This window comes from Thamnophis elegans, chromosome 3, assembly GCF_009769535.1.
Source record: "Thamnophis elegans isolate rThaEle1 chromosome 3, rThaEle1.pri, whole genome shotgun sequence".
Classification (NCBI taxonomy): Eukaryota; Metazoa; Chordata; class Lepidosauria; order Squamata; family Colubridae; genus Thamnophis; species Thamnophis elegans.
Window position 1 is genome coordinate 36,945,135 of NC_045543.1, and position 288,358 is coordinate 37,233,492.

The 288,358-nt window shown below is 40.8% G+C and overlaps 5 protein-coding genes across 12 annotated transcripts; 3 read left to right on the forward strand and 2 right to left on the reverse strand.

Moving 5' to 3' along the window:
* Positions 1-56,690: 56,690 nt before the first annotated feature.
* LOC116505719 (homeobox protein NANOG-like) lies at positions 56,691-60,911 on the forward strand. Its single transcript, XM_032213083.1, has 4 exons — positions 56,691-56,900; positions 58,697-58,954; positions 60,020-60,109; positions 60,477-60,911. The coding sequence occupies exons 1-4, from the start codon at positions 56,691-56,693 to the stop codon at positions 60,909-60,911; spliced, it is 993 nt and encodes a 330-aa protein (XP_032068974.1).
* Positions 60,912-73,900: 12,989 nt separating this feature from the next.
* TIMM29 (translocase of inner mitochondrial membrane 29) lies at positions 73,901-76,673 on the reverse strand. Its single transcript, XM_032213745.1, has 2 exons — positions 76,237-76,673; positions 73,901-76,118 (listed from the first exon to the last, which is right to left on the reverse strand). Exons 1-2 carry the CDS (start codon positions 76,313-76,315, stop codon positions 75,490-75,492), a joined length of 708 nt encoding a protein of 235 aa, XP_032069636.1. The 5' UTR covers positions 76,316-76,673; the 3' UTR covers positions 73,901-75,489.
* A 132-nt stretch (positions 76,674-76,805) lies between these two features.
* YIPF2 (Yip1 domain family member 2) lies at positions 76,806-104,116 on the forward strand. Its single transcript, XM_032213744.1, is given in 11 exon segments — positions 76,806-76,970; positions 77,210-77,256; positions 78,753-78,898; positions 87,823-87,903; positions 91,868-91,955; positions 93,394-93,510; positions 94,455-94,621; positions 94,772-94,954; positions 95,787-95,851; positions 95,853-95,934; positions 103,154-104,116. Coding segments are annotated over 9 exon segments (942 nt in total). The 5' UTR covers positions 76,806-76,970; positions 77,210-77,225; the 3' UTR covers positions 95,917-95,934; positions 103,154-104,116.
* On the reverse strand, positions 96,412-174,354 carry CARM1 (coactivator associated arginine methyltransferase 1). 6 transcript variants are annotated; one of them, XM_032213742.1, is made up of 17 exons: positions 174,143-174,229; positions 167,759-167,814; positions 131,811-131,933; positions 129,840-129,946; positions 127,702-127,806; positions 126,778-126,888; positions 125,754-125,931; positions 120,380-120,470; positions 119,928-120,009; positions 118,561-118,646; positions 117,171-117,260; positions 116,581-116,718; positions 115,429-115,518; positions 102,599-102,711; positions 101,684-101,761; positions 99,054-99,122; positions 96,412-98,384 (listed from the first exon to the last, which is right to left on the reverse strand). In XM_032213742.1, exons 4-17 carry the CDS (start codon positions 129,897-129,899, stop codon positions 98,248-98,250), a joined length of 1,428 nt encoding a protein of 475 aa, XP_032069633.1. In that variant the 5' UTR covers positions 129,900-129,946; positions 131,811-131,933; positions 167,759-167,814; positions 174,143-174,229; the 3' UTR covers positions 96,412-98,247. The 6 variants fall into 6 exon arrangements, with proteins under 6 accessions (XP_032069633.1, XP_032069632.1, XP_032069630.1 ...); XM_032213741.1 differs by having other exon boundaries at positions 131,811-131,936; XM_032213739.1 differs by lacking the exon at positions 167,759-167,814 and having other exon boundaries at positions 174,143-174,354.
* A 15,869-nt stretch (positions 174,355-190,223) lies between these two features.
* On the forward strand, positions 190,224-244,828 carry POSTN (periostin). Of its 3 annotated transcripts, XM_032214649.1 has the most exons (24): positions 190,224-190,374; positions 199,560-199,658; positions 202,688-202,752; positions 204,094-204,251; positions 205,816-205,980; positions 206,645-206,791; positions 209,833-209,974; positions 214,589-214,801; positions 215,024-215,158; positions 216,519-216,667; positions 218,858-218,994; positions 222,868-222,998; positions 225,508-225,638; positions 225,888-225,990; positions 230,416-230,483; positions 232,017-232,062; positions 235,923-235,979; positions 236,870-236,965; positions 237,616-237,705; positions 238,328-238,408; positions 238,831-238,911; positions 243,601-243,687; positions 244,233-244,274; positions 244,724-244,828. In XM_032214649.1, exons 1-24 carry the CDS (start codon positions 190,250-190,252, stop codon positions 244,792-244,794), a joined length of 2,619 nt encoding a protein of 872 aa, XP_032070540.1. In that variant the 5' UTR covers positions 190,224-190,249; the 3' UTR covers positions 244,795-244,828. The 3 variants fall into 3 exon arrangements, with proteins under 3 accessions (XP_032070540.1, XP_032070542.1, XP_032070543.1); XM_032214651.1 differs by lacking the exon at positions 238,831-238,911; XM_032214652.1 differs by lacking the exon at positions 236,870-236,965.
* The last annotated feature ends 43,530 nt before the right edge of the window (positions 244,829-288,358 follow it).

The window sequence follows — 288,358 nt, forward strand, 5'->3', positions numbered from 1 at the left end:
GGTGCTTCTCTTCCGTTAATTCATATTAATTCAAATATCTTAACTCGCATATTTACCATATCAACATCATTATACCTCCAGTTTTAATTATTATGGTTATTTAAACATCCTTCATCCTTAGCTATGCTAAAGAATTAATCCATAACACATGCTGGCAATTCATTTACTTATTTGTAAAATCCTCTATTATCATCAAATCCTCATATCCTATTTTAGCTAAACATCCATAATATTCAATTATATCATATATCATAACATTTTCCCAGTATTGATTAACATTTGATTGTATGAATTTTATTTAGTTTTTTAATAGTGCTAATTATTATAGTTAATACTCTTTATGTATAATCTAAAGGTGTTTTCTCATATCCAATTGTTAGTTATCATATCAACTCCACATCATATACATTACTATCAATATCAATTATTATTCAGCTATATCTGTTACAAGAAAAAGCAATTAGGTTTAACTAGTTTTCAATTGTATTCATCAATCTATCAGCCAGTTCCAAATTATATATATTGCTATCCATATCAGTCATTATTCAGCTATATCTATTACAAATTGAAGTAATCCGATTTAGCTAGTTTTAGGTTGTATTCTCCCATCTGTCAGCCTGTGTCCCTCCAACAACGAGATTTCCTCAGTCCAATAGCCATTCGTTGGATAAATCTACCAAATGTTTCCATAAGCAAATCCAAACAAAAATATTTCGGCACCTTTGGATTCTGAATGTCGGTGATGAAATAATAATGTTGTCCTAGGCTTATAAAATTTCCCAAATTAACTTTAATTCTCAAGGGTGGATTTTCCATTCCTCCTGCACTCTGTCTCTTTAAATGAGTCGTCTTTATAGCTCCCCCACTCCTCTCTTCCTCTGAGATAGACCAGACACCATTTCTCACATTTTCCATTTGTGTTTCAGGAACATTTAATCATTCAACGATCTCAGTTTTAACTTACGATCCACTTAGGGAGATTCAGAGGGGGGAGGATGTCGCGGAGTTTCTTGAAGCATTTAAGAAATAAAGTAACCACCAGTCATAAATCCATTAGAAAAAGCCAATTCGCCGCTAAATCTTCCTGTTCTTTGGTTTCAGTTAGCTTAATTTTTTAACACGAACAGTCTCTCTTGGATAATAAAATCAGCTTACCAGATGACATCACTTCTTCCATTCTTAGGGGCAATCTGCAGTTTCAGTTAGCACGCAGCTAATCCAAAAAGGAATTGGCACGAGGAGTTAATACCCCCCCCCAGAGATTTGCGGATATCTCTGGGGTCCTGGGTCTCTCCCCACCTTCACTGTCGTCTACGGGACAGCTAGAGTTCAAAGAACCCGTCCAAAAATCCTTCGGTATAGAGGAATTTCAGGAGTAGCCTGAAACTCCATCTTTTCACTGCTAAGCCCCGCCTTCTTCCCCGGCTAAATAAATTTTTAACAGTCCTTATGACAGGGGTGAAATTTAGCAGGTTCTGACAGGTTCTGGCGAACCGGTAGCGAAAATTTTGAGTAGTTTGGAGAACTGGAAAATACCATCTCTGGCTGGCCCCAGAGTGATGTGGGAATGGAGATTTTGCAGTATCCTTCCCCTGCCATGCCCACCAAGCCATGCCCACAGAACCAGTAGTAAAAGCATTTGAATTTCACCACTGCCTTATGAGTAGATTATCATTTAAGTAACTTAAATCATTATCTAAGAAACTTTAGATATGGTGAAATATTGAATGCAGAGGGTGAACTTAAACCTATGCAGGAAAACTGGAAAAGAAAGGTATAAATATGAACTGGTTTTCATATGTGCAAATACAATCTAGATATGACAAGGACTGCAAAGAGGAAGATTTTTATGATAAAATGACTGAGTTAGAAATTTTTTTGATGGGTACTGTTGTGGCCCAACAGCGGCCGGCTGAGCTGTTGGTGGAATCTGACAATGATGAACCCTATAGGACTGCCCTGGAGGTTGAGGAAAACTCTGGGGGGTGTTCGGAGTCAGAGCAGGGACTAGAGAGGCCTGTTGGCCACCAGATGGTGTCTGAGTCAGGAAGCAGTGAGGAAGAACAGAGAGGCTGTCCCTGACGTGCGTATGTGTAGGGCTGATAGGAGGAGGAGCAGCTTTGCAAAAAGGGTCACAGAAGGAAATAGGAACAAGTGGCTACTGATTGGCCCCTCCCAGAGAGCTTATAGGTGGGGCGATAGGAGGGGAATTTTGCAGGAAACAACAATGTACTGATCCAGCCCTAGAGAAAGATTGGGAGAATTTCGTGAGTTCAAGCCTTGTTTTATAGATATAGTTTTCTTGGCTCCCAGCCAAGAGGTTGCTTATCTCCCTCCTTAGTTGTGGCAGACAGCCAAGTCTGCCTCCGTATATATTGTAGAGGCTTGGGACAGAACGACAGCATATAAAGAAAAATTGTATAAGATGTTTTACAGGTGGCATCTACCCCCGACGAGAATAGCAAGTTTGTTCAAGAATAAATCAGAAAAGTGTTGGAAATGTCATCAGACACCAGGTTCATATTACCATATGTGGTGGACTTGTGCAGAAGCTAAAAGATATTGGACTAAGATCCACACGTTGTTGGAGAAAATGACACAAAAATGTATAGACTTTAAACCAGAGACTTTTTTATTGGGAATTATGCCAGAAATATATAATAGAGACTTGAACTATTTGACTGTAAATGTTTTAACAGCAGCTAGAATTGTATTTGCAAAAAATTGGGAAAATGAGAAAATACCAACGCAGGAGGAAATTATTCAAAAAATTATGGAATGTGCGGAAATGAGTAAATTGACATTTGAAATTAGGGAACAAGAAGATGAACAATTTTATAAGGTTTGGGATTTGTTTTATCAATGGTTAGGTAAAAAATCATGGTAATGGAAAAAGCGGGAGAACTTTTTATATTTTAAGAATAATAGAATGATATATGCAATACTATAAGGGTTTAGCACTGTTAAACAGATTAGAACAATGTAATGGAATGATGTTGTATGTATGATTTCAATATATAGAATATTTTGTTTAAAATGTAGGAATAATAATTGGAGTTGAACTATTGATGCAAAATGATGTTGTATGTATGAATTCAATATTTAGAATATCTTGTTTAAAATTAAGGAATAATGATCACAGTTGAAAAATTGACATATAACAATAATGTACTTGTGTTTAGCTAATGAAAAATTTGTGATTCCATATATAATTGTAAGTGGTGACCATGGAAAGGATGCACAAAATCTTGTAACCAAATGACATGCTATATGAAATGGAAGAAGGTTGTATGTATTTTATGTTTTTGTTTGTTTGAAAAGAAAAAAAAGAAAAAAGAAACCAGTCTACACGGTATGTATTTGTTAGCTGTCTGTTTCTGAAGACACAAAAACATCTCCAATCCCATCTGAGTTTGTGCGCTCCTTTGGGAATTGAAGGTTTAATCTTGGTCTTAAAACTGCATATTAAGGGGAGTTGTCAGAAATTAAGAAAAAATATGTATGCTCTTGTATATGGTCATACGAAACTTTCCAAGTTAATTTAAACATATAAACAAAAGTATGTTTGGTTGGTTGGTTGGTTTTCTGAACATTTATATATAAAGTCTGTACATGCTCCTGTTGATGTTGAGCTTCAAAGGGCACAAACAAGACTACTAGTGATTTAATTGTTGACTTATATGCAGAGTTTGGCTAATTAATAGTAGTAGAGGAATGATGTTCTTTTGTTTTGCTATTCTTATGTTAACAAACATTCAGTGTTGGGAAATATTTTTAAAATAACCACATTGCAGCAATGAAAATGCAATGGTTGGCTGGACTGATGATTATTGCTAATTGAAGAATGAGTGTTGATGAGAGAGTTCTTGTCAGGTCCCATATATTTCTATTAGGGTGCTGACATTGTGATGGGAGGGGGAAGGATTGGGGGGGGGAAATCTCTATATGAAGTTTTTGTCTCTGTTTCCTGCTTTGCTGGGCTGTGAGTTTCCATTTCTGCATTGCTGTACTGTGGGAGGGGTTTTGTTTGAACTGCTTTAAATTGCTGTTTTTTAAGTGGGAAAATTTAGTTCCTGCCAAGACCTCTTGTTATCACAAGCCTTTCAATAAAAGCTTCTTTTGGAACAACTTCAGTTTCAAGAGTCCTGCTTTCTTGGGAAGATTAGAGAGGCAAGACCTTATAGTTCTGTTTTCTTTGTGAACAGTTTAGTACCTGAGAGTAAGTTTTCACATATGTCAAATTATTTTTCTATTTTTTAAAATATCCTTTTGCCTATCTTTCTGCAAGTTGGTTGAGCAGTAGTAGTCAGCATACACCTATTTGTTCGCCCTTGAGGTTAAAAAAAAAAAGGAACAAGGAAGTAATTCATTGTTTTTTGCAACTAAAATGCTTTCTTTTAAATTCTGTTTCCAGAACACTTAAGATTATTTAAAGGACTACAGGTAGTCTTTGACATACAGTTCATTTAATGACCATTCAAAATTACAATGGCCCTTTAAAAAGTGACCTATCACCACTTTTCACACTTATGACCATTGCAGCAAATCTGTGTAATCAAAATTCAGTTGCTTGGCAACTGATTCATATTTATGATGCTTGCAGTGCCTTGGGATCATGTATCAGCTTCTGCAACCTTCTGACAGGCAAAGTCAATGGGGAAACCAGATTCACTTAACAACCATGTTACTAAACTGCAGTGATTCACTTAACCACTGGGACAAGAAAGGTCATAAAATGAAGCAAAATTCACTTATTGTTTCACTTAGCAACATAATTTTTGGCTCAATTGTGGTCATAGGTCAAGGACTTATGTCACTACAATTACAGGTAGTCCTCACATGTCAACAATAACTGGAACTGAGAATTCCATCACAAAGTGATGCAGTCCTACGGCACAGCAGCACAACTATACTAATTTAGAGTGGCAGTTCCAACAAGCCCAGTTGTTAAGTGAATCCAGTGTGGTTGCAGGATCCCAGTCACATGGTCTCCATTTGCAACCTGCTGACCTTTGTTTATAAGAAACTGACAATGTGGATTACAAATGGCAATCATATGACTATGCGACACTGCCACAAAATTGTGAACTAGTTGTCAAGCAACTGAACTGTAATCATATGACTGCAGGGATGCTGGGATGCCCACAACTATAAGGACTCATTGTACAGTAAGTACCATTCACTCAGTCGAATTATAACTTCAAATGGTCACTGAATGGACATCAAATAAGGACTACCTGTACAAGAATATTTCTTTTCCTCAGCAAAGGTTGGAATTCACTTACTCAACAGGTACTAAATCCCAAATCCAGTTTTCTGGAAAGCGTGTCCTGGGTTTGGTTTTTGTATCCTGCCTTGGTTTTGTGGCAGCGATATCTTGAGATATATTTTCAAGATGTTCAGTAGCTGAAGTACCTAGAAGATGAACACAAAGTTAGAAATAAGATAAGTAAAAATGGTTCTGCAACAATTAATGACAGGCTTCCAAGAGACATGGTGGAACCAATTATAACCTTCCTGAAAGTTAAGCCAGCTGGGTGACCTTGGGCCAATTACTCTATCTAAACCCAACCCACTTAAAAAGGATTGTTGTGGGGAAAATAGGAGGGAGTATTATGTATGTTCACTACCTTGACTTGTTTATAAAGTGATACTGTAAAGGTAATACAAAAATCTAATCTAATAATGCATAACATCTAGCAATCTGGTTTAGGTGACAGATGGTGATGTGAACAGCAAGTTTCATTTGGCTGAGGATTACATTATTGTGAGGAATAAAAACAGTTAAGATCCATAGAAACCTGCAAAATGAAGCAAGAAAAAGACCCTTTCAAAAATTTCCAGCAACAGGACATCTAATCAGCCATGATTCTTACCTCTTGCCCTGCCACTTTTGAAAGCAATTCTCTCTGGAGGTAGAAGGTCACAGGAAACAGGCTTTTTCGCTTTTGTGTTTGTTAAAATTTTCAATCTCAATTGCTGTGAGAAAGAGCAGGAAAGTGAGGAGTGAGCAGAAATAATCATACTCATAATATTTAGGAAGGAAACTTGGGTAGTAGGAACAACACTGTCCCTTATGACTGCACCTCAGTCATTTTGCTGGTTTCTATTCCCACCTTGCCTTGCCTTGCCTGCCTGCCAGAATTTGCAAGGATGCACCTCTGTTTCAATCCAACATGAATCAAACTGGATATGTTCCAGGGGTGGGTTTCAAAAATTGTTCGAACCTACTCTGTGGGCATGGCCTCCTTTGTGGGTGTGGCTTGCCATCCATGTGACCAGATGGGAGTGGCCTGCCACCCATGTGACCTGGTGGGAGTGGCCAAGATGATGTTATTACTAGATATTACTAATTACTAGATATTATTAATATTACTAGATCATTATTAATGCGTAGATAACTGCGGGACATTACACACACACACCCCCACACACACAAACTATGACAGTGCCAGGAAAACACCAAAAAATAAGAATCCCCCCCTCAAAAAAGACCGCCAATAACACCAGTTTTTTTCCCTAAGCCTAAGGACAGGAAAGACAAAGTCACTGGAATAAAAACCATCAAGGCAATGTGGAAAATTATAAAGGACAGGTGCTCACAGAATTATCAACCACCTCAGAATTACCTAAACAACAAGGGTGAAACACACTAAATCTAGCAAAGCTGCCTTGCAACTACCCATAGAAAAGCAGCCACTTTGAGACACACTGGTCTGAACACTTAAAAGCAATATATTGCACCACAAATAAAACATTTGCAAAAAGGAATAACATTTCTTGTAATAAACATTCTATAAACAATAAATAAATAAAAATTCCCTAAAATAATTAAAAACCACCACGTTCAGAGAACACCAAAGGACCCCACAGTTCTCTCCCTCCTTATCTTTTTCTTTTTTGTCCTAACTTTCTCCTCCTTCCCCCCCAACCCCACTTCCTTCTAGCACTGACGATGTTACCTAGTTTGGTAATGAAATACCTGTAAGAAAACCACCAAGCTCAGAAAGCAGCAAGGATCCCATTATCCCCCACCTCCTCTTTCTCCCTCTCTTTCTCCTGTTTGTCCTTTCTCTTTCTTACCCCCCAACCCCACTCCCTTCAAGCACTGATGGTGTTACCAAACTAGGAGTGCTGGAGAGGAGCTCTCACAGGGCGAAGAGCTTCCCACTACAGGCGCAATCTATCTGCAGCCGTAAATGACTGCAAGCAGCAGCTTCAGGCACCTGCTCGCATCTGACAGTTGTGTTTGGGAGCGGAGGTGGCGGCAGAGGAAGCGGGCACAGCACGGGATGTCCCAGAGCCCAGGCACTTTTGGAATCTTTGCAGGGCCAGGAACGACTGGAAAACAAGCCCACCACCGCTTCCGAGTGGATTGGATTGGATTTGGATTTATTTGAATTTGAATTTGAATTTGAAAGTTTATTTATAGGCTGCCCTTTTCCCTGGGGGGGACTCAGGGCGGCTTACAACTCATGGGGAAGGGGATACAAACAATGACACATAAGAACAATACATAATTAAAAAGAACACAACATTCATACCATTCGGGTGGGGGTGGGTTAAATCTTTAGCCCCAGGCCTGACGGGATAGCCAGATTTTAAGGGCTGTGCGGAAGGTCTGGAGGGTGGTGAGGGTACGAATCTCCATGGGGAGATCGTTCCAAAGGGTCGGAGCTACTACCGAGAAGGCTCTCCTCCGCGTAGTTGCCAGTCGACACTGTCGACATATTACATTTATATGCCGCCCTTTTCCCCGAAGTGGACTCAGGGCGGCTCACAATTCAGTCAGGGAAGGGGGTACAGACAGGGGATAAAAAGACGAACATAACAATACACAATTTAAAAACACACAACAACCATACCATTCGAGGAGTGCCACATCTTCGCTCCATAAGCGGCAGATGTGCCTGTTGCGAGGCCGTCCCATGCTCCAGCCTGGCCAGGGAAGACAGGAGCCCTTCATGCCTGCCAAGCCTCCACATGATATGCTACCTCGGTCACGCCAGGGCAACCTTCCGCCCACCCGCCAGCCCGCCCACTGAGTGGTGGCTGGGTGGGCGCCGGTTAGCCCTACTGCCCTGGCCATGTGGTGCCCACTGCTTACCTTGAAGGTAACATCGTGGAACTTGCCACTGCTGCTGAGTGAGGACTGGCTGGGCAGAGCCCCCCATTAACCACCCTCTCCTGGGCCATGCCTGCACCCCTACCCGGCCCACCTGCTGAGTAGAAGGAGGCGGCGGGGATGCATTGCTAGGCAGCTGGCAGGGCGGAGGTGGGTGCAGCGCTGCCGCACTTGCCCTTGGGGCTTTTCTTATGGACATGTTGGCTGGCGCTTCTTCAGGGCGCCCCAGGTGCCGGCTCCTCTGAGTGCAGCCCATTCCTCCTCCCAAGAAGACTGTTTTCTTTTTAAAAATGCCTCTGCAGATGATCTTGAAAACCTGCGAGGTTGCTTTGGGAGGGGGAAGACAGGCAGCATTCCCCCCATCCCATCCCTTGTTGCCTGCAGCCTTGGAGCCTGCAGCAACTTGCACAGTAAAGGCAATTAAGAATTTCTCTTGCTCGTGAGATTTTCTTTACTGTGCAAAGGCTTGCTTTAAGGCTGCAGGCTCCGAGGCTGCAGGCACCCATGGAGGGGGGCAGGGGGAAATGCTGCCCATCTGTCCCCTTCCAAAGCAACCTTGCAGGTTTTCAAGATCACCCGGAAAGGCGTTTTTTAAAAAGAAAATCCTGAAAAGCCACAAGATCTGGAGAGATGGGCAGCCGGTCTTTTTTTTGGGGGGGGGGAATCCCCAGAACCAGGAGCACAACCCGCACGGCTTGTTCAAAGAGCAAAAGAAAGGGACAGGAGAGGAGTTCGGCTGTTTGAAAAGCCCGGCTTGGAACTCCTCTCCTGTTCCTTCTTTTGCTGTCTGTACATGCAGTGCGGGTTGCGCTCCCTTTTCTTTCATAGCCAGCTCGTTTCCAATTGGGGGAGGGGGGAAGAAATCATTTTTTTCCGTCCCTCTCCATGGATCCCCACCCCAATTGGAAACAAGCTGGCTATGAAAGACAAGGGAGCACAACCCGCACAGCTTGTTCAAACAGCAAAAGAAGGGACAGGAGAGAAGTTTGGCTGTTTGAAAAGCTCTGCTCGGAACTCCTCTCCTGTTCCTTCTTTTGCTGTTTCTACATGCCGAGCGGGTCGTGCTGCCTTGTCAGCAAGGGTGCTTTGCAGTGACAGGGGCCAGGAGCTGTACCGGCGTTCCCGGAAGTTAATTACTTCCGGGTTCACCGACCATCCGGTCTGCGCGAACCGGGGCGATCCGAGAGGAACCCACCCCTGATATGTTCACATAGATCTGAGAAAGCAGCCTAAATCTATAGAAGTTTTCACTAAAAGTAAAGCTGGCTGAAGCTTTATGGTCTTGATCCCTAAATGTTGTTTTCCAGCATTGTCCAACTCTGCAAAGAAATTAAAATGGTATTTGAGCTTTCCTTGAAAACATCAAAATGTAATGACCCTGGTTAGCCCTGTCTGTCAGCCTGTCCATCAGCCTGTCAGCCTGAGATTCGTACCCTCACCACCCTCCAGACCTTCCGCACAGCCCTCAAGATCTGGCTATCCCGTCAGGCCTGGGGTTAAAGATTGTAATTCGTCCCCACCCGAATGATGAATGTTGTTTCTATTTTTAATTATGTACTGTTTTTATATGTCACTGTCTGTATTCCCTTCCCCACAAGTTGTAAGCCGCCCTGAGTCCCCTCAGGGAAAAGGGCGGCCTATAAATAAACTTACAAATCACAAATCTGCTTACCTACCTAAGTTGTATATACACTAGTTTACCTGATTTTAGTACTACTCACTTTCCTCATAAAGTATAACCATTCCTGAATATTCCTTTTAATACTGTTTGTCACACAGAAATTGCAGGCTTTTACTGATTTCTATGGATAGGTGATGGGAGATTTGGATTTCACACCAGAGGTGAGTGGATTGTTTTCCAGCTGTCAGTCTAGACTCCGCATAGGTGCACAACTGAGACCCTCTCCATCTGCCAATTGGATAGGAAGGGAAGGCTTAATTGGGATCATCTATCACCATAGTGAAATGGTGACAGAAATAGTGAAATGTGGAGCAGGCATGCCAATCCCACTCCCTTAAAATTTAAAATGGCTCTTCGGGTGAGTGTCCAAGGAAGCAAAACCAAAGCCTCTGTGTAATCCCCCTATAAGAGCTGTCAGACCCAAGAGGAGAAAGGCCAGGTACCAAAAATGTTTAGAGTTCCACACTACACAACTCAACATTGTGTCATGGTTCTGAGGTTCCACAGAGACTAGACAACATCTAAAGTCCCAACAGGCAAGGAGCACTTGTATTAATCTGAAATGCTTTGAAAAGGATGCTGTTGAGTCACAGAAGAGTGTGGCAGCCTAATTATTTTCACAACATTAAGGGTATTGCAAATGAGATAGCGAAGTATGCAGATCATTATGTCTAGGATATATCAGTCAAAAACAGATAAGTTGTTGAAATATTACAGTTAGTCCTTGACGTACAACCACAATTGAGGCCAGAATTTGTGTTACTAAGAAAGATAGTTGTTAAGTGAATTTTGCCCCATTTTACAACCTTTCTTGTCATAGCTGTTATGTGAATCAGTGCAGTTGTTAAGTTAGTAACCCAGTTTTAGGTGAATCTGAATTCCTCATTCACTCTGCATGTCAGAAGGTTGCAAAAGGTGATCACATGACCTCCGGGCACTGCAATTATTATAAATATGAGTCAGTTCCCAAACGTCTGAATTTTGATCGACAATGGGGATGCAGCAATAGTTCTAAGTGTGAAAAAGTCACTTTTTTCAGTGCTATTGTCATTTGGAACAGTCACAAAATGAAAGTTGTAAGTCATACACCTGTTTGTGTAATTAATACAGCTCACCTCAGAAGAACTTGAATGGGAGATCCCTTTGAAATTCTAGATTAGGGGTGTCAAACTCAAAGCCCGTGGGCTGGATCTGGCCTGCAAAGCGGTCAAATCCGGCCCGCAAAGCGGTCAAATCCAGCCTCCAAAGCAGTCAAATCCAGCCTCCAAAGCAGTCAAATCCAGCCCGCAGGGATGTCCTGGAAAATGGAAGGGACTGGCACTCGCTGTATTGGCCCATCTTATACCAGTGGGTGCTCATGTGCACACTTCAGTCTTCCAGCAACAGCTGAAGCTTGTCTGCTCTGGCTGGCCAGCCGGCCTTCGTCTCTGTGCCCAGCCACTTGCCTTTGCGCCCAGTCCCTTGCCTTTGCACCCGGTCTTGCCTCGCTTCTTCATCTGGTGTTCACCTCTTCATTCTCTCCCTCTTTGCTTCTGTGCTTGGATTCTCGTTCCTACACTTTCTCCTCTGTGTCCAACCCTCGCTTCTCCGCCTTCTCCTCTGTGCATGGACTGTCACTTCTCCACTTTTGCCTCTGCACCTGGCACTGGCAACAGCTTTGCCCTTAAGGAGGTAATTGGATGCCCCCTTGGGGAGGCTGGGCTGAGCTGGGCTGTGGAATCCCAGTGCTGGAGGGTGTACTGAGTGCTTGCCCAGGGCTTTGGAGTGGAAGTACAAAGGGGAATGCCTTGTTTCAGGGTACAGCGAGGATAGCACAGGAGATAACCACCAGAGGTTCAAAATCTTTCATTGGGCATACCACACTTGTTAAATCACTGATACCCAACACTTGATAGGCATCCTCTCCCATGAGCCCCCATCCCCTTGTCCCCTGGGCCACCAATGCTTAAAGACTTTGTGGAAAATGTCTGGAAGTCAATGGAGGGGTGCTTTGGTTTTCCCCCAAAAGGACAGACCCACAAGGAGGTCCTAGGCCCCAGCATTGCCTGCAAAAACTAAACTTTGGATGGATATTTCAGGCATTTTGAACTATTTCTGGGCTTCTTAATAATAATTATATTTATGCAATCCAATAATTTCACCCAAACTTAATAAAACATTAGTAAAGAATTGTAAATAGATGTGTTAAAGAAGCATTATATTACATCTCAAATGGATTGCTGTTTTGATAATCCTTTTTTTTCTATCTAAACGTAACTGAGTCCAGTAAATTATAAATATTATTTTTGTTGTACGAATCATAATGTGAGAGCCATTGACATGCACTTGGCTGCCAGCAGTTTGGGGAGGTGAGGAGCTTGTGGGGCATCAAATTGTCCCCACATCAAATTAGCCAGTATGACTTGTTCCGTCCTGAGTCAGCCACAGCTAGTGAGCAGCATTAGGATGGTCACGCCCACACACTCAGCCACACCCAGTGAGTGATGTCAAGCTAGCCACATCTACCCAGTGGGCCACACACACACACCCCAAGGTCAACCACAGCCCTGATGTGGCCCTCCGTTGAGTTGAGTTTGACACCCCTGTTCAAATGGTTAGTAAGATGGGAAAGTCAAAAAAGAAAAGGCAACAGTAAACTGCTTCTACAGTAGGGGTTCCTAACCCCCAGGACGCAGCCCACCACCAAGCCATGTCCTATTTGGAATTGGGCCAGCTGAGTGTCTGGCTGGAGAAGCGCATGCACAACTCAACTTGTGCGAGTGGCAAGCTGGCGGGCACTCATGTGTACTGACCTGCCACTCATGCAAGTTGAACTGCATGCTGGCCCACCACTTGTGCAAGGGCTGTATTTGTGTGCACAGGCCTGCCACTCGAATGGCCCAGGCCCCCTCTCCCCCAAGCTGGGCTGCCAAGCTGCAAAGAATGGGGACCACTGTTCTACATCATTATCAAGAAAAAAACATGGATACAGCCCCCCAGGAGCTGAGCTTGACTGGACATTTTTTCCTTAATAAAATATAAGGGTAGGTAAAAAATGAGGGCTATAAGTTTTAGGCTATAATTAAACTATAATGAAATTAGTTTTATATCGTTCTTAAACCTCTTTTCTTTCTCTCCTTTATCTTTAATGAACTCAAAGGAAAACACCAAAATAAAACAAAAAAAAATATAATCAAATGTCACATATTTAAAATATTTCCAGATCATGGTATAAGCACACAAGATAATAATTTGAATCTTTGTTCTTAAACCATCTTCAAGATGCTTATAAATGAAAAAAATGGGAAACCAAACGTATTTCATTTTATCCAGAAAGGTAGGGGAAAGGTAGAAAAAAGCATACTGTATGGGCAGTTATTAATGAATTCTATAGTCCTAGTCACTTGAAAAGAGGTGGGGCTGAGTGTTAAAATGTGTATTCCTATTTTACAACACAAGCACTATGAGTTTCATATCTGTGTGTGATATTGGGATTTATCAGAGTTTGCAACATGAAACCACTTTGTCATTTTTTTGCCACTGAAGTTTGGAACATTTGCCCATGCTAATAATAGCTCATGGAAATGAATAACACAGTTTTCTTGTTCATTGGGTTCAAGAGAGGAGGCCACTCACCCTGAACCAGGGAGCTACCTTGGAAGGCTGATTTTTCCCTTGTTTAGGATCCGGAGGGGTCAAGCAAGGGTAAGGTTCAAAATCTTCCATGCGATAGTGAAATCTTTCTATTACTAAATCAAACAAATAGACTGAAGAAGCGGTATATATCTAGGGTCAAAAATGGCTGCAATGAATAATAACACAACTGTGTTCCATCTCTCAGGCTGGGGGGTCAAATATTACGCCCCTCAGACAGGGTCCGCAACTTGGGAGTCCTCCTGGACCCACAGCTGACTTTTGAACACCATTTGTCAGCTGTGACCAGGGGGGCATTTGCCCAGGTTCGCCTGGTGCACCAGTTGCGTCCCTACCTGAACCGGGAGGCTCTCACAACAGTCACTAGTGCCGGCTTCCGGGGGAGGTTCTTGCCGCCGTCGGCAGCTTAATGAAGCTGCCCTCAGAGTTCTGGTTCGTATATATATTTAAGATCTTAGATAACTCTTTTTCCATTAAGGAAAAAGTAGGGAGGGTCCCTCAGCCAGTTAGAATCCTCTTTGAAGTTCGTAGCCTTTTTTTCTTTTTGGCTGCGAACGAAAGAGAGTGAATCAACGAAAGCTGAGTCATTTACTCCGGCCAGATCTTCTCAGCTGTTTTTTTTTTCAGCTCTAGGCGAGTTACTTCCCCCCCCAGAACAAGCCTTTGTAATTAACCCATTTAAGATTAATCCGGGCAGTGAACATACCTGTGAATTTTTCCTTTTTCTCTATTTAAAATACCAGCTTCAATTTTATAAAAGACTCCTTTTGTTTAACCTTTTTTTTTTCTTAAAAGAAAAAAATGGCGATTTTGTAACTTCCGCATTTGCTATAACGATATATCTTCAACTTCCTGGACAGACTTAAGGGATTACAAACTAATTAGCCCTGTTCCCTCGAAGATTTCTTTTTATTGATTGCCAGGGGTTTGTTGAAACTACCTTATCTCAAATTAACGCGAGCAGAGACTCTGTTTGCTTCCCTTTTTATCATGGCACCGAAATCGAAACCCAGACGCTCATCTCAGGCATTTGTTACAAAGCCGCTGTCCTTGCCTTCTACGCCCTCTACTGGAGATTTGCTAACGAAAGAATTTCTTTTTGAAATCCTTAAAGAGTTCAGAGAGGAAATGCAAAAATTTATTTCAGACTTTTATGACAGACTTGATGCCAAGATTGCTCAAACAAAGGAGGATATGATCGAGGTTATGAATGTTATGACAGATTATATTGCTGGAATGGAGGATAAATTGGAACTTTTGGAAGAAGCTAATTCCAACCTGACATCTAAAATTGAAATATTACAACAGGAAATCCAAATTGCGCAAAAAACAACTTGTCATGATAAATTATAAGAAGACTGAGTCTGCAATAAGAGTTAGGGGATTGCGTGAAAATGAGCAGGAGAATTTGAAACAGACCTTTTTTGAGGCTTTTAGTCGCTCGGTGGGAAGTCCGGGACTTAACTTTGATTGGCAGATTCAAAAAATCTATCGCCATAATTCGTACGTAGCAAAACAGCGACAACTTCCGAGGGACATAATTATATATTTTGCCACAAGAGAATCCAGAAACGCGATAATACAGGAGTTCTACAATAATAGGCTGCGAATTGATGGACAGGACTTGATTGTTTTCAAAGAAATACCACCTCAAATATTAAGAGCCAGAAGAGACTATGCCTTCTTAACTAAGGAACTCAGAAACTCTCAGATACAATACAGATGGAAAGTGCCGTTTGGTATTACTGTTACATTTGATAACCAAAAACATTGCCTCAACTCTGTTTGGGAAGCCCGAGATTTCTATTACAATATTCTGAAGGCGGGACTTCCTGAATTACCCGGACATGGAGAAAGACAAGGAGAAGGAGAAGAGAAACAGCGGAACACGTGGCTACAAGGCGAGAGGCATTGCTTTCCCCCTCCGGAAGGGCAGAAGAGTAGAGAATAAGGACTTAGTTATGCTTCTAAAACATTTGCTTAATTTTTAATCTGAATAATACTTTGTGATTTCTGTCTTGGGTAAAACGGTATAGCTGCATACTGACGAAGAGACATTGAGACTGAAAGAGACTGAAAGAAGTGGCGATGATTTTGGAATATATATTGTATGGGATTTAAACAGGACTCGATGGATAACTTTGAATTTCTACTTAATTGTTCATGATTTATTTTTTAGGGTGAGGAGAGCGGAGATCGTGATCTTCTTGGATTGTGGTTCAGGTTGAATGGAGCTGGGAAGTGTGGGGTAGATGGGAGGGTAGTGAAGGTTTAAGTAGAGTTTATTTTGAGACAGAAAGTAAGCTGATCTTTGTATAAATTGTTATTTGAATATAATGTTTGGAAAGATATACCTATAGAGTCTGCAGGAAGGTGAAGCAAATATAAGAGGAGTACGGATGAAAATAATATATATATATGGACACGGGTAAAGGCAGGATGGGAGGAGTTGGAAAAGGAAACCGAGAGAAGTATTTGAATGTTTAAATGGTTTAATAGAGAAGGAGGTAAAAGAGATAAATCAAAGGTTTGGATATTTAGATAAAGAGATAAGGCCTTCGCTGGAATTCCATTTAATTAACTTACTTGGTTTCAATATAGTTTGAAATCCTGCAAGTAATAAAATAACTGAAATTAGGAATGAGGTACATTGTTTAAGATTTAAAAATGATGGGAAGCTGAGTTTAATGTAGAGAATTTGTTGATTTTTCCCGTTTTTCCTTTTTTTTGTGTGTGTGTGTGGTTTTTTTTTTCTTTTTTTACTATTTCCTTTTTTTTTTGTTTTTCATTTATCTTTTATCTTTTAATTCTAAAGTTATTTGATTTTAATATACTCCAGACTGTGCTTGATAAAAAGTTATGCCGGGTATGGGACCTGGGAAGCCGAAAGGGGGTTTGGGAGGGGGGTTTAGGGGGGGAGGGGGGAGGGTGGAAATACAGTCCCAATTTTCAGAACAATAAGAATGCACTTGTATACTGTTGCTCTCTTTTCTTTTTTTTGTTCTTTTTTTCTTTTATTTTCTCTTTTTTCTTTTCATTTTTCTTAATTTTAGATGAGTTGTGTTCATTGATTTTCCTTTTTTTTTAAAATGCACAGTATATAAGTGATTGTATAAAATGAAAATGAAAATGAAATAAACAGGAAATTTCTCCTGAAAAAAAAAAAAAAAACAGTCACTAGTGCCCTTGTGACCTCTAGGCTGGAGTACTGCAATGTGCTCTACATGGGGCTGCCTTTGAAGAGTATTCGGCGACTTCAGCTAGTCCAGAATGCGGCTGCACGAGCGATCGTGGGTGCACCTCGTTTCACCCACATAACACCTATCCTCCGCGAGCTGCACTGGCTACCTGTTGATCTCCGGGTACGCTTCAAGGTGCTAGTTGTCACCTACAAAGCCCTTCATGGTATTGGATCTGGGTACTTGAGAGACCGCCTACTGCCAATCACCTCCACTCGACCAATTAGATCCCACAGATTAGGCCTCCTCCGAGTTCCATCAGCCAGTCAATGTCGACTGGCAACCACGCGGAGGAGAGCCTTCTCTGTGGCAGCTCCGACCCTCTGGAACGAACTCCCCGTGAAGATTCGTACCAACACCACCCTCCAGACCTTCCACATAGCCCTTAAAACCTGGCTGTCCCGACAGGCCTGGGGCTAAAGACCTTAACCCTGCCCGAATAGTATGAATGTTGTGCTTTTAATGATGTATTGTCTTATATGTAAATTGGTTTGTCCTCCCCTCCCCCTGAACTGTGAGCCGCCCTGAGTCCCCCCAGGGAAAAGGGCGGCATACAAATAAAGTATCTTATCTTATCTTATTCAATAGTAATAAAGTAGAATCAAGGTGGCGCAGTGGTTAAATGCAGCACTGCAGGCTACTGCTAGATCAGCAGGTCAGCGGTTCAAATCTCACCGGCTCAGGGTTGACTCAGCCTTCCATCCTTCCGAGGTGGGTAAAATGAGGACCCAGATTGTTGGGGGCAATATGCTGACTCTCTGTAAACCGCTTAGAGAGGCCTGAAAGGCCTATGAAGCGGTATATAAGTCTACTGCTATTGCTATTGCTATACAGTGTAACTATTTTTTTAACTCTACTGTTTACACACAACAAAACTATTGCAACATGTATAAGCTACCTAGGAAATTAAGGAAGGAAAATACAAAACAAATCATGATGCTAAATCACTTAAACTATTAAAATATTTAAAATATTTTAGAATACCTAGATCAGTTATGAAAATCTCTAGTGTACTTGTCTATAAATAATTATGTCTATGTAGCCTAATAAAATCATGTTAAAAAAGTTTAAGCACTCAGATACTATAAAGCACATTTATCAAGATTATTTTGCAGAGATATTGCTATTTTTTAAATGGAGCAAACAGATAAATTATGAAATACATCATCTACCAGCCATAAAAGATAACAGGATTATTGCTAGTAATAAAGCATGGAGGAGGAAAAGTATAAGTTATTCTTGGGCTTGGTTTAAGAGGATATTTTTCCTTACTGTTAAGGGTGTCAGAGTTAAATTCTTTTTCAAGAGGACACTCTTGTCCACAGCCTGGACAAAGCAGAGTGCACCAGGAGCAGCATCTATCTGCAGATTGACTTTTGACCCTGGAAGCTCTTCCTCTGATGAGAACCCCAACTTCACCTTTGATACAAAAGAAGAGAGGAAGATTTTTATTACAAGGGAGATCCATGTTGACAGTGGAGAATAGACTAAAGAAAGTACACTACAGAAACATGAACAATCATGGGAATGAGAAAAAGATCATAAAGCGGGAAGTATGTCAAAATATTGCACACAAGAACTGTGTTCATATGTTGCCTATGGTTCCCAGAAGGGAGGTTGTATCTACTAACAAGCAAATAGACACTTCATTTGTTCCCTTACAGATTTCCTGTACTTTCCAACTTCATTTAAAATAAGCATTTTAAATTGGAGGCTGGAATTCTGCCAAGTAAAAAGCTAGGCTTTACTATCTGCATGTTCCACAAAGGTCCCATATTTTAGAAGATAAAAATAATGGATGAATGAAACCAAATGCTTTGGTTCAAAGTGGCAAAAAAGACATCAGAATGATAGAATTGCCTTGATGGAAGGTGAATATTTTACTGTTTTCATTGGGTTTGGTTCTGAGCTGCCTATGATACCTGTGATGCGAACCTATGGCACGCGTTTCACGGGTGTCATGCGGAGCCATATCTGATGGCACGCGAGGCATCAGCTCCAGTGCGCATGCATGTTCTGGCCAGCTCATTTTCAGCCTTCCAGAGGGCCAGGCGATGAAGTTTTTGCCCTACCCAGGCTTTAAGCCGAGGTGGTGCAGTGGTTAGGGTGCAGTACTGCAGGCCACTTCAGCTGACTGTTATCTGCAGTTCAGTGGTTCTAATCACACCGGCTCAAGGTTGACTCAGCCTTCCATCCTTCCGAGGTGGGTGAAATGAGGACCCAGACTGTGGGCGCGATATGCTGACTCTGTAAACCGCTTAGAGAGGGCTGAAAGCCCTATGAAGCGGTATATAAGTCTAACTGCTATTGCTAACTGCTATTAAGAAAGCCTCCGGAGCCTGGGGAAGGTGAAAAATGGGCCCAATGGGCCAACTGGAAATTAGGAAACAATCTCTTTCTGGCTTCCGGAGGCCCTCAAAGGGGCCCGGGGAAGGCCGTTTTCTCCCTCCCCAGGCTCCGGAGGCTTTCCTGGAGCCTGTGGAGGGCTAAAACAGCCTCCTCTGGCCTCCCAGAGGAAATACCAAGCTCAGCTTGGAGGCGATCAGAGGAGCGCACGTTTTTTTTAATGCATGCATGAGCATGTTGGGGTGCGCTTTGCATTATGGGTGACGGCTCACATGCACGCTATTGCGCAAACTCCCTCGCATTTTTGGCACCCAACAACAAAAAGGTTCATTATCACTGTACTATACTGCATGCTAAGGTAAAAGTCGTGGGTAACAAGCACATGAATCACTTCCATTTTCTCTCTTACTTCACTTTATGCACAACGAGGAAGGTATAATGGGGACAAATGACAGCACACATGCTTTAACATCCTATGATTTTGTGTGATGTGTGATTGCACGTTCTTTGCTCTGCCCCTCTTATTTTCTCACAAACCTTATGTTCGAAGCACATGTTTATTGTGAACACATCAACATCAGCTGCCACCTCGCCATCAGCGAAGACTGCAAACAGCAAAAGCTTGGCAATGGGTGCCAGCTTAGAGCTGGGAGTCAGGATAAGAGAGAAGGTGCCTTTGAGTGCTAGGCACGGGGAGGAAAGGATAGTGGAAAAAGAAAGACAAAGAAAGAAAAATTATGTCTGCACTATGACATTCATAATTATGTACTATGAGAGGGTCAGTTTACTTTATACAATAATGATATTAATTAAACCTACATAATATTCTTTCAGCATCTCAGATTTACATATGCATTGGAATTATAATGTATTCTATTTTGTGGCAGTATATAAAATAGTGTTTTTCCAATTTCTACTTTCTATGTCTTATTACTAGCCTCTAATACAACAATTCCCATATTAAGAGGTATTAGGTATCTATCAATCATCCCTTTTTTTTAACTTTTTAAACCTCCATAATAGTAATCTTGACTTTTAACATTTACTTATACATATTAACCATAATAGTTTCTATTATATAACAGCATGCATAATAACATTTTCCCAATTTTTAATTTCTAGCTCTATTTTTAGTCTTTACTAAAACAAATTCCATATTGAGATGTATTCTATATCTAGCCATCTCTTGCCCTTTTTAGTATTTCAACTCTTATTGACTTTTTAATCAGTCTCCCTTGCTCCTCCCTTGCGATTTGTATCCATCTACATCACTCATTAATCTAAATGTCTTCTCTGCCTCCACTGTCAGCCCTGGAGGCCATCTTTTTCTTCGGATCTTCAGTGCTGCCACACTTAGTGCTGTGGGAAACTGGTAGGTGGGATTGAATGGAGTGGTAGAGATATGTATCCATAACAACATTCTTTTCTCTGGGAGTCAAGGACATTCAGCCTGCACCTGAAGTGGCGTGACTAAGAGGCACTATCCATGATCCTTAGTACTGAGCTCTGACCCCATATTGGGCAGCGTAAAGACTCAGGGAAGATGGAGAAGAAAACGGCAACCGCAGAGGGAACCACCAGGACTGGTTTGAGGGTCCACTTCAAGACCATCTACTCCCCTTCTGAGTCTGTGGTGCAGGCAGCAGAGGCTGCCAAAGTGAAACAACACTCAACAGGGGCCCCGGCCCAAAGAGCCAGTGCCTTGGCAAGCCACTCTGCTGGTTCCCTCTCTATGGGGCAAGGCTGCGGGAGCCATGCCATCCCAGGAGTTCCCGATAAGGGCGACGCTGCAGGAACCGCAGATGGGAGCGAGCAGAGCAGAGCAGACCCAGACACTCGAGTGAAGAGCACCAAGACCAGCTGATCTCAGCAATTCCAGGGAGTGGGGCCTTCTGCTGCCAATGCAAAGCCAGTCGCTGGTGGATGTTCTGACTTAGGCTTCCTTAAAAAGCAAGAAGCAGAGTCTTGGTCCTGGCAAAATTCCTTTTATTTACATGACTCTGAATTCTTTTCATTCACAGTCTGCAAGGCTTAGCAAACAGTCTTTCAGAGGAATGTTTATCAACGCAAACCTTGTCTCATTTGGCGAGCTGCAAAATAACTAGTTTCCTAACACAGGGCAAGACAAAACTTGGCACAGTCTCTCTTATAGCCACAAACAGAACTTTCCACTTGAAACGGCCGAATAAATGAATTGTTTCCTACAAAAGCCCACTTCCCATTCGCTTCTCTTTTATTTCCTCTGGGAGGGGCCAATCACCTCACATGGCACTGGCTGGGGACGGTCAGGTTGGAGGAGCAGACAGGCTTGCCATTCTGGAACAAGGAGGGATCTATGGAAGACCAGATGGACTCACATTGAGCGTGGCAATGTCAGGTGGTAGGCAACTGGGTTGATGACTGCTTCAATGGGGAATGGGCCAAGGTATTAGCAGTCTAGCTTCTTCACCAGCTGGTTTGACAGAAAGTGCCTGGTGGAAAACCATACCTGATCTTCCAGGCCAACGCCAGCATCGCTTGGTCCAATAACCTTTTTATAGTCCTCCTTGGCTTTCCCCCGATACCATCGCACCAATTGATGGATAGCCTGTAACTTGGACAGATAGTCATTAGCTACTGGAACTGGTTGAGTTGCATAAAGGGAAAGAACCCAGGATGATACTCCACATTGGCCAACTAAGGGGTCGTATGCGTGGAGATGTGCTGCAAGTTGTTGAACATGAACTCTGCTACTGCCAAATAATCCAACCAATTGTCTTGCTGCTGGTTGACAATGCAGCGCAGGTATTGCTCCAGGATCCCGATGACTTTTTCCATCCCACCATCGGTTTCCGGATGATGCGCCGACAATAGGCAGGTTTTCATGTCTAAGGCCATCATCAGCCCTTTCCAGAACTGGGCGGTAAATTGAGCCCCTCTGTCTGAAAGAACCCTATCAAATAGGCCATGCAGTTGGAAGACATGTTGGATAAACATGCGGGTGGTGGTGCGAGCTGTCGCTAAACCACGACATTGAATGAAATGCGCCATCTTCGTCAGCATGTCTACCACTATGTACAGGTTATGGCCCCAGATCCCAGCCAACCAGCCCATGCACACAGTCAAACTGAAGAAAAAGGATTGAGGCTCAACACAATCAAGCTGTAATCAAGTTGAGAGACTGCCTGCATTATAAACAAAGGGAAACAAGGCAGAGAAAACTTGCAGGATGGCTGTTGATTTCAAGGAGAGCTCTCTGCCTTGCTTGGGCAGAAGAATTATCTTATTTGGGCTGCAAAAATGGAACACTTTCTGAAGGCTAAGGAGCTCTGGAATATCAACATTAATCCACACCAGAGGGCAATAGCAGCTGCAGATCAATGCCAGCATGATAAAGCACAGGCTTACATCGTTTTAAATTTGATCCCACTACTGCCTGCCCTGTTCCTCAAGCAGTTCGCCAAGGACGCCCTGCCGCTGCCTGCTGCACTGCCACCGCACCACTGCACCACCTAGCCTGCTGTCCTGCCATCCCACCATCATGTCTGCCTCTCCCCTTCCACCTGCTGCACTGCCGCCACCTACACACCACCATACCACTTACCAGACTGCCGCCTACCGCACCATCTGACCTGCTGCACTGCCGCCACCTACCACACTGGCTGGACCATGAGCCCAGAAACACAGGGAGAGTTATGGCTTGGCTTCCAGCACCGAAGAGGGTGGGCAAGGGAAGCAGTTGGGTTGCTGCAGCCTTGCATTGGAGTGCATGTGGTGAGACAGGGCTCCTCTTGCCATCCATTTTCCTTCCATTGCTGGGTATGGCATGGTTTCCTGCCCCACTGCAGCCATCAATATAATTTGGGAGGTGGCAGACTGTGTTTTATTAGCACAGGCAGGCATGCTAGAGCCTGTTTGTCTTTATAAAAATAACATGGCTAGATTCTTTTTTCCAGGAGGAAAATAATCACCTATGTCCTAAAATTCTCAGTTTGCTATTGTTAGTTTAGGGTGGGGCATAATGAGTTAATGTGGCATGTACTGTATATAGTACACCAGTGTACATGGTTGAAACCATGAACATGGTTTCAGCTACAGTGCTCTGTATTATTATAAAGGACACATTACTTTTCTTTCTTGCAGAAAAATACCACGGTACCCCCTGACACTACATAGTGATACAAGAATATCAAAGCAGAAAAGACAAGTATATAAAATTTCTTTTAAACTGGAAGTAGTGAAATATGCTGAGGAACATGGAAAAAGAGCAGCAGAGAAATATTTTGGACCCCCTCCAACTAAAAAAATGATAAGAGAGTAGAGGAAACAGATGCATCCGCTGCAAAAAGTAAAAGATAAAAGCAAGCACAACTTGCAAAGTGGCCACAGTTAGAAATGGACATGAAAGAATGGATCGCACATCACTGGAATAATGGATTTGCAGTTTCCACAAAAATAATAATATATGAAGCCAAATGCATTGCTGTACAGAAAGGCATTCAGGATTTTACTGGATCACTATCGTGGTGCTTCAGATTTATGAGACGATATGGCCATGTTATGTGCACCAAAACTAGAATTGCACAAAAAATGCCAAAAGAGTATGAATCTAAGATTTTGTCTTTTCATACATTTGTAATAGATGCTAGCAAGAAAAATAACTTTTGGCCAGATTGGAAATATGGATGAAGTCCCGCTAACCTTTGAGGTACCATCTAATAAGACTGTTCATCTGAAAGGTGCCAAAAACATAACTGTGAAAACCTCAGGGCACGAGAAAACACATTACACATTTGTGTTCTCCTGATGTGCAGATGGCACCAAATTGCCACAGAGGTTAATATTCAAAAGGAAAACCTTTCTAAAAGAAGTGATTCCAAAAGGTGTTGCTGTGCATGTTCATGAGAAACGATGGACAAAAACGGAATGAGAGTATGGGTCAAAAAAGTGGTCCAAACGTCCAGGAGAGCTTCTGAAAAAAAAAACCCTGCTTTATTAGTGTTCAACCAGTTTAGAGCACAAGAAAAGATTTAAAGATGTGAAAATTCATCTAGCTGTAATTCCTGGGAGTCTTACCAGCCAGTTGCAACCTCTTGACATTTCCATCAACAAACCATTTAAAGTCTATATGCGAGAAGAGTGGAACAAATGGATGGCTGCTGGTAATCATGATCTGACACTGACTGGATGAATGAAGAGACCCACTATCACTCATGTTTGTGAATGGGTGAAAACATCATGGCACTCAGTGAAGGATGAAATCATTGCACTGTCATTCAAAAAAGTGCCATTAGCAATGTCTTAGATGGAACTGAAGATGATATCATATGTGAAGGTGGTGAGAAAGTGATAACAGTGATTGTGAGCAACTGAGCTTCCTAAACTCTGACACTAGCTGTGATGAGTTCTTGGGGTTTCCAGAAAATTAGAAGAGTGCTTGAACCTTAAAGTCTCTCTTCATTTATTAATGACAGTGATGATGGTTCTTAATACCATTGTTGACTTTACATGGCTGAAATATTATTCTGCTATGTTTTATTAAATATAGTACTACACCATTTGGTTCAGAATATTTTTTTTTGTTTTCTTCCTCTAAAACCTAGGTGCATCTTATAGCCAGGTGCGTCTTATAGTCCAAAAAAGTAAATCATCAAAGTCCAAGGTGTTTCCAGTAAGCAGAATAGCACTAGGTAGACAACAAGAGCTCTGCAGCTGGTACATGAAGATTTGGTTGGGCCAATGCAAGCCAGTTTTGGAGGAGCAAGGTATGTGCTGGTCATTGTAGATGACTACAGCAGGTTTGGGTTCTGCTATTTACTAAAAAGTAAAATAGAGGTGCTACAGAAGTTCAAGCAATGGGTAAGCTTCGTAGAAAGAAGATACAACAGGTATGCCAGCTGCAAACTGGCAGAGGTTCAGAATTCATGTCAGCAAGTTTTCAACAATGGTTGGGGCAGTTAGGAATAAGACACAGAGACACAAATACGTATACAGCAGCTGAGAATGGCGTAGCTGAAAGACAGAATGGAGTCTTACAAGCAATGAAGGACTCACTGCTGGAGGATTCTGGTCTGAGCAGGTCTATTGGGGTGAAGCCATGTTGACTGCTAATTATTTGATCAATAGGCTGTGGAGTTCCTCAATTAATGATACTCCTATGCTGTGCTATATGAGACAAAGCCATCTCTGCCATATTTAAGGCAATGCACTCCAAAAGCAAACAGGAGAAAAGGAGAACCAAAAGCTAGAAAGCTCAGAGCTATTGCTTTAGTGATGGGAGCAGGAGAATAGTAATTCCCAGGTCTGTTAGCTTTGCAGAGCAAAATTGGGGCAAAATTGATGCCAATTTTAGGGGTGATCCACTTAGTGATGGTAACTCATGTGGTGGCAGTGGCAGCGTTCAGGGAGGAAAAGCTGAAAAAGGACAAGAAAAAGAGTCAGGAGACGATGATGACTCTGATATGAAACAAGGATTGACACACAAGAGCCGTCAATGCCATGCAGGTCAGAGCAATACAACAAAAGGATTTCACCTGATAGGTATTCTGCTAGTAAAGTTAAGGTGTTTAATGTGTGGTATGAGCCAAGAAACTATCAGGAAGTATTGGCACTACCCAAAGTTGAGCAAGTGAAGTGGAAGGAAGCCATGGACAAAGAAATGAAACCCATGAATGAAGATAAAGTGTTCACATCTATGGCTTCGACACAAGGTTACAAAGCTGTAGGATGTAAATGGGTATACAAAAAGAAAATATTACCCAACAATGAAGTCCAATATAAGGCAAGATTAGCAGCACAAGGGGTTTTTTGCAGAAAAAAAAACGTGCACTATGATGAGGTATTTGCACCAATGGTAAAAAGTGAAATGATAAGATTGGCACTAGTGTTGGCAGCGGCACATGACCATAAAATGTAGCACTTTGATATAACCACAGCATTCCTCAATGCAGAATTAGAGGAAGAAATTAACATGGTTCAAGCACCAGGGTATAAAAGTAAAAAGCCTGAGACTGTGTATAAACTGAACAAGGTCATTTATGGGCTGAAGCAGTCAGCCCGAAACTGGAACATCTGTTTAGATATGGCACTGAAGAGTCTTGGGTTCAAGAGTTGCAAGGCTGATGGTTGCATATATACTGAAAGGTTACACAGTGGGGATTGTCAAGTATTACCATTTGTGAGTGATCTTTGCTTCATTGCAAAAGATCTGATAACAGGGGAAGGAATTTGCTAATTAGTTGGAGAAAAAAACTGAATTGAAAAATTTGGGTGAGATACAAAACTATCTTGGTATAGAAATACAAAAAACTCAGAAAGGGGTTATGTTTTCAGTCAAAGAAGGAAAACTGAACAGCTGTTGGAGAGATACAACATGAGGGATTGTAATTCTGCTCCAACGCCTATGAGCACAGATTTTCACAACAATTTGGGTGAGGACAAAAGTGAAGCCTGTGATCAAGAGAAATATCAGTCAGCAATAGGGAGCTTGTTATATCTGTCACAGTGGTCCAGACCAGACATAGCTTGTGCAGTAAGCATTTTAAGTCGCTTTACTACTGCACCAACACAATTGCATTGGATGGTTATAAAAAGGATTCTCAAGTATTTGAAGGGAACTATGACCTTGGGTCTTCAAATATAGATCTCTGAAGAATTGAAATTAAAATGTTTTGTTGACAGTGATTATGCCAATAATGTAAAAACCCAGAAGGTCTAATTCTGGGATTGTGGTATTGTTTGGAGGGATTTTAATTGGTTGGGAGTCCAGAAAACAAACAACTGTAGCCATTTCTATGGTAGAGACAGAATTTATTGCTCTATCTAAACTTTGTTCAGAAGTAACTTGGTACATACAGCTGTTAAAAGATTTAAACATAGACGTTAATGAAGATGTAATCACTGTTCCCTCTAAGGTGCGCGCCTGCGCGGCCGCGCACATGGAAAGAAATCCCCGCGCAGGACTTTTCAACTCCCGCGCAGAGATTTCTTTCATAGCAAACGTGGGGAAGTCCTTTGCAGGCAGCTAGAACTGGCCGCCCGCAAAGGACCTCCCCAGAGGAATCTCATGTCCTGCAGCCCAAACTTTCTCCTCCCAGCAACTTGGCCTGTTGGATACAGTTGTGGCGGGGGAAGAATGGGCTGGGTGGGCTGGCTGGCTGGGGAGGGGGGAGCCCTTTAAAGCCCTGCTGCCGCGTCTTCCCAGCAAGACTTCCTTTCGGCTCGCGGTTTCCCTTGCCTGCCTTAACCAAAGCTTGGCGCCCCGCCTCTGCTTTCGCTCTCCCTCCCTCAGCTGTGCAGCAGCAGCAGCTCTCAGCCTAGGGCGTCACGCAGGCTGTGGAAGGAGGGGGAGGAGGAGGGAACCAAAGAGAGGATTTTAGGGGCCTGCGCCCCACAGCCAGGACCGTCCTTGCGCCTCAAGCCGCGTTTCTTCGTGCAAAGCCCTTCGGGCGTCAGGCGGAGCTCTCGGGTTGCCCAAACCAGTTCCTCCCAGGTTCAAAACTACGGAGGGAGGAACTGGATTGGGCAACCCGCGCTCACACACACACATACACACATACACACAGAGAGAGATTCGGCTGCGTCTGGCTCATTTGCAAAAAGCCCAGAAAAGGAAGTCGGTCGGGGGCAGAGGAGGGGGGGAGACCCATCGGAGAAACCGACGGTCCCGAGGCCGGAGGAGGGGGGTTCTTCCCCAGACAGGGCTCCCCAGGAGAGGGCGAGGCACCCCTCCCCCATCTCCCTACTGTCAATGTCGCACAGGAGGGCTGTTTCTATCTCGGTGCTTTCATGGAGAGTCAGCGAGAGATCCAAGCCATCCAGCGAAGGCAGACTGCTGTTTAGTAAGAATGTTTTAAATATTGCATTTCAGCTTATTTGTCATGGATTGGTGATCAACCTACTTGCAAATACAAATTCTTTTTCATATGGCGTGCTGGTGCTCTGCAGATTTTATTTGATTTTAGAAAAAGAAAATAAAGGCTTCTTGGTCCACCTGGACCGGAAACTCAAAATCCAGAAAATTAACCTTGTTTAGGAAAGTTTTGCACTGATGGAAAAATAGTGTTTTCCAGTGAAAGTTTTTTCCCTACTTTTCCTTGTTTGCTTTTTTGGCCTCTATTCCTTCTCTACTCTCCTCTTTTCTTTCTTCCTTTTTTCTTTCCTTCCTTCCTTCCTTCTTTCTTCCTTTCCTCTTTCTCTCTCTTTCTTTTTTCTGCCTCTTTTTCTTATCCTCCCACCCTCCTCTCCCCTTTCTCTTTCTCTTTCTCCTCTTTCCTTTTTTGTCTCTCCCTCTGTCTCTGTTTCTCTCTCCCTCTCCCTTCTTTCCTTCCTCCCTTCCTTCCTCTCCCCTCTTTGTTTGCTTCTTTAAGTGCTCCAATTGCTAATCTACATCAGTTGGTAATTTATTCATAACTTGCTAAATCACTGCAGACTATTGGATAGTAAGGGGGAAAGTATAGTCCTCAACTTACAACAGTTCACTTAATGACTAAAGCTACATCAGCACTGAAAAAAGTGAATTACAGCTGTTCTTCACACATGATCATTGCAGCATCCCCATGGTCATAGGATCAAAATTTGGATCTTTGGCAACTGCCTCATATTTATGATGGTTGCAGTGTCCTGCTGTCACCTTTTGCAACCATCTGCCAAGGAAAGTCAGTAGGAAAGCCAGACTGACTTAACAACCAGGTTACTGATTTAACTGCAGTGATTCACTTAACTGTAGCAAGAAAGGTTGTAAAATGGGGCAAAACTCACTTAACAAATGTCTCATTTAGCAATAGAAACTTTGGGCTCAATTATGGTCGTAGATTGAGGACTACCTGTATAGGGAGATTTCTTTACTTAATGGATATTTACATGGTAGAATTGAGTTTCAAATAACATTAATTTCGTTGTCTTGGGTGACATCTATGAAAAAAATCCAGGTGCTCAGGTATGAAAATGTGCTGCTCAAACACTATACTTTTCCGCTCACACTGAAAAAAAATTAGAGGGAACATTGGATGTAATAGTGATTGAAGATAATGCTGCTTGCATTAAAATGGCAACAGGTGACAGAGTGAAAAATACAAGCAAGCATGTGGGCATTAAGTATTGTAATGTCAGAGAAGCTATCAAAAGTAAATTAATTCACTTGCTTCATTGTTCTTCAGAAGACAATATAGTAGACCAACCCATTGACCAACCCATTGAATGGAGTGAACCATGGGAAGATTATTAAATTATTTGGTTTTATGTCTATTCCAGTCATAAAGAGAGGAGTGTCAGTGCATAAAGAATTTATGAACTGGAATAGCCATGGCAATGATTCAGCCAATGGGAGCTGTTTTTTGACTGAGACACAGGATTTGCTGTGAGAGCCATGTGAGCCACCTTTAGTCTGAGTGTGGCTTTTCTGTATTTAGAGTCAGTTCTTCTCTCTACCACATTGCAAGAGACACATGGGTATTGTTTCTATCATCTTTTTGTACTTTGTAGATAAAGAAGTTTTTTTCTATATTTTCTATATTAGCTACCTGCAAAGGACTTCCCCACGTTTGCTTTGAAAGAAATCTCTGCGCGGCAGTTAGAAACTGCTGCTCAGGGGTTTCTTGCCATGTGCGCGGCCGAGCAGCCGCGCACCTTAGAGGGAACAGTGGTGGGAGTGACGTTGAATTGGCCATGGTCACCCAGGCTTTGTGGCTCTCAGTGTTTTCTGTGGGAAACGGGTCCAAATGGCTCTTTGAGTGTTTAAGATTGCAGAAACAGGTGGCCAAGCTTAGAGCCTAAAGGACCCCATGATGTCACTGGGAGTCCAGGTGTTTCAGCAAGCAGCGCACTGGATTCATATTAATGGTCCACGGGATTTAAAATTATGAATGTAGTGGTCCCTGGGGTTCAAAAAGTTGGTGACCCCTGTTCTAAATGGCATCAACAAAGGTTCCCCATTCCTGCCTGCCATGTTATATTGACTGATGCAGACAAAAGACCTGTCTGCTTTGTTACCAATGCAAAATTGAGATTGGAGATAAGATAGCAGTTTTACAGTTTTCACACAGAATAGGAACTTCAGTGGTGCTGTTCAAAGGTTTTCTTAGTTTTACAGACAAGGATTTCATTTATTCATCCACTAACTTGTAGTATTTAGCATTTGCTCTTACGTTCCAAGTTGCAAGGCTAATAATTCCTTATTAAACTGGAAAAGTGAATTCAGTTGGGTTGTTACCTTTCCAGAGTAAGGGAAACCTTGCTTATAGAAAGGATTGAGATCTTCAAATGCCAAATTCATTTCACTGGTAGCTATAGGAATGATGTCCATATTTGTAGCCTCCAGTCCTACATGGAGAAGAGATATGAAACATGTCAGGAAAACATGATGAGATAATTACATTCTGGAAATAGATAAAACTGAGCATGAAAAAGTAATAGAATTAACTAATGAAAATGTCCATGTGTGTTAAAGTCTGAATATGGATGAAGTAGAGATACTTAATAGAGTGGCTTAGAAATTCTGATCTTCCTATTAATACTTCTATTTTGTTTTTCATTTCCACCAACATATGTCACAGTTAAGTAAGAAATAACAGCTGCAGAGATTCCTCCAGTACAGGCACAGTTTAATAGAAACCTGGCTCAATAGCAGTAATTGAGAGGGCTCTTGCAGTCCTAATGGACAATCACTTAAATATGAGCCAGCAGTGTGTGGCAGCTGCCAAAAAAGCTAATACAATCCTAGGCTGCATTAACAGAGGGATACTATCAAGATCACCTGAAATATTAGTATCACTTTATAAGGCCCTGGTAAGACTACAGTTGGAGAACTGCATTCAGTTTTGGTCACCACTATATAACGATGTTGAGACTCTGAAAAGAGTGCAGAGAAGAGCAACAAATATGATTAAGGGTCTGGAGGCTAAAACATATGAAGAACAGTTGCAGGAATTGAGTATGGCTAGTTTAGAGAAAAGAAGGACTAGAGGTGACATGATAGCAGTGTTCCAATATTTGAGTGGCTACCATGAAGAAGAGGGGTGTTAGATATCCCCCCCCCCCCGTTGACAGACTGAAAGAGGTTTCCACCAAGGTCCTCTGTTCCGGCGGGAACAGAGGTTGAATCTCATTGGTCGACAGGTCTGACAGATCCCTTTAAAATGGGATGCTGCCGGATGTTTACTTGACTTGCAATAAAGAGCTGTTGTTTACTGAAGCCTTTTGTGCCTCCTTTACCCGATGTAACTGGCAATGAAGGGATAGGAAGGCAACTAGGCAAACAAAGAGAGCGAAGCCTTGCAAGTACATCCATCCCGGAGCATCCCAGGAGACATCAAGCTAGCCATCGCTGAACAACCAGAGAGAACCAGAATGGCTATGCACGCCCCACCAACTCCGTACAATCCAGCTACAGAACACTGGGAATTGTACATGCTACGATTTGAGTGTTTCCTGGAATCGAATGATCTCATGGGTTTTCCAGAAGCCCGGAAAAAGAACTTGTTCCTAGGATACTGTGGCTGGGAGGTATTCGAGATGGTGAAAAACCTCTCAGAACCAACCCCTCTACAAGCAGTATCGTGGTCTGCACTACAACAAATGCTGAAGAACCACTATGCGCTGAAGCCATCCAAATACGTTCGCCGGTACCAGTTCAATATACGGAACCAGAAGAATGGCGAATCGATCAACGAATATGTGGCAGCTCTCCGGAAAACCGCAGCCCACTGTGAGTTCCGTGAACTGGACGACCTGATTCTTGATCGCATAATATGCGGGGTGCGAAATCTCAATCTGCATGCAGTGAAGGCTTCTGGCTAGATCAAACCTCTTTCTGCAGATTGCACTAGATGAAGCTAGAGCATCTGAACCAGCAGCCCAATCAGTGGAGACCCTCCAGCGCCACAGCGCACCTCTGGACGCGCGGAAAAGTACCCACATCCACTGCAAGACCACAGAGCCCGAGAGCTCTGAGAGCTCTGAGAGCGAGGAGGAAGACAGCTACCTCAGGGACCACTCATCGTCCGAGAGTCTGCACATGTGCAGGACCTGGATGGCTGCCTGGCTCTCGCCCAATAGAAGCCAGCAAGACAAAAGAAGATCTTAGAAGAGCCTCCGGAGTCCATGACAACTTTGACATAAGGTCCTGGAAGGGCTGTATTTCACGGATCGAGTGGGGACTGGCATTTGAACATCAGCCGTCTCCGGTCGCTTCCTAGCTGTGGATTTGCTGAGGCCTGGAACTGGAGCTGCTTCGTGGCGCAGAGGAGAGATGGCGGCGCCACTCTGTTGATCTGAGTGGCTGCTTTTCTAACTGGAGCTGAACTATTTCATCTATGTGGTGAGCAGTGAGCAGGGGGGATTGGGAGATCTGTTCGATTGAGACCATTTGGAACAGAGTTCTGTGGGATCGGCGGATTCGGCGGCTGGCTGCGCGTACCGCCACCGTGGCCGTTCCCCCCCACCCCCCAATGCCTTGCTCGCCCTTTCCAGCCTCTCCTCTCGCCCCTCTCCTCTCGCCCCTGCGCCCCTACGCCCCTGTCGGGTTCTGCTTGGAGCGGAGAAGGGCGGCGCCGTGCTGATTGCTGAGTCAGTGAGAGGCCTGGACGCCTCCCCCTCCTTTTTTTTCCATCGCAGCCTTTCGGATACCACTCCTGTCCCTCTCCATTACCGGCAAGCCTTACCATCTCCCTACCCAGCATTGACTCTCCTTCGCCTCGGCTGGGGCCATCTGCTCTGGTCATTCTATCTGTCCTCCCTCTGACTGTTTGCTGCCTGCCATAGCTCCAGTTAATTAGGTAGATTTAGTTAGGTTTAGGTTTATAGTTATAGATAGTTTAGGCATAGATTAGATATAGATTTAGGTATAAGTACTGGAGACTGTACCATCTGTGGGTGCTCTCGGCCTTGGGGCAGGGCTAGTGGAGACCAGGGTTGGGGTTGTGGCTAGGGTTGGGGGTAGAGTTAGTGTGGGGGTTAGGGCTATGCTATGCTGGGGTTATTAGGATTAGGCTGGTGTAGGGTTAGAATGGGTGAGCTTAGTTTGGGTTGGTGTTAGTTTTTGGTTTAGGCTTAGAATTAGGATTAGCTTTAGGTTAGGATTAGGTTTAGTAGTAGGATAAGGTTGGAATAGGGCTAGGAGTGGTAGATGATGGCAGCCATAGGGGTCAGGACTTGGCTCTGTAGGAATTGGCGCCCTTTATTCCATCTTCTGGAGCAGCTCAGGCCAGTCCCAGACGTTGGCCCCACAGACTCTCCCCCCCCCCCCAGATTCTGGACCCTGCTCAATCTCAGGGGAAGGAGAAGAACTACTCCCCGACACGGGGGCCATAAATTGTTTGTTGGATCCGGAGGACGTAGGACTGTACCAATACCGGACCCTTATCCCGTGCTCTCTCCGCTTACAGCCACTTTATATGCTACTGACTTTGGACCTGTGGCCTGGGAAGCTCTTCTAGGACTCAGAGGAGGGGAGAAGAGTGGAGCAGCTCACCCTCCATCTGCACACCATTATCTTACATCGCACTAGCGCAGTGCTCCGCGAATTTTTTAGGAATGTAGTATGAATGGTATGCTTGGTTGATGTTTGCACCCACTTTTTTTTAAATTCATACTGTTGTATTTTTTGTGTTTAACTTATTTCGTGGGGACTGCATGGGTGAGTGGCTGCGTGTGTATGAGAGGGTTGAGAGTATTGCCTGGTATCTCCTCCACTGAGTGCCACTGCAGAAGTGGTAGGGGCCCAGACTTACTTCCCGTCCTAGAATGAGTGTTAAAGATTGCCTGCTGGATGGTGCGGGAGCTGTGGGAGGGGTTGTGGGGTCTACGGTAGCGGGGGAGGGCTGGAGCATTACGGTCACTATGGGGAGGGGCAGGTATGACGGGAACTTCAGGGCTGGCCATTACCGGGGAAGGAGGGTTCGCTACATCACAGAGATCCCTCCTTCCGGCCCTGTTAGTTCCACTCCAGGGCCAGGTGGCGAGAATTGTCAGGGCCCTGGTCTCAGGCTGTTGTTGCTAAATGTCAGGTCTGTGGTTCACAAAGCTCCCCTTGTCCGGAACCTAATTTTAGACGAGGGGGCAGACCTGGCATGTATTACTGAGACCTGGCTGGGCCCAGAGGGAGGAGTCCCCCTCACTGAAATGTGCCCAGAAGGTTTTCAGGTGCTTCATCAGCCGCGATCCCAGAGAAGGGGTGGAGGAGTGGCTGTCATCATCCGAGGGTCTTTAGTTCCTCGTAGGATCCCTGCTCCGGAGTTTGTCGGATGTGAGTCCCTGTTGATGAAGCTGGACCTTGGTGGTCAAGTGGGTCTGTTGCTAACGTACCTACCTCCCAACAGCGTTGCAACAGCCCTCCCCTCGCTCCTCGAGACAGTAGCCGAGTTGGCGGTGGAGTTCACAGGCTTATGGTTCTGGGGGATTTCAACCTGCCTACACTTGGTGAACGCTCTGATGGGGCGCAGGAGTTCATGGCTTCCATGACAGCCATGGACTTGACCCAAGTAATTCGAGGTTCGACTCATTCAGCGGGTCACACACTTGACCTTGTATTTCTGTCGGAGCAGTGGAGATGTGATCTAGAGTTGAAGGGCATTAAAACCTTGCCCTTGTCATGGTCTGATCACTTCCTGCTGAGGCTTGACTTTCGGAGGCCAATCCCCCACTGTAGGGAGGAGGAACCAATTAGGTGGTTCCGCCCCAGGCGCCTGATGGACCCAATGGGGTTTCAGATGGCACTTGGAGAAATACCTGACACTATCGTCCACAATCCGGTGGAGTCCTTAGTCGCTGCTTGGAATATAGCGGCGACGGGGGCTCTAAACCGGATTGCGCCTTTGCGACCTCTCCAAGGCGTCGGATCCAGGAGGGCTCCTTGGTTCACCAAGGAACTCCGGGAGATGAAACGCCAAAAGAGATGCCTAGAGCGCCGCTGGAGGGCCAGTAAATCTGAGTCAGACCGAGCACTGATGAGAGCCTTTATTAGAGCCTATCTCGTGGCAATACGGGCGGTGAAATGTTCGCATTTTGCCGCCCTTATTGCATCCGCCGAATCGCGCCCAGCCGCCTTGTTTAGAATAACCCGCTCCCTTTTGAAAGGGAGGGATGCGGGTGACCCTCTACAGGGTAGAGCTGAGGAATTTGTTCAGTATTTGACGGATAAAGTCGCTCGGATTCGGACAGAGCTGGACTCCAATTGCATGATACCAGCCGAGGTACCGGAGGAGGGTCTTGAGCATGCTTTATGGATTGAGTTTCAACGGGCTTCTCCTGATGAAGTGGACAAGGCCATGGGAGCGGTGAGTGCCTCCACTTGTATACTGGACCCGTATCCCTCCTGGCTGGTCTCAACCAGCAGGGAGGTGACACGCGGCTGGATCCAGATGATTGTGAACACCTCTCTCCGGGAGGGAATCTTCCCACCCCTCCTAAAGGATGCGGTGGTGAGACCCCTCCTGAAGAAATCGTCTTTGGACCCAGCCATCTTGAGCAACTATCGTCCAGTCTCCAACCTTCCCTTTGTAGGGAAGGTTGTTGAGAAAGTGGTGGCCTCGCAACTCCGACGGTCCTTGGATGAAGCCGATTATCTAGACTCTTTTCAGTCGGGTTTCAGGCCTGGTTGCAGCACAGAAACTGCTTTGGTCGCGCTGATCGATGATCTCTGGCGGGCCAGGGATAGGGGTCACCCCTCTATCCTTGTGCTTCTTGACCTCTCAGCGGCCTTCGATACCATCGACCATGGTATCCTTCTGTGACGGTTGCGAGAGGTGGGGGTGGGAGGCACCATTTTGCGGTGGTTCTCCTCCTACCTCTCGGACAGGTCGCAGTCGGTGTTGGTCGGATGGCAGAGATCGACCCCAAGGCCCCTCAAGTATGGGGTGCCGCAGGGTTCGGTCCTGTCCCCCCTATTTAACATCTACATGAAGCCGCTGGGTGAGATCATACGCCGGCACGGGATTAAGTATCACCAATATGCAGACGATACGCAGCTGTATCTGTCTGCCCCATGCCAACTCAGCGAAGCAGTAGAAGTGATGTGCCAGTGCCTGGAGGCTGTTAGAATCTGGATGGGAGTAAACAAGTTGGCACTCAATCCAGACAAGACCAAGTGGCTTCTGATGTTCCCTCCCCAAGATTGTCCAACTGTTCCATCTCTCAGGCTGGGGGGCGAAATTATACGCCCCTCAGAGAGGGTTCACAATTTGGGAGTCCTCCTGGACCCACAGCTGACTCTAGAACACCATCTGTTGGCTGTGACCAGGGGGACCTTTGCCCAGGTTCGTCTGGTGCACCAATTGCGACCCTACCTGGATCGGGAGGCCCTTCAGACAGTCACTCACGCCCTTGTGACCTCAAGACTGGATTATTGTAATGCGCTCTACATGGGGCTGCCCTTGAAGAGTGTTCAAAGACTCCAATTAGTCCAGAATGCAGCCGCGCGAGCAATAGTGGGTGCACCAAGGAACACCCACGTTACACCTATCCTCCGCGAGCTGCACTGGCTACCTATTAGTCTCCGAATCCGCTTCAAGGTGCTGGTCGCTACCTATAAAGCCCTACATGGCATCGGACCTGGGTACCTGAGAGACCGCCTCCTGCCGATTACCTCTCTCAGACCAATTAGATCGCACAGGTTGGGTCTCCTCCGGATTCCATCTGCCAGCCAATGTCGGCTGGCAACTCCCCGGGGGAGAGCCTTCTCTGTTGCAGCTCCGGCCCTCTGGAACGAGCTCCCTGTTGAGATCCGGATCCTCACTACCCTCCCGGCCTTCCGCAAAGCCACCAAGTCCTGGCTGTTCCAGCAGGCTGGGTGGAGCTGAGAAGCATCTACCTCCATAGAAATTGTGAATGTTGGTTTTGTTTTAATATGTTGTCTTTGTCTTGTTCCCCCCTTTCCCTTGTCTTTTGTGAGCCGCCCGGAGTCCTCCGGGAGTGGGCGGCATACAAGACAAATAAATAAATAAATAAATATATAAATAAATGCACAGTAGCCGAAGAAAGCCAGCACGAAAATTCAATTCACAAATTCTGCCCTGCGCCAGCTGTGGACCATGTCCGATCATCCTGCCATTTCCGCGAAGCCATTTGCCAGCGATGCGAGTGGAAAGGGCACATCGCCAAGGTGTGCCACAGCGATTTTCCTGCGACCGCAGGACACCCCAAGGGGGGCCAAAACTGCAAACAGCGACCCAAATCAGGTCCTTGGCAGAAGTACCCACGGCGTGCAGAGGGAGATGATAGAATCGCCAACCTCACTTCTGCCATATGAAGCCTCCCTGGGCATACAAAAAAGCTGAATGTCACTGTTCCGGTTAGACATATCCGTACCATTCGCCCCAAAAAGCTGAAAGTCACTGTCCTCATTGAGGACTCTCCATGCGAAATGGAGATCGACACTAGGTCGTCACTGACCATAATTCCATGGTCAGCCCTGAAGCAAACTACAAGCTACAAAAGAGACACCTCAGAAGCCCCTACGTCCGTCCATTCGACTACCAGGGGAACCAGGTCCCCATCGTGGGCCAAGGCACCTTCCGGGTAAGCCACAAGCAATTCTGAAAAAAACTCCCCATGACGGTGGTCAGAGATGACCTCCAGAGCCTGCTGGGGCTTAATTGGTTCAAAGCTCTGGGAATGGAAGTGACCGGAGTCAACTCCGTGGAGGAGGAGGACGCCGACGCCTCTGAAGCCATATTTAAGGAGTTCGAGGACGTCTTCAGCACCGGTCTGGAAAGCGACAGTTGCTGAACCACTACATCGGCTCCTAGCAAAAAAACGTGAAACGGTCCTGGGGCAAAACCGAGGCCACTGCATTCACCACCGTAAAAAGACTCTTATCAGCAGACTCATTCCTAGTACAATACAGCCAGACCCTGCCTTTGGTATTGACCTGCGATGCTTCCCCCTTCAGTGTTGGTGCAGTCCTTAGCCACCACATGCCAAATGGTACCGAAGCCCCCATTGCATTTTACTCCAGGACATTATCCGCCGCAGAGCGGAACTACAGTCAACTGGACCGTGAGGCTTTGGCTGCAGTAGCCAGAGTAAAGAGATTCCATGAGTATCTCTATGGCCAGGATTTCGAACTGGTCACAGACCACAAGCCTTTGTTAGGGTTGTTGGCTGGGGATCACCCCATCCCAGTATCACTGTCACCCTGAATGACCAGATGGACAATTTTTCTAGCAGCCTACTCCTGCCACCTCATCCACCAACCGGGCATCACGTTAGGGCAGACGGATGCTTTGAGTCACTGCCCATTGCCTGAATGGATTTGGTTGATCTTGGTTCACTTGGCATAGTTTGTAAAAGCATTGAAATTTAGTTAAGCAGGAGCTCCCCTTGCCTGTTTTTAAAAGGATGTCATGGAGATGTGCCTTTTATGTAGTTGCCTTATCTGTCTGGACTGTGCAGTCTTCCTCCTGCACAGTCCCAATTTATTGCCATTTGGGGAAAATGTGGCTTTTTCTGCAGATCTAGGGGGAAGTTTATGGCCCTGAGGCAATATTGAGATTTTATTTCTTAGTTCTCCATGTTTCTTTTCCCAAAATAATTGACTAGCAAAATATATACTGATTATTTACATTTTTTATTTGTTTTATGAATTTAATACACATGATTAAGGTGACATAAATAGATGAAAAAATAAAAAGTGCATGCTGCCATTTTACTCTCAATTCATGCAACTCTTTAACTATGTATTCTAAAGTTAGGTCTTTAAGCCTGGCTTTCCAGTGATGACTTTGCTTTTTGTGTGACAAATACGGATGTGCACCAAAAACAATGCATTTTTCTGTGTTTGCCATCAAAAAAGCTATAATTAGAATCACTTTTAGCATTGGCATTTTCTTCCACATTAAAGGGAAGTTACAGAATGAAATAGTCAAATAGGAACAAAAAATGAAGTTTGGTTTAAGACAATATTGCTTGGTATACTAAAGGAGTTAATTCACTGAACTGTTCTAAGATCACAAATTAACATAGTTGTCAGTGATGGTTGTGGTATGCTCTTATATCCTTTAAGCTTTAATTGACTGATCACTATTTTCTTTTTAATACATAGTAGTAATCTGCATTTCACTGCCATTCTGCTATACCAGGGATGTCAACCTCGTGTCATCACGTGACGTATCGGAACTTTTTCCTCTTTGCTAAACTGGTGGGGATAAGACCAGCATGTGATGCATCCGGCCCGCAGGCTGTGTGTTTGACACCCCTGTGCTATACTTTTTAAAACTGTTTTCTCTATTGTAAGTGCTTGTGCAGTCTTCATACAGAAAAATGTTTATATAACTTGGAGAAAATCATCATCATTGTTGTTGTTATTTTTATTGATCATCACACAGTGAGCCAGATATTCAGATTGGGTTTGGCATTTTTGTCTACCTATCGAGTCCTTACCAAGGACCTGGGATAGAAAGATCTGGGTGTTTGATAGTGTTACAGATATCATCACAGATGGCAGCAGTTCCGAGTAAAGCCCCCTTCTGCAATTGATTGATGGCGAATTTGTCAATGCCAATGCTGTTCAAGTGGTGCTCCAGTTGTTTTGGGATTTCACTCAAGGCGCCTATTACTATTGCTACTACCCTTGCTTGCCTTTGCCACAATCATTCTATTTGTAGGTCTTTGTATTTTGTTTCTTCTCCAATTCTTTCTCTTTTATTCTGCTATCTCCACATCCACTATCCAGACTTTTTTGTGACCTTCTCTATTTTATGATAACACCACTTCTTGCTTGCAGGCAAATTATATTTCTTGCAGATCTTTCAATGTACTATTGTTGCTACCTTGTTATGCTGTTGTTTGTAGTCAGTCTGGGTGATCTTCTTGCAGCAGTTTACCACGTGGTCCACTGTTTCTTCAGCTTCTTTGCATAGGCGGCACATACTGTCTGTTGCTGTCTTCTCAATTCTGGATTTGTATGCATTTGTCCTTAAGGCTTGGTCTTGGTTAAAGTATTCTAGGTATTGCATTTTAGTGTACATACCAGTAACTGCATTTCATCACCACATTTTTAATTGTCTAAATGCTTTAATAAATCAGTATTTATTATGACTGACAGCAGTATTCCAGTACTTGAGGGGCTGCCACAAAGAAGGGTGTGTGTCAAATTGGTCTCCAAAGCACAGGAGGACAGGACAAGAAACAATGGTTGGAAATTAATCAAAGAGAAGAACAATCTGGAATTAAGGAGAAACTTCCTAACAGTGAGGACAATTAACCAATGGAAAAGCTTGCCTTCAGAAATCACGGGCACTCAATCACTGGAGGTTTTTTAAAAAGACTAGATAGTCACTTGTCTGGAATGGTATAGGTGCAGGATGGCAAACCTATGGCATGCGTACCCTCTCTGGGCACGTCAGCCATCACCCCAGTTCAGCTCCACCGTGCATGCGTGCGTACCTCCCACTGGCCAGCTGGTTTTCTGGTCTCTGCTGCGCATGCCTGGGGGTGCATGCGGGGGCGCATGTATATATGCGGGGCCTGTGCACGCATTGCATTTTCGGGGGTCCAGGCTTGCACACGCACTTTGGGCACTCGGTCTAGAAAACGTTAGCCATCACTGGTATAGGTTCTCCTGCGTAAGCAGGGGGCTGCATTAGAAGACCTCCCTTCAAGCTCTATTCTGTTCTGTTCTGTTCTATTCTATTCTGTTGTTGTTCCTTTATTCTATTCTGTTCTGTTCTGTTCTAGGTTCTTCTACAGCAATATTGCTTTGTGCTTGCTTAACAGTTAAGCATTTCTTCCCATTTTTGCTACTTTACAAACTTTAAATATATTCTAATGCTCCAGTTTCTACTTACTACTTTGTATCTTTCTTCCTCTGCTTTGTGTAATATGCTCTCAGCCCCCTTTATCATACCCCCCCCCATTAATACTGTTCTGAATTGTAGCTATATTTGGTTATTAACTGTACTAAAGGATATGATTTGATTTTAAAGTGTTTTGTCAACTTCACCAAGCAGCTTTTACAGAGATTGTACCTAACCGGATTGGTGGGGGGGAGTATTTTAAAAGCATCTACTAAGTGTAATGCATCAGAGATTCGTACCCTCACCACCCTTCAGACCTTCCGTGTAGCCCTTAAAACCTGGCTGTCCCGACAGGCCTTGGGCTAAAGACTTCAACCCCACCCGAATAGTACGACTGTTGTGTTTTTTTTAACAATGTATTGTCTTTATGTGTATAACTTGTTTTGTACTTCCCTCCCCCTGAATTGTGAGCCACCCTGAGTCCCCCCAGGGAAAAGGGCGGCATACAAATAAAGTTAAAATCAAATCAAATCAAATTCTGAGCTTTCTTTTGCTCACATTAATCCTTCCTTTGTGACCTGGTCTTCTTTTCATTTCCTGGAAGTATCCTTGTTTGTACTGAGATCTTCCCTAAGTTTTCTGTGGCTATTTTTTGCTGCCTTCCAGTTTTTTCTTATTAGAATTGTTTGCAATCATGCTTTATTTAGGAACACCAACCTACTTTGAACTTACCCGATCATAGTCTTCCCATTATAGTGTGCTAAAATGTTCTTTTTGCTGTTTCAGCTATTTGTAAATGATCAGCCTAGGTGGTTGTGGTGGTGATAGTAGGAATTATAGGTGAAACTCGAAAAATTAGAATATCATGCAAAAGTTCATTTATTTCAGTAATGCAACTTAAAAGGTGAAACTAATATATGAGATAGATTCATTACATGCAAAGCAAGATAGTTCAAGTTGTGATTTGGCATAATTGTGATGATTATGGCTTACAGCTCATGAAAACCCCAATCCACAATCTCACAAAATTAGAATATAACATGCAATCAATAAAACAAGGATTGTACATAGAACCTTATCGAACCTCTGAAAAGTATAAGCATGCATATGTACTCAGTACTTGGTTTGGGCCCCTTTTGCAGCAATTACTGCCTCAATGCAGCGTGGCATGGAAGCTATCAGCCTGTGGCACTGCTGAGGTATTATGGAAGACCAGGATGCTTCAATAGCGGCCTTCAGCTCTTCTGCATTGTTCGGTCTCATGTCTCTTATCTTTCTCTTTGCAATGCCCCATAGATTCTCTATGGGGTTCAGGTCAGGCGAGTTTGCTGGCCAATCAAGCACAGTAATCCCACGGTCATTGAACCAGGTTTTGGTGCTTTTGGCAGTGTGAGCAGGTGCCACGTCCTGCTGGAAAATGAAGTCAGCATCCCCATAAAGCTCATCTGTGGAAGGAAGCATGGAGTGCTCCAAAATCTCCTGGTAGACGGCTGCGTTGATCTTGGACTTAATGAAGCACAGTGGACCAACACCAGCAGATGACATGGCTCCCCAAATCAACACAGACTGTGGAAACTTCACACTGGACTTCAAGCATCCTGCAGTGTGTGCCTCTCCATTCCTCCTCCATACTCTGGGTCCTTTGTTTCCAAATGAGATGTAAAAGTTGCTCTCATCAGAAAAGAGGACTTTGGACCACTGAGCAACAGACCAGATCTGTTTTTCTTTAGCCCAGGTAAAACGCTTCTGGTGTGGTTTGTTGTCCAGGAGCGGCTTGACAAGAGGAATACGACATTTGAAGCTCATGTCCAGGATCCATCTGTGTGTGGTGGCTCTTGATGCACTGACTCCAGCCTCAGTCCACTCCTTGTGAAAGTCCCCAACACTTTTGAATGGCCTTTTCCTAACAATTCTCTCCAGGCTGTGGTCATCCCTGCTGCTTGTGCACCTTTTTCTTCCACACTTTTCCTTTCCATATAACTTTCTATTAATGTCCTTTGATACAGCACTTTGGGAACATCCAACTTCTTTTGCAATTACCTTTTGAGGCTTTCCCTCCTTATGGAGTGTCAATGATGGTTTTCTGCACAACTGTCAGCTCAGCAGTCTTTCCCATGATTGTGATTCCTACTGAACCAGACTGAGAGACCATTTAAAGGCTCAGGAACCCTTTGCAGGTGTTATAGCTTAATTAGCTGATTAGAGTGGGACACTTTGAGCCTAGAATATTGCACCTTTTCACAATATTCTAATTTTCTGAGATTGTGGATTTGGGGTTTTCCTGAGCTGTAAGCCATAATCATCACAATTATGACAAATCACAGCTTGAACTATCTTGCTTTGAATGTAATGAGTCTATCTCATATATTAGTTTCACCTTTTAAGTTGCATTACTGAAATAAATGAACTTTTGCACAATATTCTAATCTTTCAAGTTTCACCTGTATAAGGACCTCGAACTGTTTGCTGGTGGAGGAGGCAGGATTACATAGTTGATGATCATAGAACATAGAATAATAGTAATAGTAATAACCATATGCATTTAAGGCTGGAACATAATATATATAGTATGTCTGTGTATGTGTGTGTAAGTGTGTAATAAAGTCCCTTCTTGCTACATGGGTAGTATGGATCTTCCTTTCATGTCCTGTACGCAGAGGCTTGGGAGTTTGAGGGTTCTGTGCTTTGTTTTAGTTCTCTGGTAGGATTTCCAAATGTCTGCTACCTCAGCCACCTGATGGTAAATGGTGGAGAAGATTCTTGGCTAAGTTTACCACACTATCTTTAGAGTTTTTGCAGACAGATAAATTTTTGTGTTGCAAAAGAGCAACATTGCTGCAGGATCAAAATGAAAACTAAAACAGGGGGAAGGTTGACTCAGCTGGTAACTCTATGGAAAGTTGAGCTGCATATAAGCTCATTTTACTTCTACTCTTTGTATAGAGTTGCTAGGCTGAAACAAACTCTCCACTGCTTTTGTTTTAATTTTGATCCTGGAGCAATATTGCCTCTTCTGCAGCTCAAGAGTCATTTGTCTTTTCAGGGCTTTCACCATTTAGAGCTGTCTAATGATGTCTTTATTCATATGAATATTAGGTTTCCCATATGCACTGGGGGAAGCTGGTGGGGGAGAACCCTATTGAAATCAGACTCCGGATGACCTAAAAATGATGTCACCATTGAGAGGTTTGTTAGCAGCCAGGGACACCACCTCATTTAAACTTTAGCAAAAGGAAAGGTGCTTATGGCAGAAGAGCAAACTGAACATCCCCTGGCTCTTTGAGCTCTCCTTGTCAGATTATTCACTGTGGAAGAGATTTGGGAAGGGAAGTTAGAAATATTCTTGGATTAGTTCACCAGGCTATTTTTAGAGGGAGATGCATATGTCTGTATGTTCTGTGTACTAAATTTGTGTCTTTATTTCATACTGCCCTGATTATTAAACTGTTAAGCTGCATAAACAAAAACAACTTCCTACCAAAAATGCCACCAATCACTAAGATACTTATTTCAGAACAAATACTGTTGGGGCCAGAAATAATCTCTACTGTTAAATATGACAGCACCACCTCATTCCATTATCATATATGTTACATTGGATAGTATACAAAATGCAACGTTCTTTGGAGTGGCATCACTAATGATGGGCTCTCTCCTCTATGAAACAGTTAGCTAGGAATAGGAATAAGCTGCTTTATAGTACAGGCTTGTTTTTTTCTGCTAATTGGTAATTCTGCACTTTAATCCAACTGAGAATTTATTTTTTTATTAAAAGCAAAATATAAAATGGAAATAATAAGCATCAGAAGCTGATGTTGAAGTTAATGAGAGATTTGAGGTTATGTGGTTTTAAATAATCTATCAAATAGTGGGAAATTACAAAATCATATACATATTTAGCTAAAAGAAGTTTAAAAGTATAGGATTTGCTTCTGTTTCTAATGATAATTTAATGAATAACCCACAGTCAAGTTTGCGGTAACCACATTAAAAATTATTAGCCACGATTTTCAAGTAATGATCTGATTATTTAATGGCAAATGGTGGACAAAATATTGGCCATGTTGGTTTTGGTTTAATGTGCCATTAAACTGTCATTTGCCACAGCTATTTCTCTCTCTGTCATTATTTATTGATATCTTCAATTTAAGTGAAAATATTATAGATTATTTTGATTTTATCTCTATAAGTGTAATTTCATATTTTATATGGATTTGGAAAAGCCCCAGTTTGTGGCCCTTTGCACATTTTTGATGCATGCTTTTGAAGTCAGTGATACATATTTAAGACAATTGCCAAGCTGAATCCTGTAAATAAATGCTGTAGAATAAAGTATAAAGACTTTGTACTTCTGAGCAATTTCCAAGTCAACTTTGAATTTTAGTTGATGATTTGACTTTTTTCTCAAGAACCTGCCTGTTTTTATACCCTATCAGTCTCCAGATATGTATGCAAACATGCAGGGGAGATTTTCAGCTTTGTCCAGTCTCTTATATGCCCTCTGCCTCATGGAGTACTGTAATTTATCCCAGCTTGGGCTGGAGAGAAACATTCATGAGCAGTTAACAAATACTTGAGTCTCAGGCTCCTTTGCTCAGATAGCTGTTCTCCATTTGAATAGAAACCTGGAAGCTAGGGAGGTCAAGTACTGTGGAATGGAAGTGGCTGGCCAAGGTCTGGGACTGAAGGAAGAAAGCCATTTGCTTGCTTTTGTTACATGACTTTCCTGGGGGAGATAAGATAAAAGTAAAACAGAATGTGGCACCTAGGCTTGCTGGCTAGGTTTTTGTTTTGTTTTGCTCTTTGTACTGCGCTCTCCATTTGCAGTTGCAAGGTAGCTGCCAAGACAGTCTTTATCAGTTTAATTTCTGTATGTTTTTCTATATTTACTTGTTTTTCTTCCTATTGCTCTGACAGTATTGAAATTAGCTTTTTCCCCCATTTTGGTGCCCTTAAGATTGATAACCCCATCGCTCCAACCATCATAGGAATAGAAGTTATGCTAACTTATTTCTTTTTATGCAATTTGCTATAAAGTAATAAAATTATCTACGTTGAACACATTATACGAAACCCCAGATCTCTAGAGAAGGCTGTAATACTGAGAAAGATGGAAAGGAAAAAAAGAGAACAAACAGCAGCAAAGTAGATGGACTCAGTTACAATTGGGATGAGGGTACCATTTGACCGGAAGGACCCAGGAAGAGATAGATGAGCATGGAGTAAATCTATGTGGTTGCTAAGAATTTACACTGACTTCATGGCACATAATGAAATAAAGATTTATAAAAACTGTCTTATTCAGCATAGATTCTGGGTAGCATACAATTGAAACCAATGTAATATTTAAAAATGGATGCAATATTACATGGAACTAAACATAACAAGGAGAATAGCATCACAGGACCAAGGCAGACTACATACAAAATGGGCACTATGCCATCAGATGACATTGCTTAACATTAGAAATTGAAATAAAGCCATTCTGTCAGATCTTATGGAGTAGACAGAAATAGCAATAGCATTGAGACACATACACCACTTCATAGTGCTTTACAGCCCTCTCTAAGTGGCTTACAGAGACAGCGTATTTCCCCCAACAATCTGGGTTCTCATTTTATTGACCTCAGAAGGATGGAAGGCTAAGTCAACCTTGAGTAGATGAGGATCGAACTGCTGGCAATTGACAGAGAAAGCCTGCAGTACTGCACTGTAATCACTGCACCACCAGAGCCCACCCTATATTTAGAGACATTGGCTTTAAATGTTGTGGTTTGGGGTAGCAGCTGATCTTGCCTCCCACCCTGTCTGCTCATGTGCTACTTTTTGTTTTTTCCTAGAAGCTGCTGCTGCTGGGTGCTCACTGCTGTTTCTTTCAGTGCAAGATCAACTGGGATGCACATACTTGCTATGTATGCTATGTATGAGTACAGGAGCCCCAACTCTTAGACTCTGCACACTTAAGTTAGTCATAATAATTACACACTAAGTATAAGTATGCAGTTGATTTTTTTTAGGCGCTGCTACTGCTGTTGCTGCTTGCCTCTTTTGAGTTTGGACACCCAATTCCCTAACATCTTGATTAAAGTTGGCATCAGCCCTGCTAGCATAATACAACTGCCAAACCTGTGCTGATCCCTGCCCCCTTTCACAAGTAGAAATGGCTAATAGCTGCAACATGTATATATGTGTGAGTATTGTTCCTATGAGCCTTTTGATACCATGCTCTATTTTATCCAGTGGTCAGATATGCAGCTGTGGTGACTTGCTATTTCCATCACATGAGCAGGTGAGAGAGCATTCAGAAAAGCAGGTGTGAGAGTAAGTACCGTGAATGTTCTTCAGCTGCGTTCCTTTTGCTATCCTCCTTGCTGCAACTATAATCAGGATCCCCACTCACTTCACTCACATCCCATTATTCCTTTTCTTCTAGGTGCTACTGAGCTCTGGATTCGGGAGATCAGCCACAGACTCAGTTGCTTTGGTAATAAACAGTATCCTAATGTATCCTGTGAACCTGAACCATTTCTTCCCCTTTCAGTTGACCTGACCTCCTGATCTAGAGTGTATCCTGTTTGCTGCAGGGCTAGATTTCACAACTGAACATGTTAACTCTCTCCCACTCAGTGATGTTCCATTCTCTGGGTACAGGCTAGTAGGGCTGTTGGTGTCTGAAGACTGAGTATGGAAAAGAACAACAGAGACAGAAAGAGCTATTTCTTAGGAGAGGAGGCAAACTAATCAGGCAATTGTAAGCAAGGCAATATCCAGTTTTCTAGTGGAAAAAAATGGGAAATTAGATGAACAGTTGTTCATGTGTCACAGTTTGTCAGCTACTGCAATGCCCACCATTGCCGTTCATCACACATTGCTGGTAGTAGAGGACAACAGCCAATAAGAATGGTCAGGGATCAGAATGAGAGTGATTCCGGAGTGAAATGTATATAAAATGTGTCAACATTATTCTCCAGGAATGCTTTGCTATCCTGCACCACTCTTCATCTTCCCTGTTTTCTGTCTGTGCATATATTTAGAGCAACTTGGTTTTGCCAAATTTTGTATGTGTATGGCAAACGTATACAGGAGTGAGGTTATTTCTGTTCTAGGCCAGCACTAGGAAGAGCAAGTTGTCCTAAGTTTCTCAGTTGGAAGTACAGATAGTTCTTGACTCACAATCATTTATTTAGTGATCATTTGAAGTTACAACTACAAGTGACATATGAGTATTTCTCACATAATCATTGCAGCACCCCCAGGGTCACATGGTCAAAATTTGGGTGCTTGGAACGGGCTCATATTTGTAATGGTTGCAGTATGTGATCACTTTTTACAACTTTCTGACAAGTAAAGTCAATGGAGAAACTAGATTCACTTAGCCATATTACTAACTTAGTGATTCACTTAATAACTGTGGCAAGAAAGATCCTAAAATGCAACAAAATTCACTTAACAAATCTCTTGCTTAGCAATGGAAATTTTGGGCTCAATTGTGCTTGTAAGTTGAATAGAGATAATCTCTATTCAGCATTGTTTTTCTCATCATTCTCTTCAGGCTTGTTTAAGGATGAGCTGGTAGCTCAGATAACAGGTTACAAGGGAGCAAGTTGGTCCTAATAAAACATATCAATTTGCAATTGTAAAATGATGCTTAGAGTTTGTCAAGAATATGGTCCTCCAGTTTCTCTTGTTTCTTAATCTGTTTTCCTAAAGTATGTGGTAATTTAGGCAGTTTGTGTTTCTTGACCAGGGATAATTGCTTTTAGATCCTGAATTTTTTTAAAGTCAGATTTATCAAGATGTGATTCTGAGTCTGTTCTGGCACAAAGCTGATCAAACATTCAGCATGTTGCCTGCATTACTTTACATTCACTAGGCTTGCTATCCCACTGGTCTATGTCTTTCCCCTTTGTTTAATCCTCCATTTCACTAGATAATTCTTGGTGTATTGACTGCACTTTGCTCAAGCTTTGTGGACCTTGCCTGAAGTTTCCCAACCTATGCATTAGCCCTTGCTCAGAATCTATTAATGACACCATTGGCTCAGGCCTTGAAATATTTGACCTTGGTGGTCATGGTTGAGTATGGCTAGAACAAGAGATAGTCTGCATCTAGTCTTTATCTGGTTAAATTTGTTTAGATTATTTCTCAGCTAGGTTCAACTATACCAGTCTATATTGGTAAGTGCTGAATAGAATCATTATCTCAAACAGCTGTAGTCTTTTCCAGTTTTTCAACTGATTTCACTCAGCCATCATTCTAAGCAAATTGCTCACTAATCTAATTGATTGTCTTCAATTCTGTCACAATACTAGTTGCAGTGGCTCTGTGGCAAAATTCCAAGGGACCTTCATCTGGCAGCTGTCACACTATGATTGGCTGGAATTTTAATTGCTGGTTGACAAATATGAGTAAGCATGACATTATGATTGCTGTTGGCATTACTGCATTCAGACATTCTAAGAAAATAGCTTGAAGTCCATGAGAGATCCTTGGAATAAATTTTGTTACTTAACATCAATTTAAATAATTTGAAATAAGTGAGTTGAATGTTAAATATTGCAACAAACTGGCTCTTGCTAAAAAGAAATGGAAAAAAAATACTTTAATAAACTTTAGGATACACCAAAGATTGTTTTGATAAAGTAGTATTTTCATAGCATCTCCAAAAACATGATAATTTATTCATTCCTTTTCTGTATCAATGCAGTCGGGTCTAATAAATGTGGAATATTATTTTTCACTAAATATACTATAACCTAAGAACTGGATGCATTTTTAATACTAATGTTAGGACACTTTTAATTATTTAGAAAAAATGAAGTCCTTATTCCACCCAGTTTCAAGGTATTAAAATGATTTATTAATACAGGTATAGATATAAGACTTATTGTGGACTGGTTGCCTGGTTGGAATTAGTGATTGTTTTAATGGATTAATATTTTTTGAAACTGAAAATGCTTCTAGTCCAAACTGAGATGTCAATAAATGTTGTTGTACAGAAAATTATTGCCAGTGGATAACAGTGAATACATGATATTTATATTTTAGTGTAGAAAATAATGCAACCTCATCATTATCATATTTGTTTTGTTCCTAAATTAATCTGGAGTTTTGGCAACTAAAAGGACAAATCTATGCATTTTAGGCAACATTTCCAGGTGGTTTTCCAGTATCACACTCTAGGACACTTTTTTCAATTTCCTGGTATAGGGCAGAGTTTGAGTGACTGGCCCAAAGTCACCCACTAGCTTCTGGTTCCAAGAGAGTCCTCTCTATTCCTAGCCCTGCACTTTTAACTATTTGCGAAACAGTCAATTATCCAATAGTTGATTCATAATAGAAATCCCAACACTGTACACCTCTATCCATCCAGATATAACCATTGTTATTGGTATTAATGCCTATCATCCATTTTGTGTGAGAAAAAGAATCAAAATACAGTTAATATACAGCACCATAACTTTCAAAACAATATGATAGGAATAGTTGATACTGTATATTTTGAACCCAAAACTAATTATCTAAAGGAGCTTCATGTGATTATTCCAAAATGAGAATATATATTAAGTTGAAAATATCTTACAATGTGATATAATGATATAATTTAAGATAAGCCATCTTTAATTGATTATTGATAGATGACTAATGCCTGAAGCTGGATGAGAGATCTTCATAGGTTGGTCCCCACTTTCACAATCTTTAGGGAGATGGCAACACACACACACATACACCTTATACCAAGTTTGTAATTATTCATTTATTTCTATGTTTGACCTTAATATTGATTGTATTGATGTTTGTGTGTGTGTGTGTGCTTTTTCACAATGTTGTTGTGAAACATTGAAAGGGAAACAGAGAAACATTAATTGATAATGAAGACAATGAGACTTGTCTTTTACAATTTTGGTATATTACAAAGTATATTTCATTTCATAAATACGTGTGTTTTCCCCACTATCCCCTGCTTCTTAATGTTTATAATCTGTTCTCCCTTCAAAGGAAATCTTGTCCTTATTCTAATTTTAGTCCTAAAGCATTTAGAGTTCAAAGCTTAACCTTTTATTCATTCCCTACTGATGCTCCTTTTGATGTTGATAGGTTTTCTGGTCACTGACTCACAGTGTCCTCTCCTGGGTTTTAATTGACTTTTCCAGCATGTATAAAGTCCACTTTAGATCTGTGGCATAACATGTGCACAATGATCTAAACATAGCAACTGAATTTCAGTCAATTAAAAAAAAGAGAGCAAACTTTCCTCTTTTGGTACATATTGTGAGAAGGGTCAACTATGGTGACTGTTGAATTCTCCTAGCCCCTGCTGTTTTCTTTTCATCACAAGCCAAACATTATCTTGATAACACAGTAAACAGTGGCTCCAGATACTTAGGACTAGTCTTTTGCAAGTGGTAAGGGCTAGTAGGAAATTGTTGAGTATTTACTCTCAGGAATAAAATTCACAAACCTTTTCTGCCAGGGTGGAGAAGTTATTCTGAGGTTCTGACTAGTCCAGATTTTGCATAAAGATAAAAAAGATAAAAGATAAAGATAAAAAAGAACAGCTACTGCAACCATTAATGGCCCATTAATGGATAGCAGCTGAACAGTGCTGTTTAGGTATTATGTGTGCAGTTTTACTAATAAATTGACATTAAAAAACCCTCATCTGCAAAGCTGGCAATGTACCATTTTACAGATATGGCTGGACTGCAAATCTCACAATTACTTGAGCAGAATTAATGGAGTCAAGACTCAGCAGTTTCTGTTATTCATTCCTGTTTCTTCCAATATTTGAGAGCCTGTCCCAAAGAAGTGGAGGAGAACATATTCTATAAAGACAAGAAGCAATGGATGGAAACTAATCAAGGAGAGAAGCAACCTAGAACTAAGGAGAAATTTCCTGACAGTGAAAACAAAATTATCAGTGGGATTGCTTTCCTCCAGAGGTTGTGGGTGATTATCACTGGAGGTTAAGAAGAGATTGGACAGTCATTTGTCCAGAATATAGGGTCTCCTGCTTGGGCTAGGGCATGGAGTTGGTCTAGGTTCCTTCCAACTCTGTCATTCTGTATTTCTTCCATGTCCTGTCCCTGATTCTGCTGAAATATACCTCAAGTTTATGCTGCATTACATTCTGTAGTGATAAAAGAGTTTGGTAGCAAATGTCGCCTCTGTAATGAGACAGTCGACCACTTGATCAGTGGGTACAGCAAAATTTTACAAACTGTCTACCTACAACGCCATGACTGCGTTGCTAAGATCATTCGAAGGGATTAGCAGACATTGAATAAGAAAGAAGATGAAAGCTTGCTAATATTAAGGCAATATATTTATTAGAAAATCATTGTGTTTCAGAGTCTTCTTCAGAGGCATTTTTTTCTTCAAAGTATGTATTGTTAGATTTATATGCTTCTTCTCCATCAAAAGTTAATACATCTACACAGACAAGCACATAAAAATGCAAATGTATGCATGAGAGTGAATTAGATAAAAAGAAACTAATCGAATAATTTGAAATGGGAAAACCCGTGAATCATTTACTCTATTCCTTTTTGAAATAAAAAATGCTATGCAAAATACTGAAAAAGAGTGAAATGTAATGAACGAAATAAATTAAAACCAGAGATAAGAGAAAATAACAACAAATCCTTTTAAATAGTTTTCAAAAGATCTGGCTGTCCCGGCTGGCCTGGGGTTAAGATTCTAACCCCACTCGAATTGTGTGACTGTTGTGTTTTTAATAATGATGTATTGTCTTTATGTTAGAAATTGTTTGTCCTCCCCCCCCCTTTTTTGAACTGTGAGCCGCCCTGAGTCCCCCCAGGGAAAAGGGCGGCATACAAATAAAGGGGGGAAAAAATTTCTTTTCCATCAAAATTTCTCTGTATTTTATCTGCTTCTATTAATCTTAATTCTTCTTTGATTACATTGTTTCTATTTACTGTTCATTCATTCAACTTGTATAGCTACCTATCTCAAACCAGGGACTCTGAAATATATTTTTCATATTTTCACATTTTTCATAGCTTTGTTTTATTTTGCAAATAATTCTCCTATATTTCCTTACCTACAATCTCTTTCACTTCATCTCCATATTTCTTATTAGCAAAATTCCACACATTTCTTTCTCTCCCACATTCAAACCTCTTACCTTATATCCTTCTCTAACTCTCTCAATCTTTCATTATGAATAATAATAACAACAACTTAATTTAACCCTTTTCTATATCTACGCATAGACTTAAGCTTAAACCATGCTAAACCATGTCTACTTGAAGAAGACATTTAGAAGATACAAACTACAGGTAATCCTTGTTTACAACTACAGTTGGGACCAACAACTCAGTCATGTGAAGTGGTTAGTAAGTGAAACAGTGACTGTGCTTATAATCTTACTTCAGTTTTCCTTTGCTTTATAGACCTGAAAAGATTGTAAATGTGAAGATTGGTTACTTTTTCATCCCAATCATAACTATGAATGGTCACTAAACAAAGCAACTGCTAAATAAGGCCTACCTATAAATGCTACTTTCATTCATTCTTGAGTTTTCAAATGGCTCAGTCATTTATTGTTTTCTCTTGTTTAATTACTACCACCCAATCATGTGTTCTAAAATTGATTTTTCCCCTGAATCATATTTATTCAAAATATTGTTTGATTGGTCCCAAAACGAATCTGATTTTGTTTTGTTTTTTTTGTTTTCTGCTCCTCAGCATTTTATTTTTCATTTTTCAATGGAGCATAAATGCCTTAATTACCAACCAATGCATTCCTATTATCATATGTTATATGATATGATATGATTATATCATATATTATCATTCCTATTATCCTAACCATAAAACTTAGATGATACCAGTTCATACTTTCTGAGATACATTTTAGCCCTTTCATTCTTAAATCTGTATCTTCATTTCTTTGCAAGTTTTATCAACTCTGCTCTATAAACATGGCCACCTTTATTCATATTGATGACATCCGTCTGTTGTAGATATATAGGCATACAACATAAATACTTTTTTCATTTAATGTATTAAATCATGCTGTTTACTATTTCTTTTAACATTCACAATGTCTTATATCTCATGGACATTGCCAAATGGACACACGACATTGATGTCCACTGTCTGTCATAGCTTTAGTCAACTAGGATGTTCACATCAAGCTTTTTAGTAAGATGGAAAAGGTACACATTAGTCTACCAGCCTCACTTGCATCTATACATCATTTCTTGCTAATGAATTTATTGTATTTTGTTGTTTTATTGTATTTTGTTTTGTATTGTATTTTGTATTGTATTGTATTTTTATTGTTTTATTGTATTTTGACCAGTATGCCACCAACACAATCAGGGCCCAGTTTTACCCTAAGGACGCTCACACTGTTCTATGAAAGTTAGGGTCTGTGATCTAGAGACCACTTTGGAAACCTATACATTATTGTCCATTAGCTAGAAGTTAGACACTAAGATCCAAGGTGCCTTCCAGCTCCATTCTGATTGATTGATCTCCTAGGATGTCAAGGGTAAGACCCTTAAGATATATTTGTACATAATAAATATGTTTGTCAGAACATTCAAAGGATTAACCCAAACACTAACTCATTCTTTTACTTTTTGGTGCTCTCCACCTTTTAAACTATACTGGTACCTACAGCCATACTCTCCTTAAACCTAAACTCCCTATAATGATTGAAAGGTGGCTGGATTATGTTTTGTGGTAGCAAATTCTAGACATTAAGTATGCTCTATAAACATAACAAAATTATTCTTTTTTATTTGACTTAGGATATCTTATTAGCTTCATTATGAATATTTTTATATGTCTTGATAATGTCCTTTTCCTTTCTACACTTCCTTTTTTAAAGGTAAAGAGCTCAAATAATAGAAATCTGGAGTTCAAGTATCTTGATCAAACTAACTGCATTTCCCCTTTCTAACTCTGCAGTGAGGGGTGCTGAACAGAATGTAATACAGGATTGCAAGTTTAGTCATACAAAAGTTTTAGAGAGATATTACTATATAATATCTACTTTTATTTTTATTGCTTTCCTAATAGCTCGAAATACAAAGTACAATTTTAGAAACTGTAAGATCTTCAACCAAGATATTGTATATGTTGCCTAAAATAGCAGCTCTGCATCTATTCTCCACTCTCTTGTATAGTTAGAAAGTGTATGAAATGACATGTCAGTAATATGTATTTTCACATTTTTTTATATTATTGGATTAGGTAAGATTGTGTATTTCACTAAAAAACTTTACATTAATTTTTCTTCAATGGCAAATACAGGTAGTCCTCTATTTACAACAGTTCATTTAATCACCAAAGTTAATATTGTACTGAAAAAAGGGACAGATGACTGCTTTTCACACTTACAACTGTTGCAGCATCCCCATGGTCATGTGATCAAAATTCAGACTTTAGGCAACTGACTCATATTTATAATGATTGCAGTGCCCCGGGGTCATGTGATCACCCTTTGCAACCTTCTGATAAGCAAAGTCAATGGGGAAACCAGCTTCAGTTAACAACCATGTTATTAACATAACAATTTAACAAAATGTAGGAAAGATGGGCCAAAATTCAGTTAACAACTATTTTGCTTAGGAACAGAAATTTTGGGTTCAACTGTAAGTCATAAGTTGAGGATTATCTGTATCTCTAAACAGACATGGTGTCAGCGTTCCAAATATCATGCAGAATTAAATCAGAGTCCAAGGCAAAACTATCCTTAAAGTTCCAATTTAATAAGTCAGACATGTTGGCAACGAACTGTGGAATCCCAAATCTGAAAACTTCCTGGGATTCCACCCAGTTGAAAGTTTATGATTTTATCTCCACACCCATAAATCCATCACATGGTCCAATCTTCTTCGGCCACGCTGGCATCTCCACCCAGCTGGTTCTGGTCAAAAGATGACCTTGGGCTTCTAGAAAGAAATGACAACAACACATTCCACAATTCTACTCCTTTCTATTCCCCATTCCCAACTACTACACTAATGAAACAGCACAATGAAATCATAGAAAGTGTGGCAGGCCAATGATCCTAAAAGGCCAATCACATTAAGCCAACAACTGCATATAGGTTGTTCATTTTTGCTTCATATGTTGCACAAATAGTCACTGTAGTTCAAGCAATCATAGTCTAGTTGAACCTCAGAAGGCAACAGCCATTGGCTGCTCTTGAATTAGAAATCCAAGCATGATTTATCACATGGTTAACACTTGGGGAGGTCTGCAGGCTAAGACTGGGGAGTTTGGAAGCATCACAGAAGAAAGCAAACTTCTTTCATTCTCTTACCAATAAAATCACCTAGACTTGTCCATGAAGTTGTCCAAGAGCCAAGGTGGCGCAGTGGTTAAATGCAGCACTGCAGGCTACTGCTAGATCAGCAGGTCAGCGGTTCAAATCTCACTGGCTCAGGGTTGACTCAGCCTTCCATCCTTCCGAGGTGGGTAAAATGAGGACCCAGATTGTTGGGGGCAATATGCTGACTCTCTGTAAACCGCTTAGAGAGGCCTGAAAGGCCTATGAAGCGGTATATAAGTCTACTGCTATTGCTAAAAGAAGTTATCAGCATTTCCAGTGAATTTAAAGGAGCCTTTCTCTTTTAAATCCTGCAGAAATATTTTCAACCAGGTTTTTTCCCCTCCAAGAAGCAAAAAACGCTACTTGAACCCTAATTCCATTCTAGCCAGGTTCACACGTTCATAAAGTGGCTTGTTTGACGTTTAACAGCTAACCTACCTTGAATAGTAGGCCACGATTCCCTCTCCATCCCGTCCTCCCTCCCCACCACTCAGGTCCTACCCAGGCCACTCCCAGTCAATTAGGCAACCTTTAACATGACAATGATTCGGGAAGGTCTGTCTATCGTAAGGCGGGCCATAAAAGGTACCCCAAGAAGGCTGCGGGGCTTTCTATAACTCTTCCCGTAGGCTTCCGCGTTCCATCCATGAACGCCCCACTGGCCATAAATACTGCTTATCGAGCCTACACCTCCGGAGTGGCGGTCCCCGGAATGGGTTATGAGCAGTATTACTGGCATTCCCCAGGGGAGAAAGCGCAGGAGCCAGTGCACAGTTCAGAAGAGCCCCCTCTCCCAGAAGCTTTAAGTGACGTGGAGGAAAAGGCGCCCCACAAAAACCCAAGTAAGTCTCCAAGGGGAAGGGCTCCACTTCTAATAATTTGGCGGTTCCCTTGCCTGGGAATGGGAGCCAGTGTTCGCACATCGGTGCGACTCTTCTCTCAGTACACGTGTGTAAATCTAACTGTTGTGGTTTGTGTACTTCACAGTTTTACCTGACTCCGCTCCACGGTGTGTAATTGCACCAAGTCCTAGATGGAGCCGTTCCGTTTCTCGAAGGGTCAGAGCCTCCACTTGATTTGGGGAAGTCTTCCGATGGTTCAGCCACGTGGGATCGCAGCCCCAGAGTAAAAGGCACCGGGTGCAGTGTTGCAAAACGTAACCCACGTTTTAAGCCGATAGAGACTGAATTGCCATCGTACTAATTCCATATAACCCGATGCTGACAAACTACTATGGCTGATTCATAGAAGACTAGAAACGAACAAAATAATGTGTGTGCCCAACTCTTCCTGAATTCTTTGCCAGAACTTTGAATGAATATGTGTGGAGCTTTTAAGGAGCAACTTAAGCAACTAAAATCCCCTTTGGAGTTCGCACCTTGAAAATAAAATCCCCCAGTGGCTCCATATTTACTCTGAAGTAGTTCGCAGATGGGGAATGAAGGGGATGGGACTGAAGCGGGGTCCTTCGCAGCTAAGAGTTCTTAATGGGATGGAGACCAGGAAGACTCGGCTCTTGCACAGAGCCGGCCCTGATTTCCAGCCTACCTTGCTTAATCGGCGCTCGAGAGGAAAAAAGCCGCCTCTCAAGTAAGGCGATTGTTCGAGATTTCCCACGAGCGAGGTAAACCCAAAGAAAAGGAGACTGGTTCTGGGAAGCGCGCCTGTTCTGTCTTGGGTGTGTAGTACCTGTCCCCTTAAGTTTGACCCGCAAATTTCTTTTCCAAACTTGAGAGAGTATCCTGGCTTGTTTCCTAGTCTCATAAACTGCAATTATTAATGTTTAGTCATGTGCTTTGCAAAACCAGTTATATGTTTAAAAACTAGGCATTTTGATGCTTGAAAGTGCACTTTTGTGTGTTTATTTTAAAACAATGTATTGCTGTTATGAAATACTATGAAATACAGTGTTACAATATAAAACCGTAAAGGCACCAGTCAGAATTTAGTTTCTTTAGTTGAATGCAGTGTGTGCTGTTCACTCAGAAATAGTTTGAGCATTTTTCCTGCAAAATAAATGAAAAGGTTTTTTTCATTTCACTAGGCAAAGATAAATTAAAAATTTGGAGGTTTTGGTGAAACAATTTGTTATTAACTATGGCCAATATATAATTAGAGTTTGATATAATTATATATTTTATTAATTGATGTTAACCCTAAAATCTATTTAAAATGTATCATACTGAATTAATTCCTTTCATTCTGGATGCACAATTTTTTGAATCTCAAAAATCTAAAAATTTAGATTTAGTTTGAAAGTCTGTACATCATTTCATCCTTTATGCATAGTGAGAAAATAGTTGTTTATTTACTTCCTTTTATATCTATAATCTAACTTTATTTGGGGACCATGGTGGGACCTCTCTGAGCTTGGTGGTTTTCTTGCAGAGGTTTCATTGCCAAACTAGGTAACTTCATCTGTATTAGAAGGGAGTAGGGTTTGTTTTTTATTTATATACACTAGTGGTTTGCCCTGCCTGTGTTCGTAGTTTAGTAATGAAACCTCTGCAAGAAAACTATCACCCTCGGAGAGCATCAAGGACTTGACAGTTTAAGCCACCCTGAGCTATAAAATATTCTGTTGATCTAATTTATTTAAAAGTCATCTTCTTTTGCCCTTAAATGCTGTTTTATGCTTGATTTCTAGATCTTTCTCCAAGTTCTGGAATATTAATTCTTTACACTCCCGACTCTGCCACCAGTCCCAACAGACAGTCCTCTTCTCCACAGCTGACTTCTACACCCCAGAGATGCAAGGAAGAAAATCCAGGAAGCAAGAAAGCCAAAACACGTACAGCTTTCTCTCAAGAGCAATTGGAGATACTGCACCGCAGATTTCAGAGCCAAAAGTATCTCAGTCCACAACAGATTCAAGAACTGGCTGCAGCCTTGAAACTCACTTACAAACAGGTAAGGACTTCTGGCACAGCCTGAATTCAGCCCAATGATAGAGATTTAGTTTGGTGTAGTGGTTAAGACACCAGGCCAGAGAACATGAATTTTAGTCTTGCCTAAAGCAAAAAGCCAACTAGGTGGTCTAGGTCAGGCACTCTCTTTGACCTAGAAAAGAGGCAATGGCAAACTACTTCCAAAATCGAGCCACAAAAATTTCATGGACCTGTCCAGACAGTCACCAAGAATCAAAGGCACAAAAATAATTATATAATTATAACTATATAATGTATAGAATTAGTATATAGAATATATATTATTTGTGTATATAATAACAAGGTTGATGTGGGGGAGTTTTAACTGGTCTGGGGGACATCTAATTTAGACAAGTCTGAATCCTAAACATAAATCTCCAGAATTAGATTTTGAGTTATTTTGACTAGAGGCTTTTAGGATCAGTCTTTAACGTTCTCTTGCTATCCCATAATTTTTTAAGAATAATTGCTTGCTTATTCTTTCTCTAGCTACATCTCAACTGCATTTTTCCATCGTGCGAATGTTTAAAGTGAGATTAACAGAGTCTCAAAACAGTTTTGAGTCCTACTGGGCCCAAAAGGTTGGGGGCCACTGCCTTAGGGGGAAGATCACATGTTCTGGTATGAGAGTAGTAATTCTTTTCCATGTTGTTTCTTAGAATCTAGTGCTTAAGACTGCCTGCAATTCCTAAGTATAAGGGTTCCTAAACTAATTAAGAGCCATCAAGACTCTAGCTATGAATTTTATCCAGTCTCTTTTTAAAACGCCTAAACCAGAGACCTATTACTGCATTAAATTGTGGTAAATTCTACAATTTAATTTTGTCTTGTAAAAAGAAGCATTTTCCTTTGCTATTCTCAAATAAGTGCTAATGTTATAAAAAGTGGAGGCAGATTATTGACTTATGTCTTTCCTCCACTGCATGTTTTAAATACTTCTGTAGTAACCAAAAATGTACACTGTATTCCAAGAGCCAAATTTGCTAGAGCCTTTGTATCCAGAAAAGGACAACAGCAAATGGTATCCTGTCTTTTCACCACATTCCAGGTAAAAACATGGTTTCAGAATCAACGGATGAAGTTTAAGCGAACTCAGAAAGAAACTCTGTGGATGAGAAAAGGAATGTGCCAAACTCAGGTAATTGAGCAACCCACACTTAACACCCATTAAAAAGATCCTCATTCTTTATTGTAGGTATTGTAGCATGATGGTACATGGAATCATAGCTGACAGGTGAAGCACATGTTTTGCATGAGAAAGATCCTGTGCTCAAAGCCTTGCATTTTCAACTGGAACTGGAAAAATGCCTCTGCCATAAAACTTAGAATATGAATGGATAGAGGGAATGCTTTTGACCTAGAGGGATTATTGATTATAAAGCACCTTCTTCTGTTTTTAATCCCTATTGTTTAAGAATTGGGGGCTAATATTGTTTAAGAATTGGGGGCTTTTTGAACAAAAAATTTGCCATTAATGCAACTCTTGTTTTGCTTGTTTCTCACAGAATAGTTATTTGGACATAAACCCAAGTTATCATGAAGGTTACAGTATTGGTGAGGCTAGGAACTTTCATTCATTGGCTGCTGTGCATGAGAACTACACCAGCAATCAAAACTATAGCAGTAACCAAAGTTATAATAGTGACCACCACCAGGTCTACTGTAATCCTCAAAATTTTTATCCAGTTGGTGAGGATGGGAGCTTCTTTGGAAAAGCTGGTGGGGCATGTTATAGCCCACAAACCATCAACTATATCAACCACCAAAAGATGAATTTTTATCCTGGCTTCTCTGCAAGCATGGAGTATACCACCATGAAGATGGAAGATGGGTATACCTTCCAAAATGCATCTTCTGCTGCATTACCAGGACCCCCTGTCCTCCAGCACTATCAAACTCCTCTACAAACTCAAGGATCACGGAGCAACTGTAACTCCTAAGCTTCTTACTTTTGTAGTCTTCTTTATTTTGCCAAAGTCTCCTACCTCTTCCCACTCCCTCCAGCAAAGGGACCGTGGCACTTTTCAAAAGCTAGGCTTTTGCATAGACAACAGATTGTATTTGTGTGTATGTGTGTGAGTGATTCTGAACTTGACTTTCATTACGTCTCTCCTGGCTGGCTTCTAGGAAGAGATTGAATATGGAAGGCAGTTCTCATTCAGGAAATGAGAATTCAGGGAACATCAGAATTATTAACTCTGTGCGTGACTTGCCTTTAGTTCTCTTCCCCGCCCCCAATCCCTTAATGCCATTTTATAAATAGTTTAGTTGGAGTTCAGATACAAGTACAGTTGGGAAGAGGCTCTGATGTGAACATGTTCCTTTCTCTGATATCCTTATGCAGATTCATTGAATTTTTCAACAAATCAAGATCATTTTGCATCTGGACAATTTGAGATTTTTAATAGCATTAACAATTAAAATCCAGGAATCAATATGGTAGTGAATTTTCTTTTATGTGCAAAATTCACAGAATGAAGAGATAATTATGATTTAATGTTTATTGTCAGAAAAGCCAGTGTAGCAATTTTTAAAAAGGGAGAAAAATGCCTTTCTGTAGGTTTTCCTTTCCACTTGCTACCTTGCCTAGATAGTCATTCACCTTAAAGATAAAAGTCATTCTGGCTGAACTTGAACTGTGAGTTATTTCCCATTTACCTGTTAATAATCTCTGCCTTCTCCTTTGTACCTCATCAGACCAAGAGCAGAGGTTTTTGTTTGTTTCTCCTTTAAACAAGTATTATTTGCTTAGAGAATTATCAAGAATCTGGCATTGTTGTCATTAGAATGCAGTAGATATTATTGCTAGCCAATTGAGAGAAATGTCTATATTCCAGTTCTTTTTGCTGTGCAAAAATATATTTGTATGAGTGATTCATATGGAAAGACCATTTGTTGTAGTTGGCAGAAGTGTATTTCTTTCTATGAAACTTTGGTGCTCTGGTTTTTATTTCTGATTAGTTCTACTTAATAATTTTTCAGTTCCATAAGTTATCAACAACCAAGAAGCCTGGAAGTTAGAAGAGAAATCTATTGCTGGCAGCTTTTCAGAATAAACGTACAAATATAATCGCTTTCCAAATAGGGGGAAGAAACGGGGGAGGGGGGGGAATACAGTTTTTGAATTCTTAAGTGTTGCTTTTAATTGTTGGAGGTTTGTTACAGGAATAGCTCACAAAATGTTTTGTTAATATGAAGCATTTTGCTCTTTTATCACTAGTTTTTCAATTTATATATTGTAAGGGATTTATGCTACAGTGTATAGTAAAAAACATGAAACCTAACTAATGGGTTCTGTTCTTGACCTTGATTTATTGTACACATTTTATTGACTTGGAAGGAGCCAAAGGAGCCACTGAATCTGACACACTATTCAGTTCTGGAGTCTTAAGTTAAAGCACCCCTAATGCATGATGCTCATCACATATACATGGAAGGAAGGTGTCCATTTCCACTGTCAAACTATTGTTTTTATTGGCACTAGCAGCACAGATTATCAATCCTTTGCTCAGTGTGTGTTCTAAAGTATTCTGAGCTGGCAACTGTCCAACCTCTCCATGAAGATTGCCAGTGAAAGGAAAGGTGCCACTTCAGGAGGCAACCTAATATTAATCTAAAATTTGATTTCAATTATTCTGTATCCTGGACTTTGGGCAGTTTTTTCCTGGCATGCAGCTGATAACTGTTTTGTCTAGGACTTCAGCTTGAGAGACCGCCTGCTGCCAATTACCTCCAACAGACCGATTAGATCCCACAGATTAGGCCTCCTCCGAATTCCATCCACTGGCCAATACCGACTGGCGACCACCCGGAGGAGGGCCTTCTCTGTGGCTGCTCCGGCCCTCTGGAACGAGCTCCCCGTGGAGATTCGGACCCTCACCACCCTCCAGGCTTTCCGCAAAGCCCTCAAAACCTGGCTATTCTGACAGGCCTGGGGCTGATGAGTTCCTGTCCCCGCTCGAATGGTGTGTCTGTTGAGTTGCTTTTAAATTGTGGTATTGTCTGTCCATGTCTTTTTTCCCCTATTTGTATCCCTAACCCCCCCCCCCCCCGACTTGGCTTGTGAGCCGCCCTGAGTCCCCTTGGGGAAAAGGGCGGCATAGAAATATAATAAATTCAATTCAATTCAACTATAATTAATCACTTTTCTGTTGTTTGGGCCTCAATAGCTATTCTCCAAGCATCAAGCTGAACTGTAACTTGCCAAAATCAGGATCATGCATGTGAAAATGGAGAAAGTGATTTTATTTTCGGTTCTGAATTTGTTTTCAGTTTCAAACAAGAATCTTCCTGGACATTTCATTATCAGGAAGGGTAGATTTTTTAAAAATAAATTCTACAGCATCTCTGAGGAGTTTCTATATAAAGTAGAATTTCTGTGCTTGCTTCTGTCAGTGCCAATAGCAGAGTCCTATCTTGGTGGACTGGACATAGAATTTCAAGAAATCTGTTGGTTAGACCATGGTTACTGAAGCTCAAAGACCAACACTATCCAACCTTGAAAGCTTATATCATTTCACTAACATTCCAAAAGTAATTGATAATAAATCTCAATTCATTCTAAAAGGGGAATAAATCTACATAAGGACAATTTTAAAAAATCCATAGCCATATTAAAGCCATAACTTGCTAATCAAATGCTTTTTCAAAAGAAAATAATGCAGGCCAATGGCAACAGCTGGTGTGTTACCTGCCTTCAATTTCTAAATGATTTCTTAAACCCCAGCTCTAAAGCCTGAAGTCTGGCACAGATCAACCAGTGAAACCTACAGTATTGAAACCTTCTCTTCATTTTAATGAAATAATGGCCACATTTTTTGCAATAACTATGATTTGAAAAGTCTGTGCATATATTTGAAGCATTGTTTTCCTTTAGTTGTTAATCCATTAAAACATGATTACTCTTCATTTTAAAGTTAAGCAACATGCAGAAATTTAGCATGTTTCTCAACTTGAGGGGCTTTTGTCTGCTAGTATTTAAATTGTGTAATTACAGCAACCACAACTCCATTCTATTTTCCCTTTTTATTGGAGTGACTATTGAAATATTGTATTTAATGATTTATATTACATGTCACATCAACATTTTGAAGTGGGGACTAAATTATAGACTGGTCATTTTTGAAACTTGGAAGTATTTGAATAAAAATGGTAAAAAATAGATAGGGATGATAGTCGGGAAATGACAACATAACAAAAGCAAATTTTTGAGTAAAGTGATACTGCTCCCTCCAAGTCTTTATGAATGCTAGTCATTATATGAGCAGTACACAAGCCAATACCAACAAACCTTCATTGTCCCAGTGGAATCTTGTAAAAGCCTACTCAGAAGCAAGACAATATTAAGAACACCATCTTAAAAGTATTAAAACAGGTTGAGTGGAATATTCTTCCTCACTTCATTACTCCAGGAAAACAAGCTAGAAAACAATCAGAAGAAAGTTTTGAATTATTTTCTAGTTAAAGTTGCAAAGGGGGAATTTTACTGATAAATTAGGAATAAACTTACCTCTTATTTGCACCAGCACATTTCACAGTTCAGTCCACTCTATCCACTTGTTGGGAAGTAACAATAGTTCTTTAGTCCAAAACATGCCTTTGTCTAGGGATGATCCATGGCAGTGGGGGAAATAAGAGCACACAGTAATAATTTGAACTGCACACTGATTCCATGGTTAAAATGAACAAGTATTGAGAGTGAGTTGGATCGCCATATAAATTTTCTAAACAAATTTTATATAAATGAAAACAGTGGACAAAATAAAACCCCAAGACACTTCAAAAGCTACAAGTGGAATATAAATCCACCCACTGTGCTATTTTCTTGCTTTGTTTTCAGAAATTATTGGAGCTATCATAACATTACACTTTAAAGCCTGTTCAACAAAATGGGTGCCATGGTTGATAGTGCTGGAAGCTACTAAGAGGTGATACTTTTCGATACAAAATTATAGCTCTCCATTCCAACCATTTATTTCCTGATATAAGTCAGCTATTTTTCATTTCTAAACCAGACTGGAAATCAGATTGACATTGATTTAATTAATCAAAATAATCCAAGGTTGCCTGCAACTGAAACTTTATTCCCTCCTTTCCATTATCTGGCTCAAGAATAATGTGTCACATGAAAAACAATCATTTGTCAAAGATTACAGATCAAATACTTTCTGACGATACCAAGAATCCTATGTCATCTGCAGAGAAGCAGATACTGTATTATTTTAAGTACTCAGCAGATACAGTACTTCACTAGCCAGAAAGGAGAAAGATGTAAAATACAATTGAAAGGGTTCTCAGCCATTGTCTCACATTAGTCTAATGCAGTGTAGTGTAGTGTAGAAAAGGAAAAAGCAGGTTTTAGTGCAAATTCAGCAGTGATTAAGGTGCAGGTCCAGAAACCAGGAGTTCCAGTCCCTCCTTAGGCAGGGAAGCAGCTGGGTGATCTTGGGCCTGTCACTCTCTTTCAGCCCAAACCACCTCAAAGAGTTGCTGGAAAAACTGAAGAAATATTGTGTATGTTTGCCAGCTTCAATTACTTATACACTAATAAAGGCAGGATAAAATCAAACGTTGGGGATTTGGAGTCAGGTATTCCCTCAGATCAGCTTACTTCAACAGACTGCTATTCTGTGAAACAGGTGGAGGAAGCACTGCTATATGCACATTTTTTTTGAGCTCCTGAATGAAAGCAACACCAATCTCTATGGTGATTGGTCTTGTTAGGTGGTGGCTTTGAGCCACTCACTCTCAGGTAAACTCTCACAGTTGATAACATTAGGAGAAATTAACGTGTAAGGAACCTCAAATTCTCTGTCGTCCCCTTCTTCCTTTGCCCTCAATCTTTCCCAGTATTAGGCTCTTCTCCAATGAGTCCTTCCTTCTCATTAGGTAGCTAAAGTATTTGAGTTTCCTCTTCAGGGTCTGGCCTTCTAAAGAGCAGTCAGGGTTGATCTCCTCTTTCAGTCCAAGGGACTCGCAGGAGTCTTCTTCAGCACCATAATTCAAATGCCTCAATTCTTTGGCACTCAGTCTTTCTTATGGTCCAACTTTCACAGCCATACATAGCAGCTGGGAAAACCATAGCCTTGATTATACACACTTTTGTTGGCAGAGTGATGTCTCTGCTTTTTCTAAACTTGCCATAGCTTTCCTCCCCAGGAGCAAGCGTCTTTTAATTTCTTGGCTGCAGTCCCCATCTGCGGTGATCTTGGAGCCCAAGAAAATAAAATCTGTCACTACCTCCATTTCTTCCCCATCTATTTGCCAGGAATTGAGAGTTCCATTATAGTTACTTCTATTTAACCACATTATAAAGATAATTGTTTTCCCTTGCTCATCCTTTTGCTGCAAAGGGTAGTGGGCAAGCTTCACATAGCTCCCCTGCGGTTTATGGACCCTGAGATCCCCTCAAGACTGCACCCCACAAAAATTCAGTGACTTCCAAATCACAGAGACTGGATTTTACCATACCATAGTTTTCTACAGAAGCTAGAGGTAGAGCGGGGAAGAGACAGATAAGAAATAAAAAAGAAGGAAGAAGGGCGGAAGGGAGGAAGGAAGGAAGGCAAAAATTTGGTAAAGCAATAAATTAAACCCCAGCAATGTAAATGGTTCTATCTATGCATTATTCCTGTTCTTGTCTCTGTGTTAGTATGTGTGGGCCAAAGAAAGAGGGGGAGATAAACACCCATGATATGTAAGAGATTGGGCAGGGAAAAAAATCATCTCCTTTTGCAAATAGTTTCAGGGGCTCAGTCAGTGCCTGAAGGAGAGGCAATTTTGCATTTCATTTTGCAGTAGCCTGGGGCTTTGGCGCCCCATGCTATGTCTGCTCTTTCAGGAAACCTGTGTCTGAGGATGTTGATTGAATGAATGGTCAGTCTCAACAAGAGTCAGTTTCCGTAATGCAGCCAGGGGTGATTTCTTTGACATTTTCCTGACCTGTAGCATTAGAGGAACAAATTTTGCATGAGAAACTGCAAAGCTTAAGCCTTAATGCTTGGAGATATCACTTCAGGGGACAATTAGAATGGCCCTGCTGTTCTGTCTCATTTTCACCCAAGTAGGGGGAAAATGCCTTGCAGGCTTCTTTATAAAGATTACCAAGATTATGCATGCATGGCATTCCAGAGCATATAAATGCTAATTTATATGATGATTTTGAACAGTGGTTGTGGAAGAGGCTACAGGAAATCCAATTCATAAGGAAGTTGGAGGGCAAATGTTTCTATTTTTTCTGGTACCAATTCCTTTTAATTTGAAGTTTTAACAGATTTTTGTTGTGATCAAATGCCTACTAAAAAGTTCCACAGGCATACATCTCTTTCATCTTCAGAATGGATGAGGCAGTTATTTAATAAAACTTAAACAGCTCATACATAAAACACATACACCAACATTTTTCCATTGGCTAAACCTCTCAGATGTGAAATTATTTAATGCTATAAAATTCAGTCTATCAGAAGAAATAAAGCAGAAGCATACCAGACCCCACAGAAGTCTCCACAGCTATGCTGTATAGTAAATATACCTATACTATGGGAAAGATTTGCCTGTTCTATTTTAACTCCATTCCTGAGCTTTTAAAAATAGTTTGTTGTGCAGATATTAAGCACATCAGATGAAATCGAGGAATGGAAATAAAATGATCAGAGATGGCAGGATAAGAAGCAAAGGATGGAAACTAATCGAGAGAAGCAACTTAGAACTAAGGAGACAGGAATTAGAATAATTAGGTAACCAGTGGACTGACTTGCCCTCAGAAGTTGTGGATGCTCTGTCCCTGGAGGCTTTTAAGAAGAGACTGGACAGCCATTTGTCTGAAATGATATAGGGTCTTCTGCTTGACCAGGGTGTTGAACTAGAAAACCTCCAAGGCCCTTTCCAACTCTGTTATTTTGTTTCAGGTGACTCTGAATGACCAGAAGACTTTGGCAGTAATTCTCCTTTCTCCTTCTCCAGAAGGCCTGGGTCAGCTTGCACTGAGACTTTTCAAAGCCAAGACCCTGCCACAGCTTCCATTTGAAGCTTAGCTAAACCTGGGCATCACCTATGATAGAGTCAAATACTGCCTTCTAAGAAAGTTATTCTGAGAACTGAAATTTGTTCCTAATGTTGTCTACATTGGGAGGGAGGGAAGAAGGAAGGAAGGAAAATGATATGTTAAAAACTGATTTTCAACCTCAAGGTTTGATACCTTTTATTCTAATAGAAGAGAATATATGTAGCTCAATTAATGTAGGACAATTAATGAGTGGAAAGGCTTGCTTCCAGAAATTGTGGATGTTCCATCACTGGACGTTTTTAAGAAAAGATTGGATAATAATTTGTCCAAGATGATTTAAGGATTCTTGTCTTGGGAAGGGGGTTGGAGTAGAAGACCTCTGAAGTCCCTTTCAGCCCTAGGATTCTATGAACAGCTTCTTCGTAATTTCTTGGTGCTGTCTGGGTTTGATTGCTTTCAGATATTTCATTACCCAACTAGATAATATCATGAGTATGAGTGAATGCTGAGTTTGCTGCTTGTTTATGTATAGTAGCTTGCCCTGCCAGTTTTGATAGGGACGTAGTTTCCTCCTTGGTGGTTCCTTGATTATTATTATTCTGATAGACAAATATTTTTATTTCTGCAATTAGAAAATATAAGATAAATTACAATAATTGGGTTTTTCAGCTGAAAGGCTGATGTCCATAGGACACAAACAAGCTATAATAGTTCTCAAAGGATCTCAGTATAGGACAAAGAGAAGAGCATACTCCTTGACTTTAAAGCAGCATTATATTTTAACTGACTCAGATTTTGTAGGATTTTCATATTATTACTATTTGATATCTTGCTATCAGCTTTGCTAGAAGGTAAATTTTGAAATTAATTTATTTATTATGTGCCATGAAGTGTTTTTTTTTTTACTGCTAGCAACCACATTGGTAGATTTTCAATCAACCCTAACCAGGTTTTCCAGGTGTTCCAACAAGGCATGGATTATCATAGTAACTGAATTCATCTACTTGGCTGCTGGTTATCCTAGTCTTCTATTTTCTTCCATTTTCCCCAGTATTAGAGCCTTGTCCAGAGTTGGGTCTTTGCATAGTGTCCAAATAGGATAATTTGAACTGGCCATTTGTATCTTGAGTGAGAAATCTGGGTTGATTTTTTTGATAATTCATTAGTTCCTTTACTTGTCTTCCCAGGTTATTCTCTGGGCTCTTTTTTAACATCAAAGTACAAAAATATCAATACTCTTTAAATTTTGTTTCTTCAAAGTCCGAATCTCACAGAGTGCCACAGAGAATACTATGACTTTCATGATTTTGATCTTTATAGGCATGGACACACTGCAACATTTGAATCCTTTTTCTAAGGCTTTCTTGGCTGCTCTATCAAATACTGGTCTGTGGAGTATTTCTTAACTGCTCATTTCTTTATTATTGGTGGTTGATCTTAAAAGTCAGGAACTATCTACCACATCAATATCTTCATTGTCAGTTCTAAGACTAGATGTTCTACCTGTTAACCATTAATTTGGTCTTTTCATATTTAATTTTAGCCCAGTTTTTCACTGTGCTCCTTTGCTTTTTATAATTAGAGTTTGCAGGTCCTTTGCTTTTTTGGCTATCAGGGTATAGTCCTCAGTATGGATTATTCACATTTCTTCCTCCAGTTTTAAAGCCATACTAATCTTTCAATCCAATTAATATTCAGCACAAAGGTTAATTAAATAAGGGGAAATTATGCACACTCTTTTGCCAAGCAGGAGCAAGTCTTTCTCATCATGTTCTGGCTGTTCTGTGGCTTCATGACTTCTGTATATATTTCTCATTGGGACAATGAGTTGTTCCACAGTATGATGTTATCCACACAATCAAATTGATTGTACAATAGTTTGCACACTCTGATAACTTTTTTTTTTGGTATTTTGGTAATTGACCTCTTCCAATTTGTTCCTACTGTGTCACTCTCCAGATTTGCTGGCATATAATAGCTTGGATAGAACCTTCATTGATCCTTCTTCTATTACATGCCACATTTCAGTTGTATTCCATCACTTTTTGTAGGCTTCCAATTGGTAATGAACAGAGTGCTAATCAAACTTTATCTTATAGAATTAGAGGTTCTTGTAAGTAGGTTAATGTTTTATACGATTTATTGAAAGTTGGCATCTCTATTGTACTGTGTTTCAATATATTCCTTCCATCTTAGTTCCATCTTCCTTGAATAAGATATTTATAATTTGCTCATTTCCCAAATGAACAAGATAATTTTATGTACTACTGCTGGCAGATAAAGACCCTAAAACAATTTTTTCTATTGCTAAGTTTACAATTCCAGTCTGTAGAACATACGGTAGGCATTGCTAACAGCAATCTGCAATTAAGTGCAATCACAGGCTTTTTTATCCCATGTGTTCTGAGTTTGTGACTTCTACTACTGCTACTATTACAGAAGAAAGAGCATTCAAAGAAAAAGAATATGAAGAATGCTTTTCAAGGTTCCTGACCACTAATTTCTGCAGACAGGTCAGTGATGGGATTCAAATAATTTAACAACCAGTTTGCCCAGGGTCAAATTGGCTGTCATGGGAGGCATGTCCCATCCCCGTCCCTCAGCTCCGCTGCACATGCAGAATGAGCCTCCCATGATGGCCAACCTGACCCTGGGCAAACCAGTTGCTAAATTTCCCCTCCCCAAAGTGGATCCTGGACACTGTACTGGAGAAACAGAGCAGCCGGCACAAGGGAATGAGGAGGGAAAACGGCCTTCTTCTTCCCTCACATTGGCCGCTCTGTTGTCCGTTTCTCCATTGCAGCGCAGCGCCCAGGATCCACTTTGATAGGGGGGTGGGGTGGGGGTGGGTAATTTAACAACCTGAACCAGTGCAAACTAGCTGAATCACACCACTGGATAGTCTGCTTGCTGCAATGTTATTCTTGGATGCTCTTGGAGTTTGTTTTTAATATGCAGAGGTAAAATATGAAATTTCCTGTGCTAGGATATGTGACACAGGGCCTGAAAATACTTTTGGGAGAAGTCAATGTAATAAGTTACCTTTTGTTTTCTACTATACATCTTCCTCAGAAACTGATGGATGCTTAGTGATTTTGATAGCAGCGGATGAAAAAAATGGAGACTTTTGAAGAGACATGAAGAAAGTATTTGACCTGGATAAAGGAATTTGACCTTTACCCAGATTCTCAGATCATGTTAAATCATGGTTTACTGAATGAAACACAGCTGGTTGAGTTTACACAAAACATTACTTGAAAATCCAAAACACACATACTTAACATACAGTACCTATAAGTCTCCATAGTTTACATATGTGATATTGATCAATACATTTATTCCTCCCATCTCATTTACTTTAAATCTGGCCAAGACAGTTTGCCTGAGATCCCTTACTACCTCCCCAAGTACCTTGGATGGGAGGGACATTCAGATGAGAGATAGACCCAGCCCAAGATCCTTGAGAGAACAAGAAAATATTCATTGAACACAGAAAATTATAATTTTCAAGGTGCAATATTTGATATTTGCTGATGTCAGCAATAATCTGCTACTTCCAGATTTCAATCTGTATTGCCTATTTCCTAGCTTGGATCTTTTCCCTACTGTTCAAATATACAATACAGACAGGGCACCAGCTTAGGAAAGGCTGAACTAGGGCCACTTCTTACTTTCAAGTAATTCATTGTTGGCTTCTGGTATTATCCAGAGACATTTTCCTGTAATTTCCCACAGATTTGTATAGACAAGTGGGGGGAGGGAGGAAATCCTCTCTTCAGATTGCTTACCACGTGTGTAGTTTTCCCCTCTTTTTAGCAACCACGTCTGCCATCTGGCTACAAATTCTGTAACTACAGCTGTCTTTTTCTCATTTCCAATTGCTGCCATGTTGTGGGTTTGCTTTATTTATTTAATTTATTAGAACACAGAAAATAGAATAATAAGAGTTGAAAGGCACCTTGGAGGTCTTCTAGTCCAACACCCTGCTCAAGTGGGAGACCGTATAACATTTTAGAGAAATGGTTGTCCAGTTTCTTTTTGAAAGCCTCCAATGATGGAACACCCACAACTTCTGAAGGCAAGTTATTCCTTTGGTTGTTTGCTCTCACCATTAGGAAATTTCTCCTTAGTTCTAGGTTGCTTCCCTCCTTGCTTAATTTCCATCCATTATTTCTTTTCTTGCCTTCTCTTATTTGGAAAATAACCCCCATTTGTCATGTTTCCCCTAGTCCTTTTCATTAGACACTAGACATACCCAATTCCTGTAACCATTCTTCGTATGTTTTAGCCTCCAGCCCCCTAATCATTCTAGTTCTTCTCTGCCCTCTTTCCAAAATTTCATCATCTTTTTTTATATTGTGATGACCAGAACCTGATGCAGTATTCCATGTGTGGTCTTACTAAGGCTTTGATCTTGATTCTTTATCCCTCTATTAATGCAGCCCATTTGGCTTTTTTGGCTGCCGCCACATACCACCTGACTCTATTGCACCTGACTCTACTGCAATACAGATGGGTGTACAATATTAATCTATATCTATATATCAGTGGTGGGTTCTGGATCCCGGTGCAACCGGCTGCAATGGGGCCGGGAGCCCACCACGTGCATGGGTGCAGCACGTGCATGCGTACCCACCACCGGCGATGCTCCAGCTGCTCGGCAGAGCGTTGTGCAGGCGCCGTACGCTCCGTGTGCATGTGCAAATGCCCCGATCGCTTCAATCAGCAGGTGGACCCTCCAGAGCACCGTACCGGAAGAGTACCTGGTGCTCCCAGCAGGCACCGGTACGCCCATACCAGGGCATACTGGTCGTATCCCACCACTGCTATATATATAAACTGTTACAAGAAATGTTGCCATTTCTTCCCTCTCACTTGTCTATATAAATCTGTGGAAAATTACAAGAAAATCTCTGGATAGGACCAGAAGCCAACAATGAAGTAAGAAGTGGCCCTAATTCACCTTTCATAAGCTGTTGCCCTATCTATACTATATGTTTGAACAATAGACTTTGGGTTCATTATGTAAATCTTGCAATTGTATTAGGTGTGGGGATTTTTGTGTGTGCTTTTGACTCTGTTTTTGACTCTTGGTAGCAGCGAGGAACAGTTTCTGTAGTTTTCTTGGTAAGATTTTGGAAGTGTTTTTCCCTTGCTTGCTTCCTAGGGCTGAAGAGCTGTGGTGGTGCAGTGGTTAGATTGCAGGCTAACTGCCTCCAGCCAGGAGTTTGATCTTGATGGGCTCAAGTTTGACTCAGCCTTCCATCCTTCCAAGGTTGGTAAAACGAGGACCCAGATTATTGCTATTGCAGCCCCAAGGATACTCAGTTGGCTTCCTATCTAATCTGGGATTAAACTACTAGTATATATGAGATAATTATTTAATCTGTGATTCACAGCTTTCTTGCCTGATGCCTTCACTACACCAGACTGACTCTCCTATTATATTTTATTATAGAAATACCATGTTATATTGTCATTTTATCTCACCTATTTAATATTACTTTCGTGCTGTAAGTTCCCAACTGGCAGAAAAAACTTAGCAGCATGCCTACAAACCAATTTAAAATCATACACATATATTAATGATACAATCTTGAGAGAATACTTTTCAATTTTACAAAGAGGAATAGGGCTGTTGTTATTCCATGTCACTTTTTCTTTAATATTTTTCATAATGTATGTTTTGAGTTCATTTTAGCAAACTAATTTTCTACCATAGCATTATTTTCCCCACTTGTTTTTAATTGTACTTAAAACCACAAATCAAACAATGCAGATCAACGAACTGTGGCAGTTCTGAAAACAGCTCAGCTAACTACATGAAGTAATTTACATAGCACCCCACTCAAAAAAGCCATGAGTGCCATGTCAAAATATTTAAGAAACATGACATTTTAAACAGATCCATATGTTGTCCTAAGAGATGCAGTTTCCAATATCCAAAGTTGTACACTCAAATTAGGGAGGATAGTTGCTAATTTCAGCAACCTCTGCCTTCTGGAAATCCCTCTGGGGTTATTATGTAAGTTTCCAGGTGTGACTCAGTGAAAAAATAAAATGTCTCCAGGTTTGTCTTGATAAGCCAACATTTATTCAGCTGAATAAAGATGGATCCTCCTAAAGTTGGAGGAAGCCTGAACATAGCATAAGGCAGATATTTACATTTCTTTGTTTTCGCTTGATTACATAAAAGGAAGCTGGCATGCGACAAATAAGGTATAGAAAGGCAGAAATTATAAAAATAAGTCAAGCACATCTTCTATGGTTTGGGTCACATGCTTAACCCACAGGCCAGAGCAGGGATGTCAAACTCGATTTCACTGAGGGCTGCATCAGGGTTGTGATTGACCTTGCGGAGGGGCAGGCCGGGGGGGGGGGGGGCGTGGCCAGCTCAACTTTACCTGTGTTGGGGGAGCCTGTGATGGCCTGAACACTCTGCCAGCAAAAACAGACTCCTGAGCTTAGTTTCAGCGGCAATGGCCTCCTATAACCCTCTGCCAGGGAAAATGGAGCTCGGCAGGGCTGCACAAGGCCTTGCTGAGCTCCGTTTTCCCTGGCAGAGCCACTATGGGCTGGTTCTTCGCTGTTTCCAGGGGAGCCCCCGGGCCAGATCTAAGCACCCCAAGGGCTGGATCCAGCCCCTGGGCTTTGAGTTTGACATCCCTGGGCTAGGGGTTTCCTGTATAACTTTCACTGGCCAAGGCCTGCTGAGGCAAACTGTACAAAACTGTAATTTTGCCATCTCAACGTATGTTCCTTTCAGACAATAATTAGAATCGTCAGATTGCTGACCAACAGGGTTTTAGAAAACATCAATATTCACATTATTCAGCAATGTATACAAAATCTACAAAGGAGTTAAAGAAATTTGATAATCTGTTACTTACATCTTGGAAAAATACATAGAAAAGACTTGGAACAGATTTATAAAAAAAAATATTTTGAAAGTGAAGCAGACTGTATTAAGCTTTAATTTTACAGTAAATGTAACTGAAATGTAACAAAATGAAAGTCTCTACAATATTTTTTTAAGCTAATGTGCTGGTTTGTAAAGAAAAAATGTGTTGGGGCTTAGAAATCATATTGCCTTGCCTTTTAGCAGAATCCAAACAGAAACTGAAGTGAAGCTGAGCATTTCTGATAGGGAACAAATAGTATGGAACTTTCCTTAGTGATATGGGGAGATTATAATATGGGCAGGAAACACTATAAGATCGGAGAAAAGGTGTTAGATTGAACTATTTGTTCTCCAATTTGCATAAAGTTTTACATGACATTTAGAGAAAAAATGACTACCAAGAGATAACTATTATCAATTTCTCAATCACGTTAGGCGGCACTAAGAATTGCTCACCGAACGTCTCCTCAGTCTTGGATAGCATTTATTTTTGCATCTAAGCCTATCAAGAATGCAGCAATGAATAGTTGAGTCCTGGGGAAAAAAAAAATACGAATAAACGAAGTACCTTGGTTTGTTTTCTATTACTATATTAATCACCCAAATGCTTTAATTAGGAGTGCAGTTGCCCTTGATTCTCCCTGTCAGCTTTTTGGATTTGCTCTTCTGTCAGAATCACAGCTTTGTACTTCTCATCAAAAAGTTTCTCGTTGGTTTCTGAGTGCAAGTCATTAAAAGAAATGGTCCTGAGATGCTCTGGCAGGTACTGAAACTCTTCATTGTTAATGTCTGAATTCTGCATTCTAGAGTGCAACACCCACCAGCGTCCCCAGAAGCCCACATCGAGGATCCGGCTGGGAAAATCAGTCCACCGTGGCTTCAGATACTTGCAGTGCGCTTGATAGAGGTCTGCTCCGGCGTCGTAAGGCGCCTCGTAGAGGAGGGAGAAAAACACGAGGTTCTGGACCCGCAGCTGGCCTCGGTTTCGCAGCACCATCAGCCGCTGGGTATGCTTTTCTGAGCTGCTGCTGCGCGTCCAGGGCGAGAGGAGCAGGAGAGTTCCCGAGGCTTCCAGGAGGCTGGAGTCAAATGAGGCTTCACTGGGGTTGCGGAGGCTGCAGCTCACCGTTCCAGCCAGCAGCGATAAGTAGAGCCCTGCTTTCAACGGCCGCTGCCGGATGCCTTGGGCGACTTCTCGGCAGGCTTCAGCATAGTCGTGCAGGAGACTCTTCCACCACAAGGCTGAGGAGAGAGAAAACATCACGTTAAGAGGAGCGGGAAAGAAAGTTTTGGGAAGGGGCAGGCGCGCCTCAAACAGGCTCCCTCTGCGGCCTGCGAGGAGCAAAGCGGCTTCGGCTACCTAGGCGGCCGGTGCGGAGACGGCCCCCAAAACTCGGCTTCTTCTCCCCCGTCTCTCCGGGATTCGGAGGTTCCATCATGTCCGCTCGTCCTGAAATGCGACCGGACGCCAAACCCGACCGGACCGCCAAAAACGGTAACCAAGAGGAAGTCAGAACTGTGAGGGAAAGGGCCGCGTGTCACGTGGTTGCTGCCGGTAGTCCCTCCCCCGAAGGCAAAATGTCATTTTGGCGTCTCTGCGCCGGCAATTAGGACCGTATAGGGAGACAGCTGGAGGGAGGGGGTGTCGGAAAAAGGCCGGAGGTAGGGCGGTTTCGACAGTTTTACATTCACAACTGTTTATAAAGGTTCATAAACAGGAAGATACTCTGCCACCAAATAAACAGGCGCGGAATACAAGGCTTCGGCGTCTTCAAGAAACTCCGCCTTTCCCCGCTTCCAGTGGCCTCAACTGGGGCAGGGGAAGGATAACCTAGGTGCCCCGTGACGAAACCGCGCCCGCCTCCGGTAGAGGAGGAGTCTCGGATAATATTCCTCGATAGGCCTTCTATGGCTTAGCTGTGGGCTGGGTCTTCCTCTCCTTCCCGTCCCACTCCACGTAGGGAGGTTGAGGCAGTCCTACGAGCGACGTGGAACCGTGGAATAAACAGACGGTTTCGCAAGCGGGTGGCGACAGGGGGCTAGAGTGTAGCCCTCGGCGTCTCTGAGCATCTGCAGAGTGCCCTTTCACAGTCGGTAAGCAGCGCCTGACATCCTCCTCTCATCCTTCCGCCTCTCCCAGGGGATCAGTACGGGAGGGCAGGGGAGGGCAAGCCTGGTTTGTCATGGGAGCGTAGCCCTTGTGGGAATCGCTCGGCGTTTCTGTGGATGAAGGAAAAGAGAACCGACCGCCTGAAAGGTGTCTTCTGCCCCATCCACCCAGCTGCCTTTCATAGTCGTGTCTTCTCTGAAAAGCTGTCTCTTTCCCTTTGTAGGTACTCTGGCCTCATAATGGCTGCTTCAGAGGAGCTCAATTTTCGTGGTGAGTATTTTCTCACCATTTAAGCAGATATGGACACCTAGTAAACCAATGTTTTCTCTTCTGTTAGGTTTTGTTGTTTTTGAGATGCCTCGATTATGCCATGTAGTGGCTACACTAGAAGCACTCTTGTCATCCCAGACAATCCAGTTAGTAAATAATAGTCTTTAATTTGCGATCACAATTGAGCCCAACATTTCCATTGCTAAGCAAGACAGTTGTTGAGTTTTGCCCCATTTTGCCACAGTTGTTAAACCTCTCACTGCAGTTGTAAAGTAAATCATGTGGTTAAATGAATCTGGCTTTCTCTATTGATATTGCTTGTTGGAAACCGGTTGGGAAGGTTACAAATGATGATCACATGACCCTAGGACAGTGCAACTGACATAAATACCTGCCACATGCCAAGCGCCCAAATTTTGATCATGTGACTTTGGGGATGAAAACCAGACATAACTCACTTTGTCCAGTGCTGTTGTAACTTCAGTCACTGAATGATTGGTTGTAATGCAAGAACTGCCTAGCTTCTGAGGACCTGTCTTCTATTAAGGACTGAAACAGTAATAATGGCAATAGCACTTTATTGCTCCATAGTGCTTTATAGCACTCTCTGGCAGTTTACAGTGTCAGCATATTGCCCCCAAACAACTCGGCTCCTCATTTTACTGACCCCGGAAGGATGGAATGCTGATTCAACCTTGAGTCCTTTAGGATCAAACTTCAGGCCTGTGGGCAGTTAGACTGCAATACTACATTCTAAACACTGTACCACCAGAGCTCTAAAAAAAGAGCTGTATAACTATAGAATTTAGTGGGGCTAAAAATACATACTAGACTAAGTTAAAGTACAGAGAAAGCTGCAGTCTTAAACCTATAGAAGAGTGTTCTTTGAATATGAAATACAGTACTTTAGTCAAAACTCTTATTATATTTGTGTATTTTCCATGTCATACTCTTAAGCAGTACTATATTCAGATTTTTCTGAATGTGTAAGATAATGACTTTAGTAGAATTGAAAGGGAAATATAACTCTTGGGATAGTACGCATGGATAAAATGATCCTGTTTCTGTAAATATAAATGTAGCTCCTTTCCCCCACTATTTTGACAAATATTGAGTGATATTTTTATGTGTGTGCGTATTTGTGGAGAATTTTAATTTCTAAGTCTTACATTTAGACAAAAAGAAAACTCAAACTTTGTGGATAGTTTTTTCTGCTTTGGGCATCGTTAACATTTCTAGGATTTCTCCCAACAATCTCCGAAGAAATATCTTCTAATGTCCTACTTTTTTCCCCCTTAAAAATCTAAGTTGTCTGCCAAAGCTCTGGTTCTTTTTCTGCCTTTGGTCACATGCTTCTTAAATACTTAACATTATTTTTAATTTAGTACGCATAGCAAAATTTCCTAAGTTTAGAAAGTGTTGTTGCAGGTGGCCCTTGAATGCCAGACTGAAGTTTGATTTGAGTCAATTGGATGAAATTGATATTTTCTCTGCAGAATTTAATGAAGCCATGGATTTGCTGGCTGGGAATACTGATGCTACTACTTCTAGCATTAGTGAGAGGCAAAGCCACACAACTCTAAACATGCCTTCCAGCTGTAATGAGGAATATGAGCCAGATGAAGAGGACGACAAAACTGAGGTGAGTTTTGGGGAGATGGAGGAAGCTGCATCAACTTAGTCTATGGACATTTTGACATAAATTGGGAGATAGTGTATACATGAGAGACAGATAATAGGATATCAAGTAAAAGTTTTGATTAGCAGAGTAGTAGGCATACTTACTTATTGCAGAAAATATTTTCCCAAGATGTGTCAGAGGAACATAGAAATATATTTGTTTTATATATTTGCTAAATTTATGTTTTTCCAAAACTTAAGGTGATGTATGCAGAATTTAATTTTCTGTGCAATAACATTCCTAATGTCAACATTCCAAGTATCATGCAGAATTAAATCAGAGTCCAAGGCAAAACTATCCTTAAAGAAAACTATCCTTAATAAGTCAGACATCTTGGTACATCTGTGGAATCCAAAATCTGAAACTTCCTGGGATTCCATGAAGTTCATGATCTTATCCCCACACCCCTAAATCCATCACATGGTCCAATCTTCTTCGCCCACGCTGGCATCTCCACCCAGCTGGTTCCGGTCAGGTGCAGAGGTGCGGAGACAAAAGATGATCTTGGGCTTTTAGAAAAGAATGCCAACAACACATTCCACAATTCTACTCCTTTCTATTCCCCCCTCCCAACTACTACACTAATGAAACAGCATAATGAAATAATAGAGTGTGTGGCAGGCCAAAGATCCTAAAAGGAATATAACTGCAGGCCTGACAGGCGGTCTCTCCTCAGAAGAAAAACGTTTTCTGAAAAGAGAATAACAAAAAAGTTAACATATCAAAATTAACCACCTCTCCCCCCCCCCCCCCGGGGGGGGGACCCTTTGGCTTATCGGGAAACTTCTTGTGGAATTGTTCTGCTAACTTCTCCACTTTTAAGTTCCAGCTTTTCACCCAAGTGGCTTCAGACAAAGGGTAACCCTGCCATTGTACTAAAACTGTAAGTGAACCCTATTCAGCCTGGAGTCTACAATCTTTTCTACCTCAGATTGTGTTTCCCCCTTGTATCATTACAGGAGGATAGAAAGCTTGGGTGTATGCTCTTATGCAAACTCAAATACTGGTTTCAACAAGCTACAATGAAATTCTGGGCCAATTTTCCCTAGACTTCCGGGTAGACTGAGTCGAACTGTAACTGGGTTAACTATCTTCACTATTGGGAATGGACCTAGAAATTTTGGACCAAATTCCTTGCTAGGCATTCTTAATCTTATGTATTTGGTAGATACAAAAACTTTGTCCCCCACATGGAAGGGGGTTTGGAGCGAGCAATGTTTATCAGCTTCCTTCTTGTAGGCTTCTGCCGCATCTGCTAGAGCCTTCTTCGTATTCTCCCATCCTTTCTTTAGCGTGTCCATCCATTCATTCAAAGACATGGAAGAGTGAGGTTCTCTAGGCAACTCAGGCATGGCAACAAATTCCATACCACTGGTAATCTGGGAAGGAGTAAATCCAGTGCTGCTGTGGACTGCATTGTTGTATGCCATTCAGTGAAGAGTAGCAAGTCCGACCAGTTGTCTTGCTGATAGTCCACATAACACTGGAGGGCCACCGCATTGGCCCTCTCTGCTGCGCAGTTCATGCTGGGATGAACCTCTGAGCTCAGTTCTTGTGTGGATTCAATGGATCACAGGACCTCTCTCCAGAACTTGGCTGTGAACTGGACTCCGCAGTCTGAAATGATTCTCTTGGGCACTCCGTGCAGGCGATAAATGTGTTTCACAAACATTTTCGCTAATTTCTTTGCAGACGGCAACCCTGAGCAAGTGATGAAGTGCGCCTGCTTGGAAACCAAATCAATAACTGCCAGATTACTCTGTTCCCACTGCTGTCTGGGAGTTCCACGATGAAGTCCATTGCGACCTCTTCCCATGGTCGGTTAGGGTTGGCCACTCGTTGTAGCAGTCCAGGGGACTTCTCCGGCAGTGGTTTCATCGTTGCGCAAGTAGCATAGCTTTTTACGTAACCTTCCACCTCTGATTCCATCTTTGGCCACCAAAATTGATGCCGGGTGAGGTGGAGCATTTTTAGGAATCCAAAGTGGCCTCCTAGTTCCGCCTCATGGCTTCGCTGTAGAACTTCCAGCCTCAACCCTGCGGGGACGTACAGTTTGGACCCCTTCCAGGCTAATCCATTTTCCATCATTAGGATTTTCTGGTTATTGTTGAGCCACTAGTCTGTTGGGAGCGCCAATTTCATAGCTGTCATCAGCTTATCCTGGCTTCGGTTACTGTCGTATTACGGGTTTCTCGACAAAACATCCCCCAACAAGTTTTTTGGTACTTGTTGGACCCCTGGGGTTTTTGTCTCTGCTGCAGGTGCTGCAGGTTCTGGCTCTTGGATTCAATCATCCCTGGCTGGCCCTTTTCCTCCACCGGTGGTAGCGGCTCAAATGCAATCATCTATTTCCTACCACCGTCTTCCCACTTTATCGTAGGCTTGCACTTGGCAAGCCATGCAAGCCCCAAGATTATTTTTTCCGGCATCTCTGGAGCCATAATGAATCTGAGAAGCTCATAGTGGCGGCCCACTTGTAACCTCACCAGTTCAGTTATTAGTGTGGCTAGAGCCCCTCCAATTAGCGTTCCATCTATCTGCTCAACCCGAATGGGACAGGCTAGAGGTCTTGTGCGTATGCCTAGTTGCTTGACAATCGACATACTGATTAAGCATTGAGTGCAACTGGTGTCCACAACTGCTTCAACTTCCCCTTCCACTCCCGTCTCAGGTACTTGGAGGTTGACTTGGAAGGTGAAGGGGCGGATGGGTGCATTCACCATTGGGTCATCTTCAGCATTTTCCTCCTCCGAGGTCTCCCCATTGGTAGGAGTCTTCATCACCTTAAGTTGGGGATCCTCCTCCAGAGGTTTTTGGCCCAGATGACTCTTCTGTGGTGGCATCTGGGGCCTTCTCTTTACCGCCATGGTGATTGGTACACATGTTAGTTTTTTGGCATTTTCCTCCTCCGAGGCCTCTCCCTTGGTAGGACTCTGTCACCTTAAGTTGGCGATCCTCTTCCGGAGATTGTTGGCCCAGATGACTCTTTTCTGGTGGCATCTGGGGCTTCTCTTTACCGCCGTGGCGGTTGGTGTGCACGTTTGTAGCATTGGGGCTGGAGCCGAGCACTCTGACGCTTTGTGGCCAAGTTCACAGCAATGGTGGCATTTTATTGGCCCCCATGAGGAAAAGAACCTAGTTGCATCTTTAAACTTAGGAACCTCCTCATCACATTGTTCCGCTATCCATCCTGTAGCTTCCCCCTTGGTAATCCCTTCTTCCATTGTTGAGAATCTTTCTCTTTAGGAAAGTGGGGTAAGAACCTGTTGGGGCATTGCAGGGGAGACTGGAACTGGTGGGGAGGTCAATCCCTCGGTTGGCCACTGCCCAGTTATTTGCCATGGTGCCCAATTTGGTGCTTCATTCACAAGCTGCAGCCCAATTTCCGGTGGCTGGCAAGTGAAAGATGCTGGCCAAATCCCTTCTTGCTATCTGGGTTAGACATTTAGACATTTTTTAAGACATTTATTACGATTTATAGGCCGCCCTTCTCCCTGAGGGGACTCAGGGCGGCTTACAATCACGGGAAGGGGGTGCAATAATACAAGACAAACAGTGAGTAAACAAGATAGATAATAAAACACCAACTTGCATTCAACAGTCAACCAACACTCGGGCGGGTAATTTAAAAACTTATCCCCAGGCCTGCTGGGAGAGCCAGGTCTTAAGGGCCGTGCGGAAGGTCTGGATGGTGGTGAGGGTACGAATCTCAACGGGGAGATCGTTCCACAGGGTCGGAGCTGCAACAGAAAAGGCTCTCCTCCGTGTAGTCGCCAGTCGACATTGACTGGCAGATGGAATCCGGAGGAGGCCCAATCTGTGCGATCTAATCGGTCGAAGGGAGGTAATCGGCAGAAGGCGGTCTCTCAAGTACCCAGATCCACTACCATGGAGTGCTTTAAAGGTGGTCATCAATACCCTGAAGCGCACCCGGAGATCGACAGGTAGCCAGTGCAGCTCGCGGAGGATGGGTGTAATGTGGGCGAACCGCGGTGCGCCCACTATCACTCGCGCGGCTGCATTCTGGACTAACTGCAGTCGCCGGATGCACTTCAAGGGCAACCCCATGTAGAGCCCATTGCAGTATTCCAGCCTAGAGATCACAAGGGCTCGAGTGACTGTTGTGAGAGCCTCCCGGTTCAGGTAGGGCCGTAACTGGCGGACCAGGCGAACCTGGGCAAATGCCCCCCTGGTCACAGCCGACAACTGATGGTTAAAAGTCAGCTGTGGATCCAGGAGGACTCCTAGATTACGGACCCTATCTGAGGGGTATAAAATTTGACCCCCCAGCCTGAGTGTTGGGATGTCAGCCAAATTGTTGGGAGGGAAACACAACAGCCACTCGGTCTTGTCCGGGTTGAGCACCAGTTTGTTAGCGCTCATCCAGTCCTTAACGGCCTCAAGGCCCCAGCTCATCACGTCCACCGCTTCATTGAGTTGGCACGGGGCGGACAGATACAGTTGAGTATCGTCCGCATATTGATGGTATTTTATCCCGTGCCTCCGGATGATCTCGCCCAGCGGTTTCATGTAAATGTTAAATAGTAGGGGGGATAAGACCGAACCCTGCGGCACCCCATATGTTAGGGGCCTCAGGGACGATCTCTGCCCCCCGACCAACACCGACTGGGTTTATTTATTTATTTGTTAAATTTCTAGGCCCCCAATCCCGGAGGTTGAATATCCCATTTTGATAGGGAATCTGTCTTCAACTCAATTGCAGGGTATTGGTTCATTTCATTTATCGCTGTTTGGAAGGAGTCAAAATCTCCACTCCAGTTTTTTTTCCAAGCCTTGGCTGGGGGGGAAGGAGGGGGAGCATGCACTCACGTTTAGTTGTCCGAAATGGTCTGGGAAGCCCATCAGAGATGACTACATGAGGGGGGCTGGGATCTCCATTCATCAGATCTTCTGGCCATCCTCTAGTCGTGTGGAGAATAAGCCTCTCCAGTCCCCTCCGTTTCATCCCCCCCCAGGCTGTGCCTCTTGCCAGATGCAATAAATCTTGAAACAGAAATTCCTTCACCTTTGAAGATTTGCAGAGAAGCGTCTCATCTAAGCTGCTTATCTCAAAAGGCTTTCTCATAATATCGCTGATATTTTATGCTGACCCGGTCAGCGTTGGGAATCGACAACCCCTCACCAACCCCCGTTGCTGGGGTGCTGGCGATTTATTTTAAAAGGAGATTTGGGATAATGTCAGCATTCCAAGTATCATGCAGAATTAAAGCAGAGTCCAAGGCAAAACTATCCTTAAAGTTCTAATTTAATAAGTCAGACATCTTGGTACATCTGTGGAATCCGAAATCTGAAACTTCCTGGGATTCCACCCAGTTGAAAGTTCATGATCTTATCCCCACACCCATAAATCCATCACATGGTCCAATCTTCTTCACCCACGCTGGCATCTCCACCCAGCTGGTTCCGGTCAGGTGCAGAGGTGCAGAGATAAAAGATGACCTTGGGCTTCTAGAAAAGAATGACAACAACACATTCCACAATTCTATTCCTTTCTATTCCCCCCTCCCAACTACTACACTAATGAAACAGCATAATGAAATAATAGAGTGTGGCAGGCCAAAGATCCTAAAAAGGATATAACTGCAGGTCTGACAATTGCACAGTATGTAAAGTTGGGTTGAAGGATGACTAGTCCAGAGTTGTTTGTTTTGCTTCCATAAGTGAGGATGGAGTGGAACTTAGATATCCAGGCCCTAGCCTAAAATTTATCCACTGGCTGTCTAGCTATTGGGTAATTATCTTACTGCTCTGACCAGTTTGAAATTTGACCATAATATTTGATATACATTTAATATGATGCTCATTTTACCCTAGCGTGGAAGAGTAGGGAAATTTGCATGTTAATTTCTGGCACATCCCTACTTTTTCACTGTAACTGATGACTACATGTTGCTTACCAGTTTAGTGGAGCATCAAACTATGAAAAATATATGCAAAAAATGCAATGTTTTTGAAAAGTGTGATCTTGCAAAGTGTTTTAAGCATAAATCAACATACATTCTGAAACAAAAATGCAAGGGAACCTTTCTACTTTGGCAATAGTATTTCTTGACAAATTCAATTAAAGCTCCAAAAAGGAATTGGTTAATTTGGAATTCATGCAACAAATTAGGAATAAAATTAGCTCTGTTAGCATTCTAACATGAATGTGGCAGAAATAATCATTTAATTTACAAAGAATAGAGAAATTAGCAAACTCAGCCATAATACAGGGATCGATGTAACAATGGTGAATTCATTGTTCCTATTTGATACTCCAACCTCTGAAACTAGCTAGGATGGGCAATGTTTGAGGGATTAGACTTCAGGAGGCCATATAATCTTTAATCTCCTAAACATGCTTATGATTACTAAAGAAGTTGAAAGGGTTTTAAATTGGAGAACAGAGGCAAGCTCAAATTTTGGCTGTTTAGGGAACAGTAAAGGAGCTTAAGGGCAGGGATTAAGAACATTCACAAAATGCAGATTTTTGGGGTGCTGAATTTTAACAGCAGAATTTTGGAGAAGGTGCTTTTTTACACACCCTACAGGTAGAACTACTATTCTAGCTTCTATTTACATTTGGGCTCACTTCCTATGTAGCCCAATGCCTGAATAAAAGGGAGGTCTTCATAGCCTGTGGAAAGCTTAATAGGGTGAGACATTCTAAAGCTCAGTGGGGAGGCTGTTCCAAAGGATTGGAGCAACGATGGATTCCTCATTTCCCCAAATGGATCCCCCCCCCCCCCGGTCAGTCTGTTCTTACCATACTTCATTTCCCATCCCCGATTATTTTTATTCTTTCTTGCTCTCAGAATTTCAGACTAATAATGAAAAAGTATGTAAATAAAAGTATTAACAATTTGATATCAATATTAATATTCATTATAGCAATTATTGCTTATTATTTTTGCTTATGAACATATTTTGTGAAATACCATGATGTATAATAAACAGAGAAAAATACAAGTGATGGTTTAATCAAAAAGGAGACAAATGTGTAAACGTAATTAAGGTGAAAAAATCGAGGGGGGAATAGACCCATGTTAGAACCAGCTCATCTAATATTTTAAAGACATCTGTAATTTTAACAAGTATTCTCTTCATCCAATTTGTAAATAAAAATATTGAACAGAGGATCAGGACTGATCTGTGCAATACCCCACTTAATGCTTCTCCAATCTAATAAAGAGCCACTTGACACAATTGGGTTTCACAGCTGGAGACTGATACTTAGTTACTGGCCTAGACTAGTAGAATACTTGCCAATTACCGAGCACTGCTGGTTCCGAGTTAGTTATCTCAATGCTCATTAAATCACACTTTGTGCTCTGCAGTGGAGCCATATTTGAAAAGCACTGGAAAACTTCAGTAGGTGCTGACCTGCCTCCTGACCCTATCATTTCCATCTTGAACTAACTGCTTTTTATGTTGTAATTATTTGATTGCAGATTGCACTTTACAATTTTTAATGCCAATATAAAACACAGGTAATCCCTGAGTTACGAACATTAGTGAATGTTCAGAGTTATGTGATAAGCACTGCCTAGTGTTTACTAACAAGTTCCAAAACTACGAATGTTATAGCACCATGGCAATAGTTCACCCATACGAACGACCGCAGAGGGTCTGAAACATTTGTCTTGCCAATCCCTCCCACCCAGGTCTTCATAGGCACTAGGCCTGTGGATATTCATCTTTTGAAGATCTAGAGAGCCTTCGCTTTCTTGGCCTGTTTTGGCACTTCAGTGAGTACATAGAGAATAGAGTCCGAAGGTATCGCAAGATCACACGAGATCAGAAGCCCAAGATCTCATGCTACTGATTTCTAGTGATCTCACAGAATTTAGACCTCTGTTCTCTGCAAATTGAGGCCTGGACAATATGTGCAGCAAAAGGCTTTGCAAATGGAGGGAAGGCGTGAAACATTGAAGCTTTTCCTCCATTTGTGAAGCCTTTCGGCATCTTTGCAAAAAAACATTTGCTGCCAAGAACAGAGGCTGGGAGGGATACACACGTTGCTCTGGAGCGCCGTTTTTGCCAGGCCTCTGCTGAAGAAAACGGAGCCCCCAGAGGGAGCATGCCTTGTTCCAGGGACTCTGTTCTCTTCAGCAGAGGCCTTTCCTGGTGAAAACAGAGCTCCAGAGTGACGAGCATTCCCTCTGGGGGTCTGTTCTTTGAAGTGGCACCCTATAGGTTCACTTTTTAGCCAGAGGCTGAAAGCTTCTGGGGGGCATGATCTCTTGCGACTTTGGGCACCCATTCACTTTGGCAGAGATTAGGGCTTCCAGAAGCTTCCAGTCTGTGCACGAAAAGTTTTTGCATGCCAGTGAGAGGCTTGAAGCCTTTGGAAGAAAGTCATCAAGGTTGCCTGCCACTCCAGAAGTGGCAGGCAGCCTCGGTGAGTCAGCTAAGCCAAGCAGGGTGCGCTCAGCCTGCTTTCCCTCTGTTCTTGCCTCTCACTGTGAACAGGCAAAGAAAAAGGCTGGGGAGGAAACAGAACTTCACAAGGTAAATGACCCAATGCAGCAGGAAGGGTGTGTATGAGCAATTGTGGGGACTCCAGAAGAGGGAGAATGAGGTACCTCAGGGCGTCGGGGGAGGCCTTGGGTGGTCTGACATAGGTGGCCTATTCCATTGCTAGCCCCCCCCCCCTCCCCATGGCCTTCTGCACCCTGAGATACTTCATGTACACTTCAATTAGCGAATGCGTGGGCGAAAGGAAAAGGTGATCGCATTCAAGTTACACAATTCACTCCTATGAATCCTTGGGTTACGAATGGAATGGGCAGACTCCATTACATTTATAACTTGAAGTTTATCTGTATATCCCTTTTCTCTCCCGGACATGAAGAAAGCAGTAATTTCCATTTTCATTCTTGCAGCTCTTGATCTTCCAGAAGAAGCAATCCAGTTTCTGGACGTTTGAATATTACCAAGCCTTCTTCAATGTTGACACATACCAGGTACTAGAATCCATGGGACCATACTTTGAAGGCAAACCCAAAAAGCAAATTCTGAAAGCAGTTCTAATATGTGCCAAAATTACTTCAAGTCCCTTGATTTTTTTTTTCTTTAGAGTAACCTAAATTCCATAATTCAGGAAATAGAATTTAAACATAGCAATCATTTAAATATTCTTTTAATCAAATAATTCCTTAACCTAGTAATTTTTGAACAGAATCCAGTGTACTGGTGCAGAGTTTTTACTGCTAGACACTACAAAAATAAAACACTGAATAAACACTACAGGATTTTTGTCCTCTGCCCAGTATTGTAGGAGTGAAGGGGCTGATTATTAAATCATCATGTGTTGTTCCCTATGCTTCTGAAATCTGTTTATGTGACAGGACTTGCTTCTACTCTGCTCCCCCCCACCGCATTTGTTTCAGATGGTTCCCTTGCAAACTCGAAGGAACAAGTTCCATCAATTAAAGCTGTTTATGAGGAAAACATTGTTCTACGTATAAGATTGGTTTTTAATTGGAAGCAAAATACTTTGTTATAAACAGAATTTTGCATGAGATCTGAACTTTCATAGAAATCCATATTATTACATATGGTTCGAATAGTTTAATTAGAAATTAATTTCTACAAAATAGAAGTCCACTACTTTCCAGTTCCTATTATCTGCAGCTTACAAGAATGAACTCATTAACTCTCATTACTAAATCAAATTGAATTAAACTGGCTAACACCTGTTTTGAATCTAAGGTATTATAGTATATGTAGAAAGTACTAGTACAGAAAAAAATATTGTGATAGTAATGCTTTCATTTATTCATGACTAATTCCTCATGGCTCAATCCTTGTAGTAGCATTACAGCTGCAATGGAGCACACATTGGTCAGGTCTAGTGGTTAAAGCACCAGGCTAGAAATTGGAACACTGAATTCTAATCCTATCTTAGCCATAAAAAGCCAGCTGGGTGATCTTGAGTCAGTGTCTTTCAGCCCAATTCCTCTCACAGGGCTGTTGTGGGGAAAATAAGAAGAAAAGTTGTTGGATATGTTTGCTGCCTTGAATTATTATTATTAGATAGATAGATAGATAGATAGATAGATAGATAGATAGATAGATAGATAGAGATAGATAGAGAGGGAGAGGGAGATAGATAGATAGATAGATAGATAGATAGATACATACATACATATATATATATACATACATACATATATATACACATATGTACATATATATACATATACATACATACATACATACAGTGGGGGGAAAAAGTAGTCAGCCACCAATTGTGCAAGTTCACCCTCTTAAAAAGATGAGAGAGGCCTGTAATTGACATAGGTAGACCTCAATTATGAGAGACAAAATGAGAAAACAAATCCAGACAATCACATTGTCTGATTTGGAAAGAATTTTTTTGCAAATTATTGTGGAAAATATTTGGTCAATATCAAAAGTTCATCTCAATATTTGTTATATATCCTTTGTTGGCAATGACAGAGGTCAAACATTTTCTGTAAGTCTTCACAAGGTTGGCACACACTGTTGCTGATATGTTGGCCCATTCCTTCACGCAGATCTCTAGAGCAGTGATGTTTTGGGGCTGTCGCTGCGCAACACGGACTTGCAACTCCCTCCAAAGGTTTTCTATGGGGTTGAGATCTGGAGACTGGCTAGGCCACTCCAGGACCTTGAAATGCTTCTTACGAAGCCACTCCTTCATTGCCTGGGCGGTGTGTTTGGAATCATTGTCATGCTGAAAGACCCAGCCAAGTTTCATCTTCAATGCCCTTGCTGATGGAAGGAGGTTTGCACTCAAAATCTGGCCCCATTCATTCTTTCCTGTACACAGATCAGTCGTCCTGGTCCCTTTGCAGAGAAACAGCCACAAAGCATGATGTTGCCACCCCCGTGCTTCATAGTAGGTATGGTGTTCTTTGGATGCAAACTCAGCATTCTCTCTCCTCCAAACACGATGAGTTGTGTTTCTACCAAGCAGTTCTACTTTGGTTTCATCTGACCATATGACATTCTCCCAATCCTCTTCTGGATCATCCAAATGCTCCCTAGCAAACTTCAGAGGGGCCCGGACATGTACTGGCTTAAGCAGGGGGACATGTCTGGCACTGCAGGATCTGAATCCCTGGCAGCATAGTGTGTTACTGATGGTAGCCTTTGTTACGTTGGTCCCAGCTCTCTGCAGGTCATTCACTAGGTCCCCCTGTGTGGTTCTGGGATTTTTGCTCACCGTTCTTGTGATCATTTTGACCCCACAGGGTGAGATCTTGCGTGGAGCCCCAGATCAAGGGAGATTATCAGTGGTCTTGTATGTCTTCCATTTTCTAATTATTGCTCCCACAGTTGATTTCTTCACACCAAGCTGCTTGCCTATTGCATATTCAGTCTTCCCAGCCTGGTGCAGGTCTACAATTTTGTTTCTGGTGTCCTTGGACAGCTCTTTGGTCTTCACCATAGTGGAATTTGGAGTGTGACTATTTGAGGTTGTGGATGGTGTCTTTTATACTGCTAACAAGTTCAAACAGGTGCCATTAATACAGGTAATGAGTGCAGGACAGAGGAGCCTCTTAAAAAAGAAGTTACAGGTTTGTGGAAGCCAGAAATCTTGCTTGTTTGTAGGTGACCAAATACTTATTTTCCACCATAATTTGCAAACAAATTCTTTCCAAATCAGACAATGTGATTGTTTGGATTTGTTTTCTCATTTTGTCTCTCATAGTTGAGATCTATCTATGATGTCAATTACGGGCCTCTCTCATCTTTTTAAGTGGGAGAACTTGCACAATTGGTGGCTGACTAAATACTTTTTTGCCCCATTGTAGATAGATAGATAGATAGATAGATAGATAGATAGATAGATAGATAGATAGATAGATAGATAGATGATAGAGAGAAATCGGTTAAAAATAATAATAAAAGACATTTTTCAAGTTTGGTTTGATGCCCACCATTTCCTATCACACAAGAATGAGCCTGGTGAAAATGTGCTTGTATTACAAATACATTGGAACTGAACTTATATGTGTTAATGCATTTTAGATTTTCCCCTGTATTATATTGGCAAGTACAAAAGCCTGTCAGAGTACTGGGAGGGGCTGGATACACTAGTGAAATGTAATAAATAAAAATAAGGACTGGGTAATCAAATAATTTTTTTTGTTCTGATTCTTTAATTTCCTGGTCAGAAGCAGAGCTGCAACTCAACTGTTTGTGTTGTGCTGTGAATCTAGTTTCTAGATCAGTTTGTGAAAACAGAATTGTCATTGCACTCTCATTAATTCAACATAGGAATTTTCCTTTTAAGATAATATTTTCAATAGCTGAAATTCACTTGAGGTTCTCTGTTGGTTATAAAAATAATTTTAAACTCAATATACATGGATTTGCCCTGAAATTATAGCATCAATAGGAACAATAGTGTCCAGTACAAGGTGTGAGGGTTTGTTCAAGGCCTCCAGTAGTCTTTTGTGGTCTGATAGATCTGGATACTTATTAAATTTAACAGGGAATCCTTCGAGGGCTATAAAAAACAATTGAAAGTGCTCTTGAAAATTGCTGCCGAGTATGCTCATGCACGTCAGTTTTATAAGGAACACATCCTCTAAACACATCCCAGTTTACCAGAATACACACTGCTATTTCTACTGCTCTGCCTCCATATACAAAACTCTTTACTATCCTTACTTACCTTTGCTATTGGGCTATCAATAGGCATACTTTAAAAAGTTTTCTAAGCAAGCATTATAGGGTGCATTTGATGAAATAAATATTCTACTGAAAACTGGCTCTTTGCATCATGCCATTTTTAATATAAGAATATTAAGATAGGAAGTGGATTGCTAAGGGAAGTTTTTGTAAGCATCCTGGCACCAACAAGTTGGGTGTCCCAACATTTATAGAGAATTTGGGAGTTACATTGATGAAGCATAGTCTTTTTCTATTTATCAGGTGCTGGACAGAATAAAAGGCTCCGTACTTCCACTACCAGGGAAAAACTTTGTATGGCATCACTTGCAGAATAATCCTGACCTCTATGGTGAGTCCAGAGAAGTTCCTACTTCAATAATATAGTCTCCTTTATTTGGTTACGAAATGACTGAGTTGGAAGGGACCTTGGAAGTCTTCTAGTCCAACTCACTGTTCAGACAGGATACCCTATAACATTTCAGATAAATGGTGTCCATTTTTTTCTTAAAAGCCTCCAGTGTTTAGTGCTATTCCAACAGAGTGCTAAACTCACCTTCAAGACCAGTCTAAACAATACTGAATAGATAAGGTAATCTATTTTTCCTGCCACGAATGGTCAGTCAATGTTCAGACTGATCCAGGCCTCTGATTTGGGGATCAGCTCATAAATTTGATGGGTAAAGAGCAAGATCCCTTTTTAAAAGAATAGTCCACAGAAGTCTTTGCTAAATAAATGACAAAGTGAGGCTTAGAGTCCATCCCTTAAGGATCATCTACTTGCAATACAATCAGGCCTTGACTTACGACCATAACTGGGATCATAGTTGAGTTGTTTTGGTCATAAATTGAGGCATCCACATGACCGGACCTGAACTTTTTACCATTATTAAAGCAGTTGTTAATCCAATCACTTGCTCATTAAGCAAATTCACTCTTGTGAATAGGTATCTTGTCAAAACCCCAACAAAAATCATTGCAAATTGCAATCATGCGACCATAGGATGCTGCAACTGGTTGCAAATGCGAGTCAATTGGCAACATCCCAAAAGTGGTCATGTGACCATGGGGAAGAGCAACACATTTTCCGCAAGTGTTTTACAGTCCACCCTTTCTGAGGCCACTATAGCCCCAAATGGTTGTTAAAACAACTGGTTGTGAGTCCAAAACTACCTGTAGTTGATGAGTCACAGGCCAGAAACTGTAAGACCACTAGAACAAAGATAGTTTTACCTTCACAGATGCAAGAAATCTGCAGAAAGCCTCACATTTTGCTAATTTTCCATTTATTCTGTCTGTCAAATGCACACACGGCGTATTGCAGTCCTTGGTTTTCAGCCCTTTATAGCAGAGTTGGGAAAGGCCATGCAGCATTTTTGCAGTCACAAGAAGATATAGTACGGTGGTTACTTTTTTTTATTTCAAACCACTATGGTTACTTTTTTTTTATTTCAAGGATGGTTCCATTTCCCACAATATCTCAAATTCTGTGCTGAGATACATGCCCCATTGTTAAAGTGCTGCTAGGTTTCAAATTTTTGCTAAAGTGCCATTTTCCTTATCCCTGATAATGGAAATGTAGCTTTAGTGCTGTTGAGCCTACCTGTCCTCAAACCCTATTTTCCATAAAATGAAGGAAGGTGACAAAATCTACTGATACCCAGTTCTGTTTTGTTGTATTATAAATGGTTTTCCTGTTTCCATTGCACTCTCTGCTGAGACACCTACTCCTTAGACGACTCCTTATACTTTTGTTCTTTTTTTGATGTTGGTTCTTTTGCCCCTCATAGGACCTTTCTGGATCTGTGCCACATTGGTATTCACATTAGCCATCAGCGGTAATTTATCTAACTTCCTGGAGAAAAGAGGGAGCTCCTCCTTCCACTACAGCCCTCAATTCCACAAAGGTGAGATTTTGATATGAAAGTACATCCTAGAACTTCAGTTCTGAGGGTAGTATATTATTTTTTTAATTATACTGCTAATCATTTTTCTGTGTATAATTTATATACAGAAACACATACATTTATATGCCACCCATCTTACTGTGAAGTGATTCTGGTTGGTAGGAGTGTAGCCATATCAAGAATAGGTAAAATAAATATGTGGAAAAATATTATTTTTGTTGCCTGCTAGGTATTTTGATACACAGAAATAGCAGTTAGACTCCACAGTGTTTTATAGCACTCTCTGAGCAGTTTACAATCTCAGCATATTGCTCTCAACAATCTGGGTCCTCATTTTACCTACCTGGAAGGCTGAGTTAACCTTGAGCTGGTCAGGATCAAACTTCTGGCAGTGGGCAGTTAGCCTACAATATTGAATTTTAACCACTGCACCACTATGGCTCCTGATTCATACATATAGATGAATATCTGTTTGGCTATGAGAAGTAAAGAACTTTCTCATTGTCTTGTAGTTAAAATGTGCAAATGAAAAGCATTATTAAAAATATATAAATCTGGGCTTCCAACTTTTATTTAATCCCTTTAGAATTGGAACGAACGTATGTATTGTTTACTTATCAATACTGAGAAAGAGTTTGCCCAGAAACCAAAAGATTGAGTTTGCCTTAGGCATGAAATGACTTTGGGCCAGTCATTATTCCTCACAGGGCTGTGCGGGAAAAATAGGAGGCAGGAATATTAGGCACGTTTGCCATCTTGAATTATTTGGGGGAGAGGGGGGGTAAAGGGGGAGAATCAAAATTATAAGAAAGGGCTACTTTACAGACTATTACAAAACATAATTAGTTTATTCTATGAATTCCCATTCCCTTCTCTTTCTAGATGTTTCAATTTCAGTTCTTGCTAGGGAATGGTGCATTTAATACAGTTTTCTTCTTGCGCAGTGACAATTGCAAGCATAGTTATCTACTGCTATGCCTGGCTGGTACCCTTAGGTCTGTGGGGCTATCTACAGTGGCGAAAGGGAGCCCATGTCACCACTGATGTGTATTCTTTTCTGGAAATGGTGTGCATTTATGGCTACTCACTGTTTGTGTACATTCCTACTGCGGTAAGTTGTCAGACATTTGGCAGATTTATCATTCAATCTTTGTAGAATATATTCTTGCAAGGAATTGCCACTTTTTGGGGAAGATGAATTCTTCTTCAAGCTGACCTTAAAAATTTTGACAGACTGATTCACTGTCATCTTTCTTAATAGGTTCTGTGGTTAATCCCGATCCCATGGCTGCAGTGGCTCCTGATCATACTTGCGATAGGGTTGTCAGGCTCAGTTCTGGTCCTTACCTTTTGGCCAGTTATCCATTCAGATAGCAAGCCAGCTGCTTGTGCTGTAATGGCCATTATTGTTTCTCTTCATATTCTCCTAGCTATTGGATGCAAGGTATGTATCTTCTGTTGCACTAATGTATTTCAGTTGCTGAGAGAAACAGACAATTGGAGAATAAGCATGTTTAGGTTTTTGTTTTTTGAGCCTAAATTAACATATTTTATGAATATTTTTGATTTGTATGTGTTTCAGTTAGGGTATATACCAGTGGTGGGTTCCGGATCCCATCGTAACTGGTACACTGTGGGCACCCACCACCCTGCGACGCTCCAGCTGCTTGGTGGAGGTTTGTGCAGGTGCTGTACGCTGCGCATGTGTGTACAAATGGCCCGGTTGACTTAAATACTGGTAAGGAATGAGGACCGGCAGGTGGGCCCTCCAAAGCACTGGTATGGTGGCAGCCACTGGTATGCCCGTACCTGGGTGTACTGGACGGAACACATCACTGGTATATACTTTTTTTCTGTATAATCGCCCTTAAGATTCAGTCAATTGGCCAAATGCAATATATGTAATGCATGTCTTCATGTCTAAAATAAAGGTTAAATGCTTTCAAAGTGTGAGGTTGTGTGTGTATGTGTGTGTGTGTTTGCAAATTGTAAAGCATAGATGTTAGAGCACTGAACATCTTTGAACACTGTTACTCATCAGACTATCCTGAAGGGTAAGATGATTTGGGGGGGGGGGAGAGAAGAATAGCAGTAGAATAGTATCTGTGAAGCCAGGGTTTGGAATAAAAAACCTGCTCTGTTTGCTCCTTTGAACATTTTAAGAAATTGGGAAAGGACAGTCATTATGATGAAATCCAGGTTTCTGGTGGGAGGACGTGGGACAGAGAGTCCTATTTGATTCCTGCTTCAACCAATTTAATCTTGTGTTTTTGAAGCTCTATTTCTTTCAGAAACCAAGCATCACATCTCCTACTCCTGTTGCTTATACAACCACAACTCAACAGAAGCATACACCCTCATTTACTGCAGCAGAAGGAAAAGGAATCTGATAATACCCTGCATTAGACTTTGAAAAATATGCAGGTATTTTAATTCAAATATTACTATCCCCTTACTCATCCATATTAATGGAAATGCAGAATCACAACACTGTTGGGAAGGTTTGACCTTTGTGTTTCTCCCCAATATTAGTTCTATTGAATTGCTTCCTTTACAGACATCGATCTTGAATATCCAGTATCAGGGAAGAGACACTCAAGACACCCTATTCAAGAGACATAAAAACACTGACTTCAAAGAGGATCCTGCCAGTGGCCCGAGCAAAGTCACACCATTTCAAAATTCATTGTTTTGTTGCTGCCAGCCAGAACACACTAGCAGTTGGCCTGATTTAGGAAGCAGCTTACACTAGAAGCCACTTGTGAGGCCTAGCAATTCTAAGTATTCAGAGCTGCTGTGTTGATGCAGCTGCCATTTGCTCTGCTGTAACAGGGTGGCCTGTTGTAATAAGACAGAAGAGATGGACTGCATGAAGACTTTGTCTCTTAAATCTATTTCAGCTAAATCCTAGGTCAATTGCAAGAGAGAGAAAAAAACCAGGAAATTTTAACTAAATGGGTGCATTCCTGTGAGTTTAGCAAATAATTACGTTGCGAGTGAAGTTCTCATACAAGCCAAAATATCACTTAAAACTAATTTAACCATTTAATTTCTTTGGCATGCAAGGCTAATTTGAATTAAACTATCATCTCTGGAAAATACATTAGCTTTTTCTTAACTTCCTATATTAATATAGAGCAGATCTTTGCAGGGATGTCTGTTAAAAAGCCAGTACTTCTGTTGTATAGAGTGACTTGTGTTCATGTCAAAGGTAGCCATAAGAAACCTAACAGGGAGCAAGTTAATAATAACTTTCCTTAACTGTGATAATAGAGAGAATCGGGGAACGCTTTAGCAATGTAAGGAAAGTCAAATCATTTGAGGAACATTTCTTGTAGGAAGGCACTTCTTTCAACTGCACTTCAAAACAGGTTTGTCCAGTGAATATGTGAAAACAAATAAATTTTAAGCTGTTTCATCTAACCCTGGGATTGGGAAACCAGCCACTACAAACAGATCTTCAAAACCCTCCCAGTTTTATTCAATAGTCACAAAATCATTGATCAGCCAGACCCAACAACTGGCTTTATAGATCCACAATCCAGTCACTATGAAGGTTCTCCAGAATGGTCCCACCCCTCCCCCCAATTCAGCCACTATTGGGACCCCAAGAACATTGCCTTAAGTAAACCACTTTTCTCCTCCATAAAATAGTTGCTTGTCAAGTCCTTTCAGAAACATTGGCTTGAGGCTCTTCAGAAGGAAAAAAGAATGGGTTACAAATTACACATAAAAGTACTACAAAGGGACCCCATAACAGTTGCCAATCTATTTAGAGTCTCCTGGTGGTTACTGTGGGAAGCAGACAAGTTACATACTAAACCACTTGGCATCCACTTCTGCCCAGAAGGGAGGAACTAATCATAGGTGCTGTCACACCTTAAAAACAGACTAGAAAATGGGATTAGGTTTAAAATGAGCAACAGGAAATTGATACACAAACCATATTCAGCCAGCAACAATATTTTTGGTACATTTGTGTTTTAAATGTTTTAACCCTTTGATGCTACATCAATATTCCCAAGAGACAGGCAATCATCAGACCTGCTGATAAGATGCTTGTGGCATATAAAACAGTCTTCTTTCAACTCAGATGTTTTTCACATGGCCCAAGACTTACAGCAGTAAGATGCTGGAGCTTTTCTGAAAACCAGGAAGCTGATGGGTTGTCTTTCCCAGGAGATATTCCTCCTAAGTCTTAATAATGCAACAAACACTAGCCCAGAGCTGGGATACCTAAGAAATTGAGATAGATATGCTCCTGGATTCTTACCTGTGCCCGTTCTACAGCCAGCTGCAGCCCCTTCATTTAAAATACTGGGAGTGTAGCAATAAATGATCAAGTTTCTGTTGTTGGTGGGCTGCCTAGAGCATTTTAGAGGCCCTATGGCAGTTCAGATCTACAGCCTGTGCCTAATGCCAATCAGTCATGGCAGACTGAGGAACGATACTATTATTGACATGATTGGTTGTAAGACACAGTAAGCACAGGAACTCAGTCATGGTTGAGCAAGTTGAAGTTTCCAACATTTCATGAAAAACGTATGCAAGTTCACTATTAAGCCAGTGGGTTTTTGTCTTCTATTGTACAAGGATTGGACCATCTCTGGGTAACCTACTGGAGGGCAGAAGAGATCCAGATAATTGACTGCCAACTGGTGAGATACAGTGGGCAGGGAGGTGGAACTTTTTCTCCATTTGGTTTCCTGATGCTGTCAGTTCAGGGTTGAGGGTTTCTTAGCTCCCATAATGCATTGTGTTGGTGGTGATAGACATGGGGGATGCCATAGAAATAGCTGGTCCCCCCATAGTGAATTGACTGTTGACCGGGTAATGAGCAGTTGAAGTTCCTCCACTCTGGCCACTAGTCGAGCCTGTAGCAGGAGAGAAAAGCATTCAGTTGGATATAGCAGAAGGAATCTTAGTTTTCAGCAAAAAAAGTCTAAGCACAACTAGCCACCTATTTTTTAAAAGTGGATCCAGATCCATTCCTGATCTAGCAACTTTCAATTTAAAATCAAAACCTCACATTTTGTAATAGAGCTGGAAAAGTAGTTTTAATGCCATGGGAGAGTGGGGGTAAGAAATAGAAAAGAGGAGAGATGCTGTCTTAGAGCTTCATCTATAAGGAAGAGTTTGCTGCCTTTTTTGCATGGACAGGACTGACAAAATGCCAATGGGTTCAACTGCTCAATTCCAGTCCACATTACGCACCAAAGATAGCAAGCTCTTGCCCCTGAAAACTCAAGCCAGAATAAACCAGTCATTAACCACAGTGCCCCCAAACTTGCCTTGATGCAAACTGATCTGATGCCAAAATAAGCTAGTAGAATTTTCTTCCATCTAGAATTTTATCTAGCTTAGTTTCAATTTCAGGGATAATGTCAGTTTCAAAATGTACTATAAAAGTATTTGCCCCTTCTCAAACCCAACATGCTGCCTGCTACTTTTCTCAGCCAAAGTGTTCAAAATCCTACAGAGGAGAAGAGAGCACACAGGGCCAATTTCCCCTCAGTTCCAAAGAAGCCCAAGGGCAGGTTTACCTTGGACAATCCCTGTGCTCATGATGGATCCCATCCGGGAATGGGTGTGATTGACAATCCCAGTGTTGGCTGCTTGGGAAAAAAGAAAAATACTCAGACAGGCCTAATCTCTACATGGGGCTACTTCACCTTTAACATGTTTCCATCATCTGCAAGTACACACATTACAGATGCCTCACCCATCTCTAGTCCAAAACCAGGCCAGTGCGTGCAAAAGGTCTAATCTCTTACACTGCATCTGATTAACAACTTGATGAGTCATCATAAATGAGAATGGAGGTTGGGAATTGACAATCCTTTCTCCTGCATTTACGTGAAGGTCAAACACAAGCCATTTCTCACAAATTACAAGGGAGGGGGCAACTGGAATGTTAAATTTTAGAAATCTAAAATCTCTCCCTAGCCTCTCTGGATACACAACTTTTCCAGCTTGGCAATATTATAACTTACTGTGACAAAGAAACCACAGTCTTGATAAAATTATGCGGGGAGAAGTAGATTTAATTTGGAGGGTTGGGGAGCTGGAGTGTCCTATCCCAAGGGTGTTTCAGAATATAGCATTTTACTTGTTCTGACCCTAAAAGTAGTTATAATTTGTTCCTAATTCTTTAATAGAACACTATAAGTGGCTGTGAGGATGATCTAACAATCAACAATAGGTATCTCTTGGGAAATCAGCTCAAATATAGTTTCCTTTAAAAAAACATTTCATCTGATACAAAGCTTATATCAGCAAGTTTGAGATGTGCAAATCTTTTTAGGTTTCCATCCTGTAACCAACAACCCTAAATCTTTCTCATCCAGAATACCTTGGGCCTGAATATGCCTGGCGGATATTTGGGAGTTTTTTCCCAAATTAAAAATTAATTGGCAAGCAGATGAAGAGATTCAGTCCTCTTCAAACTGTGGTACATGCAAAATGACCTGTGGGCACTTGTTAGGCACTATTTCTTATTGTCTTTGAAAACACAGAAGAATCTTTTTTGTTATTATACAATGATTCATGTGGATTCTAAAACTGGTACCTACAGAATTAATCTTTTATCTAACTTCCCATGCCTTAAGGAACGGCTTGAAATTCAGCTTTTTCTTGGCTATAGCTGAATGAATTTGCAAGGATATAATCCCCCCACAGTATGTTATTTCTTCCCACCCTCTTGGCAAAATTCTGCAGCATGTTTTAATGTTCTATCTAATAACTTAGTTTTGAGCACCAGAAACAACTTATCACAAATACCAGAAGAATAGGCACACTGGATTCATTTACACTACAAAGTGCCATGACTTTGATTCTCATTTCTACTAAAAAGTCCTCAGAACAGATGGAAATGGGGGAATGTGATTCAAACCCACTTTGCTGACAAGGTTCATTAATAAAGTCAATACTCAAAAGGATAGGAATAAGTTCTTTCTACAAAGTCATTTTAAGTTCAAGGTGGTATAATGTCCACCTATCCCTTGTATAACTGCTTTTAACCTAAAGGTTATGTTGGAGTTTCACTTCTCAAGAGATAGTAACATTACCAAAACTTAAGTGTATTAGGTGCCTGGAAAGTTCTGAGATATCCTTTCTGCAAGGAAACCATCCTGGTTTGCTACTTTTCATTCTGATCACAAATACAATGTTTATGTTTTATTAGATTTGCATAAGCTATTATACTCTGATATCCAGTAGAGGAAACAGTCTATTCTAACAAGGGCCACTAAGAAGAATTGAGAGTTATTTGGCTTTCTATTAAATCACTGAGTGATCTTGCCTAATCTATACCATTCAGGTAGATGAAAACACAATTTCTGTAGGTATTTAAATATGGGGAACCCATACTTGACAAGCTTTTTCTGCAGACCCTGTTTTCATGAGGGCATCATTACCCATCAGGAAAATCAGGTTATATTGCTTGTAAAATTGGGGAGATTTTGACTGCCTGCTGATGAAACCAATTGCATTGTTTTTCATCCTGTTTTGTTTTAACTTATTTTTGTTTCTATCTATAATTCTGGTAGGTGCCATAATAAAAGTTGTATTCTATTCAGGGAAGTCAGTAGATACCCAGATATAAAAAAACAGATCACAAGAAGAAAAATCAGGGGTAATGAGAATTACTCTTAATACATTTGCTGGCTTCTGGCCATAAAAGCTTTATCTATTATATAAACTTTCAATTGTCAATGCAAATAGCAGATACTTTCGCAATGAAACATGTTGCAGGCACTTTTGTTCAATTATACTGTAATTATTTAAAACTAAACCATTTTAAAACTTATTTTTCTGAACCAGAAAATTATAAAATAACACCACTCTGAACTTAAATTCATGTTGAATTCTAAGGCACATTTTTCTCACAAGGGGGTAAAACAGAGGCACAACACAAGGTCAAAAAATAGAAAGGTAATTCTGTGGCCGAGGATCCATATACCCTACCAGGCATTCAGAGGAGAGTACTTAGATGAAGCAGGATATATTAGCTTCCCAAAGGGCTTGCCTATAAGTATTGAACCGTGTATAACGCCCCAAAGACTCAATACCGAGGTCATGCTGATGATCTGGGCTCCTCAGGTGTGCTACCAAGATTGCTTTCTAGGACTCCCCCTTTAAGCCAGAATATACTGTACAATGCAAATAAACTCACCTAGAGGAATAAGGTTGTTGTGACCAACATTAGTGCCACCCACAATCACACTGCTGAGGTCATAGGCTGTGGGCATTCCTGTAGCACATTAGAAAGGAATAGAGTCAAATGTGAGCAAGGTGCTATTCAAGACACAGACCTTCAAGGACTCTGTCCAACCCTTTTGGGGTGAGAAAAAACTCTGAGACACTTAAAAAGCACTTACAGACATAGAAGTCTCTTTAGGCAGGTACAGATACAGCACCACACTCTCTAAGCCACACTTAAAAGGGATGTTTATTCCTGCCCAATCTAAAGTCTTTTCTATCTAGGTATATGGATGCGAGGCAGTAAAATAAGTGAATACACAACATTTTATTCTAATATAGAGAAGCATGGCAGACAGATGTGGCTGACATCATCAGTGGACAAGGACTCTTTAGACTCAAATTTCCCAGTCAGGAGAATAAGACTAGCAGTCAATGTTGATTGGGAACTGAAGGAGGAAAAATGATGAGAAAAGCAAATTTATGCATGTGCTTGGTAAGAGACAACTTAGTTTTTTCTTCTGCTCTGGGTATTCAATAGATGACACAAATGTGATACACTACATAACCATTATCATAACATAATCAAGACTCTTCCAGGAATGGTGATAATGCCAATGGAACATACATGTGTCAAGCTTATATTCTTCACCCAGAGGAAAAAGCTGCCATATCCTAAGCAGCATTATTCTTCTTGCCAAGGAACCCTAAAAAACATCGAGCCTATCCTTTCAGAACTGAGCTCTTTAAAGCCATCCTTTTACTTTATGGAAAGATGCCAAAGGATCCTACTGATATCCTGATTGCTCATGTCCTAGACCCAAAATAAACAAGAGGTAGATGTAAAACAGTATCTTAGCCCAGAAGTGAGAAGCAAGAAATACAGTACCAGCAACGGCCATCCCTGTGTTCATGTTGTAGGTGCCGCTTGTGTTCCACATGTTCTCTGAAGGAGATGTATAGTGTGAACCTGGTGGTGGTGAAGGAGTTGTACCTGTATACCTGAAAGGCAGACACACACACACACATTCACTTAATCACCAGCAACAATGCCAGTACAATCTCCTCTTGCTCATTGAGCCATATCTTGGATAAAGTGCCTATTAGTCTTTCTAATGTGAAAGATCGTGTATGAGAGTCTTATAGCTTATTTGCAGAAAGACATCATGTTTATTCTGCAGTGGTTACGATTAGAACTTGCTGCCTTCTAGTTTCTAGCCTGATGTCTTAACTATTATACCAAAGTGGCCCTTCCTATACATGCTTAGATCAATAATATAAATTCACTACCCACTGATAATTGACAGTTACAATCAACATTTTATAAATATTTAAAATTGTTCTTTTTAAATGCGATACAGTAATGAACGAATTTCTTTTAAAAGAAAGGGAAAAATATACAAAAAGCATTTAGATAGTGTCTTCTCTTTCATTTTTCCTCCAGAGTTTATGCTGTTTCTCTATACTTTTTGGTGATGTTTTCAAGCCTCTGTTGCAGGAAATATTTTTTCTCATTTTAAAGGAGCCCAGTGTCTTTTTACAGCATAAAGCCTAAATCACTACAAAAAATTAAGTCTGTACTGTTTGTTAAGAGGCCATGATGGACCACAATAAAAGTGTGTTCTATCCTTTGATCCCTGAAATCTCCTCTCCAAATAAAACTAGTGGAAGAGATTGAGTTCAGATTTTCTCTCTTCTCCATTTCAAAGGTGCTTTTTCAAAAGGCAACTGGATTTTGTTTTTCCTTGAAGACATTTCGCTTCTCATCAAAAAAACTTCTTTGGTCAGAGTGCTGATTTATCACCAGTACTTAGAAGGCAAGGGCTGAGCAACATAAACAAATGACAGCTAATATCTTAAAAGCCAGCCATAAACATATCCCAATCAACATCAAAAAAAGCCACATACAACAGGCACTATAAATATCACATACAGAACACTCTGCTAGAGAGAAGATGGGCTCCAGCGTGAGTCTGAAAGCTTGGAAGATAAAACTTCTGGTCCTGATGACTGACCCAGATTGGATTTTGCAACATTATCCTGGGACATGTATATTTGCCTTCAAAAAAATTTATTATCACTCCAGAATTGCAGCAGAAGCTTCATCATTCTGATTTCCCACTGAAGATGCCAATAACACCAAAGCAAATCAGTTACCAAAAGATGGTTCTTCTTCCTTCTTGCTGATCAGTATTAGTGAAGAGATATTATTTTCCTTTATTTTGTTTGCCTTTTCTGATGCTTTTCCATTTTTGAAGCAAGATGATTTCAGCCTAAATTCTAGTCACTGCCTGATCCAGTTTCACAGCACCTAAACAAAGAAGTCTCTTCTTGTGAGACTGATGGCCATATAGATTTGATGGATAAATAAATAAATAAAATAAACCAACACAAAAATACCCTTTCATCCCTGGCTCTTTGCTGTTGCATTTCCTTGCCCCTTATTTACCCTTTCAAGATTCTCAGTGATCCAGATTATAATTTATACTCGGTCTAGGTTTACACAATACAAAACACTTTAAACTGGGTTAACAAAACCTAATTGTTGAATGTATTCACACAATGAGACAAGGGAATGCAGTTGAATTCCAATTCAATATCCTTTTGTTTTTTTTAAATGCACAGTAGCCCTGACATTTAAAAACAATTCTACCGGCAAACAGCCCAAATCTGCATGGATACCTTGGGGTACCCCAATGTTTATCTCCCTCCATGTAGATGTAGTTCCATTAAAAACTACATGTTGAATGCAGTTTGTCCGCTGGGTATAAATCCATCTGCTGGTGATGGTGTTTATCCCACATTTTTCTAGTTTACAAAGAATAGGTTGTGGTCTACTTTGTCAAATGTTTATTCCAAGTATACTATTTCCACAGCATTTCCTAATCCACTAATTAAGTCACTTTGTCAAACAATGAAGTAAGACTTCTTTGGCATGTTTGCTTCTGGTTATAACTTTGTTTGCTTCTAAGTGTTTGCAGATCTGTTGCTTGATTATCTTTTCCAGGATTTTCCCATGTATTCCCATGATGTCAGGCTTCAATGCTTCAGAGATCGTGTCTGCCATTTTATTAGAACTCTGGGATGTAATCTGTCAGATACTGGTGATTTGAACTTGTCTAGGGTGGATAGGTGTTATCTTACTTATTTTCTTGCTTATTTTAATTTGTATTCCTTTTATGGTTCTGCTTTTAGTAGGTTGGTGTATATATATGTATGTATGTATGTATGTATGTATATACACCCACACACACACACCCACACATACACACCAACCTACACACACACATTATATATATATATATACATACACACACACACATTATATATATATATATATATATATATATATATATATATATATATACACACACACACACACACACACACACACATACACTATATATATACACACATTATATATATATACATATACATATACACATACACACATATATATATATATAAAATGATGACAGTTGCAAATAGAAAGCACCTCTGCTTCTCTCAGCTGCCTTCATTTCTTTGCCATCTTCTCTCATTATTGGACCATTAGTTTCCTTGACTTTTTCTTGTTTTTTACATGTTTAAAGAATTATTATTATTATTATTATTATTATTATTATTATACAATTGTATCACAGCGGCCAGTTGTTTTGCCGGATTTGGCATTGGTTACTAGTCAGGCCCCACCCAGGGGCTTATTATTATTATTATTATTATTATTATTATTATTATTATTATTATTATTATTGACATTTGTTGTAAGTCTTGCTTCATTCTGAGCCTTAGCTTTCCTGAATTCATCTTTGCAGATTCAGGCTACTTGCTGGTATTCTGCCTTAGTTATTTCTCCCTCTCTCCAATTTTTATACTTCTCCTTTTTTTCCCCTTTCCAGTTTATCAGAGTTCTTTGTGCAACCATGCTGGTTTCTTCTTGAATTTCTTATTTTTCTTTTTCAGTGGTATTGATCTAGACTGGGCTTTTATAATCATATTTTTCAGAGTTTCCCAAACTTCTTGAGTTTTTTCCCCCTTTAAAATTTTCAGCCATGAAATCCTTCCCAAGCTATATGTTTGTTAAAAACAGCTCTTTTAAAGTCTAAGACACTGGTTGTTATGTTGTTGCTTGTGTCTGCATTATATCAAATTCCAATATGACATGGTCACTCTCCTCCAAAGTTCCTGCAGCTTCAACTTCCTCTAACACTTTTTCTCTGTTAGTAAAAATTACTCCAGTATAACTGTCCCAGAACTGATTCTCATTCGTTATATCTATTGTCACGCAAAAGGAAAAAAGAATCCAACCTAACAACATCAGCAACGCAGAAGACAGAATAGGAATACAAATCAAAATAGGCAAGAAAATGGTTAAGAAAACACCTATCTACTCTAAACAAATATCGGGACCAGACGGATTACATGCCAGGGTTTCAAAGGGACTGCCAGATGTGATCTCAGAACCACTAAAATATCTCTTTCAGATCTCCTGGAATATGGGGAAACTACTAGAGGACTGTAAAGTTAATTAACATTAACAAAAAACATGAATATCTAAAAAAATCCTGGAAAAGATAATCAAGCAGCTGATTTATGGGCCCCTAGAAACAAACATGGCAATTACTAGAAGCTACATGGGTTTATGAAAAGCAGACTAGCAATTCGCTGGCTATTAATTTTCCCAAAGAACCATATGAAAAACTGGAAGCGTTGGGGAGGGCTGCTGCTCCCCCGCTACCCACCTGCATAGCAGGCTGCCCAGGAACAGTCAAAGGACTCAATGTGGCCTGTAGGCTGTAAAATGCCCAGGTTTGCCTTAATGAAACTACATCTACACGAAAGGAAGAATACTGTCTTAGGCCCAGTACTCTTCAATATTCTTACAAATGAACTGGTTGAGGGACAGAAGGTTGCCCATCAAATTTGTAGATGATACCAAGCTGGAGGGAATAACTAACACTTTGGAAAATAAACTCAAGATTCAGAATAATCTTGACAGATTTGAACACTGGGCACTATACAACAAAATGCAATTCAGTGGTAAAAATATAGAATATCAGAGTTGGAAGGAACTTTAAGGTCTTCTAGTCCAATCCTCTGTTCAAGCAGGAAACCCTATACCATTTCAGACAAATGGCTGTCCAGTCTCTTCTTTTAAAAACCACCTGTGATGGGGCACTCACAATTTCTGAAGGCAAACTGTTCCACTGGTTGAACATTGTCAGGAAATATTTGCTTAGTTCTAGGTTGAATCTCTCTTTGATTTAACTTCCATCCATTGTTTCTTGTCTTCCTTTTGGATGCTTTGGAAAATAGGTTGACCCACAATTCTTTGTGGCAGCCCTTCAGATATTGGAACACTGCTGACATGTCACCCCTGGTCCTTCTTTTCACTAGACTAGCCATATCCAATTCCTGCAACTGTTCATCAAATGTTTTAGTCTCTAGGCCCCTAATCATTTTTGTTGCTCTGAACTTTTTCCAAAGTCTCAACAACCTTTTTAATAATGTGGTGACCAAAACTGGATGTAGTATTTTAGGTGTGCACCTACTAAGGTTTTTAAAAGCAGTACTAGTAGTTCATGTGAAACCAACACAACACCACTAAAAAAGAAAAACAAGAAATCCAAAAAGAAACCAGCATGGTTGCACAAAACTGAAAAACTAAAAGACAAAAACGATAAGTACAAAAATGGAAAGAGGGACACATAACTAAGGCAGAATATCAGCAGATAGCCCGAATATGCAAAGATGAAGTGAGGAAAGCAAAGGCTCAGAATGAACAAAGATTTGCAACAAATGTCGAAGATAATAAAAAATTTTTTTTTCAACATATAAATAATAAGAAAAAAGTCTATGAAACAGTTGAACACACTAAACAATTGAACACTAAGAGAGAAAATGGCAAGAAAGTAATAGGCAGTAGAGAGAAAGCAGAGGTCCTTAACTCTTTCTTTGCATTAGTCTTCACACAAAAAAGAAAGTATAGCCCAACCTACCATAATTGTAAAAGACAGACTAGAAATAAAAATTAAAATAAGCAAGAAAATGGTTAAAGAACACCTGTCTGATAAATAACCGGGACCTGATGGATTACACCCGAGTTATGAAGGAGTATCTTTCAAAAATCCTGGAGCCACTGGGGAAGTACCTGAGGATTGGAAAAGGGCTAATATGATTCCCATCTTTAAAAAAAGGGAGGGACAGGAAGGAAACTGCAGACCAATCAGCCTAACATCAATACCTTGGAAGATACTGGAAAAAATAATTGAAAAAAAATCTTTGAACATCAACAAACAAATCAAGTTATAGCTGGAAGTAAGTATGGGTTTATTAAAAACAGATCGTGCCAACCAATCTTATTTCATTCTTTGACAAAGTGACAATTAGGAGACCAGTGAAATGCTGTGGACATAACATATTTAAACTTCAGCAAGACCTTTGACAAAGTAGACCACACCCAACTTCTTGGTAAACTAGAAAAATGTGGAATAGACAGCATCACCATCAGATGGATTTGTAACTGGCTGATAAAACATACTCAATGAGTTTGATACTCATACTCAAGAGCCAAGGTGGCGCAGTGGTTAAATGCAGCACTGCAGGCTACTGCTAGATCAGCAGGTCAGCGGTTCAAATCTCACTGGCTCAGGGTTGACTCAGCCTTCCATCCTTCCGAGGTGGGTAAAATGAGGACCCAGATTGTTGGGGGCAATATGCTGACTCTCTGTAAACCGCTTAGAGAGGCCTGAAAGGCCTATGAAGCGGTATATAAGTCCACTGCTATTGCTATTGCTATTGCTATTTTAATGTTACTACATCTACAGGGAAGTAAGTAAGCGGTTCTGTCTTAGGTCCAGTACTCTTCAATATCTTCATAAATGACTTAGATGAGAGAATGGAAAGGGTATTCGGCAAGGTACAAGTTGTCAGATCCTATATATTTCTGTTGGGACACTGGCATTCTGGTGGGAGTAGGGAGGATTGGAGGGATCTCTATATGAAGTTTCTGTTTTTATTTACTTCTTGTAGAGTTCTCTATATGAAGTTTGTTTCCATTTCCTGCATTGCTGTACCATGGGAGGAATTTTGTTTGCACTGCTTTAAATTGCTGATAAGTGGGAAAATTTAGTTCCTACCTAGACCTCTTGTTATCACAAGCCTTTCCTTAAAAGCTCCTTTTGGAACAACCTCAGTTTCAAGAGTCCTGCTTCCTTGGGAAGATTCGAGAGGGAAGGAACATTGGCAGGAACTGCAAACTGGTCAACCCAGAGAGATAACAGCCCTATTGTGGGGATTGTGCACACCATGTCTGCCCAGGGCAGCAACCATAAAGAAGGTGAAGGCTAGGAGAGAACCCCCACTCCCCAAAACCCAAGCAGAGGAGGCCCTCAATGTCTGAATTGAGAACATTGTCTCAAGCACCACTGCCAAGCCGAGGCGGTCCATCAGCATTGGGAAGAAGGAAGGCTGGGGCGGCAGAACCAAGGATGTCACCTGTGGGAGCCGCCAACCTAACTGGAAGCAGGAGATGAAAGACCTCTACGACTACGACAAACTGGAAGAAGCCCCAGACCAGTCCAACTAACTCCTGAGGGAGGCCATCTACGGCATGCTGATCCAGGGTGCCCCAGCTTACGCTGTGGATGAGGTAGGAGTGCAAAAGGAGGCTACCGATGAACAAAGGGGATCCCCAACACCAGGGGCATCTACTGAAATTGCAGGGGCTACTGGTGAACCCACTGCCACCATGGAAGATCCGCCCAGGAGATATCTCAACGCAAAGCAAGGCTTGCGACTTGACAGGAGGTGGCTTCCACCCTTAGAACGGAAGCCATCAAATTTGCAGCAACTGGGATTTTTTCTTGCATATGTACTGACCTACATGTAGGAGTATGGGAGGGACCTCCATACAGAAGGTGCCGAAGTCAGGGTTGTCACACTGGTTCTAGAAGGGTCAGCTGCACATTGGATGGTGAACCTCCATAGTTCAGAAACACTGGAGCTCTGCAATTTTAACTGCTTCATGACAGCCCTGAGACTGAGATTTGAGGACTTCCTAGTTGACCACAAGGCTAGAGACCACATAAAGCATATCAGACAGGGGTGCTGCCCAGTCTCCAAGTACATCGAAGAATTTTGTGACTTGACTTGCCACGTAGACTGACTGGCCAGAGGAAATACTCGTAAGTTGGTTCAAAGATGGGGTTGGGGCTCCAGCACAAGTAGCCATGGCTGGAAACTCAGCACTGGTGGTGACAACTGGAATTCCGCCCTAGGGATTAGTCCTGGTATAGAAGGAATGCCATTCCTCCTGTGGCCTGTTTCAATGGGTGCCCAAGCCACCTAGCCCATTTCCTGGCTCAAGCCTGGTACCACATGGAGCAATGTACCCCGATGACATGGCCTGGATCCATGTCATCATAGTCAACCTTTGGAATGGTTGATGTTGTTGCATAATGAAAATGCCCCCAACCTGGATGACCTCGACCTCTTCATGCAAGCCCTGAGGGAGCAGTTTGAAGACCCCATGGTGGTCCGGGACTCAAGCCCATATCCATGCCCTGAAACAGTAGAAATGACGAATAACAGAGTACATTCAAGATTTCTGCTGCCTGGCCAGTCACTTGAGAAAATAGTCTGCCATTTCCAAGAGGGACTGAACAAGGAACTGTACCAGAATTGCCTACCCCGGGGAGGGAGGGTGCCACACGACCTGCAAGTATAGTACTATGTGGCCATTGAGGTTGAGATCGGCCTGATGGGAATTCCACGAACACTGGCCAGCAGGGAAGCAAGTGGTTCCTTGAGGGGGAAAAGGGCCTCCAGCCAGAGGAGGAAGATCCATCAGAAATTTGGTGGCTGCTTTTGCTGTAGTAAGGAAGGGCACTGAGCCTCCAAGTGTCTTGCACCATGACCAATGACTGCTACCCCGCCTCCTAGCCAACACAAGAATAAGACTCCACAAAAGCCAAGGGAAAAAACGTGTGCAGGGCAACAACTCATAGAGCATCCATCCAACAAAGGAGAGGAAACTCCGATCCCTGCCAAGACGCGGCCAGTCTTCTATGAAAGTGACAGCGAAGGAAAAGACGACCCAATGTTAAGTGACCCCATCATCCCTATGACTACTAGGGCAGAGATTTCAATCTCCTCCTCAGGGTTATAGTCCTGTTGGACTCGATACTGTTGGATCCCTGGTCAGCCGCCAAGTCATAGAGAAGCTAGGGATAAGGCTAAGGAAGCTAAAGAAGCAGGCAGGGTTCCAGAGACCTCCCTAACCAAGCCTATGAAACTGAAAACCACAGTAATAAACCACACAGAGTTTATTCAATTTATCATGGCCCCTGAGATAACAGAGGCCATGATCCTAGGCCTGGCGTGGTGGAAAAAATGGAGCCCATCTATTGACTGGGTATAGAAACAAATGGCAGGTGCGAAAGAAAATATCCAACCTGCAACAGTTAGTGAAAATGCAAAGAAGCTGCCACATGCCTGCGATTAAGAAAGCGGAAGCAGAAATGCCAATAAACTAGAGGGAGTAGATAGCTTAGAGCTGCTGATTCCTAAAGAGAATTGCAATCTGGCTGAAAACTTTAGTGAAAAAACACCTGACATACTTCCACCCCATTGCCCCACAGACTGTGCAATTGAGATTTGCCTGGGGCCAAGTTACCAAAGCCAAAACTATAGTCAATGACACTCAGAGAGATCAAGGAGCTCCATTTTCATAGACAAAAATTTAGTTGGGGGTTTCATTCAGCTGGTCAGGATCGAGGATGGCAGCCCCATAATGGGTCCCTTAGGTTGTGCATCAACTAAACTCTATATGTATGGAAAATATGTACCCCTTCCCTTTGATGAAGAACATGTTGGGGCAGCTCGCAAAGGGAAGCTGGACTTGAAGGAGGCATATTATCGAGAATTAAGAAATGGAATGAATAGAAAATGATGTTTAACTGCCCCCCTGGGCTGCTACCAGTTCCTGATGCTGTTTGGGCTACAGGGGGCCCCAGCAGTGTTCATGCAGCTGATAAATTACATCCTGCATGAGCACTTGTATTGAGATGGATTCTGGGAAGATATGGGTGATATTACAGTGGGAGGCCCTGCAAATGAAGAAACAATTGCTGAGTTTTCTCAACTTTGCAAACTTCTATTGCTAATTCTTTTCTTTTAACAGATTAACAGAGTTAGAAGGGACCTTATACTGTAGATCATCTAGTCCAACCCCCACCCAAACAGGAACCCGCCCTACCTCCCAGTATAAGTCTATATTTAGACTTCAGCAGGCCTTGCTGAAATATATATATACTGTATTATGTCCACAGTATTTCACTGGTCTACTAATTTTGTCACTATGTTGAACAACGAAATATGATTGGTTTGGCATGATCTGTTTTTAACGAATCCGTGCTGACTGCTAGTTATTACTTTACTCATTTCTTGTTGTTGGCAGATCTGTTTTTTTATTATCTTTTCCAGTATCTTCTCTGTATTGATGTTAGGCTGATTGGTATGTAGTTTCCCGGGTCTGTTCCCCCCCCCCACCTTTTTTAAAGATGGGAATCACATCAACTCTTTTCCAGTCCTCTGGTAGTTCCCTGGTTCTCCAGGATTTTTGAAAGATGTGGTACAGTGGTTCTGAGATGACATCTGCCAGCCGCTTTAGAACTCTGGGTGTATTCCATCAGGTCCTGGTGATCTAATTTGAATTCATCAATTCATCCCCACATTCACTCATACTGATCATGCATTTGTTGAAGATGAAAGGGGAAGCCAAGCCCAGTTCATCCTGAACTGGTCACTAAAGAGTGCCAAGCCGCATTTGAGAAACTAACGCATCTTTTCGCTGCCAAACCGGTCCTAAAGCACACTGACCTAGATGAGCTCTTTGTCATATAAGCAGATGCCAGTGATGTGGCCTTGAGGGTGGTGCTGCTCCAGAAGAATGCAAAAGGAGAGTTGCAGCTATGAACGTCCTGCAAGCTTTCGGAGACTGAGAGACGATGGGGTACCTGGGAAAAGGAAGCCTAAGCAGTCAGCTGGGCTCCCCTAACCTAGAGGCAATTCTTGGAAGGCAGTAAGATTCCTTTTGAGGCGTGGATGGACCACAAGAATCTAGAAACACTGAAGGCTCCTGGAAAGTTGTCTCCCAAGTACAATAGTGCCAATACTTCAATCACTTCAACTTCACTCCGCTATCTACTGGGAGGGCAACATTTCTTGGCAGACATCCTCCCAAATGCCACAGAACAACAGTGCTCAAGAGGAGGTTGTCAATTCCATCATTCCTTCAGAACAAGTAACAGCGCTGGCCCTCATGAGACAGCAAGAAGCATTGCCATCATAGCTGACCAAAAATCTAACACAACCACTAATAGTAGCCTTAGCAGGGGATGAGTGGTTTCAACAATACAAATGTGAGCTGTCCTTGAGGGACGGATTGGCATGGACGGGGAGCAAACTATACATCGCATCAAGCCAATGATCTTAGTATTGCAGCGGAGCCATGATGAGAAGGCAGCAGGACATTTTGGATTTGTACAAACCTTTCATCTCATAAAGCGACAGTTTTGGTGGCGCGGGTGAAGAAAGACATAGAAGACTAGGTAGCCAGCTGCCCTGTTTGTGCTTCAGTTAAGAGGCTGCCTGGCAAGCCTCCAGGACTGTTACAAACTGTGGCCAGCTCTATGACTCCCTCGAGGGATATATCTATGGACTTTCCTGGGGAGTTGCTGGAAAACGGTAGGAATACAGTGAACTGGGTCATTACAAACTTATTCTCTAAGCAAGTCCACTTTGTGGTGTGTCAGAGGATCTTTTACTTGATCCCTAGCTAGACTTTTTGTACAGCACAATTACCAACTGCATAGTGTTCTGAAATGCATGATCTCAGATTGGGGAGTGCAATTCAAATCAAAGTACTGGCGAGAGTTCCCGAGCTTGTTAGGGTCCTCCCAGGATCTTAGCTCTGCCCAGCATCCTCAAATGAATGGCACCTCTGAACAATGGCACCTGTGAACGTACGAATGTAGTCTTTGAGCAATATCTTCGATGATACATGAACTACCAGCAAGACAATTGGGATGAACTTCTGCCCTTCGCTGAGGTGGCACAGAATAACACTACATAACAGCACCGGGTTTACCCCCTTTCGACTGGCTATCGATACGGAATTTTTGCCTATGCTAGAGTTCCCTCAAGAGAACTCTTTGTCAACTTCATTGACTGAATGGATATGTACTTTGAAAACCATCTGGCTCTTGGTGCGCAAAGCATTAGAAGCAGCATGGGAAGAGCAGAAGAGACAAGCTGACAAGAAGAGACCACCTGAGAAGGAGTTTAGAATAGGAAATGAGGTGTACCTGTCCATGAGGTTCTTGCAGTTGGGGTAGCCCTGCAAGAGGTTGGGGCCTAAATACATAGGTCCTTTCCCTATCAGCCGGCTTGTGAATCCGGTGATGGTGGAATTGAAATTGCCAAAAAACCTCAAGCGCATTCACCCAGTGTTTCACTGTAGTTTGTTAAAGCCCTTCCGTAGCTCACCGCTGAGGCTGTTCATTGAGCCTCCCCCTCCCTAGATGGATAGAAGGAGAAAGATCAAGGATATTCTTGACTCTTAATGCTACAAAGGGAAGTTGCAATATTTAGTCTTATGGAAGGGGTTTCCCTTGGCAGAGGCAGAATGGGTGACGGCAATGAAAATCCATACCCCTAGACCACAGGTGTCAAACTTGCCGTGCCACGTTACCGTCATGTGACATTTCATGGTGTTTTTCCCATTTGCAGAGCTGGGGTGGCCTGCGTGTGACACATCTGGTCCACGGACCGCCAGTTTGACACCTCTGCTCTAGACTCATCAAGAGGTTCCATGCTAGGTACCTGGACCAACACCGATAGGATAATTAGTGCAAAGAGATCATGGTATAATAACACGTGTATTTGTTTCCTTGTAGGATTAATCTTCTTTGTGGAGGGTCGGCAACCCCACTTGCAACCAGACAACAGTTACAGGAGGAGGGAGGGAAGGCATTGGAACAAAATTTGGAATTCAAGTGTGCTGACTGGAAACCTGAAACAGACTCAGTCAACACCACAAGATAACTGGCTGGGAATGTCCAAGGCAGACAGATCACTCCCAAAACAAAGTGCATGCAAATGATTGGTGAAAATGGACATTGGGAGGACTAGGGGGGAAAGGGGAAAGTTTTCCTACACCGTTTCTGTGCGAAATAGTTAGAAGTGGCTTTTCTATTTCTGTACCTATATGGAATGTTCATACTTTGCTAAAAAAAATGTCCCAGGAGGTTCTTTTGCTGTCTTACCGAGTTGGATAGTTGACAGTATTAATGTAAACTGTATTTTATTAATCCCTCATCACATATAAAACTGAACCGACTCATACTTTGATCTAAAGTCCAGTTTCCAAGGTTTTGAAGCATAAGTAAAACATTAGAATAATATTAATAGTCTTACCTTAAACCAAAGCTTTTAATTGCTCCTATACCTTTTGGCTAATAATATAAAAGTTTTTTTAATTACAGATTTTAAATATATTTGTTGGATATATAGCTAAAATTTGTATTTTGGTTCTTTCTGCTTGATAATATATTAGAGTAGTCTCTTCTTTTAGACACCCCATTTCCAGACCACAGACCTATACTCTCTCACTCACACAGAGAAGTAAAGATACATATAAAAAATTCAGTATGGTACCTGAAAAAGGGATTTTTCAGGTCAAGAAGATTGCTGGATTTAGAGCCTGTTTGATCCACTTGAGCGACAATACTTATGTCATAACTCTGTCTGAAAAAGAAGAATAAGCGGTATGGTGAATAGTCATCTAGTTATCCTTTATGACAATTAGCTAATGGAGATCCTGAATGTATTGAAAGATGAGAGAAAACAATTGTGAATTTGATTTAAAAAGGAAATATAAGAGACACTAGAACCAATTTCAGCCACTGCTCTTCTAAAGTATTATAGAAAAGACCAAACATTTTCTGCTAAACTATTTAATCTAGAAAGTGCAATAATTGTAAATAAATAACTAATTTTATGTAAGCCTACCCTATTTTATTTCATGAATACACAAGTATAGCTTGCTGCTTTTCAAGAACCATCTGCTTTGCTGGGAGGGCGCACTGGACAGGGAAATGCAACCATGTCTGGGACTGGGAGAACTTCTCCTTTGGCATGCTGTGCACATGCACACACACACACATTCCAAACTTGGAGACTTTTATCCACATCTGAGCTAGCAAACTGCCAATCATGCCTGGGCTTGGGGAGAAGGCCGTCTCCTTCCTCTGTGCATAAAAATCCCCAAACGTGGAATGCATGCACATGCTTGGCTGCCAGCAGTTTGGGGAAACAATGAGCTTGTGGGACACTGAGTTGTCCCCATGTTGAGTTAGTCGGTGCAACTTATTCTGTACTGACTCAGCCCTCCCGAATTGGCTGTGCCCAGTAAGCGGTATCGAACAGGCCACATCGAGCAAGCCACACCAATCTAGTCGCAGTGACCTGGCTGCGACCACGCAGCCATGCCTACCGAGCTAGGCTACCTGGTCTCTGTCCCATTCTGTGGCTGCCTGACCCCTGCGTTTACAGCTGCCACATAGCTCCACGCATGCTTATCCTCTGCTAGTGCTGCTGCCACTGACAAAGCACCCAAAGAAGCGAGGAGGTAACTACTCAATCTCCTACTACTAGTAGTCTGCTTGTGGGCCAGATCTAAACACATCATAGGCTGGATCTGGCCTGTGGGCCTTGAATTTGACATATCTGCATTAGACTCTTAGCCACTTTGACAAGTTACTTTGAGGACGCTTGCTCATTTCCTCAACATGATTCCTCACATCTTACCTCTTGTTGGCAATGAGGAGGCATGTTCCTGAGAGGGTGTCACCAGCCTTAGCAAAAAGCGGAGACTGAAACAGGCACCGAACTTGATACCAGTGGGTAAGAGGTTCTGTGGGAGCAGTTGAAAGCCAAACAGTCATTCTAATAGAAGGATAGAGACAAAAGTCAAGAGTAGAAGCTTCATGAATCCATAGTCCATCTTTCAAATATTTACTGTAGTTTTAAAAACAGATTCAGCTGCACAATTGTTTGTGCAAGCCAATATAACATACATTAGAAATTCATATGTAACTTATTAGGTGCACAGATTTAGGGTCAAATAACACAACTTTAATCAGTCTTGAGATAAATAATATTGGATTAGGAAACTCTTCATTTCCAAATAAGAACAATAAGAAAGAAAATGCAAAAATGCACATTTTCTTTCTTTTCTTTATTTTTCACATATTTAGTCATAGGACACAAATCAAAAAATAATTGTCATTTATAGTTGCTATTGTAATCTGGCATGTTCAAGTTAATGTTATACAAGATTGTAATAATAATTAAGTTAACACTTGATGGTAGGAAAGCACATATTTGTCCACACTTACACTGAACCAATGAAGGCTACGTCAAACCAGAAAGCCAACCCATGGACTAATCCTGAATGTAGCATGTGGAATTTGAATGGAATTTCTATCCTGGAAAATAAAAGTCACAGTGAGTTGCATGAAACTAATTTCTTGTAGACACATTGTTCTATATACATAGACAACATATAGTGCACATTACATACTAGGAATATAATAACCCCTTTCACGCAGTATATAAGGCACAATTACTCAAGTCAAACATTATAGTCTGGAGCAATGCTGAGAATTGTATTCAGAACTTTCCCAACACAGAAGAATTCTCACTGCACACTTCAGAGACTCAGATTGGCTTATGTTGCCATTTGTCATTTTGACAAAGAGAGTAATAATTTTCCTTGAAGTGTTATTTGATTAAACAAGTGTTTCTTACTCTTCGTGACCTTAAGATGTGTTGATGTCAATTCCAGTATTTCCCAGATAGTCACACATCTTAAAGTTGCCAAGGTTGAGAAAATCTGGATTAAAGAAATCTTTCTTTTAAAAAAGACTGGTTCTTAATTCCTATTTCAATTTAAATGTACACATTTATATTTCAAGATAAAAAGATCATAAAACAAATATTATGCACAATAATTCTATGTTAAATGTTTATCTATGCTGATAGCTCAGATTTATCAACTAGGTTCCAATTTTGATCCCAAAAGAAACCTACATGGATTGAAAACAGGCAGCTAAATAATATGGGTCCTATTTAGGGGATGGACTATTTTTAGACTTTCTAAGAAATGACAAATTCAGCAGACAAGCATTGAAAATGACCCCATCAGCACCTAATCTACAGCAATTCAAATAATCCAGCATGATGAGTACTCAAAACCTATTTCTGCAAGATACTGAGCAAATAAGTCTTGGCTTCCTACAAGCAAAGTATGTTTGATATAGACACCTTCACCAGGGCAAAATCCACAACCCCAGTGTAAGAGAAAGAGGCTAAGCAGAAGCATGATCTATTTTGGGTCAGTTCTGGATCAGCATGGAAAATATTTCAGGGAAAGGTTCTATTAACTCCAAAGTAATGAATGAAAATTCACAAAAGATGAGGTTTAGACTACTTTTTATGGCAGATTCCCAAACTGTAAGCCTATGATGGCTCATCTGTATAGATTCCGAATGGGAAGTGCAGGGAAGAAGGGAAGTTATATCACCAAGTGAGGTGAAAAGATAACTGCAAAAGTTTGCCAATGTGCTATAGAAAATTATTGACTATAATTATGATGGTTGATATTTTGGCATCTAATTAAAAACAAGTCTTACTAATGTAAAACAAACATAACATTTCTAAAGGAAATATAAGTTCTCCAACATCACAGTGGGATCAGAGTCTTTAATTTTTTGGAGAAAAGATTACCTGTGCAAATCTGCTTCTTTGGCATCTAAGAAGTTTACGGTGTATTTAACAGATTTGGCCATTAGAATCCTAATATCAAAGGTATCCTAGGAACAAAAACAAAATAAATTAATAATTAGTTCTGGTTAGGGTAGGATGACTGGTCTTATAGAACAGAAAATGTCTGGAGAAAAAAATAAACCTTTCAGTTGATATTTCCTCCAGCTCATCTGCAGTTCACCAAATGGAGAAAGCTAGACTATATTATAGGATTGTGAACTTTCCAGAAAGACTGAAAGTTGTCTGTCAGTACACACATATAGTACATGTCTTCAACTCCTTAAACCAAGCACACATTTTTCTAGCATTGTGCTGGCAGGTGCACAATCTTGGGATAAAATATAGCTATTTCAGATCTAATGCATTGCAGAGTTTTATTATGCTATACTTTCCTTCTTAGTTTTTAGTCACACTGAAGCAGAAGCAGAGGTAGATAGTGGACAATGGAACAAACTACTCTGTGATTTAAGCCCCTCTCTAGTTCTAACACTTCAATATTTTGGTCACAATTAATTCCAAAAATCTTTAAATGGAGTAAAACCAGCCATTCATGAATTAACACAAAAGTTACCTAATGGAATCACAAGCAGTGTTTGCATTCAGAATTCTCATTCTAAGTAGTCTTCTTTTCAGGAAAAGAAACAAGGACGTGTTAATTGTGTCACAGCTGCCATACTGCTGCTGCTTTACTTTTCATGTTGCCAGTCTGACATAGCAACAGTGGGAGAAATTGGAATGTGGGTGATTTGGGAGGGATTGGGTTTAAAGCAGTATCGGCCCTAATGTCAGGAGTACCAATCAAGGTCAACAAAAGGAATGTAGCAATGGGAAAAGCTCAAACATAGGGCATGAAGTTCTTAACAGAAAAAAGTTCTCTAACACATTGTTTTCTTTTTTGTAAAACCTTAAGGGGGAGGAGTTTTATCAAATTTCTGTATGAGTCAGACTAATTCCTTCTCAAAGAACTTCCAAGATTCTATAAATGTGTTCAAAATCATAAAGTGGTATTTCAGGTAAAGCTTTGCCTGAAGAATTCCAGCCAATTTTTGATTAATGACAAAAGGACAAATACTAGTGAATTTAGTTATTTTGTGTGAGGGAAAGGTGCTATTTATTGAACATGAGTCAAGAATGAGGAAACTGTATAGTTGTTGAACAACTATATCTAGGATTAGAACCACCATGGGTAATATTCATGCCAAGACGGCCTTGAAGCCATGTTAGCACAATGTCTGTGCTTAGCACAATTGCATATGTATGGCATTCACAGGTTAATTATTTCAACTACTATCAAACCTCCAAAGTGTTATAGGAATAATTCAACTTACCACAACAGGCTGTCTGAAATATTCATCTACTGCTGCACCTCGGAGTGCTGATAAATCTACTCCATGAAAAGATGGCTGATACCTACAATATAAGATATCACAACTGATAAGATGAAAAATATAAAATATTAAAGAAAAGAAATCCAAGAAGAAACTGATGCAAGATTTGAAAATAAACACATCTCTCATACATTAGCTTCATCTGAAAAAACCATTTGGGAAATAATAGCTATGGCACTGCAGAACACCCGGAAGAACCTGCTTGCTAGGCAGAACAGGCAGCACTGAGTTCAAATGAAACCAGAGATTCTTCATGTAGTTCAACATTCTAGCAATAAATTCCATAGCTCCTTTATACATTTGGGGTGACCCAAGTGGGGAAGTACAGTCCCTGTTTGCTGTGGGATAAACTACAGTAGCAAAAACTGGATTTCAGAAGAGAAAAGACGCACCAAAAGTTAGCTTTTGTGAACTGTTCCATGTATAGCTGTTCATCTGTAAATGGGGCTAGATGGACATCACCAATAGTTGGAAACATATTTCCTGAAATGGAGCAGAAAACAACATATATTTAGTTTCGTTTTCATTTTTTTTTAATAGAAACATTTTATCTTGTTTTTCAATTTCAATAAAATCTCTGACGTTTTATCAAATATGTTTTTTTTTTAAAAACCAGGAGGTCAATTGTCAAGACTGATAAGATATCAAAACAAAATAAAAGCAAGTTAACAAATCAAATCAAAATTCTGTCCCACATCATTTTTGTTTTGTTTTTGTTTAACATACTAGCTGACAAATTCCAAGGAACTCAAAAATTTGCAGTTTAACGAATAAAACTACCTTATACTATTAATGGTACAAAATTACAAGCATGGAAAAGTATTTCAAGTTAAAGCATTTCAACATTAAATGGGCTATTCTACTTACTGAAAATGTTCAGAACTTACCAAGGGAATTCTATCCCTGAAATGGCCCACCACTAAAATGTTTGGTAAAGTTTGAATAGCCCATTTGAAGAGGTTTGAAACCTCCATTATATCTTTGCTTAAAACCCCACATTCTCTTTGTATCCTGACCAAAGCACTTGAAAGACAGCCACAGCATATCAGTAGGAGCAGCCTTATAGAAGGGAGACTGAAGTTTAATCAAACCAGTACTTCAAAGTACTGAAGCCCTGGCTAATTCAAATGGGAATGGTCATCTTTCATTACTCCATCGGTCTTCCTTTTCAAAAATTATATGTATAGAATAAGATATAAGCAGATGTGCATAAGTAAAAGTATCATACAGAGGATCACCAGTACCGATATTTTGTTAATCTTATTAATTAAAAAAATTATGGTGCTAGAGTTTGATATAATAACTGTAATAGCCAATTCCAGCAGTTGAGTGCAGATCAACTTGAAAGAAAACCAAGATCATTCAAATATAAGGGAATGTTCATTACATCTTTGGAGGTTTTTTAAAATTGGAAAAGGGTACTGGTATTGGGAGAATAGTGATAAGTGGGCCAAAATAAAATTTGTAGATGAAGTTAGTTATTCTTAATATAAAAGAACTGCAAGAATAAAAAAATCTCCATAAACCTAGCATATTTAATATCACTAATTGAAGATACTACTTATCTACAGGAGACTCATTTAATAGAACAGGATACATTTATATTAATGAAGTAGAAACAGGATAGAATCAGGATGGGGCAAGGTTCTAACAGCTACTTTGATAAAAAACCATCTTCTCCTCCCCCAAGTGTTGTCATCTGTCTCACTGTGGCTAGGGTATTTGTATGTTTCTGGGAGGGATGCCAGAAGTGTATGCCAAATCTATATATTCCCATCACGGTCATCCAAAGCACTAAGGTAATCCTAGCTGCCTATCTAGCAGACATCTACTTTGGGCAGAAACAATATAGGAAAATGCTGGAAGCATTTTAGTGATGACAGGAAAGGCATCCATTCATACTGTATGGGAGAAGGCAATGCTAAACCATTCCTATACCTTTACTAAAAACCCCACATGGACAGAAAAGATAACATGATTGATGATATAGTGTTGGAGGATAGGCCTTTCAGGTCAAATGGCACTTAACATACTATTGAGGAAGAGCTGAGGATCTTTCGGAGCATTAATGCTGTTTATGGTATGGGTAGATTAAGCCTTTGGGGCATCTACCATATTTTTCACAGCATAAGAAGCACACACACACACAAACACACAACGTCTAAAAGAGGCTGAAAATTTGGGTAAGTCTTATACTCTGAATGTAGCTTTTTGGAAGCTTGTTTTCAGCCCTAATGAGGTGCTAAGGAGTGAAGCGATCTTCCTTTTCAGGCAAATCACCGAAGATGGCTGTTCCAGCTGAGAGAAGATGATGAAAGATTTGAAGACTGCTTTAAGAGGTACTTCTTTTGTCCAGTTTTTATTTTTGGGAGATAATCCTCTAAAGGGCAAGGCAGAGAGTTCCTGTGACTAGTGATTTCTATTCTTTTGGGGATAATCCCTTTAAGGGCAAGGCAGGGATTTTTCCTATCTGAGTTATGTCAATGGTTTCCTTCAGGCAACTGCTGGGCTGATTTGTTGATTCAGTTTTGTTACATTTTTACAGGTGTGAAGTGCTTTTGGCTGAATGCCCAGACATCTAGTTAAACTTATTAAGAATTTTCCAGCTGCCTGGAGAAAGAAAAAAAGTGGCAAAAAGTGTCATTTTACCATACTATTGTGTTTGCTTTTCCGGTGTTATGGTAATAAAATGAATAGTTGGTAGGCAGAATCCCCCCCCCCATTTTTCTCCCCAAAACTAAAGTGCATCTTATACTCTGGTGCGTCTTATACTCCAAAAAATACAGTAGTTATTGATATTGCCATGTAGAAAAAGAAGTCAGAAGCAACAAAGACAAAATTAAAGTGGGAAAAAGAAGGCTCAACACAGTGAACAATGAAACGAAAAACCAAATTGACACCTTAAATGATCAAATTGAGGTGGACTGGTAAGATTATAATTAATTACTAAGGACATGAAAAAGGAGGTAATTAGGAAAGTTACAGCAAGAACAATACAAAGTAGGCCACCATGTGTCCAGAACTGATTTTATGACCTTTTTGTGGCAATCCTTAAGTGAACAGAATGATGGTAAAGGGAATGCAGTGGTCATTACTCAGTTTTTCCTGGAAATTGGAAGTAAATGTCAGTTTGCAGCAAAAACATCATAAATCATGGTCATATAACCATGGAGTGCTGCAACCATAAATGTAGGCCAGTTGCCGACCATCCAAAATGCAGTTATGTGACCATGGGGTGGGAGGGTCATTGGAACTTCAAATCTGGATTGTAAGATCCATTTTTGGGGTCTGCTGTAACTTTGAATAGTCACTAAGTGACCAGTTGTAAGTCGAGAACTAGCTGTACTTGGCTACAATCCAATCAATAACCAAGCAATATCAATTATACTTTGTAGACAACTCTTTAATATGGCATTCAAATAACTTTATGCTCCAAGCACTTTTTCAAAAAAAGAGGAGTTTTATAATCAATTTAAAATTGACAGAAAATGCAAGCAAGATGTGCTACTTTGTGATTGGAATGCCACGCTTAGAAACATTAATGAGGAAAATGGATTTGGAGTATAAGACTTAGGAAAACAAAATAAAGCAGAACACCAACTTATCAATTTTTGCCACTCCAACGATTTAATTACAACAATTTGATCACCCATCCACCCACCTGAGCATGCGCGAGCAACCCACCCATCTGCACATGTGTGAGTGACCTACACACGCAGGGGGTGGGAGCTGAATTTTCGCCCTCCCCTGGCTCCAGAGGCTTCTCTGAAGCCTGGGAAGGGTGAAAACGGTGGGCTGGGGGAGGCTGTTTTTGCCCGTGACCCGTCTAAACCGCGCCGGATTAAACCGTGTCGCTGATGTCATCAACAGGGCGACAACAGCCAGCGCGGAAAAAGAAGGGCGCTTTAAATAGCGCTTTGAAAGCAAGCCGATTCAACTTAAGGTAAGGGTTAGGTTTAGGGTTAGGGTTAGGTTAAGGGTTAGGGTTAGGTTTAGGGTTAGGTTAAGAGTTAGGATTAGGTTTAGGGTTAGGTTTATGGTTAGGTTTATGGTTAGGTTTAGGGTTAGGTTTAGGGGGGTTAGGTTTAGGTTTAGGGGTTAATTTTAGGTTTAGGGTTTACAGCGTGCTTCTGTCTCCGTGCTGTTGTCGCTCTGTAGATGATGTCAGCTACGCGGTTTAGTCGGACGCGGTTTAGTTGAGCGCGGTTTTGTGGTGGAACCGTTTTTGCCCTCCCTAGGTTTCAGGAAAGCCTCCGGAGCCTGGGGAGGGCAAAAAAGAGGCTCAATGGGCCAACCAGAAGTTCAGGGATGAACTTCCGGTTGGCCTGTTGGGCCGTTTTTCGCCCTGCCCAGGCTTCAGGAAAGCCACCGGAGCATGGAGAGGATGAAAAACAGGCCCAACGGGCCAACTGGAAAATATGGCTCCGCATGCCACCTGTGGCACACGTGCCATAGGCTCGCCATCATGGGCCTATAAGGTCCCTTCCAACTCTGTTAATCTGTTCATCCTAGGGCTGAAAAAAAACTGGCTGGTCCAACGGCAATCAAGTAGCTTTGTGCCTAAGATGGGACTAGAACTCCTGGTCTCTTCTTTTCTAGACTGTTACTTTAACTACTGCACTGAACTGCATCTCTAAGTGAAAACATTTAGATCTTCAGACTAGTGCTCTTCCAATGAGCTATTTTGGCTATTTCAGCTATAAATTCTCCATTCTAAGAGCTATTGCTACTTTATTGTACCATACCAGTGAACAAATGCATGACTAAAACTCAACTATTTAACAAAACACCAGATATGACTCACTATTTTAAAAAGGGTCAATACAAGCAGTCCTTGACTTACAGATGGTCATTTAACAACTTATGGTGGCTTCGGACAATATCACACCACCTGTCCCCTCAATGTCACATGGCCAAATTCAGGCATTTAGCAAATGGCTCACATTTACAAGTGACTGCATTAATCCCACGTCAGGTAACTGCAATTTGCTAAAAAAAATTGCCAGTTTCTGGCAAAAGATGCCTATTTGGGAAGAATGTATTCAGACTTATGACTGCATGTTTTTTTTTTAATTATTTGCTTAATGACCTCCATAAAAGCAATTGTAAGTGGATACTCCAACCTATGACTGTCATGAGTTATTTGAAATTCTAGTCCCAATTTTTGTTGTAAATTGATAATTATTTGTAGTAACATATCAGGTGCGTAGTTAGTGAATGATCAGAATATAACCAGTATACTGTCATATATAATGCTAATTTGATAAACGCTATTGTTGGAGGAACCAACATGTAACCAAGTAGCAGCATATATCCAAATTCCTGACTTATGACTAGTCTTATGCGCTCTGATCCAGACACTATCCAGAACAAAGCAAAGAAACCAGACCAGTTTCAATAATGATATCGAGTGCCCAGAATGCAGAGAAACATATAAGAAGAGATTCCCATTTCCCAAAGAGGCAGCCAAACACTGTGTAATAGATTTATGGTTATTAACCTATGTTAACTAATTGAACAATGCCTAGTATCAGAATTCCCAACACCATCCTGAGCTAATAGGCCAGAAGAGAGCTCCTCTTCCTCCTTCCTCTATTTTGTTATCATTGGGTGACCTTGGCCTAGTCATATTCTCCCAGCCCTAGGAAAAAGACAACAGCAAACCATTTCTGAAAAACATTGCCAAAAAAACTGCAGGGACTTGTCCAGATAGTCTCCAAGAATCGAACACAACTGAACAGAAGAAAAAAAAAAGAAGTTACTTACCACTAGGTTTTAAATACTTCTTGGCATGCAGGTAACTCTCCAGCATTCGTTCGTTGAAAAGCATGTAGCCCATTGGCTCAGAAATAATGATGTCCACCTGTTCTGGAAGCGAGATTTCCTCTACCTTCCCAGGAATGACAACAATTCGATCAGTAAGATTATTACTTTTCACTAAAACCTGGACAGAAAGAGGGAAAAAATAGAAAGCAATGATTCCACAGATATTTTCGAGAATTTGTTTTTCAGATAGCTGATAATTAGAAAGAAACAGATGCTTTAGATACAGGAGCATATTAATTCACTTCAAACCTGTATTTATAATTTAAATCCAGTTTGGACATAAGAAAAGTGTGCTGCTTGCCAGCCAGGTAAGACTACTACATTTAAAATAAAACATTTGCTATAAGTAGTTCTTGTATGTTCCTTTCTTCCCCAGGCATGTTATCAAATGCAGTTTCACGGGTAAATTCAAAGAAGCCCCAAGCATATTAGTATGGTTGAAGTCGACATTCCTATTCCTGGTCGCCCTTGAGAAGGCTTGCCTCTCCAGCCTTCAGGAAGTTTGCATTCTCTAGCTTTCTACCTGAGCCTCTCATCAGCTGAGTGCACTTGTCAGCAGCTGCAGGAAAAGAAAAGGGAGTGGACCCAGGCGTGGTGAGGGAGAGAGAAGGGCAGTAGTGGCTGGGAGCGGGGGGAGTAGGTCAGGTTTCTCAAAACTGGGAGGGGAGAAGGAGGAGGCCATATGCCACTGGGCCCAGCTAGCACACAGCACATTTTTGTGCGCCAGTAGGCCTAGCTGGCTGAAGCCTTCTGGGAGTGAGAAAGGAGGAGGTCTACATGCAGTTGGGCCTAGCCAGCCAAGGCTTTTCAATCTGTGGAAAGTTTCCATGTGCCAGTGGGAGCAAGTTCTCCCAAGACCTCTCCTACCTTGAGATACTCTTAGCATGATAATTTAACAACCAAAACAGGAGAGCTGGGATTGTGGTCACTGAATGAAGCAGCCATGTGGGTGTCTCACACTAACCTCTGCATGTTGAGCCATCGTGCTTGCTTCCACTGCATAAATTTTTCTTGCTCCAGCTTGGGCTGCAAAAAATGACAGGATGCCAGAACCACAGCCGACATCTAATACAATCTGGGGGGGAAATTAGATCAATAAAATCACAAAAAATAAATATCAGTAAAACCTTTTCTATAAAATATAGTAAATATGTAAGGTAAAACTAAGCCATGCTTACTGACAGCTACAACATTTAGAAGAGTGGATCTTATATCCAAACTCCGGTTCCAATGCTCAGAGTTCTAAATTTGTTTATTGTATTAATGTATTTATTAAAGATATGCAGCTATTTGGATCCAAATCAAAAAACCTGCTTTGAAGAAAATACGACTTGAATGCTCATGCACAACCTCTTGAGAATTAATATCCAATGAATCTGGAGGGCACCAGATTAGGAGATCTGTAGCAATTCAAAATATTTGTAATTAGGGCATTAATAATTATGGGATAATCGTCTCTAGAAAACAGTGTAGTTGATGAAAAAATGGAAGCCGATAATGCCTGCTCTCTGGCTACCAGCACTACCAGTAATTCAATTTATAGCAATGATTTATTAGAAATCCCAAATTGTGTACCCTGCCTCACACAGGATTAGCTGCAGGCCACCATTAAGATTTTCCTTTTCACTGTACCTTATTTGAGAGAAACTTTATTGTACTATCCCTGCGTTATTAAATCAGACCACATTCTTTTTTCAAACTCTTCAAAGTTTCATCATTTCCAGATAGAGTAACCAAAATATTCTGAGCAAAGAGTAACGTGACTTAGATACAATATTTGAATATATATTTAAAATATGTAAATTCAGTCTTACCCTTTAGCAACTATGCAATATTCAGAAGAAATCTTATTGGTTACACTTAAGGCATTATTAAACTTTAGCCATACCTTATCTTTGAAATCGCTATGGTTTTGCAGGATTGCTCTCTGATATGTGCCTGTTCGGACATAATCCTGCATCATATTTTGCTGTTGGGATAAATATCCATAAAACTGAAAGAGGAAACAAAAAGTCTCTGCTAAAACCAACACGCTCACTCACAAAAAGAAATGCTATAATTTTAGAAAATTCTAATTACCATTTTTGATATGATAGATATGTAAGAGATCACTAAATATCTACAGAAATGCACATGATCAAATATAAAATCCCTTCAGAATGTATATGGGTCAATATAAAAGGTATATATTACAGGCCACCCAACCAATCAGAAGAAATAGATGAGCTCTGCCAACCAGTTAACAAATGTATGTAGGAAGTATACCACAGTCTTAATGGGAGACTTTAACTATCCAGATATCAACTGGAAGACAAACTTTGCAGTGGAAGATCAAATAGATTCCTAACCAACCTAGCCAACAACTTTGTCATCCAAAAGGTAAAGGAGGGAACTAGAAGTAAAGCTATACTGGACCTAATTCCTACTAACAGAGAAGAAGTGATAGAGGAAATTGAAGTTGCCAGAATCTTGAGTGAAAGTGACATATGTCATACCGGAGTTCAATGTAATGCAAACACAAGCAATAGAAAATAATCCAACTAGTGCCTTAAACTTTAAAACAGCTGATTTTAGCAAACTCAAAGAGAGCCTAGGGAAGATTCCATGGATGAAAATCCTAAAGGGGAAAACAACTCAAGAAGCATAGGAAACTCTGAAAAATGCGGTCATAAAAGCCCAGTTCAGCACAATATCACTGGGGAAAAAACCCAAGAAATTCAAGAAGAAACCAGCATGGCTGCACAAAGATCTTTCTGACAGACTGGACAAAAAGGACAAATACAAAAAATGGAAAGAGGGACATAATAACTAAGGCTGATTATCAGCAAATAGCCAGAACATGCAAACATGAAGTCAGGAAAGCAAAGGCTCAGAATGGACAAAGACTTGCAACAAAAATCAAAGATAATTTTTAAAAAGTTATTTCAACATATTAATAACAAGAAAAAAGTCAAGGAAACAGTAGGTCCATTAAAGGCTTGGAGACTAAAACATATGAAGAAGAACTGCAGGATTTGGGTTTGACTGGTCCAGTGATGGCGAATCTTTTCGGCACCAAGTAACGAAAAAGGGAGCACACACACTCATCTGGGCTGCAACCCAAGGGGCATGTGCAAGCTGGAAAATGAGCTTCCAGTTTCTGGTGCGTGCATGTGCGATGAACAGCTGGCCGGTGCGCATACTCACACTGGAAAACAGAAGACCAGCTCTTTCAGTTTCCGACCCTGCTGCACCCATGAAAGCCAGCTGATCGTCGCGGTGCATGCACACCAGAAACCCGGAAGAGGAATGGGCGCTGCTGCACATGCCAGGTGACATGGCTCCGTGTGCCACTTTGGGCACACGTGCCATAGGTTTGCCATCACGAGACTAATCCAAAGAAAAGAAGAATTAAGGGTAACATGATAGCAGTATTCCAGTATTTGAGGGGTTGCCACAAAGAAGAGGGGGTCAAATTATTCTCCAAAGCACCAGAGGACAGGACAAGAAACAATGGTTGAAACTAATCAAACAGAGAAGCAACCTAGAATGAAGGAGGAATTGCCTAACAGTGAGGACAATTAGCCAGTGGAACAGCTTGCCTTCAGAAATCGTGGGTGCTCCATCACTGGATATTTTTAAGAAGAGGCTAGACAGTCACTTAGCTGAATTGGTATAGGTTCTCCTGCTTGAGCAAGGGGCTGGACTAGAAGACCTGCAAGGTCCCTTTCAGCTCATTCTATTCTATTCTGCATGCCCAAGAGCTGGTAATCTTGGACCCACGTCTGAGACCCTGGCACTTAAGAATCTGTAGTTTCTGTTCAGATCCCTGAGCTGTGTATTAGTAATTTTCCTGCATTTTAAGCACATCAAGAATCTACATGGTTTTCTGGCAGAAAAAGTCCTCCTCATTTTCTTCATTAGCTAGCCCTCTACAGTTTGTTTTCAAAAACATGCAAGCAACAGATCCTCAGCAGTGGACCCAAGGAGCTGATGCAATTCCTCCCTCCCCTCCACCAGAAAAAAACAAATATTGAAATCACCTACCTGGAAGTACTGCACAGCAGATGATTCCTCTGTGCGCTCACTGAATACTGACTGCTCCATGTTGTGGCCTCGACAATTTTTCAAAATGTTATAAAATGAGCAGAAGTCTAAAGATAAAGCCAAAAATGCTTTTCAGATTTTAAATGACATTGTTCCAATTACATCCAAAAAGGGTACAAACAACTTGGTTAGAGATGTAATCCAATACCTGGTGGTTCCTAATTATTATGGGAACATTTGCCCAGGATTTTTCTTTAGATACATTTAATCTGGTTATGTGATACAGATAGTCCTTGACTTACAACAGTTTGTTTAGTGACCATTCAAAGTTACAACAGCACTAAAAACCTGACTTATGACTGTTTTTCATAGTTACGGCTTTTGCAGCATCCCTATGACCATGTGATCAGAATTCAGAATGCTTGGCAATTGATCCTTTGCTATCTCCCAGGGTCATGTGATCATCTTTTGCAACCTTCTGACAAGCAAAGTCAGTGGGGAAGCCAAATTCACTTAACAACCAGGTTTCTAACTTATCAACTGCAGTGATTCACTTAACAACTGTGGCAAGAAAAATTGTAAAAATAGGCCAAAATTCACTTAAATGTCTCACTTAACAACAAAAATTTTGGGCTCAATTGTGGTTGTATGTTGAGGACTACCTATACTTATTTCTAAGATTAAATCACTTCATTTATTTACTGGATTTATGCCTTGTTTTCTTTTTTTGGTTTACTCAAGGCAGTTAGAACATTTCAAATAAAAATGCTAAATTTAAATGTAGCATTCAGATCAACATATTAAAAATCAGTTAATGTGAAAGTGATATGTTCTCCATTTCACAAAATTTAGTCAAAGACAAGAGATGAGATAAACAAGCCACTATCAGCAGGGCACCTTTTCCAAAAAAATCCTCTCTTGCTGATTTCCATGAACAGGCATATTCATTGTAAAACATGTTATCCCTGGAGACACTCAAACCCTAAACTGTGTGGGGTTTTAAAAGTCAACATCATCACATCAACTATATCCAGGAAGCAATCAGCAAGGAGGAGAGATTTTTCCAAACAGGAATCATACCATTCCTATAATTTCCATTGTTTAAGGAATATATTTTGGCCCAACTGCAATTCTTATATGCTTCTCAAGGGGTACCTAGCATATATCATGTTACAGTAGTTAAGCACAAGGATGTAGCTAAGGTATAGATAACTATTACTATGTCTAAATCATTGCTGCGAGGATCACAGCTGGCACCCTAGTCACATCTATGCCAATGTGGTTCAGGCCACAATAATCAACTGAATCCAATGGCAATTAAGGAGCATCTTTAAACTGTGCCTCTTTTCTGTAAATCAAATTTTTATTATTTAAAGTTTTCAATTCTAGCTCATGCTTACAAATGGCAGAATTGCTTGCAATTTCTTCTCTAATGCTACATGTATATTTAGTTAATTTTTGGATACTAAAATAGAATGTACATTTTTATATAACAGATATAGCTAAATAATATTACAGTACATGCATCAAAAATTGTATATTCATGTTTAAGTTAAATTAAGAACATAACTGTCCATAAAAATGTTACAATTTTAGCATAATAAAGACAATTTTGTCTTTTGGTTTTCTCACAAATATCATTTCTCTTATATTTTAATTTTTCCAAATATTCCAAATGTTCCAACAACTATCCAACCTGTCCACTAAATACAGCATAAGTATCAAAGGTTTTTTAAAAAATTTAGACAGAATTGGGCTAAACATTGCACAACTTTGCCACTTGATGGTCCAAAATTTCTATTAAGGAGAACAAACAGCAGATGATGTCATAGGAGAGAATGTCAGACTGAATTATTTAACAGGACAGATGTTATCCTTTCTGTAAATGCTATGTGTTGGCAGGGCATAGAATTATTTGCCAGAGCAATATTACTGTTTCCCAAAACTTCAAATAAAATTGCTGGTACATACCACTTGGCGTTGCAAATTGTATAAGGACACTATTGCATCCCAATGTGATAATGAAGGACTGTTTTCCCACTCGGCTGCATTCTGTCTCCTTTGATACAGAACACTTGAATACACAAACATCATCTTCTAGGAAAGAAAAGAGAAAAAAACAATGATTCATCAACCCTTAGAGATTTTGCTTTTTTAAGTTGGAGAAAGCCATTCTTGACCATTCCTACTTTCCAAACTGTCAGATGTGAAATCCACAAATAGAACAGGAGCAGATTATCTCTTTCACATGCTTCTGAATCTCATCAACTGAAATTCAGGCTCATGTTAGGCCTGCTCATAGGGTAGCATATGACCATGACCAGTAGCACTAGCAATAGCACTTAGACTTACATACTGCTTCATAGTACTTTACAGCACTGAGTGATTTACAAATGTCAGCATATTACCCCCAACAATCTGGGCCCTCATTTTACTGATCTCAGAAAGATGGAAGGCTCAGTCAAGCTCAAGATGGTCAGGATCTAACTCCTGACTGTGGGCAGAGTTAGCCTGCAATATTGCATTTTAACCACTATGCCACCTGGGCTCCCTACAAACTATTTGAAGTTGCCTTTCCTTTTCTGTAGAATTTACTAATTTTTTAGCTTCTTATTCTCTATATCTGACAAGAAATTCCTATTGACAGTTTCTAGAAATGTTCAGAAAAGTGAGCAGACAACTTTCTAATAAAGGAGAATATTTGTAACTCATGGTTGAAATGAGGGGTCCGTGTTGCTCTCTGAGCTTGGTTAATTTCTTTCAGATGCTTCATTATCCAAACTAGACAATACCATGGCTAGCACTGATGATATTACCTAGTTTGGGTTATGAAACGTCTGCAAGAAAGCAACCAAGCTCAGAGAGCACCAATGCTCAGAGAGCACCAACACTCTACATGGGGCAGCCCTTGAAGAGTATTCGGAGACGTCAACTTGTCCAGATTGCAGCCGTGATTGTGGGTGCACCTCGGTACACCTATGTTACACCTATCCTCCACGAGCTGCACTGGCTACCGATCGGTCTCCAGATACGCTTCAAAGTGCTAGTCGTAACTTATAAAGCCCTTCATGGTATTGGACCTGGGTACTTGAGAGACCGTCTGCTGCCAATTACCTCCCAAAGACCCATTAGATCACACAGGGTCGGTCTCCTCCGGGTTCCGTCCACCAGCCAATGCCACCTGGCTACTACCCGGGGGAGGGCCTTCTCTGTGGCAGCTCCGGCCCTTTGGAACGAACTCCCCGCGGAGATTCGGACCCTCACCTCTCTCCAGGCCTTCCGGAAAGCTGTCAAAACCTGGCTGTGCCGGCAGGCCTGGGGTTGATGAGTTCCCCTCCCCTCTCGACTTGTATGGTTGTGTGATTCTTGTTTATTTTAATCACGTGTATTGTGCTTTATGTTCCCTTTTCCCCCTTTGAGTTGTTCGCCGCCCTGAGTCCCTCCCGGAGAAGGGCGGCATACAAATAAACTAAATAAAAATAATTTTAAAAAAATGCCCTCTGAGACATCTTTCTATTTTGTCAGGACAAATCTGTGAAACTCACACTGCCTTTTTTTACCTTTATATCCTCTCCTCAGGCCCCTTTTTCCTTGCATCTAAAATCTGTAGGCAGTTCAATAAAATAGTCTTTTTTTCTCAGCCTCTAATCTTAATCTACTATCATAGGGGTCCACAGTCCTCAGGTTGAGGACTGGTGTCTGTCCATGGCCCATTGAAAACTGAGTCACACAGTGGACAAACACGGGAAGCTTCATTTGTGCATTCACAGAAGCTAGATTGCACGGGTGCAACCATCCCCTCCCCACTGGTCCAGGGAGCCAGAAAGATTGGGGACTGCTGTACTATCAGATCAATAATACAGTATTCAAAATAAGAGTCTGCACAAACTGGGTACAACACATCACACTGAACCAAAATATGATTTGCATAGTTTTACAAATCATCTGTTGTCGTTAATAATATGCTATGGTTCTATAGCTTAGACTAAATGTGAGCTAGGTCACTACAGTTTGTTCCACAATCCATGAATTAGCATAATCTGAGAAACATGGTATGACCGCTACAAATCCAATACTCAAGAAAAAAACCAAACCATTTATTTGTTCATGAACATATCAATCACAGTTAATTCTGCAAAATATGCCAGACATGGAATGTAAAGAAAAAGATACTCCAGTCTGAAGCTTGCCTGAAATGACAGTTGGTCTTACCTGAAATATAATTTTAGGAGGTTGGTAGGATTAGCCAGGAATGGGTATTATGATGTTCAACTGGCCTCGAGACAGAGTTAAACTGAAGCCACGCCTCTGTGCTCCTTGCTTTTGGCTCCCAGTTTCAATGAGTCACGTCCACTGAAAAACACCTGAAAAAAAGTCATAAGGGAACACATCTACCCTCTGAAGTTCCCAACCCCTTGGACCAATGCTAGGGCGGGAACCTGGCTAATCCTGCAAACCTCTTAAAATAACAGTTCAGGTAAGACCAACTGTCATTTTCCGGAATTTGCAGGATTAGCCAGGAATGGGACATACCCAAGTTAACATCCCTCGGGGGGGGGGGGGAATACTACTGGTCCTGGGTCCCTCATGCACTATCACCTGTTGTAACACTCTACAACCAAATACTGCATCAGCTGACGCATAAGCGTCCAATCTGTAGTGCCTGATAAAGAGAGACGGGGATGCCCATGTAGCGACCCTGCAAATATCCCAATGGGCCCCTGTGTGGCCCAGGCCACCGGGGTAGCCGCACTCCTAGTGGAGTGTGCCGTGATGTCCTGAGGTACCGGCAGGTGCTGAGCCTCATAGGCCAGTGCAACGGCCAATTAATCCACATCCCTATAGTAGAGAAGGACACTCTCTTTCCCAAGGAGGATGGGTAGAAGGAAACAAAAAGTGCCCAGGTGCTGAGTGTCATTGCCTCAGTCCGAAAAGCCCTGGAGTGTGTGCTGCCTTGGTGGTTGATGTCGGCCTTCACCACCATGTTGTCGGTCAGCACCAAAACGTCCCGGTCTCGAACGTGGTCCTTAAAGTGCCGCAGTGCCAAGTGGATCGCTCGCAGTTCCAGCCAATTGATATTGTGCTGGAGGTCTGTCCACGTCCAATGGCCCTGCGTCATCCGAGACTCCAAAAGAGCCCTCCACCCATACAAGCTGGCGTCCATCATCAGGGTGAGGCACTCTGGCTTCCTGAACTCGCAGCCCTTGTGTAGAGCTGGGGAGAGCCACTACTTCAATGACAGCTGCACCTGTGGTGTAACTGAAACCTTTCTCTCGGAGTTGGACCTCTGATGTGGCAGGAGACGACATTGGAGTGTCCTCGCGTGCAGACGAGTCCAAGGCATCACATCTATGCAAGAAATGAATTTCCTCAGCAGGCTGAAGAGCACCACTACAGGAACACAACGCTGACATCTAACTTGTTTAACTAAAGCCAACAAACTAAACTTACGGTCATGGGACGCAACACCTTCCCCAACCTGGAATCTATGATGGTCCCCAGATGAAGAATCCTAGTGCTGGGAACCAGGGAACTCTTGTCTAAGTTCACTGAAAAACCTAACTGTTGGAGCGTAGACACTATCAATGAAATGTTCTCCCTTGTGTGCTCAAACGACATCGCCTGGACCAAGATATCAGCGAGATAACATTGGATTCTGACGGAGCGCTCCCGGAGGAAAGCCGCAACCAGAATCTTAGTAAAGGTCTGAGGCACGGACACCAGTCCAAACGGTAAGGCCCTATACTGATAATGCCTACCTAGATAGAAGAACCTGAGGTATTTGTGATGGCCAGTAAAATGGGAATGTGGAGATAGGCCTTCATGAGATCCATGGATGCCATGAAGTCGTTTTTCCTGATCCCTTCCAAAATGGATTTAAGGGATGCCATCTTGAACCTCCTGTAGACCAAATGGAAATTTAAAAGTTTCAGGTCCAGGATTGCCCCCCATCCCCTCAAACTTTTCGGAACCACGAAGAGGTTGGAATAGAATCCCAACCTGACTTGGTCCTGTGGGACCAATTCTACTGCCCTAATATCTAAAAGGTGTTGAATCGCCTGTCTCATGAGTAAGCGCTTATCCTTACTCTTGGCGGCAGAAAACGTCCGAAAGTGGTTTGGAGGAATGGAGAGGAACTCCAGATGCAGGCCAAATCTGATGGTATTTAGCACTCAGGCATCTGTGGTTACTTCGGCCCAGGTGTTAGCAAACAGGGCAAGCCTGCCACCTATGGGTGGGGTCAATGTTGACCTATCTGCCCCAGCGGTAGGGACGGCCACCTCCCCCCCCAAAAGGGCCTCTTCCCCTGGGGTTGGAACCTAGGCCTATCCCTAGAGTAGTGTCTATCTGACTGCCTATCTGATCTGGAAAAATAGCTGCTTTATTGAGATTCCTGATCAGACTGACGATAGGGCTGTTTCCGAAAATACGGTGCAGCCTTTTGTTCAGATTTCTTGGCGGGAGTGGGCATGACCTTCTTATTTTTGTCCTCAATGAGGATTGGGTCCAAGGAGGTACCAAAAAGAGACCCCCAGCATACAGCTCTGATGTCAGGTGCCATTTCGCCTTGTTATCAGCTTGCCATCCCGCAGCCACAGGAGACGTCGGGAAGTGACCGAGGATGGCAATGCCCGGGAAAAATACTTCATGGCATTCAGGGTGGCGTCTGCAGCGAATTGTGCAACAGCAACCAGTTTGTTCAGATCCTGGTGGGTACACACCTCCTCCGGCATTATGTGCTCCTGCATCTGTTGGAGCCAAAGAATAGCCGTGCGACTGAAGAACGACGCTGAGGCTGCAGCCTTAATGGCCCATGCAGAAGACTGGAACATCTTGCGAAGAGTCAGCTCCGCCTTCTTGTCATCAGTTTTCAAGTAATCAACCACATCGGTGGACAACACCATGGAGGTGGAGGTCAAAGCCAGCACAGTTAACAACCTCTAAGAATAACTTAGGGGCAGGAATTTCCTCCTTTGCTGCAGGAGGCTCTGAAAAGACTGGGCCCTCCAGCTTCTTCCCTGAAACTCCTTCCTTGGCACCTTCCTTGGTGCTCTCCATCTCACTTAATTGTGCTGTGGCCCTGGCCTTATACAGGAGGGATTTGAATAAATCAGGGGGAAACAACCCCGAGAAGGCTGGTGGATCAGGCTTTGATGTATCCTCATCATCAGACATATCTACTTCCCTCTGAACTTGATCCCCAGCCAAGGAGCCTTCGCTGGCAAGGGAGGGTGAAACCGGCCTGCGCACTCCTGGGAGAGAGGGCCTAGGCTTGGCTTGGGCAGTATATCCTCCCCCAATGGCCTTTGCCACAGGTACGGGACTTACAATCCCCTGCTGTAATCCAGTCGCAATACCATGTGAAATTGCAGAAGAAATAAACCTTTGAACATTTGCTGTACCATGTTCCTGAGAAAAGAATCCTCTTCTGTAACTAATTCACAGTCCTCAGGTGAGGTGCCAGAGAATGCCTAATGGGATCCCTTTCCTCCATGGCCACCCTGCATTGGAAAGGATCCCTTAAATAAGGACCCTGTTCCACGATGGAGGAGGGGAACGTTCCCTGCAAAATCCCTGACATAATCTGGGTAATCCCCCCTGGAAGGAGGCCTAGATACTGATCTGATGGGCGATCTGGACCTCAAGGGAGAACTAGGCCTGCTCCTCTGCTCAGCCCTGGACACTTGTTTCTCCAGGGCCCTATGCCTTCTTTCCTCATCCCTCTGGAGGGCCTTGGAAGGTTTCTCAGCAGCCAGGGTCTTTCGCAGGCTTGCAGAGGCTGTAGGCCTGTACCTGACCCCACTGGAGGGTCCCTCCCAAGGAGACAATGGAGGGGAATCAGGCCTCTCACCATCCACCATTACAACAAGGCCTCCCTGCCCAGGGACAATGTCAGGCTTCTTCAGGCTCAGACCACCCGACCAGTAGCAATCACAGCTTCTCCTTAAAAACTCACAGCCTCTGCACAAGGTTTTCTGCCTCCAGTAGACCTTTTCAGCTCCTTTTCAAGCCACGTGGGTGTTGGCAATTCCATGCGGCCCGCCATGCGTTCTTTAGCGTCCCGTGCCGCTCTGGAGTCTCCTGACCGGCTCTGGGCCCTCAGGGGCCTGCCGCTGCCACCGCTGTGGAAGGGATTGCCCCCCAGGATGGCAGGGATGAGAGCGAGACTCCAAAGCAGCCTTGGCCTCAGCCCATGCAGTTCACCAGAAAAAAAGGCCCAAAATGGCCACCAAATGGTGTCTGGCCTCCAAAGGCCCCACACCAAAGCCCAAAGTCCTTACCGGCGGCCAGGAGCGAGCCACACCCATGGAAGGCTTCCACGAAGCAGATGGAGGCAAGTGGGGAAAGGAAGGGAGGAGGAGAAGGCAGGATGGCACTGGATTGTATTTGGAAATTTCAGGAGCCAAAAGCAACTCTTCCTTCTTCGGCCAGAGAGAGTTGAAACTGGGAGCCAGAAGCAAGGAGCACGGAGGCGTGGCTTCAATTTAACTCTGTCTCGAGGCCAATTGGACATCATAATACCCATTCCTGGCTAATCCTGCAAATTCCTCTGGAAAAATTGCAGGGCAGCATCATTGAGCATTTATAAATCACTTAAATAAAGAAATGTGTCATATTTTCTTCCATCTTACCTCTTGGCTCCTTCTGCCTTTTTTATTACCTTAGCAGTACTTAGTTTGGTTTCACAAGGACAACTATGGAGTCTCATACTCAGTAAAAAAAAAAAGCTCTGACACAATATTTGGGTTTAACAAGAGCCTTTGAAGTGCTTCTTTCTATTAACAATCATAACCAAAACCAAATACATTTTTATTGACTATGCCAGGAATGGAAGTTCTATAAACTGACAGAAACAGGAATTTTCAGTGAATCCATATACCAGATGAGATTCTGTAAAAGAACCAAGTGTGTCACAGAAAAAAAAAGTAGCCAGAAGAAAGGATATGAACCTAAATAGATGATTTGGCCTGTTCTAGCACTCCTTGAAGACATAATTTCCATTATCTATTGTGACTAGGGATGCAAAAATACAGATAATCCTAATGCCAGTTGCTGCCACCTACTGATCATCTTACTTCTTGCAGTCCAGATATGGAAGCCCTCTAACGCATAGACTTGTATCATTAAACCATGTGAAAATTAACTTTATGTATATTCCTTGAATTACTTTGTCAGACATGTCCAAAATCTTCTAAGAATAAATGTTTTGGAAACAAGACTACATCTGCAACAAATTGTGGGATAAGTAAAACCTTCAGTTTAGAGCCCAACTGAAGATTTTACCTATTATACCATTAATGGAAAACAGTTTTTACACAATAAGCTAGAATCTTGATATATCCTATTATACTATAGTTTACAAAATCACTTTCAAAGTATAACTGACTTTCCTGGAAACTCTCCATCCTCTCTGCCTTATTTACTGGGTCTTGGATTCAGATCATTAGAACCTAGTAACTCTTCCCTTGTTACAGAAAGTAATTAAACTCTAACAACTCGGGGTTCTTCCTTAGTGCAATTTGCAGAAAGCCCAGATCTAATCTGAACTTACTCCACTGTTGTTTTTGGAAACCCTGCACTCCAGCACGCCAATGTGCTATCTTTGGCCAATTGTAACTCTGCCTTTTGACTTGGACCACCCATCAATTTCAGACAACTGACTCCAAAGGTTACAGTATAAGGATGGTCTTTTCAATCCTCTGAAAAACATAAGTTTCGAGTTTAATAAAATTTGTATGCCGCCCACTCCCATTGGGACTCTGGGCGGCTCACAACAAGACAAAAGAAACATTTAAAATTTAAGAATAAAAAATACAATTAAAAATCCACATCATCCATTCTATCTAAGCGGGGCTGGATATCAATCAACAGCCCCAGGCCTGCCGGAACAGCCAGGTCTTGACAGCTTTACAGAAGGCCGGGAGAGTGGTAAGGGTCCGGATCTCTACAGGTAGATCGTTCCACAGGGCCGGTGCAGCAACAGAGAAGGCCCTCCCCTGGGGGGCTGCCAGCCGGCATTGTCCGGTTGACGGCACCCGGAGGGGGCCCAACCTGTGCGATCTTGTTGGCTGTTGGGAGGTAAGTGGCAGGAGGCAGTCTCTCAGGTAGCCAGGTCCTAAACCATGTAGGGCTTTCAAAGTAACGACTAGCACCTTGAAGCGCGTCTGGAGACCAATGGGGAGCCAGTGCAGCTCGCGGAGGATAGGTGTAACATGGGTGTATCTGGATACACCCCATATCGCTCGCGCGGCTGCATTCTGGACCAATTGTAGTCTTCGAACACTCTTCAGGGGCAGCCTGAATAAGAGATTTCTCATGGTCATATACAGCAGAATCCAGAATGGATTAATTAAACAGTCATTAGTTTTGAACCATGCATTCAAATTGGATACTGTAACTAAACAGAATAAAAAAGTTGAAAGGACTTTGGAGATTTTCTTGTCCAATCTCCTACACAAGCAGGAGACCCTATACCGATGATGGTGAATCTAAGGCACCTGTGCCACAGGTGGTACACAGAGTCCTCTCTGCGGGCATGTGAACTGTCACCCCAGCTCAGCTTCACTGTGCATGTGAACGTGCTTCCTGCCGGCCAACTGCTTTTCAAGACTCTGCCACACATGTGTGGTGGGTATGTGTGAGAGGGTGCAAAGGGGTCATGCGCATGCGAGGGCACAGGGGGAGCACGGGGGTTGTGTGTGCATGTGCAGGGTGCATGCAGTTGTGCGTGCATGGGGGCAGGGCGCATGCAGGGGAGTTGGCATGCATTCGGCACACGATGACAAAAAGGTTTGCCATCACTGCCCTATACTATTCCGGACAAATGGCTGTCCAAATCTCTTCTTAAAAACCTCCAGTGATGGAGCATCCACAACTCCTGAAAGCAATCCATTCCAATGGTTAATTGTTCTGTCAGGAAATTTCTATCAAAGAAATTTGTGCTTAGTTCTAGTTGCTTATCTCCTTGAATAGTTTCTATCCATTGCTTCTTGTCATGCCTTCTGGTGCTTTGAAAAATAGATTGATCTCCTCTTCTATGTGGCAACTCCTCAAATATTGGAACACTGCCATCATGTCACCCTTAGGCCTTCTTTTCACTAGACTAGACATACCCAATTCCTACAACCTTTTTGTCAGGATTCCAAGTAACATCCCCAACAAAAGAAGACTCCAAGGCTAGAAGTTCTTCAAAGTTCCATTTTATTTGAGATGTCATATTGGCACATCTGGGAAAACCCGAATCTGAAAGCTTCCAGATTTTTCCCGCCCAACAGAAAGTCCAAGACCCTTCCCCCGCATCCACATGTCCATCACATGGTCCAATCAAAGCACCGTCCCAACTGGAGGTGCCTCAAGAGGCTTTATAGGAGCCTGGGAAGGGCAAAAACAGCCCCCCCCCCGCCCTCCAAGAGGTCTTCCAGAGGCTTTAGGAGCTTTCCTGAAGCCTCTGGAGTGCAAAAAACTGACCCTATGAGCAACTCCAGTTTGCTCGTAGGGTCGTTTTTTGCGCTCCTGAGCCTTCAGGAAATCCTCCTGAACGCTCCAGAGGGCTAAAAATGGCTCTACGAGCATGTCCAGATTCCTTTGGAAGATATATCGTGTTAGATCTAATCTTAGAAGGGAAAAAGACATTACTTTTGGGAATTTATGCTCCTAATCAACAGCAAGACGGATTCTATAGAAATCTTCATGCTAAATTAGTACAGTGGGACTATAGGTCTTGTATACTATTGGGTGATTGGAATGGTGTGATAGACACTAAAAGAGATTAAGAAAACTTCTCGCCCAAATACTAAGATGCGAGCAAAGCTACCCAAACCTTTTTTTTACATGATGGACAACTTTGAATTGAGAGATATTTGGCGAGAAAGAAACGCAGAGGAATATGATTTCACTTTCTTTTCTGATAGACATCAATCCCTTTCAAGGATTGATTTTATACTAATCACTAATGATTTGCTTTCTAGGGTGAAGAAGACAAAGACTGCGGCTAGGGTCCTTTCGGACCATAACCCAGTTTGGATGGAATTGGGAAGGGCAGTGCAGGCAAGAAGGTCTTGGAGATTGAATGAAAACTTATTTAGATATGAAAAGTATATTAATGATTGTAAAAAATTGTTATCTGAATACTTTGTTTTGAATATAAATAAGGGTACACCTATGGAATTCGTATGGGATGCAAGCAAAGCGTATATGAGAGGAGTGCTGATGAATATAAATAAAACACACAGATATAAACAAGGGCTAAAACGAACAGAATTGGAAGAGGAAATTAAGAGGAAAGAGTTGGAGTTAACAATGAATCCAGGCGACACAAAGGTTAAGGAAGTAATCACCATATTAAAATCTCAATTTGACATGTTGATCTCTGACCAGGTAGCCACTAGTTTATTATATGCAAAACACAATACTTTTTGTAACGCAAACAAACCTGGCAGATGGTTAGCTTATCAGATTAGGGAAAAAAGGAAAACTCGAAATATATCTAAACTGACTTACAGAGAGAAGGTGTTTCAACAGGAGGAGATTCAAAAGGCATTTCGGGAATTTTTTACAAAATTGTATAAAGGGGATAAAATTAATGGTTTAGATATAGACAAATATTTAGATAAAGAGAAAATACCCTCAGTTAGAGAAGAGCACAGGCAAAAATTGAACCAACCAATAACCTCGGGGGAAATTTTGCAGGTAATTAAGCAATTAAAGTTAGGGAAAGCACCAGGTACAGATGGTTTGACAGTGGTTTACTATAAAAATGTACAGTTAGAAATGGTAGAACCTCTTAGAGAGTTATTTAATAAGATTCAAACGGAAGGTAAGATGCCTCCATCTTGGAAGACAGCGTTTATATCTTTGATACCCAAAGAAGATCAAGATACTACCCAACCAAAAAATTATAGATCCATCTCATTACTTAATGTAGATTATAAAATTTTTACTAAAATACTAGCAAACAGGTAAATGCTGGTTATTCAACAATTGATACACACCGACCAAACAGGTTTTATACAGGGGAGACAGATGAAAAGTAATGTTAGATTAATTATTAATGCATTAGAATATTTGGGAAAGAACAACCAAATTCCTGCTGCGTTCATATTTTTGGATGCTGAGAAGGCCTTTGATTGAGTTAACTGGCAATTTCTGTTGAAGATATTGCAAAAAATGCAGATAGGAGATAGCTTTTTACAGTCAATTAAAGCAATATACCAACAGCAAACAGCACAAATCATAGTCAATGGAAGTTTAACAGACTCTTTTCAAATTGGAAAAGGTACAAGACAGGGCTGTCCTTTGTCCCCACTATTGTTTATTATAACTTTGGAAGTATTGTTGAATAAAATACGGGGCTTGGATGGTCTAAAAGGGATCAAGATTAGGCAGCAAGAATACAGAGTGCATGCTTTTGCGGATGATTTGGTCATAATATTGGAACAACTGCAGGAATCCAGTATGGTTTTAATGAATACGATTAATCAATATGGTCAAGTGTCTGGTTTTAAAATAAATTTAGGAAAAACAAAAATACTAGCTATAAATATGAATACTAAACAAAAGGAAGAACTAGGAGGGATGCTAGGATGTGAGGTAGTCAAAAAAGTCAAATATCTTGGAGTTAATATTTTAACTTCAAATGGGAAACTATATAAGCATAATTATGAACCACTTTGGCATAGTATACAGATAGAGATGAAAAAATGGGAGAAATTGCACTTATCTTTGCTGGGTAGGATAGCGGCAGTGAAAATGAACATCTTACCAAAATTTTTATTTCTCTTCCAAATGTTACCTATACTTAAAAAAGATGCGAATCTTTTAGAATGGCAGAAGGGTATCAACAAATTTGTATGGGCAGGAAAGAAGCTGAGGGTAAAGATGAAAATAATGCAAGATGTACGCGAGAGATGAGGCTTGAAATTACCTAACCTAAAACTATATTATGATGCTGTAATTAGTGATTGGACTCATTTAACTAATGATAGAATATTGAATATTGAGGGACACGATCTGGTATATGGTTGGCATGCTTACATGTTATTCAACAAAAAATTGGACAAGAATTTTAAAAATCATATTTTAAGAAATGCTTTACTGCGGGTCTGGAAAAAATACCAATATAAATTAAATGACAAGATACCCATGTGGGCAATTCCTTAGACACGCAATTGAAAATATGAATATAGCACAAAGACAGGATAGAATTACCTACAGACAGCTTCTCATTTTGGAAAGGGGGGTACTACAACTAAAATCTTTAGAGGTATTAAAAGAGGAGAAGGTAGTTCAAACATGGTTCCAGTATGGGCAATTACAGGCCAGGTGGAAAATAGATCAAAAAATTGGTTTTATCCAAGTTGAGGATAATCTGTTTAAACAAATAAGAGATCAAAGCTTAATGCATATAAAGAGGATATATAATGTATTAATACAGATGGATTCGGAAACAGAATTAGTTAAAGATTGTATGATAAAGTGGGCTCAAAATATTGAAGAACCAATAATGTTGGATACATGGGAAAGAATCTGGGTAAGAAATGTGAAATTTACACAAGCTCAAAACCTGAGAGAAAATTTTTATAAGATGTTTTATAGATTATTATTATTATTATTTATTTATTTATTTGTCTTGTATGCCGCCCACTCCCGGAGGACTCCGGGTGGCTTACAAAAGACAAGGGAAAGGGGGGAACAAGACAAAGACAACATATTAAAAACAAAACCAACATTCACAATTTCTATGGAGGTAGATGCTTCTCAGCTCCCCCCAGCCTGCTGGAACAGCCAGGACTTGGTGGCTTTGCGGAAGGCCGGGAGGGTAGTAAGGATCTGGATCTCAACAGGGATGACATTTAGATCCTAAAAAGCTGGCTTCTATGTATCCGAATTTACAGCCTAAATGTTGGAGATGTGGTTCTCTCGATGCTACATATTTTCATATATGGTGGACCTGCCAAAAGGTTAAGGCATTTTGGATAAAAATATGGTGGATTATGCAAAATATCTTTAAAAGAAGGATAAAGTTTACTCCCCAGTTATTTTTACTGGGTATAAGTACTGACTTTACAGTGGTAGAGACTAACTTGATTCTGCACCTAATAACGGCAGCAAGATTGTTGGTGGCGCAATTCTGGAAGAAGGAAGACTTGCCTACAACTCAAGGATGGACATTGAAAGTTACAAATTTAGCCAAGATGGCTAACATATCGGCATATCTTAAAGATCATTCAAATGAGAGATATAAACAAGACTGGAAAAAATGGATTGACTATATACAAAACAAATATGGGACTAAGAAATTCCAGATAGCCTATGCTTAAGATCAGGAATGATTTAAACTGTTCAAAGTTAGCGTAGCAAGAAGAAGCTAAGATCAATCTAGAGATGTTATTAACCCTTTTCTTTTATTTCTTTTTTCTCAATATATTTTAGACTGTGTTTGTTAAAAATCTATACCGTGTACGGGCTCTGGGAAGTCGGGGGGGGGAGGGAGGTGGGGTGTTGGGGGGGGAGGGTGGGGGGAGGGAGGGATATATACTAGGTTAGATACGATGTGTTAGATTCAATGTAATGCAACTTCACATGTATACTGTTTTTCTTTAATTTCTCTGTAAAAATAGGATAAGTTAAGTACATTGACATATAGTGGAAATACACCAAGGGGAGGAGTGGGATAGAAGAAAGATGGGTAGAGAGGGCGGGAGATAGGATGGGAGGGAGGGTGAGAAGGGAGTGGATTGGGAGAGATGAGTGGTAGAGGGGGAGGGGAAGTAGGGTAGAGGGGGATGATGGAGGGAAGATAGAAAGTTGGAGGGGGGAGGAAGAAAGAGGCGTATGGAGAGTGGAAGAGGTATATTGGGTTTCTATTTTGGGGGGTATTTTTGACAAGAGGAATTGCTGCGATTATTGTTTAATGTTGTATGGCTCCGGCTATGCACAGTATATATGTGAGTGTATGAAAATGAAAAAATGGAAAATAAAAACCTTTTTCAGAGCATGTCCAGTTTGCCCGTAGGGTTGTTTTTTGCCCCTCCCCCCCCCGGAGCCTTCAGGGATGCCTCCTGAAGGCTCCGGAGGGCTAAAACTGGCCCTACAAGCAAATTGGAAGTACGTTCCAGAACTTCTGGTTTGCCCGTAGGGGTGGTTTCTCACACTCTGAAGCCTTCAGGGAAGCTCCTGAAGCCTCCAGAGAGCGAAAAATGGCCTCAAAAGAAGGCGGAAGTCAACTGGCCCGGACAAATGGCTCACGTGCCACCTGTGGCATGCGTGCCATAGGTTTGCCATCACGGATCTAGAGTCTAGGATTCTCTTAATCTCATAATGGGTTCCCCCTTGCACCACTATAGGATTGGGTGCTGGTCGGTCCTGTGGCCTCAATCTTGATCTAACTGCTGGCGTTAATAAACTGCAATGAAAGACAGGATGTACTTTCCCTCATATGCGTGGGAGAGCAAGCTGAACTGCTACTTTTTTGAAGATGGGAACCTCATCAGCTCTTTTCCAGTTCTCTTGAAGTTCCTTCGTGCTTCAGGATCTTTGAAAAACATGGTTCATTGGTTTCAAGATTACGTCCGTCAGTTCCTTCAGAACTTTGGAATGTAATCCATCTGGTTCTGGAGATTCGAACGGCAGTCCATTGACCAGGTGAGCAGTTGGGACTGTCGAGGCATTGTGGGAGGGGGTTCTGTTTTTAATAGTTCTGTTAGGGGCAGAGTGATATCTGTGAATTCGGGGTGAATTGTCTATAGATGTTTGTAAAACCAAGGAAGATTTGAAGGGTGTGTGGGGTCTGCCAGTCTAGCACTGCTTTCACTTTTCCTGGGTCCAACTCCTCTTCTCCACTTGATACTTGGTAGCCTAGGTAATCTAGGGAGGTTTTATGAAATTCACATTTTGAGAGCTTTGCATAAAGCTTTGCAGCTAGGAGTTTCTTTAGCACCTGCTGTACTAGTTTTATATGCTCTTCTAGGGTCTCACTGAATATGAGAATGTCATCTAGGTAAACTAGGACCCCTTTGTATAGATGCTCATATAGCACTTCATTTATCAGCTGCATGAAGACTGCAGGGGCCCCTTGCAGGCCAAATAGCATGACTTTAAATTGAAAGCTGCCAAGCAGGCAGTTAAAAGCGGTCTTCCATCTGTCCCCCTCTTTAATCTGTATGCGATAATAGTCCTTTCTCAAGTCAGTTTAGTGAATACTTTTGAGCTTGGCTAAGTGGCTTAGCATGTCCTTTGTGAGGAGGAGGGGGGTAGGTGTTGTCCACCCAAACAGCATTAATTCCACGAAAATCTATGCAAAGCCTCCAACACCCATCCATCCCGGTCTTTTCTCTCTTTAAATAGGATGGGGGCTGCCACCCAGAACTTAGCAGGCTGGATAAAGCCCCATGCTGAGTTGGCATCAATGTATTTTCTTAACTTGGCCATCTCTTTTGGAGTTATGGAATACATCTTTGGTTTAGGCAGCTTTGCTCCCGACACAAACTCAATACTGCTGGCCTGTGAGGGGGGAGGAAGTTGCAATCTTCTGACAGGTCTCAGTATTGCCTTGGCACCTGTGGGCTGCCTGGAAGTTCGTCTATGGCAGGAGCTGCAGTCTCTTGCTTACTGGAGCTCGCTACTTTTTTGTAGTTATCTGGTTGGATGGGTGACAGTGGGCCAATGCCTATTCTTAGCTTTCAGTAGCCATCTTCCCACATGATGGTTGGTCCCCATTTGTCTAACCAAACGAGGCCCAATATGATTGTCATTTTTTGAATTATGACGAACCGGATGAGCTCACAGTGGCGACCCATCACTCACTCTGATTAGTTCCATGACTAGGGTGCAGGGCCCCCCTTATCAGCATCCCATTGATTTGCTCAAAACAGATTGGGTGCACTAGGGGTTTTGTGCCTATCCCTAGCTGTTGGACAATGTGGAGGCTAATCAAATGTCTGGTGCAGCACCTCAACCTCCCCTTGGGCTCTGGTATCTGGGACTACCATCTAGTGTTTGATAGTGAAGGGGTGGATGGCTTCAGTTACCATCATTGTATGGCCATCATCACCGCTGCTCCCTTTGGTGGAGCCCGGAGAGGTTTCTCTGGCTGGAGTTTCCTTGTTTTCAGCTGGAAGAAGAGGAATCTCAACAGCCTGTTTGGTGATCTTCCCCTTCTCCGGTAGCTTCCTTGGGGTTCTTTCCTAGGATGCAGAGGGTGACCGGACTTGAGGGACTGGAGCAGGGGCCAGGCATTCTGGTGCCCTGTGCCCATGCTGGCCACATCAATAGCACTTGATCGTCCTGGACGGAGTGGGTTGCAACGCATCAGCTGGCTTGACTAGAGTTGGGTGACCCAAAGTTCTTTTTGCCGGCTTTTCTGTAGTTGGTTTTCGATAAGGGTGGATTTCAAAGTCTATGGGCACAGCTGTATTGTACCAGGCTTGTAGGTGCTCTGAGATACCCCTGATGCTACATGCTTGTCTGAGGACTGGATTCAGGGCCTCTTTGAAGTGGTAGACAAGGAGGTGTTCAGACCAGTCTCTGAATTTTCCAGCCAGCCTCTGGAATTCCCACATCAATTCTTTTGAGGGCTGGGCCACTTGCTTCAAAGCTCTAATGTGGGCTTCGGCCTCAATCCGGTGGTCTGTGACCTCGAACCAACCGCAGAGCAGTTGGACGAACTCATCCACATCTTCCAGCTCGTGGGGCTCTTCATCATGCAGTTCAGCTATCCACTCTGCTGTTTCCCCCTCATTCATTCCATCTGCAATTTCTGAAATCTTATCTTGATTAGTTTGATATTGGTCCCCATAGCAATCAATGTGGGACCAAATTGGATTAAGGAAATAGGCCAGCTTTTCCAGAGTCCTGTCGAACGTTGCTCTGAACCGTGGAGGAAGAGTGCTGGGGGAGCCGGTTGCGGTACCAATGCCAGGACAGGACTTGTTATGCAGTTCATAATTTAGAACAGCTATCATAAAATCAAAAACTTGTGTTTAATTCTAAAGCCAAGTTTAAGGATAACAATATTCCTTGAGAACCAACTACTCAGAATGAAGGATTAAAAATTATTAAGCAGGACATTTCCTCATGCCTTGGAAATTGAGTACTCAAGCACTTGAATACTATTACTTGCAGAATAGTATTCCATTCATATTCAATATATGGAGCTATAAACAAAACTTCAAAAAACACGTTTTGATTTCTTCTTATACAGACTTGACATTAGCATTAAATAGAATATTTAATTTTAGATACAGGTAGTCCTGGACCTATGACCACAATTGAGCCCAAAATTTTTATTGTTAAGTGAAACATTTGTTAAGTGTGTTTTGCTGAATTTTACGATCTTTCTTGCAACATTTGTTAAGTGAATCATTGCACTTATTAAGTTAGTAACATGATTGTTAATTGAATCTGGCTTCCCCACTAATTTTGCTGAGCAGATGATGTCAAAAGATGACCCTGGGACACTTCAATCATCATAAATATGAACCAATTGCCAAGCATCCACATTTGAATCAGGTGACCATGGGGATACTACAATGGTGGTGTATTTAACAGTAATAAGTCACTTTTTTCAGTGCCATTGTAACTTCAGTCACTAAACAAACGGTTGAAAGTCAAGGATGTGTATTACATGTAGTTTTATTTAAATGTATATTTCGATATATTTTAAAACTTATTTTAATAGACAATAATTATGAGTGTTCTGATGTCTTTTTTACCAACCATAAAAGGAACCTTACAAACTGCTTAGAGAAATAAACTCTTAAAAACAAAAATTATATACCCAACTTTCATTAAGAGGCACCCATACTTAAACTACTAGGAGCCTTATAAATGCATTCTTTCAGAATGATATACAACAGTGGTGGCAAACCTATGGCACACATGCCAGAGATGGCACACATAGCTTTCTCTGTGGGCACGCATACCGTCGCCCCAGTTCCATTGCGTTTCTCCGTTGCATTTCTCGCCGTCGTTGCCCGTTGTTCAGCACTGTGAAATTCAGCGTGCTTCACAATGGGGGAGATGGGGTCCTATCTTCCTTCTGAGGCCCATTACGACGCAGAGCCACAATGCAACCCTGCATCGACGTGGGCTTGCTCTTGCCTCCCGGATGTCAGCTGCTTTTCCTGCAGAGCTGCCTGTGTTGATGCCCTGCCTCCCCACCGGCCAGCTGGTCTTTGGCTCTCCGCTGACCAGCTGATCATGGCTACACTGCTCCTGGGCTCCTTGGGCTCCAGATGTCAGATTCCCACCACCCAGCACCAGTTCAGGAGTTCCTTCCCCCCCCCCCCCCGGGGGGAGGGAGAGGGAGGAAGGGTGAGAAAGAGAGGGGGAGGGAAAGAGAAAGGCGAGAAAGGAAGAGAGGGAGGGAAAGAGAGAAATGATATTACAAATGTTTTTCTTTTTCATCGTTGCTAAACATAATATTTCAAAAGCAGAAAAAATGAAGGGGCATAAAAGTGCACTTAGAACAATTAGCTGAACTATGTGTTGTTTATCATTATTATACATAATAAAACCTCAGTATTCAGGTTAAATTGCCCTGTTGGCATTTTGCCATAAATAAATGGGTTTTGGGTTGCAGTTTGGTAATTTGGTCTCTAAAAGGTTCGCCATCACTGATATACAATATACATCACACCTTTCCCAAAAGCTCTCATAGAAGAGAAATACAGATGTTACATTATGTCAAATCTCCATGGAGGGATGTCTCAAGACTTCCACACCTTGGGAAGTATGTATTTCTATATAGTACACATCCTATCTGTTGTTTTTAATTATGATCACCATATGATACTCTATGACTTATTCTGTCCTATTTGACAGTTGTCAGACACTAGTCGTCAAATGTTATTCTTTGAGGTTCGTACCTTTTACTGAGAACTGAACTTATGGCCCTTTGCACTTCAGTGATTCCATACAGTGAATTACAGATAGTCCTCTACTTACAACTGGCTACTTAGAAGACCTTCCCAAGGCTACTTATGACCTGGATTCAAAGTTCTAACTTTTAGTGGCCCCTAAAGTTACATTCCATCCGCCGGCCAGTGTCGACTGGCAACTACCCGGAGGAGAGCCTTCTCTGTGGCTGCTCCGACCCTCTGGAATGAACTCCCCGTGGAGATTCGAACCCTCACCACCCTCCAGGCCTTCCGCAAAGCCCTTAAAACCTGGCTGTTCCGACAGGCCTGGGGCTAAAGAATTGTTGCCCCCGTCTCGAATGGTATGACTGTCGTGTGTTTTTAAATTATGTATTGTTTTGTGTCGTTTAAATTTTTTGTTTGTATCCCCCTTCCCTGGTTTGAGTTGTGAGCCGCCCTGAGTCCCCTTCGGGGGAAAAGGGCGACATATAAATAAAATAAACATATAAATAAGATAAACATTCAAACATGATTACATTTTGGGTGCTCAGGAACTGGAACACATTTACAGCTGTTTGCAACATCCCATGGTCACCTGACCATGATTTACAACATTGTTTTTTCTAGAAACCAGCATTTACTTCCAATTTCTGGCAAAAAAAAATGCCCACTGTGGACATGGATTCACTTAATGACAATGGAGTTCACTTAATATTCTCACTTAATATTCTAAACAACTGACATGAAAAAGCTGTAAAATTGGGCACAGTCATGTAGTGACCTCTAATAATAAGTACCACTTATGACCATAATTCTGGACTCAATTACAGTCAAAATTGAGGACTACTTGTATGTTTAGGAGCTACCCAGGTCCTGGCAATCAACAGTATTGCAGGAAGAGCTATCTAGGGATATACATAATAACATATAGAAGATCAGTTATATAGTACACAGAATTTACATAAGAATATGTAGATTCTTACACAGATTGTATATATAGATTGTATATATAGTTTCCTGAAATACTGCTAAGAGCCAAGACTTTTGGATTCTCCCTTGATTTAAAACAATACAGATAGACTCAACATACAAATGGTGACAGTTCAAAATTATAACAGACCCTCCCAAAATCTACTTATGACCTGGTTTCAAAGTTATAACTACTGGAGCGCTCCCACAGTCATTTGCCCTTAAAAGAAACTGAAGAGATATTGTGATGTGCTTCTCCATTGATTCCTTCTCCCTATCCTGCCTTGCCAGTCCCCGGAAGCACTGGGTCTGCTTTGCTACCCCATTGGGTTTCCACACTGTCTCCACGCATCACCGATTAGTGTGTGGTGTGTGTGTGCGAGAGCCATCAGCAAAGAGAGATGGACACACTTGTCTTTGCCAGTGCTGCCACTACTATTCCAGGAGAAAAAGCAGCGGTGGGACTGGCAAAGGCAGGTGTGCCCATCATTGTCCTTCCCTAATGTTTCCCACTGGCAAGACAGTCAGTCACTGTGTGACAGGCATGTGGGCAATCAAACAAGAAGCATTATGAAAGAAGAGCAAGCTGCATTTTCCTAGGCCACTTTCCTCCATTACAGAATTCAGCACCATTTTGAAAAGCCCACAATTCATTACATTCATTCTGAAGATGGCACTTGTTTCTGGGCTGTAGCCATACATGTAGGAATGCTGAAGGATGGGACAGCTTGTTTCATTCCCAATGTGATCTGCAGAGCTTCCAGAAGGAGATCTATGGTAAAAAGTAAGTAAGCAAATAGTGATGGAGATGAGGACGAGCATATGGAATTCTGAGGGGTGGAAAGCAGAGTACAGGTTAACAGAATAACAGAATTGGAATTTCTAGTCCAACCCCTGCTAAAGCAGGAGACCCTAGACCATTTCAGATAAAAGACTGTCCAGGAGGTGGGGAGGCCTGGAGCAGGGACTACACTAGGCCTCCCGTGGCTACCTCAGGAGCACTTGAGGCCGTTAAGTGTCCTATGCTCCACTTAATGACCTGTACATTCTTTTAACAACTGCATCAGGAGAGCAGAGATCAGGAGTCATTAAGTAAAGCAGTTCACAGCTACCCCAACATTTGACAATAATGAGCAGGGTCAATTACAATTATAACCCAAGGACTATTTGTGCTATTTCTTCCCCATAAAGATGTAGATGCAGATTAAATCCTATAGAGAATATAATATACTTGGACTTCAGTAAGGCAGTTGACAAAGTAGACCATAGCCTACTTCTTGGCCAGAAGAACAATGGGGAATAGACAGCATCACCATCAGATGAATTTGCAATTGGCTGAACAACCACACTCAGCACGTGGTCCTCAAAGGAACTACATGTACGTGGAGGGAAGCATGCAATGGGGAAACTCAACATTCTGCTCTTCAACACAATGTAGATGAAGGGATGCAAAGAAAACTCATCGAATTTGCAGAAGATACCAAGCTGGAGAGAATTGTCAGCACACTGGAAGATAGACTTGCAATTCAGAAGGAACTTGACAGACTTAAGCAATGAGCCTTCTCCAACAAGATGCAGAAAAGTGAGAAAATTAAGATCTTGTACTTAGGCAGGAAAAATCAAATGCATAGGTATAGAATAGGAGGTTGCCTGGCTCAACAGTAGCAAATGTGAGAGAAAGACTGTTGGCTTACCTGAACGGTCGTTCTCTGGGCGCTGCGAGGAGAGTCCAAGTGTGGGTTAACACAGCCTATCTGCCCTTGGACTGAGTAATAGTTTTCTTGACCACGCCTCCCTTTGCCTCCCTATGATCAGTTTAAAAACGAAGAGACAATCGTATGGTAAGAGTTCACAGTCAATAACACAGTCATGTCTTTGGTTGCAAAACCCATTGGGTGGGTTTGGACTCTCCTTGCAGCGCCTAGAGAACGACCGTTCAGGTAAGCCAACGGTCTTTCTCCAGTGCGCTGCTTGGAGAGTCCAAGCGTGGGACATGCCCAAGCTATTGTGTCGCAGGGTGAGTAGAGACCGGAGCCTCCTGAGTCTCAGCGACCCTCTGCAGAATTCTTCTTCCGAAGGAGGCTTCGGCTGAGGCAAAGGTGTCTATTTTGTAGTTCTTTATAAAGGCAGTGGGGGAAGCCCACGTAGCCGCCCTGCAAATGTCCAGAATAGATGCCTGGGTCGCCCAGGCTGCTGAAGTAGCCGCATTCCTGGTAGAATGCGCGGTGACCTTGTTGGGAGCAGACTTGCCCTGATGTTCATATGCCAGCTTGATACAGGCGCGTAGCCAACGACCTATGGTGTGAGAAGGTCTAGGACAAAAGTTAGTTAAAATTATTTCTTGAGCTCTATGGAAATAAGAGTTGAATTTAGGGATAAATGAAGGATCAAGTCTTAATATAACCCTGTCAGTGTGAACCACGCACAGGTCTTCCCTGACGGAGAAGGCCGCCAGCTTGGACACTCTGCGGGCAGACGTGATAGCCACCAGAAACGCCGTCTTGCTTGTCGGATGGCGCAGGCTTGTCGAACGAAGGGGCTCGAATGGTGGACCCGTCAAGGCCCGTAAAACAAAAGGAAGGTCCCAGGATGGGTAGCGATGGACCATCGGTGGACTGATGTTTGCCACGCCCTTCAGAAAACTTTTGATTTGAGGATGTTAGTTCAGAGATCGAGATTAACCTCTGGCCAGAATGGTAGATAAGGCCGCAACCTGACGCCTGAGGGTACTGGGCATTAGGCCTTTGTCCAGACCCTCCTGTAGGAAGTCCAGAGTTTGAGGGACTAAAGCAGAAAAGTCCACAATGTCTCTATCACTGCACCAGGAGGAAAAGGCGGCCCAGGTCACATCGTATATTCTGGTGGTGGAAGGCCTCCTGGACGCTTGTATGGTTTGTATGACCTTGTCAGAGATGTTCTGTTTCCTCAGGAGGTCCCCCTCAAGTGCCAGACGGCTAATTGTAGCCACTGACGGTCCGGGTGACTGGCAGTCCCCTGGCTGAGGGAGATGTGGTCCTGAAGAATCCTCCACGTTTATGAATGGAGAGACTGACAAGGTCTGTGTACCAGGACCTCCTGGACCAGAAGGGTGCCACCAGGAGAACTTCTGCTCGCCTCGCAAGCTTGGCCACCACCTGCGGAATGAGAGGAAGCGGGGGAAATGCATATAAAAGTCCTCGAGGCCACGTGCACCTCAGTGCATTCATCCCATCTGCCAATGGGGAATGATAATGGGTGAAGAATCGTGGCAGTTGTGTGCTGGAGTGTGTGGCAAATAGGTCTACTTGCAGTTTGCCGAATTTCCTCATGATCTGTTGAAACAGGTCCGGATGTAGACACCACTCTGAGTGATCGATGTGCTGTTGGCTCTGCCAGTCTGCCTCCCGATTGCTGGTGCCGGAGATGTGGTCGGCTCTGAGAGAGGCCAGATGTCGCTCTGCCCACCTGCCCAGAGCCTCTGTCTCAACCATGAGTCCCCTGGAATGGGTACCGCCCTGCCTGTTTATGTGGGCTTTCGTTGCCACATTGTCTGTCAATAAAAGTACATGTCTTCCCCTTATCAGGGATGCAAATCGTCAAAGAGCGAGACGGGCTGCCCCCAGTTCCAGCCAGTTTATGCTGTGGGCAGCCTCCCTCTGAGACCACTTGCCCTGGGCGAGTTGACCCTGGCAGTGGGCACCCCACCCCAGAAGGCTGGCATCTGTGGTCACTACGACCCTTTCTGGTTCTTTGAACACCCCTTCACGATCGCCTTGGACCTCCACCAGGCCAGAGATCGAATTACCTTCTGCGGGAGACGTACTCGTCTGGGGGAGTTGCTGGTTTTTGATCTTTTCATTGGAAGGAGAAACCATTGCAGTTCCCTGACACGGAGGCGAGCCCAGGGAACCACCTTCAGACATGAAATCATAATTCCCAAAAGTTGGGATAATTTGATGATCGGCATCTACCTGGATTGACGGCATTGGTTCACCCTGTTCTTCAGGTTGGTCAGTCGATCTGGAGACAGGAATACTGGCAGGAGGTCAAATTGATGATGGCTCACAGTGCTGGATGCACGTGGTCGGTTGAAGCTGGTTCTTCTCCAGGTTGACCGAGAAGCCATGCTGCTGTAACGTCTGAATGGTCAGTAGGACATCCCACCGGGCCTGCTCTGGGGTAACAGAATGTATGATTATGATGTCTAGACAGCACTCTAGCCGAATGGGATGGCTCTGGAGGTGGACCGCCACCACCGCCAGGATCTTCGTAAAGGTTCTGGATGCTGACGAGAGGCCGAAGGGGAGAGCCTTGTACTGATAGTGTCTCCCCTCGAAACAGAATCTCAGGAACCTCCTGTGGGCAGCATGGATGGGGACATGCAGGTAGGCCTCTTTTAGATCTATGGAGTTTAATAAATCCTTTCCTCACGCAATCCAGGATGGAGCTACTTCCATTTCGCCTTCATATCCACCTGCCAGTGGCGGAGCCACAGGAGGCGGCGAGATGTAATATTGGAAGCAAACCCTAGAAGCAAACTTCGCTGCATTCAGCGAAGCATCAGCTGAGTACTCTATGGCCGTAATGATCTTGGTAAGATCTAGATCCCCTGGAGGGTGGTTTGGACCTGAGTTGCCTCAGCCAGAGCATTGATGCCCTGGTGAAAGGATGCCGAAGTGGAAGCCTTAATGGCCCAGGCGGCCGCCATGTGTGTTTTATGGCAGGCCTTCTCAGATCTCTTGTCTTCGGCTTTAAGACCTTCTAGAAGATCAGCGGGTAAGTTGGAATTCGAGGTCAAGAACACCATGGGTGCCTCCACCTCAAGGAACTTTAGAATATCCTCCATTTTCCCTTCCACAGAATAAAGGGATTTATCCCCTCCGCTGGGATTGGTCAGGGTACCAGGCTGGACCCATTGCCGTTGGACAACGTCCATAAAAAGATCTGGGACCAGAATGAGCTCCTGGGTGGGAGCTGTTTCCTTAAATAACCCCTGTTTGGGATGCTTAGAGGAAGAGACCGGAGCAGAATTGGGCTTGGGGGTAGAACCTAGCTCGGTAGCCACCTTGGCCTTGTGAAGTATGGACTTAAATAAGGATGGCTTAAATAGGCTGGTGAAGGCCGCCTTGTCAGGAGGAAGGTCTTCATCCTCCAACAACTCGAAACCCTCAGCCTCCTCCTCCGCCGAGGCGGAATCCTCCATAGTTACTGAGGTTGCAGGTGAGGCCGGGTCCTTGGGGACAGTGGCTGAGGCAGAATGTTTGGTCTTGGAAGAGCCTGACTTGCGGGATCCTCTTTGTTTGATGCCCTCAGCAATGCCTTGGGGGATGGCTAGGGAGATGACCTCCCTCATCTCCGCTGATAATGCGGGGCCTCTATCTTCCCTCAGGCGATGCCTGCTGGGAGGTAGAGGATGCTTGTTCCTGCCCGAAACGCTCCCCCCTTCTGCGGGCAGCATGCCCTGGAAGGGTTCCATTTCCTCCCTAAGAGAAGAGCTGGGGGACTCTGGGTAGCCCCAAGATGCATCTGGAGATGGCTCCCTGGAATCACCTTCCGCCAGAGATTGGTACCCACTGTCACTGATAGAGGGGGAGTCTCCACCGCCGCTCCTGATAGATGGGACTCCAGGAGAATTTCTTCCCTGATCCAAAGGAGAATAGGGCCCATGGGGATGTGGGGCCTTAGTCTCTGCATGCTTGCGGTGTCGGGAACTCTGCCTGGCCTTATCAATAGGATCTGAGGGCCCCAGGGAGGATTTTCTGTGGGTGCCCCTGCTCCCTTTACCCCCTGTGGGTGGTGGTTCTGTGCTACTGCGTTTGCTGGAGGGCCCTGCCTGCTCCTCTTGCGCCTCCACACAGTCATCAGGCATGCTGCCTGTAGGTCTCAGATGGTAAGGAAGGACCTGGCTCCGACTGGACTCGCAGTGGAAGGGCACCAGACGCTGGGCTGCTGGCTTAAGCGCACCCGCAGATCTTCAAGAGAGGAAAGGGTCACCTAACGGATGGATTCCTTCTCCCCACCACTCTCAGGTTCCCGAGGATCGACAGAGGGAGATCAGGGCTAGCCGGTGCCCCAGACTAGGCCCCGCATCTCCCGGCGGTAGTCTGCGGCTGAGAGGTGATGCTGGGGGGTCTTCGCTCTCTCCCTGGCTCCGATCTTCGCTCTCTCCCTGGCTCTGCTTCCACACGCAGCTGCCTCGCTAGACCGAGTGAACAAAATGGCGGCCGCTGTGCGTTGCAGCCGCCACGCACCAAAACCGCCAGCCAATCAGGGAAGAGCACGCGAATCTGGCCAAAATGGCCACTGCAGTTGCCGGGCAGAAAGGAACACCGCCGGAGCCACAGAGACCGGCTCACGAGGCTGAGGACTACGGCGATCGGGAGATTAGGGGACCGGGAAGCCTCCCGCCCCTTCCCCTCACTCACCAGCGAAGGCTGGACAAGCAACTCACTTGTTCCGCACCGCTTGCAACCAGCGGGAATGGAGAACGGCTCGGAAACCTCTCAGCAGGTAATACTTCAGATGGAACTTGCTTGATGTAAATTGGTTGATTTAAAATAGTGAATTGGTCAATTTAAGATTGGGAAAACCAGTCTATCTGCACTTGGACCGGAGAACTTCCAAAACAGTCCTTACGGGCGGACTGAGTTTTTAAACTGATCGTAGGGAGGCAAAGGGAGGCGTGGTCAAGAAAAATATTACTCAGTCCAAGGGCAGAAAGGGTGTGAAAACCCATGCTTGGACCCTCCAAGCAGCGCACTGGATGTTTTGGATCTAGATGTTTTGATGGATCATCATTTAAGTATTACTAAGTGCAGTTCTAGACTGCATCAATAGAGGGATAATGTCAAGATTGTGGGAAGTGATAAAATGGCTCTATTCTAATTTTGGTCATCATGACACAAAAAAGAATCTGAGGCCCTACAAAGATTGCAGAGAAGACCTGCAAAGATGTCTGGAGGATAAATGAAGAAGTGGAAAAGCCAGTTCTAATATTTCACGTGCAAAAAGCGTGAGATAAATTTCTCCCCCCACCCCTGGACTGCCCATGAACCTCTGTCCACCAACTGGTTGCATCTGGGTTGTTTTGAGAATGATCGATCCGTCTCGGACATTCCCAGAGCTGATGATCTTGGGATGGGAGTGTCTCAGGCTTCCAGATGGCACACCTGCATTCCAGAGTTTCCATCCCAAATCACCATCACATTCTAATGCCTTCCCTCCCTCCTCCCATTGTTGTTGTCTAGTTACAAGCAAGCTGCGTAGCAAGCCAACCATGATATGCTGACCCTCCAGAAAGCAAATTAATCCTATAACGAGACAAAGACAAACATTATTCCTAGAGTAGTCTTTGCGCACAAACATCTTATCAAGGTCGATTTGGGTACTTGGCATGGAACCTCTGAGTTAGGCCTGGGGGCATAGACATTCCCTGCCACCCACTCTGCCTCCACTAAGGAAAATCCTTTAAACAAAACCAAATACTGCAACCTCCCCTTGTGGTACCGAGAGTCAAGGATTTCCTTAATCTCAAAATTCTTTACCCATATGGGGGATGATGGTGGTAGAGGGGGCTTAATGGCTAGCCTTAAAGAGGACATACAAAAGGGCTTCAACAAACTACAGTGAAACACTGGGTGAATTCACCTGAGATTTTTGGATAATTTTAATTCCATTGTCACCGAATTTAAAACCTACATAATGGGGAAAGGACCCAACTTCTTGCAGGGCTGCCTCAATTGCAGGAACTTCATGGACAGGCCATGATATTCCTTGGGAATCAGTGGTTCTGAGCTATCACTCTCATTTAGTGTATTGGCAATTTCAGCTTTCACTTTCTTTCTTTATAGCAGTTAGACTTATATACTGCTTCATAGGGCTTTCAGCCCTCTCTAAGCGGTTTACAGAGTCAGCATATTGCCCCCAACAACAATCCGGGTCCTCATTTCACCCACCTCGGAAGGATGGAAGGCTGAGTCAACCTTGAGCCGGTGAGATTAGAACCGCTGAACTGCAGATAACAGTCAGCTGAAGTGGCCTGCAGTACTGCACCCTAACCACTGAGCCACCTCGGCTCATTTCTTTCTTTTTTTTGTGTGTTCAAATGTTTTATTTTCATTTTTCATTTTCATTTCATACAGTCACATATATACTGTGCATGATTGGGGCCATATAACATTGGGCAACAAACACAGCCATCCTTGTATTCCCCAAAATACAAAACCAATATACCACTTCAACCCTCTATACACCCTTTCTTTCTCCCCCCTGCAACTTTCCTTTCTCCCCTCCAACATTCCCCTCTCCTACTTCCCCTCCCCCTTTAACACTCCTTTCTTCCCCTCCCTTCCATCTCACCCTTCTTCCAGTCCTCTCTCGCACCCTCTCTACCCCTCCCTCTTCTTTCCCTCTGCTCCTCGCTTCGGTGTCTTTCTACTATCTATCGATATATTCAGCTTCTTATTTTTATACTAAAATTAAACAGAGCAACAGTATACAAGTGCAATCATATTATTTTAAAATCTGGCACATACTATATTTCCCCCCTCCCCCCCTCCCCCCTATGACCCCACCTCCCTTCCCCCCTCCCGACTTCCCAGAGCCCGTACACGGTATAGCTTTTTATCAAATACAGTCTAAGGTGTATTAAAACCAAGAAAGTTAGGAAAAAAGAATAATAATTAAAAAAAAGGGAAAAAGAAAAAAGAAAGAGAAGAAAAAAAAGTCAGTAAAATCTCTGCGTTGAACTCAGCTTCTTACCATTACACAAATTTAAACAGTTTACATTGTTCCTAATCTTCACCAAATAGAAAGGAACCCTAATCTTAATTGATTGATTAGCTGCAAGATTTCCCCAAAAGTTATTTGTTAATTCAGCTTTTCCTGTTCTCTTCTCTAGCTAGGGGCCTTATCTCTTTATCTAAGTAACTATCTGTTTCCAAACCCTTAATTTTGTCCCCTTTGTGTCTCCTTCCTCTATAACACAATTTAGATACATTTCAGATTTTTCTTTTGGTATCCTCTTCCAACTCTTTTCGTTTTTACCCTTGTTTATGTCTCTCTCTCTCTCTCTCTCTATCTATCTATCTATCTATCTATCTATCTATCTCTATATCTCTATATCTATATATCTTTTTTTGTGTGTGTTCATCAGTACTCCTCTCATATATGCTTTACTTACATCTCCTACAAATTCCCTGAATATACCCTTATTCATATTCCGAACAAAGTATTCAGATAGCAATTTTTTTACAATCATTAATATACTTTCCATATCAAAATAAACTCCCATTCGATCGCCAAGACCTTCTTGCCTGCACTACCCTTCCCAATTCCGCCCAATCTGGGTTATAATCCAAGAGAACCCTCGCCGCAATCTTTGTCTTCTTCACCCTAAAAAATAAATCATTAGTGATTTATATAAAATTCAAAATTGTCCATCAAGTCTTTTTAGGTTTAATGCGATATGTCTTCCAAATGGATCTGCTTCAATTCACTCAGCCTTAATGTCTTTTAGTAAAATATTTTCTTTCTCTTTTATAAAGAGTTCAGACATAACTCCATAATCAATGGCCAATGATTATTGAGGTTGTTGCAATCTGCCTTGTTTTCCCATTCGTCTGGTAGTCGTACGGCTAGGTCCTTGTTCTCTGGTCCCTTGCCCTTCCGGAAGGAGGAAATGGTGCTTTCTATCTTGTAGTTGTGTGATTTGCTGTTTATCTTGTCCTTCTCGCAGTCTTTCTCCAGATCCAGATGATTCAAGGTGTCCCACCTTCAGGGTCTTATGATAGAAGTCTCGGGCTTCCCATACTTTCACTTTCTTAACCGCAGGCATGGGGCAGTTTCTTAGCACTTTTTCTAACCCTTGCCAGTTGGATACTTTCCTTCAAGTGTCTCTGTCCCAACTGATAGATGGGGTCAATTTTTTCCACCATGCCAGGCCCAGGAACATGGCCTCTTGTCATCCCCAGGGCCACAATAAATCAAATAGTCTCTCTGTGGGTCCCAGCTTTTATCTTCACAGGCTCGGTCAGGCAGGTTGCTGACATTTCACCTGTTATCAAACTGTCTAGCTGGGAAGATGCTATAAGCGCCCTTAGCCTCATTCCTACCTTTTCTACCACTTGGGGGCTGACAAGGCATCTGGTGCATCCTGAGTCCAACAAGGCTGTATGGGTCCACTTTATTCCTGAGGACACCAAAACCTCCACTCTAGCAGTCCAGGGGATGATGGTGCCACGTATCATTGGGTCGTCTTCTCCTTTGCTGCTGCTCTCGTAGAAGAACAGCAGAAGAGGAGTGATGAAGGCCACTGCCGCTTGCACTGGGGTTGCAGCTGTGCCTGCCAGTGCCACTGGCTGAAGTACAGGGGAAAAGGGAGTCACCAGGAGTATTGGGGTTTTCATGGGCCCTAGGCCAGGGTGGTAGTCACGGCTCCTGGTGTCACTGCTGCATGAATCTCCATTCCTCTAAACTTCTCTTTTAACTACTCCATGGAAGGCCTGAGGCTGGCAATCGGAATCTTCCAGTCAGCAGGGCTAGTCTTTGCTTTCCATCTACTGCCTCAGACCAAGGCTACTGCCTCAACTTCAGTAGGGAGAAGGTCTATGGCCTCCACTGTCTTGCCCATGATTGCCACCCAAAGGTTCTTTGGTCTCTGGTATGGGGGCTTCCCTCACTCGCTGCTTCACAGCTGGGCGTAGCTGCTCAGACTTCTCAGGCTTTGGCTTCAGGGGCCCCCCAGTGGCTTGCATCCTACTCTGACTTGAAACAGTACTGGTTCTTACCAAGCCAGGATCTCTCCCAGCTTCTTTTTCTTCTCCATGTCTTTGGCAGCAGCCCACATCTTGAGGTTGACCTCCTCATGGAGTCCAGGTAACTTATTAGTGTGAGAACTGGCTTAATGTCAACCGTCCCAATATGCTAGGCAGCAAAAGAAACTCCTTATACCTTTTTTTATTCCAAGAGTATACTTTACTGAAAAACATGTGGGTACAGACATCAAAAAGCCAGTTCTAGGTTTGCATTGTAAAAAGCATAAGATAAATCTCCTGCTCCCAGACCTCCCATTGTCTTTTGTCCACCAATCGTTTGCACCTGGATTGTTTTGAGAAAGTTCTGTCTGCCTCTGACTTCCCAGAGCTGATGACCTTGGGTTGGAACTGTCTCAAGCTTCCAGATGGCACACTTGCACTCCAGAATTTTCTTCCCAAACCACCATCACATTCTGATGCCTTCCCTCCCCTCTCCCGTTATTGTTGTCTGGTTGCAAGCAGGCTGCATAATTAGTCAACCATGACACTTCCAATGCAAAAAGGGCTATCACAGGGAATAGGGCATCAATTTATTTTCCATAGCACTTAAGGCAGAACAAGAAGCAATGGATCGAAGCTGGTTAAAAAGAGATCCAGCATGGATTTAAGGAGAAATTTACTGACAGTGAGAATATTTTACCTCCCAGTGTTGAGTGATCCATTGCTGGGGTTTTCAGGAAATGATTGGGCAACCAATTGTACAGGATGGTATAAGGACTCCTGCCTTGGGAAGGGGTTGGCCTAGCAGACCTTGAAGGTCCCTTCTAGCACTATGAATATATGAGAATAAATAACTAAATACACCCACACCCATAGACATTAAACTCAACTTTTTTAGCAAAATAAGCAGCTATTCAGCCAAATAAGGAAAGGTTTATAAAGCTTTGAAACAAGTAATCCATCATATTTTTTTTAAAAAAGAGGGCTATTAAAATAACAGGATAAAAATACTTGCCAGCCAAACTTTAATTACATAGCCTTAAATAGGCTGGGACTTTGAATCATTAAGATAATATTTCTGATCTTCCTTTACCAGCTTAAGAAAGGTAATTCAGAAAGGACTCTATCAGGTCCCTCACACCCTTGTGCACAGCTGTGGGAAATAGTTTCTGAATTTATTACGAAGCACACGACACAACAAGAGGATAAGCTGTAGGCAGTGTTTCTCAACCTTGGCGACTTTAAGTCCTGTGGACTTCAACTCCCAGAATTCCCCAACCAGCACAGCTCCTGGGGAATTCTGGGAGTTGAAGTCCACAGGACTTAAAGTTGCCAAGGTTGAGCAACACTGCTGTAGGGGATCTTTGGACCTTCCTTACATCCTACCTGTTTACCCTCATAAGCTTATTCTGACATGCTCCATCAAACACCAAGAAAATCCTGAATATAAACAAGGAAAATGATTACAGACAAGGTTGGGGAGGGCTTCAGGACTACAATGCTAAATTGTGATCAGAACCTCTTAAATAAGCATTGGTGTGTCTTCACCTTCAAAGAAATAGAAATTTAGTTTTGTATCTTTTCTTTTATTTTGAAAAGAGCGATGAAGTTAAAACTCCGGGTATTTTGCCTATGTTGCTTTGCTTGAGGTAAGCCAGATTTCAACCCACTGTAACTTTGAATTCCAGATCTCAGTTGACACAATTTAAAGCCCATTTCAGCCTTGTTAAGTAGAGTTATGGGGAAAAGTTCAACCACGATCTCTGCCATTTTGAATCCCAGTGTGAACAGTTTCACACTGTTCAGAACTCTAAATATTCTAATTTTGGGAATACAATGCTTTCATTTATTTCATATGTTAAATACAGAATAGTTTTACTGGAATTGTATTAATGCTACAGGAATGATACACATGCACACACTCAACTTGCAAACACTCATAATCCTACATTTACCTGCCAGCTCCCACTACACAAGTATGCAGAATACAAGCAAAAAAAAAAGTATGGTTTAAATTCCCTCAAGTAAACCACAACTTATTTCTTAGTAAGCTAGAACAATGTGGGTGAACAGTTATCACCACCAGATGGATTTATAACTGGCTGACAAACTGCACTCAATAAGTAGCCCTTAACGGTACTATTCTACATGGAGGGAAGTGAGCAATGGGATACCACATGGCTCCATCTTAGGCCCAGTACACTTCTATGTTTTCGTAAATGACTTAAATGAGGAAATAGCAGGGCAACTCATCACCTTTGTAGATGATACTAAGTTGGAAGGAATAGCCAACACCCTAGAAGACAAGCTCAGGATCCAAAAGGATCTTGACAGACTTGAATAATGGGTCCTATACAAAATGAAATTTAATATGGAGAAAAGCAAGGTTTTATGGCAGGAAAAGCAAAGATACAAGTACAAATTAGGTGAAATCTGGCTCAAAAACAGTAACTGTGAGAGGGATCTTGTATTTTTTGTACTATAAGATGCACCTTCCTCCCCACCAGAAAGTGGGTGGAAATGTCTGTGTGTGTTATAGAGTGAATATTGCGGTGTGGGGGAGGGAGGTTGGTGCAGTGGCTACCACTTTTCGCTACCACTAGGAAATGCTGGAGGCTTCGCTGCCAAGCAGCTGATCGGAAGTTGTATTGGCCTCCTGGAATACCACTGATCAGATGTTCTAGGTGGCGGGGATCACCGCCACAGCAAATGGCAGCAATTCCCACCGCCTGGAACAGCTGATCAGTGGTATTCCAGGAGGCTAATCCAACCACCGATCAACTGCCCAGCAGCGAAGGCTCCAGTGTTTCCCGGTGGCGGCGGTAGCAGCTCAGCTCAGTTGACCAGTGGTAGGCACAACGGAGCAGAGCCCTGACGAGCCACGTGCTGGAGCTGATCAGGCTGTTTGCTGTAAGGACATTAGCCAGATGAATACCGGATGGATGCTGGGAGGCAGATTTTTTTTTCTTGTTTTCCTCCTCTAAAGCTAATGTGCATCTTATTGTCCAGTGTGTCTTATAGTGTGAAAAATAAGATACTTAAATATAAGCCAGCAGTTTGCAGAAGAAGCCAAAAAAAGCTAATACAATCCTTGGTTGAATAAACAGAGGCATAGAATCAAAATCACGTGAAATATTAGACTGCTTTATAAAAATCTTAGTAAGACCACACCTGGAACACTGCCTCCAATTTTGGTCACCACATTACATAAAGGATATTAAGACTTTGGAAAAAGTGCAGAGAAGAGCAACTAAGATGATTAAGGGGCTGAAGACTAAAATATATGAAAAATCGTTGCAGGTATTGGATATGGCTAGTCTAGCGAAAAGAAGGACTAGGGGTGAAATGATATCAGTGTTCCAGTATTTGAGAGGCTACCACAACAAAGACCAGGTCAACTTACTTACCAATGCAACAGAAGGCAAGATAAGAAAAAATGGATGGAAACTAATCAAGGAGAGAAGTAACCTGGAATTAAGGAGAAACTTTCTAATAGTGAGAACAATGAAGCAATGGAACAGCTTGCCTTCAAAAGTTGTGGAGGATTTTAAGAAAAACCTCACTAGAGGTTTTTAAAATGACAACCATTTGTCTGAAGTGGTATAGGGTCTACTGCTTGAGAAGGGTTTGGACTAGAACAGGGATCTCCAACCTCTGGGCTTTGGCCCACCTGTGGGCTGTTAGGCGTTTGCAACCGGGCTGCGGAAATGGCAGGCACATGAGCGCACTTGCACAAGCAGTGGGCAAAAATGTGCATGAGTGCTCCATTTGCATTAGCTGAGCACACACTTGCAAGCTACTGACACAGAACCATCCTTTCTCCCCCCTACTGGTCTGCAAAGCTGTAATGTTTGCGGAACTCTGGACTAGAAGATCTCCAAGATTCCTTCCAGCTCTATTCTGATTCTGTTCAAAGTAATATAGTATTCTATTTGGCTTTTGTATAACACAAATACAAAAATTAATTCAATGAAAAGATATTGTGCAACTTTAACAGAAAAGCTACCAGACAGAGGTAACAACTCTGAAGTTCCACTATTCAAACATTCCTAATTTCCAGTCAGGCATCTTATGCAGGGCCCAAGGATGTAGACAGCAGGATTGAGAAGATCAAGAATTCCACCAAGCAATTTTCCTGCTCAGAGAGAACTGCCAATTCAATGGAAGGGCAGAGACAAGACTTATGAGCTCAGCAGGAATCCTTTTATTGCAGAGTATTAATACAATGAAGCTTTGTTTCTGGAAAGCATAAGCGACCAAGGCAGGACATGAACAATGGCTCAGACTTAATTTGATTAGAAAAGCAAGGGTTAGCTCAAGACCAGGAGGAGAGTGGGGGGAAAGCTCAAAACCATTTGACTGGCATGTAAAAAACACAATTCAGATCCTAGAAAAGAGAGCCCTGCCTTTTCAAGATACTGCCTTGGAAGATATTCAATGCAAATGTCTCCCATGCACATTAATTAGGCTGTCAAGCTGGGCCTCTCTCAGTTCTTTGTGAGTAATAAAGGGGATAGCAGATGTGCCCTAGGGCTTCCATACACACATCACAAAAGGGCTAAATGCCTGGTAAAATCAAGGGATTCAAAAGGCTGCCACGGAACTGTCACATCAGAGCTGGATTTATGAGTTGAAGAGATGCTTTCCCCACCACACCACTCTTTTTAATATGCTTTTGTTTAAAATGCACACCATTTTGGACCTGCAGTTAAAGTTTACACAAATACTCAGTGGTTATGCTATAAAAGAGTTGGCCTTCAACAGTTTGATTTTGCAACACAGAGCTTGGGATTTAACAAAAAAACATGTGGGCAATAAAAGCAATAATATGAGGTACAGATCAATTGACAGTTTCATGGATATTGGTCAGTTTCATGACAGACTAACTTTTTAATTGCATCAAGATGCCTACTTATATTTGTCAGAGCAGCAGATATAACTCCTTGCTCTTATGATGATTTTGATGAGTTTACGCATTTCTTTAAAATAATTATTATATGTTTGAACTCCCAAGCCTCTAAATAAATGTCAAAATCTGTTAAATCCTTCAATCATAAACATACTGTATATTTGCAAAAATATTATTATTGAAAGCTGATAATAGTATGGAACTGATGTTTTCCACCATACAGTGCCTTCCACTGATCATCTTGCTACTGTTAAAGTCTCAAATAGAAAGCTTTAAGCTGCCTTTCCATAATTGTGAAATGAGAAAATTTATTTTGGAAATTACAACCCTACTGCAAAAGTGTTTGAGATATTTAGAAGCATGACAAGTTCTGACCAATTTTCAGATATTTTAAACTTATATAAGACAATTTTCATTTACAAATGTCAAGACTTCCATTTAGAGATTTACCTTTAAACAGGAGACATCAGCACATTATATATGCAGACTCAATTAGTCAAGGATTCCTAAGATAAAAAATTAAAGATATTTTACTCATTGTAATTAAGGAAGGTGATTATTCCAGCTAATTGGTATGGTACAGAAATGTGAAAATATGTAGCCCTCAATGCTCATTTTAGCTGACTGAAGTTAAATTCAACATACCTGAAATACAGCTCATCTCTATGTTGTGTATAAAAGTCTATCTGATATAAAATCTTTTCTGTTTCCTCAATATAAGTAGAACTGAAGTGGGCATTTAATCCCCATATTATGGTTAATTCCTCCCTCCCCAATACTTCAACTGCTAATCCAACCAGCTTAGGTAAATAAACATTTACCCAAGGTATATAACATCATTTTAACAAAGTTTTTAATGACAAAATGTTAATAATATTTTGTCATATTATATTCCACTTACATTTAAGAAGTCACATTGGTCTTTTGCTTTTTGTCTTTGCCTGATAGTTGCTTTATGGTAGTCACTGACTGAGATAAAGACTAGAAGATATAGCTTTCATTTTTAATAACTGTAAAAGCATGTCATCTCAAAGCAATTTCAGACTCCTGTTTATTAGGGGAGCCATTAAATCGTAACCATCAGCTGGCTATATACTAAGATCCTCTAGCAAATTCCAGATTACTGATTCTACTCCTAAAAGACACAGTATAATGGAGGCACCAGGATGCTAACTCTTAAAGAATACACTTGGATCCTCCAGAAGTATTGTCCACTATTTTGGCAAAGATGACCACTTTTTCAGCATACCTCAGTGGAGAACTATGAAACTGCAATTATTTCAGTACTTTGTATATTCTTTCTCCCAGAACAGATATGATCTAAATATAATTATAGAGACATTTTGAATTGTTTCCATTCAGTAAACTGCAATTATTACAAAAATTAATCACAATTTAACTAAGAGATGTCTAACATAAACAATTTTCTTAGCTTTAAGTATTATTAAACCAAATCCTCTACCAATGATTTCACTACACACAAAGATGGCTTTTAATAACATATATAGATATTATTTTTATATGTTCACATTTTTCTTTTCCTTGTGCAATAAAATTAATTACAATTCTGTGTTATTTTTCAAAGAAACAATGAGTAGACTGTCTTTTTAAAAAAGACTACCCTTTTTAATTGGTGAATAGTCTGCAGCAAAGTTAATCCTTCTCCCTTTTATTGTGTTTTACATTTGGAATTTCTGAGATTCAAACTCTCATACATGCAGAGAAGAAAAATAAAATACAGCGGCCGTTGATTTAGCAGACACCTATGTAGCAAACTTCAAATGCCATAGACAACATCCCTCCCAAAATAATGAACTTCATTCAAAAACTTATACTTTGGGGATATAACAGAAATAATGGACACATACACCCCCAAATTAATCAAGGATTTATTATAGCGCTGTTTCCAGATAGTATTCACTGATAAATTCAAATCTGCCGTTACAAATTTAATTGGTTTGGAATCTTTTTCTTAATATGATATGATGCCTCTAACCTGAATTGATATCCTTAAATGTTACTAAGAAGTAATTATTATTTTAAGGTGACTCATAGGAAACAGATTATTTTGAACTGAGAATATTTAAAGATAGACCTCAGATTATTGTTCATAAAAATATGAAAGACTGAAATATCTGGGTTCAAATTCAGTGTCTGAGATAAAATTAATAACATCAAAACGGTTTCCATGAAAAACTTATGTTATGTGTGATATTCCTCTCTATATTTCTGAAACATAGTTTCAAAAATCTAATGGACTACTCCAGAAGCTTATCTGAAGATATTATTCCTCTCATTTTTCACTTAGGTAGTTTGAATTTTCAGAAAAGAGTTTAATTGTTTAGATTTAAAAAAACATCCTTCTTAACAAACAGTGATTTGAAATTGGACTTTGGAGACTTTGAAATCAACACATTTAATAAATTGAAGGATGTTGGAGTCCAAAAGTGCAGTGGCTTCATTGAAACTGCAAAATGTAAGAATCTAGGAGTATGAAACTGGTCCTCCTAAATTAGCACAAATGGAGCTACACTGAGCGTTCTGATCATGCTATATTAACATTACCGAGATTCCAAACAGAAACAAATAATGATAATGCTTTCACTGAAATATTTGCATAGAGTTTGAGCATGTATTTAGCTTAATAAGATTCGATTCAATGATAAATTTGAGGAGTAGCTTTGGCAACAATCCCAGCCTAAAAAAAAAACAAAAAAACAACAACAGGGTTTTATTGAGAGAAGATACTGCATTTTGTTGCTCTGCACAGCTCTACTAATACACAAAATAATAAACGTAGAGTAATAATTTATAAAACTATGTTAGGATATCAAAATATTAAAAAATACAGGAAGGTATGAAAAATGAAGTTGAATATCTTGTACTAAACATCTATAAATACCTGGTATCTAAATATCACACTTTAAAATTAACAACTAACCAACATTACTGAATTAATTAATACCAATAGAAATCCTTGGACTTTTCATGTTTCTAAGAAGAAACAGATGGTTCAACTAATGGTTGGCAATTAAAAATGCTTGAAATGCAACACTGGTTCATAAAAAGAAGTTTGGTGTTGTAGCAGTTCTACTATGGAAAAAAGATCTTAGAATAGGATAGAGCTGGAAGGGACCTTGGAGGTCTTCTAGTCCAGCCCCTTGCTCAAGCAGGAGAACCTATACCATTTCAGATAAGTGACTGTCTAGTCTCTTCTTAAAAATATCCAGTGATGGAGCGCCCACAATTTCTGAAGGAAAGCTGTTCACTGGCTAATTGTCATCACTGTTAGGAGGTTTCTCCTTAATTCCAAGTTGCTTCTCTTTTTGGTTAGTTTCCAACCAGATATTTCATAGAATAATTCTGTTTGTTCAGATTTTTTGACTATTATAGATATTTCTGTTTTTTTGAATTATTCATCTTTTTCTACATTCAAATATGTATTTACTGCCGCAAGATCCAAATGTACAAGATTTAATTTCATACACCAATTTCAATATTTAATTTCCCATTTTTCCTATAGTAAATTAAAAACATTAATAATTTATTTAGCAATATATCAATATAAATGAACAGTACTTTCATTTAATGATTGAAAAATGCATACTTTTGTGTGGATGGTTCCCCCCCCCCTTGTTTCTTCTCCCATTTTAAAATATGTAATAAAAATATTTTTTAAAAATATACTTGGGTTTGGCAGTCAGGTCTCTCTAGAAAAAGAAAATTAATTACGAGTGGAAAACTTGCAAATTAAGCAGAACATAAAAGAAAAAATATATTCTTTAATTAAAGTTTCACCTACTTTAGAGTAAACCAGCCAAAATGTAGCACAATTTCCACAATGATTGATGTTGATAACAATAGTTAAATTCAATTTGGCAGTGTGAACAACTAAAAAAGAAGATTGGAAGGAAAAGTTCACATAACACTAAGAAAGACTGACTGGCAACTTTCAAATATGCATAATATTCTGCAGTTTACAGAATAATTATAATTAGGTCAGGAATAAAAAAAATCTGTAAGCCTCCAAGAATTATTGACTTACAACTCCTCACTGTCTAAGCTGCCTAAGATAGCTGGATATTGTAGCTAAGCAATACCTGGAGGGTCAGAGTTACTCTATCCTTGATTTCACTTACAATAACCTATAACAGCTGAACTCAAAATCTTCAGCTCTAGGGATGACTAATTGGGAATGGAATGTATAATGGTTCTGTTTCCACTGGACTGTCAAACTTTATTGTAAACTATGTCATTCTAGAAGTGGTTCAGTGGATCCCAAAGTGGTTCAGAATCAGACTATAGTGCTTCAGACTTTGTGCTCTAGAAAATACTTTATCTGCTTTCAAAATACGGGAAGAGGTTTGGAATGCTCCCAAGGGAAGGAGAACTTAGCTATTCTGCTCATAGTTAACCTATCTAGCATCCACTCTATAACAAAATGAATTTCTATAAGTGATCAACTTTAGCTCATTCTGAATTTCCTCATGGGAATTACAGTACTGTAGGTTTCTTCTAATAGTCTGAGTAGTCTCTCAAAGAAGTAATACCTGAACAAGTTCAGAGATTCTAACACATACAAAAACCCCATTCCCTTTGGACAGTTGCATGAAGATTTCAAAGTCTACCTAACATACAAAAAAAGCTTAGGACTTTTCAAAAGTCATCCATCTTATCTGCAATCTGGACTCCACAAATTATCTCAGCACAGGCATGCTTATTCCAACTACAAGGATCTACTTTACATGCTAGTTTAGTAATTTCATACTTTATCCCTTGTAAAATTGCCACTTACTTTATGACTTCAATTGTTTTCTCATTTGCTCCAAAAGCTGAAGGCAGTTAGTGAATAGACAATGCTGCTGTCTCACAACAGCACTGAATAGCCAATATGTAGGTTAATGTTTCCCCATCATATCCTCATAGCCATCATATTCCCAAGTCACCTAGATTGAAAAAGTGGCCTCCTTACTATCTCAGACCTATAAATTAGATATACTTTCTGCATTCATGTGAAGAAGTGCAAAAAAATTGCTTGCATACAAAGAGATTTCAACTGAATTACTGTACAACGTAAAAAGGTTGAATTTCTCTCATTCTAATACTCATGGTATTAGAAATCTCCACCTCTCATGGTATAATATCAAAAGATGTCAAACAATACAGAAATCAGTATACAAAGTAATTTGAACCCACCCAACATGTTCAAGTTATTATATCATTTTGACTGAATTACAGTAATTGAGTCACAGTGCAGAAGACCATAAACACTGTGGTATTCACATTTACATCCAGTATAGCCAATTTAACACTATGAACTGTCTAAACCATGGGTCACCAACCATTTGGACCTCAGGGACCACTAAATTCATAATTTGAAATCCGGCGGACCACTAATACAATTTTTTAAAAAAAGATAAATATTATTTAGTGCAATATAAAAATGCAAATAATTTTTCTGAGGATCACCAAAATTTTATTGCGGACCACCAGTGGTCCATGAACCACCAGTTTGTGACTGCTGGTCTAAACAACTGTCTTCACATTATCAAGCAAAACCCACAAATGTAAGTATACACATTAGTCTCTGTGAAACGAGTTGTTGATTCATCATACTGAACAGCAATTATTCATTCATTGCAAAATACCTGTTTGTAAAAGATACCAATGTTGAACTATAGGATGCACACTCAATGTAGCCATTTGATGCTCAATTATGTCAACATACAGATCCAAATCAGATCCCATTAAAAGGATAAAACTGTGATAATAATTATTACAAAAAGTGTAATACTTGACAAATGGTCTCAAGGATTAGAGGGAAAATACTAAAAAGTGGTTTATAATGAATGAGGACAAATATAATAATTCAAAATGGTTATTATGGAATTTATGAAAGTTTCAGGAGTTATTAAGGCTGTGTTCTTAAAAAGTTGTTTTATGCTCAGAACAAATAATTTAAGTCTTTTTACATGTATTTCTCCTGTACCTATAAATATGTTGTTCAAAAAAGAGCATTCAGAAAAACCCAACTGTTCAACATACAAGTTTGTAAGATTTTACTCTCAATTTGCCAACATAAACAGTTCTAAAATGCACAATCCCAATCCCATTTAAAGCCTAATCTATTTTTTTAATCACCCACAAACCTACTTTTCTTTAATTTACTTTTCCCTGTTGTGGTATCAATACCACAAGTGTATGGCTTAGTAGTCTTTAATTATTAACGGGACTTTTGGGAATACATGGGATGGCGATTAACTTTTGACAGGTTAGTTTAAAATACTTCAGATTAATCCTGGCGTTATATTATTGACAGTGTTTTAAATCCTGGAATTTTTCAGACCGGTGCAAAATTATTAGAAGTTTGGGGCAACAGTCACAGAGCATTTACTTGGCTGAAACATAAAAAGCCATGAGGTATTATCTTTTATTTGCCTGCAAACGAAAATAAACGGACTGTTCTCCAAGAGAAGCTATGGCCTGTTCCAAGGAGCTACAATGAAGTCTTCCAAGGAGCTACAATGAAGTAGTATAGATATGAATTACTCCTCGCACATGTTCAGAAACCTTTGGCCTTCAAACACAGGGGAGACAGACCGCTCTCCCTCGCAATCTCAAGCAGGAGGATGGCGAGAAAGCCGCTCCTAGAAGTAGTTAGCAGCCCGTCCGCATCCCCTCAACTGCTGTCCGTCCTACAACTCATTCATTCATTCTTTTCATTCATTCATTCATTCATTCATCCGACCCTCCTCCCTTTTCACGCGACTAGGCCCCCACCGGCCCGCTTGTCAGCGAACATGCACGCCAGCTCAGCCCCATTTCGCCACTCACGGCTATACAAAGCGAGGCAAGCGGCGTCAGGCCCGGTGCGAGCCTCGAGACGCAGCGCTTGCTGCTCTTGGTGCCTCTGGATTTCCCCGTTGGCATCGCCGATGGTGAGGAGCCGCACACCCGGAAAGACCGATACCACCGCCGCCGCCATCTTGGCATCCCAGGCCCGCTCCGCGGCGGCGGCGGCGGCTGTAGGTAAAACCCAAAGGCGACTGAGGAAGGCGTCAGAGAAGGAGCGGCCGGAAGCCGTGCCTTTTGAGCACCGCTAGACTGGACAAGGCAGAGAGCGGACGCTCCCTCTACTGGCCGGCGGGGATAAGGAAGGGTACGCGCTTCGGGCCAATCGGCGTGGGAAGGTCGGGCGCTACCGGTCGAAAGGATGGCAAGCTAAGGAATTCAGGTGATGGGACTAAGAAGGAAGACTAGTATTCAGTGCCCTTGAGAGAAAGGACAGAGTCCAATTAAACTGGCATAAGAAACTGGGCTGCAAATTCCCAGTTACAGATATTTCCTTGCAGAGTGGATAAAAATCGATGGTTTTTTAAATTTTTTTTTAAAAAAACTGATTTTTTAAAATTTAAATCGGATTTTTTTTATTTAAACAGGGTTTTTTATTTTTATCAAATTGATTTTAATAAAATGCTTTTAGAGTAAAAATCTGTTAGATTTGGTAATGGATAGGCACATACAGACTTAACGGTAACAACAGCTCTTTATTAAGTACAAGTGAGAACAACCCAGCTAAGGTTGAGTCTGACAGCAGCCCTTTTATAGGGAGCTGTCAGACCCTTCGACCAATAGGATTAAACCTCTGTTCCCACCTGAACAGAGGACCTTGGTGGAAACCACTGTAGTTAGAACTAATATCTAACAAAACCCATCTAAAGATGGTTTTCTATTTAAGATACATTAATAATTTAGTTTATTCAGCATGAAATGGAGTTTTGTTATGTAGCATGAGGTTGTATATTATGCAATCTTGGGACTGTCAGTGAGTCAACAGGTCAGAGGAGAAGCTGCTGCAGCACAGAAATGACAGTTGCTCTTTAAAATTATGATTTAAATCAAGCCATTTTACTAGTGATTTAAATATTGATTTAAATCAAATCCCTGCTGTTTCCTTGTATCTCTTTGCTGCCAACAAATATCTGGAGCTTTACACTCCAGTCATGCAGAGGAACAACCCAAGAAAATGTATTTATTTATTTTATTCAGTTGCAAAGAAAGACATGGTTTTGCAGGACAGATAACAATTGCCCCAAATCAGAATTTCATTAATAATGCTTTATTGAAGGAATAAAGTAACCCACAATTGTGAGAGCTCTTTCTTACCATGGTGGGTAAAAACCGATGGCATACAGCTAGAAAAATGTTTGTGGGGCAAGAGTGCTCACCTCCATGATCCCTTCCAGCCCAATAATTCTATGAGGTGAATAAATATTCTTCCACTCGTTGTCTGGAGTCTGAATACCTCTGCAGTGTTTAGTATGCAAAATTCTGAAGCTTTTGCAGAGAGCAGATATGCCACTGAGCATTGTTAGCAAAAACAGATGGACTAAAGGCACTTTCCTTCCATCCATGCAATTTTTCTGAAGGTTTTCTATTATCATTTTGAAAAACAACAATATAAAATGGTATTTAACCGTTGTTACCAATGTTTTCCCATCAAGCTGGAAGAGGTGTTGGATGAATGCCGGTGTTCTCCAATTTGGTTTTTTTTTTTATAAAGATGAAGAGAGATGACACAAAAATCATAAATAACAGAAATATGTACAATAGTTGATACCAAATATGGATACAACATTCAAAACAAATATTTATTGTTACAGATATAGCTTTAAAATAACAGGAGGACTGAGACTAAGTCCAGTGGACCAAGGTATGCACCTGGGAGCTGAGTCAATGGTTGAATTTGCGTTGTATTTGCATAGCACCAGAGATTGCTGGAAGAACCGCTCACTATGAGTTGAGGAGGACTGAAACAAAGTGAACCAAGACTGTGGCCCACAGGCCATTAGGAGTGTGAATCATATAATTCAAAATCTGAAACAGGCTGCAAAAGAATATCTGTTTGCACTGACTCTGTTAAATTGTTCCTTGTGAGGGCAATTGACCTGATTAGAAAACAGCAGTAGTTTGAAAACAGCATCCCTGTTAAGTGCTTCTCTGATTGCAATTTTATTTTAGAATGTCTGACTTAATTCAGAGCAACACTTCTTTTACAACTATCTTTCATGGTAATTTGGATACTGTCTTATTCGTAAACAGATTGCTAGTGTACATAAAATGATTGCTTATCTAGAGTCTGTTGTCTCTGCTCTCCAGGCTGAAATTAGGTGTCCAACTTAGCCAGTCTGTTTTATTGAGCTGCCCACTGTCAGCCCTCTCTACCACAAGATCCTGCAGGGAAGGGCAGTAAGAACAATTTTGGTATCTGGCAGAGTGAGAGCTGTGAACCATAAAGCTTTTGGTGTGTCCCTGCATAATAGATTCAGTACTATTGCTGAATTTAATAGGGAAACTCAGATGGCAGGTTCAGCTGTTTGTGATGATAATGATGACTCAACTGAGCAGGAGATTGTGGTCCATGTGGAATAAGTTGTTTTAGATAAGGGAAGGTATGAATCAAGTATTGCATATAGTCATGTAAGGTGAGCAAAGTATCTGTCAAGCCTGTAGTTATATTCCTTTTAGGATCTTTGGCCTGCCACACTCTCTATTATTTTTCTATGCTGTTTCATTAGTGTAGTAATTGGGAGGTGGAATAGTAAGGAGTACAATTGTAGAATGTGTTGTTGTCATTCTTTTCTAGAAGCCCAAGGTCATTCTTTGTCTCTGCACCTGTGACCAGAACTAGATGGGTGGAAATGCCAGTGTGGCAGAGGAAGATTGGACCATGTGATGAACTTGTGGGTGTGGGGGCAAGATATTGAACTTTCAACTGAGTGGGAACCCAGGAAACTTTCAGATTCGGGATGCCACAGATGTACCAACATGTCTGTCTTACTAAATTGGAAGTTTAAGGATAGTTCTGCCTTGGACTCTGATTTATTTCTGGATGATATTTGGAACGCTGACAGTATCTAAAAAGAGAAGTCACCTTCCGGTTTGTGGGTCAATTGTAAGAGATGTTAATTTAGGAAAGGATGTGGAAGTTTTGAAAGAGGTGAGATGTCTGCCTGGTGCTACTGCCAGCAGAAAAAACAGACACATTGTTAAGGTAGTCAAGAATGCTAGTAAGAACCGTGATGTTGATGTTGATGTTGTTGTACATCTTGACCCTAATGATCTGTCTGAAAAAGATATACTTTCAATGCAAAATGATCCAAGACCCTGCGGCATCTACTTACGTAGTAGAATATGCTGCAGCATTGGTTTTTCAAAAAACTTTACCAGTATTTAGAGAGCAAAAAGGAAAATGCCAGTGTATATATGTGGCTAAAGGACTGGTGTAAAGCAAATGGTTTTGGTTAAGTAAGCTATTATGTTTGCAGCTGGTCTGATGAAAAGCTATATAATAGAGATGATTTGCATCCAAGAAAGAAAGGGACTGATTTACTTATAACTAAATTCAGTGGTTTTCTGGAGAAACATTTAAATTAAATAATGAGGAAAGTTAATTGATACAGAACATTTCTATCCCCAGCAATCTAAAACTCATAGGTTTATCAGTATTTCTAACATTGTGCACTGAAGAATGTCAACCTTGCTGTCAAGAAAAATTAAGCTTTTGATAGTGTATGATTAGTTTCCAACCATTGTTTCTTGTCCTGCCCTCTGGTGCTTTGGAGAAGAATTTGATCCCTTCTTCTTTGTGGCAGCCCAGCCCCCTCAATTACTGGAATATTGCTAACATGTCACCTCTAATTCTTATTTTCTTTAGACTAGCCAAATCCAAAAACTGCAGTCGTTCTTCATATGGTTTAGTCTCCAGGCCTTTGCTCATCTTAATTGCTCTTCTTTGAACTTTTTCCAAAGTCTCAACATCTTTTTTGTAGTATGGTAACCAAAATTGGTTGCAGTATTCCAGATGTGGACTTACTAGGGTTTTATGAAGTGGCACTAATATTTTACATGATCTTGATTCATACCACAATAGTAATGGGGGACTATGCTGACATCAACTGAGAGATAAATTCTGCACCAAGTGGAAGATCAAAAGGTTCCTGACAAACCCAGAAGACAACTTTATATAGTGATTTTGAAAGTATCTATGAATTTTATTTTTCTCATACCATACAAAGGCATGCCATCCTAATTGTAAATCATTCTAGATATAATAGTTTCTTGTGTCTGAGAGTTATCCATTTATATCTTTCCTGATTTATCCTCAATCCTTTAATTTCTAAATTTTGTGTAATATTCTTGTTCAAAATTTCCAAAGTCAAGATAAATAGTAGAGGCGATAGCGGACATCCTTGCTTTGTCCATTTTGTTATATTAAAACTCTCTATATAGTCCTATTTACCATAGCTATTTATTTATGATATATTGTCTTAATTACATTTATAAATTTTTCTCCAAAGTCCAGACAGTTTAGTTGATATGTCATAAATTGCCAGCTCATATTGTCAAATGCCTTCTGGGCATATAAGAAGATTAGTGCCATTTATTTTCCTGAATGTACTTCATAATATTCTAATGTATCTAAGTTGGCAAACCTATGGCACACGTGCCGGAAGTGTCACACAGGGCCATCTCTCTGGGCATAGCAGCCATCGCCCATTGCTCTTCCAGGTTCCAGCCTGTACATGCGTGCCAGCTAGCTGGTCTTCGCTTGTGCGGGAGCAGCAGAAACTAGAAGACCAAGTGACCAGTGGGCATGCGCATGCCAGAAACCGGAAGCTGCTCTTCCAGTTTCTGGCACTCGACCAGCTGGCTGGCACGCTTGTGGAGGTCAAGCTATTTTCCAAAGCACCTGAAGGCAAGATAAGGAATCATGGATGGAAACTGAACAAGGAGAGATTCAACCTAGAAATAAGAAGAAATTTTCTGACAGTGAGAACAATCAACCAATGGAACAACTTGCATTCAGAAGTTGTGAGAGCTTCACCATTGAAAGCTTTAAAGAAGAGAATGGACTGCCATCTGTCAAATGGTGTAGGGCAGTGGTGGTGAACCTTTTTTTTACTGCGTGTCAGAATTGCACGTGCTACCGCGCCCCCACATGCCCACTCAATTCCCCATCCAACTGCACATGTGCACATGACCCTTCCCCCGTTCATGCGCATGCACCCCCTTCCAAGGCTCCGGAGGCTTTCCTGAAGCCCGGGGAGAGCAAGAATGGCCTCCCCCGCCCCCCCCCCCCCAGAGGCCCTCTGGAAGTCAGAAACGGATCATTCGGAGGCTTTCCTGAAGCCATTTCTGGCTTCTGGAGGGCCTACGGGAGGCTCGGGGAGGCCGTTTTTGCTTCAGGAAGTGGTGGTTGTGAGCCTAGGGCTCCCGGGCAGCCCATATGCACAGGGCGCTGGGCTGGCTCCAGTTGCAAAATGTTAGAAAATTCCCCATTTTACAAGGCGACTCCCAAAGAGAATCAAGCAGGCGCGGGTGCTTCTTCCAAAAACCAAGCGCCCGGCTCCTCTTCCTTCCTTGGGTGTTGGAAGAGTACTGCGTCTGTTTCATTCTCTTTGAGAGCCACCTTCTTGCCGCGGCGCGAGGCGAGCGCTGCCAGGGGGAAATCAGCAGGAGGGGGAGAAGAAAACAAACTTCTGCTAGGGATGGCCTTCTCACTCTCCCCCTGATTTTTCCCTGGCAGCGCTCACCTCGCGCAGCAACAAGTGGTGTGTGGCTGTGTGTGTGTGTGTTTGTGTGTGTGTAAGGGGGGCTGGATGGGACCAATCAGCTGGGAGGCTGGCAAAGAAGCCTCTCGGAGGAAGGAGGCAATAAAAATAGAATATAAATCAAGAAAATCTTCTTATATTGAACTGTATTATATTGCTCTGTGAGGGAGATGGGGGGGTTCTAAATGTGATAAATAAAAATAAATAAATTGTCTGCCTGGTTTATTAATCAACAAGTAAAATCTGATCTGCACCATCATGAATTAAATTTTAAAGTTTGCAGAAAGAATAACTTTCTCCAGCTTATAAAGCAAATTTCTGCAATTCCTTCCCTCTCTGATGCTTTCAGTAAAAAAAATAAAAATCAAACGAAGCAAACATGAAGCGGATTTATCTAGAGTAATTGCCAATATTACTGAAAGTACAATACTGAGATATCTCCAGTTGATTTACTTTCTCCTGCTTATGTGTTTAACTCCAGATATTGCTGTCCCTGAGGTAATTCTGAATTACTGATTGTGTTGCAATTTATAAACCGAAAGCTATCTGAATATCCTGCCAAAACAAATTCAGTTTAGGTGAAAATTTATAAGCTTCAAAATAAAATCAGTTTAAGCAAGAGCCTCATGAAAATAGAATTCAGGCCTAGAAAATTGTGGTAGTTTTAGAGGCTATTAGGTCCCAATAATAGCTAGTTATTTTATTGGTTATTTTACTGGGAATAACATCAGAATGTTCAGCATTCCCTACAATGCGATCCAAGAGCTGCCTCTAGTGGTCAGTGTGAGGATTAAACTTTGAGTATTTTTAGGTTTATTGATGCTTGTAGGTTGCCCTCACAGTTGGACTGTAAGAGTTGGAGTTAGAATAAATATACCCAATACTAAAGTCAAAGGAAGAACTTGAAACATAAAGTTAAGCTTGCCATTGGTTTACTTACCAACAACTGAAAGAAAGGTTCAAATTGGATAAAAAAAATACTATAGATGTGACTTTGTTAAAAATGAATGGGAACTTTCATTATGTGGCAACAATGAACATATTATTGCTAAGATTTATAAAAAGTTATTGAAATTGAATTTGGAAAATGAACATGTAAAACATTGTATGATTCAGTTGGCAAGGAATTTTTGATATAATGTGATGCTTGAACAATGGGATAATATGTGGATGAAGGGTTTAAAATTTACATTAAATTATAATCTAAAAGAGAATTCCAATAAGATTATGAATCATTGGTATTTAACCCCAGATAAGTTATCTAAGATTTATAAAGCTATGTCAAATGAATATTGGAAATGTAAAAATAAAGAAGGGCCTTTTTATCATTTATGGTGGACATGTGATAAAGCAAAACATTTTTGGAGTATGATTCACATTTTAATACAGAAAATTCTGAAAATGGAGATAAAAATGAAACCAGAACTTTTCCTTTTGGGTCTAATAGAAAAAGAAAAAAAAAGAACTTTGTCACTATATATGTTGACAGCAGCAAGACTGTAATATGGCAAAAAGAATAAATATTTGCATGAGTAATAGGATGAAGATACATAGGATCATATTAAGTTACACTCCAGTATATCATTACATTTAGTGTCAAGGTAAACATAAGAATATTTTTTCTAGATGGTGATAATCTTGATGTGACTTCACATGATCTCCAAACAGCATGATTTCCCCCCAAGTGATCACGTGACTTGTCAACCACGTGACTTGTCAACCACATGACCATGTAAACCACACAAGACCATGTTAAAAGCAGAGAACTAAAACAAGACACTTCAAACAAAGTTCCACTGATGATGTTACCTAGCCTGATGCTGAAACATGCAAAAGCCAAATAGCAAGCTCGGAGAACAAACCACCACCAAGAAAAAATGAGTTCCATCTTTAATCTTTAGAAGATATGGAAGAAACAGCAGGAACAAACATCTTTGTCACAAATTAACAGAACTGTTCAAAAACAGCAGAGGAATGTAGGAGTGGACATACACTGTTGAACTGGATTAAAATATTACTGATAATAAACCATTTTTTTCTTGTGTTGTTAGTGGAAGACAGCAAATAGGTTAGTTTTTAAAAGTTCAAGCAAATAATCTGTCTGGACTATAGAACCATCTGAACCAATAAGTCAGTTTGTCTTTCCAGTCAGATGTACTGATGGAAATGAGTGCAGATTTCAGTTTCTGAGAGCAGAAGATCACTTTAAGACCACCTGTTGAACACAAGATGCCAAGAATAAAACAGATTTTAAATTGTTTCAGGTTTGTGGTCTCAGTGCCTGGGTTCACATACCACACCAAATAAATAACGTGGCTTATAGGATTTTGCTTTAGGATATTATGTGGACTCATTCAATGTGGTTCATTTAACAAACAAAATGTGAACAACAAACAAACTTCTTCAAATTGGATTCACCCCTCCCCTCCCAATATGAGAATCTTAGAAAAAATGGTCTAGGAAATAATAACAAATTTGGAAGCAAAGATTTCTGAAATATAAAAATTAATTTCATTTTCAGTGGAAGCTAATTATTTACAGAAAATTGTAGGAATTATTCAACCATATTAGCAATAGATCCAGCGTTTATTTATTTTAAAACCCACAAACTAAAAAGTCTGATTTCATTGAATTAACTTTCATGGTACCTTTTAAACCAGCAGTTTTGTACATTGAACATTTTAATTTGTTCCAGTTGAACATATTATGATTTTCCCTGTTAATTATTTTCTCTTGTTGAAAGAAATGTCCCGGTCCCAGTCCGCCCCCAGCTGGGAGTCACCACCGAAGCTGAAAGAAAGTTTTGTGAAGACAGCTGCCTGGAAGTTATGAGTTTTATTGAGGAAAGAAAAAACAGGAAGGATGAGACACCGCTCAGATGTTCCAGCACACCGTACATGCATTGGTTTTCCTTTTTATACACTTTTCCTCCTTTGAGGCTTTTATGATTTACAAAGATTTCTTTATTCTGGATGATTGCTCTAATCTTGATTCTCTTGTCTTCTGTTTCTGTTTTGTCCAGTGTCCTGTCCTTAGGGTTAATCCTGTCAAAAGGGGGGGGAAGGGCATTTCCGGTATGGGTGCTTGTGAGTAGGTGTCAATCTTATGTAAATGGTTATGAAGTTTGTTTTGCCTTAGATTGGATTCTATGTCTTTTGTTATTCTTAGTGGTTTCTGCCAGACTCCGGGTTTTCCTGTGCTTTTGTTACTCTTAATCCTTTATACTATGTTTCTTTTTGTGATTAAATGTAACATCCGCTACATGTATGGTTTCTTCCTGACTATGGCTCTCACCCTTGTGTGTTTATTAATGCTTTGGATATGCCTTTTGGTTATGTCTTTTGGTATCTTACCACACTCTTTACCTATGAGCCAAGGTGGCGCAGTGGTTAAATGCAGCACTGCAGGCTACTGCTAGATCAGCAGGTCAGCGGTTCAAATCTCACCGGCTCAGGGTTGACTCAGCCTTCCATCCTTCCGAGGTGGGTAAAATGAGGACCCAGATTGTTGGGGGCAATATGCTGACTCTCTGTAAACCGCTTAGAGAGGCCTGAAAGGCCTATGAAGCGGTATATAAGTCCACTGCTATTGCTATTGCTATTGCTATGACTGAGGATAGTCATATATTTCATGAGGTGAGCTTTAGAGCTCATGCCTTAATAAACATGTTAGTCTTTAAGATGTCGCAAACCTGTATTGCTTTGAACTAAGAAACATATTCTGAATGTCCCACTATGTCAGTCCATAGGAGACAAACAAGGAAACATGCACCAACAAAATTCCAATGCAATGTCCACTCCTTTTGTATTTGTCAGCAGAATTTCCATCCTGACTTTGTAAATCACAAGGGAGTGTGATCGTGATGTCATGCATAGGAGCAGTGGGGAGGAGACAAGGGAGTTGTTCCTGGATGCCCAGCAACGGAGAGCTAATAGGCGTAAGGAACAGTTACGCAGTTACAGGAGATAATTGCACTCAGCTGGTGGTAATTAGGCTCCTCTCAAGATTGTAAAAGGAATGATTGTGCACACACCCTTTGCAGGAGTCAACGTATTCACTAGAGCTGGAGAACTCTCATGGCTAGCTTGGCAGGCTGGATTGCTGCCAAGGTTAGTCTGTGCTGGATTGCTGCCAACGTCTGGACTATGCTGGATTGCTGCCAAGGTCCTGTCTGTGTGTTAATAAATCCTTGAAGTATCTTTGTTTTGGTGTACGACAAGGGGGGTCCGAACAAATATCTAAGAAAAATGAGAAAAATTGTGGGAAAAGAACCGGAAACTAACTATGGCCGCATCATACAAAGAGGAATTATAAAAAAAAAAAACACTATAGAAACTCTATAGGTGGAAACTACCTACAGCCAGGCTAGCCAAAATGTATAAAAAATTATCACCTAAATGTTGAAAATATGATCAAACACTGGGCACCTACTAACACATGTGTTGGTCATGCAGCAAAGTAAAAGAATATTGGCAAAGGATTCGAAGGTGGTTGGAAGAAATGACTGGGCAGAGATTGGAACTCAAACCAGAAATATTCCTGTTAGACGATTTAATCCTCAAAGAGGATTTAAGCAAAGAGTCAGCATATTTAACACTACATGTCTTAATAGCTGCAAGAATATTTTATGCCCAGCAATGGAAGAGTGGAAAGATACCTAAAGAAAGGAAAATAACGAAGAAAATACTTGATTGTGCAGAATGTGATAGACTAACACTAGAACTGAAGAATAAAGGAGAGACAGAGTACTATGAGATTTGGGATAGATTTTATCAGTGGTTGGATTTAAGGAAGGGAAGTCAGAACAAATAAGCCCAAGGTGGTACAGATTGAATTAAGAGGCAAAATAAGTAATATGTAATTGTAATTGTAACTGTATTTGCAATCATGTAAAATAGGTTAGGGTTAGGCCAAAAACACCAGCCTGAGGATGGCGAATGAGACTTCGCCGAAACGTTGCCAAGACAATCTCAATCTTACATGGGAATAGACCCGAATACAACAAGAGCAGCATACCTACACTCATGAAAATCTACGAAAACATATAAAATTTGTAAGTAGTAACAGGTATTGATTATCTAAGAGATCTGTGTTATACTCTGTATGGTAGAGAATTGTTGAGGACACTTGGAGGTTTATCTGTGTCCTCAGGGTCACCTGAGTAGTGCAAACGGGTGAGGAGCCTTCTTTGAACTGCTGGAAGGACTGTGCTGTAGACTGGCGATAGACGATGTCCCTCTGTTGAGAGAGAGCTACAAGGTCCCATCCAACTCCTTTAATCTAATCTAAAGTCAGAGGCGGTATTCTGCCAGTTCATCCTGGTTCGGGTGAACTGGTAGTTGCAGCAGTGGGAGGCTCCATCCACCTACCCAGATGTCATCAAAGATCCTCTGTGCATGGTCCCTTCCAACTCTTTTAATCTAATCTAAAGCCAGGGGTGATATTCTGCCGTACACACTCCTGGTTTTGAACTGGTAGTGAAGATTACAGAATTTTATGCCTGTCTAAAGCATCTGATGGCAAATGTAGAATTTCACCAAAACAATGTTTTCCCCAAAATAAGACAGGGTCTTATTTTCTTTTGACCCCCCGAAATATGGCCTTGGCCTTATTATTGGGGGGAAGGGCTTATTATTTTCTGGCAGGTGAGGCAGGCGAGAAGCGAGACGTGCCTCTTACCTTTCCAGTTCCGTCACGTTCCTCGACATTTTTATTTATTCTTATGCAACCCCAACTTGAGTTGGAACCCCACATTATACTTCTGACATTCCAAAGGTGCTTTTCAAAGAGAAACTGGACTTTCTTTATTTTTTCCTTGAAAACGTTCTCATCCATCTAATCATCTAATTCAGAACTGAAGAGGCTTCTTGGATGAGAAACAAACATTTTCCGGGGGGGTGGGTGGGGTGGGGGAGGATTCCAGTTGCCTTTGAAAAGTACTTTTGGGATAACCATGACCTGGATGATTGAGATTCTCCATAGACATCTGTTCTGTTTACTTTCTTTCTCACCTATGATTTATATTGACTCACTGATTATTTATATTGCATCGTTCCAATGCAAAAGATGGTCAGACAGAATATCTCTGGTCCTGGTGACTCACCCAGATTCAATACTGTGACTAGAATGTTCCTCTTTCCCATATAGTAGTTTCCCTTTTTCTCACCACAAGAGGGCAATCCAACAGCGCTGCAACTTTTTTATTCTTTTAAGATGGAACCTGTGGATTCTCTTTTCTTCTTTTTAATGAAGATTCTAATATGTGAATAATGTGTGGATTTCTTATAACAAAGGTGTTCTTAATACAAAGATATATTCATTCATGGATTTGATTTTAGCTTGATATACTGAAGGGACCAAGACAGCATTTTTGAAATTCAAGCAAGTTGTGCTTTGTTCAGTGAGAGAAAATATATTTCATTTCCAACCTGTCTTTGCTAGCTAGCAATGTTTGTTTCCATAATTTTCACCTCATAAGAAACCAATCTATGACGGTGTGACATGACATTCTAGAGAGTTGTTATGTTAGCAACATCTATGAAGTGATTATAGTGAAGGCACAATTCCATTGTAAGCAGATTCAAGGTTAGTCAAACATCGTGTCTGAAAAACAGCTTTTGATTCATGTTCTTCTTGGGAAGGTGAAGCAGGAAAACCATTTTATTTCAGGATTCTCCCTGGTTTAAGAAAGCTCAAACAAAAAATATATATGCTGCAATTCATTTGAATCTTCCACTGAGCACAGTAAATACAGAATACAGAATAACAGGAAGGGAGTTTGGAGATCTTTTAGTATCCCACCCCACCACCCCACAACTGCTGAAGCAGGAGATCTTATACTCTTTCAGACAAGTGGCTGTCCAATCTGTTGTTAAAGACCTCCATGATGGAGCATCAACAATTTCTGAAGGCAAGTTGTTCCACTGAATAATTGTTCTGACTGACAGGAAATTTCTCCTTAGTTTTAGGTTGGATTATTTAGCTTCCGTCTGTTACTTCTTGTCCTGCCCTCAGATTCAAAGTCAGTCAAACATCATAATCTGGAAAAAAAAAAAAACAGCTGTTGAATTATGTTCTCTCTAAGAAAGAGAATCAGCAAACCATTTGGTTTCATGAATCTCTCTGGCTTAACAGAGATCCAAGAAAGAAATCTGTTAAACGCCACTATATTACCTCATGCCACCAAATGGAGTCCATAACAAAACTCCATACAAAGGGAAGCTCTGTAAATTATAAATTATTACAATTGCATTCAGTATTCAATGCATAATATATACAGGTAGCAATCGACTTACAACCACAATTGAGCCCAAAATTTATGTTGCTAAATGAGACAGAGTTTTGCCCTTTTTATGACTTTCTTTGCTATGGTTGTTAAGTGAATCACTGCAGTTATTGAGTTAGTAACATGGTTGTTAAATGAAACTGGTTTTCCCATTGACTTTGTTTGTTAGAAGGTCACAAAAGTTGATCACATGATCCTAAGTCACTGCAACCATCCTAAATATTACAATTTCTAAGAATCATAATTTTGATTGCACGATCATGGGGATGCTGCAATGGTTATAAGTGTGAAAAATGATCATGTCACTTTTTTCAATGCCATTGTAACTTTGAATGGTCACTAAATGAACTGTTGTAAGTCGAGGACTACCTGTAATAGGATGCCTATGTTATAAGAAAGCCTTTCCTTCTAACACACTAAATTGATATTACAAATCGAACTTGTGATTGAATTGGTAATTTATCTCTATTGTTATCTTCCCTTTAACAATATACTATTATTAAAGTATATTTTACTTTATAGAATGGACTCCTTTTTCTAAATACAGTAGAAACAAAACAAGACCCAACCAGAAAATAAGCCCGAGCATGATTTTTAGGATGCTACAAGAAGTAACAGATAGGACATTATTAAAGAGAGTTCCAACCTAGAACTAAGGAGAACACTCCTGACAGTGAGAACAATTAATTGGTGGAGAGACTTGCCTCCGGAATTTGTGGGTGCTCTATCACTTTTAAGAGGAAATTGGACATCTATTTGTCTGAAATGGTATAGGGTCTCCTGCTTCAGTAGGGGGTTGGACTAGAACAGTGTTGGCCAAACCTTTTCGCAGCAAGTGCCGAAATGGGAGCACGGACACTTGCCCGTGCATGCCAGAAACTGGAAAAGCAGATGATCTTCTGGTTTTCAGGGTGCACATGCGCCGGCCACCTGCTATTCTGGTTTCTGGCGCGCATACATGCACGAAGACCAGCTGTCTGGTGCTCCGCCTGGTCTTTCAGGGTTCCTCGCACCTCCTTACCTGTCCCACTGCCCGCCCCCCTGGTGACCGTCGGGGTAGCGGGACAACCCTATCAACAACCCAGTTCTGCAGCCCTAGACAGGGAGAGGAATGCCGCCTCCTTCCTTTGGAAAGCTAGAGCCCCTTCCTGGCCTTGGAGGTAAGGGGCGTTGGCGTTCCCAGGGTTCGGATTAAGCATCCACCCCAGCCTGCCACCGAGAACAAACCAGAGCAGCATCCCCTTCCCGGTCGCTTCCCAGCCTCTCACCCCTCAGTGGTGTCTCCATGCTGTGTTCTTCTCTGGCCCTCCTGGGGCAGCCCGCCTCCCCAATGGTGGCTCCTCCTCCTTTTCCTTCTGGCTGCTCCAGCATCCTCGCTGGTAGTGGCAGCGTGAGAACTGCTAATTCCCCCTTGCAGTGGTAGGAGCAGTGGATGGGGCAGCTGGCTGCCCAGCCAGCTAACCCTGCCCTGCTGCCCTGTGTGCCCAAGCTGGCCAGACACTCTGGATTGCGGACTTGCATCAGTGCTGTGGGCTGGAGGGCTGCTCAAGAAGTATGCTTGGGCAGGGAAAGAGGGAAGCTATGGCCCATCATGGCTGCCAGCTCTGTCCTTCTTGCTCTTCTGGGTTCCAATGCATCAGCCACCTGGTCTTTGCGCATGCATTCACACCAGAAACTAGAAGACCAGATGGCCAGCACACATGCATTCACCGGAAACCAGAAAATCATCTTCCTGGCATGCACATGCACACCAGGTGGCTGTTCTTTTGGTTTCTGGTGCTCCTGCACGCATGAAGACCAGCTGGCCAGCACTCCAGAACCTGGAAGAGCAATGGGTGACCGCTCCACAAACCTGGAGAGATGGCTCTGTGTGCCATTTCTGGCACACATCCCATAGGTTCGCCATCACAGGACTAGAAGATCTCCAAGGTCTCTTCCAACTTGTTATTCTATTATTCTGATTCTATATGCATATCACAGTCAAAGCTTCTTCAACTATAGAAGAGATATACTTTATATTCCTAGTTTATTAGTGTGTAACAGATTATTGTAAGTCCTTAAAGTACTGAAAAAATTTCAAAGTCTATGAGAAATTTGGCTGCATTCAAATGAACTCCACCCACTGTCCAGGAGACTTTTATGGAACCCTAAATTTCCACGAAACAGATGTTTTGAAAAACTCTTGGCTTGGTCAACTCCTGCCTCCATAAGAAATTGTGAAATCAGTTCCTAAGCAATTTAGAAATGTCTTGATTCAGTTATGAAAACTATGAGCACCAGTATTCCTAGTTTTTCATTGACTTATTGTAAATATTATTATAATCTTTTACAACTGTTTACAACACATTGCTAAATATTTATTACTCTTGTTGGAATTACTAATAAAAAACATGTGTTTTATCAAATTTTGATGAATATATTGAATAATTATCCTAAAATTAACTATTTCAGCTGATGGTTCCCAGATAGCATGCTTCCCCTTAAATTATCATATTTTCCTTTGTTATTTTACATAGAAAAAGTACATTGATTAGTACATCAAGGCAACTACTAGCACTAACTTTGTTTTGATCCTTCTGGATGAGGAGAATTAAAATGCTTCTACTATAAAGTAATGTGGCATTTCTACTTTCTATAGGCAGAATGAAGACTCATATCTCCTAGAGAACTATGTTAAAAAACCCCGGTAACTCATTGTTCTTTATCCAGTAATTTTATATATCAGTGTGTGGAAAAACATTATCAGTTGAACTTGTGAGGCTATCCAGAATCTTTAAATTTTCTGCATTATAAACTCTAGTTAAATCTAAACGCTAATTAATTTTATGGCAGCTGTCAAAATGAATAGATTGCTTTGAAATTCACATACATACAGAAATGGTTACAATCATCTGATGTTCGTCTTTCTCAGAGGGTGGTTCAAAGTTTCAGGTTGATATATTTTCTCCTCCCTCTGCCTTGCATCTTGGATATAAACTTTGAGCTCTCTAGAGTCTTTGCCAGTTCTCTTCTCAGACGCTCAAGAAACAGAGAGACAGAAACATGGACTTCCTGTGGGTTGCTACAGTCACTATTTGTTTCATGCCAGTTTTTCATCTAGCAGAATCTTACACTGCTCATTATGACAAGATTTTGACCCACAGTCGAATCAGGGCACGTGATCAAGGGTAAGCAATATGTTTCACATGAATAAAAATTATTGTTCAGTCTTCTAAGTTTTGTAGAGTTTAAACAAAATGTTTACTATTTTTTTCTTATTAATCAGCTGAGGTTTGTTAATATGACTCCAGAATACTTTTTTTTAAATTTTAAAACTTACACAGGTTTTCTACAAAGGTGTTGTTTATCAATAGATGTGATAAGATAAAGTCATTACCTATTATTAAAATTATCACTTTTGCTTTACAAATGAATTGTTTCTTTTGGGGTTTCTTTTAAATTTTGCTTAAACTATAGCCATATGGCAAAAGTATTGGTTAATAATTGAGTTTTATCAAAATTTTGACACAAGAAATTCAGAATGAAATGCATTTAATTAAATAAAGTATTAAATACATATATAATGTTTTTATGTTTGTGTATTTCTAGTTACAATATATACAATATTCACATACTTGGCAAAAATGAAAAATGACGGATTAAATAGCAAATGCATTTTTATATAAAAGAAACATTTTAATTTATAACAATGTTGTTTGAAATTACGAAAAAGGAATAGTCTGTCATTACATATAGAAAAAATAGTTTTTCAGATTAAAATAATTCATATTAATATTATTAATATTATTATTAATATTCATTCAAATATTACATTTTTATTTAGTTGTGAAATTATTTATTTTGGGTTTTTGATTTTATTTCAAACATGGGCAATCAAATCAACCAAATGAATTATATACTATAAATATTTCCAATGGGGAAAATAAGAAGCAAAATATTTACCATTCTTTTATAATTTTACTTTTATTTTATTATTTAAAACATTTATATACGAACAAAAGTGATGTCCTAGGATAATGTTGCAGGATCCAATCTGGGTCAGACAAAACCTCTGATCCCAGTGACTGACCCAGATTGGCTTCTGCAACATTTATATAGCTGTCCATTTTATATCAAACTCCAACATTAATCACAAGTTTACATGCTGGCGAGTTGATATATGTTCATGTTACTAAACTATCATTTCTGCAGAAAAAAGGCTGTATCCATTTTTATTAAATACTTGAGTATAATAAGGACAAAGTGGACCTCCACCTTCAGAGGCATTTCACAGAATCATAGGGCTGGAAGGGACCTTGGAGTCTTCTAGTCCAACCCCTTGCCCAAGGCTGGAGTCCTTATACCATCCCAGACAAATGACTGTCCAATCTTTTTTTTTAAAAAAACTTCTAGAAATGGAGCACCACAACTCTGGGAGACAAGCTGTTCCAGTGTTTAATTGTTCTCACTCTCAGGAAATTTCTCCTTAGTTCCAGATTGGATCTCTCTTTAATATCTTTTACCAATTGTTTCTTTGCTTGCCTTCAGGTGCTTTGGAGAATAAGTCAATCCCTTCTTCTATGTGACATTCCCTTAAGTACTGGAAGACAGCTATCATGTCACCCCTAATTCTTCTCCTTGATAGGCTAGAACGTAGAAAATAGAAAAAATAAGGTTGAGAGGGACCATTTCAGGCAAATGTCTGGCAAGTCTCTTCTTGTAAACCTCCAGTGATGGAGTACCACAAGTTCTGGAGGCAAGCACATGCATACATAATGAACTTTTTTGCTCTTTTCTGCATTCAGGCTATGGTTACAGCATCTGTTCTGTATTGTGGCGACCAGAATTGGACACCGTATTCCAGGTGTGGCCATGCTAATGCATTATAAAACATTGTGCGCTTGATGCTATCCCTTTGTTAATGCAGCCTAGGACTACATTGGCCTTTTTGGCAGCTGCAGCATATTGGTGGCTCATACATAATTGGTGGTCCACTGGGACACCTCAAACCCTCTCATAGTTATTAATATTACCAAGCCATAAAATGTAGTCCAGGACTCAATAATTCACTTCAGTTTATGCCAGGGGTGTCAAACTCAATGTCTGTGGGCCGGTTCCCCCCGCGCCCCATTTTCAGCCTCCACTGTCTCCTACAGCATTCTGCTGGCCAAAATTAGACTGCGAGGCCCCGGCGAGGCCTGTTTTCAACCTTCCCAGCTTCCAGCAGCACTCTGCCAGCTGGAAATGGGCCTTGCGGAGGCCTTGTGGGGCCTCTGCGCGGCCTGTTTTTGGCTGATAAAGTGCTGCAGGAGGCATCCATCCCTCTGTCCCCCCCCCCTTGCCGGCCGGTGGAGCAGAATTACAGTGCTGATATGTCCCTTGAAGAAATCCAGTTTGACATCCCTGATCTATGCTATGGATGTATCCTTATTCCTAATCTTATCTAGGTGTGAATTATTCCAATTCTGGTTTTAGAATAGTATCACAAAAGTACAGACCCATTTTATCGGAAAACAAACAAAACCTGAAAACAAACAAAACAAGCAGAATCTATGGATGGGAATAATTGTCCAGTCAGGGATGATGGTACTATTATTTAATAGAATGGCACTGCCACAACTATATGTATGTATGAAAGATTAAGAGTCAATTTTCTAAGTATCTGGATGGCACAATAATAGCAAGATGACTTTGCACTGTAATATTTAGCCTTTATTCTGTTCAGTTGTGCCTGATTCTTGAAGATTGCCTGGATAAGTCCCTATAGTTTACTTGGCAAGGATTTTCAGAAATGTCTGTCATTGCCTGCTTTGTAGGTCTAGCCTTACATACTATGAAAAAGCCATTATTGATCTCTAGCCTTTAGTCATTTAGGTATGAGAAAACAAGAATATAAGAGAAACAACTTCAGAATGAAAGAAATTACAAGAAAACAATTGACTATTATAGTTTGCGATCCAAAACAATCTCAGAATGAAAAAACACATTACGGAGACAACAGAAAAGAGTGATAATTCCAGCAAGTAACCAAACATGGCCTTATCAAAGTCCCATGTGGCATTTTATGTTGACATCTTATTTAATTATTTATTATATGGAGTCAGAGTAACTAATTCTGCACCCTTAGAATTGGAAGCTTTCATAAAAATGATGAAAGCAGCATTGCACTATGACACAAGCTCGGCCTTTTGCATACATGCACAAGTAAGAGGGCTGAAACATGTTATGTAAAGGCCACAATATTGCTTTTGCTATTTGCTCCCTGTCCAGTAGATTCCACTCACTCACAGCCAAATTAAAGTGTTTTGCTGCAAGGCTCTGAGGTATCAGAAATTTTGCATTGCCCTCACTAATGCCCTATTCATGCTTGAGTTACTAGACTACAGAGTCATGCTGCCTTACAGTTTTCATGTAGGACAAATCAAAGGGGAAGTGATTGGATGATTCCCTGAACTTTGGACCTTTAGCCATGTCTTCCATGCAGAAATTGGCTGGAAATAAATAAATCCATCTCAATGAATGAATCAATCAATCAGAATAGAGCTGGAAGGAACCTTGCAGGTCTTCTAAAACTGTGATGGCGAACCTATGGGATGAGTGCCACAGTTGGCACGCGAGCTGTTGCCTAGATCAGCTGTACTCTTATTTATTTCCACTGATTTTTAAAAAAAGAAAAGAAAAGAAAGAAAGAAAATTCACTTTTCATAATTCCTCTGCTGAATGTATAGATAACAACAAAAATACAGTCTAACAGCATTTGGAAAAAAGGAGAATAATTGAGAGACAGATGAGCTGTTCAGTGTGGATTGTGCTGCAGAAAGTGGAACATACCACTTTTGAGGCTGCTTTTGCAGTGGCAAGACAATTTTTGCCATGTATATGATTCAGCTGCTTTAGTCGTGATATTGTTAGTGATGCAGTCCAGGGTGGAATCTACTGAGCTCCTATTGCCTAGTTTAGGCTGGTATAGGCATGCCTCTAGTTGCTAGACATAGGCCAAATTCATATTAATTGGTCTAGGAGGAGCAGTTCTTTGATAAACTTTAACATTGCTATTTGATTGTACAGGACTATTACTTTCACACTTCTGCTTCTACGGTGTATCTATCAAATACCTGGTTTCTGTTTAATACAACTGAAATATTTTAATATACTTTTATTTGCTTATGTTTTATTGTATTTTAAATTGTACAATGAAGAATGGGCATTACACTAAGTTCTAGTATGCACTAGTCTAAGATTCCAAAATTTCAAGGGTGCCAATGCTGCCCTCCTTCTGAATCATTCTAAAAATGTAAGTCTTCTCATCAGCAGTATAGGAGCACCCTCAGTCAGTGTTGCCTAGAGCCAGCATTATTACTGTATAATAGTAAAATGGTGTACAATTTTCTGAAGATGACCCCGTTAAAACAGTACAGTACAATGATTTGGATCAACTCAAAAATATGAAAGAACAGTGAGTTCCCCAGGCTGGGAGGTACTAATAATAGAATAGAATAACAGAGTTGGAAGGGACCTTGGAATTCTTCTAGTCCAACCCCCTGCTTAGGCAGGAAATCCTACACCACTTCAGACAAATGGTTTTCTAATAATAAAGCTACTGGGGAAGAGCAAAGAGACGATTATAGTAGCAGGATCATTCAGGATGTAGATAGGGTAAATCCTAATCCCCCCCTCAATTGTTGACACAGTTCCTAGTGAAAAGAGATCTCTCCACTGTTCAAAGCTCTTCAAATTAGGAAAATGGAATGTCAATGTCAGGCATGCCTCCTTCAATATCCAAGAAAGAAAAGCCTCAACTCCATTTGAATATAGATAAAGTACTTTTACTAGATATGAAGTGAAAACAGCAAAAGGAAAGCAAGATCTGAGCCAGAAAGGTGGGAACATATACATATCAAACGTTTACCCAGCACCCTCCTCCCAATTCCCCAACCCAGTGTCCAATCTGCAACTCCTGAAGGTGTCATGTGGGGTGCATCTTCAAACAGCCTCATGAAGTTGGTATGCAAGACGGTTGGCCTTGACCAAGTCCAAACATCAGCCACCAGCATGTGCAGAAGATGGTGAGAACAAGACTCCTCCAGTAGAATATAATTTCCTTCCCCAATACCATGCCCCCACCCTCCCTGTTCCTATGGCAGCTGATAGTAAGCAAGTGTAGCAGAGGCTGACAGTCAATGACTTAAATCTAGAAAAGCTAACATTGTTAAGAACAAAATGAATAGACTCAACATTGATATACTAGGTGTCAGTGAAGTTCATTGGATTGGCTGTGGCTTCATCAACTGTGATGGTCATATGGTATGCTACTTGGACAATGATACCATCAGAAGAAGAGGAATGAGTTTCATACTGTACTGCATAAAAAATTGGCAGAACCATAGAAAGTTTTTGAACGGTCAGTGATAGGACATATCAACAGAAAACCTCACAACATGACAAGTTTACACTCCCACTCCAAACACAGCAGTAGAGAATATCAAAGAATTCTACGCTGAAATTCAGGAAACTTTGAAACAAACAGCAAAGAAAGACATTCTCTATATTATTGCAAATTTAAATGCAAAAGTGGGAGAAATGGAAGAAATCATAAGCAAGTTTGGCCTTGCTGAACAAATGAGGCAGGAGGATTTACAGTTGACGTCACAGCGGAAACAGTCTGGAAATTAGCGGAGCTCTGATGAACCCCGCAAAATTCAGCCAGTACCTGCTGCCAGGAGGCCTTTGGACCACAACTGTCTTGTAGGGACGGTGAAGAAAGGAGAGGCTTTCGTGGACCATGAGGAATTGGCAATTTCCTTGCTAGATCAGAAACAATTCTCCCAAATGGCAGCAGGGGCGGTGCCCATTTTCCTATGGTCATCTCAAAGTTAGGACAACCGAGCCTAAGAACTGAGCTGGAGCAGTGCTTGAACTGGGTGAAATAACTGCAACTCTCACTTAAGAAACTCTTTGGAACTTTGAAAATTGGAGTTTTAAAAGAAATTCCGGAGCTTAGAAAAGCGACTATTTGGCACTTGGAAAGAAAATGAGAATTTGAGACTATAAAGTAAAAAGCCCAAGAAGAATTCTTGCATTTGGAACGTTGGGGAAAGTAAAACATTCTAGAAAAATGATTTTCAGGAGAAAATAGCATTATTTATGTGTATTTTAAACTGCCTGGATATTTTGACAATCAGCTGTATTTCTTAGACTATCTTATATGGAACAGAAATTCAGAGTGGCATCTACTGGTGGAAAAAAGTACTATAATATTCAAAGCATAGCAGGCTTGGTGAGCGCAATATATACTAAGACTTTAATAGGCACAACAAGAGAAGCAGCAGCTGTAAGATCTGACCTTGGCTATACAGAAGAAGACAATTTGAAAATTGTGAGAAAATTTAAAGATTGTGTGTGTTTTTTTCTTGGTTTTTTTTTTCTTGTCTGTTCTATTTGAAGAAAGTAATTTATAACTGGATTTGTCTATTTTTGGACTTGGATTACTACTGGATTATACTAACTCAGTAAAACAACCTTTCTTTGAAGAGAAGAGGAGTAATTGAAGAAAAGAAGAAAAACAAGGAAACTTAAGAGACTTTAAATTTGGGTCAATTGTGAAAAGAGATAATTGGGGCAGTTGTAAAAGCCTTTTAAATTGTTATAAAATGGAGTTTCAGATATATGCAGAAATATTTCTGATGCTAAAAAAAAATTCAAATTCAGAGAAAGGTATAAACAGTAGAGAGGAAAGGGGGAAAGCCTTCCCCCCAAAAGAAGCAGTTAAAAGATAAAAAGAGAACCAATTTTGCAGAGACAACTGGAAGTTTTGGTGAGAGGGGTGAAAATAAAACCCTCCTCAAAAAAGAAGCACTTAAGAGATAAAAAAGGAAACACTTTGCAGAAACAAGGGAGTTTTGGTGAGGGGGGCACAAATAATACAACTAAAAGAGATGAAAGGGATAAAGGAGAGAAAGCGCAACACATACAAAAATAAAAAAGGGAAATAAGACTTCAAGAGAGCGGGATAAAAGGCAGATTTAAAAAATCACCTTAAAATGGGATCCTTAAAAGAGTAAGAGATGATGGATTATCAGGAAAAGCTCAATAGAAGAGAGGCATAATAATAGGGTAAATATTAGTAAATATATATATAATAAGGTAGATGAGTGGATGGGAATGTGAAGGTAGACAATTTAATAATATTAATTTTGAATGTAATCTAATATTGGGAATTTAAAATATTAATGATTGGGGAAGGGGAATTTGTGAGATATTTTTTGGGAAGAAGAAATAGGGTAAACAACTGGAAAACTAAAAAAAGAAGAAGAAATACAGGACATACAGTGATGTTAACTATGTGTAAAAATTGAATAAGAAATGTTAAACAACTATGTAAAGAGAATAATATTGCTGAAGTGGGAATAGCAAAGATATTGCGATAATTTATTTGTTAAGATGAATTAACAGTGATTAATTGAAGACAAAAAAGGTGTTTAGCAAAGTAAGAGTAAATGAATTGATGGAAAAAGTCAAAGGATTATATAAAAGAGATGAATATTGATAAGAGTGGGAAGATTAGAATACATTGCAACTATGATTATGAATGTGATGTATAAGATGTCACCTGGTAAACACTCTGTCCATAAAGTATGTGTGTTGGAAAAAAGAAAAAAATGTAATAAAACTTGTAAAAACAAAAGAGGCAGGAGAGCATCTTATTCAGCTATGTCATGAACATCAGCTAAGGATAATGAACTTTGCAGAGACAAGTGGGAGTTTTTGGTGAGGGGGACAATCCAAGTGGCAACTATACACTTGGATTTTAGCAAATGGAGAGCATTGAAACCATTTTGACTATGTATTTGCCATTAGAAGTGGAAACGTTTCATCTTATCATGAAAATGTTCCCTGGTGCAGATTGTGGGTCCCACCATGAACTCAAACGACCACCTATGATTCAGAAATTTTATGTCAAGAAGATTCCCCTGGCATGTGTAACTGAAGTTAAGAACAGATTTCAATTGCTTAACATCACAGAAAGACAATCAAATAAGTTATGTGAAGAAATAAAAACAATTGTTATTGAAGTAGCCCAAAAATATATTACATACAAGAAACCAATGAAATTGGCCAAATGGATATCAGAAGCTACAATAGGGACTGCAGAAGAGAGAACGAAAGCAAACACTATTGGTGATAGGGAAGAAATGAGAAAACTAAATGCAAAGTTCCAGAGAGAGGCAAGAAAATATAAAGAAAAGTACTGGGTTGAGCAATGTAAAAAAAATGGAGGAAGGAGCCATGAGAGGTCATACAAGAGAGTGTTTCATTTATGTAAAAAGGGCCAGAAACCCCTTTATGGTAGGAAAGGCTATGGTCAGAGGACATGATTGGCAGGAATTGCATGACCAACAAGCATTCAGACAAAGATGACTATGTAGAACATCTTTACATAAACGAAAACAAGGCCAAGCCATAAGAAGAGAAGCTGACCTACCAGAAATGGAACCAGGTATCCTGGAGGAGGAAGTAGTGTGGGCACTCAACCAGTTGCCTAACCATAAAGATGCTGAGTTGCTGAGACCACTGCCAACAAAAGCACTGACAGCACTTTGCCAAAGTATGTGGAAGTCTGGTCAGTGGCCAAAAGAATGGAAAAGGTTGATATTTATTCCAATACCAAAGAAAAGTGATATGTAAGACGGTTTCCAACCAGTAAACCATAGCCTTGATATCACATGTGAGTAAAATTATTTTGAAGATCATCCAGTCATGTTTGAATCCAACTGCCAACAGAGAACTGCCTGATCTACAAGCAGGATTTTGGAAAGGGAGAGGAATGTGTGATCATATTGCCAATCTGCGTTGGATGAGGGGAAAGTAGAGAAATACCATAAAGACTTCTATATGTTCTTCATTGACTACACAAAAGCTTACAAATATGTTGACCATGACAAGCCTTGAAACTGCCTCAAAGAACTGGCAATATCACCACACCAAATCCAGCTCATTCAGTCATTGTACTTTGATTAGGCAGCCACTATAAGAACGGAATATGGAGACACAAAATGGTTTGGAATTGGAAAAAGCACTCAGTGAGGTTGCATCCTGTTACCTATACTATTCAACTTGTACATAGAAATATTTATGAGAAATGCATATTTGAAGGACTCTGCCATTGCTTGCTGGTCACCTTAACTGTCCAAGGAATATGCAGAGCTTTCTCCAGCACCACACCTCAAATAAGTTGATTTTTCTTCCCCTCTTGCTTTTTAAAGGTCTAACTTTCACAACCATAAAGGCAATATATAAATATTGTAAGTACCAGTAAGTAAACATTCAAGTTGTAAAGGAATGTATCACATAGACCCTTTTCTCTTTCTTCCAGGCCAAATGTCTGTGCTCTCCAGCAAGTTATGGGAACCCATAAGAAATATTTCAGCACATGCAGGAACTGGTACCAGGGAGCCATCTGTGGAAAGAAAGCGTAAGTCTTGTTCAAGACTATTAACTATAATTATAACAATATCTTATAATTTTATTCATTGATTTTGTGTGGGTTACCTATAGTGTCTGTGTAACAGAACCAGCTTGATTTTTATGGTACTGTTTAGATGGAAATAAATGAACAGATAGCCCTTGTTGAATGATCACTCATCTGGCAACCATTCAAACTTATTCATACAATCCTGAGAGGTATTTTTGATGGGTCCTTGTAGCTGTGACTACTGTAGTATCCTTGTGGTCATCTGATTGCAATTTGGGCATGTGACAATCTATTTGCAATCCAGTGGTGGGATTCAAATTTTTTTACTACTGGTTCTGTGGGAGTGGTTAGTGGGCATGGCTTGGTGGGCATGTTGTGGCTTAGTGGGTGTGGCAGGGGAAGGTTACTATAAAATATCCATTCTCACCCCACTCCAGGGGAAGATTACTGCAAAATCCCCATCCCCCCGATCAGCTGGGACTAAGGAGGCAGAGAATAGATGGGGGTGGGGCCAGTCTGAGGTGGTATTTACTGGTTCTCCAAACTACTCAAATTTTCTGCTACCGGTTCTTCAGAACTGGTCAGAACCTGCTGAATACCCCCTCTGTTGCAATCACATTGCAGCATCACATAGACACATGATCAACATTTTGTTAATTTCTGTCAGCTTTCCCATTGATTTTGTTTGTTGCAAAGTCACATAAGGTTGTGCCTTATGACTGCATTCCCAGTCTCAGTTTCTGTCAATAAACAAGGACTATCTGCATATATATTTCAGAGAACAAATTTTATAAATTAAAGTTAATCTTTACTGGAATGACATAAAAGCTCCATCTAGGTTATGTGAACCTAGAATTCCTTGAGTTGTACAACATTTATATATTGAAAACTGTATTTATTTTGAACTTATAATGACTAATAAAGACTGACTTGTTTTGATTGTTGCTATAAAATGTTAGAACTGCAAAACAAAACTGTTGCTTCCAACTCTGTTGCTGCAAAATAGAATTGAAATTGGGTAAATGACTTGAAGGAGGACGACTATTGGAATTTAGGAGGTTCTTTTGTTCAAGGATATGGTCCTGAATGTAATCAGAGTACTGAAGGAATACTGAGCAATTAAGTAATGACATGCCCCATTTTGAGAACAAAATGTTATTTAATAAATGGTAAAATAAGGCTCTCTAAGTACTGCAAACTGGCTTAGAGAGCATCTCAAAGAAAATTAAATGCACAATATATATTATTGGGATTTCAGATACAGGGTTTTCAATAATGATTACCGTATTTATCCTCCTTGTGGAAATCCAGGACCCCTTTTTAAACTGTCTGTTACTTTTACTCTGTGTGTCGCTCTTGTTATACAATACAATAGCAGAGTTGGAAGGGACATTGGAGGTCTTCTAGCCCAACCCCCTGCCTAGGCAGGAAACCCTATACCGTTTCAGACAGATGGCTATCCAACATCTTCTTAAAGACTTCCAGTGTTGGGGCATTCACAACTTCTGGAGGCAAGCTGTTCCACTGATTAATTGTTCTAACTGTCAGGAAATTTCTCCTCAGTTCTAAGTTGCTTCTCTCCCATTGCTTCTTGTTCTACCCTCTGGTGCCTTGGAGAATAGTTTGACTCCCTCTTCTTTGTGGCAATCCCTGAGATATTGGAACATTGCTATCATGTCTCCCCTAGTCCTTCTTTCTCTTAAACTAGACATACCCAATTCCTGCAACCATTCTTCATATGTTTTAGTCTCCAGTCCCCTACACATCTTTGTTGCTCTTCTCTGCACTCTTTCTAGAGTCTCCACAACTTTTCTACATTGTGGCGACCAGAACTGAATGCAGTATTCCAAGTGTGGCCTTACCAAGGCATTATAAAGTGGTATTAACACTTCACGTGATCTTGATTCTATCCCTCTATTTATGCAGCCTAGAACTGTGTTGGCTTTTTTGGCAGCTGCTGCACACTGCTGGCTCATATTTAAATTGTTGTCCACTAGGACTCCAAGATCCCTTTCACAGTTACTACTACTGAGCAAGGTACCACCTATACTGTACCTGTGCATTTCATTTTTGTGGCCTAAATGTAGAACCTTACTCTAAATGTACTCTGAATTTCATGTTATTAGATAGTGCTCAATGTTCAAGTTTGTCAAGATCCTTCTGTATCTTAAGCCTATCTTCTGGAGTGTTGGCTATTCCTGCCAGCTTGGTATCATCTGCAAATTTGATGAATTCCCCATTTATTCCCTCATCCAAATCATTGATGAAGATGTTGAAGAGTACTGGGCCTAAAACAGAGTCTTGGGGTACTCCACTGCATACTTCCCTCCATGTAGATTCAGTTCCATTGAGGACTACATGTTGAGTGCGGTTGGTCAGCCAGTTACCAATCCATCTGGTGGTGATGCTGTCTAACCCACATTCTTCTACTTTATCTAGTAGTAGGTTATGGTCTACCTTATCAAATGCCTTACTATTGCCGTATGGACGGCAATCATCTGGTCCACTAATTTTGTCACATTATCAAAGAATGCAATAAGATTAGTCTGGCATGATCTGTTTTTGACAAACCCATGTTGGCTTTTGGCTATTACTTTGTTTGCTTCTAGGTGTTCGCTAATTTGTTGCTTGATTATTTTTTCCAGAATCTTTCCTGGTATTGAGGTCAGGCTGATAGGTCTGTAGTTTCCTGGATCTTTTTTTCCCCTCCTTTTTTGAAGATGGGAACCACATCAGCTCTTTTCCAGTCCTCTGGTAGTTCCCCGGTGTTCCAGGATCTCTGAAAGATATGTTCCTAGCTTTTACTCTGATTGCAGGCTTTTAATTCATCTGTTCTTATTGTTGCTTTAATATAGTTTTTTATTATGCATTTTGTTTTTATATATTTTATAAATTCTATATTTTTATATAGTCTTATCTATCTATATATACTTCCTCTAATCCACTTCAAATATGTTTATATTAAAAGGAATACTAAATAAATATTAAGACCTAGTAAGATCAAATAATATTGCATTGGTACTCTGCAGGACGGTTTTATATGAGTGCTGCCCTGGCTATATGAAGATGGAAGGAGAACGAGGCTGTCCTGCAGGTATTATCATGGAACTATTTTCTCAACCCAATTTATTTATTTTTACTTTTGTATTCACCATAATTATTTTGACAAATTTAAAACATCTATAGAAATAGAAGACTGTCTTGAAAAAATTAAAAGATGCCCTAGAACAGAGTTTCTCAACCTTGGCAACTTGAAGATGTGTGGACTTCAACACCACCCTAGAACAGCTCTATTTTTTATCCTTTAATGAATCAGACGATGGTTCCAGACTGAACTTTACAGAAACGCTATTCCAGGGTATTGGTGTTGCAACCAGCAGTCTCATTGTTTCAGCTCCCTTTATTTCCCAATGGTAGAACATTAGGAATAGATTCCCCCTAGATCCGTGATGGCAAACCTATGGCATGCATGCCAAAGTTGGCATGCAGAGCCCTTTCTGTGGCACACGAGCCATTGCCAGCTGCTCTTCTGATTTCCGACGCATACATGTGCACCAGCCAGCAGGTCTTCGCGCAAACTGGTGTCCCAGAAACCCAAAGACCAGTTGTGTCTGCTGGAAACCTGAAGACCAGGTGGCTGGCGTGTGGATGCGGACCGGCCAGCTGGTCTTTGAGTTTCAGGGACTCCAACACACATGCCCACACAGAGGCTCTGTGTGCCACCTCTGGCATTTGTGCCATAGGTTCGCCATCACAGACCTAGGCCATCTTGTGCTAAGTAGCGTCATAATAGGTGCCAAAGCAGGCCCAAAGCCTTTTTAGCTAGTAAAAGCCATGAATTCGGAAGTACCCCAGATCATAAATCTGTTCTTTCAAAGGTAATGCCTGCTTGTCCAGAGATAACATTGCTATTGATGGAGAGCTTTGATGTACAAACTGTACTTAAACCTTGTCAGAGTTCAATTCTACTTCTGACAGAAATCCTGACAGTTTCAAGACACTGTACAAGACATCAGTGGTATCTCCTCTACAGCCTGAAATGTTGATTTAAAGTTGGATATTCTTGGCAACTTGGTGATATTTTTCTGTGGGATAATTCAGCAGCTTTATAGACATAATAAAAAGGAAGTTTGATGATCCTCTGCCATGTGCAAGTTGGACCAAGATAAGCACAGATCAAGCTTGCACAAAGCAGAGGATAATTTACAATATTGTCCTGTCTACTTCCTTGGATTTTACAGGCCACAAGAAATTCCAGGTTACTGAAGTAATGGATTAACACAAAAAGTCCTAAGGAACTTTATTTGCATTAAAATCTGCACATTAAAAGAGGAACCACCTCAATACTTAAGTAAATTTCATTAATAATTCACTAGAAAAAGAGCAACTAATTTAGAAAAGGATTTTATAACTATAAGTTATTTTTCTTTTTCAGTGGCTCCAATAGACCACATATTTGGTACTTTGGGCATAGTAGGAGCTACCTCCACTCAACGTTATTCTGAGATGTCGAAACTGAAGGAAGAAATTGAAGGACCTGGCTCTTACACATTATTTGCACCAAGCAATGAAGCTTGGAATCTTTTAGATCGTGTAATTATATCAATTTTGATTTTTAAAGAAATGTTTAATGCTAAGAAATTTATAGATGAATAAATTATGAATGAATAAATACTAACACTCAGCTTTTGTATATATTATTGGAATTATTGATTCTGGTTAACTTTATACACATATATTTGCAAATTCACTTGCGCGCACACACATAACTCTAAATAACCAGTGTTCAGCATTGCAGCATGAGGTAAGATAGCTGGAACATAACTTAGAGTTGGATTTTCACAGTAGCTTCTATAATACATCTTCTGGCTTCAGAAAGGCACACTCTGAAATTCACAAGACTAGGCTGCAGAAAATGTGTTTATAGTCTATTTTATTATAATAAAATGTATTATTGTGACAACTAATCATGTCTTTCCCAATGTACCATGTAACAAGTAAAATTATGATTATGTTATCCAATTGCTGATTCCTATGTTTCTACCTAAAGTGAAAAGCCCTAAGATTATATAGGGAGAGCCCATGATCCTCCCTGAGGTTTTCATTAAATCTTAGAAAATGGAATCAATACTGAAATGGAGAGAATGCCCAGTAAAGGCTTATTTTGCCTGATTTTAGGCTTTTCCAATTACCCAGCGTTGATACATTAAATGAATATAAGAAGCTAGGTGTAGACTAAATTAAAGAGGACAAAGTTTAAGAGACTACACAGTTTCTGACAGTGGAATAATAATGATATGAAGGACAGTGTTGAGTTGGCAAGTATAATGGCAGGTTGATTTAAGACAGGGGTGTCAAACTCAAGGCCCACGGGCCAGATCTGACCTGCAGGTTCTTTAAATCTAGCCCATGGGGCCGGTCTGAAAATAGCGAACAATTAGCCCACGGTGCCTCTGACAGCCAAAATGGGGCGCGGGGAGTGCACGTTGCCTCCCATGCCCCATTTTCAGCCTGGACGGCCTCCTGCAACACTCTGCTGACCAAAATGGGTCACTCCCCCCCTCCCGTGGCCCATTTTGGCCAGCAAAGTGCAGGAAATGCTTGTCCCTTCTCTCCAGCCAGCGGAGGAGAACTACAATGCTGAGCTGGCCTGCGAAGAAATCCAGTTTGATACCTCTGATCTAAGAAAATCTTTACTAATGAGGTAGGGAGGAATAGAAAAGGTGGAAGTGGATATAAATAAACTTTTTTTTGAAGGAGAAAAGCTAGATGGAAAAAAGGGGATATACAAAATGTAAAGATTACCAAGAAAATGAGCTGTAAGAAGAGCATGCTTAGTAGAAGAAGTAGGAAACTGAAATAAAGTAGGTAGGCAGCAGTAGTAGCATGTGGCTGATCTTCTCAGGTTGCCTGCTTTGTACTTAAATGTGAGGTGTCCAGAAAATATCAGGGCTGTAGGCTGGAGCAGAAAGTTGAAGCTATTCTCAAAGAAGGAAATGTTTAGCCACTTGTTATTGTTGGCATGTAGTGGCTATATTAGTGAAATTATTGTATGCTGGTAAGTCAGAAGATTCAGAGAGTAGTCAAAAATACCTCACTAGCTAACTGAAATAATATTAATGGAATATCTCCCTGATTTCAACTACTCTGCCTCCAGGAAATCTACAATGGTCTGATTGAAAATGTAAACATCGAACTGTATAATGCTCTCCACAACCATATGGTAAACAAACGGATGTTGACAAAGGACCTTCGGAATGGCATGACTCTGGTGTCTATGTACAACAATCAAAACCTGCATATAAATCACTATCCCAATGGGGTAAGCTTATCTGTATAACATAAATGGACATTAGGATGTGGCTTGTAGCACTTACATCATACATTTTGGAAAGAGATCTAAGATTCAGTGTTCTAGTTTAAATTTCCCTTGAAATTGATATGAGTAATTTGTTCATATAAGATGTCATATATTATTATGTTAAGATGATTTTCAAAAATAGAAAACAACATACAAAATAATAAAAAACCAATATTTTAAAACTCCTGTGTACTTAAAATATGTAAAAATGGTGTCCAAAGAACTTCATTTGAGGGACCCTCTATTGATATTTATTACTGTAGTTGTCCCATGGACACGGTGTTGATGCACTTCAAATACTGGTAAACTCTCATTGAGCCTAATTAAGTTACACATCTTACTAGAATCCTTGGGTTAGTATTCAGACAACAATCTACATGAAAGCAGTTCAGTAATTATGATTGCTATCATTTTTTTAGTCACACAAAATGAAGTGTAACTTAAAGGGCTATGTTATAAAATATGTTCCAGCTATATTGTTCCCTGAACTTTTAAAAACAAACATCACAAGTTTCATAAGCAAGTTATAAAATTAATTGAAAAAAAATTATGTAAAGCTTGTTTGATAAAAGTTGGGAAGCCAAATTTATAACAAACATTTATTCATGCTATTCTTCCAATTTAGGTTGTGACTGTTAATTGTGCCAGAATCACCCATGGCAATCAAATTGCTACAAATGGTGTTGTTCATGTAATTGATCGTGTGCTAACTCCAGTTGGTAATACTATTCAAGACTTCATTGAATCTGAAGATGATCTCTCGTCTCTCAAAGTAAGTTTTTATTTAATCTTATTTTCTTCAAATCTTGTCTTTTAAAATAGTTGGTGTTTCTCTATATAACTAAAAATCAAGCTAAAGCATGTAATGGAAGAAGATAGTATAGTAAAATACAATTTTAAAAATAAAAGTAGTTTGATTGATAATTAATCTGCCCACCCAGATCTATTATTAAGCCAGTGGTAGGGAAAGTTATATAGAAAATTATTGATTTTCCAGAATTAGTAGTATCAAGGGACATTGTAAATAAAATAAAATGTTCCCATTGACAAATCTGAATCTCACTCCTCTTGAGCTACAGATGCTACATTTTGATAATCTAAAATGCATATTTGTATCCCATTCTAGAATTATTGTATGCTCCTCAATCTACTACCAGTAGGTAAAAAGCCCATTAAACAGAGCCGAGGCAATGAATTATTTGACAATTTATACAACTGTCTAATGAATGGAGCTTAGCCTAATCTTCTTTGTGTTGTACTGAAAGCGCATCCTGCTCTCCAGATAAACTGGGAATATTGTTTATCATCTGCTTTTCTTTTCTTAAAGTGGTTGAGAAGGGGGAATCCGTCTTTGCAATTGTGAACAGCACTGCAATATTAGGGATCAACCATCTAATTTAGATTTGGCTATGCTCTTTTGTCATAAAATAAAGGAATTTGTTAATTTTGTCACTGTTTAGATACTGAAGAGAAGGAGTGAAATTAATGGACTATGTTGATCAATTTTCAGTGTTAGAATATTGATTAAATTTGCAAGTGTAGAAGAGCAGACAGAACTGAGGGTGGAGTTAAGCAAGTCATCAGCTAGCATTTTTACATTCCCACAAATGATCTAAGACCAGCCCTTCTTGAATTCCGGTGAATTCTGATGCTAATTTAGTACTGAACTTTAGTACTGAACTTTAGTTGACAAGATTCTTATGTATAAGCTTGAGCAATAAATTTGAACTGCAACTTAACAAAAGGCCCTGATTCTTTGCACCTGATAGCAAGTCTGCTATTTTATATTTGCAACACTTTCCCCCTTTATTTATTGTTCATTTTTTCTCTTCCTCTCCAGTCTCTTTTTAAAATGTTTTTATTGGCTTTCCAGGTGTCTTTTCCTTTCCCCAATTATGGCAGACCTTGTCACTACAGATAGTCCTCACAACCATTCATTTAGTGACCGTTTGAAGTTACAATGGCATTGAAAAAAATGACATGACTGTTTTTCATACTTATGACTATTGCAGCATCCTGTCATGTGATCAAAATTTAGACACTTGGCAACTGCGTCATATTTATGACAGTTGCACACAATGGAGGAAGAAGTTCCTCTACCCTTTTCTTTTCCTATCTATACATATACTTAAAGCATAATCTTATGAAGTTAACAGTAAGTTAAAAGGACCTTGGATGTTATCTAGTCCAACTCACTACTCATGCAGGGGACCTATATTATTTCTGACAAAAGGCTGTTCAGTCTCTTCTTAAAAGCCTTCAGTGGTGGGGCACTCACAACTTCTGAAAGCAATTAGTTCCACTGGTTGAATGTTCTTACTGTTAGGAATTTTCTCCTTCTAGGTTGCTTCTCTTCTTCATTAGTTTCCATCCATTGTTTCTTGTCTTCAGGTACTTTGGTAAATAAGTTGACCTCCACTTCCTTATGGCAGCTCTTCAAATATTGGAAGACTGCTATCCTGTCATTCCTGATCCTTCTTTTCATTAGACTAGGTATATCCCGTTCCTTCAATCGTTCTTCATATATTATAGCTTCTAGGCACCTAATCATCATGCTCTTCTCTGAACTCTTTCCAAAATCTCAAAAACTTTTTTGTGTTGGCATGACCAAAACTGGTCCTTATAAAGTGGTACTATTACTTTGTGTGATCTTGATTCTATCCCTCTGTTAATGCAATCTAGTATTGTATTAGCTTTTTGGCTGCTGCAGCACAATTTTGGCTCATGTTTAGATGGTTGTCCACTAGGATTCCAAGATCTCTCTTGCAGTTACTACTATTGAGCCAGGTTTCACCTAATCTGTACCTGTACTTTTGGTTTTTCTTGCCTAAGGGTAAGATTTTGCTTTTCTCTATGTTAAATTTCATTTCATTAGATAGGGACTAGGGTTCAAGGCTGTTGACATCCATCTGGATCTTGACCCTATCTTCTGGGGTATTGGCTATTCTTTCCAGCTTAGTGTCATTTGCAAATTTGATGAGTTCCCCTTCTATTCCCTCACCTAAATCATTTATGAAGATGTTCAAGAGTACTGGGCCTAATATAGAACCTTGGGGAACTCCATCACTTACGTCTCTCCATGTAGATATAGTTTCCTCAAGGACTACATGTTGACTGCGATTTGTCAGCCAGTTACAAATCCATTTGGTGGTGATATAGTCTATTCCACATTTTTCTAGCTAAGTTAAGCAAGAAGTAATCTTTGTCAAAAGCCTCAATGAAGTCCAAGTATACTATGTCCACTGCATTTTGTTGGTCCACTAATTTTCAAAGAATGAAATACGGTTTGTTTGACATGATCTGTTTTTGACAAACCCATGTTGACTACTGGTTATAACTTTGTCTGCTTGTAGTTGTTTGCAGATTCGTTGCTTGATTGTCTTTTCTAGGCTCTTTCCAGGTATTGATGTCAGGCTGATTGGTCTATGACTTCCAGGATCTGTTTTTCCCCTTTCTTGAGATGGGAACCAAATCAACTATTTTCCAGTCTTCTGGTAGTTCCCCAGTTATTAGAAAGATATGGTTTAGTAGTTCCGATTTCACATCTGCTAACTCCTTCAGATCTACAGAAAGGAAAATCTGTCACAATTCAATAGGAATTACTTTAAATAACATACAATTTGCATGTATATACGTATATCATATTGCAACATTTATGTATTATATTTTATGCTAAGAAAAATTTTCAGTACAATTAATTACCATGTATTTTGGTATGATGTCAAAGACAATTGCCAATATTTAAAAAATAAAATTATACTATTAGTTTTTGCATAAGAGTTTAAAAGCTTCTTTATTCCCTATTTCTCATAGGCTGCTGCCTCTACATCAGATGTAATGGAAACTTTAGGGAAGCCTGGGCATTATACACTTTTTGCACCTACTAATGAAGCTTTTGAGAAACTTCCACGTGGAACCTTGGAAAGAATAATGAGAGACAAGGTGGCTTCTGAAGGTATTACAGTAACTTTACTCAAAATTACTTGGTAACTAAATTACCAAAAGAAAAAAATGCAATGCTGAAATACATGTCATACCTATCACACCATGCATATTATATTAATAATTATGACTAACACCAAAGCATTTTCCATAAATCAGAATATCAAAAGCTCCTTGTTAAGTTGTTCATTTGGATGCATGTTATACTGGAATCGGTTCATAGAATTCTCGAGTTGGAAGTGATCACCAGGATAATCTAATCCAACCCTTGTAATTAGCAGTAAAACCAATGAAACCATCCTAGAGATGTGGCTTACCCATCTCATGTAAAACACCTCTAAATAGAGGAACGCCACAAGCTTCTTTAGTAAATCATCAAGATGTTTTTCCTTTTATTTAAAATAAAAATGGAGGCTTTTAAGAAGAGACTGGACAGTCATTTGTCTGAAATGGTATAGTTTCCTACTTGAGCAAGGGGTTGGAGTAGAAGGCCTCCAAGGTCCCTTCCAACTATGTTATTTTATTATAAATGAAATGTTGGTAGCTTCCATTATTTTTAGAACTGATTTTTGTGGCAAGAAAAAATAATTCCTGATCATGTTCATTGTAGCTTCCCTTTATACATCTGAACATATCTTGTATCCCTAAATCTACATTTCTACGGTCATCTTCCTACCTTCAAGGATGCTGGCCCTGTGAAAGGAATTTATAGCAGTGTCTGAGGTAGTGGTTTGTCAAAACATCGGAACAGAACTTGATTGGACTACTCTCACAGAGGGGAGAGATTTGGACATTGGGGATTGCTTTCAGTATATGATTTTCACACATTTTTCCTTCAAAGCTTGCCTTGCTCTTGCTGCACTCAGCACCTCTAATAAAAGTACCTTTTCTCTAACACCTAACGACCAAGGGTTGTTCTCTCCTAGGGAGCAGGCTGTGACCAGTCTGATGTCTACATTCAAGTCCCTTCAGCCTGACCTCTATTCATTTATTTCTTCATCTATTCATTTGTATTCTCCTTTGAACTTGACAACCTGGCCAAAATCATTCTGGAAATGTTTTGCATAGAATTATACACAGTACTCCAGGTAGGATCTCATCAGTGCAGAATAGAGAGGAATAACAACTTCACATAGCTTTGATGAAATGCTTTTTCTAATGCATTTTCAAAGTACATTAGCTCCAACATTTTTTATGCTCAATTTGTCAATCAATTTTTTTTTTAATGTATTGCTTCCAAAACATGAATCCTCCATCTGGTATGTGTGTCCTATATATTTCCTCTTTCAATTGAAAAACTTTTTGTTGCTCACTGTCCAGTTTTTCAATGTATCAGATTGCAATTTTGTTTTTTTCATCATGTAAGGCTCACTGGTTAATAATTATCCTTTTTTATTTCTTCAAGGGAAAGCACTTTTGCTCTTCTCTAATCTTCTGGTACTTCTCCAGTTCCCCAGAACTCCTTCTGGACAATTGACAGAAGCCCTGCTAGCTCTTCCAGCAGTTCTTTCAATATTCTACAGTATATTGCATCATGGCTTGGGAATTTGAGGTGTTTTATTTTAGCACTTGTTTTATTAGTACAGTAAAACTTCATACAAATAGGATCATTCAGTATCTATAATATTACTGTCAAAACCGTCCCATTGGTAAATGTAGCAAAAGAAACTCCTGGCACATTATTTTACCAAGAATATAACTTTACTGATAATTCCACATAGGCATAGAAGTAGCAAAGCCAGCTCTAAAGTTTTTACACAAAAACCAGCCTAGGTAAAAAAACCCTTTTCCTCTGGACCTCCCCATTGTTCATTGTCCACCAATCAATTGCCTTTATTTTATTTTTGGAACAATCTGAGCACCTTGAAATTTTCCCAGCATTTGACTCTGGGTTTGTTGTGATGGTCTCAGGCTATATCACCTCACTTGCATTCCTCAATTCCCTCCCAAGGCTTCTATGCATTGCAATACTTTCCCTCCCCACTCCTTGTTTCTGTTGTCTGGTTGCGAACTGGAGTGTGTAGCGAGTCAGCCCTGACAATTAATCAGAATAGAGCTGAAACGCACCTTGGAGGTCTTCTAGTCCAACCTCATGTTCAAACAGGAGACCCTACCATTTCAGATAGGTGATTGTCCAATCGCTTCTTTAAAACATCCAGTGATGAAATTCCCACAATGTCTGAAGTCAAGCTGTTTCACTGCTTAATTGTCCTCACTGTTAGGAAGTTTCTCCTTAATTCCAGGTTGCTTCTCTCCTTGATTAGTTTCCATCCACTATTTCTTGTTTTGCCTTCTGGTGGTTCGGAAAATAAGGTGACCCCTCTTCTTTATGGCAGTCCCTCAAATACTGGAATACTGCTATCATGTCACCCCTACTCCTTTTTCCCCCTAGACTAGCCATATCCAATTCTTGCAACCATTCTTCATATGTTTTAGGCCCTTAATCATCTTACTTGCTCTTTTTTTCACTTTTCTCAAAGTCTCTATACCTTTTTGTAATGTAAAATTACAGTATTTAATTAATATACTGCTTTGGTCGCATTGACCGATGATCTCTGGAGAGCCAGAGATGGAGGCCATGCCTCCATCCTGGTTCTCCTTGACCTCTTGGCGGCTTTCGATACCATCGACCATGGTATCCTTCTGCGACGACTGCGAGAGGTGGGGGTGGGAGGCACTGTTTTGCAGTGGTTCTCATCCTACCTCTCGGACAGGTCGCAGTCGGTGTTAGTTGGGGGGCAGAGATCGACCCATAGGCCCCTAACATACGGGGTGCTGCAGGGTTCGGTCTTATCCCCCCTACTATTTAACATCTACATGAAACCGCTGGGCGAGATCATTCGGAGGCACGGGTTAAGATACCACCAATACACGGACGATACTCAGTTGTATCTGTCCGCCCCGTGCCAACTCAATGAAGCGGTGGACGTGGTGAACTGGGGTCTTGAAGCCGTTATGGACTGGATGAGGGCTAACAAGCTTGTACTCAACCCGGAGAAGACCGAGTGGCTGTTGTGTTTCCCTCCCAAAAATTCGACCAGTGTTCCATCGCTCAGGCTGGGGGGTCAAATTTTATACCCCTCAGAGTGGGTTCGCAACTTGGGAGTCCTCCTGGATCCACAGCTGACTTTCGACCACCATCTGACGGCTGTGACCAGGGGGGCATATGCCCAGGTTTGCCTGGTACGCCGGTTGCGACCCTACCTGAACCGGGAGGGTCTCACAACAGTCACTCGGGCCCTTGTGACCTCTAGGCTGGAATACTGCAATGTGCTCTACATGGGGCTGCCCTTGAAGAGCATCCGGCGACTTCAGCTAGTCCAGAATGCGGCCGCGCGAGTTATTGTGGGCGCACCTCGGTTCACCCACATAACACCTATCCTCCGCGAGCTGCGCTGGCTACCTGTTGATCTCCGGGTGCGCTTCAAGGTGCTACTCACCACCTATAAAGCCCTCCATGGTAGTAGATCTGCGTACTTGAGAGACCGCCTCCTGCCAATTACCTCCCTGCGACCTATAAGATCACATAGATTGGGCCTCCTCCGAATACCATCCGCAAGTCAGTGCCGACTGGCAACTACACGGAGGAGGGCCTTTTCAGTAGCAGCTCCGACCCTTTGGAACGATCTCCCCGTGGAGATTCGTACCCTCACCACCGTCCAGACCTTCCACAGCCCTCAAGACCTGGCTATCCCGTCAGGCCTGGGGATAAGATCACAATCTGTCCCCACCCGAATGAAGAATGAATGTTGTGTACTATTTTACTCTTATGTATTGTTTTATGTTTATTGTTTATACCCCCCCTCCCTATTTTATGTAAGCCGCCCTGAGTCCCCGCGGGGAAAAGGGCGGCCTATAAATATTAATAAAATATCTTTTAAAAAAAATCTTAAATAATATTAATGTAAAATTGTAGCATCTCCTCTCTTGTGCTGCTGTTCCTTTGAAACAAGGTGTACCCATTAAGTCTAATGTTCTACCTGTTGGGTTCAAGAAAATCTGGTCAATGGAAATGCCCATATACATTAAAGAAAAAAGAAAAATGGCATGGAGAATAATTCTCCTTACTCAGAGTGATCGAGTATATATGTGAAGTCAACCTTTTTAGTTCAGTGGATTTTGCAGATTGGTTCCATTACTTCTTGAAGGGTAGTAATCTTAAAACAAATGGTATAGGCTTGTCTACTCAAGTAAGTTCCTTAGTTCCTTTCTCATTTAGATATATCTGTTGGGGATACAAGCTGTCCATAACCAAAGTGTATCCAGTTCAATAAAATCTCTGCGTCAATGTAAACCTTCAAATGTTATCCCCATTCTGGGGGTTAGGAGGGAATGGGGATGGGATAAGCTACTTTCCTATCTTACAGAACAACTGGTGAGAGATAAACATATAAATTATTTTTCTTCTAAGGCAGGGAGAAAAAAATTCAGATCACAAATGTGTTTAGATGATGGACTTAGATTACCATATTTGCTGATTACCATATTTGCTATTTGACTGCATAACTTTTGACATTTAGGGCTGTTTAAAATGGGACTGAATCGAGGGGAGGATAGTCAAATTACTGCATTACTTCAGTATATATCTTGTTTTTCATTGGGTCATTTTGTTCTCTTCCCTATTTAGCTCTGATAAAGTTCCACATTTTAAATACTCTTCAGTGTTCTGAAGCCATCATGGGTGGGGCAGTCTTTGAGACCATGGAAGGGAATACAATTGAAATTGGCTGTGATGGTGAAAGCTTGTTAATCAATGGAGTCAAAATGGTGAACCGAAAAGACATTGTGACAAGTAATGGTGTCATTCATCTCATAGATCAAGTGCTTATTCCTGATTCAGGTAAGAGAAGCAGGAGTAAATTCAGTCTCATATTTTTCATATTATTCCTCACCAGACTGGACCAACAGGCAATCTAATTTTTGTCTCAATTAAGGAGAATCATGATTTTGTAGCCAAAATTACTAACTATAATTTCTTAAATTTTATATGAACCATGTATCTGTGCAGTGAGAATTTTGAAGCAAATCAAACCTCTACTTACCATTTTATTTTCAATTTTAGCTAAACAAGTTATTGAACTTGCTGGCCCCCATCAAGCTACCTTCAAGGACTTGGTGGCTCAGCTTGGCTTGGCTGCATCTCTACGGCCAGAAGAAGAATATACCCTGTTAGCTCCATTGAATGGGGCTTTTTCTGGTAGGTGGTCCATATTAAAGTTGTGTAAGAATTAAAGAGAGAAGTAATTGGAGTCTTTATGCTTTTGACATTATAATTATCAGCCACTGATATGGCATCATAGTTAGGATCATGATGAAAAAAAAATCAGCTCCAGTGTTTCTTTCCTGATTACTTGATGCTGTTTTCTGCTTATCTAAATAATGGTGTGCTCTGGCTGCTTATTTCTCTTGACTTTTGATTAGATATTTTAAATGGTATGGTTTATTTCTATGTGCCTGTTGATGACTACTTTGGAAATGCTAGGAAGTCCCTAGCAGTTTTGGATTTGGCTTGATTTAAAATGTCAAAAATTTCCAGTTGAAATTGTAGCTTTTGAGAGATAAAGGTATTTTCATAATGTCTTCTGATTGCCAGTTAATTTCATATATACTTATGTGTCCTACATAATTGCTATTATAGTCTTTACATTGAATGTTAAAGGGGATGCCTGTTTTTCTTCTTTGGTTACTAAGTGTTTGGGTTTGCTTAACATAGTTTAGAGGGAGCAGAGATAACAGAACAACAGAATTGGATGGATTTTGGAGGTTTTCTAGGCCAAGGTCCTGCTAGATAGCAGGAGACCCTATATCATTGCAGACAAGTTGCTGTCCATTTCTTTTGGTGGGATCATAAGCAGAGAAAACAGTGGTATACACTAATTGAAGTGTATTGATAAACAGCCCACTCTAAACAAATGCTTCATTATCAAAGCAATAATCAAACAGTTTACAGGAAGGATTGGGTAAGAGCATTAATCTGCAAGCAAAAGCACATTGCATTAAGCCATAATGCTAAAAAAAGAAAAGAAGAAAGAAACAGATTACCCCATATAAGCCTTCCAATTCAATAGATATCCATGCAATTTCATTTAAAAATGCTTAACTATAGTACCCATCACAATGTAAGCATCACAAACTATGAAAACATAGGATACTTCCTATGTATCAGAAACAATTCTGAGAAAATCAACAGTAATTATAAAATTACTGACAATAAAAGCTTGACATCATTGTATATCATAACCCTGTTTACTGGCTGAAGAAAAGACAAGGGAATTGGCCCTCTTAGATCTAAACCTATCAATGTACAAGAAGTGGTTCAAGAATTCAATGGTAATGAGAACTTTGGGAAAAGTGATTCTGTCATCTTGGAGCCCAAGAAAGAGATACTGGAGCACCAAATCTATGACTATGTGTAGATAGCATTTCCACTGCATTTAAAGCTAATGTCTGTCAGTGTTCCAAATGGTATTCAAAAGTAAAGACAATGTCATGCCTTGCATATGTTAAATTCCACAAAAAACTTAATGTAGATTTTATGTTTTTTTTTAAATTGTTAGATGACACTTTAAATATGGATCAGAGAATCCTTAAACTGATTCTGAAGAATCACATTTTGAAAGTGAAAGTTGGCTTGAATGATCTTTACAATGGACAATTCTTGGAAACACTAGGAGGAAAGAAGCTAAGGGTATTTCTATATCGAACAGTAAGTATAATTAAAGGTTTCAAACAATTATTATAGTAAAAGATGGTAAAATTTTTATTTTGTAGGTCCTGCTTCAGTCAAAGGTTATGGTTATGCCATATAGACCAGTGATGGCTAAACTTTTTGGCGCCGAGTGCCAAAAGCACACATTCGCACACCCATAACGCATGCACACGTGACTCCCCCACGTGTGCCCACCCCGTTGCATATGTCTATGCCCCCTGTGGGCGCCCTTCCCCCTGCAGATGTGTCCCACTCACCCTCACACACGCCCCACCCCCACGGATATGTGCGCAACACCTACATATGCACACACCCCCCCTGTGCATACCTGGCAGAGACCTGAAAACCAGCTGGCCATTGGGAGGTGAACTCATACACAGTGGAGCTAAGCTGTGGTGACAGCTCGCGTGCCCACAGAGAGGGCTCTGCATGCCATAGGTTTGCCATCACGGATATAGACCGTTAAAAATGTTAAGGCTATATATTGATAGCAGAAGGTAACTTATTTGAACATATAGAGAAAATATGAATAAACTCAGCTGGGTTAGTTCTAGAAAATAATGGAAGTGACTGGGTAACCAAATTTCAATCTGATCTACCTTCCAGCAACCTTATGATTAACCAATCTCTGCAACAAGTAGGTGTGAATGCTGTAGTTGATGTAGTTGTAGTTTCCAGCTTTGGAAATGAAAGTAGAGTATTGGTGCATTTATTCAATTTGGAATTTTATCAGCACAAAACCCAGTATCTAAACTCAATATCAAGTTGTGCTCAATTTATGTCCTTACTTTAATTGGCTATTTGGATTAATACTGATTTTAAGATGAGCAGAATCTGGTCCTCAGTGCTGTGGCCTGCCAGCTGCCAGCAGAGCTGGCAACAGACTCAGATGATGAGGAGGTTGGGGAGGAACTTGGGCCAGTTCTGGAGTCTGAAGAAGGCTCAGATGGATGCTCTGTATCAGACACAGAGATAAAGCCAGAGCCATCCAACATTTCCCAGCCACCAGAGAGGCACCTGCCTTTGAAGGCTGATATGGGTGAGAAGGAAGAACAGCTGGGGCCTGTTCCTGATGCATGTATGTGCAGAGCAGTTAGGAGAAGTGAACACCGGAGGACAAGGAATCGACTCGGGAAGCAAAGCACACATGGACCCTGAATGACCCTTCCCTGGCTGGGGAATAAATAGAAGGAAAGGGGAGTGGTTGTCGTAGGAGACAACAGTTTGTATTTCTGAAGATTTTGCTCATTAGGTTTTGTGCCATAAAGACTGCTTGCCAGAACTTAATTTGCAGCCTTTCAACTGGGAGCTCATGGCCTTGCAATTATTGCAGAGAACTGATAAGGTCTGTTATTACAGTTAACTCCTTGAAGGACTATTACCTGGACTTTTTGGCTGGGTCAAAACACTAAGATACTTAGGAACAAAATGTGCTTGTTTTCTAAATATATTTTTTTCCAGAGAAGAAATTTCTGAAATAAGGTAACTTTTGGGACAAAAGTATATGAGTAATATATGCATGAACCAGGCAGGGGTGGGTTCTGGCAGTCACTGCTGCCAATTCACTTGTGGCTGTGCTGCACGCATACACGCTGGATGTGAACTGGTTCAGGGGCATGGCAGGCCTGGGTCACTGCCAGTTCCAGCGATCCGCACTGCCAAACCATTACCGGTTCAGTCAAACGGTCCGAACCAGTAGGAACCCACCTCTGGCATGAACAGTATAGTATGGTACAGTATTTCTTGGAAATAAGCTTCATTTGAAAGATTGAAAATAGCCTGCCTTCATGCACTAGGATTTCAAGTTCACTCTTGAAATATTATATTTATTTAATAAAGAAAATTTATGATTCTGGATTCAACAGCCTTAGTAAGATTCTAAAGATTTAGTTTCTGTTGAGTTATTTAGATCCAACATAATTCTTTAGAGATTAAAGTTCTTATGCTCGGGCCTGAATTACCATTTTTGACCTGTTCAGAAAAAGTTACTAAAATCACTATGATGTTATTTTCATGGTGCCTTTTATTCAGCCATCAAAGAAAATGTTATATTTATTTTAGCAGATTGTTTGTACAAGAACTAAATGGATAATATTTTACACTACATGAAACATTTCCATATAAAATGTTTTTATATATTTTCCAGTGAGATTTAGCTCATATGCTATTTGCCTTTTGTATTGCTAGGCTGTGTGTATTGAAAATTCATGCATGATTCGAGGAAGCAAAGAGGGAAGAAATGGATTCATCCATATTTTTAGGCAAATAATCAAACCAGCAGAAAGAACTCTACATGAAATATTGCGATCTGACAAACGATTCAGGTATAGTAAGATTTTTTAACTATTAGGAGATACCAAAAATGTGAACCTATACAATAATGCTTTTCATATTTAACATTGCAAATGTTAGTAGATATTACTATATAATTGCAAAGATTATGTATTGTTCCAGAAATATATTATCCTACACTGGTTTAGGAATAGACCAGCACAATTTAGAGATGCTCCAGAAGAGGATTGGGAAAAACAAAATTTTGTTCTTGGTAGGGACATTCATCTTTGTCAAATCCAAGCAAATCCTTATTGTGGTCCTAGACAATGGTGGGATTCATTTTTTTTTACTACTGATTCTATGGGTGTGGCTTGGTGGGCATGGCTTGGTGGGGGTCATGTGACTGAGTGGGCATGGTTAAATTGACATCACTCACGGCAAGGTGGGGTGGCAGTCACATGACTCCCACCAAGCCACGCCCACCAAGCCACACCCACCAAACCAAGCCCACAGAACTGACAGAAAAGTTTAGCCAAGTCTTCTAGTGTTCAACCTGGCAGCTGCTCTCTGCCACAGCATTCAACCTGACTGCTTCTCCCACACATATCTCATGGCGCCAGCATATCACTTTATGATCCTCATTACCACCACTTGGCTTCAGCTTATGGAGCAACCAGGACTGGGAGAGCCGAGCCCTTTTCCTTTGGCGGCAGCCCCACTTAGCTTCAAGTACCTTAAAGAGACAGGCTGCCGCAGCTCCCTTCCAAACAACTTCACTACAAAGGGAGGAAGGAAAAGGTTGGCCAAGTCATTTCCTTCTTGTCCTTAAATGTATTTTTAACAATGCCGTTGCCACCAGGTAAGCCCCCCCCCCCAAAGTTGCACTGCACGGGACTCCTCACAAAGGTCCCAGTGCCATGAGGTGTGTATGTGTTTGCACATTTAAGGTTGAGAAGGAGCTGACTTGGCTGAACTTTTCTAATTATATTTAACTTTTCCTGCCCCCTTCCCAGCGAAGCTGCTTGAAAGGGAGCTGCGGCAGCCTGTTCTTTTAAGGTACTTCGATGCTGCCTGCCATCCAACCCTGTGCAAAGCGAGCCAAGCGGGGCTGCTGACACCAAAGAAAAAGGGCTCAACTCTCCAGATCCCGGTTGCTCCATAAGCTGAAGCCGGGTGGCAGGGGTGGGAGGGGAGATCATAAAGACACAGATTGCCGCAGCTGCCTTCCAAGCAGCTTTGCTGTGAAGGGAGGCAGAAAAAATTTGGCAAGTAGTCTCCTTCTCAATCTTAAATGTGCAAACACGTACACACTTCAGGGCACTGGGACCTTCTATGAGGAGTAGTGGGTAGCGCAGCTTTGGGGCCTTTCCTGGCAGCAGTGTTAAAAACAGCTGGAGGCAGAGAGGCAAGTTGACAAGGGCACGGGCTCCTCCTGCTGCCAGCCTCACGTTCAGGTAGTGTCAGCCATGCCTGCCCTCCCCCTGCGGCAGCCCATACGGATCCTGGACAGCACAGGAAGCTCCAGGAAACTCAGGAAGAGGCACGCAAGAGTGGCCTAACTCCCGGACAGTGCAGGAAATGGCGGGAAATGACAAAGGAAAGTCCACGCATGGCTCTGCACACCTGGCTGCAGGAGGAGATTAGGCACAATGGGGCTGTTTGGTTCCTCCTTACCTTGCGCTGGCCACTCCATTGTCCGTTTCGCCACTGCATCGCCATGGCATGCCATGGAGCTTTCCCCACCCACCACCACCCAGATGACCTTGCTTCTTCCAAGCATTTCTTTGCCTACCAGCTCTGTTGTGTTTCTCGCCATTGTGTGCAGAGAAAGAAAAGTTTGTGGGACTGAAAAAAAATTGCTCAATCAATTCCAACTTCACAAGATCTTTTTCTTTCGTGAGAAATTGGAATTGATTGAGTGAATTTTTTTTCCAGCCCCACAAACTTTCATTTCCCTGCACACGATGGTGAGAAACACAAAGGAACTGGAAATCAGATTGGCAAAGAAACTCTTGGGGAATTTGTTCTCCTAGCCAGCACAGCCATGCGGCTTCCTGGCCAGGGAAAGAGCATTCTCCCAGCCAGTGTGGCCATGCAGCTTCCCGGCCAGGGGGAGAGCACTCTCCCAGCCAGCACAGCCAGGCTGATAGAGGCACAGCTAGTGAGAGGTGGCATTTGTCAATTTTCCGAACTACTCAAAATTTCTGCTACCATTTCATCCGAACTGGCCCGAATTGGCTGAATACCACCTCTGGTCATAGAGCAAAGTTAGTATTTAATCTAAGTCTATATCAAATTACAGAGCTCTCTAGTATAACAAAGTAGATGCTCATTAAGTCTAATTTATGGCACAGGTCATACTATGACCAATTTTAAGCACTTCTATGCAGAACCTGGCAACAATATATATTGTAGCAGTGTCAGGTCCCATAGGGTCCTATAGGAATGCTATGGGATTGGGGAGGCTTGGGGGGAATCTCTGTATGGGGTTTCTGTTTCTATTCCTTGCTTTGCTTTGCTATAACGTTTGGGATTTGGGGAATGGAATGTACCTCGAGCCAGCTGCCTTATCTCTTTCCAGAGAAGAGCAGCAGCATTGCCTTGGAGACCAGTATTTATCACCTTCTCAGCCTGAGTTTCCCATAACATCTTCACACATTGGGATTGGCTCAATAATATATTGGAATTTGGGAGAGGCTCTGTTTGCAAAGGAGCCTGAAACTGCAACCAGTGCCTCTCCCATGCAGCAGGCAGGTTGCCCAGGGCAGGCAAACCCCTCCCGCCTTCCAAACTAGATGTGAGGAAGATGGCCAGCCATATCAGGCGCAAGCATACAGAGGCCGACAGGAGGTTGGAGGAGTAGGGCTGAATGACCCGCCCCAATTCAGGGGAAAGTTTGACAGGGACTCAGACCAGCTAGCTCTATTCCTCAATTCAGCTGATATCCACCTAGAACGTTATGGGCACCTCTACCCATACCCTGGGGCCATGGTGAATACTATCACAGAGGGGCTAGAGGGAGAAGCAAGGGAATGGTTAGCAGCTCTCCACAAGAGGAGAGCCCCCAACTGCAAGACATAGATGACTTCCTGTAACTGCTAGAGGGCAGATTTGGGGAGGTGGAGGAGGACCCATATGCAGAAGAGGAACTCAGCAACCTAAAGCATAGGGCTGCCACATTAAAGAGCACATTCATGACTTCAGGAGGGTCATAGGAAGGCTACCCCCTTTACCAGAGCGGCTGCTGGTGCATTTTTTCAGAACAAGTTTGGACAAGCAAATTGCCCAGGTAACCTCATACTGTGACATCTCAAATCGACTCTCTGAGTGGTTCCGAGTAGCAACAAAAGTCGGCAGCGGGCTGTACACCAATGACATGAGAAAGCAATCGGACACAAAAGAGAGAGATCAACATGACCTGAAACCACCCAGCTGATGGGGAACCACAGCACCACAGCAGGCCCTGAGACTAGGCCTCCCTCAAAGTCCGCTGAAATGCTACCGATGCGGGGGGATGGGCCACATGGCAACTGCATGGCCAACCCCAGCCCCAAAACCAAAGCCAGACCCACCGCCCAGGGCACGACCAGAATGAGTCCCCAAATGGACCACCAACATGTCCAGGAAAGCCCTCCATTGTGACTTATCAATTACATATTTATTGATTGTTTGAACCATTGGGAGGGGGATCAGCTTTGTGACCAGTGCTCAAATTTATACTTGTGTCCCTCTATCATTGCTATTTGGGCACATCATAACAAGCAGAATTAAGTGGTTGAAACTGAATACAAAATAAAAATGGTTTTGATATTGGCAATATTGCACATTCTTCTTTCTATATACAATTTCACCTTAATATTCTGTCAAAAGGCAATACTGAGTGATATATTATATTTGGTATTATTTTCATTATTATTTTCCAGCACTTTCCTTAGTCTTGTGGAAGCTGCAGGCTTAGAAGAGATTCTGTCCCAGCCTGGTGATTGGACTTTCTTTATTCCAACAAATGATGCTTTCAAAGGCTTGACTGAACAAGAAAAAGAGATTCTGATAAGTAAGTCATAAAAAGATAAATAAGGGCATTCCCTGGAATGAATTGTTTCATTTCTTCTTTTGCACTATGTGAATTGCAATGTGATTTCTCCTGATCATTTTGGTTTTTTAAAATGGTCTTTATGGTCCTAACATTATACTGCCCAAATTCAGCAGCAAAATCTAATTTCCAATAATGCAATTATTTCCTTTTTTGTCCTTTTTGATAAAATAAATCTTATATATTAAACTTTGATTTTTTTAAAGAAATGGTCATTCCCCTCCTCTAGGTGAGCCAAAAGTCTCCCCCCAAATAAAACTAAGTGTGACTCCATGACAGGTATTCTCATTCTCTTCCCTCCTCTCTCCTGTCTGTCTGTCTGTCTGTCTGTCTGTCTGTCTGTCTGTCTGTCTGTCTGTCTATCTATCTATCTATCTATCTATCTATCTATCTATCTATCTATCTATCTATCTATCTATCTATCTATCTATCTATCTATCTGATTTGTGTGCCACCCATTTTGTCCAGAGGTGATGAAAATATAAAAACAAATGAGCACTATTTGATTATATAAAATTCATATTTGTTTTTGTTTGGGTTTTGATACCTTATAGGTATATGGTTATTATTTTGGTATATATTCTGCCTCTTGCTCTTAAGTGACCAGGAGATTCCTTACGTCTTACTGACAATGTTCTCCTTGATTTGATGCTGACCAATACTCAGTGTTGAAAGGTGACCATAACAGTCTTGGAATTCTTGATTTTAAAAGGATCTGAAATTAATATGTACATCTATGAAACTTAAAAGAAAGTCGATTATTGCAGCAATTATTTATGAATCCATGGCAGACATTCAATACTGTATAGACTATATTCTTTAAAAAGGTAATAGTAATAGCAATCATAAATAAATAAATAATTTCTCAAACAAGAGGTTAACAAAAGAAATTAAAATAGCTGCCCAAATAGCTTGGTAAAGATTTGAAGAATACATATAAGAGATAGAAATTGAGACAAGTCACCAAAGAAAAATATACAGATACTGTAGAGGTGGTGTCAAAAAGCTAACAATTGGAACAAACAAATCTTCTATAGATATGTTGAAAACAAAAGGAAGAAAGAAAGTACATTATCTATTCAGTCAAAATAAAAAAAATCCTACCAGTTCTACCCATCTCTTTTGATTTATTCTTAGATCCAAAGTTTCACTAGTCAACTATGTAGAATAAAATAAATTGAAGACAATAGTTATTGTCAGAGAATACCTATTTATTATGAATAAATGTAAATTTCAGGATCAAATTAATTGTATTTTAGGATAATGAAGATTTTGCTCATGTATTTTGAAAAGGGGAAAAAATCAGACTTTCATTGGTATTTGGAAAATCCCATAATAAACAAATGTATTGAAATTTCAGAAATCTCTAGGGATGTCTCAAGAATAAATCTTTCCAAATTGGGGGAAGATGGAAGAACCATACAGAGAGATAGATTTTGATAGTCTTGCCATCACTGAATATGTTTTTAGCTAATTCTAGCGACTGAATATGTTTTCAACAACTAGCTGTTGTGGTTGATTTAGTTTGGATTTCCGTATGGGGTAGGGGATACGATTCAAAAATATATAAATCACCACTTTATGATTTCCTTCCTAATCTTCTCTTTCAACCCCCATCCCCCCATACAGAATAGAGATGGGTTGCTGCCAGTTTGGCCCGGTAGTGGAATTCAGGCCTGGGTCGCAGAACTGGCGGTGACCCAGGCCTGGCACGCCCCCGAACTGATTCCCTCGCTGCCGCTTGGTCGCCGCCATTTTGGATTTTAGTGACTGTGCATGTGCAGTTCACTGTAAATTGTTCTGCGCATGCACAGATAACAATTTACATTGAATAGCACATGCGCACACAGCGTGTGGCTGGTGCACGCACATGCACATTGCACGTGGGTTGCAAATTGGCAGTAATACCAGCAGCAACCCACCCATGATACAGTATTATCCTACCTTACTTGAATAAGCATTTTCCATTCTTGTTTTCCATCCTGTGACATTGAGATCCTTGTTCTTTCTGGTATATGAGTTATTTTTGGCTTGTTCTCATGTCATTTTGACATGAATTATATGTCAGATTTCAATAAATGATTTATTTGAAAAGAAGTTGCAAATTTGTTTTATTTTGTTTTAAAATTTCTTCCTGTTTTTGGGAAAATGTCAAGAGCTGGAGTTCTTGCAACTCTCCCATAGTATATAAAATCCAGTTGCAAATCCAAATTGAAAATCTCTGCGTTCTCCGTGGAATTGTAAGATGAATTGGATATACTATTATTGTTGTTTAGATTTTCATTGCAATCAAGATATAAAATCTCTTTGCTAATTACTTTGTCTTAATTTCAAGTTTTGATTCACTTGGAATAAAAAAAACCCCAGAGTATGGATAGAGTGTGTTGGTTGAAGGAAAGTAAGTTGTTTGTAGCACTTATTCATTGATATAGGATAACCAGTTCCCATATCTTTTGAATTTTTTCACTAGGAGACCAAAATGCTCTTAGGAATATTTTGCTTTATCATTTGATACAAGGAGTTTTCATTGCAAATGGAATTGAACCTGGTGTGACTAGCATTCTTAAAACTATCCAAGGTGGCAAACTATATTTGAAAATGGTAAGTAGTTATAGCTTTTATAAAAAAAAAAAGACTCTTACCTTTATTTATAGTCATTCACTGACCATTACATATCCAAACTGACAGTGAGGAGCACCCTTGCAAACACCATATGGATTACTGTTGATTAAAATTTACCAGCTTCTTTAAATTGACCTAAATATCCAAATTTCTTTAATATTAGAGGTGAAAATATTTCTTTCCTTGTGGATAATTTTCTTGATTTAATTTTTGTTGATTATTACTTAGATAAATGACACTCTTCTGGTAAATGAACTGAAATCAAAAGAATCTGATCTCATGGCAACTAATGGTGTGATTCATGTCATAGACAAGCTTCTGTATCCTGCAGGTAATTTAAGGATTATTACAATGTATTCATGAGATATACTGATTTTTTCCATAGGTTCACATCATCATAGAAAATTAAATATAGTATTTGTGTGCAATTGTTAAAGAGTGACAATGGATTGGGTGGGAAGGGACCCATGTTTGGCATTTTTGAAAGTTGTTGGAGGAAGAATAACTTTGAATGGTATTGTGTAAATCACTGGAGGTTTTCAAAAATAGACTGGATAAATATTTGACTGGTATGGTATAAAACTCTTGCCTTGAGCAGCGGGCTGGACTAGAAGATCTTTGAGGTCCCTTCCAGGCTATGATTCTATGAAGTATGTGCTCTTGAAACAACTTCCAGTAAGAAATTAAGATCTTACTTAATGTGATGCAATGTCTAAATTATGTTTCATCATTCACTCTGCACAAATTAAACTGAATAGGAAATTTGAGGAAGCAGGGATATTGTAATAAATGGCAGATACCAGTGACAATTTGATTCTTGCTTACAGTCCATATGGTCAGTATATGAAGTTTGGAGGCAGCAATATGATCCATATTGACAATATATTGGAATGATTGGGAAAGAATATCCACAATTTTTGTGCTATATTGGTTGGTCCTGATAAAGATACTTCAGAACTATAAAGCTGAAACATGTATTCCTGATTATGGTATTTCAACAAAATGTCTGTGGCATTTTGAAAATAGAATTCTAAACCATTGGTCTGATCCTTAACCCAAGCAAGGAGAAATTAGTAGAACAATCACTTAGTAACAGAATTGCCAGTCCCAAGTACGAGGACTATCTTTAGTATATAGTTGACATCAAAATCTATATTAGACGAAAAAACTTTTCTACTCCTAAGGAGTTGAACTCAAGCAGCAGCACTCAGGCTTTTTGAAGCTAAAACTTAGCTGTCAGGACTGTCCTGATCAATTCCTAGGAAAGAAAATCCTTCATGAATTTAGAGAAAAGGTTCTTTTACTATGAAAGATCAAAATGCAACAAAAGTCAGGCAAGGTCTGAAGCAAACGCACATGAAAATTCCAGATTGAAAGTTACCCCAGGGCACACCTCCAATAGTCAGGCAGACAGAGTCCAATCATCATCCAATAAAATGTTTTGGGAATGTCTCCAATCCAGGTGCTCTGTGCTGCCTCCGTGCATGCCATTCCCAGGAGAGCTGGCCTTGAAGATGTGAGATAGCCCCCTTTGGCCTTCCATGAGTTCAATCCTCCCCATTGGTTCCCAGCATTTCACTCTCCCACCACCTGCATGTTCCACTCCCAAATGCCCATTGCTTATTCCCCCATTTCCAGCAAGCTTGAAAGAAAGTGATGATGACCAGGCTGACTTAGCTCAAATACTTTATGCAGCACATGTTGTATATAAAGAAGAATGCTTTAGAGACAGTAAAACTTGTAAATTTCTAAGGCCCTACTTGACACATCCTGGGGTATCCCCAAAATTAGTACTCATACTTGAGCATGAGATGCCTTAAATTGAATTTTGAGACTGGAAATTAATTGTTACATATTACTTAAGGATTCTTCTTTCACACTGGGCTGATTCCACTATTCCTATCTAATAATTCACTTTGGCAGTGGAACAAAAATAAAAATCCCTTGGACATCAACTAGCAGTCAGAAAACATGACGAAAACTCCTTAATTTCACAACATATCGACAAACTTAACCACAGTTTTAACTAGGAAACTGTGACTATCATAGACCAAGCCAAGTCCAAAAATGCTAGAGAATTTAGATTCTTGGCACTCTTACAAATTAGTGTCAGTAGATACCTAGACATAAACAATATCTATAGACTATGCTAAGAGACAATCAACAAGCCAAAAAGGGAACCAAAAACTTAAGCATCTTTCAAACAGCAATAAGCAACCAGACAAGCACAGATTAATTCCAAGATTTATATCAGACTAACAATCAAGTAAACAATATCTCAATTAATAAACTGACGAACAAGCCAACAGTAAACAGGAGTATAGTAAATAGTAAGCAGCTGAACCAAAGAACCTCCAAGACGACTCCCACCAACAGTGACAGGGCAAGCCACTAGAATATAAACTGAGAAAAAAACCCACTCCTTATTAGCACTGATGATGGTACATACTTTGAATAATGAAACATCTGCAAGAAATCTATCAAGCTCAGAAAGCACAAGGAGCTTTTTCCTTTAATGTTTGCAGCATAACAAGACATGTGAGGTGTTTTTAATTTCCTTATTGCCACATGTGCGTGTTTGCTCTGCTATGTGGGTTTTATTGTACCTGCCTTGCAGGAGTATTCAGGGGAATGTCTCAGCCATAGAGCCATGGTGGCACAGTGGTTAGAATGCAGTATTGCAGGCTAACTCTGCCCACTGCCTGGAGTTTGATCCTGATGAGGCTCAAAGTTGATTCAGCCTTCCATCCTTCCAATGTCAGTAAAATAAAAGATTGTTGGGGACAATATGCTGACGTTGTAAACTGCTAAGAGACTGCTTAGCATTATGAAGCAGTATATAAGCCTACATTGCTAGTGCTAGTGCTAAATCTAGCTCTAAAAATACTCTTCTGCTCTTAGGAAAAGTTCGATCTTTCAGATATCTTGCTGGTTCCCGTATATCACATCTACTCCTCTGCTGTGGAGGAATATCCTATTAACTTCAAATTGGAACTCCATCTCCTATTCTGTTGAATATCAACTACCTGACTTGATCATAGCCTAGTGAGATTAAGAACAATGGGGAAAGACCATATAAGACCAGTTTGTTCTCTATTGCCTGTTTCCAGGAAGAGGAGAAGTTATCTATCAGGACCGAGGAGTCAAAACTACCAGGAATAATTGCATTTTCAGCCAAAGTTATCATCTTCCAGGTCCTAACTTGAATTTGGAGGATTCCTGTCCGAATTCTCAACTATCCTACTGGGTGTGACTAAAATTGATCCCAGGAATTTTGTTTGTACAGTTTACAATGATTCTTTCTTAAAAAACAACAACACTTGTTTGTGCCCTGTAGATAATTTTGTCAATGTTTTAGCTGGAAGGGACCTTGAGCATCTTCTAGTCCAGTGCCCTGCTCAAGCAGGAGACCATATACCATTTCAGATAAGTGACTGTCTAGTGTCTCCTCTTAAAAACTTCCAGTGTTGGAGTGCTCACAATTTCTGTAGGCAAGGTGTTCCATTGGTTAATTGTCTTCACTATTAGGAAGTTTCTCCTTAATTCCAGGTTGCTTCTCTCTTTGATTACATTTGATTACAGCCGAGGTGGCGCAGTGGTTAAATGCAGCACTGCAGGCTACTTCAGCTGACTGCAGTTCTGCAGTTGGGCTGTTCAAATCTCACCGGCTCAGGGTTGACTCAGCCTTCCATCCTTCCGAGGTGGGTAAAATGAGGACCCGGATTGTTGTTGGGGGCAATATGCTGACTCTGTAAACCGCTTAGAGAGGGCTGAAAGCCCTATGAAGCGGTATATAAGTCTAACTGCTATTGCTATTGCTATTGATTAGTTTTCAACCATTGTTTCTTGTCCTGCCCTCTGGTGCTTTGGAGAATAATTTGACCCCCTCTTTTTTGTGGCAACCCCTCAAATACTGGAATACTGCTATCATGTTACCCTTAATTCTTCTTTTCTTTTGACTAGGCAAACCCAAATTCTGCAGCAAAATCTTCATATGTTTTAGTCTCCAGGCCTCTGATCATCTTAGTTGCTCTTCTCTGATTTTTTTCAAACATCTCGACATATTTTTTTATAGTATGGTGAACAAAATTGTTTGTAGTATTCCAGATGTGGTCTTACTAGTGTTTTATAAAATGGTACTAACATGTCATGTGATCTTGATTCTATACCTCTGTTTATACAACCCAGGACTCTATTAGCTTTTTTGGCTGCTGCTGTATATTGCTGGCTCATATTCAAGTGATAATCCACTAGGACTCCAAGGTCTCTCTCACAGTTACTGTTTTTGAGCCAGGTCTTTCCTAATCTGTACTTATACCTTTGATTTTTCCTGCCTAAATGTAAAACCTTGCTTTTCTCAACATTAAAATTCATTTTGTTGGATAGGGCCCATTGTTCAACTTAGTCAAGATCCTTCTGGATCCTGACCTTGTCTTCACAGGTGTTGGCTATTCCTGACAGTTCATTGTCACCTGCAAATTTGATTAATTCCCCTTCTATTCCCTCATCTAAGTCATTTATGAAGATATTGAAGAGCACTGAGCCTGACAGAGCCTTGTGGTAACCTACTGTTTACTTATTTCCATGTGGATTTAGTACCATTAAGGACTACTTGTTGAGTACGGTTTGTCAGCCAACTACAAACCCATCTGGTAGTGATGTTCTTTACTCCACATTTTTCTAGCTTACCAAAAAGTAGGTTGTGGTCTACTTTGTTAAATGCCTTATTTAACTTAATAAATATATTTTGTTTTAGATATGCCAGTTGGAAATGATCAGCTCCTTGCAATTCTCAGAAAATTGATTAAGTACATTCAGATCAAGGTATGATTTTTTGGTTGTGCTTTGAGGTAGAAGGAATGCAGACCATATTTATTACCTCTACCTACCTATCATATTACTTCTTCTTTTTATTTATTATGATTATTAAATTTATATGCCACCCATCTTACCTAGAGGCAAAATATTTTAGAAATATTTTAGCAACATTTAGAGCATATGCACTTTGTTAAGGGGAATTCAGTCTTAAATAAGTTGTGAGATCAATTAACATCCAGCGAATATGTCTATAGTTTTTCTGTCACAAAACATTATTTTGCAAACAATTTAATGGTGAAATTCCATTGACGATGTTACCTAGCCTGCAGCGGTGGGATTCAAATAATTTAACAACCGGTTCTCTGTCCTAATGACCAGGTGGGTAGGCGGGGCTTAGTGGTCATGTGACCGTGTGGGCTTGCCACCTCAACATTACTCAGGTCAATGGGCACTTTGCCTTAGCTGTTACAATGTAATAAGGGTTAACCACAGAGGCAGTTTCTGTAAGCAGGGCAATAAAGATTAAGCTAGAAACAACACCAGAATGTTTCCTTCCTGCCTTCCTTACAGGATTAGCCCTGTAAAGCGGAAAAAAAACAAAAGAAGATTTCTTCCAACAACCAGTTCTCTGAACCTCTTAGAAAGTTAAGAACAAGTTCTCCCGAATAGGTGCGAACTGGCTGAATCCCACCACTGCTAGCCTGGTAATGAAACATTCAGAAACTAACCCACAAGCTCAGAGAATGAACCTCCACCCTCATAAATTTCATTATTAATACAAATATACTTATTCAGGACTACTGATTGGAGTATATGTGTTGACATAGTATTTTACATAATTCCCTATAAAAAAAATAATCCTTTTCTTCTCTTCAGAATTATTTCTGCTTCTTCCTTGTGGATCGCATAAGAAGGGAAACTTGCCAGTAACAACTCAGCCAAGATATTGGGCTATTAGTTTTATTCTTTTCTTCCACAAAAATATAAGTCTCTTAGGAGATCAAAATGCTATGTAAAAGAAGAAAGCTGTCTTGACAGAGTTTGTATGCAGAAGGACACAACTCCTTTTTTGTTCTATGCCATTCTACAGCCACTTGGCCACTGAGCATATTTTATATCCTAGATTTCAGTACTCCAGTGTCTATCTTACCGATCAACGAACCAAACAACCAAGTCACCCACCCACTCTTATTGAAAGCTATGAAAAGAAAAATAGGATTCAGAAATGGACCAGCTGGGAGCTACGCATCCCTACCGTAGAGAAAATCATTCAGTAGCTCAGAATATTGCTGATTGCAGCATTCCTTAAGTCTCTGAGTATATGATCCAGAATAGAGCTATTATTAAAGACTTTGAAAAATTTCCAGAAGCCATTCTCTGCATGACTTCTCTGCTTTGTTTATTTTCAGATTTTCATTAAGCTTTTTGTGTAGTAGAATTGGCCCACTTAATGCACTGTAACTCAGCAGTTTTAATTTTCTTGTTTCTTATAAATACACATGATTTGATTGAACCTTAAAACTTTTTTTTCCCCCACAGTTTATCCGTGGTAGCACATTTAAAGAAATTCCACTAACATTTTACAGTAAGTAGTTTAAAAGCTAAAATGTCCAATTGCAAATAATTACAGGCATGGAAAATCATTTAGCAGTTTAGACAACGGCAATGTTTCTCAGCCTTGGCAGCTTGAAGATGTGTGGATTTTAAATGTTTGAGGCAGTTTTAGTCATGCTATGCTGTACATGACAATATCACAGTGATCTTATATTTGCTACAAACTATCCTGACTTTATATCTAACTATGTGGAAAAAGAAGGGCTAAGGAGGGATGATGTGGTGGTGATCATGGCATTTATTGCCCCAATTCCTTCAGTTTTGAACTAAATAATAACAACAACAATAATAACAATAATAATAATATTTGGAAATTCTAAATTTACCTGACTTGAACATTCTGACTCTACAAAAAACCACCCTACTTGGAACAACTTATATCCTCCAACATTACCTTAACAGTTCCTAGGTCCTTGGTTAGGACTCGAGCTGTTGAGCTACCAACCAGCCCCAAAGGCTGTGAATCTCACCAAAGATTAACCATATAATAATAATAATTAATAATAAAACAGACTTGTGATAATCTCAAGACAAAACTCAAATGAATTACGATGAAGCCAGTGAAGATTCACAAGTGCGTCTTACACTCCTGGATAGTTATCATGGGATGAAACAAAGTTTGTTTTATAATATAGAATGCTAGCTGTATCTCATTGGAATGCTTTTAGCTCCAAAGGAGTTCTTTAAAAACTACCGTAGATCTTTAGATAATTTGAATTGAATCCATAATACCATAATAAAACAGATTATTTGTTTGCAGATTTTGTTATAAGGCTCTTAACCTTGATCAGTTAGTGAGTTGGAAACAGAGGGGGAGTATCACATGAAATGCTAGTACCAGTTTATACTGCACTGGTAAGACCACACTTGGAATACTAATACAGCTGAAATAAGCACAGAAAATAGTAGTAATTATTACTTTATGCAGCCAACACAGCAATGCTAGCCTAGTAATCTGACTTTACCCCAGGATATGATTAATATTGCAGGGTTTATTTAAAATCATTGCTTAGAATACCATTGCTGATGAGTCAACAACAGCCCTCTATTTTATATATAAAGATTTTATTTATTCAACAATTTTTATAACTTTCTCGAAACCATAGTCTGGACAGCATACAACAAAGTAAAAATTCAAAATGAAAATAAAGACATATAATTAACTGAAATCCCGCAGAGGGTGACTAGAAACATTTAACCCATCTTAAAAGTATGATGGAATAGTGTTGTTTTAATAATTTTATGAAATACCAGAAGGGAGAGAGCTATGTAAACCTTCCAAAGCAAAGAGATTCAAAATATAGAAACCACAACAGAGAAGGCACATCTCATCTCAAACAAAGGGGAGACTCTAAGCAGAAATTCTTGTTCTGTTACTATTAGACTGGCAGATTTAACCTAGCAAAGATGAGATTTGAGAGAATTTGAATTGGACCTGAAAGCCCACTAATAACCAATGCAGTGACTTGTAGTAGCTACAAAACACAGCTATGATGGAATTGTCCCATCAGTAAGCTAACTGCCAAGTGCTACACCTTCTGGATCGTTTTCAAAGAAAGTCCCATGTTATATGTGCATTCATCTGAATAATGGTTGGAGCCTATTGTCAAGGGGTCCTGGTTTAAGCAGGGTTATAAATTTCTTAAAATTATAAATTATGATGAAATTAACAAAAATAAAACTAAGCAATGATAATACAATAAAATATTTCAATTTAAGAGTGAACTAAATGTTTAAAAGGCACAAGACTTTAAAGTATTAACATGTTATTAAACTTAGTCCACTCAGAAACATACTTTCCATCTTTGTACATGTGCAATATAAATAATATTTTAAAAAGAGCATATCTCTTTGAGTCCAGTCTTTGACAACTGGAAAGTCATTTTCTATACATCCTATGTAAAATAATTCTCTTGACCAAACCCATCTTGTTAAAGCCAAGAATATAATTTTTGCAATGTAATTCAATATCCCATTTACATTTTTAATTATTGTGTTTTTCTCCAGGATTGTATTACATATGTGGTACATATAACAAAAAGAGAGTTAGAACAGTATCAGATCACATAAATTAGAGAACCTTCAAATTTGTTACAGAACTAACACACATTACATATACACACAAACACACATACAAATAATCTGATATTGACTGAGTACAATAGACATAAAGAATAATGTCTATGAGTATTTACCCATGTAGTATGACTGTAGTATTATTATTTATTCTTATTATCTTCTTTAGCTCCCCCTATTGGTATTATTATTCAGATTATCATTATTCTTGTACCTTTGTATGTACACTGAGAGCTTCTGCACAAGAGACAAAATTCTTATGTGTCTAATCACATTTGGCCAAATAAATTATTCAGTTGAATTCAATTCAATTTAATTCGAGATTTGCTGATGAATTAATTATCATTTCATCTGAAGAATAGTATTTAATGTGGATCATGGGGGCACTAAAAATAAGCTTATTATTTTGGATAACCTCTTAACATAATTATTAGAGCTTGTTAAATCTGTGCAACAATATGGCTTAATTCAGTATAAACTTTCAGTTGGTAAAATTTGATTTACTTTCACAAGGTTCAGACATTAAAATATATTTATTGCTGTCAGAAGTTGGCTTCCAACAACTGCTTGAACTGTATATAATTCTTTCCCCAAATATCTAAATATATATTCATTGTAATGGGCACAGCAGCTGAAGATGACCCAGGACCCAGCCATTGCCTAAATACGCTGCTTTAAGCAATTGATGTGAATCCGGGAGGATCCCTTAATCATGAACCAATTCCTTCATTTATTGACAAAAAAGCACTTGGTCTTTGAGGAATTCAGTTAGGTTTTTTTTTTCAAGCCATCTAGATTTAATAGTGTCCATATACTTGTTGAATCTTTTCATGAGTTCATGCCTAAGGTGGGACAATATCTCATGGTTTCCTGGTTTCTAGCCTGATACTTTAATTTCTACAATAAACAGGCCTGAAGTAGCAACACATAATTGAATATTATCCATATATTGATGACATTTCATCCTAATCTGCCAGAATTATTCGATTGTCTTCATATAGATGCTAAATAACATGGGGAAGAGCATTGGGCCTTATGGTGATCTGCATTGGAGAAACCATGCCTTATAGTACTCCCTGACCCCCATAATTGAATCACCATGAGTGAATTAGGTGGCTATATAACTTTTCTTAATAATTAATAAATACAAAAAATATTGCAGACTGGAATTCTTTATTCAAAGGAGCAGAAGGACAGAGCTCCAACTTACAGCTCCTCTAGGCAATTTACAAGATTCCATGGTTGCCAGTCACCTGACAGGTCAAAGAGATGCATACTTTCTCATTAAGGTCCTGATGGAGATGGCTGGGTCTAAATCTTGACTGATAGAAATCCAGCTAATCCATTGAGCCATTGCCATCTTCTTGTCCACTTTTCCTAAAAAGGGAGGGCTGGAGACTGATAAAAGTTTTCAAAACTAAGTTACGGAGAACATCTACCAGAGAGGGTGCAAATCTCAAGTCAACTATGGAAATCTGTTGGACATATTCTGATCACATATGGAAAAGAAATATTTTATTTTTTCCTAGACTTTAAGGTGAGAAAGGGCATAATGGGCATTTCAAACAAAACACTGATACCATATTTTTTCTTCTCATGTTCTGTATGTTTTCAATATGTATTTTAAAAATTCAATAGATTTTAGAACTACCATGAATAAAGGAAGATAAAATCCTAGCAGAATTAATTAGATTAGATTACTGTGTATCTTTAAGGGGCAAAAATCTTAAATGAACAAATTATTTCTTCCCACAGATATTAAAAAGATTACAAGGGTAGTTGGTGGTTCCACAATTCGAAAGGAGATTGAAGGTAAGCTGTGTGAAAGAGAACAAGTATCTCTCTTGGAAAGAGAGCATGTAATACTGGAATAACTTTCAGTAACAGTTTGTTCCTATAATCAATTATGTTTTAATGAAAACCTTTACAAAATCTATAAATTTACTCGGAACTACAGAAAAACCACAGTCAGAGAGCAAGGATCAATCTATATTTTTCAGCAGAATTCCTGTACTTAATTTGAGATTGGAGACAGAAGAGATGGTGTGCTTAGTGGCAACATCATTCTTACCCATTCTTTTGGGTAAGCACCATGCTTACCCAAAAAGCAACAGAAACCAAAACGGGGGCAACTTTCTTCCCTAAAATAATAATTATATATTGTTTTGTTGTTGTTGTTCATTATTATTTTCTCCATGTTTATTGTTTAAAAAGTTGCTTGGATATTTGAGATGGCTTATAAAAAATGACAAACAAATAAATAATGTTAAAGATCAAAGAGGCAAATGGGAATTATTATTTGCTATAGTTATATCAAAGAGTTGCAAATTTCTGAAACTGCCCATGCATGCAAGCATCTATGATATTTTTGTTTATATAATATGCATTATATCAAAATAAATAAATACCAATATAGGTTAAAATATACAGTATGTCAACAATCAGTCATATTTTAAATCTGGCCACCCAACTTGAAATCTCAGTCAAAGCATTTAAATCAGTTTAATGCTACACTCTGATTATGGTATGACTATATTTTTATGAATAAGCTCTGCTAAATTCAGAAGCTTTAGAACTGGCTCTGCAGTTGATTTCTAAATATTATGTTTTTGAGAGTATTTTTCTCTGAGATATTTTGAAACTTACCTAAAATTTTCATGTGTCACTTTCATATTTCATGATGTTTTAACAATGCTTTGCAGTGCCATCCATTACAAAGTTCACCAAAGTGATTGAAGGGGAGCCAGAATTTAAGCTGGTCAGGGAAGGAGAGACAATAACTAAAGTGATTCATGGAGGTGAATATATTTTGTGGTCTGGGCAGTACTAACTAGAAGAATTTGGAAAAGAGTTCCAGATTCCAGTTCCAAAGTTTAGATACAAGTGGGAAGACTGAGTCTTCCAGCTATAGATTTATTTTTAGCATGTTTTAATCATATATATTGCATCAGGAAATTAAATGTTTTAACATTCATTTCTTTCTTATTAATGCAAATAAAAGAAATCAATTTTCACTCTGCATGCTAAAAAAATATTGAACTGTAGACCTAAAATGCAATGTAGCAATAACAATTTGCCAATTCTATTAATTTCTTAGTGATTCAATCAATGTTTTCAACTGCAGAATAATCATAAAACATATTTCTGTTATTCAAAGCTCTCAATAAAACTGTAAGCCATCAAGCAAAAGAAAAATTCAATATATGTTTTAAAATAACTAAATATTTTTATTCAGATTTTTTTAAAAAAACAACAATTTTTAGTTCGAAAGTATATAGTCTTGGCAAAACTGGCATGTTCTTATTTTTTTTTCAAGGCATCTCTATATTCTAGTCAAAACATTTGAATTAACTATTTCTAACACTTTTTCCACTGTCTAAAAATCCAAAAGCAGCCCAATATATTGCAATGATCTTGACATTAACCATTTAAAAATGTTTTCATATAGAGCCTAAAATTAAAAAATACACAAAAATAATTGATGGGCATCCTGTGGAAGTGACTGAAAAAGAGGTGACTGAAGAAAGAATTATTCAAGGTAAAATTCATTTAAAGTAGTTTCAGTCTTAAAAATTCAAATTTCATACTGATCTGTGGGGAATAATATGTACTATTTTAAATTTCTTGTAAATTCTGTTTCTGGGACATTTGTGTTTAGTTTTGGCAACAAAAATAGTCTCTCTAATGATGGATAGTACAACATAGCTTCTTAAGAAAGGCACAAGAAATAAAACTAAGAAATTTTCAGTTATCCAACTAAAATATCCTAGATATATCCTCTGCTCTCTATACAAAAATATATGCTCCAAGTTTCCTTTAGTTGTATGTGCTCCAAGTACTGATTTTTATTTTACTCTATGCATGTTGTTTAAAGTACATTTCAATCTCAGTGAAGTAAATAGAAGTTTAATCTTTTGTAAATAATGCAATAATGAATTATATCTGGACATCTTTCAGCAATTTGTTTACTTAGTTGTCACAAGTATTCATCCATCTTTTGAAATCTCAGTGTTTTCATTCTGCATATTACATGCTAGCTACTAAACACATCACATATAATATAATTTTATAATCATATAACATTAAGGAAGATCCTGATGACCACAATATAATATTAAGAGTATAGAAATTCCAAGTAAAAATTGCTGAATCTTTTTCAGGCCCTGAACTGAAATATACTCGAATCACTGCTGGTGGAGGAACAGATAATGAAGAGACTCTTAAGAAATTGCTAGAGGAAGGTTAGTAGGTTAGTTTGAGATTAATCTGAGGAGGTTTATGGATTACATTGAAGCATGTTCATTATCTGAAATGGCTACATTTATGAAAATTCAATAATACTAGAACAGCACCTGAATTCAATTCAAAGCCTGCCTGACTCATATAGTATGTACAATTTATAAATAAAGATTAAAAATAAAAAAGCAATCTCAATATCACTTACTGTACTGAATGTTGAGAATGGAAATCTTTATAGCATAAAGATTTTCAGCATTCAACATCAATATTCAAATTGTTCCAATTGAATTTTACTGCAAAATTAGCCAAATACTGATTATTTATAATAAATGAAATAATTCTAAAAATTTTTTTTACATTTAATGTATATTTTCCCATATTGCCCTATAAAACACTTTCATGCCATAAATATATGTCCTATCAGAGGTTACCAAGGTGACTAAACTCCTTGAAGGTGATGGTCATTTACTGGATGATGAAGAAATCAAACGACTCCTCCAGGGAGGTTAGTGAGTGCAAGAAAACTAATTTCATCCTAATGAACTTTAGAGTTGACAAGCTAATGTCGACTAAGAGTTGACTAATGTCTTAACTTTTTAAAGACTGATTCAAGGAAAGAAAAATCTATGGATCAAATTTCAAGGATTGTATATGAAAACAAGATATTTGGGTATTCTGCTTACTTCCACAAATCCATACTGAGGAAAAATATATGTATTGCTTATGCTCAGTCTTTAAATAGTTTTAAGTGAGCACTGAATATTCACACACACACACTCACCCATATAACCCAAAATATTTGGAACTCCTAAGAAATATTTATAAAAACATTAGAAAAATCCCAGATCTTTTGTCTTATTAATTACTGTGAATATTCATTGTTCATAAGTTACCAAAGGCATGCTTAATATTCTTTTTGTTCAACTACAGATTCTATGCTTTAAACTTACAATTAGAAACTTAATAATTACAATTCTTTGCATATGGAAAGTACCTCTTAATATTAAGCATGTTGATGTCAGCTTTTTAAAAGTTAATTAACTTGAAGAATTTCAAAGTTCCAGTCCTTTAAGTTATCATTGCAATAAACATCCTGTTGCTATGGCTTGGCACCATGATTCAACCAAATAAAAGCCTTCAAGCAATGCTCAGTACAGGTGGGGCAGCAGCAAGGTTTATTGCCAGATATATATTATAGCAGTGTCATGAAAACTGTTAGCTGACATAAAGGCTACATGTAAATGATGAAGGACTGATAGAGTTGAAGAATGATTCATGCATATATTCTGAAAACTTGTCAACTACTCCAGAAAAAGCTACTTCAGAATTATAGAACCTCATGTTTTGAATAATGTACTGATTTGGTTGTGAGCCGCCCTGAGTCCCTCTGGGAAAAGGGCGGCATAGAAATACAATAAAATCGAAAATCGAAATTGAATAATGGCCTTCCAATTCAGAGCAAAGGTTTGATGTTACCGCCTTTCAAAGGATGCTGTGACAGTACATGCTGCTCCATTCCTAATCTGAGCCAGCCTTCCATTTTATTGTTAGCTTTCTTGGTATTCCACGTTTGAGAACATTAGCCATTATAACATATAAGGATTTATTCTATTACATAGCCAAAAATGAGATCCTGGCCCTTCAGCTTAAGTATTCTTTGCCAAGAAAGTGATCTATAACTTTTAAATCTATAATGATTACTTTATTTATCTTTATTACTTTAGAATGCCTTTGTTTAGTTGGCAGATTAGAATTATTCAAATAGCTAGAATGAAGAACAGAACAGAATAACAGAGTTGCAAAGGACCTTGAAAGTCTTCTAGTCCAATCCCCTATAACTATACCAGTGATACCAGTGAGGGCGAACCTTTTAGACAGCGAGCGCCCAAAATGTGTGCGTGCACATGCCCAAACTGAAAGGTACAGACACACGCATGCGCAGAAATGCTTGAATGTGTGCATGTGTGGACATGTGTGAATGCGCTCATGCATGGACATGGACATGAATGCATGGACATGTGCACATGCGCAACAAAGACCCGAAGGCCAGCGGGCTGGTGGGAGGGGGGCATCCCAACACTGGCAGCACAGCACGAGGTAAGATCTTTTTCTTTCATGAGCTTCTGTTTCATCATTTGCAGGGAAACAGAAGCTCACGAAAGAAATGCCACAGAGATCTGACCTGGAGTGATGGTGCATGTGCCAGCAGAGAGGGCTCTGTCTGCCGCCTTTGGCACGTGTGCCATAGGTTCGCTATCATGGAGTTATACCATTTCAGACAAATAACTGTCCAGTCTCTTTTTAAAAGCTTCCTTTTGGATAAAGCATCCACAACTTCTGAAGGAACCAGTGCTTTATTGTTTTCACTGTCATGAAATTTCTCCTTAGTTCTAGGTTCTTTCCTTCTCTCCTTCATTATTTTCTATCAATTGGTTCTTGTCTTGCCTTTTAAATATCACCAATCAGAATAGAGCTGGAAGGAATCTTGGAAGTCTTCTTGTCCAACTCCCTGCTCAAGCAGGAGACCATATACTGTTTCAGATAAGTGACTTTCCGGTCTCTTCTTAAAAACCTCCAGTGATGAATTACCCACAACCTCTGAAGGCAAGCTGCTCCACTGGTTAATTGTCCTCACTGTTATGATGTTGCTCCGTAGTTCCAGGTTGCTTCCCTCTTTGATTAGTTTCCATCCATTGTTTCTTCTCCTGCCCTCTGATGCTTTGGAAAATAAACTGAGCCCCTCTTTGTGGCAGACTTTCAAATATTGGAATACTGCTATCATGTCCCCCCTAGTCCTTCTTTTCTCTAGACTAGCCAAACACAAATCCTGCAAACATTCTTCATATATTTCAGTCTCCAGGCTTTTAATCATCTTAGTTGCTCTTTTTTGCACTTTTCCTAAAGTCTCAATATTTTTTTTGTAATGTGGTGCCAAAACTGGATGCAGTATTCCAGGTGTTGACTTATAAAGCATATTAATATTTCATATGATTCTATGCCTCTATTTTATACAACCAAGAATTGAAATTTTTTGGCTGCTGCCAAAGCACGCAATCACCAACTGGTTGTTAAACCAGTAGGATCCCACCACTGTACAGCATGTAACTTTTTAACTTCTATAAAAGATGAAAAGGATTATTATCTATGTGTAACTATCAGTAGATAAGATTTACAACTAATGCATTACCTTAGTTGCAAAACAAAATTTAACAACGGAGATACTGTCATCTCAAGTATGTTCAGATATACATTCCAAATAACTAATCTATTTTTCTTGTTATTGCTTAAAAAAACGTCCATTGATGAAAATAACCTTCCCCCGCTGTAATGAACATTTAGCCTCCTAAAGCAATGAGGTCATTGGTAAATTTATGAGTTAAAATGGCAGTATTCCTTTACTTCCACCTCCTTATTTTTACCTGGGCAAACTCACCAGGTCAAAAGAATGTCAACACATCTTTCTAGCAAGACAGGACAAGAATGAATCATTATGTAGGTATGTTACTGATTTTTAAAAATAAGTTTTAAGAACCAAAATGCATGTATTCCACATATTTATGACAATTCTGCATTTAAATGAGTGAATTAACTCTTGTTGAATTTGGGTAAAACATATATTACCTTAGATTGCAAGCTATGTATAGCAGACTGATTTTAAAACAGTTGAACTGCTTGCCCCCATTGCTAAAATGCTCCTGTTAATAATTCTGTTTTCATGAACTGAAATGCTTTTTATAGCATAAAATGATTGCTAAAACTTATTCAGACTCATTATGCTATCAAATACTGTTAGATCGGGTGAAAGGAAGAGGCAGCTCGGGCTAACAGTAACAACAGCTGTTTATTAGTGCAAACTATGTACAATCCATCAACCTTATGTTTGGCAGAACATTTTATAGGGCAGTGTCGAATACCTCTGGCTCACAGTAGCTCAGGAACATGGCTCTCTTGCAGTTCTCAGAGAGGCCAAGAAGGCCATTAGCTTCCAGGAAACATTTGAACCTCATCGTATATGAGTCCCAATGCTAGGTTGCTGGGTTGTAAGGAGCTGGTGGGGCGTGCGTCGTCATCTTGTTCAGTCAAGGCAAATTCGAATTTGCGCTTAAAGATGGCCACTTGATGCCACGCTTAGCTCCAGACTGGATTGTTTTGTTGGATTGTCAGTCAGCTCTTTTTGTGCCTAGTTGCCTTCCAATCCCAACTTCATCACCAGTGTTAGATCGGGTGAATGGAAGAGGCAGCTCGGGCTAACAGTAACAACAGCTCTTTATTAGTGCAAACTATGTACAATCCAGCAATCTTCTGTTTGACAGCGTTTCCTTTTATAGGTGCTGTCAAACATCTTAGCCAATCACCATCTAGTATTTTCCTGCTGGATCAGAGGACCTTGGTGGAAACTACCATACTGTCTGTCAGTATGTAACAAATATAAATACAAAAAATGAAGATACCTCAGTCTCTGTTCTTAATAGTTGCATTCATGCTTTGGGTGTCACAGATTTCAGACTTCTCTATCGATAGTAAGCTATAGGTAGAATCTTTGCTGCCATCTAGAAACTTTCCTCTTTTGTGCAGCTGAAGCCTTCGTATCTAATTAGGCAGTCATATAGCAATTTAATATACCAAATTTCACTTGGCCTATAGATATTTGCGATATTATCCAGAATTGTTTAGGCCAAAATTCCACACAAAGAAATTATTCTTTGTGTATAGCAACATAAAACCTTGCAAACTGTGCGAAAAAGCTGTGTACTCGTTGCATATTTTATGAATGCATCAGATAAATGGTGCGTGTGTGAGAGGGGGGTGGTGAGAGAGAGAGAGAGAAGATTTTTTACAAGTATTTTGCCATTGCCTCTTTCCTAGGGTTGATTGACCCAAAGTCATCCAGGTGGCATGTCCCTAAGATGGGACTAAAACTATATTGATTTCTAGCTTGTGCCTTAATTAATTAATTAACTAAAGAATTCTATTCTATTCTACTTCAGTCAGCTGACTTTCTATGCTTAACTACCAGTCCTAGACTAGAAGACTCAATGGTCATTTCTAAGAAAATGTTTAGACATTTGTCATTCCTTCCTGACTATCGCTGCATCAATCTTCTGAGTAAGATTTCAGGATTTAATGCCCGGATCACACTTTTGCCAAAAATATTCTCCTTATGTTAACCATCATTTTTTAATGCTTATCATAGCTGGATCTGAGTACACTAAAGTTACTAAAAGGATTGAAGGAGAGCCACAGATTATTGAAACAGAAATAAAGAAAATTCATCTGGAAGGTCAGTCATACAATGAATGGAATTATTCTTGTAATTATTTTCCTTGGGGTATTAATTATCTATATGGAGGTGGTTATGGTAAAAGCTAGAAAAAACAGTATTTCTGATAAGATTGCTGATTAAAATGATAAAAAATGCCTTAAACTTCCCTATGTCTTTACCCTAAATGAGAGGCTTTAGAAATTTTTTCATGTTCTATGTTTGTGTGTGTGTGTTTCCTATAGCTAAACTAATGTGTATGCTACAATAAATTTTATTTATAGATACAAAGCATTATTTCCCCTTTTATTTTTTGCATAGTATGGATTAAATCTTTTAAATCTGGATGAAATAAAAAACTTAAATCTTTATCTTGTTGCACTGTTGACTCAATAGTAGGTTACATCAACATTTTAGCATTGTTGACAGAATCTAGAGAACTAATAATTACTGCCATGTTGCTTGAACTTTCCCGCCTATACTGTACAGTCAGAAAATTGAACTTTTGAACCTCTTATTATTATCAAATGTTTATAATAAAAGATATTGGTTTCAACATTTTTTAGACATCCCAGTAAGAAAAGTACAGTCATCTAGAAAGGCACAAGGTACGAAGAAGTTTCTAATATTAACATGTTCTAACTATGCTTAACTAAAAAAAGGTAAAATGTGTTCTAATTAAAAAATGGCGAGATTCTTTATGTGAATTACTTTATAAAATATAATAATATTAAATATTTAGACATTTGTTAAATCCATTTACATAAAATATAAACTTGCATTATACTAGCTTGAACATATAATATCAAAGAATGAAGCAATAAAGCACTGAAGAAAGAGTTAACAATTTTGAATCAATATCACTAATGGATATTGAAGGAAGAATACCAACTTTTGAACATACATATCCTAGCTATGTGTATTATTATTTTTGTTATAAGCATGTTTTTATTTTAAGCAATAATAATCATAATTAATGTATTTTGATATATTTTTATGAATAACTGATAAAACAATAAATAAAATAACCTTAACTGATTTATTTTTGGATTAACAGGATCACTACGGAGAAAAACAAGACTTGTTAGACCTGGCACAAGAAGACAAAATCCACAGAAAGAGAACTGAAAAAGCTTTGAAAAATTTAAACAAATTTTAAAAAATTAACAAGGGAAAACCGTTTACTAACTCATGTGTTCGCATTAGGGTGTAGTACTCACTATTGAATAAAATCTCACAAAACTTTATGTGTTAGAAAAAATAAATTTAGAATTTATCTGTTTTCTATGAATAACTGATTAGAGTAGATGTTCTGAAAGTATGCAAACACAGATAAGTTCCATTGATTTTGGTGGATCTTATTTCTGAGCCATTGTATATTAAATAACCTGAAAAGAATATATGTATGTGTATCTCCATTATATCATTTATGTACAGAAGACAACTATAATGTTTCTGAAACATTTTCCTTAAAAATAAAAAACAACCTTATTTGAATAATTACTTCTGTTGGGAAGTAATATAAAATTTAGAATTCATTTGAAAATGTTTATCTATAATGCTATATATTAATACTATAATACTATTAATCATTATTAACATGGGGTTGTTTGTAAATTGTCATTTTTAATTATCTTATTTGCTTATTCTTCCATATTTTTATATTACATGTAGCCTTGTAAATGAAATAACAAATTTAATCGAGGTGCCTTAATTCTGCTGTGTTTTGTCAAAAAAAATTCAGGGTTCCTTTCTCGAATTCTAGTTTGAGAATTTTTTTCCAATAACGGGTGTGAATTACTATTTTTAGTAAAAAAAAGACATGAGATTTTCTGGATGGCCAAGGATGGGGGTTGGGAGGCCTGTTATTTTTCTGATTCCTTATATATAGTTTCAAGCTGTGTTTCTAGAAAGTCTAGAGTTCTGCAGTGAGATCTGAAACAGCCAACTACACACAAAAAGGCATAATACTTCAAGGAGCATAGACAAAAGGACAACGGTGAGACCCAGGAAGGCACAGAGACCCAGCACTGTAAGAATGTGCCCTGGAAGATATGCTAGGATCATTTGCAGCTTATGAAGTCCTCTGAGAGTATCACTAAACTACTTTCTTTATTGATTTTATTTATTCTTTGCCTTTCGATTTAGCAAGGACAGTTTAATAAATTGTTAAAGTACTTAGCAACCTACCCACACCATCTTTCTGATTTTTTTAGCAGGCATATTCATCCCTCATGACATTAGTTTCTGGTGCAAGCAACTTTACAAGGAGTGCAAAAATGAATTAGTACAAAGGATATTAAAGTGAGGTCATAAAAATAAATTAACTACATACAGTTTACATTAAAATATTCACTGTCCCTTTCTATATCTTTTATTTTTGAGATAATTTTTGCTTTTAACATATTCATACATTCGCTTTTGTTTTTATACCTCTATTTTTGAAAATCTTAACAATTCTATTTAGCCACAATTTTCTCAGTCTTACCCTTTCCCTTCATATATTTGTTTTGCAATTTGATGCTCAATCAATCAATCAATCAATCAGAATAGAGCTGGAAGTCTTCTAGCCCAACCCCCTACTCAAACAGGAACATTAGTTAGAAAACAGAGTAGAAGACATAAGAAAAAGAAAAATGTAAATTAAATTTTGGAGTCATCCATACAATTTATCCCAATCTGATCCACATGTACAGTTATCAATTGTATAGTTTTGATTCAATAAAGGGCCACATTATATGTCATCTTTGGGTTCTGACTGCACATCTGAGGTGGTATTCTGCTGGTTAGCCCCGGTTCAGGCGAACCAGTAGTGGCAGCAGCAGGAGGCTCCGCCCACCAGCCCAGATGTCATCACAGACGGTCTACGCATGTGCAGAACCGCCACGCATGAGCACACTCCCAGTTCCAAACCAGTAGCGAAGATTACTGTCAGCGTTCCAAATATCATACAGAATTAAATCAGAGTCCAAGGCAGAGCTAACCTTAAAGTTCCAATTTAATAAGACAGACATGTTGGCACATCTGTGGAATCCCAATTCTGGAAGTTACCTAGGATTCCCACCCAGTTGAAAGTTCATGATCTTGTCCCCATACCCACAAATCCATCACATGGCCCAATCTTGTTCCACACTGGCATCTCCACCGAGCTGGTTCCGGTCAGGTGCAGAGGTGTGGAGACAAAAGATGACCTTGGGCTTTTAGAAAAGAATGACAACAACACATTCCACAATTTTACTCCTTTCTATTCCCCCCTCCCAACTACTACACTAATGAAACAGCACAGTGAAATAAAGGAGAGTGTGGCAGGCCAAAGAGCCTAAAAGGAATATAACTGCAGGCCTGACAGGTGGCCTCTCCTCAGAAGAAAAATGTTTCCTGAAAAGAGAATAACATAAAAGTTAACATAACACAATTAACCACCTCTTTCCCCCCCGCCCCAGAGGAACCCTTTGGCTTATTGGGAAACTTCTCATGGAATTGTTTTACTAACTTCTCCACTTTTCACCCACGTAGCTTCTGACAAAGGGTAACCCTTCCAATGCACTAAATACTGTAAGCGACCCCTATTCAGCCTGGAGTCTACGATTTTTTCCACCTCAGATTGTGTTTCCCCTTGTATCACTACAGGAGGAGAGAAAGCTTGGGTGGACGTTCTTATGCTGGACCCAATTACTGGCTTCAAGAAGCTACAATGAAATTTTGGGTCAATTTTCCCCAGATTTCTGGGTAGACTGAGTTGAACTGTAACTGGGTAACTATCTTCACTATTGAGAATGGACCTAGAAATTTTGGACCAAATTTCTGGCTAGGCATTCTTAATCTCATGTATTTGGTAGATACAAAAACTTTGTCCCAGACACGAAAGAGGTTTTGGAGTGAGCGGTGTTTATCAGCTTGCTTCTTGTAGGCCTCTGCCACATCTGCTAGAGCTTTCTTCGTATTTTCCCATCCTTTCTTCAGTGTGTCCATCCATTCCTTCAGAGATCTGAAGGAGGAAGGTTCTCTAGGCAACTCAGGCATGGCAACAAATTCCATGCCACTGGTAATCTGGAAAGGAGTTAATTCAGTGCTGCTGTGGACCGCGTCTTTGTATGTTGTATGCCACTTCGGCGAAGTCCGACCAGCTGTCTAGCTGATAGTCCACATAACACCGGGTGTATTGTTCCACCACCACATTGGTCCTCTCTGCTGTGCAGTTTATGCTGGGATGAACCTCCAAACTCAGTTCTTGTGTGGACCCAATGGATCTCAGGACCTCTCTCCAGAACTTGGCTGTGAACTGGACCCCACGGTCTGAAATGATCCTCTTGAGCACTCCGTGCAGGTGATAAATGTGTTTCATGAACATTTTTGCTAATTTCTTTGCAGATGGCAATCCTGAGCAAGCAATGAAGTGTGCCTGCTTGGAAACCAAATCAATAACTGTCCAGATTACTCTATTCCCACTGCTGTCTGGGAGTTCAATGACAAAGTCCATTGAGATCTCTTCCCATGGTTGGTTAGGGCTGGCCACTCATTGTAGCAGTCCAGGGGACTTCTCCAGCAGTGGTTTCATCGTTACGCAAGTAGCACAGGTTTTTACATAATCTTCTACCTCAAATTTCATCCTTGGCCACCAAAATTGATGCCTGGCGAGGTGGAGCATTTTTAGGAATCCAAAGTGGCCTCCTAGTTCCACCTCATGGCTTCGCTGTAGAACTTCCAGCCTCAACCCCGCAAAGATGTACAGTTTTGACCCCTTCCAGGCTAATCCATTTTCCATCATTAGGATATGCTGGTTATAGTTTAGGCACTGGTCTGTTGGGAGCACCAATTTCATAGCTATCATCAGCTTATCCTGGCTTCCATTACTGTCATACTGCGGTTTTCTCGACAAAACATCCCCTAACAAGTTTTTTGGTATTTGTTGGACCCCTGGGGTTTTTGTCTCTGCTGCAGGTGCTGCAGGTTCTGGACTCTTGGGTTCAATCATCCCTGGCTGGCCCTTTTCCTCCACCGGTGGTAGCGGCTCAAACGCAATCATCTATTTCCTACCACCGTCTTCCCACTTTATCGTAGGCTTGCACTTGGCAAGCCATGCAAGCCCCAAGATTATTTTTTCCGGCATCTCTGGAGCCATAATGAATCTGAGAAGCTCATAGTGGCGGCCCACTTGTAACTTCACCAGTTCAGTTATTAGTGTGGCTGGGGCCACTCAAATTAGCGTTCCATCTATCTGTTCAACCCGAATGGGACAGGCTAGAGGTCTTGTGCATATGCCTAGTTGCTTGACAATTGACATGCTGATTAAGCATCGAGTGCAACCGGTGTCCACAACTGCTTCAACTTCCCCTTCCACCCCCATTTCGGGTACTTGGAGCTTGGCTTGGAAGGCAAAGGGATGGATGGGTGTACTCACCATTGGGTCATCTTTGGCATTTTCCTCCTCTGAGGCCTCCCCATTGGTAGGACTCTTTGTCACCTTAGGTTGGGGATCCTCTTTCTGAGGTTGTTGGCCCAGATGACTTTTTTCTGGTGGCACCTGGGGCCTTCTCTTTACCGCTGTGGCAGTTGGTGCACACATTTCTGATATTGAGGCTGGAGCCAGGCACTCTGATGCTCTGTGGCCAAGTTGACAGCAACGGCAGCATTTTATTGCCCCCCCAAGGGACGGAACCCAGTTGCATCTTTAAACTTAGGAACCGCCTCATCACATTGTTCTGCTATCCATCCTGCAGCTTCCCCCTCATTCATCCCTTCTTCCATTGTTGAGAACTCTTCTCTGTAGGAAGGTGGGGTAAGAACCTGTTGGGGCATTGCAGGTGAGACTAGACTTGTGGGGGGGAGTCAATCCCTGGGTGGGCCACTGCCCAGTTATCTGCCATGGTGCCATCTGTTGAGGGAGAGCAGGTGCCCACTGGCATCTCTTCCATCCATGACCTGGGAAGAAAGCCCAATCTGGTGGTGCTTGATTCACAGGCTGCAGCCCAACATCGTTTGCTGGCTAGGGGGAGATATGGCCCAAGCCCCTTTCTGCTGACTGGTTTGAATTCCCCATATTGATAGGGAATCTGTCTTCATCTCAGTTGCAGGATAATGGATCATTTCATTTATTGCTGTTTGGAAGGAGTCAAAATCTCCACTCCAGGTTTTTTCCGAGCCTTGGCTGGGGAAGGAGGGGGAGCATCCACTCACATTTGTAGTGAGTGTAGCTACACAGGTTGGTCTGGGAGGCTCTAATCATCTTGCCATGTGTGTGTGGAATTAGCCTTTCCAGCCCCCTCTGGCTGCATCTTCCCAGATGCTATAAATCTTCCAATATCTTCCCACACAAATTTGTTTGCACTTTGGAAAATTCGCAGAGAAGCGTCTCGTCCTCTGTTTCCATTCTCAAAGGCTTGATTTTCATCTTTGCTGATATTTTACTCTGACCAGGTCAGGTCAATGTTGGGAGTCAGCACCGCTTGCCAGCACCCCATGCTGGGGTTGCTGGTTTATTTTAAGGCAGATTTGAGTTAATGTCAGCATTCCAAATATCATCCAGAATTAAATCAAGGCAGAGTCCAAGGCAGAGCTTTCCTCAAAGTTCCAATATAATAAGAGAGACATGTTGGAACTTCTGTGGGAAACCCGAATCTGAAAGCTTCCTGGAGTTTCCACCTGGTTGAAAGTTCACAATTGCCCTCACACCCACAAGTCCATCACATGGTCCAATCTTCCACTGCCATGCTGGCATTTCCACCCATCTAGTTCCGGTCAGGTGCAGAGGTGCGGAGACAAAGAAAGACCTTGGGCTTCTAGAAAGAAATGTTTTATTTTGACAACACCACATTCTACAATTCTACTCCTTACTATTCCCCCTCCCAAATACCCCACTAATGAAACAGCATAGTAAAATAATAGAGAGTGTGGCAGGCCAAAGATCCAAAAAAGAATATGACTGGATGCCTGACATACATACATACGTACATATGAAAATGTGTCCTTTCTAAAATAAATCCATGGGATTAGAATAAAAGTGATTCCTGCTGTTATATAAAATAAGCAACAAATACAGCAATTACAACCTCAACAGTCACAAGAACAATACTGCAGCACATAGTATCTGGGAATGAATTACTTTGCTTCATTTTGTCAGATAGGGGATCTTGTTTTTTCACACTAATCTTGCATTTGGAAAGAAATGTTTTTCTTGGTTCCTTTTTTTCTGGCTATTTTTCAATGACATTTTTGCATTGTCATAACAAACCTACAATAGTGTGATGCCAAGTACTGTGAATGGGACCGAGAATGAAACCCAGAGGTGAAGGCACCCAATAATGACAGCATTATTGGGCGCCCCCCCCCCAAACCCAACCCACGATGTGTGAGAGGCATGCGCAGATGACGATACATGGCACAGGCTCTTTTGTTTGTGGTTGCACTGGTCAGTACGCAGTTAAATTTGTGAGAGTGAGCATGTACCTACAGTTTCAAACAAAATATTGTGAGATATTTGGAGCCCATGTCTCAAAAAAAGAAATACGCTCGTGGCTATTTGCCAGAGTATCTGAAGGTGGGTTTCATAGAATCTGTTGTAAATAAACAACATCCAATGTGTTTATTGTGTCATAAAACATTATCCAATGAGGCAATGAAGCCAAGTCGATTGCGAGAACCTCTTTCTACAAAGCATCCAAATGATAAGGACAAGCCCATTGAATATTTTCAGGAAATATATAAAAAATTCAAAATCATTCAACAATCGTTGCATTATTTAAGAAACAACATACAGTGAACGAAGATGGATTAATTGCCGCTTATCGCATTTCACAATTAATTGCAAAAAGTGGTAAAAGCTATAATATTGGAGAAACTGTAATAATACCCTCTATAAAAGAATTTATCTGAACAGTAATGCATTAGGATATACCTGAAATTTTAAAAACATTGCCCCTAAGCGATAGCACAATAAAGCGACGAATTGAAGAAATGGCAGTTAATGTTGAAAAAAAACACATAAGTATTCTCCAAAACTTTTCATTTTCCATGCAATTAGACGAGTCTCCCATTGCAGATAATAATGCTTTGTTGATGGCAATGTACAGTATTTTGATGAAAACAATACATTACAAGAAGAAATGCTATTCACAATAAATCTCATTACAGATACAAGAGGATTATATTTAATACTGTGAAATCATATTTTACTAAAAATAATATTCCTTTGAATAATATTGTTGCATGTGCTACTGATGTAGACCATCAATGGTAGATAGCTATCGTGGATTTGTTGCTTATTTGAAGGAAGAAGTGCCAAATGTTTTATGTATTCATTGTGTGGTGCACAGACAACATTTTGTAGGAAAACATCTAAGTACAAGTCTCCATTCATCATTAACTATAATAATTCAAGCTGTAAACAAGATCAAATCAGATGCAAAAAATAATAGAATATTTCGACAGCTTTATTACGTTACTTTTGCACACAGAAGTTTGGTGGCTGGCAAAGGATATATCTTTGGCTTGTTTTGTAGCATTATATGATAGTGTCATACAATTTTTTGAAAGTAATAATGAGACCAATCTGTGTCAACAGTTAAAAACAGTAAAGAATTATGCCTTTTATTTGGCAGATATTTTCAAGAGATTTGATGATGTCAATTTGCAGCTTCAAGAAGCTAATAAAACTCTTATAGGTTGCCAAAGTATTGTGTCATTATTTATTGACAAACTTGAACTACTTCATTATAATATATTGAAGAGAGAATTTCATCAGTTTCCTGAATTATCATCTATAAAAGATGATGTAACTCCAGAGGATATTGACAGATTCAGTAGCCACCTCAATGAACTTAAATTGGACATGGAAAAACAATTTGAAGATATTTTGAAATTGAAGGTGTATGACTGGATGAAAAATTATTTTACCACAAATATTGAAGAGGCTAATACAACTTGCCAAGAAGAACTGTTAGAAATTAGATATGATGAAGAAAGCAAACATAAATTTGATAGTGGTGGATATGAAAACTTATGTCAAAATAAAAAAATGCCGGTCTTATATCCAAATATGTGGAAAATGATATTCAGTTTATTGATACCTTTCCCTACCTCATATCTTGTGGAAACGGGCTTTAGGGCTGTTAATCATATGATAGCCAAAGAAAGAAACTGCCTGAATATTTTCGAAAGAGGAGACCTTCATTTGTTCCTTACAAAAATTGAGCCAGATATCCAGTATTTAGTTTCGCAGCATCAGCCTCGGGGATCTCATTAATAATTTAATTAATTAAATGTAATTTCATCAGACTTCATGCTTTACTTCAAAGTATAAATAAAAAGATAGATTTAACTACAGTAAGTTGTTTTATAAAGATTTATTCTGCCAAACTTAGCGAAAGTCCGACATAAAGTATTTGGTAAGTAATTATTATTATATGCTTTAACTTGCTGTAACTCTGCTTTATAAATTTTATAAAGCAAAGTTACTTCCCTACTTTATAAATCACCATTACTGTGGAACCGGTGGGTGGTTAGAAATGTTTACTACTAACAGAGATACAAAAGTGGGCAGTAGGTATAAAAAGGTTGACTACCCCTGTCCTATACCATTTCAGTCCAATCTCTTCAGTCCAATCTCATTGGTTGATTGTTCTGTCAGAAAATTTCTCCTTATTTGTAGGTTGAATCTCTCCTTGATCAGTTTCCATCCATTATTCCTTGTCTGGCCTTCAGGTGCTTTGAACCCCTCCTCTTGTGGCAGCCCCTCAAATATTGGAATACTGCTATCATGTCACCTCTAGTCCTTCTCTTCACTAGACTAACCATGCCCAGTTCCTGCAACCATTCATCATATGTTTTAGCCTCCAGTCCCCTAATCATCTTGATTGCTCTTCTCTGAACTTTTTCTAGAGTCTCAACATCTTTTTTATAGTCTGGTAACCAAAACTGGATGCAGTACTCTAGGTGTGGTCCAGCGGTGGTATTCAGCAGGTTCTGACCAGTTCTGGAGAACGGGTACCAGAAATTTTGAGTAATTCAAAGAACTGGTAAATACCATCTCTGACTGGCCCAGCCCCCATCTATTCTCTGCCTCCGGAGTCCCAGTTCACCAGGACAAAATGGGGATTTTGCAGTATCCTTCCCCTGCCATGTCCACCAAGCCATGCCCACCAAGCCAGCCATGCCCACCATGTCATGCCCACAGAACCGATAATAAAAATTTGTAAATGCCACCATCGGTGTAGTCTTACTAAAGCTTTATAGTGTGGTATTAGTACCTCATGTGTTCTTGATTGAATCCCTCTGTTAATGCAATTTAGGATTGCATTGGCTTTTTTGGCTGCCACTGGACACTGCTGGCTCATATTTAAATGATTGTCCACTAAGATTCCAATATCCCTCTGACAGTTAGCACTATTAAACTAAGTTTCAGTCAATCTCTATATATACTTTTGGTTTTTCTTGCCTAAGTGTAAGACTTTATTTTTCCACTGAATTTCATTAGAAGGAATGAAGGAATTACCTTGAATAGAAAGGAAAGGAAAGATAAAAAGAATGAAGGGAAAGAAGGAAAGAAATGAATACCCAAAACTAAGAGAAGGGAGAATAAAATAATAGATCTGAGTCAAATGTTGCTTTAAGGCTTCTGAAAGCAGCATAGTTCCTCAATCTTTCATGGTTGGCGGCCTGGAGCAGGGCGAGGGAGGAAAGGAGATGACTTTGTGGGAGGAGAAGGCGGACATTTCCATGGGTGTACAGGTGCCTATGATGTTCATGGCGACACTCACATGAGTGGGTCTGTAACTGTGTGCAATAAGGCTCATGCAAGAGGGGCTGCAAGCACCCAGAACAAGGCTTGCATGAATGGGACCATACCATGAACACCTGAGATGAGGCTCTTGTGAGTGGGGCCATGACAGCCCACAATGAGGTTCATGTGAGCGGGGTTGTGAGTGCCAACAATGAGACTCGCATGAGTGGAACCGTGAATGCTCATGATGACTCTTGTGTGATGGGGCCATGAGTAGTGAGTGGGTCTGCGATGCTTGCATGAGTGGGGCTGGAGTGCCTGTGACACACACGCTGGTGGGGCTATCCATGGCCTCTGCTCATGTGACTCAATGGTGATTAGGCCATGGCTGGTAGTGGGCCATGGCCAACAGGTTGGGAACTTCTGGCATAGAGAATATTTCCAGGTGAATTAATATACTTAGCAGAAATATGTACTGTAGAGTGATACAGAATATTGATCACCACTTTTTTAAAAAGTGATCTAAAACCAGTTTGCTTCATTGCTAAGATTCCTTTTTAGACCATCTGGTCAATGAGATTATAAAAAAGATGCTTACTATATAATTTGCTAATTATACATAATAAACCGACCGATTGGTACAGAACTCCTCACCTTACAACTATTTGTTTTACAATGATTTAAAGTTACAATGGTCTCAGAAAAATAACTCAGCCTTGAAGTTATAACTGTCATGTTACCTCCACAGTAACATGATCACAATTTAGGTACTTGGCAACCAGCTTACATTTACAATGGGTGCAGCATCTTGCTGTCATATGATTGCAATTTGCAACATTCCCAGCCAACTTCTGTTAAGCAGTCAACTGTCCAATTGGCGAATCCAGAAAAAGAAACTCCTGGAACATTATTTTACCAAGAGTATAAAACTTTACTGAATAAACTACATTGGCCCAGAAGAAATGAAACCTGATCTGGGTTTCCCACAAAAAAGCAAGCATGGTTAATTCCCCTCTTTCCTTATGGGCCATCCACAATCCAATATGTCCACCAATCACTTCTGTTCATTTTTTTATGGGAAACAGCCAGACACTCTGGGACATCTGCTCAATGTGTCCTTGAGATGCCAGATGTCTCATGGATGCTGACAGATGTTTGAATACCATTCTTCCACCCTTGCATTCCATCCACCCCCTTTTATTGTCAAGCTCCGAGTGAAGCAAAAACAGAAAGTGAGAGTCAGTCTTGACATGCTGACCCCCCCCCAAAAAAGGATAGACCTGAAACAAAAATGTACACATTATTACTACCCACCAAATGCTGCTGTATTCCTTACTGGGGCCGTTGGTACTTAGTGTGAAACTTCTTAACTAACCTTGCTGCCCTGACATCTGGAGCAGCTACCCACTCGGTGTCTGTTAATACCTTTCCACAATACTCGATACTGGAACATTCCCTTGCGATATCTGGAGTCAAGAAACTTTTTTTACCTCATAGTGTTCCTCTCCTTTTACTAGGATGAGGGGAGGAGGTGGTTCTCTGACTGGTCTGAACCCAGACTCTCAAAAGGCTTTTAAAAGACTAATGAAATACCAGATAAACCCACCTGAGGCTTTTTGGCAGTTCCACCATAACTGGATTTATGATCCAGACAATTTGGAAAGGCTCTATGTATCCGGGACCTAACTTTTTCCAAGGTTGCACCCAACTTCTTTTTCCAAAATGGCCTCATGTTTAGATATTAGGTGGATAAATACACAAATCCCTCATTCTAAATTCTCTCTGGGGGGGCTCTTCTCCAGGCTGCTTGCTTTTTTTAAACTTTCCCTAGCTTTATTCAGCACCTCATGTAGGATGACCCACTTGGCTTTTAGAGTATCCATCCTAATGACACTGAGGATGGGGCTTTCTGTGGGAGCTCTGGCATGGGCATGAATTCCGTTCCCATGGCCACCTTGAAAAGGATAAAACCTGTGAGGCTGTGCACCAATTTGTTATACACCACCTCTGAAAATGGCAGGAAGTCATCTCAATTAGTCTGTTGATAATGTACATAACAGGGAAAATATTGCTCTACTAATGGGTTGTCATATTCAACATCCCCATTGGTACTAGGATGATAGGCAGAGCTAAATCCCTTGGAGTAGACTATCATTTTTAAAACTTCCCATCAAAACTTTGTGGTGAATTGCATCCCCCTTTCCAAGATAATGCACTTTGGGACCCCATGTAGTCTGTAGATGTGTTGCACAAACATCTTGGCTAGGCCCCAGGCTAAAGGAATCTTCAGAGATGTCACAAAGTGCACTTGCTTCGAAAACAGGTTAATGACTGTGTTCCCAGCACTCTAAGGCAATTCCACGATAAAGACCATGGATATCTCCTCCCATGGGTCAGCTGGGTTGGCTACCGGCTGTAGCAAGCCTGGACGCTTTCCAGGTAGGTGCTTCATGGAGGAACACATATGTTAACTGGCCACTTAGGCTTCTACATCCTTTTTTCATTTTTGGTGACCAAAACTATCTCTTTATCAAATGATGGGTCTTCACAAACCCCAAATGCCTTGCAGGTTTCAGGTCCTGGCTCCTCTGCTGGACCAAGGGTCTCTGGCTGGCTGGGACATACAATTTACTCCCTTTCCACACCAAACCTTCCTTTCACATCAGGTCATCTTTATGTCTCTGGAACCACTCGTCTGCTCCCAAGTCTTCTTTTAATGACTGCATCAATGAGCCCCCAGCCGGCTGCAGAGAGACTGTTCTCTGCTGTTTCGTAAGCACTGGTGCTGCAAACTGCTTGGACAGGATGATAACATTAACTACTTCGGGCACTTCTGTACTGGAGCATGCAAGAGAGGGCATCTGCTAAGAAATTCTTCACCCCCGGTAAATAGCATGGGTGAAATTGAAAGAGTTAAAATACTGAGCCTATCGGACCTGTTTGTGGTCTCTCCACACTTCCAATGGAATCTCAGAATCAATGGAATCTGAAAACTGCCTCCAAGTCAGAAAATCCCATCTCATAAGCCTCCTTCTCCCAGATGGTCCATGGCCTCTCAGTATCAGATAACTTGCAAGACACGTAGACATGTAGTTGCTTGCGGGTGTGAGGAGGTGCCCACTCAGTGACAGCCTGGACTTTTGCTGGCTCCATCTCGATACCTTTGTGGGAGATACAGTATCCCAAATAATCGATCCTTTCCTGGTGAAATTCATACTTGGACAATTTGGCATAAAGTTCAGTGGCCTGGAATTTTTTGAGCACACCAAAGTCACATGTTCCTCATGTCTTTCCATGTAGATAAGGATGTCATCAAGGTAAAGTAACACACCGTTGTAGAGGTGCTCATGCAAAACTTCATTTATCAATTGCATGAAAACTGTTGGCACCCCCTGCAGTCCAAACAGGAGTCCTCTAAACTGGAAACATCCCAAAGGGCAGTTGAAAACAGTTTTCCACTCATCCCCCTCTTTGATTCTGACCCTGTAATAGGCCTCCCTGAGATCCAATTTTGTGAAAATTTTCCCTTTGCCCAACTGGGCTAACATGTCCTTCATGAGCTGCATTGGGTACACGTTTTTCCACGCAAATGGCATTAAGGTTTTTGTAATTAACACATAAGCGAAAGGAGTCATCTTTCTTTTCTCTGAACAATACAGGTGCGGCCACCCTTGATCTAGTCCAGTGTTAACGAACTTTTTTGGCACCGAGTGCCAAAACGGGAGCGTGCACAAACATTTTGGCCCCATGTGCCAATATATGTGTGTGTGTGTGTGCGCACACACTGAAAACTAGATGATCATCTGGTTTTTGGTGTGCGCATGCGCACCAGCCATGTGGTCTGCCGGTTTCTGGCATTCATGTGCACACCAGCTGCCTGGTGTACATGCACTGGCTCCAGATTTCGGGGGTCCTTGCGCTTCCCTGTCCACTCACCTGATCCCTGTCAGGATGCCAGGACATCCCCACTGATGATCCGGTTCTACAGCCCTGGAAAGGGAGAGAAAGTTGGGTGGGAAATGCCACCTCCCTTCACTGGAAAGCAGGGATCCCTTCCTGGCCTTGGAACAAGCCAGCACAGCCCACCCTCTCCCAACACTTCATCCAATGGAGCGCGACGGCTTCCCAGATGGTACATCTCCATGTGTGAGGAGCTGCGGAGATAGGAGCTGGTGGATGTGGGTTTGATGGTCCCCATGGACAAAGCAGGACCAGCCTGGGGGGGGGGGAAGGACAGGAGCATTCAACAAAATCTAAAATTTGGGGGGGAACTGCTCTGCTGTATAATTTAAACCTTGGAGAAGACAAATGCACAACAAGAGCAGAACTGCAATGCAAAATGAAGGGCAGGGAAATCAGTGGGGAGCTGTGGGCTTGGGGAAGGGTGGTGGGCAGGATGAAGAAGGGGAACAGCATGGCTGAGTGAGAGGGACATACTTTCTTTTCCAACATTTATATTCCCCCCCTCCATCAAACACACCTGTTATCCTTAAATATACTCCAAGTGATTTGGCTGCGTTCCTCCCCAAAGCCATGCAGTGGCTTGGATTTAAGTGAGATACATGCATGTTTGTGGAGCAGTTGTCCAGCGGTGGGAAGGAGGAAAAAGTCAGAGAGGTTTAAGCCAGATAACGACATTGGGGATGGGGCAAAGTCGGGCAGGGGACGTTAAGCCAGAGCAACCAAGGTGTCCCCAGCCTTTGAGTGAATCTGGAGGAAGGGGGAGCTGTGTTTATCCTGGCAGCTGACTTGGAGGGCAAGAGGACCAGGGGTGGTGTCCCCCCCCCCACATCTCACCTGAGACATGCTGGGAGGGGGGCAGTGCTTGGCAAGCGCTTGCTGCCAGACTAGCAGTCCCTGAGCTTCACCTCCCAATCCATACCATCAAACAACAAATTAAACAAGGCTGTTTTCTGAAAGGCTGCTGGGGAGCCTTACTTGGCTTTGCATACTCTCCGAGACCCTTAAATGCATTTATTACTGGCAATAAAAGCACCTTGTGTGTGTGCATGTGTTTCTCTCTCTCTCTCTCTCTCTCTCTCTCTCTCTCTCTCCCTCTCTCTCTCTCTCTCTCTCTCTCTCCTCCAGATTGCAACTTGACATTTTCAATTGTTGCTCAGGCGGAAGCCGGGAACTGCTGGCTCTCCAGGGAAGTCCCTCAGAAGTTCTTCAGCAGGATCTGGCAGAGGGGTCACTGCAGAGCCCCCAGCTGGGTTGACCCAACCCCTCCCACTCAGTCTCCCCCCCTTCCCAAATCCTCCCAAATGCAGCATTTCTAGGAAGCTCTGTGTAATTAGATGAAAGGCACTTTGGGCTTTTTTTTGGCTGCCTTGGTCGAGTTGGGGCCGGTTTATGGGACTGGAGGGGGGGTTGCCCCCAGAGGAACAAGACTAGAAGAGTCCCCAGGGTTGGGTGTGTGTTTTTGTGTGTGTGTGAGAGAGAGCAATCAATGGGGAGGGAGCTATTGGATAGCGATTGGATGAAGAAAGATGAACATTCAGTGAAGCATGCTGCACCCCTCAAAATTCCATTGCTTGGATGAAAGGGGGCAGCCTGGGATGGACATCAAACCCGTAGGTGGGGGGATGGAGGAACTGTGCTTTCCTCCAGCCCTCCTGAGCCACCTCGCCTCCCCCACGGTGGCTTTTCCTTCTCCTAAGTGCTCCAGCACCCCAGCCAGAAGCGACACTGTGACAGCCGCCAGGGGAGAGGGGGTGGTACTGGCAAGGACAGGCCAGACTTCCCTACTACCCCACCTGAGCAGGCTACTTGCATGGCCCCAGCCCTCCAGCTCGCGGCACTGATGTGGATCCATGGTCTGGAGTGCTTGGCCAGCTCAGGCACCCCAGAAGAGACAGCTGGCCCCTGCACATCCCCAGAAGAGCAGCAGCAGCAGCAGCCACAGGAGGGAGGGCAGGAGCAACTGGGCAGCCACCGCAACTGCGGGTAGCTTGCCTCCTCGCTAGAAACTCCTCTTCCAGCATCTCGGCTGGAAGCGGCAGCTGCTGGTGAAGGAGCAGCAGGCAAGGAAGGCAGCCTTCCAGCCAGCAAATGCTGCCCTGCTGCCACGTGTGCCCGAACTGGACAGGTACCCCAGACCACGGATCCTCATCAGAGTCATGGGCTGGAGCTGTGCAAAAAACCTGCTTGGGCGGGTAGGGAGAGAAGCCTGGGCTCACCTGTTCTTGCCACCACTGCACCTTCACCCCTGGTAGTGGCAGCTGTTGGAGATGCCACTGAGGGTCTGGCTCACTGTTGCGGTAGCAGTCTGGTTTCTTCTCTCCAGCTTGCCAGTCAGTGTTCCTCCTTCCCACATCGGAAACAAGCAGTAGATTGTGGCTTGCTTGCAGACCATCCTTTTCCTCCCCTTGGAGCTCCTTTGGAGTGTGTGGGAAGGGGATTCTTGACTTAATCGCTGCCTCTTCGGTATCTCTTCCTGGTTAGGTCAATTTCCACATCTGCTGCCATCTCATACCAACATTGCAGGTTGCATGAGGCTCCTCTGTTCACAAAGCTCTGGTATATATCTTCGTTCAGACCATCCATAAAACTGTCCATTAGTGCCTCCTTGGACCCAACCTGCAAATGCACAGACAACTCATGAAACTGGATGTACTCAGCCACTGGATTTCTTCCCTGAGTAAGAGACTTCATCTTGCTTCTCACCTTTCACTTGGCCAGGGGCTCATTTAAGCGCTTTCTCAGAGCAGCCATAAACACATTGAAATCCCTCAGCAGGGGGGAGTCATCATTATGCAAAGCAACCATCCAGGCTGCTGCTTTGTTCTCCATACCATAGTAATGGCTCTTACTTTGCCGGCCTAGTTAGGGAAATCCTCCCCAAACTGTTGCATATAATTCCAAACCTGGACCAGGAAAAATCTCAGCTCTTTGGGATCTCCTCCGAATTTCACGCCAAGGGGAGGAATTTTTGACATTTGGCATCTGCAGGGGAACCCTCCTCCTTGGAGGGGCTCGGGCAGCTGTTGCGGCTGCATCTGGGGCTCCCCCATCCTGATCAGCTCCACTGTCTGCCCCCAGCCCTCCCCCTCGGGTTAGGGAGGTCTTCCTCCTATCTGTCTTCTTGATCAGCCAAGTCAGCTTCCTTCTCAGCATGGCTCTCACGAAAGCAGCGTTTCTCCCAGGCCTCTTGAAAAAGTTTCATAGCATTGGGACATCATGAGAACTTCTTGTTCGGCTTCTTGCCAGGCAGCCTCAGGTCATCAGCGTCGGCTGATGGTAACTCTGGCAGGGATCTCCTCAGGATCACTCTTCTGCCCCATTCCCAACGACCACCTGGGGAGGACAGATCTTTCCTCCAAGTTCAATTCAGTCATCTGTTCCGTTTCCAAGGGGCATGAGAATCTGGTAGCCCCCATGTAGTCCTCCTGGTCACTGCCTGGTTGGACATTTCTGTGGAGGATTTCTGTTTTTAGTGCACTCCCCTTGGAAGGTGTTAACTCTGGGATGAGCGCAAAGAGAGACCTTGCTTAATGTCAGGCAGGCCTCCCCCAATAACCAAGAAAGAAAACTTTTAAATCCATTGTTCGTGGAATTATAATACTTTTACTGGTTATGAAAAGATAGCTGCAAAAGTAAAGCAAGATCTGAGCCAGAAAGGCGTGAACCCAGACATATCAAACAATTTCTCAACCCCTTCCCCTCAATGATCCCCACTCCAATGTCCAATCTGCAACTCTCTAAGGTGTCATGTAAATTGCATCTCCAGACAGCATCATTACATTGGTATGCAGGACGGCTGGTCTTGATCAGGTCAAAACACCTGCCATCAGCATGTGCAGAAGATGGTGAGAAGAAAATTCCCTTTATCATATCACCTCCAGTAACATTTATTTCCATCCCAAATACCATGCCCCCCACCCGTTTCTATGGCGGACGATAGCAAGTAAGCAAAGCAGAGGCTGACATCAAGTGGGGTCAGCACCATCAGCTGTAGGAGGGGAGGAGACAGACTAAGCAGCAGTTTCATGGCACCTGTCCCAACTCCCTTGATTGCTGCCCATAGTGAGGTAGCTCCCCAGACTTTCAGTCTGCAGAACTTCCCCCTCAGCTGTTCCATTGACAGACTGTGAACTGTGACTGGGAACTTCCACTCTGCTGTGTCATCCCAGCTACTTGCCTATCCTTCCACTTGCTCAGTGGTGGGTTTCAAAAATTGTTCGAACCTATTCTGTGGGTGTGGCCTCCTTTTTGGGAGTGGCTTGCTGCCCATGTGACCGGATGGGAGTGGCTTGCCACCCATGTGACCGGATATGAAGATGCCGATGACACTTGTCAGAACCACCTTAAATTACTTCACACACAGCACTGGCATGCATAAGAATATGATGTAAACTTGTTTTTTAAAAGGCGTCTTTGGTTTGCGTTAAAACAACTTCAACACACACAATGTTCTGATTGCACCACAAACGCAATAGTCATCCTTACCTTTCACAGAGGCACTGAGTTTTATAAATATGAGCATTATAGTGTAGAATAATCATATCCAAGGACCAGTGGTGGGTTTCAAAAATTTTTGGAACCTCTTCTTTAGGTGTGGCCTGCTTTCCGGGTCCACTGATGGAACCTCTTCTAACCGGTTCAGTAGATTTGACAAACCGGTTCTACCGAATAGGTGCGAACTGGTAGGAACCCACCTCTGCACTTGCTCCCTTGGGTCACCATGACTCCAGGGGGGATCAGTTGGTCCTCTACTTTCACCAGGTTCCCCACGTGGCTCATCCACCAGTCCTTGGGCCCCGAAGAGGGTCCTTCCAATTGTTCTCTCCCCCTCTCTCCCTCTCTGAGTGTGGGATATTGCTTCAGCTTCTCAGCGCTCTGTTTGGGGGTGTGCATGCTGCTTGCATTCCAGCTTCAGCTTGGGCCGCCACCAGAGTCTCTCAACAGAAGGCTTCCCCTGACTTTGCCCCCCATCCCATCCATTCTTTATTGGTTGCTGACATCTTGAAGCTGCCAACCTCCTGGTGGGGTCGAGGCAGGTTGCTACATAGAGAGTTGGTTTAATGTCAACTGTTCAGTTGGTGAATCCAGAAAAAGAAACTCCTAGGACATTATTTTATCAAGAGTATAAAACTTTACTGAATAAACCATGTCGGCATAGAAGAAGTGAAACCAACTCTGGGTTTCCCATTCAAAAGCAAGCATAATTAATTTCCCCCTTTCCCTATGGCCCACCCACAGTCCAATATATCCACCAATCATTTTGTTATGGGAAACAGCCAGCCACACTGGGACATCTGCTCAATGTGTCCTTGGGATGCTAGCAGTATCTCATGGAAGCCAACAGATGCTTGGATACCATTCTCCCACCCTTGCATTTCATCCACCCTCCCCTTTTATTGTCAAGCTCTGAGTGAAGCAAAAATGTAGGTGAAAGTGCAAGTAAGTGTTGACACAAAGTCAATTGAGGAAGCCAGATTCACTTAATGACTATGGTAAAAATAGTTGTAAAATTGGATCTGGTCATGTGATGACTGGCTTAACCACCACATCACATAGTGACTGAAAGTCATAAGTTAAGGACTGTCTGTAGTTACCTGGATTGATTTTGTCACCTTTTAAATATTTTAATATTTTACTGTTAGTGAATAAGGCAAACATATCAAACTCAAGGCTGCAGGCCAGATCTAGTTAGATCTGACTCATGGGGCCACTCTGGAGTTAGTGAGGGGCCAGCCTCCACAGCCTAGGTCACTCTTGTCTGGGCACTCACCCTGGGTATGTGCACAGGAGGTGGTATGCAGGGGTAAAATCAACTTACCTTCACTACCAGTTCACAAACACACTCACACATACATCACTCCAAATTTGGAGACTTTTATCCACATCTGAGCTTGCAAACTGCCAATCATGCCTGGACTTGGGGAGAAGGCCCTCTCCTTCCTCTGCGATAAAAGTCCCCAAACTTAGAATGCAGTGTGTGTGTGCGTGCACATGTGTGCATGTATGTACTTGGCCGCCAGCAGTTTGGGGAGACTAGGAGATTTTGGCATACCAAATTGTCTCTATGTTGACTTAACTGGTGCGACTTGTTCCATCCTGACCCAGCCATCCCGAGTCAGTTGCACCCAGTGTGCAGCACCAATCCAGCCACGCCCACCTAGTCATGGCGACCTGGCTGTAACTACCCAGCCATGCCTACCCAGCCATGCCCACTTGGCCACTGCGAGTCATCATAGTTCTACATGCAACTGGCCCTTTGAGTGCCACCATAATGCTGATACGTCCCTCAATGAAATTGAGTTTGACATCTCTACTCTAAGTGTTCAGCAGTTGAGCCATTTACAAAGAGACCAAATCTATTGGCTACTTGTGTCAGTCTTCATTTCCAATATCAATACCTTGTATGGAGCAAAGCAAACCAAATATTTGACAACTTGCTGAATCTAAATACAGGTTACTGAAAAGGAAGGGGAGAAATTTTGTCAGAACTCATTCTGGCACTGAAGTCCCTCATTAAAATCTTCTCTGAATTTGGGAATTGGGCTATCAGTTCAACAATCACTCTTCAAAAAATGTCCCAAATTGTCTTCATTTCTGAGACATGTAGGAAGTTATATGTTAATCAGTATTAAATTTTATGATGCACTTTTAATTCAGTAGTCAAAGCAAATCTGTTGAGGAAAATGGGGCATGACACAGTTGTACAAAGTTTTGAAGAAATAAATGCAGTAATCTCTCCATTAGCACACCCACTCTTTAGGCTAGGTGTTAGTATCAAGGAGACATTGTGTAGTTGCTCAATTTTATGGAGTGGAGCTCCCATCCTTCCTGGAGAAATTCAAATTATCAAATTATAAGAAAACAGGTTTGTCATACATAGCATGCAATCCAGCTATAATCCAGGAAAGCATATAGATATTGGGAAGACAAATTTCACTTTCCAGAGAATGATAATTGAAAGAAATCTGATGAGATTTGTGGCTCAGAATCAAAGTATTTACATTGTTGTTTTTAAAAGTTGAAGTGGTTGGATTATTAGATTTCTATTGGATTTCATTAAAGACTCATGAGTTGACTTTGTTTCTGTAATATAGAACAGTGGAAAGTGAGCTGGGTGTAAAGGGTTGGCGGTTTGCTTTTGTTCTACTTTCGCTGTAGAAGAGGTTCAAGGTTTTTTTTTAACTGGAGATGAATGGGAAGAGTGTATAATGAATTTACCTGAAGCTGGGAAATCAATGATTTTGACAGCTTGAGTTTGAAGGAGCAGATCATTTACAACTTTTCCAGAGCACTAGAAGTTGCAGTCATAATCCCAAATCAGCTTTGAGATGTAAAGTAATAAAAACCTTTTAAAAAATTGTCCAGCCTTTTCAAATAGTGCCATTTGTTACTTGGGAATTGTTAAAAAGTTCTGAGTTTTCTTCTGGTAAAAATGCTGGAGCTAAAAAGTTTTCTGATCTTAGTTTCTGTGAAAGTGGAAGATAATTCTTGATTTCTTCCCTATGGCATTTCTTTATGTGCTTGAACACTGATACCTTCTTTTTTTCTCTGGACTGAATATCTCCAGTTTCTTTAGCCTATTTTCATTGAACATAGCTTCTGCATCATATTTCTCTGAATCTGCTGTAATCTGTAAATATCTGTCTGTAAATGTAATGCCCAGTCAAACACAGTATTTTAGGTCTGGTATCACAAGTTCAGAGTACAGAGGAATAAGTCTTCATGCATCTCTCATAAAATGCTTCATTTAATGCAGGCAACAACTATGTTTTTTCTTCCAGCAGTTCACTCAGAACCAAGCTCTTCTTCAATGTAGTGTTCCCAGACATGAATCCCTCATTTCGTATGAGTATCCCCCTTTTTCGTGTATAGTTTCTGTTATTTTATACTAATGTCTAATAACATTCCTCATGGTATGTTTATATAGGTTTTAATGGTTGTTTTAACTATATAGCTGCTTTGTTAATCTTGTTGGTAGAAAAGATGGAACATAAATCCCAGAATGATTACACGCTGCAACCATTTTCAACTACTATCTATCCATCAATCAGATGCAATCAGTCAGCTTTTAAAGATATTTTAAAATATTTAATAAGTGACTTATATGGCTACCAAATCCCCTTTGGATCTTACTAGAGCTCTCTTGCTGATTATAAATCTTGGACACATTAATTTAGGAATTTTAAATAGTCTGATTCCAATCAAATTGGGGTTTCAAAGATGTATCTGAACCTGGAGAGAAACCAGCAACTGGTATCTGGAAGAGAGAATTGGTGTTGAAGTAACATGGTTTTGGTCCTCCTAAGCCACTGCATGGTGCATGAACAGAAGCTTCTGAATTATTTTCAAAGGCAGTTTCAATAGTTCACCAAGATAGGAACTCATTTGGCAGATTCTGATCTCCCTAAGTCTGGGGGAACCTGGTAAATCAGCCACAATTGGGAAATCCCTTCTTCTCCAGACACAGCAGCATCCGCTCCTCTGCATATTATTGCAGGTATAGTTAATTAAACATTTGAGGATATGGTGTACCATCTCTTTGCAAAAGGACTGAATCAGATACTCTTTTTAGTTGTTTCTTTCTTTTTCTATAATTGAAAAAAATCTTCTGATTTACAGGTAGCATTACAGGTAGTAGATAATTTCAGTTGGACATCTCAGTCATTGGGGTAGGAAGCTCATGTCAAGAGCACTTTTTCTAGTGAAAAGTGCTTATTTGACCAAATTTTTAAAAAGTTCAAGCATCGGAAAGATTCCCATGTGGCAATGTCATTCTGAAAACTTTAAAACCTCATGAACACAGTTTTGATCTGAAATGGATATGATAAAGAACATTATGACCCCTCCCCTTGCCCAGAATAAAAGTCAGTTGGTCGAGGCTCCCTTTTATAATTTACGTAAATGGTGTTTTACATTCTCTGAGTCTGAACCCAAGGAAGTTTACAAACAAAACATAAAACAAGGGAGATTAAAATAGAACAAACTAATTTAAAAACTGAACTATTTTTAAAACAAGGGAATCAATCAATGGGCTTCTCTCTGCCAATGCTTTCAAAACAGTTTTCATTAAATATGTAGAAGACAGCCATGAAAAAACCAGGAAAAGATTAAGGAAGGTTTAGATGAAGAGTTCTGAGATTGAAGCAGGGATCATGTTGTTCAGTTCTGCACAGATGCTTATAAAAATAAATCAACCGAGAATGGAGAAGATGGATAAGGAGTATGGGGGGAGATTTAATTCTATGCCCCAATCAAGACCATGATTTACCCCAATTCTCCAGCAAGCAATCGTACATTGCTAGATAATATGAATAACATCTATCTAGTTTGGCAATCCTGATTCTAGCAGCTATCAACTTACCTTCTTAGTTATTCCATTGAGTCTTGAAAGCATATTTAATTATATACTTTGAGACAAGGGATACACAGAAATATCCTTGTTTCCAGAGAATCTATTTAAATGCCTTGAAACTATTAAAATATCTGACAAAGTATGGGAAATCAGAATTATTTCTACACATACTTAACATCTGCTACAGTAGATATATTTTAACGGAAAAGACAGAAGGGGGGCACACTTTTGCTGTAACTAATAGTTTCAATGTGCGCTTAATATGCAATTTAAATAAAGCTATGCCATGGCAGGAAAGGAGGTGAGGGAATAATTTATGGGAAATCCTTTGTAATGGAAAAAGAGGCAAATTGCCTCGTGTTTTTTCTGGCCAAGAGGAAGATTCATGGCTCTCATACAGCAAACCAAGCCATTTTTCCATAATCAGTCTGTACTGTAGAAAGACTGACAATATAACCCTATGTTAAAAAAAATCCTTCACATTTACTCCATTTTTCAAACAACTTTCTTGATATACCCATCAGTCTATTGTTTTAAACACAAATTCTAAGTTTAACAATTACACCAAGAATGCATCAAAAGACTTCCATTCTTTCAAAGCAATTCTCAGCTCAGAAAATAATGGACATTCATAAATAATGTGCCAGCTCTTGTTATCTGAACGATTTAGATTTTAGATTAAAAATACACTCTTATTTTTCAATATTATATGACACCCAATTTTCAGTGACTCTGAGTGGTTGTTATGCCAGCTTCTATCTTAATTCCTACTTTGATCCAATCTATTGTAGTACTGGATTAAGATAGAAATTAATTCCATGAATGTTGTTACTAGGCACAATTGGTTATTAAAATAGTGATACTGAAAGGGTGGGGTTTTTTTGCATATTGTGAATGTCCCATCTAGAGATATCAAGATAATATGCTGCAACAACTTGTCTCCCCAGGTCAAGACATTTTCTTCTCTCATTAACATTCATTAACACTCAAGAGGGCCATGAAGAACTTTGAGGGCATAAAGATGGCCAGGCACAGCTGTTCAATAGGTATCATCTATCTATCTATCTATCTATCTATCTATCTATCTATCTATCTATCTATCTATCTATCTATCTATCTATCATCTATCTATCTATCTATCTATCTCTATCTATCTATCTTTCATTCATTCATTCATTCATTCATTCATTCATTCATTCATTCATTCTATCATTATGCCTATTTTGTAATAAAAAGCAAGTAAGATTTGTTTAATAACTTCAAATATTGATGTAATACTGCAGCTGATCCAATGTTACTGCATTTTGGCCAGTAGCATTTCCAGAGAAATCCTGCATGGAGAAAAGCTTTGACAATGAAATTATGATACTCCTTAGCAATAGAGACTTGAAGATGAATTTAGACAGTAATATTGTTCTCCCTTCATCATCCACTCATGGCATGCCTGTTCCTGTCTGATACAATAAGCTACATCATTGATATATTTAAAGTAATTATGGAATGTATTTAATTCATTCAAAATGGTTTGAAATATAATAGAGTGTATATACTTATTACCGACAAAATTAGTGGACCAGAGGACTGCCGTCCATATAGTTTACTTGGACTTCAGTAAGGCATTTGATAAGGTAGACCATAACCTACTACTAGATAAGGTAGAAGAATGTGGGTTGGACAGCATCACCACCAGATGATTTGTAACTGGCTGACCAACTGCACTCAACATGTGTTCCTCAATGGAACTGCATCTACATGGAGGGAAGTATGCAGTGGAGTACCCCAAGGCTCTGTTTTAGGCCCAGTACTCTTCAACATCTTCATCAATGATTTGGATGAGGGAATAAATGGGGAACTCATCAAATTTACAGGTGACACCAAGCTGGCAGGAATAGTCAACACTCCAGAAGACAGGCTTAAGATATAGAAGGATCTTGACAAACTTGAACATTGGGCACTATCTAATAAAATGAAATTTAATGGTGAAAAGAGTCTCCAGCATTTGGGTTGTATCCGAATTTACAACCCAAATGCTGGAGATGTGGTTCTCTCGATGCTACATATTTTCATATATGGTGGACTTGCCAAAAGGTTAAGGCATTTTGGATAAAAATATGGTGGATTATGCAAAATGTTCTTTAAAAAAGGATAAAGTTTACTCCTCAGTTATTTTTGTTAGGTATAATTACTGACTGTACAGCTGTAGAGATTAATTTGATTTTGCACTTAATAACTGCAGCAAGATTGTTGGTGGCGCAACATTGGAAGAAGGAAGACTTGCCTACAATTCAAGAATGGACATTGAAAGTCACAAATTTAGCCGAGATGGCTAAAATATCTGCATATCTTAAGGACCACTCAAACGAGAGTTATAAACGAGACCTGGAAAAAATGGATTGATTATATACAAAATAAATACGGGACTAAGAAATTCCAGATAGCTTATGCTTAAGATCAGGAATGATTTAAATTGTTTAAAGTTAGTTCAGCAAGGAGGAGCTAAGTTCAATGTAAAAATGTTATCAATTTCTTATTCTTTTTTTCAATATATTTTAGACGGTTTTTGTTAAAAATCTATACCGTGTACGGGTTCTGGGAAGTTGGGGGGGAAGGTTGGGGGGGTTGGGGGGAGGGTGGGGGGAGGGATATATCAGGTTTGACGAGACGTGTTAGATTTTAACCTAATTTGACTCCACATGTATACTGTTTTCTCTTATATTTTCATTACTACTATTATTATTATTTTTTCTTTAAAACTAGGATATGTTAAGCATATTGACATGTAGCAGAAATACACCAATGAGAGGAGGAGTGGGAAACAGAAGGGAGAAGACAGATGGGAAGAGAGGGATAGGAGAGAGGGGTAGCAGTATGGAAGTCAAGCCTGATGAGGAAATGATCTGACCATGACAAGGGTTGGATAGAAATATCCCCTAAATCTAGATCATTCATCCACTGCCCAGAGACAAAAATCAGATCGAGTGTGTGTCCCCCATTATGGGTGGGGTCTTGAATTAACTGAGTTAGGTCCATAGCCGTCATGGAAGCCATGAACTCCCGAGCTGACTCGGATGTCTTGCCAATGGAAGGCAGATTGAAATCCCCCAGGATCATAAGCCTGGGGAAATCAACCGCCAATCCAGCTAACACATCCGGCAGGGCCGATGAAACGTAGCAGGGAGACAGGAACATAACAAAAAGGCCCACCTGAACTCCATGGCCCCATTTCACAAAAAGGGACTCACACCTGCCTATCTGAGGTGCAGTGACCTCCTGAGGTCTGAGACTTTCCCTAATAATCACCGCCACCCCCTTCACCCCTGCCCTGGGCTCTCGGCTGGTGAAATGCCCGGAAGCCTGGTGGGCATAATTCACTAAGGGGGACACCCCCCTCATGGCCCAACCAGGTCTCTGTAATGCACGTCAGGTCCGCTCCACCCTCTTGTATGAGGTCGTAAATGAGGGGAGCCTTATGTACCATGCTTGAAAAGAGGGTTGGACTAGAAGACCTTCAGGGTCCCATCCAGCACTATTGTGATTGATATATATCTATGGAGATTCTCAGTCATCCAGGTCATGGTTGTCCCAAAGGTGCTTTTTCAAGAAGCAACTGAACTTTCTGTTTTTTCTTTGAAGATGTTTCACTTCTCATCAAGAAGCTTCTTCTGCTCTGACTGAATGATAGGGAATGGAAGGATTTGTACTCTTTGCAGACAGCTAGTCATTTGTTTTCTTTTAGTGAGTCGTTAAGGCCATCGGAAGGTTTATCTGTGTCACCAGGGCCACCTGAGTAATTTGAATGGATGTGGAGCCTTCTTGGAACTGTTGAAAGGACTGTGTTGTAGACTGGAGATAGATGATGTCATATCCCTCCCCCACTGTTGAGAGAAGGCTGTTCAATTTTGACATAGATGGCCTCTTTGGCCCTTCTTTCAAATCAGCGGTCCTGTGGACTTTGCTGTCTTCAAAAGAGTGGACTTTGTCTTTTAAATTCAGATAGACTGTTGAATCTAGTCCTGATGGGTTTGTTCTCCTATGTTGTGCCATGTGTTTATAAAGTGGTTGTTTTTTTTCCCCAATGTACAGATCTTCACGTGGCTCACTGCATTGTGCTGCATATACCATGATGCTCAGTTTGTGTCTGGGTGTTTTATCCTTGGGGTGGATAAGCTTCTGCTTTATTGTATTCTTGGGTTTGAAATATGCACATATGTTGTGTTGGCTGAAGATTCTCCTGAGCTTTTCCAACATTGCTTTATTTATTGTTCTCTTCATTGTCTGCTATGGAAGAGCTCCTGTAGGGTCTTTTTTGAGATTTGATGAAGGCCCACTTGGGATAGGCACACATTCTGAGGGCTTCCCTGATGTGCTTTAGTTCTTTTTCTTTTCCATCCTTGCTGGTAGGCAGGCCTTCAGCTTGGTGGTGTATGGTTCTGATGGCTCTCATTTTGTGCTCCAGTGGATGGTGAGAATGAAAATGTAAATATTGATCTGCGTATGGGCATTTTCTGTAAATTTCAATGTTAAGGCTTCTCTCTTCCTTAATGTGTACTGCACAGTCCAGGAAGGCTAGACTATTTTCCTTAACATCTTCCCATGTGAATTTGATGTATCTCTCCACAGATTGATATGTTTGATGAACACTTCCAATTCCTGTGTTTTGATCTTGACCCAGGTATGTCCACATACCTATACCAGTGGGTGGGTGGAATTCCTGTGAAAGAATATAGGACTTTGGTTTCTACCTCTTCCATATAGAGATTGGCCACAATGGGGGACACATGTGAACCCATGGTGCAGGTGTGTTTTTGTCTAGTAAAAACCTTCATTGTATGGTAGGTAATGACAAAAGGTAATGGTCAGTCCAGCATGGCACATATGTGATCTGGCTAAATTTGGTTCTGTCACCTAAGGTGCTATCTTGTAGCAGTCATTTTTTCACTGCCATGACAGTTTCAGTTGTTGGAATGCAGGTAAAGAAGGAAATCACATTATGGGAAACCATGTTCTCATCCGGGTCCACTATAAGTTTCCAAATCTTGCTGGTGAAGCTCGGTGAATTGTTGATGTGATGGATGGTGTTGCCAACTAGAGGAGCTAATAAGGGGTTTAGATGTTTTGCAGTGTTGTAAGTGACAAAGTTGATGCTGCTGACAATTGGTCTGAGTGGAGTTCCCTCTTTGTGGATTTTGGGGAGTACATATATACATGGGGTACCCCCAGGGTAAAGATGCTAAAATGCGGCTTGTCAATGGCATTGTCCTTCAGTAGATGTTGCAAGAAATCGAAGTCCTTTTTCTTGTAACTGCTGGTGGTGTCTCTCTTCAGAGTGTCATATGTAGTAGTGTCCTGCAGAAGACTGTTCACCTTGGCCTTGTAGTCATCTGTGTTCAGGATGACTGTGCATCTTCAACCGGCAGGATGGTGATGTTTGGGTCTCTTCATAGGAATGTCACTGCTCTCCTTTCTTGAATTGTGAGGTTGGAAGGGTGATGTTTTGGCACTCGCAAGGCTTGAAGATACCTTCATCCTTAATTGTTCTGCTTCTGGTTCTGCCAATTTATTGTTCCTGATGGCTGACTCTGTGGATTGAGGAGATCTACAATTAGTAGCTTTTCTGGTGTTACTGCAAAATCCAATCATTTGGCCAAAATATTATTTTCTGTTTGAGTTAGCTCTTTGTCAAACAGATTTCTCACCCACGAGTCAGTTTTATGAGAGTTTTATGTCACTGTCCATCTGGGTTGGTTTTTCTGTTTTGTGTGTTTTTTCCTGTCTAAGCTATAGGGTAGAAAATTTGCCTTTTTGTCGTTCTTTGCTCTTGTGTTGGGTTAGTTGTGCCTTCTTTATAAATTCAATAACCTGTTCCAATACTTCTGTTGGCAGAAGTGATTTCAAAGAGGCCATTTACCATAGTTTTTGGAGTATAACATGCACCTTTTCCCCCCAGCATGGAAATGTTGGTGCATCTTGTACACCAAATACAGCCATTTTTGGCCTCCTGAAGCCCTGCCCCGATATCCCATTGTTGTGAAAAATGGGCAAAAAAACAGACTCTTTTTTTGCAAAAACAGGGGCATTTTTGCCTCCCCCCCCCAAGAAGCACTCTGCAGGCTTCAGCAGGGCTGGGAGAAGGGAAAATGCCCTGTTTTGGTGAAAAATGGATGAAAAATGGGTAATTTTTCACCAAAATGGGGGTGTTTTGCCTTTCCCCACCCACCAGAAGCATGTTGCAGGCTTCAGCAGGGCTGGGGGAAGGGAAAGATTTCTCTGTTTTGGTGAAAAATAGGGGTGTTTTTGTCTTCCTCCAGCTCTTCTGAAGCCTGCAGAATGCTCCTGAGGGCCGGGGAGGACAAAAACGTTTTTTACTTACTTACCTCTTCGAAATCTTGGTATGTCTTATACACCGGTGCTTCTTATAGTCCAAAAAATATGGTATGTCAAAATTGAGTCCTCTCTCAACAGAGGAGGAAGGATACAACATCATCTATCTCCAGTCTACAACACAGTCTTTTCAACAGTTCCAAGAAGGTTCCACACCCATTTGCACTACTCAGGTGACCCTGACAACACAGATAAACCCCCAAGTGTCCTTAACAACTTGCTAAAAAATGCAAATGACCAGTTGTCTGCAAGGAGTAGAAATTCTTCCATTCCCCACCATCCTGTCAGAGCTGAAGAAGCTTCTTGGATGAGAAGTGAAGCATCTTCAAAGAAAAACAAGAAAGTCCAGTTGCCTCTTGTAAAAGCACTTGGTACATTCTGATTGATATATTTTCATATAGGTTTAATATGTTGGACAGTATGCAAAATACAGAATAAGTAACATCTAGGTTCTTTGGATGGAAAACATTTTTTTCTGCTGGCATGACATCATGAAATCATGTTGTTCTAGATAATGAACATACCAAAGTGTGTTCACATCACTAAAGGGAAATAGGAGAACTACCCTGCAAGATAGAGTTTTGTGTTGCCTACAAATCTGATAAACATTATCTTCAAGTCATCCTTAAAATTATTAATTAAAATATTGAAAAATTGTAGCTTAGGTCTAATCCTAGTGGAACCTCATATGATAAATAAATTCTAGAAAAAATAGTTTTGGAAAATTCATGCTTATTTTATTTATTTACTTCAATTAAATTTATGTTATGCCTTTCTGTCCATACAACAGCTTACAGCAGTGTTCACTGCATTGTTTTCTAGGTGATTAATATTAATTGCTTTATGATCTGTTCTGGAATCTTTCTTGGTGTTAATTTTACAGACAGGTTTGAAGTTCTCAGTTAAGGATATTGCTATGCTAGGCTGGTTTCCGGGCAAAGAAAATAGCGTGGGTCTCTCATCCCACAGAGCGTGAGGTAAAAAGTTACAGAATTTAATAAAATATAGAATACCAGGCTCAGCAGCTGACAAAGCCAAATCAGTAGCTATTTTGATGGACAGGCTGAGGGTATATATACACTTAATATTTTACCTGCTCTTGTTCTGCACTCATGCAACTGAAGCCTAAATCAGCTCAACACTTTCTAAACAGTTTTTCTTTTGTGCCTTTTCAATCTGCAAATATACATTGAACAAAGAAACAGAGGAAACAGAAATTTGGCAGGGAGATGGTAGTTGTAGTTTACCAGATGAATGTGGACTCATCTGCAGGGAATGTACCATATTTGTTTTCCTCCCTGAGGGCAAGAAGAAGAATATGTGCTACAAATGCAGACTGCTTCATTGGAAGAGAAGAAGAGGCTAAAGGTAAACTGTCCACCTCCCAGTTTATAATAGAAGATGAGGATTTCTTGAATCAGAGATAGAAAATACTTATTTCCACAAGAGTACCAAGAAGTCTCTCAAAAGAAAGCTAAGCAGCAGGTACAAAGAGTTAAGGGAATCCCAAAATATAATTTGCAATGCAACATCAGAATGTCAGCATTCCAAATAGCATCCAAAATTAAATCAGAGTCCAAGGCAAAGTATTGCTTAAGTTCCAATTTATTAAGAGAGCCATGTTTCACATCTGGGAAAACCCGAATCTGAAGCTTCTCAGTTTTCCCCATACAGGTTAAAGTTCATGATCTTGCCCCCACACCCACAGGTCCATCACATGATCCAATCTTCCACTCCCATACTGGCTCCGGCCATCCAGTTCCGGTCAGGTGCAGAGGTGCCAAGACAAAGGATGACCTTGGCATTCTAGAAAGGAATTTTATTTTGGCTACATAGCATTTTACTCCGTACTATCCCCTCTTCCAATTTCCCACCATAGTAACAGTATAGTAGAATAATAGAAAGTGTGGCAGGCCAAAGATCCAAAAGGAACATGGCTGCAGGCCTGACAGGTGACCTCTCCTCAGAAGTAACCCTTTCCTGAAAAGAAAATAAAGTAGGGGTTAACATAACAGAACTAACCACCTCTCCCCCCCCCAGGGGGGCCCTTTAGCTTATCAGGAAACTTATCATGGAATCATTTTACTAACTTATCAGCTTTTAGATTCCAACTTTTTTACCCAAGTGGCTTCGGACAAAGGGTACCCCTTCCAATGCACTAAATATTGCAAATGACCTCTATACAACCTGGAGTCTAAAATCTTCTTCACCTGTGATCTCTAGGCTGGAATACTGCAATGTGCTCTACATGGGGCTGCCCTTGAGGTGCATCCGGCGACTGCAGTTAGTTCAGAATGCGGCCGCGCGAGTGATAGTGGGCGCACCGCGGTTCGCCCACATAACACCCATCCTCCGTGAGCTGCACTGGCTACCTGTTGATCTCCGGGTGCACTTCAGGGTGTTGTTGACCACCTTTAAAGCCCTTCATGGTAGTGGATCTGAGTACTTGAGAGACCGCCTTCTGCCGATTACCTCCCTCCGACTGATAAGATCGCACAGACTGGGCCTCCTCCGAATCCCATCCGCCAGTCAATGTCAACTGGCGACTACACGGAGGAGAGCCTTTTCTGTTGCAGCTCCGACCCTGTGGAACGACCTCCCCGTCGAGATACGCACCCTCACCACCGTCCAGGCCTTCCGCACAGCCCTCAAGACCTGGCTATCCCAACAGGCCTGGGGATAAGCTTCTAATTTGCCCCACCCGAGTGTTGAGTGTTGAATGCAAGTTGTGTTTTTATTATTTTACTTTGTTCACATATTGTTTATTTTTGAATTGCACCCCCTCCCTAATGATTGTAAGCCGCCCTGAGTCCCCTCAGGGAAAAGGGCGGCCTATAAATCCTAATAAATACTAAATACTAAATATCTCATAGTATGTTTCTCACTCTATCACTACTGGAGGAGGGGAAGATCTTATGCTGGACCCAATTACTGGATTCAGTAAGCTGCAATGAAAGACTGAGTAAATTTTCCCTAGAATTCTGGGTAGACTGAGTTGAACTGTAACTGGGTTAATTATCTTCACTGTTGGGAATGGACCTAGAAATTTTGGGCCAAATTTCTTGCTAGACATTCTTAATCTTATATATTTGGTAGACAAGAAAACTTTATCCCTCACATGGAAAGGGGGTTGGAGCAAGCGGTGTTTATCAGTTTATCTCTTGTACTCTTCTGCTGCTTCCGCTAGAGGGTGTTTTTTTTGTATTTTCCCATCCTTTTTTTAGAGCATCCATCCATTCAGTCAGAGACATGGAAGAGGGAGGTTCCCTGGGCAGTTCAGACATGGGAACAAATTCCATGTCATTGGTAACTTGAAAAGGAGTTAATCCAGTGGTGCTGTGGATAGCATTGTGGAACGCGACTTTGGCAAACGGTAGCAAATCCAACCAGTTGTTTTGTTGGTGGTCTACATAACAATGGATGTATTGTTCCACCATCGCATTGGCCCTTTTCGCTGCTCCATTTGTACTCGGATGAAAAGCTGAGCTCCGTCCTTGTGTGGACCCAATGGACCTCAGGAACTCTCTCCAGAATTTGGCAGTGAACCGAACTCTGCGGTCTGAGATGATCCTCCTGGGCATTCTGTGCAGGCGGTAAATGTGTTTAACAAACATTTTCTCTAGCTTCTTTGTGGATGGTAGTGCTGAGCAAGCAATGAAATGTGCTAGATCAATGACTATCCAGCATAGTAGAATAATAGAAAGTGTGGCAGGCCAAAGATCCAAAAGGAACATGGCTGCAGGCCTGACACAGAATGGATTTCATTGCCTCTTTCGCCTACAAGCCACAGGGACTATAGATTCTACAAAAGGAAAGATCCATTCCTCCATTCTACAGAGGATCAAGCAATGAGTGAGAGGAGCTGAAGCAGTAATTAGCCAGCCAACAGGTCTACTTTTAGGTCTACTAAGAAATGTTCTGCCTCACTGGGCATATATTTGTGAGATGAGGGAAAGAGTCTCAGGAACCATTAAGCTGAGTAAAAAATATCCTGTAAGAGTCTGCCACTCCTCTCCATTCAAGAAAGTATAACTCTTCAAACAATTAACATTTTAAAAGGAGTCTGTTATTGAAGGAAAGGGATTGCAGGACAAAAGAAGCAGGATCTAAAACTTTCCACCCAATTCAGTTAGGATAAAACAGTTAGAAACCCCGCCCCTCAGTCCGATGTTGAATAAGCCAATCCACAGGTGCAAAGTTGTTTTGAGAAGCGCAGGCTGAAAAGTTGATAAAAGGTTATTCCCGTCTTTTGCTGGAGGCTTCGGAACTGAGACAAAACAGATGGTCCTCCCCCCTTACATTCCCAAGAAGGTAAATCAAAGCACAGGATACATAGGCATCAGCAAAAAGGCTATAAACTACAGAATGAACCCTGGCCCCTCCCCACCAGAATGGCAACATTCCGATAGGGATTTATGGGATCTGACATGTTGCCTCCCTAGAAATAGGAGAAATCCACCTGAAAAATAAGCACAAAAAGAAAACAGAGCAGTGAGTTATTTGGGCTTATCAGCCCAAATTCCAAAATTCCCATTCCAGTGGAATTTTCTCAGCAAGTTAGGGGCCCTAACATGTTTTTAGCCACCCACTCATTCTGAGCAGGAGTGTTTCCATGCAACTAGGTACTGTGTGGTGCCATGGTGGGTGCATGAATCCCGGATTTCCTTAATTTCAACGTGTTCCTCACCCTCAATCATGATAGGGGTAGATGGGATGTCTGATGGTGGTCTCAGTGGGAAGGTAATTTCGGGTTTCAATAGGCTGCAATGAAATACTGGGTGGACCTGCCCTGATCGGATATTATCTTTGGGGGGGGGGGCTCCGTGAAGTGGTGAAACATTTTGGCCAATGCCTTGGCAATGGGGATCTTTTGGCAGGGAATAAAATGGGCTTCAGAATTCATGTCAGCAAGTTTTCAACAACGATTGGGACAGTTAGAAATAAAACACAGACACACAAATTTGTACACAGCAGCTGAGAATGGTGTAGCTGAGAGGCAGAATGGTGTCTTTAAAACAATGAAGGACTCACTGCTGGATGATTCTGTTCTGAGCAGGTTATACTGGGGTGAGACCATGTTGACTGCTAATTATTTGATCAATAGGCTGTGGAGTTCCTCTATTAATAATGCTCCCTATGCTTTACTATATGGGAGAAAGCCATCTCTGGCACATTTATGGGTGTTTGGGAGCAATGCATGGGTGCATATTCCAAAGGCAATCAGGAGAAAAGGACAACCAAAAGCTAGGAAGCTCAGGTTTAGCAATAGCAATAGCAATAGCAGTTAGACTTATATACCGCTTCATAGGGCTTTCAGCTCTCTCTCAGCGGTTTACAGAGTCAGCATATTGCCCCCAACAACAATCCGGGTCCTCATTTTACCCACCTCGGAAGGATGGAAAGCTGAGTTAACCCTGAGCCGGTGAGATTTGAACAGCCGAACTGCAGAACTGCAGTCAGCTGAAGTAGCCTGCAGTGCTGCATTTAACCACTGCGCCACCTTGGCTATAGGTTTATGGGCTATAAGCCATAAAGAGCTATCGCTTTAGTGATGGAAGCAGAAGGATAGTCAGTTCTAGGTCTGCTAGCTTTGCAGAGCAAAATTGAGGCAGAATGGATGCCAATTTTAGGGGTGATCCACTTAGTGATGGTGACTCACGTGGTGGCAGTGTCAGCGTTCAGGGAAGAGAAGCTGAAAAAGGACAACAAAAAGAGTCAGGAGAAGATGATGATTCTGATATGAAACAAAAAAGGGTTTGACACACACGAGCAGCCATGCAGGTCAGAGCGATGGAACAAAGGGATTCCACTTGACAGTATTCTGCTAGTAAAGTAAATGTATATAATGTACGGTATGAGCCAAGAAACTATCAGGAAGTATTGGCCATAAAATTTGGCACTTTGATATAACCACAGCATTCCTCAATGCAGAATTAGAGGAAGAAATTAACATGGTTCAAGCACCAGGGTATAAAAGTAAAAAGCCTGAGACTGTGTATAAACTGAACAAGGTCATTCATGGGCTGAAGCAGTCAGCCCGAAACTGGAACATCTGTTTAGATATGGCACTGAAGAGTCTTGGGTTCAAGAGTTGCAAGGCTGATGGTTGCATATATACTGAAAGGTTACACAGTGGGGATTGTCAATTATTAGCATTTGTGGGTCTTTGCTTTATTGCAAAAGATCTGATAACAGGGGAAGGAATTTGCTAATCAGTTGGAGAAAAAGTTTGAATTGAAAAATTTGGGTGAAATACAAAACTATCTTGGTACAGAGATACAAAAAACTCAGAAAGGGGTTATGTTCTCAGTCAAAGAAGGAAAATTGAACAGCTGTTGGAAAGATACAACATGAGGGATTGTAATTCTGCTCCAACACCTATGAGCACAGATTTTCACAACAATTTGGGTGAGGACAAAAGTGAAGCCTGTGATCAAGAGAAATATCAGTCAGCAATAGGGAGCTTGTTATATCTGTCACAGTGGTCCAGACCAGACATAGCTTGTGCAGTAAGTATCTTAGGTCGCTTTTCTGCTGCACCAGCACAGTTGCATTGGATGGGTGTAAAAATAATTCTCAGGCATTTGAAGGGAACTGTGAATTTAGGTCTTTAAATACAGGTCTCTAAAGATTTAAAGTTAAAATGTTATGTTGACAGTGATTATGCCAATGATATGCAAACCAGAAAATCCAATTGTAGGATTGTGGTATTATTTAGAAGGGCTTTAATTGGATGGAAGTCCAGAAAACAAATTACTGTAGCCATTTCTACTGCAGAGGAAGAATTTTTTTGCTCTATCTGAACTTTGTTCAGAATTAACTTGGTACGTACAGCTGTTAAAGGATTTAAACATAGAAGTTAATGAAGCTGTAACAGTGTTTGAAAATAATGCTGCTTTCATTAAAATGGCAACAGGTGACAGAGTGAAAAATAAAAGCAAATATGTGGACATTAAGTATTGTAATGTCAGAGAAGCTATCAAAAGTAAACTAATTAGCTTGCTTCACTGTTCTTCAGAAGACAAGCAACCAGATGTAATGACCAAGCCATTGGATGGAGTGCACCATGGGAAGAATATTAAATTATTATTTTTCTGTCTATTCCAGTCATAAAGGGAGGAATGTCAGTGTATAAAGAATTTATGAACTGGAATAGCCATGGCAACAATCCAGCCAGTGCAGTGGTAGGTTTCAAAATTTTTTAGAACCTCTTCTGTAGGTATGGCCTGCTTTGTGGGAGTGGCTTGCCAGCCATGTGACTGGGTGGGAGTGGCTTGCTGGCTATGTAACCAAGTGAGAGTGGCTTTCCAGCCATGTGACTGGGTGGGCATGGCGAACTTGTAAAATGTGATGAAACTCACTTAACAACGCTCTTGCTTAGCAACCAAAATGTTGGCTCAGAAACTCTGGCATTGAAGCACGCAAGTCTTAAAGCTGTCAAGTTACAAGACCCTTGCACCCCTAACCCTTTAGGAAAAAAACCCAGGGATGTTCAAACTTGACAGCTTTAAGACTTTAAGGTTTAGATATGACTCTTAGAGGTGGGTGGGGCATTTGGTGAGCCAGCCAATCAGTGAGCGGTGGGCGAGGCAAGCATGGTGCGGACAGGTGGGGGGAGGGAGCTGGAACCGGTTCTAAATGGCACCGTAGATTTGTGGAACCTTTTCTATAGAAGAGGTTAGAACTGGCAGGAACCCACCTCTGAGCCAATGGAAACTGTTTTTTGACTGAGATACAGGATTTGCTGTGAGAGCCATGTGAGCCATCTTTAGTCTGAGTGTGTCTTAGCTATTCTGTATTCAGAGTTTGTTCTTCTCTCTATCACGTTGCAAGAGGTGCTTGGCTATTGTTTGTATCATGTTTTTGTATTTTGTAGATAAAGAAGTATCTTCTATATTATGAATCCTACTCAATTCTTTGAATATGTGCTGGGTGATTCTCAAAATAAAGTTACAAAATAAAGTGGATAAAAAGGATTTAAATTCAATAGTATAAGGCATGTGACAAGGCAGTCAGCACCCCTTTTCCTTTAGAAGAACATCATTCTCACCAATGATTTATTTATTTGGTTAGATTTTTATCCTGTCTTTATTACTTTATAAGGAACGCAAGGTGGAGAACTTATCTAATATTTTTCCTCCTCTTAGTTGTTCCCCACAACAACAACCTAAGAAGTTGTTTGGGCTGGGAGAGAGTGACTAGTCACTCAGCCATTTTTTCAAGCCTAAAATGGGACTAGAACTCAGAGTCTCTTGGTTTCTAGGCCAGCACCTTAACCACTACTTGGTTTAAAAAGGAGGAAAAATGTCACAATAACTTTTTGTCAAAATGTCAAAATAATAATTGCATGCGAAAACAGGATTGGAGGAAATAAACTTGTAAAGCTTCAAACATCACAGAGAACATTTCAGAATAATCTCCCATAGAATGATGCAAAAGACAAGAGAGGTTGTAGCAAATTACAATCTGAGATGGACCTGTTAATAGGAAAGGAGACAAGAATGAGCAGTAATACTTTGCAAGATGCATCAAACCTGAAGTCAAGATGTTTATTATTTATTTGCACAAGGCAAGCATTTTTTTTATTTGAAAACTACTCACTCTGGCAAGGCAGGTAGGCAAGCATGACAAGGAGTGGCTGAGAGGGGAGGGTTGAGGCAAGGCATGGCTGGGCGTTGCAAGGAGAGTCTGGGTGAGGTGAGGTGTCCCTCGACCAGAGGTGGCTTGGCTTGATTCAGCCGAACTGGTAGTGGAATTCAGGCCTGGGTCGTAGAACCAGGCCTGGGTCGACACCACCATTTTGGATTTCAGTGAGTATGCATACACAATTCACTGTAAATTGTTCTTTGCATGTGCAAAGAATAATTTACATTGAACAGTGCATGCACGTGCGCGTTGTGTGTGGGTTGCAAAGCGGTAGTGAAAACAGCAGCAAACCACCCCTGCCCTCGACGTGAGTGACATTGACTTGGCCATGCCCATCTAGTCACCATCACCGGTCATTAGGGCAGAGAACCGGTTGTTAAATTATATTTGAATCCCACCACTGCTTACAAGCCAATATGATAAATGCTTTGAGAATGAACCTCTTCAACCTAAAGAATATAGTGAATGATATATTATAGGGTGGAAAGATACCTCAGACATGGAAAGAAGCCAATACTGTATTGTTACCAAAGGAGGGTCAAGATGTTACAAAGACAAAGAATTACAGATCAATTTCATTATTAAATAAAGACTAGAAACTCTTTGCTACAGTTTTGGCAGAAAGACTAAAGAAGCACTTACAGGCATATATACATGAAGGCCAATTGGGCTTCCTGCCAAAAAGACAGCTAAGAGATAATGTGTTTTGAATATTATTGAATATTTACAATATTGTAATGAAAAAAAGGCAGCCTTAATATTTTTAGATGCAGAGAAGCCCTTGACAATTTAAATCAGGTTTTTATATTCAAAGTCCTGGAAGAAATGGACTTTGGAGAGAATTCTATTCTAGGAGTCAAAGCTGTTTACATATTACAGAAAGCAAAAATTGCCATTAATGGGGATTTAACTAACTCGTGTGAAAATCGAAAGGGTGCTAGACAAGGATGTTCCTTGTCCCCTCTGTTGTTCATCTTGGTGTTGGAAGTTTTGAGTAGAGATATTAGGCAAGATGAGAAAATAAGGGGTATAAGTATCAAGAAAGAAGTTTATAAACTGAGGGCATTTGCTGATGATTTGGATATATTCTTGCAAGATCCAAAAAAATAACATAGAACATTTGATGAGGAAATTAAATGAGTATGAGACTTTAGTGGGTTTTAAAACAAACAGAAAATAACAATTTTGATTAAGAATGTTACCTCAGGACACTGATTTATTGACTAACAAGTCAGGTTTTAAGGTTAAGAAAAAGGTTTAATATTTTGGGGTTATGTTGACAAATGCAAATATAAAATTGTTTGAAAATTCAATTATTGAAAATAATTATCTGCCTCTTTGGAGGGATATTAAAAACGAATTACAAAGATGGGACAAACTGCATTCATCACTATTGGGTAGAATTTCAGTAATTATGATAAACATCTTATCAAAGATGCTTTTTTATTCCAGATGTTGCCAAATCCTGCAACAATGGGCAGAAGGATATTTATATGGCAAGGGGGAAAAAACCCAAGAGTTAAATGCAAACTATTGCAAGATGCTAAGGAAAGAGGGGGTTTGGGTTTACCAGATTTGAATTTGTGTTTCGATGCATGTTGTCTGGCCAGGTTAAAAGAGTGGGTGAATCTCCAGAATAAGAGGCTACTTGCTTTAGAGTGTTATGATTTAAGGTTTGGACGGCACAGTTATCTAGGGTTAAAGCCAATGTTTATTTCAATAATCACTTTGCTAGACATGCCATACTAAGAATTTGGAATAAAATATAAAACATTTATATAAATAGAAATATAAAAGATTCTCCACAAAGTTGCCTCTTTGGGTGTCTCCCAGGGAGCCTTTTTTTAAGAAAGGAAATTGTAGTGAAGCCACACTGGCGGGGTCAAGATGTTACAAAGACAAAGAATTACAGATCAATTTCATTATTAAATAAGGACTACAAGCTCTTTGCTACAGTTTTGGCAGAAAGACTAAAGAAGCACTTACAGGCATATATACATGAAGGCCAATTGGGCTTCCTGCCAAAAAGACAGCTAAGAGATAATGTGTTTTGAATATTATTGAATATAAATAAAATAATATCTTTCAAGATGTATAAAATGTTACTAAAATTAAATTTGGAAAGTGAACATGTAAAACATTGTATGATTCAGTGGGCAAGGAACTTTGGATATAATGTGATCAGAGGTGGTATTCAGCAGATTCTGACCAGTTCTGGAGAACCAATGGCGGAACTTTTGAATAGTTCGGAGAACCTGGAAATACTACCTCTGACTGGCCCCACCCACATCTATTCTCTGCCTCCTGAGTCCCAGCTGATCAGGAGGAAATGGGGATTTTGCAGTAACCTTACCCTGGAGTGGGGTGGGAATGGAGGTTTTTCAGTATCCTTCCCCTGCCACACTCACCAAGGCACGCCAACCAAGCCACACCATGCCCACCGAGCCACACCCACAGAACCAGTAGTAAAAAAATTTGAATCCCACCACTGAATATGATGCTTGAACAATGGGGTGAAAGATTTAAAATTCACACTAAACTATAATTTAAAAGAAAATTTCTGTAAGATAATCTATCACTGGTATTCAACACCTGATAAGTTATCTAGAATGTATAAATGTATTTCAAATGAATGTTGGAAATGCAAAAGCAAAGAAGGCACTTTTTATCATTTATGGTGGACATGTGGCAAAGCAAAGAAATATTGGAGTAAGATTCACATTTTAATATAGAAAATTCTTAAAATGAAGCTAAAGATGAAACCAGAAACTTTTCTTTGGGGTTTAATGGAAAACCTCTTGGGAGTGGGAGGATTGGAACTTTGATCTTATATATGTTGACAGCAGCAAGATTACTGTACATACAAAAATGGAAGGACACTTCAACTCCCACCATGGATGAATGGCTACAGAAGCTTATGGAGTTGGCAGAAATGGCTAAATTGACTATTTTGATCAAAGAAAAGAATATAAGTGTTTATATTACAACTTACAAAGAATCTTCTGTATTAACATATGAATCCTACTCCACTGTTTCTTTGCTTTATCACATGTCCACCACAAAAGATAAAAAGTCACTTCTTTACATTTGTATTACCCACATTCATTTGAATAATCTTTATACATTCTTAATAACCTATCTGATGTTAATTACCAAAAATACATCATGTTATAAAATTTTTCTTGTTAACTAATAATTTAGTGTAAATTTTAAACCTTCCATCCACATCTTCTCCCATTGTTCAAGCTTTACATTATATCCAAAGTTCCTTGCCCACTTAATCACACAACGCTCACTTTCCAAATTTGGATTTAATGTTTTATAGAACTTAGTAATAATATGTTCATCACTATCACACAGTAGGATTTCCAATTCATTTTAACAAAGTCAAACCCATAAGTCTTTTTGTCTAATTTAAACCTTTCTTTCAATTGTAAATATGTAAACAATTTCAGACATGTCCTTCTAATTCTAGCTCTTCCTTTGGTATTCTTGGCAAAAGTTTGGAAAGAATGTGTTTGTCCAGGAAGCTTTAAACTGAATCTTGTTGGGATGGAAGAAAAAAGCACAGAAAAAAAATCACCTTATACAACATTATATGAGCCAAGGGCTCTAGTGTCACCATACAAATAAACACAGTATGAGAAATAAATAGGAAAACAAAAGTCCAGGCTAGTGTTATTTCAGAGAAGCCGGCTCCAGAATCTTATGATAAGAGTGAATGAACAAACAAACAGTTGAATTGGCAGAGGAAGGGTGCAAAAAGATTTCAAGTGACTCCAAGTAATATACACAGTGAAGGAAGTTTAGTGGTGAGCTTTAAGGTATTTGCAACATTTTCATGAGTCTACAACTGCTGAAAGGGCAAGCTTATTGGAAGAAAAAGTAAAAAGGATATAAGAAATGAATTTCTATACTGCAACACACTAGAAAAGATAAGAAAACAGGTGAAACTCACTAGGAGATTCAGAGACAGTATGTAAAGATTGAAAACATGAAGAGAAAACATGAAGATTGAAAACATGAAGTGGAAATGTGTGACTCAGAGAAGCAACTAGTATTAAACTAAGAAGACAATCCATTGCCAACTGACTAAGACTTAACAGAACAAGCTGGAACTTGAACTTGGAGACACATCATAGTAGTGGAAATCCTGTGTTGACAGAAAATGAGATTTCATTACGCAACCTAATATGATGTCATGGGAGGTACTGTATGTAGTTTTCCATATATTTCTATCCAAGATCTGAATAGGTTGCTGATATTTTTCAAGTCCACCTATACTTATCAATTCCTACATTTGCTGCCAAAAGAAATCTTGAACAGTTTTCCAAAGATGAAGGAACTTGGAGTATCAATAGTGTTTTAATCTAATCAAGAGTTTAGGTTCCTTGACAATGAGCTGTGACCATGGAGAACTCATTCCAGGAAGCAAGCTACAGTATATCTCATGAGGACTGGGATAAATGTTTTGGCAAGAACTTGGGAGGAAATTAAACTAGAATTAAAAACAAAGGGCAGCAAAAGTCAAGAACCAAACCTGCTGCCAAAGAGGGGGCCAATAACACAGGAAACAAAGGGAGAGGCCTGAGTGGCAAGGGGAACCAAGAAACTGACAGGAAACTACAATAGTGAAGCCAGTAAGAGGGACCATTCTCAATTTCAGACATTTTCAAAGCAATTCTTAGAATATGGAAAACTGACATATGAAATCCAAAACACAGGAAAACAAATTTGAGACAACAAGGATCAGAGAAACTTGGTCAGATGATATAATCCTGGAAGGCAGCATCCTATATAAAGGAAACTAAACATACTCAGCAAAAAGGTAGGGATTGTTCCACCACATATTTTTAAAAAATGAATATGCCATTTGTAAATTGGAGAATAGCTACTATTGAAAGTGCTTGGGCAGGAATAAAAGGAGAGAGAGAGAGAGAGAGAAAGAAAGGAGTAGAGTGAAATGAAACAATTCACTATGTAGTAAAAATTGCTACAGACTACCTTGATAGGCATATATGAATACATTTTCTGCAATAGCATTCAAAGGAAGAGTTACAACTGAGAAGATGGTGGCTGTGGCAGAACAATTATAATCTTCCCCTTTTACACATGTATGTAAGATCAATACGCATATGAACAGGCAAGGCCAACAAAACTAACATCTTGATTACTTTGAATCACCTTGTGGATCCTGTTGCCTTTCTGTTTCAGGTTATCAAACTTTCAATGAGAATGCAACAGTGACGTGCAGGCAGGGGAGGCAAGGGAGGCAGGGCCTCACAGGCGGGACACCCAAGCTGCTGTCAGTGGGGGCCACCTGAGCAGCAATGATCCCCCCTCCCACCGCCAGCAGCTTGGGTGTCCCGGCACCGTCTGAGCTGAAGAAAGCGGAGGATTGTTCATCAGAGGAGGCAGGGGGCAAGGTGGTGGAGCGCGACGGCGGCGAGAAGCAGCTTGGATGGAGCTGGGACACCGCCAGCAGCTTGGGTGTCCCGGCTCCATCCAAGCTGCTTCTCGCCGCTGTCGCGCTCCACCGCCTTGCCCCCCACCTCCTCCGATGAACAATCCTCCATTTTCTTCAGCTCGGACGGTGGCGGGACACCCAAGCTGCTGTCAGCAGCGTGGGGGCC

What these genes read in the sequence shown, in the direction of transcription:
- POSTN (XM_032214649.1), top strand. Translation starts at nt 190,250, where the DNA reads ATGGACTTCCTGTGGGTTGCTACAGTCACTATTTGTTTCATGCCAGTT. An exon ending in CTTGGAATCTTTTAGATCGT is followed by an intron (nt 204,252 to 205,815) that starts GTAATTATATCA and finishes CTCTGCCTCCAG; the next exon opens with GAAATCTACAATGGTCTGAT. An exon ending in TTAAGTACATTCAGATCAAG is followed by an intron (nt 230,484 to 232,016) that starts GTATGATTTTTT and finishes TTTCCCCCACAG; the next exon opens with TTTATCCGTGGTAGCACATT.
- TIMM29 (XM_032213745.1), bottom strand. Translation starts at nt 76,315, where the DNA reads ATGATGGAACCTCCGAATCCCGGAGAGACGGGGGAGAAGAAGCCGAGT. An exon ending in TCTCCGCACCGGCCGCCTAG is followed by an intron (nt 76,119 to 76,236) that starts GTAGCCGAAGCC and finishes CTCTCTCCTCAG; the next exon opens with CCTTGTGGTGGAAGAGTCTC.
- LOC116505719 (XM_032213083.1), top strand. Translation starts at nt 56,691, where the DNA reads ATGAACGCCCCACTGGCCATAAATACTGCTTATCGAGCCTACACCTCC. An exon ending in ACCCAAGTAAGTCTCCAAGG is followed by an intron (nt 56,901 to 58,696) that starts GGAAGGGCTCCA and finishes TTTCTAGATCTT; the next exon opens with TCTCCAAGTTCTGGAATATT. An exon ending in TGAAACTCACTTACAAACAG is followed by an intron (nt 58,955 to 60,019) that starts GTAAGGACTTCT and finishes ACCACATTCCAG; the next exon opens with GTAAAAACATGGTTTCAGAA.
- CARM1 (XM_032213738.1), bottom strand. Translation starts at nt 174,293, where the DNA reads ATGGCGGCGGCGGTGGTATCGGTCTTTCCGGGTGTGCGGCTCCTCACC. An exon ending in ATAGCGATTTCAAAGATAAG is followed by an intron (nt 126,889 to 127,701) that starts GTATGGCTAAAG and finishes TTTCCCCCCCAG; the next exon opens with ATTGTATTAGATGTCGGCTG. An exon ending in CTCCTCATTGCCAACAAGAG is followed by an intron (nt 115,519 to 116,580) that starts GTAAGATGTGAG and finishes CTTCTTTTTCAG; the next exon opens with ACAGAGTTATGACATAAGTA.